General features: G+C 47.3%; 2 protein-coding genes, 1 long non-coding RNA gene and 2 pseudogenes across 7 annotated transcripts; all 5 read right to left on the reverse strand.

Annotated features, from left to right (window-relative positions):
- Window positions 1-28,240: 28,240 nt before the first annotated feature.
- LRRC8C (leucine rich repeat containing 8 VRAC subunit C) lies at window positions 28,241-150,395 on the reverse strand. 3 transcript variants are annotated; one of them, XM_047785347.1, is made up of 3 exons: window positions 150,273-150,395; window positions 63,840-63,981; window positions 28,241-34,205 (listed from the first exon to the last, which is right to left on the reverse strand). In XM_047785347.1, the coding sequence occupies exons 2-3, from the start codon at window positions 63,975-63,977 to the stop codon at window positions 31,932-31,934; spliced, it is 2,412 nt and encodes an 803-aa protein (XP_047641303.1). In that variant the 5' UTR covers window positions 63,978-63,981; window positions 150,273-150,395; the 3' UTR covers window positions 28,241-31,931. The 3 variants fall into 3 exon arrangements, with proteins under 3 accessions (XP_047641303.1, XP_047641302.1, XP_047641304.1); XM_047785346.1 differs by lacking the exon at window positions 150,273-150,395 and adding an exon at window positions 108,266-108,398; XM_047785348.1 differs by lacking the exons at window positions 63,840-63,981; window positions 150,273-150,395 and adding an exon at window positions 108,266-108,380.
- LRRC8B (leucine rich repeat containing 8 VRAC subunit B) lies at window positions 139,121-208,154 on the reverse strand. Of its 3 annotated transcripts, XM_047785345.1 has the most exons (7): window positions 182,709-185,423; window positions 171,873-171,981; window positions 165,327-165,381; window positions 162,620-162,815; window positions 154,996-155,098; window positions 150,273-152,448; window positions 139,121-142,666 (listed from the first exon to the last, which is right to left on the reverse strand). In XM_047785345.1, the coding sequence occupies exons 6-7, from the start codon at window positions 152,418-152,420 to the stop codon at window positions 142,394-142,396; spliced, it is 2,421 nt and encodes an 806-aa protein (XP_047641301.1). In that variant the 5' UTR covers window positions 152,421-152,448; window positions 154,996-155,098; window positions 162,620-162,815; window positions 165,327-165,381; window positions 171,873-171,981; window positions 182,709-185,423; the 3' UTR covers window positions 139,121-142,393. The 3 variants fall into 3 exon arrangements, with proteins under 3 accessions (XP_047641301.1, XP_047641300.1, XP_047641299.1); XM_047785344.1 differs by lacking the exons at window positions 162,620-162,815; window positions 182,709-185,423 and adding an exon at window positions 207,987-208,154; XM_047785343.1 differs by lacking the exon at window positions 162,620-162,815.
- Window positions 208,155-222,830: 14,676 nt separating this feature from the next.
- LOC125129998 (uncharacterized) lies at window positions 222,831-230,166 on the reverse strand. The gene is made up of 2 exons (XR_007135622.1): window positions 227,406-230,166; window positions 222,831-223,066 (listed from the first exon to the last, which is right to left on the reverse strand). It is a non-coding gene; the product is annotated as an uncharacterized LOC125129998 (long non-coding RNA).
- A 3,906-nt stretch (window positions 230,167-234,072) lies between these two features.
- Window positions 234,073-235,717, reverse strand: LOC125128960 (eukaryotic translation initiation factor 1-like; annotated as a pseudogene).
- Window positions 235,718-236,557: 840 nt separating this feature from the next.
- On the reverse strand, window positions 236,558-236,777 carry LOC125130183 (uncharacterized; annotated as a pseudogene).
- Window positions 236,778-251,227: the final 14,450 nt, after the last annotated feature.

Raw genomic sequence — 251,227 nt, forward strand, 5'->3', positions numbered from 1 at the left:
AATCTGTGAGTTTGTTTCTATTTTTTAAATAAGTTCTTTTGTATCATTTTTATTAGATTCCACGTGTAAGTGATATCATAGGGTATTTGTCTTTCTCTGTCTGACTGACTTAGTATAATAATTTCTAGGTCCATCCATGTTGCTGTGAATGGCATTATTTCATTCTTTTTTATGGCTGAGTAATATTCCACTATATATATATATATCTCACTATATATATATATATATATATATATATATATATATATATATCACATCTTCTCTATCTACTCCTCCATCGGTGGATGTTGAGGTTGCTCCCACCTCTTGGCATCGTACACAGGGATATGTCCTTAATGGAGCAACAATAACCTGTTGCCCTTTCCTCTCTTCTGAGAAAGGCTCTCCTAGTAGAATGGGATCAGGGCCGGGAACCCCTGACCCCTTGACCCCTGCCCCCCAACACTCCCTCCCTGAGTTTGCCTCGGCCCCAGGGTACTCCAGGACTTCTCTGGAGGAGGGGCTTGCTGGGGGCCCTCTGATGGAGGCAGGTGGGCAGAGGGATGATGGGCCCTCTTTCAGAGCTGCCTGGCATCGTGAGCAAACGGTTTCTCCGTGGGAGTAAAGTGTAGCCCCTGGAGGCAGACTGCCTGAGTTCAAGTCCCGGGGGCACCACTTGGCTTTGTGGTCCTGGACATGGGTCATGACCTTTATGCACCTCGGTTCCCCCACTTATGAACCTAGGATGATAATTTGGGGAGTCATTTGAGGGATGTGTCCTCAGAGTCACCGGACTGGGATCCAGGGTCAGGGTCTTCTCAGGAGAAGGACCGGCAAGGGGGCAAGGGCATCGCAGCCCCCACCCCACCCCATCTGTTTAGGGAAGGTGCCTGGGACACCAGGCAGCATAGGCGTCCCCGGGGCCACCGGATCCTGTCTGAGGTTAGCAGCTCTCAGGTGGTGTGCAAAGCCCAGGAAAGTGACTAAAGGACACGGGGAGTTAGGCTTCTCACCCCTCAGAGGCTTCATGACAGTCAGGTCCGAGGCTCCACCTTGGAGTCACTGAGATGGATGTGGCTAGAGGTTAAGTCTCAAGCCCAGGGGTCTTTCCTGGCTGACTGTGGGCTCCGACGGGAGGAGCCAGAGTCAGCACAACCGGGGAAATGAGGTGCAGGCACACGGGCACCGGCTGCAAACCCTCACATCTTTGGACCCATTCTGACTGTATTCATTGGCTAGGCTGCTGTCACAGAGTCCCACAAACTGGGGACCTAACGCGATAGAAATTTGTTGTCTACTGTTCTGGCGGCTGCAAGTCCAAGATCAAGGTATGGACCAGCGTGGGTCCTCCTGAGGACTGGGGAAGACCCCGTGCCTGCCTCTGCGCTCCATCCTGGAGCTCTGCTCCCCATCTTCGGAGTCACTGGGCTTGGGGTGCTTCACCCCAGCTCTGCTTTCCTCTTCCCCAGTGGGGGTCTCTGGGTCTGCGTGTCTCCTCTTCATTGGTGATAAATGGATATAATCCATTATTATGGATTATCCCCTCATCTCAGCTCGATTACCTTTGTAAAGACCTTACTTCTGAAAAAAGATGACATTCTAGGGGGACTCGGGGTTAGGGCTTCAACCCATCTTTCTTGGTGGGGAAATAATTCAGCCGGTCAAACTGACCAAATGGGAACTGGTTGGGGAACAGGAGGCGTGCAGAGGGACTCATCTGAGTCCAGAAGGGCTCAGGAAGGAGAGCTTGGCTCCTTCTGGCATGCTCTTGAAATGCTTAAAATAACATGTGAAAATTTCTGACAAAGATAGAGGAGAACTCCCAGGTACACCCAAGACATCCAAGCCTGAGCGACAAGTCACTTTCAAAGGGAGAATTGTGCTAAGTGGAGGAGATCCTGGGCAAAGGCGTGACTGTGTCGGCCAAGAGAGCTCTTTGGTAAATTCTTTTCTTAAAGGGTCATGGGCCGCGGAGCCCAGAATAAAGAACACGTAGAACCCGCAGAAGGAAGCGGAGAGTGAAAGGCCTCTTCCAGAAATTCTAAGGGTGGTCACGCAGACGTTGTGACGGAGGTGTAGCCCAAGGACAGGTGAGGAGGCGGTGACAGAGGGTAACTAAACTTCTTGTCATCATTTCACTGCGTAGACTTGGGACGTTGTGCGCCGTGAACTGAGGCAATGTTACGTGTCAGTTTTACGTCTCCATAAAACTGGGAAAGAAAAGAGCATGTGAACTGGGTGACTGAAAGAATGAGAAGAACATGAACTTTTGTTATTTATTTATGTTAAAGTATAGTGGATTTACAATGTTGCGCCAATTTCTGCTGTACAGCAAAGTGACCCCGTCACACGTATATACACATTCTTTTTCTCACGTTCCCTTCCATCGTGTTCTATCCCAAGAGATTAATTTTTGTTTTAAATGAATGATCTTTGGTCTAAAACCCAGCAAATGTGAAGGAGACACGTGACAGGAGACACACGTCAGCAGGTGACAGTAGGCAGCCGTCTATTTGGCGCTTTAATAGAAAGAACACATTTCCAATTAGACAGGCACGACGGAGATGGGTGAAGAGGAGATGTATCCAAATATAGATGAGTTGACGGAAAGAAATCATAGCGCTGTCTTAAGTGGGTTCAAAAATCTGCCCTAAACTAGGGGTTGGCAATATTCTCCTCTGTAAAGGTGATATTTTAGGCTTTGTGGGCTGTGCGGCCTTGGTTGCAGTTACCCAGCTCTGCTTCTGTAGTGTGAAAACAGCCACTGATAATTTGGAAATGAAGAGGTGGGGCTGTGTTCTAATGAGACTTTATTTCTAGAAACAGGCAGCTTTGGGCTGGCCTGCAGTTTGTAGATCGGGGTCCCAAAGCAATGACGACCCCAGACAACGAAAAGAATCACTGTGGGTCATCTCTGAGGAACCCCACAGGAGAGAGGAAACATCCAGAACCTGGAGAGCGGCTGAAGACGAAAAGGGGAGAGTCTAGAATCGGCCATCCACCTGGCTTCCCACTTAGTTCTAACACATTTTCAGAACAAATGATGCGAGAATCCTATTCAGCAAATGTTGTTTGAACTCCTGCTTCACCGTGTTCCAAGTTCTCAGGGAGAAGCACCACAGACATGAGTTTTGCCCTCAAGGAATTGTTGGCCTCGAAAAGAGAGAATGTGCTTTTGTGTGAAGAGATTGCGAGGAACCAAATGTTCTGAAAGGGGGTCTAACTTGGTTTAGGGGATCAGGGGAGGCCTTCCTGAAAAAAAAACTGAGATTTAAGGTTTGAGGGTTTAGCCTGGAAAAGGTCACAGGATAGGAAAGTATTTGAAAGAGAAGAAGGAGCTGGTACAAAAGGCCAGCGTCGGAGAGATTCTTGAAGCCAAGGAAACCAAAAGAGGTACAAGTGGCCAGCGGGCAGACGAAGGGGAGTGGGTGGGAGCAGGCTGCGTGGCCAAGACAGGGAAGCCACCTAAATGTCCATCCACAGAAGAATGGATGAAGAAGATGTGGACACATAAGAAAAGGACTATTAGACAGCCATCAAAAAGCATGAAATAATGCCATTTGCAGCAACATGGATGGACCTAGAGCCAGGCTCAGGGCTCTGGGCGTGGGCATTTCCCTGCTACGCTGGTCTAGCAGCAGGGGCAAAAGGGGGCAATGAAGTGATTATGATAGAACTTTGCTTTTAGTCAGCTGGTAGCGACTCCTGAAATCATAACACCCTTTCTAGATGCCCACAATGAGCTGGCCTCAAAGCTGTTTTCCTGCTTCCAGTCTTAGTTCCCTCCAGTTCCCTCGCCATCGGATGCACCGCTAAAGTTCAAATCTGATTCTGTCACACCCATGCTGAACAACCTGCAGTGGACTCCTGTGGTCCTTGGGACTCAGGGTGTGTGGATTTGAAAACGGCATTTAATTCTGTCTTTTATAGTGTCTTTAGGTGATAAACTGAATCTGTAGCTGGATATAGAGACCTCGGCAGAATTCATGTAAATTCCCCCTGCAGTCGTGTCGTCTGGAACGTGTGGCTGGCAAGGTCTCTGCATCAGGGGAATGAAAGAATAAAGCAAATCATACTGGCCCTTAAATGACTGGCTCTTAAGTGACACCAGCTTCATTCACAGTCTGTTGACTTAGGAACAATTACACGAGAGGCTGGGAAAAGCAGGGGAGTATGTGGCACATTCGGTGAGAATTGTCTTTGCCACAGTATGTGACTGAGTCTATGTCTTGTTACACACGAGTGGTTAGGTACATGCCCGAGAGGAGAATTAACACGCAAAAATATCTCAACCGAGTAGAAGGGTACACCCAAACAAACCCAAAGATCTTGTGGACGGTTCAATATAAAATCCTAGTCCTCGATTAAATTTAAAAAGAACCATTCTAGTACAAGGTAGAAAATACCTGGTTTGACACATTTCAAGTTCAAAAGAAAACTCAAATGGTTTTAATGAACCATGTGCTCAAGATGAATCATCAGGACCTGCCAAAGAACTCTAAAGTCATCCTAGCAGCATTAATGGAGGGGCAGAATTTAGAATAAAGTGCCGCACAATTCCTCATTCTCTTGGCTGCTGGAGCACATCTGCAGGTGGCGTTCAGCATCAGGCGCTACATTTGAAGAGGACATCTAAGAAGCTGGAACGAGGTTAGAGGAAGGCAAATGGGATGTCAAAAATATGGGGAAAGCACTGAACGTGGACTTGAGAGATCTGGGGTCAAGTTCTACCACGTCCGGATGATACTGGGAAAAACCCACTCCCTACCAGCTGCATTTCACTTCTCTGAGCCTCGCCTTCTTCCTGGGTCAAGGAGGAGAGCCGGACCGGAGTTTCCGAAGTCCTTTTCAACTTGGCAGTTTGGCATTTTCTGGAGTGGTGTCCTCCTAGAACAGCTGAAAGAATCTCGGGCAGGAAGTTGGAAGGGGCCGCGGGGCTGCCGTTATGTGAAGGACTATCATGGAGAAATGGACTAGGTGCGCTCCGCGGGTCCTGCGAGAACAGACCTGTGGCCAGAAGGCAGCGGATACAGAGACTGTTCTGATGAGTAGCCCTTCCCACTGACGAAATGGGCTTCCGAGTGAGGCAGTGACCATTAGCAGAAGTAGGACGCAGATGTCCTGCCAGCCCTTCTGAAAGTACCTGACACAATCACAAATATTTGTGTGAGCATCGTATTGAACATTCCATCATGAGAGGGAGTTCCTGTTGTGTGGCGCAGCAGAAACGAGCCTGACTGTATCCATGAGGATGTGGGTTCGAGCCCTGGCTTCCCTCGGGGGGTTGGTGATCCGGTGTTGCCACGAGCTGTGGTGTAGATCGCAGGCAGAGTTTGGATCTGGCATTGCTGTGGCTGTGGCCTCAGGCAGTAGCTGCAGCTCCGATTTGACCCCTAGCCTGGGAACCTCCATATGCCGTGGGTGTGGCTCTAAAAAAAAGAAAAAAAAAAAAAGGAAAATTCCACCATGAGAACTGCCCCAAACACACGTGGGGATTTCTCCGGACCAGCTCACCCCAGCCCACCCCCTCTTCCTCCCACCTCCATTGCATCCCGCGTATCTCCTGTGTGGCTCTGCGTCCTTCTTCCTCTTGCTCCTGTGAGCAGTTTTATTTGGTGCTTTCAGATGGTGACCACGGCCCCTCTTCACAATGTGACTTTCTCACCTGCCCTTTGGCCCTTCAGACCGTGACTCCGGGCCGTAGGTACCCCCATCAACGACCCTCGCTGGCCAGCAGAACAATGAGGAGGGACACTGCCACGCCCCGGGCCCCCATCTGACAGAGGAGGGATGTGGAGCCCTGCAGGACGCCCCCTCGGGGCTGCTGCCGAAGGCTCTACGGTGGGTGGGAGGTTGGAGTCCGCGACTAACGCCCCCTTTAACGGCCCCCAATTCTATGACTTTCTCATTTAGATTTATCATTGTTCACAGGGTGGGCAATCAACAGAGGTTTAAATGATTCTTTTCGATGGTGGTGGTCTTCAAGAACGTCACGTTCCACCACCCGCACAGGCGGTTAGGGGCTGCTTCTTCTTGACTTTGTCCCTGAACCTGCTTCAGCAGAGCAAGGCCAGCGCTTGGAACAGCGCCGAGGCACTGATGCTTCTGCACTTACCTTCTTTTGTCTGGTGTCCCCAGGGCCAAAGGCAGCCTGAGAAGTGGAGCCAGACATGAAGAGAAAGAGAGAAGCAACATTTGTCACGGAAGAGTCGATGCTTGACGGCCCACGCGGCCAAACCATGGCTTAGCCTCCTTGATCCTTCGAGCTAACCCAGGTTCAATGCTATCTGAAGGCCAGAGAGAGGAGACTATGGCTCCTGTTGTGTTGATCCCCAAAGACTTCCATTCCAGTGGAAAAGAGAGACGAGGACCCTGGCCCACAGGCGTCCTGTGTAATAGCTCCTCTCCCTCGCGGGGAGATCTTATTAAAAAAACCCCACATCTGATCACATCGCTCCACCAACTGTCCCTATGATACTATCCAAACTCCAGAGCATGTTTAAATGGTTTGATTCTTGTCTCTCACTCCAACCTCATCTCAAATACCTATTCTGACATTTCCTTCCTGAGGGGAGAAACCCCTTCCTGTGCCCTGCTGCACCTGCCATGTTGAGAGCAGCCCCTGGCGTGGACTTCAGTGACTGTTGCATAAATGAAGCCAGACTTGATTCCCAAGAACTTGACTGAATTCATACAAGGGAAGCTCTCCTCACGCAAATCTTCAGAATAATCCTGTTTTAGACGTTCCGGCCCATATTCCCATCATGCTTTGGAAATGAAAAAGCATTAGTTTGATTGATAAAGAGGCACGCGGAGGAGGGGGAAGGATCCGATCATGTCCGTTTCAAACTCCTCAGGGGAATTTGGTTGGGAAGATGGAATTAGCCGGGCTGGACTCCGCCCAGCTCGCCAGGCTCAAGGCATTGGGTAAGAGCACATTAGAAAAATGAATTTTGGCAGCTGACAAACTATTCTCTTTAGGTGGAAGTAAGTGACCTTGGATTCGCTTTCTCTGGCAGCGGCAAGAGATGATCCTTTGAAGAAGCCAGGATTTTGTAATGACGGCGGCAGTACCAGGAAACTCGGGGGAGGCTGTGCAGCGTCCACTTCTCAGCATCCATTAGAGCAGGAATGTGATGAGGCCAAGTCTGCTTTTTCTCTTCATTCAGAGCCTCACCCACGACTGCAGCTGACTCCATCCCAAGATTCATGAGCTTTGGCACCTGAATCAGATACCTACGGACGAAAAGAAACCACTTGTTTATTCCTTTCTTCTTTCTCTCTTCTTCCTCCTCTAGTTCACTGTCCCAAATCATCAGTGGATGAGTCAAGTGTTCAGCGTTTTTTCCGCAGACTGACCGTGGAACAGCTGACACGGCCCATCATTCTCTTCCTTAACGAGTTCATCCTGACATTCTGCGATTTTGAAAAGACATCTTTTCTGTGTCAGGCTGTCCTAGGGTAGCTTATACTCCTTTGTTCATTTTTTTGTTTTGTTTTGTTTTGTTTTGGCAAGATAGATGGAGAACACGGCAGGATGAAAGGGGGAGGGGTGGGAAGAAGGGGGAGGAGGGCGCGGATGGAGCAGAGGGTAGAAGGGCAGGAAGTGGGGAGAGGCTTCCTTGTCCGAATTGCTCCCCATTCCCACAAGTCCCTAAACTGGAAAAGAATTTAAACAGTGGGGCCTTCTGGGAAGCATTTATTGTCTCTCATAAATAGTCACCTTGCTTGCGAATCCACATGGAGTATAGAATCCACCAGTTCCGGTGTGGTTTGGAGGGGAACACCCCCTCCCCACCGCAGACACACCTCCCCTCCCAGCCTGGTCTGGTGCCTCCCAGCCCTGCTCCCATCCTTGGTGTGAGAGCCCCGTCTCTCAAAGCCCATGAGAAACTGCTGGTATTTTACCTGGGATGGGAGGGAGGTCAGCCGACAGGAATGGGGTTCGTTTATTTAGCTGTCAGCTAAGAATGCAAGCGATTTTAGCTAGAATGTTTGGAATGGGCTCGGGCGGTGGGTGGGCAGCTGCAGGGCTCTCACACTGGATGCGTGGGAGAGGCCAAGCAGCAACAAAAGACACCTGTTTGGAGCCAATGAGGTCTGTCAGGAGATTAGCCCTAGCACGTGCGAGGTGCACAATGGCTATTTCTTCGCTCCTCCCTTCAAATCTCATGCAGGAATATCTCACGCAGGAATATCTCCCTTGGCCACTTTTGTGCAGCGAAGGGAACTCTGGCAAATGCAGTTCGGCCTCACCACGATGACGCTTATCAAGCCATCACTGCAGGTCAGCTGCTTCCATGTCCTGTGGCTTTTCCGTGACACCACATCGCCCCTCTCCAAACAGCCCTTTAAGTTACTTGTTCATTCTTCCTAGTTCGGTGTGGTTTAAGTGTTGAGACGGCAGGGCTGCAACAGAGCAGTTGGGAGGAGCTCATTCATTCATTCATTCATTCCACAGATGAGGAGACTGAGGCTTAGACTATAAAAACTTTTCCTTAGGCACAGATCTACTAAAAAGAGAGAGAGAGAGTTCCCGTCGTGGCGCAGCGGAAACGAATCCAACTGGGAACCATGAGGTTGTGGGTTTGATCCCTGCCTTGCTCAGTGGGTTAAGGATCTGGTGCTGCCGTGAGCTGTGGCGTAGGTCGCAGACATGGCTCAGATCCCAAGTTGCTGTGGCTGTGGTGTAAGCCAGAGGCGGTAGCTCCAATTCGACCCCTAGCCTGGGAGTCTCCATATGCCAAGGGTGCAGCCCTAGAAAGAAAAAAAATAAATAAATAAAAATAGATGTCTTAGTTATTCTTACGCCAGAGCCTATCTGGCCCAGAAGCATTTGCTGTAACTTTCTTCCTAGCTGTAGAATATGCCAAGCCATTGAACTCAGCTCAGGAGTTCCATTGCCTGTGGCTCCTGCAATGGCGAGGTTTAGCTTGCTAATCTGGTCTCCCTCTAGAGCTAGAACAGACCTCAGCATGATGCTCGGCAGGACTCTAGTACCACAGAACAGACTTTTAAAAAAACGTCTCAGGCTTTCTTAGGAGCAGCTTTAGGTTTGCAGCAAAACTGAGCGGAAAGTACGAGTTCCCACAGCCCAGCCTCCACCCACTCGCAGCCTCCCCGCCACTGACGTCGGGTTAGTCTTTTTACTTCAAGGATAACTTCTTCCCGGTCCTTTCCTTTCTCAAGGATTAAATCGGGGCTGCGGATTCACATACTCTCGCTCACTGGATCCTGAGTCCCCGCCCCGAGGCTGTCCCACCTGCCTGGGGCGCGCTGCTCCCTCTTGCAGGGTGGACCCAGAGCCTGCAAGAGGGATGCAATGGAATCACAGACGGACAGATGGCCAGGTCGCTGAGTGCCTGCTGGGCCCTGAGCTGCTGCAGGTCTGGGGCCAGCCCTGCCTATTAGCCCTGTTAATTTAAGCAACCTACACCTCCCAGCCTCCTGCATTTTTTTTTTCCCCCCTAGGAATTTGTCAGCCCTGGATTTCCCCTTTTGCTTTTCAGCTTCTCTTGGTGAGTTGGCTCACTTGTCCTCCTGACTTGCCTGCAAACTCCTTATTCAACGCGGAGCCCTGAACAAGTGCTGCCGCCACCTGCTGAGTCACAGTTCCCGGGCCTCCCCTCTGGCTCCGGGCTGAGAGGAAGAGCAGCAGCGGGCCAACCAGACACCCACACCCTGGGGCAGAGCCACCCTGGAGAAGCCCTGGGGTGAAAATGTGTCACCGGCCCTGGGGGTGGGAGATGAGGGTGGGGGTGGTGACATCATGCCTGATCTTTCTGCCAGTCTCAGGGAAGGTCGGGCTGGAGCTGGACTTTTGAGGGAAAAGGAGATGAAGTCATGGATGAGCTCAGAGTCAGGGGCCGAGGTCACATGAGGGTTTGTCCACCTGGAGAAGAGTGGGGTCGTGTGCTCTTCCCGTTTGGGTCCAGGAGGGAGGGCCAGCGTGCCCTGCATTAGTGTTTGCCTTAGTGAGGAGGCTGGGAGGCCGGGAGGCCCTGTGCCTCCCTGGAAGGCAGCTTCCTGCCCGCAGAGCAAAGGTGTCTGAGGGAGCAGCCGGCCCTGGGCAGCGAGGGCTCGCTGAGCTCTGCGGTTCTGCTCAGGACACTCAGGGCCATGCTGTGACTTTCACAGGCCCCTTCCTCCATTTAAAAAAAAAAAAAAATTAAGAATTTTATTTTATGTCAGAAAAGGTTCCCACGGTGGTGCAACGGGATGGGTGGCATCTTGGGAGCTCTGGGATGCAGGTTTGAGCCCTAGCTGGGCACCATGGGTTAAGGATCCAGCAGTGTTGCCAAAACTGCCCTTTGGGTTGAGACAGTGGCTCAGATCTGATCCCTGGCTCCGGAACTGTGTGTGCCTGGGGGCGGGGGGGGCGGGGGGAGGCAGCCAAAAAAGAAAAAAAGAAAGTATTTAACGACTGTGTTGGTATAAAGATGAATATAATCCAGATTGGAATCATTAGTACACAGGTGTTATTATCTCCCTTTTCTTCTGATTTCAAAAGAAAATTAAAACCTTTGTGTGGGTCTTTAAAAGGCTTCATGGGCCTAACGGATACACTGGCCCTGAGGTCAGGGATGTTCACCTTCAGAAAGGAACTTGGGGCTGGAGCGAGCATGCGCAGGACACACCCGGCACCGCGCCCCCGCTCCGCCGGAGATGCCGTGCGGCGATCGGGCCAAGAGGCCGCACAGAACCGCAGCCTGTCTTCCCCTGCAGGACGCGGAGCCAGCAGGGCGACTCGTCAGCAGCAGGCCTGCTTACAGGGACTGACTTGAGGGGAAGCGCCCTGATGCTGGGTACGAAACTCTCCAAGAGGAAACGCTCGTCCTTTCCGCAGGCCAAGGCAGAGAGGGATGGGGGCCGGATTGGGAAACTGTGCTACGTGATCCCTCAGCGTGGAGGGAACAGCATACAGCGGGAGGGATCACTGCATTACTCACATTCACTCACCCAACAAGTATTTTTTGAACACTGCCCATGTGCCAAGCGCCGGGCCTTGGGAGATACTAGTTCTGGCTTTCGTGGAGCTTATGTAAGTATTACTCACTGTACCATTGAATCCTCCAAGGTATCTATATATGGTATGTTTATAGCCACGGGTAAGTTAGGAAAAGGGGGAAGGAGGAAACCATTGGAATAGGTAATTGGTATTAAGTACCGTCACCCAGTACCTGCCAGCCTCCTCACCATCCGGTGAAGCATGAATGAAAGGCACAGCCTGCCTCTGTTGAGGGTACTGGTGGCACTCACTGTGGGTGCCCCACCTGGAGCGAGATGCCTCACCAAGACACACTTGACACCTGGGCGCAGTGCCCGTAGAACATGGAATTAGGAGTCTGCTGGGCAGGAAAGTTCTGCAAACAGAAGTCACGTTGCAAGGAGCAAACCTAGCTGGGGTGAAAACCCTGCAACGTACAGGACAGGAGTCTCAGATCAGCCTTGTCTCCATCAGGCAGGCGCCAAGGATCAGGGCTCACGCAGTTCCAAGCAGGGAGTCAGCGACCCCAGATCCCAAACCTGGACACAGCAAGATGAATGCCAGTCCTACAGCCAGAGCTTTTGGCTCTTGACATGTGTGTGCATGTGTGCACATGTGTGCGTGTGCACGTGCACAAGTGTGTGTGAGTCCATGTCAACTGGGGGGGGACAGGGAACGGGGTTCCAGGCATTCACATGAGCCAGGGATCTAGCAGTTTCTGGAAGAACCCTCCTGCCCCCCCCCTGCCCCGCCCCCTGGCAGGTGAAATTGCTCATTTGTTTTACACTATCTTTGCCACAGCATCTATGGTTAAGATCACTGAAATTATTTAAAAGGTACTTAAAAATAACACTGTCCTTGTTTTCTCTTATATACTGAGATGCACCTAGAACCCAGTCCTGCCCTGCCCAGGCTTGGGCACTTAATAGTAACTCACCTGAATAAGGTGCTGAGACCCACAGTTGCCACTGTCCATCTACTAACCTCTAGTTCCACTTCCAAGCCTAAACCCCATCACTCACCCAGGTCACTTTAGAAATTGAAGGCTACTGGAGTTTCTACTGTGGCACAACAGGATTGGTGGCCTCTCTGGAGCTCTGGGACGCAGATTTGATGCCTGGCCCAGCCGTGTCGGTTAAGCCCGGGAACTCCGAATGCTGTGGGGCAGCCAGAAAAGAAACAGAAGGTAATTTTTCCTTCTTTTCCCTCTAAGTATCTAACCAAACCAAGAGCATGCGAGTCTTTGGATGAGATCCAATCTTCCTAATCTATGTAGTTACCCTCCCTCCCTCCTTCCCTCACTCCTTCCCTTCCTTTCTTCCTCCCTCCCTTCTTTCCTCCCTTCCCTCCTTTCCTCCCTTTCTTCTGAGTAGTAAGTAGAATATATAGAACATAATTTAATCTGTTTTAGTTGATAATGAAAATCCTTCTGGAATTTCAAATTCACCATTAGACATTATTTTCATTGGATACAATGACAAATATTGATGTAGAAAGTCTGTAGACTAGTTTGCACTGGTAAAGCCTTGAGGAATATCCTGAAAGTCGGTTATAGGCAACTCTCAATTTAGAGGCACTTTTTGGTGATTTTCCATTTTATGCTTAAAAATTAAAGACAGGGTAATTTCTGACTAGCCGAAGTCTCTGGTTAAAATTTCCTTGCCACTGTCTTCTCTTCCTTTCCAGATATATCTGGGTTAAAATATTAGAAGAACCTAACAAGGAGAAACTCTCTTCTCTTTATAAACCGTCTGCGTATTTGGCTCAAGATCAACTTCATGTTCCTAATTATCTCTGGTTGAAAACATTTTATCTTGATTAATTTAAGCACTTCTGCTGCTACCAACAGCAGGGAAGAGTTTCTGGAAAGGACTCCAAAGTCACTTAGCCACTTTAAAACCTCTACTCGCCACAAGTCTACACTAACACAAGCCTGTCACCACTTTCATTATTTTGTCCAGCATCGCAGAAGTGGGGCAATTACATACTTTTCAGTTACTTCTGTAACAACTGAACTCTACCCGCATAATTAATGACTTCAACTTAAAAAAAAATGCTTTTCTATTTTAAATGCCATAGATTTTCACCATAGAAAATTGTAAAATACAGAGACACATAAAGAAAAAAACAAAGATCACCCATAATCACACTACTGTGTGATAAAGGACATCCACATTTTGGTAAATATCACTCGAGTATTTTTTCCATTTATACAATTTTTTTAATATTCAACTTAAATCTTACATTGTGAAATCTCATGTTTTATTTTTCGACACTAAAAATATATCACACCCATTTCCCCCTTCAGGTAAGTATTCACACACAAGGTGGCATTTCATGGCTATGTAGTGTTCAGATGTGTGGCTGGATCATGCATGATTTAGTTAATAAATCTGTTGGGAATCACAGGTAGGATGTCATTTTTTCACTGCTGTGTATAATACAGACATAGACAGTCTTATACATAAATCTTTGCAAGAACCCCCAATTACTTCCTTATGGCAAATTCCCAGAAATGGACTAGCTGGCTGACAGGGCTTAAACATCTTCTTGTCACATTTTCAAGTCTTTTGCTCAAATACTGCCAAACGGGCCTCTAGAAAGAATGTACCAATTTATATTCCTGAAGATGATTGCGAGACCTACTGTTTATTTACACCCTCAATAATATACAGTCTTCAAAATAAAATCTCACCAATTTAGTTGTTGGAAAAGGGGAATCTCATTTTCATGGAAACTTGTCTGAACACTAGCAGGGTGGAACACGGTTTTACTCATTTAATTGGCCATTTGTATGCAAGCCCCAAGGAACTGTTCATTAAGGCCTCCATCTACTTACTTCCCTGCTGGGATGGCTATTTCATTTTTTTGTTTGCAAGTGAGCTAATTGTTTGGTAGTTTCCGCACAATGTTTGTTTTACAGGCTTCTTTTGCTCACCTTCTCTAAGAAGACCATGGAACGTGACTGCATGTTCAAAACTGGCCAAATTACTTTCCTTCCAAATTTATGAGTAATGTTTCTCCTAAGTCTACTCATGTAATTACTCTGTTTTGAAATTTTGCAGTGACTCCTTTGCACCTTCGGAGTGAAAATGAAACCTACTAGGAAAAAACATATACGACCTCCTAGCAGATTCCTTCTGGAGCTGGGTTGTTCAATACTCACTAACTCTCATGTTAAGCATTTTCATCACACACAAAAAGAAAAGCAGAGGACAGGAGGAAGCTTGGCGGTGAAGGATACGTTTGTAGCACAGATTGGTGATGACTTCACAGCTGTATACTTATCTCCAAAGGTACCAAGTCGTTACCTCAATTATAAACAGCATTTTATACGTCAATCAAACCTCCCTCCATAAAGTGGAGTAAAAAGTACAGTAGCCACTAGCCACGGGTGGCTACTAGAATTTTTTTCTTTCTTTCCTTCCTTCCTTTCCTCCCCTTCCTTCCTTTCTTTTCTTTCTTTCTTCAGCATGTGGAGGTTCCCAGGCTAGGGGTCCAATCGGAGCCACAGCTGCCGGCCTACACCACAGCCACAGCAATGCGTCTGTGACCTATGCCCCAGCCTGTGGCAACGTCGGATCCTTAACCCACTGGGCGAGGCCAGGGATTGAACCTGTGTCCTTGCAGAGACTACCCCGCATTCCTAACCTGCCGAGTCCCAATGGGAACTTCTTTCCTCTCAGTGGTCGTGCGGTGATGGCTCACCTTCTGATGAAACGTTTCCCAGGGATCTGCAGATCTGAAGGTGCTCTCCTCCAAGGTAGGATTGAGGAATGGTTTTCTCTGGGGGCTTTAGACGCAGAGGTGATTATAAACCTGCCCAGGCCAGCAGGGAACAACCAACCAAATGAATGGGTCAGTGTTACTCTGAGGCCAGCAGGACACTGTTGGTCAAACTGTCGTGGGCAGCGCTTACCTGCTAGTGCTTCTGGAAGGTGCTATGAAAAGGAGGGGAAAGGAAAGCATGTCACTTATTCAGAGAGTCACGGCTTCAGGAAAAACACGGCGGGGTTCTTGGTGACAGGGACAGCCTGGCAGGACCTGCGGAACAGCAGAGCCCAGGGACGACCCAGAGCAGGCGCCTGGGTCTCCTTTCCCTCTGTGCTTCCAGGGAGCTCCGCAGCCATGACCTCCCCTCACCTCCAGGTTGTGTCCCCTGGTCCCTCTGGACGGTGTCGCTGTGGGGGCGGAGTCACGCCCGGAGGGACGGGGCTTCCTCTGGGTCTGCAAGAGGTTGGAAGAGCCAGCGAGGGGCTCCCAGGTCTGGCCAGAGTGAGCTTGGGTTGCAGAGATGCTCCCAGCGGGGCAGGCTCACAGGGTCCTGCCAGGGCCTGAGCCTCACCCCGAGGGAGGCGGGATGCGCCAATACACAAATACACAAGGTGCCAGCAGAGGAGGGGACGCCGCTAGCCTTTCAACCTGCAGTGTCCCGGTGGCCCGTCAAAGCCCTGGGTTTTGAGAAGAAAGGGATGCTGTAGACTGAGGCCCGAGACACTCCGTCGCGTTCTCCCCGGGGCTGGGCGGGAGGGCAGCCTTGGGAAGGAAGGGAAACGAAAGTTCACTTCTGTGGGCAGGAAAGCTCCACCTATCCCTGGGGACAGAAAAAGAGCAAGAGGTCAGACGGGGACACTTGGCTGCGTGGCACCACATCCTCCTCCGCCTCCCGGGTCTGGACCATCCAGCGCATGTGACTCAGGCCGAGGCCGGGGCTCGGCCCGAGCCGGCTTCGGGGAGGGTGGGCAGGCGCGACGTGGACGTCCTGCTGTGCCCTGAAGCCGACACGGGCTCCGCATGAGCCCCCCCGAAACTCGGAGCGGCCGGGGCAGGGCGGGGGTGGGGGGTGGTGGGTTGCCGTGAGCATGACACTCAGAGTTCAGTTTAATCCAGCGGTTTCCTTCCTGACTTTCCAGCCTCTAAACAGAGCACATTTCCCGCCATCGGCTGATCTATTTAAAAAATGGTAGCAGAGCAAAGGAAGAGGCCAGGGTGAGGAAGAAGAGGAAGAGGCAGGGACAAAGGCGAATGAGCCGGCTGGGTGGTTTCCCTGAGGTCTCCTGATGCCAAGGACAAGTTAAAGCAACACATTAGTGTTTGTGAGTCTCACTGCCCCCGGCCAAGTTCGCTCTGGGCATTGTCAGTCTGCCCACGCTTGGCGTCTCTTTGCAGCCTTTGGTTTTCCTCAAGACCAGATGGTGGCTTTTTTCCCTTTTTACAAGGGTTTGAAGGTCTCAGACCGCCTCCGTGAGATTATCCAGGCTTGGAATGTAACTGAGGATAGGCTTAAACCCCTTCCTGTGTCTCACCACCTGAAGGATAAAACCAAAGAGCCCTTTGGAGTTGGGGACAGAACCTCCAGGGCACCTGCAAGCTGATGCTCTGTCCTGACCTCCTGTCCATCTGGACGGCTCTTGATCTGTCCCTGCCCTCATCCCTCCAGTCACACCACGGGCCCCGCAGGCCTCCGCGCTGCTCACATGGCCCTTCCCCACGGGGCTCTCGATTCTGCCAGGGCATCACCTGCATCAGGACTCAGCGCAGGTTCATCTCCTGAAGCCCCTCCTCTCATCAGGTGCCTGTGACCGCGCCCTCCCTGCGCTCATGGGTAGTGTGATTGGTGGCTGTCATTTCCTTCTAGACTATAAACTATTTCAACCAAGGATCATATTCATTTTGGATCCTTCAGCGCTCAGAACAGTGTCGGCACCTGGCATGTGCGCAGAAAATGCTGGTTGGTAGAGAAAGCACCTGTTTCCAGAGTAGGGCACTTGGTCCTGCGGATGCAGAGGGCTGACTGTTCTATGCTATTTTCTATTTGGGACTTGAGGGTCTGTGGATTCTGGTATCTCCAAAGGGGTCCTGGAGCTGTGAGAAGAAAATCAACATGGCGCTGCTATTGCTAACAGAACTCTCTAAGTGGGGCTGGGAGGCCACTGAGGAAGCATGACTGGTACACATGTGGCCCAGACAGAGTTTGACCTTTTGATCACATCATCGTCCTCGCGCAGGCATCCAGAAAAACTGCCACAAACTCAAGATGCTCACAGACCCTTACTCTAAAACACCTGGTGAGAGCCTGTCCCCTAAGGACAAATATTTCTTTTCTTAGGTCAGAGTATAGCCTCGTGGCTTTTGCCTTTATAAGCCCCTGACTCTTTCTCTTCCCTGGAGCACTCTTTTGGCTTTACCTGAAGCTGTGTCTTCCGAAATGCAGTTTTTAAGACTCCAAATAAACTCTTCTTATTCGTGGGCTTCTAGATGTTTTGGTCCCCGGAGACATCAAGGGAGGACTTCCTGCATTTTTACACCTGCTACACCCCTCGTCATGCTGTCCAATGGTACCTGCTTAGCTGTGACTCCCCAGGGATGCTCCAGATGTTTGAAGGTAAAGGGCAATGCCTGTAAGACAAGGCCTAGCCCCTTCTTGGTGTTTGATAGGCATGACCGTAGGCAAATGTGCAGTACTGTAGGTTGCTTTATACATTATTTAGAGCTCAGTCCAAAGTCATCATGACGCTAGCACATTTCTTGAGAGCAAGCCCTGAGCTAAGTGCTTTACACATGGCACAACTAGTCATCCCAGCAGCCCTTAAGAAGGGCACCCCTCCCTCCACCACCCACCCATTTGATGAGGAGGAGACCATGACTCAAGGAGCTAAGTGACTTGCTCCGATACACATCCAGACAGTGGCAGAGATGAGATGTGAACTCTGGCTTGAATTCAGATGCTATGAGGCAGCCAGCGTTTGGACTCTAGCCCTTCCCCCATGTGTCCAGTTACCCATCAGCTTCTGAGCTCCCAAAAAAAGGGCGCACGAGCCTTCCTTCCTCAACTCCACCCACTTCTCCTCACCCCCCAGCTCGCTGCTCCGTGAGACAGCTAGCCAGCCACTTGGGTGACCGTGCATGTTACCACATTGTCGTTTCATTGTACGTGCAGGCTCGCAAACCCGAGCCTATCACAGAGACCTTGAAAAATAGCTGGCTTGCGGCTGAGGGTGCAGGCGGAATTTCGTGCATACAGGTTGTCTTTCCCTTAATTAGAATCAGGACGGCTGAGAAATTATGAAAAGTTGACAGCTTCGTAAGGACAGAATTGCCGTTAGTATCGGGATGTACAGCACTCTAGTACTTCTTCGGAGGGGCCCAAATGTGGCTGTCTTTTATAAACAGAGGCCAGACAGTTTACGTTTCCTGAAGGCATATACGTCAGGTAAATGGAGGAGAGGATTTGAATTCACTTTGGATTTTGGAACCTGTGTGGACAATCTGGGTCAGGTCTAGATCTTCTTAAATCTTGGCAGGAAGGCCAAGACTGCATTAAGACGACAGTGAGGGCGCTCCCATTGTGGCTCAGCAGGTTAAGAACCCACCTAGGATCCATGAGGACACAGATTCGATCCCTGGCCTTGCTCAGTGGGTGAAGGATCTGGTGTTGCCCTGAGCTGTGGCGTAGGTCGCAGAGGCAGCCTGAATCCCACGTTGCTGTGACTGTGGTGTAGGCTGGTGGCTACAGCTCTGATTTGACCCTAGACTCAGAACTTCCATATGCTGCGGGTGTGGCCCTTAAAAGCAAAAAAAAAAAAAAAAAAAAAAAAAAGAGAGAGGAAAAAAATAAGGTGAAGAAGACGACAGTGAGGGTGAGAACAGAGGAGCAGTAAGAGCAGATCTCCGCCTTGGGAAACTAGCCCAGCAATGGAAGAGAGAAGTGAGCGCTGGGGGACGAGAGGTTGGGGGCGAGACCGTTTAGGAGGCCGGCGCCCTTATGAAAGTTAGGCTCAGGTGGGATTTGTTCTCAGCCACATTAAGATGTGTCCCGAGACGGCAGAACACGTGGAAATGCCCCGCAGCCTGTGGGACGTGAGCCGCTGGAGTTGCTGGAGAAAGGATGCGGAGGTAGCCCGGAAAGAGATGCGGTCACTAGTGGCCAGGGTAAGGACGAAGGCTCGAGAATTAAACTTGGAGATTTGGCGTTTTCAGAGGGAAGGAAAAGGTAGGGCATTTTTGAGACGGGAGGAAAAGGGAGAAAGGTGCGGTCCGAGCAACGACTCGTAAGAAAGAGGCTAATAAAACAACAGCAGACACGTGACTTCCTCTTGCAGGACGAGGTGTGTTGAGAAAAACTTGGATAAGCCGCCGGGGTGACAAGGGGTGAGGGTGAGGAGGTAGATATGGGAGAAGGTGAGCCTGCCCGGGGCACTGGAAGTGAGGGATGTGAGATGGGGGGCTTGGTGGCGCGGAGCCAAGACAGGGGGCTGGGGGGAGGGGAGGGAAGGGAGGTGGGGGCGTGGCCAAACAGCGCCCCGCCCCCAAGGCTTGTACAAGTTTGGGGCTCTGCAGTGACCTGCGTGGCTCTCCCCGAGCCCGCATCTTCCCAAAGCCGTCATGACCATCTCTGTACCAAAGCACCGGAGCCGGGGGTGTGCGTTGGGGGAAAGCAGGACTCTCAGGTGGAGAACAGGGATCGAACAGGTGGACTTGGGAGGGGAGGCGAGGAAGACAGTCTATGGAAACCGAGATGGAGAGCCAGTGGCCCGAGTCGGAGAACACACCAGAGATGTGAGAACTGGGGGGAGGGCTGGGGCGGGGGAAGAGCCGGTTTCATCAGAACCTGCGGACATTCAAACTCTGGCTGACCCTTGTGGTACCACCTGGTGATGGGAGGCGCTCGCCAACAGCTGTTCCCTCTGAAGGAAGAGGCACGTGGCTGGGTTTTATAAGCGTGAGCAGAGCGAGCAGAGCCCCTGGGAAGCGGCTGGGAGGCTCCAGCCTGGAGGGAGAGCACAGCCCCTCGGGCGGCGCTGCACAGACCTCCGCTGGACGGGGGCAGGCTGCCCGCTGGCTGCGAGGCATTGGTTTAAACTGCATGCTGGAGAACATCTCTGGGGCGTTACGGGTCCCTGTGCTCGTGAGTAATTGCTTCCTAGAAAACGTTTCCAGCCCCTGGTTGTTCCTTCTGAGCTTAGAAGGGTAGGACCTCACAGAGAGGCTGCTGCAGGGAGGGGTCGGAGGCCTCAGAGACCTGTCCTTGCCGCCTGAGCTGTGTGGCTGGGAGGGTTTGGCCAGCAGGGAGCCAGGGCAGGAGGCCGACTCCCAGGCCTGGAGAAGAACGGAAGCTGAGGAACTTGGCTAAGGGACCACGGCACGTCCCTGTGCTCTCCCCAGGGATGCGGATGAGACTTTTCCTCTTTCTAATTTTCTGGAAGTCACAGGCCAGGGGCATGTGCATGTGTGCGCACGTGTGTACACGTGTATCTTGAGCAACCTAGGAAATTCTGGCTGACCTTGGGGAGAAGCACATGATAATCAATTAACCTTTTTTTTTTTAATTTTTTTTAAATTTTTTGTCTTGTTGTTGCTCTTTCTTGGGCCGCTCCCGCGGCATATGGAGGTTCCCAGGCTAGGGGTCCAATCGGAGCTGTAGCCACTGGCCTACGCCAGAGCCACAGCAATGCGGGATCCGAGCCGCGTCTGCAACCTACACCACAGCTCACGGCAACGCTGGATCGTTAACCCACTGAGCAAGGGCAGGGACCGAACCCGCAACCTCATGGTTCCTAGTCGGATTCGTTAACCACTGCGCCACGATGGGAACTCCCAATTAACCTTTTTGAAAGACCTTGCTTATATGCTGTCAACACTTTGACGACTTTTTAAGATGTGATTCAATAAAATGAAATGATGGCTTTCTTCCTGTTAGTTCAAAATAGGTATTTTGCCAGGATCTCCCAGCTTGCCAAGGAAATTAGAAACAAAAAAAGGGAAAAAAAATGCTGGCTTTCTCAATTCCTTTTTTTTTTTTTAAATGAAAATCACCGGTTTCGTAATCCACGGTTATGAAAAGCACCTGGGAGGTGCTGCCCGATGGTTGAAAAGGGTGGCGTGGATGGTGAGACGGGTTATCTTTTTATCATTATTGTTATTTGTCTTTTCAGGGCCGCACCTGTGGCATATGGACGTTCCCAGGCCAGGGGTCGAATCAGCTGCAGCTGCCGACCTATGCCACAGCTCACAGCAATGACAGATCCTCCACCCACTGAGTGAGATCAAACCTGCGTCCTCCTGGAGGTTAGTCAGATTCGTTTCCGCTGAGGCACTATGGGAACTCCAGATTATCCTTTGTTATAGATGCCTCCACAATATCTCCCTTTCCGCGTATACGTCTCATGATGTGACTGCGACACTCCTGGCATGGAAAGGGACGTGTCTCTGCCCCTAAACGGGGCAAGATTTACAACTATTTCAACCCATAGAACATGACGGAAGGGAGGTCATAAAAGGCATTGTGCTTTCTGCCGTTGGAATAGACACTGCGGAGCCCTGAGCTACCACCTAAGATCTCTCTGAGGACGCCCAGGCGGTACGGAGAGGCCGGACTGAGGCTCCAGCCAGCAGCCAGATCAAACGCCAGACGTGGGAGCAGAGACATTTCCAGACGCTTCTAGCTCCCAGCTGTCGAGTCTTCCCGAAGGAGGTCCCAGACATCGTGCAGCAGAGGTGAGCTGCCTTTGCTGTTTCTTGTCCAGATTCCTTATCCACAGAGTCTGTGAGTGTGATAAAGTAGTTGAGGTCCCCTATTAAGTTTTGGGTAGTTTGTTCCATGGCAAAAGTAACGGGTGCAGGTATGAAACCTGGAGCCCTATCCAGCCCCTGAGGCCTCCTGAGATACTTGTTGGCGAGTTCAGAGTTTCTGAACATGATTTGAACACTTCTGGACTGACCAAGGGCTCCAAATTCCATGGTTCTAAGAAACCTGGACAGTAATAGCTTCATCAAGAAAGGGAATTATCGGAGTTTCTGTTGTGGCTCAGCAGTAACAAACCCAACTAGTATCCATGAGAATGCGGGTTCGATCCCTGGCCTCTCTCAGTGGGTTAAGGATCCAGCATTGCCCTGAGCTGTGGCGTAGGTCACAGGTGGGACTCGGGTCCCACGTTGCTGGGGCTGTGGTGTAGGCCGGTGGCTGCAGCTCCAATTCCACCCCTAGCGTGGGAACCTCTATATGCCGCGTGTGTGGCCCTGAAAAAAAGCAAAAAAAAAAAAAAAAAGACAGAAAAAAGAAAATGATCTTGCCCAGTGTTATGAATTGAATTGTGCTCCCTCCCTGCTCCAAGGTGAAGTCCTAACCCCCCAGTACCTGTGAACGGAATCTTATTTGGAAATAGGGTCTTTGGAGATTATGAAATCAAGAAGGGGGCATTAGGGTGGGCCCTGATCCAGCAGGACCACGTCCTTACAAAAAGGGGAAGTTTGGACACAGGACATGCATGGGGAGCATGTCACCTGAAGATGCAGGCAGAGACGGGGGGATGCATCTACAAGACAAGGATGGCCAGAGATGGCCAACCACCGGCCCCCCGAAGACAGGACAGAAGCATGGGACAGATTCTCTCTCACTGCCCACAGAAGGAACCAAGCAAGCCTGCTGACACCTTGATCCAGAACGCTGAGGCAATAACCTGCTTGTTTAAGCCACAGTGTGTGTGACTTGTTACGGCAGCTCTAGGAAAGTATGACAAGACCCGTTTGAACAGGGGTGCTGTCTTCATAGCTCCAAGGCCGTCGGCTGATGGAGGAACGCCTTTTGGGTGATGTAGCAAAATCTATTTTTCATCGCCCATTGCATCGACGTCCCAGTGGGAGGCCCTCCAGAAAAATATGAAGGTAAATGAAATCTTGGTTTCTGCCGACATTGGAATTCCAACTCTGTAAGGAGAGAGAGGCTAGCTCCTGAAATAACCATGGCATAAGTGGTAAGGGGGCAGGTAGAAAGAGTTATGAGACATTCTAAATAAGTCTCAAAGCTCTTTGAAAAAGCCTCAGGGACCTTAATGACAGTAGAGCCCAAGTTAGATTTGGACGAACAGAATTGAAGACAGAAGGGGCGTTTCCGAGAATACTTATCACTGCATGCGTCCCTGTCTAATCAATTAAAGTACATAGATAAAGTATCGTCAGGCCTCTCTGAAGCATTTATAGAGTCCTGGATACATCTGCGTATGTTTGTTTCTCCCTTATACACATAAGAAAAAAATATGCATGAGTCTAAACATTTTAAAACAACCTAGACTGCAACTTCTGTCTGAACAGTTCTTTACTACGAGGTAGGTAGTCAGTGCTATTATCAAGGTTTTGGAGACAAGTTTCAGGCATTTTGGATGCAAGTTCTTAAACATTTATTTATTTTTATTTTTTGCCTTATTTTATTTGGTTTTATTTTTTTAGGGCCGCAGCACGGCTTATGGAGGTTCCCAGGCGAGGGGTCGAATCAGAGCTACAGCTGCCGGCCTACACCACAGCCACAGCAACGCCAGATCCAAGCCGAGTCTGGGACCTACACCACAGCTCAGAGCAATACTTAACCCACTGAGCGAGGCCGGGGATCAAACCTGCGTCCCCATGGATGCTAGTCAGATTTGTTAATGGTTGAGCCACGACAGGAGCTGCTTTTGAACAGATTTATAATTAGAGCAATCAGTAATCACTAGTAGTTTCTTTTTAAACATTTGTTTAACTTTACTTATTTTTTTTATTTTGTTATGTCAGTTGCTGAGTTAGGAAAAACTCTTTGAAAATAATGGTCTAGCTATTCTGCCGTACTTGAGACTTGATTGTTTAAATGTTGTTGGTAGAATTTAAGGACAACAAATCAGCCTGAATTTTAGAAAGTGCTTTGAGCATCCTTCATCAGAAGGCTCCCAGTTTACCAACTCACACCTCTATTTTCCCCATCCCCCACATCAAATGAAAGCCTTATGTAATAGAAATCAGGCATTTGTTCCCTCTGACATTTTTCCCATTTTTCCCATTTGATACCAGTGCAGTTTCTTTGACAGGTTATCTGGATTTAACAAAATATTTATGTAGCTAAATGTTTAGATTGAGTAGTTTTGACTGAAGGTGATTTATTAGTTTGCAATTTCATGAGCATTAACTCATTTTAAATGTTTCCTCACTTCTTATAATAACCTATAATGGAAAATAATCTGAAAAAGATGTGTATATATATATATATATATATATATATATATATATATATATATATATGCACACACACACATATATGTATAAAACTGAATCACTTTGCTCTACACCTGAAACTAACACAACATTGTAAACCAACTATACTTCAATTAAAAAAACAAAGAAAAAAAATTACTTCCTCACTAAAGTAGCAGCACTCAATATCCTGCCTCTTTTTCTGGATGCATAAATCAACAAAACCTGTTAACATGCTGATATTGTTAAGGCTCAGAATGTGACTCCCAAATCTCTTAAGTCACATCACCGGAGGTTAGAACCCGGAGAGATTTCAGGAAAAACTCCGCCTAAGTAATAACTCCTGTATGATGTCTTCCTTACTGTCCCAACAAGTGTCAGGTTACTTTTTGCTTAAACAGCACTTTGAGGTCATTGATATGCGTGGCCTCAGGTTTTTGTTGAGATTGGCTACATCGCAAATCATTTTGCCTAAAGCAACTTAAATCATTCTGAAATATAATTTATACATACAATTCAACAGACGTAAATGGAACATATCAACTCATAAATGTATGGATATTTATTTCTCAAACTTATAAGGATTATATATATCTTCATGGTTTTCCACTGGTTTTATTTATTCTTGGACTAGACCAGCCTAAGATGTTGAAAGCTGTCCAGATGTTACCTAGAGTATGTTGCTACCGAAGTAACTCCACGTAGTCAATGTGAAACCATAGCAGAATCCCGAGATTCTTGCAGTTCAGCTTGAAGTCATGTTGTAATTTTTTCCTATGCCAAAATCATTGATGGGAAGTTGCTTTTTTTTTCTTAGAAGAACTATGGAGGAGATAGAAAATGCAAAACTTACATTTTGCCTAAGGGCACTTTCCCCAAGATCTGAGACTTCAAATAAGAATGGAACTAAATACTTTTCAATGGTAATGTCTGGGCTGTAACTTGAGTTGAAATTAATTCCATAGCAAGATCCTACTGTATAGAACAGGGAATTATATTCAATAACTTGTGATAACTTATAATGGGAAATAATCTGAAAAAACTAACATATATATCTGAATATATCTGAATCACTTTGCTGTACACCTGAAACTATTATAACATTATAAATCAACTATACTTCAATTAAAAAAATTAATTTCTTAAAGGAATAACCCCCCAAAAAACCTAAAGAAATTAAAAAAATTAATTTCTTGAAGGAATAACCCCCCCCCCCCGGAAAAACCTAAAGAAAAAGTCTATCTCCTATTTGTTCCCAAACTTTACAACAGAAAAAACCCTGAATCAAAATGATCAGTGGTCATTTCAGTTCAGATGTTTGGTAACAATATCTTTGCCCAACGCCTTTTTTTTTTCTTTTTCTTTTTAGGGCCGCATTCGAGGCATATGGAAGTTCTCGGGCTAGGGATCCAATTGGAGCTATAGCTGCCAGCCTACACCACAGCCACGGCAACGCTTTGATCCTTAACCCACTGAGTGAGTCTGGGGATCGAACCTGCGTCCTCATGGATCCTAGTCAGGTTCATTAACCACTGAGCCAGGAAGGGAACTCCCTAATGCCATATTTTTTATGCAAACTGTCTAAACTCTGAAAATAGTCTTGGTTTGCCTGATCATCTAAATGTTTACTTGCACCTTGTTTTGTTCAAAAATGTTTAACTGTGAAATCTAAAGTATAACCTGTATTCAAAGATTTACAGACAAACACAATACAGCTTAAGATGTCAGTCAGGCATACATTCGGAAATGCACAGGCCTTGTGCTACAGCTAGTTAAGTATCCCACTGAGTCTAAAATTGGCTTTAGTGACTTCCCTCTCTGTACGTCTACGTCCAAATCAAATTTCTTATCTTATATGTTGGTAGCCAGGACTAATAGGAACAACGGAATCAATTTAGTTAATTTCAGCGTTAATTGCAATGTTCTAGAGAAATGAAAGGACCGAGGTGGCGGTGGACAGAGAGTTTTCCTTACGCGCAGGTTGCTCTGAAACCCCACGGTATCTCTAATTCGTTGCCCATCCCAGCTCTTGTCTCTGGAGTAGCTCCCGAGCTCTCACGTGATCCTTGCCAAGTTTCGGACACACACATTTGCGTGACCTCTCACCATCCTCACCATCCTTCCTCCCCTCAAAGGACTGTCAGTTGAGTATTAGTAAAACCACCGAGTCATAAATGACTAGAAAAAGGAGTTCTCATCATGGCTCAGTGGAAACGAACCTGACTAGTATCCATGGGGATGCAGGTTCGGTCCCTGGCCTTGCTCCGTGGGTTAAGGATCCAGCGTTGCCATGAGCTGTGGTGTAGGTCGCAGACGCGGCTCAGATCTGGCATTGCTGTGGCTGTGGTGTAGGCCAGCGGCTACAACTCCGATTGGACCCCTAGCCTGGGAACCTCTGTATGCCTTGGGTGTGGCCCTAAAAAGACCAAAAAAAAAAAAAAGAATAGGAAAAAAATACATCGTGACAATTTAGCTTCAAAATTTACCAATCACAGTTTTCTTACGCATGAGTGGTACATAGAGTTTTCCTATAAAGGGCTTCCCTAAGCTTAGGGTTGTTGCCTCTGTTTTCCAGTGCCAAACTGAAACTCAGACAGAGTTTTGGGTAAAGAAGAAAAAAATAGCTTTGTTGCTTTGCCAGGCAAAGGAGGGTCACAGCAGGCTGATGTCCTAAAGACGTGTCCCTCATTGGAAAGAATTGCGAGGAGTTTTATAGTTAAAGAGGAGAAAGACAGGTTTTCAGACAGGAATCAGGATCAGGACACACATGCATTCTTCTTCCTTTGGGGGAGGCTTAGTCATCAAAGCTGGAGTCAGGAGATCTCGGCCTGATCACGCTGGGGGTCTTCTGGGTCGTTGCCGAGAATAGCAGTGCTTGTGAAGAGGGTGTATGGATCAGAGATGAGAACAAACAAACTAGGAAAGTTCCTGAAAACATCATGTGCTAATAATCTTTAGCCCACAGGCCATTGTCCCCAGGGTGCCCAATCTTCAGCTTATGGGCGATGGTGTTTAGGGTGCAGTTGAGCCCGGGAGAAGGACAAGGAGGGACTCTAAGCTGCCCCTGCCTGTTCCTCCCTGGTCTCTGCATCCCCCTCCCTTCCCTCATCAGCAGCTGTCTGGACCCGCCCCTAGGAACTCAGGGAAGGTGGTGGTGGCTGAGTGAGGCCCATTTCCCAAGAACAAGAAATGGGGATGCAGACAGGTTTTTGTGGTCAGGAGCCCCTCAGGGCCGTGTTCATTTTCAGGGTGTATGCTTTTAACTAGAGGAGGCCTCCTACTGGTAGAGACCCGTTCCGATTTCTTTAACCATCACCAGAAGTGTTTACTGAAAGCTGGACTGCACAGCCGTGGTACAACCTGATCTGGCAAATGCACATAAATTGCACTATTACACAGTAAGGCACTAATGAACCCAAATGAAACTCTAGGGGCACCTTGGGTAGATGCAGTACAGAGAATTAAGGAAGGAAATAATTAGGCACAATTGCGGAATCTGGCTAAAAACCAGTGAAAGGATGCATGCAGCCTATTTCCTGCAGCGTGCAGGGAGACTTAGTAACAGACTATGCAAAACCACAAGAGAGAGGCAAAAGGAAATGTGACTTCTACACACGAATAAGAAAGGGACAGCTTTTAAATTACAAAAATGACTTTATTTAAGTTATTTTCTGTTCCGATGTACTACAGAGCCAAATAACATTAAGACATTGTATCATGAATTTACATTACGACAAATCCACGTTCAAGCATTTCCTTAAAAGTCTTAGAGGTGTTGCCAGCATTTGACACAATCTGAACACATTCAGTGAGAGAAAACAAGCAGCAGAAGGAAAACGAAGTGAACACATAAGGCATTGAGTTGCAACTCTGGTAAAAAGAGTCATTCAATAGGCAGAATTGGGTGCGAGAGGGACCGGTATTCAGTAGAAAGCAAATTTATACCACGTTCAAAACTACACACAGGAATTGTTTAACACGGCTGAGAAATGAAGTTGTTCAAAGCTGTATACCCCTTTAAAAAATCTTCTAATTAAAAAAATTCCTTCGGGGGGGGTGGGGAGAAGACCCTCTTCCCTCTCCCCAAAATGAATTTAAGGATGCTGCCTTTATCAGGGAGAGGCTCTGGGAAGAGGGAGGAAGACGGGGTAGCTAGTTTGGAACGCTGGTGTGAAATTAGAGTAGAAGCATGTCACTGAGGCCTGAATCTGAAAAATCAGTGCGGGTCTAGTTGAGACTGACCAGGGTGACTTATAACGTGTCTGAAGAGACAAAAAAAAAAAAAAAAAAAAAGCTGAGACAATCTTACAGGCCATGGAGGCATTCCTTTCGCTAGTTACTGTGCTGTTTTTGAGATGGAACACCACCTACCCTGAGTTACTGAGATCTTACCAAAAATGTGAACTGCTTGCATGGCCTTATCCCATTCAGGATTCACAGAAGAATGTACGTTGAATCTTAATTTAGTTTCTAGACACAGCTCGAAAGGGTTTTGGCATTTATCTCATCTAGCCACGGCTGAGTCCTGCTGACCGTTTGCACAAAGACAGCTCTCATGGATGTTGACTGTTTAAGTAAATGTATCACTACAGTTGATCAGGTGTGTGGTATGAGGAAGAGAGTAAATAAAACTTCTTAACAAGGGAGTTTTCTTAGAAGTAGGAACATAGTAACAAACTTTTGGGGGAAATGGTAACAAGAGGTATAAAGATTTGTTTCTTGTCTTTCTTATAAGCAGAAATTGTTAAGAGAGCATATTGCAAGAATTTCCTCATCCCAAGGAACCCAAGGAGGATCCCAGGTGGCTTCAGCACCTCTCGACAAAGACGGCTTGAGAGGCAAATGAGGAGGCACCTCTAACTGGACAGAATACTCGTAGCAGGCTTCTCTCCAAGCCTTGCTGAAAAAGCAGTGCCTGCTGCCCGGGATGCCATGTGAGTCGTTGGAACCCATTATCACAGCTGCATGGGAACCCAAGACAGGGGAAAGGGGGAACAACCAGCACATCTACAGGCGTCCGTCCGTAACAGGTTTCACTGTATCAAGAACATGGATGTTAAAAGTGCTGTGTCAGAAGCAAAACAACATGAAAACCAACACACATCTAGTTTGCCGAGGTGTGGTCTTAGGCGAGTTCCACTGGGATATACGTAGATGCTTTGTCTCAGCCAGACCATCACCAGGCAATGGTCTGTTCTACACGTCACCATTAGAACTGACCCCAAGGTATACTCGCCATGGGTGTCCAGGAGCCGTAGGATTTAAAGAGTACATAGGATGCTTTTATATTTACATAAGCGGTTTCGCATGAATCTTATAGAAGGTGGATAAATAGAGCAAGTTGTCCCTTTTCAGCAAGAGCACTTGTAAGACATGAAAGGGATCAGGTGAAAAATCCCTTTAACACTGAGTTGATTCATTAAAGAACTTTAGAAAAGTCAGCAGTTCATTTACCTGAGTTTCCCATTTAAAGGCTAAAGAGTAATTAAATGCTGTTTACTTAGGAATGTGAACAAAAGATATACAATATTAAAAGGGCCAGAGTCAGAAAACCTCGACTCAAGATGAAGTTCGAGTATTCTGGATTTTTATAAAATCTAATAGAAACATCTATGAAGTTTCCTTCCTGGTTAAAACATGAAGTCAGAACTCTAGTCATTTATTGGACGTTGTTTAGAACTTAGGTTGGGGGTCAGCCTGTGAAATAATGAAGAAAGAAAGTCAAATTCTTTTGGCATGTTGAGTAAATTGTCACAAAGACCTAATTGCTAGTGACTAACTTCAGTTATGAACCCATATGAGATTCTGAGTTGACACCAGATAAAGACTTGAGCATAAATATGATTTTTAACCTGAATAGATCCCTTTTTTAAGGGGATATAGAAAACAACTATAAATGTTATCCAGAAAAATAGTGCACCCAGTGTTTCACCAATAGTTATCCAAGCTCACCTCTGGAGAGGGGTATTCTTGTCATGCTCAGCCACTGACAGTTTTTCAGGTTTTGGTTGGTCTGTTTGTTTCAAACAGGTAGGGCTATAAATACAGCACATCGGTCATGATCAAGATCTAACAACATTCTAGAATTGAATATTTTTATCCTATGAGAAATAACCATGTTGCTATTTTAAACATATTGTTTCAGTTCCAGGTTGAAATAAACACACAGCGGTAGGGTATCACCTTTTAACACTTGACCGTAGAGCAGAAACAGCAAAGCACTTTGGTCTACGTGATTCAATTTTTAAATAAACGAAAAGCATCTCTTTCTCAAATCTTTTACCCCATGATGTATCATAGCATTTAAAACACAACTGAAGTACGGAGATCTGCTGAGCAGTCCCTACAGCTGTGTTCCACGTATGACTCAAAGTCGCTTTACGCAAAAAAGCCACCAGGATTGAGAAGTAAATGTACAAGCAGCATTTTGAAACCCCAAACCACTTCCCTGCTTTTTCTGCTAGGTCGCAAAACTTCCTTAGATCAGACCAGGGCTCCAAAGACAGTCCATGTGAAGTTGGAGCATAAAACCAAATTCCCGTGACAGGAGTATTGGTCCTGGGTCGAGGGCACAGGTAGTGCTTTCATTTTCCTGTTCCACGCAGCTTAAGAGTCAGTGAAAACAATTTGCCCAAGACCCATATACCATGTTGGATTTTTAAATAGAGAGAGGGAAATGAAACTTCTGCTGACCACCGGGCAAAAGCTACTCCTAAGTGACATGTACTGAGCAATTTATTCACCCTTAAAAAAAAAAAAAAAAAAAAGGTAATAGAACCATTTTAGATGAGATACTTCTTTTAAGCCAAAGAGAGCTTCTGTGCTTTGCATCACTGGCATTTTCAGCACGGGCAGGCTCGAGAGAGCTCCATAAGTATATGTACATAGAGGCCGATTATTTTGCGTGACAGGCAGACGTTCGGTACGTCACCACCGCCACCCCGCGCAGGGGCACAGCACACCCAGCTCGTTCACGGAGTGCTTTAGCAGTGCATTTTTTCCATTAGATGTATTCAAATATCAAGATATCAAAGATGATCAAATTACTAAAAAACCAGGCTTCTAATTCTGATTTTTAAATTCAATTACTACTTTAATTAAAATAAAGCTAGTTTCTCTAAGGCGGGGCTCCCGTTCCCACACAGCCATCCTGGTATCAAAGGGGAGGACCCTTTGTCTTCCCTTCGTAAGTGGTACTTTTAAAATATTGGTAAACATGCAAATCTGTTAAACTATAAATAACTATGCAAGGAAGCCGATCTTGGAAGATAATTATCTTTACTCACTGACAAATCCTTGCCTAAGGATAAAGAGCTGTCAGGTATTTCAAAGAATATAACGTATATAGGGTTCTGTTGGCGGCAAGGGGGAAATTTGAAAATAAGAGTCTACGACAGTGCCCTTTTGTGAATTTACACTCCAGAGAAGGATTTTCTGTAGAATGAAGGACTTGGCCAATGGAAAAGGCAGCTGGCGTTAAAATAACTAGCATAGCTTCCTTGGAACACATACGATGGAAACAAATATAAGGACTCTGTATAGGTGTCAACGAGCTAAAAAGGACCTTGGCAAAATATCCTCATCTATCTAAAAAATACCAAAAAGCATGCAACGTACAACTCCCTCCCTTTCGCAAGAAGGAACTGAAAACCAAAACCAAAACCAACAAACAAAACCAAAACGACAACAAAACCCCCAGATGGAACCATCGGTTTCTGTCAGTAGCCAACAACAACAAGAGATACATTAGGTTCCAGCACAAATAAAACTTTAAAATATTAATACTGAAAAAATACAATTAAATTTTTATTAAAAAATACAAACGCCTCACGCAATCCCTGTGTACATTTTGTTTCGTGTGAATAAGAAAAAAAATTCATAAACTAGGAAAGGCGTTAAGCTTCCCGAATTATTTATACTGTATTTGGTAGAAGCATGTTTCAGTCAAGCTTTCAACAAAAATAAGCTACTCTGTTTTCATTTGCTCCCGGACGTCAGAAGGCAGAGTTTCAAACAGAGCTTCCTCGACCACCAGTCCGGCTCGCTTCAGCGCGCGGCAGTCGCCCAGCTCCGGAGGCAGGATTTCAAAGTGATTGCCCTTCACGTCTAAATAGGAAAGGAACAGCAAGTTTCCGATTTTCGGCGAAAGCACCGAGAGGCTGTTCTTCCCAATCTTGAGTGTTTTGAGCTTCTTGCAGAAGTAGAGTTCGTCCGGAAGGCTCTCCACTTTGTTGCAAGTGATGGAGAAATACTGTAAACTCTGCAGAACCCCGATTTCGGGCGGGATAAAGCGAATGTCATTGTAGGACAGGTCCAGGTATCGGATTTTGTTGCACAGGAAGAGGTGGGAAGGCAGCACCTCTATTTTGTTGTGGCTGAAGGACAGACGCTCCAGGCTGGTGAGTTTCTTGATGTGCTCCGGGATGTAGGCGATGCTGTTGTGCCACAGTTTCAGCACCGTCAGCTTCCTCAGGTGCTGGAAGCTCACGATCTCCTCTATGGACTTCAGATTGTTCTCCTTGAGGTCCAGCTCCTGGAGGCTGAGCAGGCTGAACACGGCGTGCGGGATGCGCTCCAGGTCACAGTGGACCAGCTCCAGCTCCGTCAGGTTGGTCATCTTCTTCAGGTTGTTGAGCATCACCAGCTTGGTGCCGTCGTTGTGGACGCACATCTTCTGCAGGTGGCTGGCCACGTCCACCACGGCCTGCGGGATTTTGGTGACGTTGCTCTTGATGGAGAGAAGCTTGAGGCTCTTGAGGTCCCGCAGAGACTCGAGGGTGACGTTTTTGGAAATATCGTGGCTGAGCGAGCCCACCAGGTAGAGCTCCTCCAGGCTCCGCAGCCCGTACATCCAGGGAGGCAGCTCCCTCATGTCATCGAACTTGACGCTCAAGACCTTGAGGTTGTCCTTCAGGAAGGAGAGCGCCGCGCTGTGGATCTTGACCGAGCACTGGTGCAGGGAGAGCTCCTGCAGGCTGTCGAGCTGCGCCACGGTGGCCGGGATCATCACGTTCTTCATGATTTCCAGCTTGAGGGCCTGCAGCTCGGTGATTTCGAACACCGTGTCGGGCAGGCCGGACAGCATGACCAGGGGCAGCTCCAGGCGGCTCTGGGCGTTGGTCTGCAGCTTCTGCCGCAGCTTATCGGGCGTCCACTCGTTATTGAGGTTCAGCTGCTTCAGTTTGTTCTCGCTCACTTCCGACAGGAAGACGGCGAACCTCTTGGAGTACAGAGGGTCATACTGGTCGATCATGTGCAGCATGAAGGCAAAGTCGTTTTTCACGTCGGGAATGTCGTCAATGCCGGTCTCCTGGCGGACGTACTCGAAGGAGTACTCCCGCAGCGAGCGGTAGAAGAGCCAGTACAAGGTGTAAAGGCACGTCAGGCCGTAGATGCTGACGAAGCACAGGTAGCAGAAGGAGAGCTTCGAGAACAGGTGCGCCATCGTGTGGTTGCAGGAGAAGTTTTTATATCCGGTCATGTCCTGGATGTCCACGTCGCAGTCCACGGTGAACTGGACCTTGGAAACCAGGGCGCTGTTGTAGGCAATGATGATCAGGAACTTGATCACCTTCAGGACCGTCTGGCGGACATACATGGCGTACAGGATGTCGCCCTCTTCCACGTGCAGCCGGAACTTCTTCACCTTCTCGAACAAAGCCTTGGCTTGCTCGCCCTCCTTCTTGTCCAGAGCCCCCGCGGTGGACTTGTCCACCACGAACTTCTCAGGGATGGACTTTAACGACTGCGAGTTGACCAGGCTGCCTTCGGGGCCCGACTGGGTGGTGGTGGACCTGCTCATGTTGTTCTTTCTGCTGTCCTTTTCCTCCGAGTCCTCCCCGGACACTTCCGACAACGCGCGGGTGGTCCAGGGGGAGTCGAAGCACTTGCCCAGGATGGAGATGAAGTGTTCGATCTTGGAGCTCGAGCCGGGGAACTTGAACCAGAAGTTGCTGCAGAGCATGAAGACCAGCGTGTGGATGAGGACGAGGTACGGGAAGTACTTGGCGTACCAGTGCAGGGCGCGCTCGTAGCACATCTGGTTGATGAAGCTGTACTGCTGGAGGTCCAGGTCCGTCTTCAGGCCTTTCATCTCCACCGTGACCGGGTGAGTCGGCGCCGGCTTCGGGGGCGGCAGCGGGGTGGGGCTGGCCGCCGCCTGCGAGACGTTGGAGACGGAAGCGTGGTTCTGAGAAGGCTGCACTCTTTTCGGCAGGCAGATGATCTTGTCTTGCATGACCTGGAACACAGAAATCATATTTTCAAATTACATGACTCCGAGAGCTGGCGTAATGGCATTAGTGCGGAGAAAGGAGCAATAACGTCCAATAAACGTCCATTTCCTCTGCCTGCGGCATACAACACTCCGTTCCGGCACCGAGATGTTCCTTCTTCGCCCACGTGTTGGAAAAACGAAAGGCGGACCTCTGCGCCTCGCGTCTAACTTAAGGACACACAAGACGAAAAGTTTTCTTGGGACGCAGAGCAATGCACGACACGGTGCGTATCTGAAGACCATTCATGCACGTTTAAAAATGTGCATTTCTCCCGCTCACTGAAGCCCGGGACCAGCAGGCATTGGTCTGCGATGTATAGTCGCTTATCAGACTCGGTCTGGACTTGGAAGCCTCCCAAGATTATGTTTGCTTGTGTATGAGAAGTAAAAGCGTTCGAAGAAGGGAAATACGGGAGAAATGTCTGTCTTTGCCGTTTCCTCTTTCCTCTCTACCCAGAACCTAGATGTGCATGGATGAACATGGAACGGCTTTAATAGAATGGGAATTTTGTTTGTTTGTTTGTTTGTTTTGCCATTTCTTGGGCCCCTCCCACGGCATATGGAGGTTCCCAGGCTAGGGGTCGAATCGGAGCCGTAGCCGCTGGCCGATGCCAGAGCCACAGCAACGCAACTCCTAGAATGAGAATTTACTAAGCATTTGTAAAAACTGTTTCTTTTTCAAGAGATGAAAGATTATAGAAATGGGAGTTCCCACTGTGGCTCAGCAGGTTAAGAACCCAACGAAAGGTCCATGAGGATGTGGGTTTGATCCCTGGTCTCGCTCAGTGGGTTAAGGATCCAGTGTTGCCATGAGCTGTGGTGTAGGTTGAAGACGCGGCTGGGAGCTGGTGTTGCTGTGGCTGTAGCGTAGGCCAGCAGCTACAGCTCTGATTCGACCTCTAGCCTGGGTACCTCCATATGCTTGCAGGAGCAGCCCTAAAAAGAAAAAAAGAAAAAAAAAAGCATACAGAAGTGTTCGAAAATAAAATAGTTATGTCTAAACTTGCTGCTTTTCACACAAAATCTTACATCAACTTCTATCCCTCCACCAATGCTTCAATTTGTTGAAAAGAATATTAAGCCCCAAGAATGTCCAGCAGTCCCATAAGATTGCATTTTGCGTAAGAGAGGACGTGTCCTTTCTGCAGGTGAGGTAGGATGAGGTGAAATCCACCTTGAATCCGCCCGGAGGAAGCTTCCCAGGAAAAAGCACACGTAAGTGGAATTATCTGAACAATGAGCACACGGTTCCAATAAAGAATAATCCGCAGGAAACAGCAATGACATGGAATTAATAATGTGGGAAAGTCTACTTGTACTTTCACATGTCAAATGGCTGGAGAGCCATAGTGTTTAATGATTTTGCAATGGCAAAGTCCTTTATATTGATTGCTTGAAGTAGAAACTGAATCTATTACAAAAGGACGGCTATGGCATGGGACTGTGACCTCAAGCTGGCGACACAGCAGATACAGCCCCCTAGAGAGACGCACAAGGTCTGACAATGCTGCGGGGCATCCAGGGTAGTAGAGCGTCTGGGGTGTAGGGACCTCAGCATATATTTGCTGAGAAAGTGAATGAGTCCTGACTCTGGTCCTTTGAGTTCAGAGTTGCTAAGTCTGGGCGTGGACCATACCTCTGCGAGAGATGAAGAGAAGGATGCTGATTAGAGCAGTGACAGCAGTACACTTTCTGTTGTGCTTAATATGCAACCTTCGTCCAATAATGTCGTGGACATTAATGATTTTAATTGTCAGCCTGACCTGATGAGGCAGGTGCCCTTGGTATTTCACAGACGAGGAGACCAAGGCACAGAAAAAAGCTTGAATAACTTGTTTAATGTTATCTAGGCCAGGCCACCTGGACCCAGAGCCCACATTCTTATTTTATTTCCCCGGAGTTCTAGGACTGAACCAAAACGGTCCCCGTTTGACTTTAACCTAAGTAACAAGTTACCTTCTATAAATTATGCATGTTTTAGGGAAGAAGCTGCGCTCCTCCCATATGCTATGCAGATAACAATGAAAGAATGAGGTTAGGGCGAGACAGGAAGTTTCATTTATAAAGATTTATAAAGGCTCCATCTTGGCATATATAACAGGAGACTACTCCTTACTATGTAAATCAAAAGAAGGCAGGGAAGAAGGAAAAACGTGACTGCATTCAGAGAGTTCAGTGACGACAGAGGGCTGAGAATGTCCTCAAACACCTTTCGCACTTGCCTACATCAGAGGAAAAAATGTTAAACATGCCTACATTGATGTAGGCGTAATTCTCTCCATAAAGTACTGCCAATCCATATGTCAAGTATTAGAAAGCTTGATGTCTTTTTCCTTGAAGTTTAAAATAAACATAAATCGGGAGTTCCTGTTGTGGCTCAGCAGGTTAAGAACGTGACTAGTATCCATGAGGATGCAAGTTGGATCCCTGGCCTAGCTTAGTGGGTTAAAGGATCTGCCATTGCCATGAGCTGTGGTGTAGGTCACAGATGTGGCTCGGATCCTGAGTCGCCATGGCTGTTGGTGTAGGCCGACAGCCATAGCTCTGATCCGACCCGTAGCCTGGGAACTTCCATATGCCAAAGGTATGGCCCTTGAAAAAAAAAAAAAAAGACAAAAAACAAACAAACAAACCCCAAAACCAAAAACCAAACCCATACATAAAAGTTTTCATGTTAATTTCATATTTCAATGGGGCAGCCTTTCTACTTCTTGGGGGTCCCACCCACTACCTTGGAAACTCCTGGAATAGACAATAGTAGGAGAAAGGCTAGACAGACAGCAGCCTTTCCTGGAGAAATATCAAAGAGAGGAAGAAAGAAATTCAGTGTTTGGAATCATGTTCTAGATCCTTTCCCACTCAGGGCCTCACTGAACGCCGCAATAACCTGTGAAGTCGGCAGAAGGCAGGGAGTCGAGTCCAGCGTGGACAGGAGAGCGTCCCCGGGCACCTTCTCCGAGAGCGACACCTTGAGCTGCTTTGTTAACAGGACGTTGTTGATGGTGCGATGAAAACAGAGATGCAGTGGTATGAACGCAGGTAAAAAGGCAGACGCCTTCTGGGGGCGCCAAATCCCTGCCCCGCATCCAGGTGGCCCCATGACTGCCCTCTGTCCAGCTCTACCCCGGGCTTGCTGCTCCCAGGGAAGGTGAGAGACCTCTGGACTTGGCTGCTGCAGAAGGTTTCAGGTGATGCCCTGTGCCAGGGGGCCCAGCGGAGGGCGAGCATGGGCTGAAATCCTGCTTCTGCTCCCCTGGCTTGTGGGATGACTTTTGACATTCTGACAAAAGCACCTGATTGGCTAGCATCTGCCATGCTAGAGACGGAGGTCATTTTCCCTCCATTCTACAGAAGAACCCAACTAAGGTTCAGAGAAGTCCAGTAACTTGCCCATGTTCGTGCAGCCAGGAAGCAGCAGAGCGGACTGACATGTTTCCATCACTCCAGACAGTCGCTTAATTTCTCCAAACTTCTGCTATGATGCTTTAAGAGAACAGACCAACCTAGGAGGGTAATTCATAGGCAATTTCCAGAAGTTCCTTTCAGACTATGGGTGTCATATGTCTCTTTCAATCTTCATGAAGATGTAATTTTTAAAAGGTGTCTATTTAAGTCCCAGGAAGGTCAAGAGAATAATTTACTTTTCCAGAAGCTAACTACTTAGAAGCAAGCAGAGAGTAGAAGGAAGATACTGGGATGCAGTCACTAAGAACAATAGCTGCTCATGCTGCAGAGACAACACATCATAAGAGGGTTCCAGCAGAGATGCAGCTCGGAGTAGAATTCCCCAAGAATGCAATGGCAGGTTGTTGGCCCAGGACTATAAAAAGGAAGAGGGCAGGTCACGGGGTCCAAAAGCAAAGAGTGTGAGGACTTCAAGAGGGAAACAGTCACAGGTGAGAGGAAGGCGGTTACCTCTCGTGGTTAATAGACACAGTGTTTCTGAATACGGAGAAGAACTGGGAGGAGCATCTGTATTTTTGAAGGAATAGTCCAAAAGAGAAAGAGGACAGAAACATAAGGCAGACCAGCTTCCTCTTAAAAGGAAGGGTAAAGGGTGTTTTTGTGGTATCTTTGTTAGTAGCAAGTTGTAAGAACTTGAAAGTTTTTGTTTCCTTTTCCTGCTCTTTGGAGAAGCTTTTGTCTACTTAAACCTAGTCCTCACTTTTCTTTACCTTTTCCTAGAAATTTAAAGATTAGATGATAAAACAAGCCTTAAACAAAGGCTGCCAAACAGATTTCAAATGGTAAGTTCCAGGCTGCTGGTGCAGGACTAAGGGGGGGCATGTTTGGGGTGAGGGCAGGGAGAAAGCCCTCGATCCCATCCCGTTCTACCAAACCCTGAGGCTCAGAGCATCCCTGCCAGGTCATTCACACACGTCCCAAAGCGGAGGAATTCCGTCCTTTTCTTTTGGGTAAACTCTCAGACTGCCTTTAGAGGAAAATACATTGAGCCTAGAGCTGCATGGAATGTCTGCCCAGGGAGGGGGTGAGAATGAGGGAAAGAGATGAGGATGGAGAAGAGAAGCCAGTTAAAAGCAAGACGAACGGGAGGTTCTGACCCAAAACACAGCCAGGAGAGAAAGTCACTTTCCTAAAAGTAAATATGAAATGTTGAATGACACCATCTACGTTAAAGAGAATTCCCAAATTCGTCTGGGAACGGAGAGACACAGGAGGAGGTGAGTCACCGAGGGCAAAGATCAGGTGGAGACAGGCAACAAAGAGGGCTACGCCAGCTCCTCTGTGCAGGGATGGACCAGCTCCTCTGTACAGGGATGGACCAGCTCCTCGCTATAGGGATGGACCAGCTCCTCTGTGCAGGGATGGACCAGCTCCTCTGTGCAGGGATGGACCAGCTCCTCTGTGCAGGGATGGACCAGCTCCTCACTATAGGGATGGGCCAGCTCCTCACTATAGGGATGGACCAGCTCCTCTTTACAGGGATGGACCAGCTTCTCTGTACAGGGATGGACCAGCTCCTCGCTATAGGGATGGGCCAGCTCCTCTGTACAGGGATGGACCAGCTCCTCGCTATAGGGATGGGCCAGCTCCTCTGTACAGGGATGGACCAGCTCCTCACTATAGGGATGGACCAGCTCCTCGCTATAGGGATGGACCAGCTCCTCGCTACAGGGATGAACAGGGTTGGAGGTGGGAGGGGTGAGCCTGCAGAGCAGAGAGGGGCTGGCGTCGAAGGAAGGAGGTCAAGTGACATGGTAGGAAGCTGGAGTATACATTCATTATTTCTACTCTGAGATGTAAACACCTTTCTGTCTTCCCGAAAACTTTGGTAAAATCCCCCCCCCCCACGCGTGCACATGCATGTGTATATTCACACCTTCTGTAAATGAATTTTGTAGGAATCGCAGCAGAAAAAGGACTACATTTCATACTTGGATCAAAACTGAACAAGGAGGCTTTGCCTGGGATGGTAAAAATCCATAATCTAAACTGTTTCCATGGAAGCAGGAACTGGGACCCTGAGAACATAATTCTTCCAGGAGTCTGCCACAACTAAGAGAGGCCACGGACTGGAATTTCATCCAGTATCCTCTAGGTCCTAAGGAGCAGCTGACATCTAGGTAACCAAAAAACATACAGCGCTCCTCAAGACTTTACAACTAGAGTCCCTGGAGGAATAAAAATAATCATGTAAAATTGTTCCGTGACTGCGATAGTATCTAAGTAACATTTCTGGAAAAGAAACACAGGGTTGCAGGAATTGAAGAAATGGGCTCACTAAAATTTGGATTTATGAATCTCATTCGCAAACTATTTTGAGGTAACACAGCAGCTGTTTTCAGGGAAAAATTCTAACGTCAATGAAATAAACTGAGTTTCTTGCTTTTACTTTTTATAGGGGGTGCTTTAAATAGAAAGTAAAATTCAAGTTTCCTTAAAAAAGGAAATAACTCATCCAAACTATGCCCTGGAATGCTGTTCAGATCTAGGAAAATACATCAAATATTTAAAATTGCACCTGTGAAGTTTATACTAGCAATGAGACGCATTTTTAAAAATTTCATTGACGTGCAGCTGATTTTCAATGTTGTGTTAATTTCTGCTGTACAGAAAAGTACAGATATATATATATATATGTCCTGTTCACATTCTTTTCCATCATGGTTTGTCAGAGGATACTGAATACAGTTCTCTGTGACGTACAGTAGGGCCTTGTTGTTTATCCATCGTACATATAATAGTTTTCCTCCGCTAGTTCCAAACTCTCAACCCTTTCCTCCCCCTCCTCTGCCCCCTTGGCAACCACAAGTCTGTTCTCTATATCTGCAAGACTGTTATTGTTTTACAGATATGTTGATTTTTTTGTTGTCTTTTAGATTCCACATATCGCATAGCATTTGTTTTTCTCTTTCTGACTTACTTCACTTACTATGATAATCTCTAGGTCCATCCATGTGGCTGAAAATGGCATTATTTCACTCTTTTAAATGGCTGAGTAATATTCCATTGTGTGTGTGTGTGTGTGTGTGTGTATACCACATCTCCTCTACCCATTCATATGTCGATGGACATTTAGGTTGTTTCCATTCCTTGGCTATTGTAAACAATGCTGCTTTAAACATAGGGATGCATGTATCTTTTTGAATTAGAGTTTCGTCTGAGTACACACCCCGGAGTGGGATTGCTGGATCACATGGCAACTCCATTTTTAGTTTTTTGGAGACCTCCATACTGTTCTCCGTAGCGCCTGCAACAACTTACCTTCCTACCAACACTGTAAGAGGGCTTGCTTTTCAAAGAGCTGCATTTTTAGGTGGCGTATGTACACACTTTATCCCATACTGAAATACTCTGCAAGGTCAATGTAAAATTAGGGCTTTTTAATAGTAGTTTTCACAATTTTAAATCACCTATGTTCCCCTTTATCTTTGGATGATACATATTTGATGGGTGCTTATTTGACTCTTACTCCCTTTGTTAGAATCATAACACCCATTATTATAATGTAAAAATAAGATCTCCTTAATTTAGGTAGTTTCCTGATAAGCACTGGAGTGAGAAGCAGCAGGGCCCTGTGGTAACATGTTGAAACAGTATCACATGTGCATGAATGAGACACTACAAGGCTGAGGTTAAAACAATACCAAGCAGAACCAAACCAAACCAAACCACTTAGCTTCAGAGAGAGCGCTTGAAAAAACAAAGATAGAGCAGCACAAACAAGGGCCAGCTTATCTATTACATGCAGGGGACATAAACGACATCAGTGGGGGGGGGGGGGTGCAGGACGTGTGCAACAAAATGCTGAGAAGTTCTGAATGTGCCTCAGCAAAAGGCACCCCCTGTGGAGTAGCTGCCACGTCAGCTATCAAGTTCGAGACCCCCCAGGGCAACACTCCGTTCAAGGTCAAAAGCCCAGGAAACAAACAACTAAATCAGTCGTGAGGGTTGTAGGTGCTCCAATTCATGCTTATCTTTCACAATGGACTTCATCATCAACTTTATGGGCTAGATCCGGAAGAAGAAATACTTTGGTGATATTTTTATTGGGATTACATTACATTTATAAATTAATGGGAGAAGCGCTGACGTCTTTATGTGTGGATGCTTCCTCTCCATGGTGTGTTTCCACTTATTCGCATCTAATTTTGTGTCTCCCAAGAGTGTTTCGTAGCTTTCCTCAAATAGATTTTGGACATTTATTGTCACGTTATGCCTAAACATTTTATCTTTTGCTATTACAAATCTTTTTTTAAGAGGACATGCTTAATTCTACAGGGAGTATTCTCCTTTCACCTGACCTGCTCTCCTGCCATCCCTCAGGAGGCCCTAAGGAGCCTGGTGCCTATGCCTCCGGATCCACGTCTGTGCCTTTACATAGATAGGACAGAGAAACACATGGACTCCTACTCAGGGAACTGTTCCTGCACCTTGTGTTTTTCAAGCCGACGGTATGTCTTGGAGGCCCTCACACACCGGCACATACCTACTTCCTTCTAAGGACCATGATAACTCATGGTGCGGATATGCTAGAATTTATTAAAAACATTCCAGTGATGATGGGTTTCTAGGCAATTTTTAAATTCAAAACCAGTGCCACTCTCAAAAAATTGCACGCTGCCTGACTTCCACATGGCATTCTGAAAACCAGGCCAGAGAACAGATGGGTGCTTGTCAGAGGTTCAGTGCAAAGGTTCAGTACCAGGCATTCCGTGGGGTGTTGAGATTCTTTTGCATCCTATGCACGGGTTACAAGAATTTATGCACGTTTTAAAATTCAAATTTATGCTCTGTTTTGGTAAAGGCTGCATTCTTGAAGATGGGTGGCCTAACTGCTAATATTAACAAAGCTGCATCAGCTTTTTTGTTTTTTTTTAATATCTTTCCTTCATCTCTATTTTGCACCTTTGTGATTTTATTTTTTTTTTAGGTGTTTGTTTCAAGGACATTGAAAAGATACAAATGAATCACCTCTTCCTTCTTACAAGTGAACTTAATCTATTACATTTTGTTGCCCTCCCTCAGCTTTGGAAATTTATTAATATTTGGATTTATTTCCATATTTCAATTTTTACGTTACCTTGTCTTCCTCCTTCCTACTTTTCTGTGCTTTGATAATATTTTCCACATCTTGTAGTTTCCATCCTGCCTCGGCTGGTTGAGAAGGTGTAGATGATATTTCTATAATAAAGGTTAGCTATGATTTCTTAAAAGGTATACATTTAACGCTTTTTGGAATCCCTACCCCCCCTCTTCCAATAACTTTTTTTTTTTCTTTTTCTTTTTAGAGCCATACCCAGGGTATGTGGAGGTTCTCAGGCTAGGGGTCAAACCGGAGCTGCAGCTGCCGGCCTACACCACAGCCATGGCCACGTGGGATCCAAGCTGTGTCTGCAACCTACACCACAGCTCTTGGCAATGCTTAACCTACTGAGCAAGGCCAGGGATCCAACCTGCGTCCTCATGGATACTAGTTGGGTTCGTTACAGCTGAGCCACAAGGGGACTCCTGGTTTCAGTTTAATCTTAAATGGTAGTAGATTAATACCGCTCACTGTCTATAGCTAAGGGCTTCCTTCAATTTGGGAAAATTTTCGCAAAATCTCTTTGTCTCAAAAATTGCCTCATCATTTCTTCTGTTTTTCCTGTGATTCCTATTAAATGTATGTTAGAGTCTCTCAACTCAGCTTCCATGGGGTGGGGGATGCTTTTTAACCCCTGTGGCTCTCTGAGTCCTGTTCTGCGTAACTCAGGACGCTCGTCTAATTCATTCTTCTTCCTGCAACTGAGAACAGTCTTTTATTCTACCTGCTGACAGGTTAAAACTCAGTGGCCTTTTTATTTCCACGATTTCTAAGTGTTTTACATCCACTTGTCTTTACGTCATAGCTGCCTGCTTTTTAAGGTTTTGTCTTTCTCTCTTTGACCCCTCTACTTATTTTTTCTGCTTTTTAATTTTTTTTAAAAATGTGTATTTTTAGTGAATATAGTTAACTCCATGGTTAGTCTCGAAGCTTAGTTTCACGTCCAGCAGAGTGAGTGGTTCTCCATCGTGTGCTCTTTTGCGGTTTCTTGCACCCCACCCAGGCCCCTGTCCCGCAGAGGACTTGTCAAGATGTTTCGGAGTTTCACTGTGATGTCAGGATCTCGCAGGTCCAGGCGGCGAGATGGGGGAGGCTGACTCAGTTCCTGGTTGGGGAGGCGCCCTAGATACACAGTTTCCTCTGCAGCACCAGCTCCTGCTGCCAGTTAAAGGCCATTCTTTTTAACTTCCTTTTAGGAGCGAGGGCCTTGGGCTACAAACAGTGACCAGGCTCCAGGTTCTTATCTTGCTTGGCGCATTTTTAGTTCCTTTACTGGCAGGCGCTGAGCTGCTGGCCGCTACAGCCTGCATTTGGATGGGAGCCCAGCCACTGCTTCAGCCCCACTCTGCTCCACGGAAGTGTTTATCTTGTTTCTGAGTCCATGTGTGCATATATTTTTTTGGTGTCTCTTTTTTACCTTATCATGGCTGTACATGGTGAACAGAGGGAGTGCTTTCACGTGTAACTCTTGCTTTGCTATCTGTTTAGGAGAGACAGAGTGTGTTGGAATATAAAAAGGAGTCCCTAGACACCTATTATGAAGAACCAACATTGCAGAGTTAAGAACCAGACTAGGACCCGTGAGGATGTGAGTTTGATCCCTGGCCTCACTCAGTGGGTTAAGGATGCAGCATTGTGGGGTAGGTTGCAGATGAGGCTTGGATCTGGTGTGGCTGTGGCTGTGGTGTGGGCTGGCAGCTGCAGCTCTGATTTGACCCCTAGCCTGGGAACTTCCAAATGCTTCAGGTGCAGCCCTAAAAGAGCAAAAAAAGAAAAAAGAAAGGAATAAAAAAGAATCAACATGCTTAGGGCGTACCACACAAGGTAAATCTGTCCTGTCCGAGTCCTCTCCCTCCCAAGAAAAGGCTTAATTTCTTTACACATCGCTCCCTAACAGCAGATGAGGGTACTTATTTTCCTATAACCTCAACAATTAAGTCATAGATTTGACTATCTTACCGCTGAAAGAAGTGAGAAAATTTGCTGCATATGATAAAAGAGCAGGCCTCATTCTAATAGGTTACCCTGTGTTCCGGGCGTATCCTTTCGATTGCGGCCTGTTCCTTTAAAAGGTGGGGCTTTGACTTGGTTATTCAAATACAGCTGGTGGCAAAGGCTTGGACCCCGAAGGAGATCATCTAGATTTGTTCTTTGTTCTGAGGGAACAAAACACGTTATCTCTGCGGATCGAAGAATGACCTTGCAAGAAGCGGATCCCAAGACCTACTCCCCAGGGCTCGTTCAGACGCAGAAGGACACCCTTTCCTTTACTAACTAAGACTTTTCCAACATCTGCTTTTTGCTAACCAGCACAGGAAAATCAGGGAGGCAAAACCAGTGTTCACTGTTCTAAAAGCGCTTACGTTCTTGTTGGAGAGACATAGACAGCTATGTGAAAAGTCAAACAGGGAGTTCCCACTGTGGCCCAGCAGGTTAAGGACCTGACTAGGATCCAAGAGGATGTGGTTTCAGTCTCCAGCCTCACTCCCTGGGCTAAGGATCAGGTGTTGCCGTGAGCTGTGGTGTAGGCCGGCAGCTGTCGCTCGGATTCAAGCCCTAGCCTGAGAACGAGTGCAACACGCTGTCTACACATCCAGGGTAAGTGCAATAAAAGCTAAGGCTTGCAGGGAGCCGAGGAGGATTCAAGGAGTCAGGCAACTTCATGTTCGCCTCGGAGCGGCTGGATTTGGATGGGTTTTAGGGGGAGGGGAAGGCCGGACCTCACGGGTTCCAGAGACAGAAGCCAAGGGCTGCACTGGGGAAGAGCAAGGGAAAAGGTTAAAAAGACGGGGTGTCGCTACTCCTTTCTGGGGGAGACCCATGTCCCCCGGGAAAAGGGATGGAAATGGAAGGGCATTAGCTTCCCTAAGTTCTCAGTTAACGGGCAAAGCGAATTCATCCTGTTCTCTCAGAAACAAGAGGCTAGAAGACAAAGCCTCTCTCCTCAAGAGAGGTGAGCGTTCCCCTCAGCAGGGAGAGGATTAACTCTGAGGATGCAGATTTTGTTTCAAGGCTAACACGGGAAATACTGTAAGTACCCAGAAATCCTGGTGAGAAAGAAAAGGAGCTGAAAAAACGGGGAAGACGTTTCTAAAAGGGCGAAGGTGGAGAGGCGTTCATCTCAGCAGACCTCTCCGCCTGCTGGTCTCTGAGTCCAACACACGCGTGTTTGGGGGCGATCGCCGCTGGAGCTGAAAACAGACGCACCCCTGAGCACCCCCACCACAGCTTCCCTCCCACCGCACAAACAAGTCCCTGTCTCCACGGGAAATGGGAAAGCCCAGCTGCAAGGGTGTGGCAGCATTTCCTGCCTGCCGGGCACAGTTTCTTCCTTCTCTGATGCTGTTGAAAAGGTATATGAGGGTCAGGAAGTAACCCCCTGCGGATGGAGGACGTTCAGACCCAGACGGTTAACAAAGAAGAGTGGGAGAGAGAGAGCCGTGTAAAGAAAACAGCCAACTTTTAAGATGTTTCTTTTTTTTGTCTTTTGTTTTTGTTGTTGTTGTTGTTGTTGCTATTTCTTTGGGCCGCTCCCATGGCATATGGAAGTTCCCAGGCTAGGGGTTGAATTGGAGCTGCAGCCACCGGCCTACGCCAGAGCCACAGCAACGCGGGATCCGAGCCGCGTCTGCAACCTACACCACAGCTCACGGCAACGCCGGATCGTTAACCCACTGAGCAAGGGCAGGGACCGAACCCGCAACCTCATGGTTCCTAGTTGGATTCCTTAACCACTGCGCCACGACGGGAACTCCTAAGATGTTTCTTAATAAACACAAGGGCTAAGTGAAAAGTCTGTTTTAATTGGGTGTCCATTTCCCCAAGAGCCATAGGAAAAGAAGAAGGAAAAAAAAATCATACTTTCCACCTCTGAGGCATGGAGTCAATGTCCTTGGGGGAAGAAATCTAAGGGATTGAAGGGATGGGCTGATTAAAACTCAGAATTATTATTTTTATTATTATTTTTTAGCTGTGCCCGAGGCATGTGGAAGTTCCTGGGCCAGGGACTGAAGCCGAGCCACAGCAGTGACTCAAGCTGCTGCAGGGCCAACGCCAGATCCTTAACCTGCTGTGCCAGAACTTCAAAACTTAGATTGTTGAATTCATGAATTCTCTCGGTGGTAAGGGGTAGCAATGGTACCCTTGCTATAAGAGTCCTCTGTACATGACTGAAAACCAGCGAGAAAGCCAATCCTCTCTCGTGAAGCATCATCAGAAATTGTTCTTCCTGAGCAAACATCAAATGCCCCTGGTCCGCTAGAAGAATTAAACACTGAAACAGCTAAAGCATAAATCCTGAGTCATGACTATAAAGAACCAAAATATATGGTTAAACAGAACCCGAGTAGGTTTTTAAGGCCTGACGTTCCCTCTATCACAGCATCTGCAGAAACCCAGTGTAACGGTCTCTCATCGTTTTACCTCCCAGACTAGTAAGATCTCTAGAGGTGAGCTCCATCCTTGCTGACACTGCCCGGGAGGCGGCGTGCACCAACTGGAGGAGACCACATAAACGCCGTGCCCCCTCCCGAAACGAAAATAAACCACCACAAGAGCAAGTACGTGCGTGCGCAATCAGAGGCCAGCGAGCATCTGGAACTCTCTGCCTCCTCGCTGCCTCCCCCGAGATGAAAGAGCTCATTTCACACATCCTCCAGAAACAGCCAAGTGATGTCAGCTTGGTGATTCCTTAAAGCTGGAGCCGAGTGCTGACTCACTGGAGATACACAAAGACAGCGCCAGGCTGGGGAGGTACCACCGGTTCATTTCACTCCGAGTGAAGGAAGAAACATCCCCTCTACCTGCGGAGGGTCCCGGCATTTCCATGTCTCACTTTGCGAAGGCAGTTCTCCTACCGCTATGAAAACACATACCCTGACTCTTCCAGGGTCAGGATAACTAGACCTCCTACGACGAACACTAATTTTTTTTAACCTTTTAGCCTGAGACTTTCTCGCCATCAAGGATGCTTTCATTTCCTGTATCCTGAATTTTGGGTGTGTCTGCATTGTGCTTCCTTCCCCATCTGCTTTGCGGAAAGCTTCTCTCGGACACGCACGCACAAAGAAAAAAATAATAAGAAATGAAGGAATGGAGGAGATTTAAAATTGTTTTCATTTTGCTTCATGGCATTTTTCCATAAGTCAAGCAGACTAATGAATTATTTGATCCATGGCAATTTGAGATTTAAGTGGAACATATCCATTGCATAGTCAAAACCAAGTGAGAAAGTTCAGTGCATACATAGCAACTATGGATAAACATTACGAACACACTGTTAGTGGTTCGTAACCAAAACAATTTGCTTCTGTTGCTTAAAAAATGTGAAATATTTTTAATTATGCTCTTGAAATAATGAAGAAAAAGCTCTTTCTGAAGCAACCCCCGGTGATTGAACTCTTAGTTCTGTACTCAGCTGACTGATCTCTGGACACCTGGCAGGGCACTGGGACATCTGTGAGCAGGAGTGAGACAGAAGAACTTGGGCGCGTCCAAGAGAAACACACACCCTCTGGGCTATCCACACCCATGTACAAGCAACACAAAGACACACCGTTCTAGCACGGGAATCATGCAAACCAACCAACCAAAACCACTCAAAGAATCTTTTGAAAAAGGATCATTGTAGAAGGTTACTGTAATACCAAAGAACACTTGGCGACGGTCCTCAGCAAGTGGGTGAGGTGGACCGCCAGGCTGTGGTCCCATCTACGTGGAAGGACAGATGGCGTCACTGGCGAGAGAGAAGAGGCACCTTGCGAGGACATCCCAGAAGGCTTGTGGGGAAGGCAGGAGTCATGACAATTCTTAGTCATTTAAGAATTGGATGACTCGAAAAATTTTTTTCCCAGCCATGATGCTTGCTGGACGTTAAGCTCTCTGGACTGCAGAAATGCCATTAATTTGGTTCCACGCATTCCAGGCCAGTACATCTTTTACCATATAAGGTGAATTTCAGTTATGGACCTTTTCTCTTTTCTGACTCGTCTTGATAGCTGATCCCTGGGCAAAAGTCAAGGCTCTTCTTTGTTCCTCCTGACTTCTTTCCAGAAGAAAGAGGGCTGGTGCAGACACACACCCTAACGGAGAAACACTGGGGCTCGGTGCTCGTAGAGGGCTAAGGCTCTGGGTTTGGTAGGGGTTCTCCTTGGAGTCGGTCTGTCTGGAGTCTCTCTAGGGCATCTTTTGGGAGTCTGTCTTCTTCCCTGAGGTGATGTGAGAGGGGGGGTCTGGAGTCAGTCCTCTCGGAAGTGGATTCTGGCGCGGGGGGTCCCGAGGAGGCCGCTCTCATGCTCTCCTCCTGGCTCCGGGAGCAGCGAGTCCATTTCCCCCTCCCCACCCCTTCCATCTCCTTCTTCCTCTGGGGGCGGGGGGAGAGGTCGAAGAGCAGGGCAGGAGGGGAAGAGGGCTTCAGCATTTAGGCAGAGGAAGTCCTCGTGACTTAGTGGGGTTCAGGCCTAGGTCCCCAGGGCAGTGACAGGTGACGGTGAGGTGTGGGGCCAGAGCTCAGCTTTCCCTCCGTGCTCTTCTTCCTGTTTGTCCTCTGTCCGTGCAGCTGCTGCTGACGATGCCCTGGGAGAGGCAGGGCTGGGGAGTGGGGGGGATTGGGCATCTGGACCTGGACGTTAGCTCTCCCAGTCTGTTTGTCAGAGCCTCAACTGGTCACCCCACGACATGTGACACGTAGCAGTGCCCCAGATGAAGAGAGGGCATTTGAAGTGTACAATAAAGAGACTAAAAAGAATACATTTCTACTTTATTTTTTTTTTTTTAAATAACCTGTGAAATGGGAATGATACTGATCCTGCTCACTGAATGAAACTGGCGCAGAAAGGCTGCAATCATTTGGCAGAGTCCATGCTTTCTGCTTGAAGCTCTGGGGAACGATTTATCTTTTTAATGTGCTTGATCTACCTAGCTGCAGTTACAAAAATCAACCCAGATTTTGGTACTTCCAGGGAGCATATGAGGTTTCTTATAAAGTGCAGTGATATAGACAAAAAACCTATAGCTGCTACCGCAGAATCTCTGAAAACACACAGTTCGGTGACTGGCCAATACGGTGATGCCCAGAAGTGATCCGGAACGGGAGCTCTGAAGCGGGTCTCCATGTGCATGAGGCGTGTCCTGAGTCCAGTGTCCGGCACCGACATTTTAAAAGTTAACGTCATTGTCCCCAAACAGAAGCTGACATACTTGAATTTAAGGTTACGGAGCCTTAGCTTTGGGTATCAGGGCAAAGACTCTTGCCAGCTCTTAAGACCACTGTAAACCGAGCAGGGAGATGCCAACTCGGTTTTAAAATAGTTGACCCTGGGGGTTCTCTTGTGGTTCAGTGGGTTAAGGGTCCTGCGTTGTCACTGCAGCGGCCCTGGTCAGGAACTTCCTCTAGCCGCGGGCGCGGCCAAAAAAAGAAAATAAAAAAAACAAACAAAAACATAAAATAGCTAACCCTCACAGTGCCACTTAGCAGAGTTTACTTCTTAAGGAGGCTGAAGCCTTAAACTTATTACACGGTGAAAAGTCACGGGTACATTTAAGAGCCTTTATTCGTGTTTTTCCTCAAAACAGGAAGGGATGCTGCCTCTAACAAGCTCAAAGTCTTTATCTGCTCCACTCTTCCAAGGAGACATGTATTCAGTTTTACTTTACCACACAAGTCATTCCCTGTAACACACCACGTAACACATTTTTCTTTTCTAGGACTATAATTTAAACCATCCTACATAGAATGACAGGAAACTTGGTTTCCCCAGGTGGCCTTAACTATTTTTCCTCTTTTGCAGTCTATGCAATACATAGTCACTGCAAAAGGAAAACACCCCCACCCCCTACCCCCCAGTAAGGTGATTATCTTGTGTTTCAGAAGGATATATCTGTGAACATCCGTCTTTGCAACAGTTTAAGCATCTTCAGGGCCAAGACTAAGTTTGTGTGGTCAGAACCTAGCACGGTGACTATAACGCAGCATACTGAATAAACTGCTACAATGGATGAATGAGTATGTTATTTGGGGAGTTTCCATTGTGGCTCAGAGGTAATGAACCCGACTAGTATCCGTGAGGACGTGAGTTCGATCTCTGGCCTTGCTCAGTGGGTTAAGGATCGGGCGTTGCCTTGAGCTGTGGTGTAGGCCACAGAGACAGCTCGGATCTGGTGTTGCTGTGGCTGAGGTGCGGGCCAGCAGCTGCAGCTCCTGTTCAACCCCTAACCTGGGAACTTCCACATGCAGCATTTACTAAAAAGATAGGTAAATTAAAAAAAAAATGTTATTTTGCCTCTCCAGCTCTTCCTTAAGCTCCTTTGGGGGCAAAGATGGAGGCTTCAATTATTTTGTATTCCTCATAATACCTAACACAGTGCTGGAAGCCTAGTCAACATTCAATAAATATGCAGATTTATTTGTAGCTTCATAGCAAACATTTCATTAAGTAGAACACATTTCCCTATCACCAGATAGACTCAGAGAGAAACTAGATATTAATCTGCCAAGGATGCTAGAAATGAGATTTCTATACTGGATGAGAACTTACACTAAATCACCTCTAAATGCTTTTCCAAGTCTGAAGCCCTGTTATTTTTCTTTTTAAAAAGAAAGTTAACTTATGCAAGACCTTCTTAGAGCGGAACAAACCAGTATCATGAGCCATCATCATTACTCAGAAACCACTGCATTTTAAATGAATTTTTAAAAATCCCCGAAAGACTAAAGGATGCTAAATAGTTAATGACCACAAGCAAGCCCTCCAAAGTTCATCTGAAGACCTCATTGTTTAGAAAGAAGAAAGCATTTTCCCCACAAAACAACCCGGAGCTCATAAACTCCATTCCATGGGTAAAAGATCAAGTACTAACACGGTCAGAGAATTTAATCCACACGCCTCCTGTGGTTTCATCTGGGATGCCCATAAAATATTCTCCGCACCACATCCGTGTACACGGGCAATCGTCTAGATAAGAAAAGTCCGGTTTTTACCGTGACCATCAACTTGATCATAAACCAACCACACGTGGCCAAAAGATAACCAAGTTTTGTAAACTACACTCCATCGGTCTCCAGGAAGCGGTTCTGTAACTTGCTCAGCTGAGGTGCCTCAATGTCTACCCTTTTATTTTGTTTAATATACACAGATTTTGGCTGTGGTTTTGTAACACGGGACAGCACAGGGCACATCCGAGTCAGGACTGGCTGATCTATGACCAGCATCTCATCATGGTACATTCTCAACGGACGATTTCCTTCAGGTTTGTTGCTCCAACGTCAGGGCCTCGGTTCCCTCTTGGGCGCTGCGTTTGTGCTAATCCTCCTGTCCCGTCCCCGCCCCTGGGAGGACTGTGGTTAATCTCTGATATGACTGACGCAAGATCGTTTGCTACTAGCTGCTGTCTCTCCTTCTTGCAGGGAGACCTGCTTTTTATCACCTCGGCATTAATTATCCCACGCAAAGCTTTCCTCCATCCGTTTACGAGGCAGTTGTAAACTCTGCGTTCCTATAATTGTTTTCATCATTAAGGCAGTCAATGAGTTCTGAGAGCTGCTGAAGCGCAGTAACGCAGTCGTTCAACGTGCACCGCTTGAATGTCAGGTTTGAGGCACAAAGACGAGTACAAGGATGTATGAGACACAGATCCTGCCTTTTAGCAACTTGCATGGGTGAAGAGATACGTGGCTGTTGTTGTTTTTCCTTTTGGCCACACCTGCAGCATGCGGACTAGGGACGGAACCCACACCACGGCAGTGACAATGCTGGATCCTTAACCTGCTAAGCCACCAGGGAACTCCCAGTGAGATGCGTTCTTTTTTTTTGTTGTTGCTGTTGTTGTTGCTATTTCTTGGGCCGCTCCCACCGCATATGGAGGTTCCCAGGCTAGGGGTCGAATCAGAGCTGTAGCCACCGGCCTACACCAGAGCCACAGCAACGCGGGATCCGAGCCGCGTCTGCAACCTACACCACAGCTCACGGCAACGCCGGATCGTTAACCCACTGAGCAAGGGCAGGGACCGAACCCGCAACCTCATGGTTCCTAGTCGGATTCGTTAACCACTGCGCCACGACGGGAACTCCCGAGATGCGTTCTTAACATCTTCTTCCACACACTGGGGCCAGTGAAGCGTCCATCAAGAGGTAACACGAATGGCTTTGGTAGTTCACAAGGTCCCGGCTCCAGACCCTGCAGGATTAAATTCTCAGTCCGGACTCTGACAGGTCCCCAATTACACGTCAGAGGCCTGCCACTTGCGGGGGCGCTCACCTTGGGTCCGTACTGATGTCAAGCCTTACAAAGTGGACCCTCGCAAGACAGAACTGCCAGGGGCCACCCGCCCCCCTGCTTGCATGGCTCCTGGCCTCTTGTGCTTCCTTTGCCTGGAAGGTTCTTCCCCGGGTCCTCGAGGAACCCCTCTCAGGCGCTCTGGTTCTGCTCTGAGGCTCCTTTTTCAGAGAGGACTTCGTTGCCCTGTTTAAAGCAGGACCCCTGCCCGTCCCCTCCCACTGCTTTCTCACAAAGCACGTACGCCCGACCTTGTGCTTTGAACCGTCTGTTCATTTTTTGGGCAGGGATGTGTCATTTGTATCGCCGCCTAGCCCACCGCCTGGGACCATTCATAACATGTAAAGCGCAGGTGCTCTCGGGTCTCAGGACTCGTGCATTCTCCTTGCAGCCTCCCCATCACCAGGCCGTTCTCTCTCTGGGCGGGCATCTCCAACGACAGGAAACTCACCGTCAGACACGACGTTTTCAGAAAGTTCTCAACGTTTTGAAAGTTTGGGTTTGTATTGAACCGAAATCTTCCTTCCTGAAACTTCTGCTGTTGGGTCTGCTTGGCGTTCTAGGACACATGGAATTAGTTTAAGCCATGTACGCTGTCCACGTGGAAGCCCTTCAAGTGCCTGCTGTCTGTTCTCAGGTCTCATCCTTCAACCAAGCCTCATACAAGGGTTTTTGGTGTCTCTCTTCTACTGGCCCCAGTCTCTGAAGTTATGGCGTAACGTACCCAGAAACCAACATAGGACCCCCATAATTCAAAGGTCTCAGCCCCTCTCCTGAGCTGTTGGATGCTCACTGTACAGAAGCACACGGCAAAAACGTGCCACACACTCTGACTCACTCACTCGTCCCTTCGTCCCGCAGAAGGAACTCAGGCGAGCCCTTACACCTGACACCCAACGACTGCTCCTGTCTTTCATCCTGGGGACACGGGAGCGACCCCTGGAGACGAGGCCTGGCTTATAAAGTTTCTATTGCTAATAACGAGAGGCAATTCTTCCAACCACGTTTTTGTTTTTGAAACAAGGGGATGATTGATCTTAGAGCCAATGATTTACCCACTTGTGAAATTCAGAGCTAAGAAATTTCCTGCTCGTGAAACAGAATACGCACACAGGGATTTAGAAATTTATAATTGGGAAAGGGGTGAGAATGGTGGAGCTTCTGACTAGTATTCGATAAAAGAAATCTAGAGAAACCGGTTCATGCAGTCAGGGCGATCTGTGTGTTGGGGGTGTGTGTGGGGGGTGCCCTCGGGGTCTAAGGACTGGGTTCCCAGCACGCAGCGTGTCACCAGGCCCTGCAAAGCCCCTGTCTTGCTCCCTGTCTCCTCCATCACCTCGTCCTTTTCTTTTCCTCCTTTTTATCATCTTATCCCACTCGACTCCCCTCCACCACCACTAGTGAGCACGCTGCATATACATTTCGGCAAGTTTCTCCAAAAAATTCTAACTAGAAGTTTCTTAATATTGCTTTGAATTTATAATCTGTGAAGACCGAACATCTTTGTGCTATCAAGTTTGTGCCCTCCAAAGACATATGGTGCCTTCCATTTATTCAAATTCTCTTATAACACAATTACTAGATATTTAAGTTTTTTTTTTTTTATAAAGTTCTTGCATACTCTTGATTAGCTTTATTCCTAGATACATGAGATCTTTTGTTGCCATTTGGAGTGGTTTCTTTTCTTTTTTTCTTTCCCCTCCCTCCCTTCCTTCCTTCCTTCCTTCCTTCTCTCTCTTTCTTTTGCTTTTTAGGACCGCACTTGTGGCATATGGAGGTTCCCAGGCTAGGGGTCGAATAAGAGCTACAGCTGCAGCCTACGCCACAGCCACAGCGATGCCAGATCCGAGCTTCGTCTGTGACCTACACCACAGCTCATGGCAATGCCAGATCCTTAACCCCCTGAGCGAGGCCAGGGAGTGAACCGCATCCTCATGGTTCCCGGTCAGATCTGGTTCCTCTGTGCCACGACAGGAACTCCACTAGAGACTTTTAAACATGGGTTTTGGTCATTTCACAACACAGGATCCACAAGAGTAACTAAACACACAATAAATGTCCTTTGCTTCCTATGCGAAAAAACCCAACACTCTGTCAGTGCTTTGCCATTCGAGGGAAATGAGGGCTTGCTAAGCAACTAACAGGCAGCAGGATCATAACAATCCGGGGGGGAGACGGAAGGAAACGCTGCCCCTTCGAGGACCAGCATTGGCTGGCAGGAGATCATCTAAGAAAAGCATTTAGATTCATGCCCTGTGTTAAACCCGAGAGAGAAGGGGGAAGTTACTCATATATTATCCTCGGGGCCAGGAACTCACTGCACATTAAGTTGTCAAGGGGATAGATGGCAAGAAATAAAGTTCTAGGGGGAGAAAAAACAGTATCAGTTTGAATAAACCACCATAACAAGGAAGTCCTAACTAAGGCACATTTTCTGTTACTAGATGTTAACGGATTTTGAAAGAGGGGTTTGCTCGCAGCACCCACCCCCTTCTCTCCAGGGATGGGAAAGGTTGCTCTTCAACTTTATTGTCACCACTGGATGGTTTTTGTGTCACGTTCGCCCGGGGCCAGGTCCTGGGTACACAGGAATGTCATTAAACTTATCTTAGACGAGGTCTTCGTTTTACGCCTACCCGTTGGTGCTGTATCTCTTATTTCATCAGGATTCTCGATTTTACCTTCAACAGCAGGCTGATCTAAGTAGGAATTTTTGCGTCTCCATCTGTAAATTCACATTTGGCCAAAGAAAAAGACTGACTCAAGATCCCGGGTAGCATGGGACCAAGGACTGGGGGAGAGAGCCAGAAGCTGGACTTCAGGGCACATTATCAGCATGAACAACTCAGAAATCACTAGAGAGCCTATCATTTTTCCCACCTCTGCTTTTCAGGGAACCCTGGGTGCACTGTGACCGGAAGGCCGTTTGCCCCGGCGTTGACGCTGGTGGTTCTGAGTCAGAGAAGCAGTTCAGAATGTACCAGAAGTAAGAGGTGGGATCAACTCCAAGCAAGGAGCTTGCAAGTCCCAAGCTCTCCCCCAGAGCGACCCTGCCAGCCGGCGTCCTCCTGCTGACTGGCTTAGGCCACAAGGATCTTTGGTTTCGAGTCGTTGCCATCCTTCTGCTGGCTCCCTCCTCCCTCTGATTCAGAAAGCAGGAAGCGTCTTTCCTGTGGGGTGGTTGCAGAGCGGTCCCCGGGGCTTCTTGTTTCTCGCTGCTCCCTCTATATTTGGTAACGGCCTGAGTGTGGGCTGCTTTGGCTTCGGTCACAATAGGATAACCTGGCATCATGGAGCAGAGTCCTAAAGCAATCTTAGGTTTCCAGGAAGGAGCATGTTGACCTTTCAGGATTTGGTCTATTTTAGTGAGTGTGTTGCGTTTCGAATCGTGTTGTTTATAACGCAAGGTTACGTGTTTACAGCCTCGGTCCTTGAGGGTGTGTGACTGCACAGAGAGGATGTGCACGCTCTCCCGCTCTGCAGTGTGTTTCTGTTTGTGTCTTGTGTGGGCCAATGTAATCGAAGGAATGCTCGCGTGCGTGCGTGCGCTTTACTCCAGGGCAGCCTTGGAAAGAGCTGCGTGCTGGGAAATGAATAAATATTCGTCCGATGAGTAAGATGAGGGTTGATTTTAATCCTTTCACATCAGGGCAAGAAAGAATCAGCAGCCCATTGATAGAGAATACCTCCCCCCTGCCCCCAGCATTTTCATAATCGTGAACCTACATGCACACAGTCTTTTAGAATAAAGAGATAATGCGCTATCATCTGCCATTGGCACAAGCCATTTATAAGGCCATCAGAAGCTACCCGATCACTCTGTTAGCACCACTACGCCTCCTCAGATTCTGCTTTGTCACGTGCTCAAGCCGCAAGACTTAATTAACTTGTTCTGCAGATAAAATCAGAGAGAGTGACTGCACTTCCACTTCACAAAGGGAAGATCGAGGCTTACACATTGTCTTCTGATTATTGTACTGTCAGCTTGGAAATGAGAAGGGATTTTGAGCTTCCAGAGAACCTTTTGTTTTTGACGTTATCAGTCATTAAGCCAGTTTCACAGGATTATCCCAACAGAGCTCAAATCGGAGCTTCAAGTCTCCCCCTCGGGACCGTTACACTCCCTTGTAACGTGGATACTGGTGGTTTTACTTTCTTTAACTCATACCTTATTCCTGTTTCTTCACTGCTTACTCTAGGCTGGGAGTTATTACTTAATACAGTGAGCAATCTTTTAGAGAAACCTAAGCTGTAATTCAGAAAAGTCATTCTTTTGTAACTTTCTATTTTCCCTTTTCGTCATTTTGCACTTGATTTTATATGGAAACTCCTGTTTTACAAGCCAAAATATGGCCACAGGATCTGTGCAACTGTGATGATTCCATACCGTCACCCAGCAGGGTGCACGGGGGTGACAGCCACGTGCTGGAGGAATGACCCGAGAGGGGAGCCCTCACTGCAGCCCTCTAGGCTTGGAGGCATTGCCTCACCCTTCAGATGAGAATTTGCACCTGAAAATGGGACTGATCTACCTCCGGAGGGTGCTCCTGGGAGCTCAAGTTCACGCAGATTCTGGCACAGCTTCCTTACCAGCGCCACTCAATGGGAGGGCTATGAGTATCCCAGATGCGACGGGAGTGCCCCAGCCCAATGCAGGACGCTGCCCCAAATGCTCTGAGGACCCACAGGGAGGGCTTTGTGACATGGTCACACTAAATCTGCTGTTATGCTGGTTTTTTTTCTTCCATTGCTTTAAATATATATATATATATACACACACACACACACACATATTGGTTTTGTAAACTCGTTCTTTGTGAATGAGCTCAATTTCGCCTCTTCAAGTCCCTAACTTCCAGCAGCTGAGAAGACGCTGTATTTAATGCTCTTAAAGCTGCCACCTTAATTACGGGCCTCACACCCTCAACGGCACTGCTTCCGTATTTCCACGGTCTTCATCGACCGTCAGCCATCCGAGGGCTGGAGCTGTGCTGTTTTCTCTTCCAGTGTCTGTAGCATCCACACAACGCCTGGCACAGTGCAGGTTTGAGGGATGTTTGCTGAAGCAGTGGTCCAGCCCGTGTGAATTCTGAGCCTGGCAGCCTTCATACGCTGATGCAGCTGCCTTTGGGCCATTTCACATTTTCAGAACCTTGAGCTCTCAGACTGCACTTTCCTCATCTAGTCCACGGGAGTCTGTTTCTTCCCCACGGCTGTAAGGATGAAGCAGGCCTGGGTGAAGGGCCCAGGTGAGGCCACGCGTCTGGGAGGGTGTGCTGAATGTACGGGGTTGGGTGCTAAGTGCGAAGCGCCAAGAGCTTCTGCGCAGCAGAGACGTGATGGGGGCTGTGCTCCGGGAAGGTGACTGTGACCAGGGCTCAGGATGAGATGCTGAAGGTGGGCTTGAGTCCGCTTCTGAACTCTTTGCGGCCGCATCCCCAAACGATGCTCGTTATAGACATTTCCGCAGGCACACACTCCCGTGCTCTTTTATCTTGTCCCAGGTTAGCCGCTCGTTCTTTCAGAGACTCTGTGTGGTATCTCTTTTCTGCGTTTCATCCTGCCGTGGGATAGGGAACCCAGAGAGACGACTCCTGTGCTCCTTAGCAAACATGCCCCGTGGCGGTGCCGGTGCTGTGACACGGTGACGTGGTAATAAAGCAAGACAGGTGCAGAGTCCTCCTGTGGACCTGTCACCTCCCTCCACTAGGTCCCCAACTTGCCACCCCCAAGCCCGCTACGTCCTGCTCCCTGTCACAGTCTCTCGGCAGGTGTGTCACTTTCTACTTCACAGAGCTGTAAGGCACCCCCCCCCAATCTTTCTGTGCCTCCCCCTCTGCCACAGTGCCTCTGAGGCCCTCATTCCCATCCTGGGGGAAGGTACCCCTCCACCCAGGTGAAGGGGAAGCCCACCTGGATCCTGGACGCCTCACCTACGTCCTCGTGAACACAACCAATCTCACTTGCCCTGAGCTGCCGGGTCTCATATCCACCTGCGCATCGAACACATTTAAACGTAACATGCAGAAAACGAAACTTTTTTCCCAGTAGCTCAAGCCTAAAAGCAGAGAGTCATTCTTGATTTCTCTCCTTCTCTCAGACATCCCATTCAATCTTCCAGCAAATCTTAGTGTTTTTCTTTCAAAACATATCCAGAACCACTGCTTCCATCCTGGACCAAACCACCTGATTCGTGTCTCGCCTGGATTTTGTCATACAGCCTTCTGGGGAATCCCCCTGCTTCCATCCGGCTCCCTGTGGTGCTTTCGCAAAAGCTAGAGTGGGTCTTGTCCAGAGCTAAGTCAGATAATGACAACCCTCTGCCCCAAACCTTCCAAACGTGTCCCGTCTCACTCAGAGCAAAGACGGACGCTTTAAGTGGCCCGCAGGACCTACACGGTCGGGCGGCTGCTGCCGCTCAGGCCTCCTTTCTCTACCACTCTATCCTCACTCTGCTCCTGCCCACTGGCTTTTCCCTCAACATGCGAAGGATGCCCCTGCTCCAGGCCTGTACCATCCCCAGGGCTCGTTCTAGCCTCACTTCAGCGTCCAGACTTACAGGATTACCGTAAACATCCTTTGGCACCAGCATCGCTGGGAAAGATACAGCCCTGGAGTCACAGCTGGTCAGCCAGGCGGCATCAAGCTCTCTTTCTCTTTGGGGGAATCTTCCCCTCTGCCTGTGGTGTGGTCCACACGGCTGCCCGGGAGCTAGTCTCTCCCCGAGCTCTCCTCCCTGGATCATCTCAGGTTGCAAGGAAAGGACCCACCTCAGGCAGACTTGCATTTACTCTGGCCTAGATGCCTTAGGCTCCGGAGGGGTCGAGAGCTCCCGAAGCTTGATAGATACATCTTTCATGTGTCAAGGGGACAGCCCCTGTTACGTGTGTCACCACGGTCACAGAAGCCCCACGGTCAGGCTTCCTACCAGGCATTTATCACTCTCCCAGCCCAGGTGCACTTGACCAATCAGCGGCCACTTATGCCATAAGCAATGTTGCCTGGCAACACAGCTAACATTCTAACATTGCCAGGCTCCAGGGAAGCTGAGCTAGAAAGTTAAGAAAAACCCTATGGTACTTGTCTTTCTCTTGCTGACTTACCTTACTTAGTATGAGAATCTCCAGTTTCATCCATATTGCTGCGAATGGCATTATTTTCTTTATTTTTAACGGCAGAGTAGTCTTCCACTGTGTATATATGTACCACATCTTTTTAATCCATTCATCGGTTGATGGACATTTAGGTTGTTACCGCATCTTGGCTACTGTGAATAGTGTTGCAGTGAACACAGGGGTGCATGTATCTTTTTAGATTATGGTTTTGTCTGGATACACGCCCGGTAGTGGGATTGCTGGATCGTATCACAGGTCTCTATAGAGAACAGACTTGTGGTTGACCAGGGAGACGGGGAGGGAGTGGGATGCACGAGGCGTCTGGGGTTAGTGGATGCAAACTATTACATTTAGAAGGGATAATCAGTGAGGTCCTACTGTACAGCACAGAACAACTGAGATTGTTCTAGCTCAATCTCTTGGGATGGACAGACCATGATGGAAGACAGTATGAGAAAAAGAATGTCTCTATATGTACGACGGGGTCACTATGCTGTACAGCAGAAATGGACACATCGCTGCAAATCTACTATACTTCACTACAAGTAAAATATTAAAAAATTCAAAAAAAGGAGAAACTGGGGAAAGCCAAACGTCAAAGTCTCCCGCAGAAGGGGCGGGTCCTGCGACTGCTCTGCTCACTGTGTCTTGCTCTTCCTGTCCCTCTGCCTCGACGGCTCCTCCCTGGACATCTGCACGGCCTGCTCCTGCCCCAACATCAGTGCCTTCCTCGGAAGTCACGTCCCCAGGGAGGCCACCGCCTTCGAGAACCGCACCTCCTAATGGCACCTCCTGGGACTTCCTACTGCCCTCGTATATGCTTTATTTTCATTTTCACTGTCCGCATCCCCCTCTGACATAGATCATTTACCGAGCTGATCGTGCTTGGGTTTTTCTTTTCCCCTCTAGGAGGTAAGTCCTGGAAGGCTGAGCTGTGTCCTTTTCCCCTCCTGCACTGATAACGCTTGGCAGCTCCAACAGGGTCTGGCACTTAGCAGGTTCTTCAACAACTATTTGTTTTATTTGTGAATGCACTGATGCCCTTTCTCTTACTCAAACTCTTATTTTTCACTGGCATTCTTTTTTTGGGTGGAGGAAGGAGGGCAAAATATTTTCAGCCCACAGAGAAAAAGCATCATGGGATTAGTGGTGAAGGACAGAGATTTGGGGGCCAAAGAGGGCTTGGATTTCAGTAAGGGTCTTGCCACTCACCAAGGAAGTTCTCCTCATCTGTCTGTGCTGGAGTGTTGCATCATATCCTTTTGTTTGTTTGTTTTTTTTTTTTAAAGATTCCACATATAAGTGGTAACACACACTAGCACATCCTGGGTTGGCCTCAGGATGAGATAACGTAAGACGTGTGCAAAGCCTTCAGAAGAGGGTCTGACGGAGGCAGCGCTTGATGTTAACTACAAGCAAAATCAGTGTTAAGAAGGCCTTGGTTCGACCCTGCACTGCTTCTGCTCTTTCCTCTCCTGGCCCCTCACCCCCTCAGATGACCTACTTGCAAGAGCCACCGGCCTCACAGTCTTAACTTCTTTTTCTAAAAATTTTTGTGGAAGTAGAGCTGATTTGCAACGTTGGGTTCATTTTAGGGGTTCACTCAGTGATTCAGTTTTATGTACATACACACTTATATATCTATTCTCCCACAGTCTTTTACCCCCATTCACTTTTCCGTCCATGGAACCCAAGATGGCTAAGGCCCTGGCGGCTGCGGGCCTCTGCTTGGTCTGGGAGGTGCTTGAACCACCTGCTCTCACTGCCCCCGCCCGGCCCCTCCTCTCTCGGTTTCCACCTGTCCCTTCTTCAGAGGCGCCCACTCCCTTCATTCCCGCTTTAATGTATTTCTGACGTCTTCTCACTGACAGCATATTCTCTGGGGGTGACTCCGTCCCCAGGCACGGCTTCAGCTCTCAGGCTGACAACACCCAATGGGCGCCAGTCCTACGGGGCTGTTTCCCAAAGATGCCATGCTCTCTCTCGCATCCATGACTTGGCGTTTGCGTTCCTCTTCTCTCTTTTCTTTCATTTTAAAGTCAATAAATTTTATTAGATTTATAGTTGTACAACCATCATCATAACCTACCTTTAGAAGGTTTCTGTCCCAATCCCCAGTCCATCAATCCCCCCACCCCCGCCGCCCCAACTGTCTCCTGTGGTAACCGTAAGTTTTTCAAAGTGTGTAAGCCAGGTTCTGTTCTGCAAATATGTTCATCATATCCTTTTTTTTTAAAAAAAAAGACTCCACATATAAGTGATAACACATGATGTTTGTGTCTCACTGTTTAACTTCACTTAGCATGATAATTTCTAGGTCCATCCATGTTGCTGCAAATGCCATTATTTCATTCTTTTTTACGGCCAAGTAATATTCCATTGTTTATATGTACTGCATCTTCTTCATCCACTCCTCTGTCGATGGGCATTTAGGTTGCTTCCATGTCTTGGCCATTGTATACAGTGCTGCAATGAACACTGGGGTACATGTATCTTTTTGAGCCACGGTTTTCTTCAGATAGATGCCCAGGAGTGGGATTGCTGGACCATATGATAATTCTATTTTACTTCTTTGAGGGCTCTCCCTACTGTTTCCCACAGTGGTTGCACCAATTTACATTCCCACCAACAGTGTAAGAGGGTTCCCTTTTCTCCACACCCTCTCCCCATTGTTTATTGTTTTCAGACTTTTGGATGATGGCCATTCTGGCTGGTGTAAGGTGGTACCTCCTAGTAGTTTCAATTTGCATTTCTCTAATAATGAGTGATGCTGAACACCCGGACACAACCTCTTCTGATGGCTCGTTTGTTTCCTGCTAAAGATGAACTGCTTATTGGTATATACGTCCTCAGAGTATAGTGCCTGGCACACAGGTATGCAAAAAAAATCTGGATCCAGGATATGAATATATATTCTCTACATAGAATGATTATGATTCAGTTACTTTTTTTTTTTTGTCTTTTTGCCTTTTCTAGGGCCGCTCCCATGGCATATGGAGGTTCCCAGGCTAGGGGTTGAATGGGAGCTGCAGCCGCCGGCCTATGCCAGAGCCACAGCAACGCTGGATCCAAGCCACATCTGCGACCTACACCCCAGCTCATGGCCACGCTGGATCCTTAACCCACTGAGCAAGGCCAGGGATCAAACCGCAACCTCATGGTTCCTAGTTGGATTCGTTAACCACTGTGCCACGAGGGGAACTCCGTGATTCAGTTACATTTTAATTCAGAACTAAACATCATGTAAGATAATATCTCATCAAAACCTCAGTTCTTCCAGAAAACCTTATCAGTGGTAAATATAAGAGACAAAGAAACAAGTTTCATTTTAACACTGTAAACGGCACTGTGGATATCCATGCTATATTCTCCTGCAAAGCCAACTCTGGAAGATACGCGACCCCCCTCTGGACGTGACGGACACCCCATATTACTTGGCTGGAGTCCAGCACTCTCTGAGCTCAGTGCAATCCTGCAAGTACCACATTTACCTTATTAGGAGAGTTCGGTCAATTGGGTTTCAGGCTCGGTGCCATGATTACAAGCACCAGATGCACGTGGAGAAGAGCCACGAATAAATACATTCGAATACATGCACGGTTAAAAATCAGGCGGCCAGCTCCCTTGCCCTGGCTCCGCTGTGACACGCGTCCAGGCACCCACCTGCAACGTGCAGCCAAACACACCGATCATCAGCATGGCCACCGACAGGTAATCGGTAAACACGTCCCACCACGGCTTCAGCACCCGGAAGGCAGGCTGCTGCTCAGAGAACTGCCGGAACTCGGTCACGGGAATCATGGTTCTGCGAAAGGAGACATTGCTGCGGAATTAATTGATCCTTACAGCCATGCTTTCATCTTTAGCACAGACCGCACTGTGAACGGCTTTTGAAGTTCTGCTTCAAACCATCGGACTCAGTGGCTCCATGGGCCCAGGAGCACCTTAGGGTTTTCGGGAGCATCTTAGAGGAAGCCCCCAGCTGCGGAAATAAGGAGCCCCCCGTGGGAAGCAAGGGCCTTTATCAACCCTCGTCGCATCGCTCAGTGCCCTCGGGCTCCAAGGACCAAAGAGCAGGGTGCCATTGGCTGGACCCTCCCACCCCCTAAACAGAACACAAAGATGCCGGAAGGCGCAGAGCCCACGCTTTGAAAGGTTTTTGCTTTTTATCTTATCATCTTGGGTGGTCGTTTAAAACATTTTTAAGTGTAACCTCAGCATTGGTTGGCATTACATTTTTTTTTTTGTACTGATTATGTATTCAAGCCTTATTTGTAAAGCATTTTGCTTGCTCTCTGGGGATGTTTTCTTTTTTCTTTTTCTTTTTGGCCACTGGTCGTTTTCTTGCAAGAGGGACACTCTTATTGGGGGAGGAGGAGGTACTGGGGAGGACAGCGTCATTATTTTCTTGCCCCCCCCCCCTTGTTTTTGGTCCCTGTGCTTTTTTTTTTCTTTTCTTTTTTTAATAGTCATACCTGCGGCATACGGAAGTTCCCAGGCCAGGGGTGGAATTGGAGCTGCAGCTGAGGTCTACACCACAGCCACAGCAACACCAGATCTGAGCCTTGTCTGCGAGCCACACCACAGCTCACGGCAACGCCAGATCCTTAACCCACTGAGTGAGGCCAGGGATGGAACCTGCGTCCTCACAGATACAACGCTGGGTCCTCAACCTGCTGAGCCACAGTGGGAACCCCTGGCTCTGGCTTTGGCTTTTCCCTCTATTTCCTACACTCCTTGTATTTCACTGTGACCCTCAGACTCATCCTCTGAGCATGAGTTTTCCCTGGAAACAGCTCTCTCTCTATCTACACGAGGGCGGATCAATGAACAGGGCGCAGCTGAGGCTCTGGGGAAAGGGGACCACATCCCGTTCCTGGTCTGCATTGTCCCTTCTCGCTGCCCGGTCCCGCTGCCGTTACTGTGATCTAGGACGCAAAGTCAATCACCCGGCTCCCGGGCAAAGAAGATCTGCCCCTCATCTCACGGCAGGAAATAAGGGTGCCCAGGGCGGGCCTCACAGACAGCTGCTCTCCCTTTTGCCATCCTCGGAGCCGATCACCCAGCTCTCCACCCTGGCGAGTGGTTTAGTCTGCGTCAAGACGGGGGAAGGCTACATTTGGTGCGTATCCTCCCAAGCCTTTTTCTCCTGGATCTCCTCCTCCTCCTCCCTGGTGCTGAATTAAATGCTAGACAATAAGCAGCCCAAAGAAAATCGGAGCCTGTTCTCTGAGTCCACTGGTGGCGATCTCTGGAAACTATTAGGATGTGTTCCATGCCATCCTGCTGCTTTCCCTGACTTTTTCTTAAGCGGTCATTTGCCTTCCTTGGCATGATGAAGATCCAGCCACTCAACCCGGCCCGTATCCCTGAAGCACCTCCTTGACATCTGCGCAGCGACGGATTCGACGTCCTCCTTTTGTTGAAACACGACTTTTCTTAACTCCCCTGTGTTACCCACCGCCACCAGGCTGCAAGCTTCTGGAAAGGAGAACCTATGCCTTATGCATACGCGGGTTCTGGAAACTTGTATGGAAGCTAAGCCATCCAAGCTAAAGGACTCTGCCGAGTCCTCATGTCATCAACAGTTCAGACGAGGTCAAAGTTTGGCTTTCCTGATGCTACGTGACCTTTTTCTTCTCAACGGATCATCACAATCTCATGGCCCCACATGGTTCCTGGCCACAGCCGTGCAGTGGCGGTCACAGGCACTAACTCGTCTCAACTTCCACCGTCTGCCCAGAATATCGTCTTATTCTATTTTGCACCCCTGTCCCTTCCCACAGTGCCCGCCAAATGAGAGGCCCAGGACCCCCGTCTGTTAAATGAATGGGTGAAGTCAGATGACTGTTCCTAGAGCAATGGTCCCCCAATCAAACGTGGGGTCCCCCTTGCCGCCTGCGCTGACAACCCTGACAAGCATGGTACCCACGATGCCGTCTCCCACCTTTCATAGAGTTGGTTATTGTCGCCTTCATCATCAATTCCCCTGCACCTTGGAGGGCACAGGGTTTGCTCCCTGCAGCGAGGAACCACGTCAGGAGTGAAATACACCCATGTAGAGCCAAGGTCCTCAAGCCCTTTGATCTCAGGACCCCTGCACGGTCTGAGATGCCGTGTGGAGGACGGCCAGGGGGGTTTCTCGTGTGGGTGATACGGATCAGCACGGCCACACTGGCAGTGAAAGCCAAGAAATCTCAGAAACACGTATTAACTCATGAAAAATAACAAACCCGTTGCAAGTTAACATAAATTCTATTATTACGAAAAGTAACCACATCCTCTAGAACAAACAAAAAACTAGTGAGAATCATGGCATTATTTCACATCTTTTCAAATCCCGTTTACCAGCTGGCTTCATAGAATATAGCTGGATTCTCATATCTGCCTCTTCATTCAGGCAGCTGTGATAAGTTGTCTCGATTAAAATTTATCAATTAAATATAGAAGCAGTTAGAAAAAGGAGGAGTATCCTAACAGACTTTTCAGATAATTGTGGATATTAACTTTTGATAATATATCAAACTAACTTAGTTAATTGCAATATGGACACTGAAGGCTGTACCAAGGAACCTTTCAAACTTACTCGTCTGTCTTGTACTTTAAATAGACCTTTTAGCCATGCACAATTTTGTAACACACTTGAGTCGTCTGGAAAATACTAGCTCACTCAGTTGTGTAAAACTTCCAATTTCTATTTAAAAACCACGTTTTCAATGATATCACCACTGCTTTCGTCAGAAAAGTTTTTAAGTAATGGGAAGCTGTCAAACTCAGTGGTGGACACCTGTTTTCCAAAAGTCTAATCATGGGTTGAGAGTCTGAATTTTATTTCTGGTGGCAAATATTATCAGGCATTTTCTTGAGGCGTCAAGCTCACTTTGTTTGGAGGAAGCATCTTTCCCCAGACTCAAGTCTGAATAATCTGTGTTTTATTCAATTGAAATGGCGTATTATGATAAGGTGGCTAATTCAACGTTCAACTCAAGGATGTCCCTGGAACTCAGAAGGCTCTATGTGGGCTCCGTCTCATCGCGCTGTGTATCATTATGAAATGTAGTCAGGTGCCAAGAGGTCTTAATAACTTGTACTGGCTCAAGGAAGACATTAAACGAAATATTTTTTTCTTTTAGGTTGTAAGTATGTGCCCATGAAGAATACCCCCCCCCCTTTTTTCTTGCTGCAAAAAATAATTTGGGGAGGAAACAAAGGAGAAGTCGACTAAAAAAACTCCAAAATTAATTGAAAAAAGAATTTATATTCCTTCACACATTTCAGCATCTATTAAAGCTATGCATTACAGTGACAACAATTTCTCTTTCACTAGTTTCCCAATGACAGAAACAACCATTTCGGGGGTTGTTTCAAGCTGAAGGAGCTGCTTCTGAATAAACTGCCTAGTCTCTTCCCCTAAAGAGCCATCAGAAAAATTTCATTTTATATTTAGTTTTTTTTGTATTTTAGAAATACAGGAGTTCTCTTGTGGTGCAACAGGTTAAGGATCTGGCATTGTCACTGGGGTGGTTCGGGGCATGGCTGTGGTGCGAGTTTGATCCCTGGCCCAGGAACTTCCATATGCTGCAGGCACAGCCAAACCCCCCCCCCAAAAAAAAACCCAAAATACCAAACAAACAAAAACCCAAACCAGAAACAAAATGATTATATTTCTTCCTACTCCGATTTCTAACCCGTTATGTAAGATTTTAGCTTATGTAATGTCTTTGGAGCGATCCTCGTAGTCTAATTAAGAATATATGGTTGGTGGATGCAAACGACTACATTTGGACTGTGGATGAGCAATAAGGCCCCGCCGTACAGCACGGGGACCATGTCCAGTGTCTTGGGGCGGGGGGACATGATGGAAGACGGCACGAGAAAAGGTACACACGCGTGTGTGTGTGTGTGTGTGTGTGTGTGTATGTGTGTGTGTGAGACTGGGTCACTATGCGGTGCAGCAGAAATGGACACAACCCTGCAAATGATCCATAGTTTAAAAAAGAATATATAAACTTTTACTTTGTGTTGTGTATTTGCCTCTATATCCTTTTGGAGAAATCCACATGCATTCTTTTCCTAAAAATATTTATTACCAAGAGTCATTTTAATGGCTCTAGTGTCTATAAGCCTTTACTTCTCAAAACTATCACATCATATAATTGTTTGGCGAAGAATACTGGTAAAGTTAGTTGCAAACCCAGAGTGTCTTATTTCTTTCGTTTATTTGGCTCCTCCTGAAACAATCTGTTGTCCTCTCAGGAAGTTTTTAATATCTTCTCCAGAATTAATTATCCAGAACGAATTCCACTCCATTTATTACCCCATGACTCTAATAATATCAAACATACACTACTTAGGCTCAAATCCAGTTGCTAACACTGTTCCCCAGCGGCTCCCGGGTGGAAGGCCCAGCTCACTGTGCTTGTTCCACATCTTTCTGGCCGTTGGAAAACGGCATCGTCTTTGGACTGGACCGCCACACACTGTTCAAGGAAACGAGAGCCCATCCAAGTGACGGTGGTAAGTAACCGCATCGGTTACCCGGCAAGGGGTCTTCATGAAAAGGAATTAAAAAATGCAACAGGAATCTTACGGGGAAGAAAACCCACATACATCATCCATCTGTGCGGCTACATGTGTGGGTCCGCTCTCAGCCCTCACCTCACCTGCTCTATCTTCCGTATCGGGTGTAAAATGACCACTCGCCACTTGGCTCTCAGGGTGCGACAGCTGTCAGGTTTTCCTCCTGTTTTCCATGCGGCTCCCTCTGCCGTTCCTTGGCTTGTCTTCGCCCTGGCCTCTGACTTTGGTGCTCAGTCTGGTCCAATTCTCTTCCCTGAGGCATCTTCTCCCCGGAGTGCGTCAAGCCACAGTGCCTTATGCCATCTATTCTAAACCTGAATTCATATTTGCCTCCAGACTCACGGACCAGCCGCCTGCTCGGGAGATCCTTCTGGACATCCACGGACACATGAGACTCAGTAGCTCCCAAGCCAGCTCCAGTTCCATTCTCTCATCCACACCTCCCCGACACGCCGCAAAGCCCTGTTCCTGCAACTTTCCTCAGCTGATGGCAACTCCATCTTTCCAGTTGCTTAGACCAAAGTATTTGGAGTCATCCTTGAGTATTCTATATTTTATGTCTCACATCCAATCTGTCAAAAAAATTTTTTTTTTTTGGTCTTTTTGCCTTTTCTTGGGCTGCTCCTGTGGCATATGGAGGTTCCCAGGCTAGGGGTCGAATTGGAGCTGTAGCCACTGGCCTACGCCAGAGCCACAGCAACGCAGGATCCAAGCCATGTCTGCGACCTACACCACAGCTCACAGCAATGCTGGATCCTTAACCCACTAAGCAAGGGCAGGGATCAAACCCGCAACCTCATGGTTCCTAGTTGGATTCGTTAACTACTGCGCCACGACAGGAACTCCTCAAAAAATATTTATATGCCTTAATATAAGGAATGCCTCCTTTAAAAGAACGCTTCATGATGGCAGGAACTTTCTTTTCAATTCTATTTTGTATATTGGTATGTCCCAGTACGTAAACAATAGTGCTTTTTTTTTATTAGTAGTAGTAGGCACTCGATATTTGCTGAATAACCAGCAATTTAGTAATTGAGTTAATAAATCAGTGAATAACTAGTAATTTTAATGAAGAAAGGGGGTGCGACTGCTCTTCATTTTAGAAATAATGATTGCACAAGCAGAGCATGTGTCTGCTGAGTACTGCCACGAGAGGAAGAATCCACAGGGCAGAGCCGGGAGGGTAGCGCAGGTGAGGCCAACGCAGAGAAGGAGAGTCAAAGAGGAAGCACACAGAAATACCGTGAGTTCTTGCGGGTTCTTCGTGCTTCTCCCAATCAAAATAAAGTCATCAGCAAGTGCTCAAAACATCAATTAAAGAGCAAGTTACTTTTCTTACGGTAGAGCAAAGGTGGAAATAAAAACAGGATCAAAAGCCAAACTTTCTTATTTTATAAAAAAATATCATTCTCTCTCAGGAGAGCACGACCCGCACATTGTATTTCACTCGGCAGTTGCGGTACATGCACGGCAATAATTTTTAGAAAAATTCACTAAAGAAGGCCATAATTACATGGTTCTATAGAAATATATTTACCTTCGAGAAACTCGGGGATGGGTTATAACAGTGCAGAACCTGAAAGGCACTTTCAGAAGTCATCCACTCTCTCTCGTTTCATGAATGAAAAACTTGAGCCAAGCGCGATTAGGCACCACGTTCAAGGAACAGAGCTAGGGGTGATCCAGGGCTTCTGATCGAAGCTTACCTCTTAGCTAACACTACATCATGCTGACCTGAATGTAAAGAATCTAAAATACACCAAGAAACAAATGGCTTCAATAAAATTTCTCTAATATCAATTTCTCTTTTCATGTCCCTATTTGAAAATATAAAATAAAAAATAAACTATTATTAATACATGCAAGTGGTTCTTAAACTATAGTGCTCCTAGAATCCCATAAAGGAGAAATTTAGACTCAGAGGGCATCATAAGAGGCCAAGGTGAACTCCCAACCCATCGGATAAACTTCTGTGCTGTTATCTCCCTGGATGTTTCCATTGTCCTCTGTTAAAGGAATGGCCCCATCGCTTTATTTGGAAAGGATGCAGGTTGAGCATAACCTATTTTCCCAAGGGTGGCGGGGAACAAAAATCATTCCTACCTGGCAGTTCTGGTTCTCTCTTAATCAATCTTAGTTGATTATACCTCTTTCTCACCATACTCTTCCCCGATTTAGAGAAAATCCCTTTAATCACTGTGCTTCATTTCGGTTCCAACAAAGGCCATTGCTTTACCTAACAATTTTCACAGTTATCTTTAGCTCAGTCCTAAGCTTTTAATTCACTAAAAATGTGTTATATATTATTATCGGTAGCTGATTTTTCTCTCTCACAAGCATAGGTTCATTTACGCAGGGGCCGGCCATAAGTAATTACAGCATTATAATAATAACATGTGTATTAAAATGCATGTGGAAGTATACATTAAAAACATAGAGTGTAAGATACATCAGGCCCTGTGCTAGGTGCTGGGGGAACGGAAGTGAACAACGCAGACCAGGTGCCCGCCCTTCTCCTCGGAGCGCTAACGGGGGGACATGCAATTAAAGCCATTCCTACAAAAGCATGAATTGCAACTGATCCTCTCTGTGCCCGTGGCTACTGTTCCCAGTGCCAGTGGAGCCTTTAGAGCTTGCTGTTTTCATCTCACTGAGGTCAGCTTTTGTATCCCGCTGATCTCTGTATCTTCTAGAGCACTGAGCAATGTCAGCACAGAGCCTCAATACACAGTTGTTAAATTCGAAGAGCCTAAACACACACACACAGGCATACACAGACAGACACCACCACACCGAGCACTTTGTAAAAGGCCAGATTCTTCTATTTTATCATCCTCTGTTCGAGTCGGACGCTGTAAGAAAGAAGTGACGCTTACCAACGGCCTCGCGTTGTAAACAATGATTACGGAAAGAACATCCACTACGGAGGAGACTGAGAAGAGGGCAAGAGTTGGGAATAATTTATAATGGCAACAGCAAGGATCATGGACATTTTAATGTACAATGTCACTGGTGACAAAGGGAGGTACTGAGGGATGATAATGACTCCTCAGGCACCAGCTTGTAGCCCATGGCCACATCTTGTGACTCTCTTATCAGAACATTATCCTATCAAGAAACAAGTGACAGAGAACAGAGCCAAACCTAAAAGCCTTATTGACAGTATCACGGTTTAGAAACACTGCACTTATAACTCTTGGTGAGGTCTCGATTTCGTTGGGAGCTTTGTCAAAGAGCTTTGGCTGCATTTATATGACACTAATTTACGTAATGTTGGTTGTGTACATTTTAAGTACATTTAAACTCAGAAATCTGTTTTGAAAATGAGGCTAAATTATGATCTCATCGTTTTTAAAAACCTGACCATCAGAGGTGGTCATTCCCTCCCTCCCTCTGCTCCCCGGGACACACCTACCGTCTCTGAGAAATAAGGCCTCCGCTCCCCGCACCGCACAGGTCTCAGCCACCTCTGCCTCCACACTGGTTCCTCCTTCTTTAAGCCTGCGACTGTCTTCCAGGAGCTCGTGTACCCTGAAAGCCCCCCAACCACCCCAAAGGATGCTAAACCTTGAAAGGACCCTGGGTTTCCCCTTAAAGGCTTGATCCCATTCTTGTGATTTGGACAAATGTTCAGTTCTTATCCGCCTCTGCATTCAAAACCTAAGGCTGGATTTCAACTGAGTAAATCTCTAAAGACTGTTTTCAAGATGATTTTTCCCTTCCTCCAATGGTCAAAAACAGGGAGGTTCATCTCCGAGCCCAGTTTCCCTGCCCGAACAAAGAGAGCACAATAGTCTCAGCAGCGGACACGCTGAATGTACAGCACAGGCCAGAGAAGTCAAACACAGCAAGGGCCAGACGCCACCCCCACCTGGAAGGAAGCTTTCTGAGGAAGGAATGGTGAGGAGAGGGAGGTGGGAGGGACGGGGACACCCTGCCCTCCGGGACATTAAGACGAGAGTTACTGTTCATTCTTCCCAGACCAGAGTAGCCTGAAAAGGCAGGTGTCACCTTCTCTCTCCCATCGCTTGTTCATTGGGCCTAAAATGCTCAATGGTTTGTCGCGTTGAGTTCCTAAGGATTCTGTGGGGAGGGCAGCTGGCTTTTGTGTTTCAACAGAGAGTTCTGTGTGTTTATAAACAACTTTCACAAACATAGATAGACTGATACTTATGAAAACAGAGCACCCACCGAAAGAGTGACCGGGAAGCTACAGCAACTTGTTATGAAAATTTTGCCACTAAGCTTTTATTTTTTAAAATAGGATAAAAATTTCAATTTCCAGCCATATTAAGGACAACCACTAGGAAACAAAGTCGCTCTCCCCAAGAAACAAGAGATCGGTGGTTAAAATGAGAGACTGAAAGACCAATGGATTTAGAATATGGCCATTTTAAGTTTCTTTTTCATTAAACTCACCTTACAAAAATCTACTCTTCAAAATTTCCCTTTTAAGACAAGGGACCGTGGAAGGGTTGGCAACAGCAGAAAAACATTAAATGCTGAATAGATCTCTTTGGGGCCTTTCAAGAATGTTGTTCTCAAGAAATTAGCTCGTGGTCTGTCTTCCCTGTTGGCCATGCTCAGTGAAATCCACGATGGAAAGAAGAAGTGTGGATCCTGCCGCTTCCAAGGGGGGGAGGGGAACCAAAGGAGGAAAGTAACAACCACCGGAGTTTCTTTATTTCAGAAAAATAAAACTGACATGAATGCACCTGAAAACTGGAGTACTGGGTTTCTGTCCCTCAAGCCAATAAATATTTAATGCAAGGCTTTGTGCTGAAAAGAAACACACTTGTTGGGTTTGGCTCTGAAGTTAACCCATTGCTTTAATGGGCATCTTTTCCAAGTTAGACATTATATGGGTTCCCTCTTCCAACTCTTACATGCTCATAGCAAAGCTGAATAAAATCTAACATGATGATACTCAGTCCTCAAAAGCCTCACATTCCAGAAGCCGAGGATGGGCAGAAAAAGATTCTTTATATGAAGGCTCTAGGAGAATATGGCCAACGGCCACGGGTCTCTCAGGTCTAGACTGAGCCAAAAATCGAAAGGAAGAAAATGCTTGGAAAATATAAATCAACTCACTAGGAGTTCCCACTGTGGCTCAGTGGTTAGTGAATCCGACAAGGAACCATGGGCTTGCGGGTTTGATCCCTGGTCTCACTCAGTGGGTTAAGGATCTGGTGTTGCCATGAGCTGTGGTGTAGTTTGCAGATGTGGCTCAGATCTGGCGTTGCTGTGTCTGCGGTGTAGGCCAGCAGCTGTGGCTCCGATTAGACCCCTCACCTGGGAACCTCCATGTGCCATGCGTGTGGCCCTAAAAAGACAAAAAGACACACACACACACACACAAGTAGCTGATATACTACATTACTTGACTGCACAGGGGCTCTTGAAAAGTCACCACCCAGGAGATGGAAGCCATAGTAGCAGGCCCTTGCTAACCTACAACTACAACTAGAATGTTCTTTCAACCTCCCCTCACTTTTCAGACTCCTCTGCATCTTGCAGACCTTGGCTCTGGTACCACTGACTCAGGGAAGCCGTTCTTGATCTCCCTGTCCGGTCAGATCCAGGTCTCACAGCGCGGCGGACCTCTCTTGGGGGCCCCTGTCATCGACACCACTTTCCATTCATTTCTGCGGCTTCCGGATGGAGGTTTGTCTCCGTTGTTCGCAACACCTAATGGTCTTTGGCACATAACAGGTGCTCAATATACTCTTGTCGAACAAATGAATAACTCATTAAAAACAAAGTTACAAGAACAGTCCAAGTGCCATCAGACTTATTTGTCTTTGTCAGCAAGAAGAAAATACGCAGAAAAATTTAGAGCCCATCAACTAACTTGGAATCAGACCTAAAACAGTGCCATCTTTACAGACAAACTGTATAATATCTTGAAATTGTTTATTTGCAGTTACTATTATTAGTAAGAAAAATGGCTTGGGGCCAGACGAGGGCTTGCTGAGAAAACGATCTCAAAGATGTCGAGAGCCCTGCCAAATATATCTTTAAAAACAACTCAAAGACCCAGAAAACAGGAACAAGATACTGAAACCCGGGAATACTTCAACTTGTATGATGACATCCAGTATCTCAAGTGGTTTTGCTCAAACGACTTCATAAGCAGGATGAAAAGGTGGATCGGGGAAGACTGAGAGGAGCACAATTGACTCAAGAGCTGTTAAACTGGAAGGTGTGAAAGATTAATCACAAATACTGCGAAACGGTAGAAAGGCCACAGACATCTATTTCGAAACTTAGATTGAGAAGGAAAAGGTGAGGCTGAAACAAGCTAAGCTACTTTTAAAAGTCAGACATCTCAAAGCTGAGTGATCGTTGGAAGTTCCGCAGTAAAATGGGATTTAGGAATGAGCGAATGATCTTTTGGGTGGCTTAGGGCCAAGGGAAAAAACAAGGTTTATGGAACAACTGTGGGGGTGTGTTTGTTTTTACTTGTCCCGTAATGTTTAATCCTATTTCCAGATGACCCATGTTAAAAACGAAATAGATGTTTCAGGGCCCTAGAAAATGGTTATACAGACATGAAATAAAATTGTTTCCTCAGACTCTTGCCTTTGGAATGGATTGGCAATGAGATGCTGCTGTGGAGCCCTGGGGACTATGTCTGGTCACCTGTGACGGAGCAGGACAACGTGAGAAAAAAGAATGTATACACGTAAGTGTAACTGGGTCACCATGCTGTACAGTAGACAATTGACAGAACACTGTAAACCAGCTGTAATGGAAACATTTTAAAAATACAGTTAAATAATTTTCACATTGATTATATAAAAAAAATTGTTTCTTCAAAAACAAAGTAAATTATTCAACAAAGAAACAGACACTGGTGAAAAGATACGTTGGTTCATTTCTACTCAATGTTCTTAGATACAGAAAGTGTTGGACTCACTTCTGGGAAAGGACTGGGATTGGGGGGAAGGAGGTGGAGAAGACCATGGGATCCTGATTCATCCTTTCTGGAGGCTGAGAGAAGAACACATCGTCACTGGAGACAGTTACTCCAAAGTTTTTCAAGGACAGATACAGTATCCTAGCTCCTACCTCGGTGACTGGCAGCTTTAGTCTTTCTCTCTACAAGGACCAGCAGAGCTTTTATCGACACGGTATTGAGCTCAATGATGTGGCTACACCAATGATTAAGACAGACGTAACACCTGTCCTGCTGAATCTCACGTTAGGTAGAAAGACATTTAATCACCATGGTGACAGGAATGATGAAATGCAAGTTCAGGATGCTTTGGTAGTACACGGAGGACCTGAGCTACTGGGGGTTTAGGAAGTGACATCTGTATGACAACAGGTATAGGCAGGAAAAGTTACCCAGGTGAAGTTGGAGGCCGGGGCCCAGAGAACGTTCCAGGCAGAATGAAAGTCTGCACTGTGATGGCTTTTGGTTCCCCCTTTGAGATGTATCATTTGGTCCTCCATCATTTATGAGAAAGGTTTTGTCTGTGGATTTGAATAAGGCTGGACCTGGCGTTTTCTATCTACGGGTGGGGTAGCTTGAGCTGGTTCAGACTCCACGTGACATGGGGTGACAAGCCACATGTTCTTATACTGAAAGGGAAGACGGTCACCAGGACTCACTAGGCGTCTTTAGCTAAGGCAACCATGAGGGCCCAAGGCCACTCCTCCCGTCCAAACATGTGCCAGCCTGCGGAGTAGTGGTCGCCCTCAGAAATCCCCCTTTGGAACTGACTTCCGAGTTGCACACAGCAAGCTCAGTCTTTGGTCGGAAGATAGTCTCCTGTAGCCTTTTTTACTCCCGCCTTTCCTCCCTTGGAGAGAGCCTTCTTTCTTCCATTTCTTTCTTCCTCTCTCCCTTCCTCCCCCCCGCCCCACCCCCCACCGCCTTAACATTTGTATCCAACCAGTAAGCCTCAAGTACTGGCGATAAAAAATAAATACAAGGTGACAGCTGAATATATGGACAAGAGATCCATAAACAAGGAGACTCAAGATGTGCCATCCCTTCTTTTTGCTCCTCAGCTCTTTGCACAGATTCAAACCCAAAGGGTTTATGGGAGCCAGACCTCACTGGGGAAGAAGCACACCAACGAGCCGTTGAACTCTGCAAGTGGTTTGGAAAGAGACTGGCTGGAGGACAGAGATATAAAACCAAGCGTGACGAGTTCCCTGGTGGCTTAGTTGGGTATCTGGCGTTGTCACCACTGTGGCTCAGGTTCCATCCCTGGCCTGGGAACTCCTGCCAGGGATGGAACTAAAACCAACCAAACAACAACAACAAAAAAACCCACAAACCCCTCCAAACCCCAACTAAAACCAAGCACGAGACTGCCCTGGGATGGCATAAGAACAAAAATGGAATAAACTGGTTATCTAATTTTCACAATCTGAACTGAAATAGACTGCCATAGTTTTTTTTTTTTGTGTGTGTGTGATAAATCAGTTGCTATATAAACTCACAAAACTTGCTATTCAAAACCCAAGAACCAAATACATTTGGATAAGAGAGACTACTATTCACCATCTCCAGCTATCACTTCTTTTTGTAACTGAGATATGACGTGTAACGCCGTGTTATTTTAACTGTCCAACATAACGATGTGCTGTGTCATATACCCCGAAATCATCATCAGAGTGAGTCGCACTCATATCCATCACCACACGTAGTTAGTTTTCTTTTCTTGTGATGAGAACTTTTAAGATCTCTTAGCAACTTTAAAAGACACCCTGCAGCGCCGTCAAATATGACCGCCAGACGCACGTTACCTACTCACAACCCATTTATCTTGCAACAGGAAGTCTGTACTTTCCACAACCTTCACCCACTTCAGCCATCTCCCCACTCCCAGCTCCAGTAACCACCGATCTGGTCTCTGTATCGATGAGTTCGGTTCTTTTAAAAAAATATCCTACATATAAGTGAGACCATATACTATTTGTCTTTCTCTGTCTCCCTTAATTTGCACTTAGCGTAATGTCCTCAAGGCCCATCCATGTCATCAAACGAGGCAGGATTTCCTTCTTTTTATGACTCAATAATATTCCACTGAATACAGACACCACATTTACTTTGTCTGTTCATTCATGGAAGGACACAGGTTTTGTTTTTGTTTTTGTTTTTTTTTTGGTCTTTTGTCTTTTGTTGTTGTTGCTATTTCTTGGGCCGCTCCCACGGCATATGGAGGTTCCTAGGCTAGGGGTGGAATCGGAGCTGTAGCCCCCGGCCTACGCCAGAGCCACAGCAACGCGGGATCCGAGCCGCGTCTGCAACCTACACCACAGCTCACGGCAACGCCGGATCGTTAACCCACTGAGCAAGGGCCGGGACCGAACCCGCAACCTCATGGTTCCTAGTTGGATTCGTTAATCACTGCGCCACGACGGGAACTCCTTTTTTTTTTTTTTTGATGTTTTGAAGGGTGTAAATGATGCTGCAGTGAACATGGGCATGCAGATCTTTTTCAGTTTAGTGTGTGTGTGTGTGCTTGTTTGTTTTTTGAGATAAATACCCAGAAGTGGAATTGCTGGGCCACATGGTAGTTCTATTTTTAATTTTTGGAGGAAACTCCATAGTGTTTTCGACAGTGGCTGCACCAGTTTACAATCCTACCAACCGTGCACAGGGGCCCTTCTTCTGAGGCTTCACCCACATGCTCTCTCATCTTTCTGGGTGTGAGGGCCATCGCCCTTCGGCCTGGCTTTGCATTTCCCTGATGTGATGCTGAGCACATGTTCGCATACTTGTGGGCAATCTGCATGTCTTCCTTGGGAAAATGCCTACTCAAACCCTCTGCCCATTTTTTTAAAAAAATCGGATTTTCCCCCCCTTTTGGGTTGTACAAGTTCTTCATATTTTTTTATATGAACCACTTTTCAGATAAATGATTTGGAAATGATTTCTCCCACCCCATATGTTGCCTTTTCATTTTGTTCATGATTTCGCTGGCTGCACAGAAGCCTTCTAGTTGGATGTAATCGGATTGTTTTTGCTGTTCTTGCCTTTGCTTTGGGCATCAAGACCTCATTGCTAAGACGGAGATCAGTGATCTTACCGCCAACGTTTTTTTCAAGGTTTATGGTCTTACTCATGTTCTGGTCTTAACTCATTTTGAATTGATTTTTGTGCTTGGTGTAAGACAGTATTCGAGTTTCATAATTTCAGATGTGGCTGGCCAGTTTTCCTAACACCATTTATTCAAAAGACAATTCTTTCCCCATTGTATACCCATTCTTTTTTTTCTTAAACTGGTGTCTTTTCTGGTGAGAAAGCCCATAGCTTTTCCTAATCCTCAATCGGATTTGTAATCCCCCAAATACCTAACCACCACACCACTGTACATTAGCTCTTATGCCTATCAAAAAGCAGAAGGCATGTGTGCAAAGAAAGTAGCTGCAGGAATTAAACTAGAAAAAAATGTAAGAATATGAATGAGTCAGCATGAGGGTATAACAGCTTTAAGAGGTATCAACTTCAAAGAGAAAATGGAATTATTTGGGTTGCCCTAGTAACACCACGATAAAATGTGGAAGTGAAAATGCAGGATGTAACATTAGGAAAACCTTCCTCAGCACGAAGGCGTCTCACATCATGGAATGAGCTTTGCCATGGCAACTGGCAAAAAAACATGTAAACGGATTAAAGAAAGAAAATACCCAAGGGAGGGGAAGCCCACCAATCAAGACTGAGCCGATATAATAAAGAATCTGTACCTTTCTTTTCTTTTAACTCACAGAGGGGAACGCCAAAGGGACAGCAGGGCTCAAGTGAGACTTTCCCCAGTGATCTTGAACGCTTTTAAAAGTTTGGCTTTCTGTATTATTTTCACCCACTTATTTGTCCCCAAACGGTACAGAACCGGCATGCAGTCTGGAGCTCTGGTTTTACGACAGGTAAGGGCCAAAGAGACGCCGTGAGGAACAGGCTGCGTTTTCCATGGCCAATCTCTACTTTTGGGGGGAAGTATGTCTCCGGTGATTAAGGCAAGAAGAGGCATTCACAGTAACGCAGTTCTGCTGCATCGAAGGCGTCCTCTCGCATCATAGCACTGACATCCGAGGGCCCGCCTCCAAATCCTTGCTCTGCCACCTGCGAGCCAGGTGACTGTCAGCCGATCACTCAGTCCTTCTGTGTCCTCCTCTTTGACTTTTTTTTTTTTTTGCCATTTCTTGGGCCGCTCCAGCGGCATATGGAGGTTCCCAGGCGAGGGGTGGAATCGGAGCTGTAGCTGCTAAGCCTACGCCACAGCCACGTGGGATCTGAGCCTCGTCTGCGACCTACACCACAGCTCACGGCAACGCCGGATCCTTAACCCACTGAGCAAGGCCAGGGATCGAACCCGCAACCTCATGGTTCCTAGTTGGGTTCGTCAACCACTGAGCAACGACGGGAACTCCTGTCCCCCTCTTTGAAATGGGGGAAAGGGAAGCGCCTTCCTTCCCAGGTTTGCTGGGCCGTGCACAGGAGGTCACTCTGACAATCCCTGACGGCTGTCCTTGGAGGACATCAGCACTCAGCCAGGACAACCATCAGCACGATCGGTAGAGCACACAACCAAATGTGCTCCCGGTGCTAGGCAGTCTACCGCGAGGAATAACAACCCCTCGGGTGCTAGGCAGTCTACCGCGAGGAATAACAACCCCTCGGGTGCTAGGCAGTCTACTGCGAGGAATAACAACCCCTCGGGTGCTAGGCAGTCTACCGCGAGGAATAACAACCCCTCGGGGTCTGGGGTCTTCAGGTCTAATGTGAGGTATCACACGAAAAATAATCCTTTAGAAAACAGAAGAAACAAACTTTGAAAGATCACTTCTTTCTCTTTTATCTTTTTAGGGCCATTCCCATGGCACATGGAGGTTCCCAGGCTAGGGGTCCAATCGGAGCTGTAGCGGCAGGCCTACACCACAGCCACAGCAACGCGAGATCTGAGCCACGTCTGCAACCCACACCACAGCTCACGGCAATGCTGGATCCTTAACCCACTGAGCGAGGCCAGGGATAGAACCGCATCCTCATGGATGCTAGTTGGGTTCTTAACCCGCTGAGCCACAACAGGAACTCTTAAAATCACTTTTGTGAAAGGGGATTGGAAAGGTATAACAATGAACATTTAATAATAACGGCACCTATTATTTACTGGGCATTAAACAACTTATCCATTGAGCTTCCACATTAAACCCACGAGGCAGGTATTGCTCAGCTCCCCAGAAGAAGAACTGTACAAAGGAGATGAATCCATCTTCCCCAGGTAACAAAGCCTCCAAATGGACCAGAAAACGTCCGGCTCGGCTGTCAGATTCCCGTGCCCAGCTCACCCCGGGCCACGAGAGAAGTTATTTCAGTCTCCGACAACCTCCTTTACGGGAGAGTCAGCCTTGTGGTCCATTGGCACAAACACCTGCTTGGGGAGTTCGCTGTCAGAGGCCTGAATTCAGGGCAATCGAGTTTGCGATCTGCACCCGCCAGCCTCAAATGGGGCACAGAGAGAAATGCAGGCTGAGGAAAGAGCTTTTTAAGTGCATAAGGCGTCTCCTTACACTGCTTTTTAAGGGTATAAGGACTCGGCATCTTCTGTGAAGGAGGGATGGATGTGGCACGCGCTTACACGTCCTCAGCAGAGTTAGAAAAACCGAATATTACCGGATCCCCAGACGGGCTCTTATGCTCTTCTCTCGGCTACAGACCTGTTTTTCTTCTGACGGTAAACCTGCGGGTGGAGAACGCAAGCTCCCTGTTTCACACCATTCCAGGCTCCATTAGAGGATCTGCACGTGACTTCCAGGAACTCGGTGCAGCAAAACAGCAAGTCACTTCTGTACTGAGAATCTGAATACTGGGAAGCCAAATTAAAGCAGAAGGACAGCGACTCCCGACTTCCTTTTCATTGTTCTCAGGCAAGTTAATTTGGTCAAAGCATTTAACTATTACCCATCTCTTGCGCCCAGACAATGATCAGAACCTCCCTTTCTTGATGCCTCAGCCAAGTGTTTTGCTTTATTGCAGAGAGGCCCGCCAAGAGGATTCCCTTTTGAAAAACATGGTTCAAATGTTCATTGCCTTTTTAAAAATCACCATCCAGGATTCCTGGCTCTCCCCATGCAGACCACACAATGTCTGCAGAAGCAGGGGACAGACTATGCTTTAGGTGAACTTTATGTAAAAAATCTCCATGGGTACCTAAAGTTTCTTCGCCATCCATGGGGCGACAGCCTTAGTTCTGCCAAGTAACGAATTCTTGACATTATGACACATCCAAACATGTGGACCACCCCGAAAGCGTAGTTCTTTTAGGGGAATCTGACTTGAAATGTCACATCAAACTGAATTCTAACACGCATGTCTCCTTAGCTTCAGTTTTCTTCCCGGCATCAAATACCACCTGCAGACACTTCTACTACTGCCCTGCTTTCCACGGAACCTCAGTTTCTGCATCTCGACTCTCCCGGTTTCCTGCTTTTCCAGTTCTTTCCAGTGTAAGTCACTCATGACATAGCTGATGGATCAGCTGTAGGTGGAGAGAGAAGAAGATGACAGCGAGATTTCTGACTCGAGAAGCCAAAAGGACGCAGAGGACTCTTTCCGAAGGGAAGAGACAAATGCTAGAGTGGGTTTGGGGAGGGGTGAGGAATTTGGGTAGAGACCCGTTAAATAAGAGACACCGATTAAGTCATCCAAGTGGAGGGACTCCAGAAACAGCTGGATGTACGAGGCCAGAGTTAGGGAAGATCTGGGCTGGAGATACAAATTTGGGGGTCATCGGGGTACAGGAGGTGGTTAAAGCCCCCGACAGGATGACGTCACTTAGGAAGTGCCCAGAGAGAAGAAAACTACCGAAGGACTTCCGGTGGCAAAGGAGCCTTTTCCCACCAGCTGTGGCATATGGAGTCACCCTCTCTCTGACTCCCTTTGGACTCCTGGGAAAATGTCACATTATCAGTAATATGATAACGTCACACTGTCTCTGGCGACCCTCTTTAAAACAGTTTTTAAAAAGTCTGTTTGAAGTAGAGGTGCTTTACAGTGCTGGGATAATTTCTGCTGGACAGCAAAGCCATTCAGTTACACACATCCACACAGCACTCTCTTTCAGATTCTTTTCCCACATAGAGTATCACAGAGTATTCGGCAGAGTTCCCTGTGCTGGACAGAAGGGCCCTGTTGGCCACTCACTGCACAGAGCTCAGGGGGCCCATGGCACCCCCAGGGGCATGCTATCCCGGCATCCCCTCTTCCTTCTCCTAAGTTACACCAGCAACACCAGCACCTTCATCCCATGCGCGACTCGGTGTCTCCTCGAGGTTTTACCTGTGTCTGCATAACAATTTCTACGGATCATAAGGAACAAGGACTTTGTCTCCTTCACTCCTGCCCCCGCCCCAGGGTGCAAGACAATGCCTGGCCCAGAAAAAGCACCCAGTAAGTAGCTGAGGAATGAATGAATAATGAAAACCGAGTGAAATTCTCTCAGTTGTTAGAAATGAACAGGTGTATTTCATTTTATCACACTTCATAGATACTGTGTTCTTTACAAATGGAAGATTTGCGGCCATCCTCCTTTTTTTTTTTTTTTGTCTTTTTGCCTTTTCTTGAGCCACTCCTGCGGCATATGGAGGTTCCCAGGCTAGGGGTCCAATCGGAGCTGTAGCTGCCGGCCTACACCACAGCCACAGCAACGTGGGATCTGAGCCACGTCTGCGACCTACACCACAGCTCACAGCAACGCCGGATCCTTAACCCACGGAGCAAGGCCAGGGATCGAACCCGAAACCTCATGGTTCTTAGTCAGATTCGTTAACCACTGCGCCACGATGGGAACTCCCATCCTGCATTTTTAAACAGTGGTAAACATTTTTTAGCCATAAAATATTTTAAATTAAGATGTACACATTCTATTTTAGACATAATGCTACTGCACACTTGGTAGCCTTCAGGATCCTATACACATAACTTTCTACGCACTGGGAGCCCCCAGATGGGCGCGACTCGCATTATTGCCATAGTTGTGGTCATCTGGACTTGAACCCACAATATCTTCGAGGTATGCCTCTCTAACAGAAATACTTCAAAAAAAGAAAAAAAATTCTTTGAGTTCCGGAACGTAGGAGTGAGGTGCACTTACATTTGAAGCAAGACAACCACCAGGTGTTTTTGCAACACTGCCTTTTCCCCTCGTACCCACACTCCGCTTCGGGGCAGAAGAAAGACGAAGAAGGCATAAAAGGCCCCCTTCGAGGTTTACGTAGAGGCTCGAGGAAAAGCGTTCTTTGCCTTGTTCAGGGAGCTGGGAGAGGGGAATTGGAGCGCAGGTGGGAAAAGAGGTGTGCTCGGTGTGATTTCTCTCGAACCCTGGGCGCCTACATAACGACAGCAGCAGTATTACGTCCTATTCTCTCCTCCCAGGGCCTCGCTCAACCGCCTCCCGGGGGCCTGTCATAGCCTAAGGTAGAGCCTGCGAGAAGGCTAGGGCGGCTGTTTCCTAAGCAACAGCAGGCAAGCGGGATCCTCGCTAGTTTGGGTCCGAACACTCCATGCCAATGACCAGCAAAGCCAAGTGCAGAAAAATGGGCGAGTCAGGACTGTGGGAAGTTACGGTGAATGGACGCGGAAGAAGTCCCTGCTGGGTACTGTCGTTCTTTGCAAAAACAAGATGACGCCGAATTTACGTAACAGAGCCCGAAAGTCAACCTTCTGCCACGACTAGCATCAGGTGCGCACTTGCTGGTGCGGAGGCTCCACTTTTCAAAAGGAATGTGGAAAATATTAGACAGGCCCGTGATAAATTCATTTGAGTAATAAAAAAAAAGGAAAATATTAGATAGGCCCTTATTTAAGAGCAACAGGTTCTGCCTTCAAAATATCTCCAGATTTGGAGTTCCCGTCATGGCTCAGTGGTTAGCGAATGCGACTAGGAACCATGGGGTTGCGGGTTTGATCCCTGGCCGTGCTCAGTGGGTTAAGGATCTGGTGTTGCTGTGAGCTGTGGTGTAGGCCAGTGGCTGTAGCTCCGATTAGACCCCTAGCCTGGGAACCTCCACATGCCACAGGTGCGGCCCTAGAAAAGACAAAAAGACAAAAAAAAAAGCAACAACAAAAAACCAAACCCTCCAGATTTCACTACCTCTGACTCAGTTCTGTGCTATTACCCTGGTCCAGGCCATCACAGCCCTCAGCTAAGTTACTGCAATAGACTCGCAACTGGTCTCCCTGCTTCCACCAGGGACCCTGTGGATTCATCCCAACTGAACAGCCAGAATGATGCCATTAAAAGACTGGGTTTCTCCCGTGCTCCAAACCATCTAATAACTCCATGACACTCAGAAAATACCCGGAATGATTACAAAACTCTTACAAGGCCGTAGTAATCGAACCCTCCCACCCCCCGCGCCAAGGCCGCCACCCTCTCTTGGCCCTCACTTGCTCCAGTCACAGCCACACTGGCCCTTCTTGCAGTTTTCACAGCATCCCAGGCTCACTCCTGCCCCAGGGCCTCTGCATGTGCCATCCCTTCTACCTGGAGTTCTCCTCTTCCTGGTACCTGCGTGGCTCGATCCCTTGCCTCCTTCAGGCCTGGCTGAAACTCACCCAGATTCCAACCACTTTTCACCATTTCTGTCACTAGCTACGGCCCGAGCCTTCGCCAGCCCTGCACGGATAAGAGGGCAAAGCTGATTTAATCTATCACAGCCCCGCCCAGCCCAGCCCGCCCTCTGCTCCTGCCCTGCCTCGTCGCCCCCTCCACAGCATTTACTACACATATTTTATTTATTTCCCTTTTATCTCCTCCCCCTTGACCATAAGTCCCACAAAGGCAGGAATTTTGTATCAGATTTAGGCTCCCTTCTGTCCCGAATGTCCAGGAGAATGCCTGGCCCATGTTTGTCATTCAATAAACATTTTTTGAATCAAAGAGGAAAGCAGCAGAAACAGAACTTATACAAAATGTTACCGAAATTAGAATAAACAAAGGGATATGAGAGTCTACAGATGATTCAAGAGCCCTGACGTATATGGGTAAACTAAAACACCAAATACAAAATGCTTCCATTTCAGATGTAGAAACGGGCCTGAACGTGCTACATGAACTGCGGGTAGGCAGGAAGAACCTGCTATTAAATTATTCAAGAGAAGGTTCTAGAACATCTGCAGCTTGGTCATGCCTTGGCGACGTGAAAAATGGGTGAGACTCGGTCTCCGGAGGCAGAGCACTGGCTGAGAGGCCCCCTGCTGCTCTGCTCAGAGCCTGAGATGACTATCGGCCCAGGAGCTAACGTCACTTACTGAAACAGCAGAAAGTGCCTGTACTTCCAAAGGGAAAAGACAGGGACCGAAATTAAGTTAGGACCTGCCCGCTGCAAAACTTGTTGGCAGAATCCGGGCTGAGCCAGGCTCCTGATGTTTATCAGAACATCTTGGGGGAAATGAAACCGGGGGTGGGTGGCGCGGTGGCTCTCGCCGTGTGGCATCAGCTGGAAAGCACGAAGAATACTAACGCCTGGATCCGCTGCGATCAGAACACCCCCCAGGCATGAAATCTCTTTCTACAGAAACAGGCAGCGGAGGCTGAGCTCGATTTCCCAGGAACATCTTACTTGCTCTTTTCGTGATTAAAAGTAAACCCAGGAATCAGGTAAAGTCTTAAGGAAAATCCAGAGCTCCCTCTGGGCCCACCAGAGCAGAGCTGGCTCCCTTCGAAAGATTTCGGTCCTCTGTGAGCTCACATCTCAACATCATGTTTCCAGGTAACCGGCACGTCACCGCCCCCCAGATCACGATGCCCTGATGCCCCCCGCGGGAAGAGCGGTCCTTCTGGCACCACGTTTGACGGCATCGGGACCGGAACTGCAGTGTCCTGTTTTCCATAGGTTGCCCGAGATCCACACTCTCCTCGGTTCACGCCTTCCCTCCCGGGTTCTTTCCATCCGCATCCATCTCCGTCCCGCACCGTAAGCAGGCAGCGCCCTGCTCCCTGGGGCGCTCCCAGCCTCTGACCCGCGCGGCACAGGTGCGGCAGTGATCCGCCCACGGCCCCGACATCCAGATGATGCTTTGAACGTTAGCACCGTCGTTCTGATGGGGCCGTTTTTACTTGACAGGCGTTTCTTTTGACAGTAACGGTGAGTGTGGGTCTTATCTGCAAAGATCTCTTTAGGAATAGAGGAAAATCTCATTTCCATCAGGACACGCGCTAAGGTTTACTGTGCGCCTGCTCAGGGCCAGGCATGTCCCATGCAGCACACTATGTAATCACCAAACATCTGGAGGCTCTAGGTATCCTTCCAGAAGAAACAGAGGCTTTGGAAGGTTAAATGTCCTGCCTGGGGTTACACAGCCTGAGTAGAGGAAGCTGAATATAAGCCAGGTGATCTGTTTTTAGAGCCAATTATCCTAAGTCACTAAACCTAACACTTCATGCACAACAGAACTGAAAATTGAATTTCTTCTTTTCTTTGTTTTTGTCTTTTGAGGGCTGCACCTGTGGCATATGGAGGCTCCTAGGCCTGGGGTCAAACAGGAGCTATAGCTGCCGGGCTACACCACGGCCACAGCAACATGGGATCCAAGCCTCATCTGCAACTTACATCGCAGCTCCCTGCAATGCTGGATCCTTAACCCGCTGAACGAGGCCAAGGATCAAACCGTGTCTTCGTGGATACTGGCCAGGTTCATTCCACTGAGCCACAATGGGAATTTCGAAATTGAGCAGGAATTTAGGGATGAGCAGGAAATGGTGTTTTCCCTTCCTCTACAGAAGGGTTTCTTAAAAACTGGGAGTGCCACTACTTAAAATTTCCTATCAACTTACATTTAATATCAGAGATGCTTTCTTTTAAATTCGTATTATATTCAGGGTATAACATATTAAGAGACGTCTTCTTTTAATTTTCTCTTTGCTTTCCCACTGGCTTTGGCTCCAAACCTTTTGGCTTTAAATCTCTTAGCTCTTCAGTTTCTTGGTCAAGTACTTAATAACTTTAAAGTATTTTAAGGGTAGAATCTATTCCATCAATAGCTAAATGAGAGCACAGCGAGTCCGTTTTCCTGTATGTCCATATTTTAAATTAAAAATGTATAGTTTATTACTTGATAATAAAAGATGATACACAGGTTCAATTTTTATATCAAATGAGTAGTTTTAGAAAGATAATGGAGATTTCTTTAATCTTCTTCATAGGCGATTCTAATATAAAAACTGTGATGAGAAAGTTCCCTTTGTGGCTCAGCAGTTAACGAACCCAACTAGGATCCGTGAGGATGCAGGTTCGAACCCTGGCCTCGCTCAGTGGGTCAGGGATCTGGTGTTGCTGCGAGCTGTGGTGTAGGTTGCAGAGGCGGCTGGGATCCTGCATGGCTGTGGCTGTGGTGTAGGCCATCAGCCATAGCTCCGATTCAACCCCTAGCCTGGGAACCTCCATATGATGTGGGCGTGGCCCTAAAAAAAAAAAAAGAGAATAAATAAAAATAAATAAAAACGGTGATGATGCTTAGGCATAATCTGTCTAAAATGCAGGACATGCCTGCCTATTTTTAAAGTATAGTGTTTCTGTTATTTTCCCCTCTTTCAGTAAATAAACGACTTAGTTGGAGTATGAGATATTGAGTCTCTTAAAAGGTCATAGAGGTTAATTCCTTTCTTTGTCCGATTATATTCTAAAAGCGAATATATTTTAAAACAGGCCTCTTTCCAAATTTCCAAGCAAACACACCCAAATAGATTAATTAATATGTCCGAGCCTTAGACTGTTTTCAAATGCTATACTTGCATGGCTTATGATGTCACGCAAATCACTTTGATTCGGTTTGAATATGTCAACAGGAAGCCGTCTGGCAGAAACACAGAAATTCTAAGCAAACGAATTCTGAGACTCCAGCAATTCCACGACCAGAAACGCTAGTTAAACCAAACAGGGCGCGGCCAAAGGACATCAAAGAACACCACTGTTCTCAAGATTTGTGGTTTTCTCATATAAGGGACCTATTCTGCTCTTATTTGCATGTAGCACAAGGGGGCCTTTTAAAAGCTTGGTATAGTTCAATTAAAAACAGCTCTTAACGCAGCTGAGCGAACGTAAAGACGCCCCCAACACCCGCACTCCTGAGTCCCCAAAAATACGTCTGCTGTTTAACATTGATACTAACACGCCTTTACTGTCCCACCTGAAACAGTCCTGTCTGCGCATCAGACGTCCTAATGTGACAGGGCCCTTGGTGCGTGGCTCCCGTCTGGGTCTACCGCTGTTTTCCCGCCTGTGCAAGCACAGGTCTCCGGAACACTTCGCAGAAACGGACGCTGGCATCTAAGCACCCTTCTTCCAAACCACAGTGGCCACAGCCGACGGAGCTTACGAGGCAGACCATCCGGAAAGGTGGGCTAAGCTCCCTGTTGGGGCACTGACGTCCTCGTGAGGGCACTTTAACACAAAACGTAAAGGGCACTGGTGCAAATTCTCATCTCTCGGGAGGGGTTCCGGTTTTGTACATTTAAGGGGGTGTGGAATCCTTCATCCAAAGCAATACATGCCAGCAGTGCAACCACCAAGGCTATTCCCGTTATTACCTTGGAGGCGTATGTGACCTCACCGGACTTCTGGGTTATCCTGTTTAGTCATAAAGATTATTACTGTAATCTAAAAAGTAAAAATGGAAGGAAGCCGTCTCCATGCCTCATGTTGTTCAACAGAAGGCCGTGCCTAGATGTAAATTTTATTGTCAGAAAGAGCTAGGTTTGAAATCTAGGTCGGCGGCAACCTCTTCATATACCATATATTATAACTATACATATTATACATTACAATTACATATTATACATATCATATAACATATGTAAGATAGCCATTCTTCTTCAGATTCTTTTCCCACATAGGGAGCTCAGAATACTGAGTAGCTTCCCCTGCTGTACCGCAGGTCCTTGCTACGCACCGACTTTGTATACAGGAGTGGATACGTGTCAAATCCAACCTCCCTATTTATCCCGCCCCCCACCTTTTTCTCTTTGGTTACAATAAGTTTGTTTTGAGATCTTTGAGCCTGTTTCTGTTTTGTGACTAGGTTCTTTTGTCTCATTTTTTATTAGGTTAGTGATCTCACATGACATCTGTCTTTCTCTGACTTACTTCACTTAGTATGATAAGGTCCATCCATGTTGTGGCAAGGGGCATTATTTTGTTCTTATTTAATTAAGAAAATATTATCTAGGCTTCTCTCCTGGGAAGCGTCTGGATTCTGAAAAAAAAAATCCCATTTCCTGTATGTTTCTCTACAGCTAATGCTCATGGAACATGCCTAAAAGCACCCCCAGTTGTGGTGGCCTCTTTCAAACATTTAGTAATGTTCTCCCTTAGCTCAGGATAGGCCAGCTTCCTCCAATCAGCCACCTCTAATTGACATGTTTTACCTGTCTTTGCTGCACGGATCTACTGACACTGAACCCGATGAACACGCCAACCTACCCCAACTCTTGAACTAGATATCTGCAAATCCAAAAGTCCCAGACATGCAAATCTGTTAGATCTCTCCTTGTTCTCTCTGCCCCCGGCTACGTGGTTCCTGAAGCATCTTCAGCACGCAGCCTCTCTGGAGTATGCCCCAGAGTTCACGGCACCTTCAACAGCCAAGACCAATAAAGATAAGGTCAATGGAGCAGTTCCTTAAGAACAAGTGCCCAGCTCTACCCTACACCTCCACGTGCTTACACCTGCCAGCATGGAATCACACCACTGTGGAAAGGCTGTTCTGACTGCTGCCAGCCAAGAACGTTGCTACTTGCTGGATGGTCAGCAGGTGCAGCTGCAAGACTGACATGTCCCTGTAAGGGAGACTTCCTGGAGGCTGAGCCACAATCTCCAGGAGTAGCCACTGAAGGGGCCCTCAGGTTGCATCTTCCTTGCAAGGTACCACTATGGCCCTGTGCTCTTTGTGGCCTGAGCTAGAAGATGGCAACCCCACGGGCTGAGGGGTCACTCACATCTCCTGATGTCCAGTGTCTCCTTTTTACGTATCAATTGATAAGTCCTATTCCAGTCCCCTTGTAGGCAAATGTGACCCTGTGCCTTGGTCCTAACCAGGGAAATATAAATTAAAAAGATGTATTCAACTCTGAGCTACATCCTTAAAGGAAAGGAGCTTGCCCTCCTCCTCCTCGCTTCTGAGCTGGGATGTAGGCTCACTATTAAGCATCTTCTGTCAGACCAGCAAGGGGCACGTGAGAGTAATGGTGGAGCATCCAGACAGAAGGTGTGTCTCATGTGGTTTACTGTAACAGGTTCATAACTGGTCTCCAAGCTTCCAACCTTGTCTCCTTGGCATCACAGACTAATATGATCGCCATGTTTCTACAAGGACGAGAAAGACCCTTTCTTGCTGAAACCACTCTCAGGAGGAGGTGGAGAGTGCCTCTGACAGCATCTGAACTCATAACTCTCCGTCCAGCGCTCACACTGGACAGGAAAATGCATCGAGGCGGGGAGTGCACGAAGCCATGGGATACACGTGGGTGTTTTCCAGGCACACTAACCCGACTCGAAGATGTTGGATTAAAAGTGGTCTATGGAGGAGTTACCTGGTGGCCCAGTGAGTATGGATTCAGTGTTGTCACTGCTGTGGCTCAGGTGCAATCCGACCTGAGAACAGGCACATGCCACGGGCGTGGCCAGAAAAAAGGAAGTGTTATATTGAAACCAACAGGGATGTGGTTTCACGTGCTTTTTAAAGTCAAAATACAAGATATTAAATGAACTTTGGTGCTTCAAACAGAACATTTCTAGCTCTGTTGCAGGTTCCTGAAATAGGCAGAAAATCTATTCTGAGGGAGGTCCCGATGTAAAGTAGGAGGTGCGTTAGTTGCAGAAAGGACATTTGACTGAAAGTCCAATATTCTAGACCCAACGCCACTTCGGACTGTACTCTGTGAGACAAGTCCTGCTGCTCGCTTTACGGAATAGAGACACACATCTGTGTGTCCAGTCAATAAACTGTCACACACACACACACACACACACACACTATTGGGTTGCACAGAGCATAAAGATGACTTAGATGTGACCTTGGAAGGCAATGAGATGCCAGGAGTTATAATCCAGAAACAATGACATCCAAGTGGAAGCCCTCCCCAAAAAAGGCTGCTCACTACCTGGACAACCTATTGTGAAGTTATTCAGTGGAAAAATTCTACAATTTGCACAGAATTCCCAAACAGCTCTCTACGCTTCACTATTAAATATGAAGACAATTATAGATTACCAGATACTCAGGGAACGCCTTCACCCTGAAAGACAGATGTAAAGAAGACAAATATACAATCAAAGGAGCAAATGAACACAGAAGAACTTAAAACAGGAGAAGGATGACGTGATGCCAGAACATTCTTTATAACTCCTTAGGCTGCAAACTAAACTTCTGTCTCTTTTCGGAAGAGACATACATCACTCCTTAGGTTCAGTTGGAAATCCCTTCATAACCTTGTAGGCAACTATTAAATTCCTCCTTGTCTTTCTCCTCTTAGCTGAAATATCCCAATCCCTTTTATTTTTTCCATATAGATTCAGTTGTCCAATGCTCTAATCCTTTTTATGAAGTTTTTCTTCCTCCTATTTATTTACGTGGTCCTCAGTTCAACTGTAAGAGCTAGTGTGGCATCAAAAGATTCCTGGAGTCTCCTTTTCTTTTATGATAACCTATTGTACACTTTTATACAAATATATACTAATACATCGCCTTAGAACATAAAAAGGGTTCCAAATCTGTATAACTTGCAACCTCCGCCCAGAAAGAAGTGAAAGCTCCTGATACGATGCTTAGTTAACGGATTCTTATGAAATTTAATGACCCGAAGACATTCTGGGAAACTAGTTACCACCCAAGCAGTGGGCGAGCTGTCAAGCAAGAGTTTACTAGCCTTTAACCAAATGCTATTTTATTTGATGTTGAATCTAACACTTTTCTAATCATTCTCCTTTCCTATATTTCGCCACTACCAAGAGCAAATCTTTGCAATTAGCCTACGAAAGAGCTTTTCTTTTATAGGAAATTTGTTCGAATGCTCTGATACATGCCAGCAACAAAGTTTCCTTTTTATTTAAATGCAGAGATCAGTAAACGTGTTCTGTCAAAGGGGAGATGGTAAATATTTAGGCCTTATAGGGTCACATCAGCTCGATGCAGCATATTCTTTACATTTTTTAAACAAGGCTTCAAAGATGTAAAGATCAACCTCAGCACGTGGGCCAAACAGCCAAACAGGTCGCAGACCCAGTCTACACAGACCTCCCCCCCTCTCCGCCCTGGTGGCCAGTTTCTGTTGATGATTCTTGGACAGCCCCCGGGGAGACTCCCTCTTCTCAAAGGAGCAGCCTCTGGATCAAGAAGCTCATGGCATGTAGGCTATTGAGATCCCTTGCTTCTCTTCCGGAGCCTGAAATTTTTCTGAAATTTCAGAAAATTTCAACATTCAGGTGAAATACGGCATGTGAATGCCAAGGCCGAGTGGCCCCTGGGAAGGACTCTTGTTCTGCGGGGCTGACGACGATTTACTGTCTAAGCTGAGAGCTTGGAGAGCAAGCAGTCTGAGCCACAAAAAGTGGTCCAGCTTGGGGTGGGAGTCCAAGCAGAACTTCTCCCCAGCAGGAGATCAGAGAAGGTATTTGACAGCTCGTGACATTAAGGATGCTCAGGAAGGGGAGTCAAGTGTGGGACCAAAGTTCCCGTCCCGTGTTTTACATCTGAGAACTTCCATGACCCGGCGTTTTGCATTTGACATATTAAGTGTCTGTTAGAATACAAAGAAAAACCAAAGCCCTTAAAAAGAAAGTATGGGATGTGCAACTACACAGAGTCAGGGGAAACAGTGTCTAAAACTTGCAAGTGAGGCAAAGGAGGGCAGCATACCTTGTTATTATTTTACGGAAGAACCCTTTAACCGGCCTATCCACGGACAAGTTAGGGAAGTATACTTTTCTTTGACTGGCTAATTACTCCTGATTATATTCCAGGCTTGATTTTTGTTCCTAGAAAACCCAAAACATGTATTTTTTTGATTGCCCTGAAGGACATTACTTAGTTTCGTATCGAATCTAGCAATGTTATCGTAACATTCTTTTTTCAAATAGTTCCCGGAATGCTCTTTCAAACAAACTCCGCCGTCTTGGAGCTCGTTCATTAAAGAGCTGAAATCTTTGACGTGTTCTTTCTATATTCATTTGAGTCATGCTTAACTTTTTGAAAATTACTCCTTGCTAATAATATTCACACAAGTCTTACGTTATCTTGTGTTTTGCTTACTGGGGGTGTGTTCGTATAGATTTGCATTTGTATTTGCATTTGCATTTGTCTAACAGTTAAAAAAAAGTGGTAAGAAATGGTTCAGAAGTTTTCTGTATATTTGCCTGCTCCTGCACGTCGTCATTCCCAGAGCTCTGTTTTTTGGTGCTTTTGGTTGTCATGGTGGCGGCGGCGGCAGTGACTTCGGGAACCTACTGGACCTACAGCTTTTCACTGGCTTGGAATACCTCTAAGAGTAAAAGTTAAGTGGTCGAAGGAGTTTGCCCTTCATGGGCTAGGAAAACACCTCCTTAAACAAATAATGTACTTTGAAATGAAGGGAGAAGAGGAAATCTGCCTGAGAGATTTCAGAAGGGTGTGCAACAAAGAGTTGCGAGAAATCTCTGCCAGGTCTTGTCTGATAGTGAATTAATAGAATAGGTCTAAATAGACCCAAACAGATAGAACCTGCAATCTAAGAAGACAGTCCCTTATCACCGACCTGTGCAAAAGAGAAGTGCCTGAAAGAATGCTAACCAATGAAAGGTGTTTTACTTTTAAAAGTGCCTTTACAGCATCCCAGAGGGAAATTAACAAGCGTGTAAAGACGCGAATGAATTCACATATTCCAAACAGAAGGTAGCAAACATATGTATCTAAAATGAGGGAATATGAAAAATATCCGGCACCTCCCCACAACAAAAAGAAGAAGTATGCACAAAAGGGAAGTTTGGAGGAGACGGGTGGTATCCAGGTTCCGAAGGATAAGGAAATAAGCAAAATATGCAAATAGCTTTCCAGTCAGCCTTCAGCAGCTCTCTCTACATTTCTCAACCGGAACTTTTAATTCAAAGAGATCGAGCAGGGCTTTAATAGTACTTTGCAAGCTATGACTGAATTTCATGAAATTCAAAGTTCGACTGATATTCCTGATAATGAGTACTTGGACAAATTATTTTGTTAAATTTCATTAAAAAGACAGTTACATATCTTAGCTCTGATTTTATTCCAGTTTGGGAGACGATGTAAAAATTACACCTCATTTGCATCAAAATGTTAAATACAGACATAACATGGGACCCAGCAATTCCACTTCTACACGTATCTATCCAAGGGAAATGAAAACGTAGGTCCACACGCACAAAAATTACATATGAATGCTCATGGGAGCATTATTCCTCATAGCTCCAAAGTGGAAACAGCCTGAAAGTCCCTCAGTTGATGAATGGGCAAAGAAAATATGGCATATCCATACAACGGAATATTATTTGGCAGTTAAAAAAGAATGGTGTACTGGTACAAGCTACAATTCAGATGACTCAAATATACGCTAAGTGAAAGACGTCAATCACAAAAGACTACGTATTATACACTAGCTTTTACCTGAAATGTCCCGAATAAGCCCATCTATAGAGACAGAGGATAGATTAGGGGCCGCCTGGAGTTTGGGAGAAGCAGCAGAGGTATGGAGAGGAGTGACAGGTTTTTTGGAGGGGTGATAAAAATGTTCTAAAATTGGCTGTGCTAACGTTTGCACAGTCCCGTCATTATTCTAAAAACCACTGAACTGTATCCTTTAAACAAACAAACGTCATAGAAGGTAAAGTCTATCTCCATAAAACTGTGAAAGTGTATTTTCGTTCATGCATGACTGACCTGTTCTCTGATCAGACGCCTCTTTAATTTGAAGTGACCAATGTCTTTACATTCGTCTTAAAAGTCAGACCGTTATTTACACTAAACATTTGAGTCTCTGTAGGCATGTGCAACAACACTGATTTATTCCTAGTGCCAGGTTGTTTCATGGTTGTTTTCTCCTGCAGCGAGGTGAACCCATGGAAGGTCAGAGTCCCCGACACATTCTTCATACGAACGGTGATTATATATTAAGTGGCAATGTAAATTGTCATTCAAGATAACTACTATTAAGACCTGGGACTAATATTTTTAAAATTAGATAACTAATGAATAACCTTTGGCAAATACTATCATATGATAGGTTTAATTTGTGTATCATAACTACATATAAGATAATTTGTTCTTCGTAACATTTAAGTAATAAGTCTATAATCATTAGACAATGCTTTATAAAATTCAATTTTCTCTTAAAAACTAAAGCTTAACACTTTAGTCGTCCACCATTGTTCAGCTTAAGTAATTTATAGGATAAACAACACAGATGGAGATAAAATTATTTTTAATTAGCATAATAGAATAAGTAACTGGTAACTAAGGAAAAAAACCTATTTTTAAGATGGCCTTTTCTCAATATGAACCTATAAAATTATTGACTTACCATGTACTCTACTTGGTTGACAAGAGATATTTTTTCACTCACCCAAACCAAATGTATTCTTTCAGAAGGGGCAATCAGCTTTCCTGTTTTTGTGCTGCTTTGGGGATTTCAAAATCCTACATAACTGAAGGCAAATAAGCTGAATCATAAGAGATTCCTGGCCTCTAGAGAATATAAAATTTTGACATCTCTGAACCACTTTGTGATTTAGTGAAACAGCCAGCCACCAATGGGGTCTTTTCTTTCCTTCTTTTCCTTTTTTTAAAAAATTTTTTTGGCCAGGGGTCAAATCGGAGCTGTAGCCGCTGGCCTACACCACGGCCACAGCAATGCATGATCTGAGCTGCGTCTGCAACCCACACCACAGCTCAGTGCAACGCCGGATCCTTAACCCACTGAGCGAGGCCAGGGATCAAACCCACATCCTCACGGATGCCAGTCGGGTTCGTTAACCGCTGAGCCACGACGGGAAGTCCCAATGTGGTCTTTTCTTATCATTGGACATCTATATTCTTATCTGACAACATGCGAAAATGTTGCTTTGAGATTGTTTCAAATTTGAAGCAATAAAAAAGGAGCAGTTTTTTAATACTCAAAACATGTTTGAGACACACAGACAGCTTCTAGGTCGCACCAAAGCTTTGCTTGCTCACCTATAATCCAGCATGGGGCACTCACAAGTAAAAGAGATGCTGGGAATAATTAGTTTTAATGATTTGCTCCTTAAATTCCTTAATTAGGTCAGCAGTAGGCTGTTCTGTTACAGTTACATTATGAGGAAAGCTGTCAAGTAAGAAAAAAAAAGTTAGAGGAGAAGGGATTAAGATGGCAGAATAGAAGGACTGGAGCTCAACTTCTCGCCTAAAAACAAGAAAATTCACAACTAAAGGCTGAGCAATCTCTACCCAAAATGGACCGGAAACCTTAAAAAAGATACCCTACTCCAGAAGAAAAAGAGCAGGCCACTTCAAGAGGTAGGAGGGGTGATTTCACGATATAAACAACCCCATACCTCTGGGGTGGGAGGCTCCACAGACTGGAAACTAACTGGTTCACAGAGACTCACCTACCGGAGTGAGAGTTCTGAGCCCCACATCAAACCCCCACGTGTGGGGATCTGGCACTGGGAGAAAGAATCCCTGGAGCAGCTGGCATTGAAGCCAGTGGGGCTTGTGCACAGGAGCTCCACGGGACGGGGGGGCAACGGAGACCCCATTCTTAAAAGGCGCACATGGACTTTCACGTGCACTGGGTCCCAGGGCAAAGCAAAGTCTCCATAGGAATCTGGGTCAAACCTGACTGCAGTTCTTGGAGGACATCCTGGGAAAACAGGGGTGAATGTGGCTTGTCATAAGGGAAGGACATTGAAGGCAAAGCTCTCGGGAATATCCAGCAGCTGCCTTTCTCTGGAGGGGGCCATTTTGGGAAAATCTGGTCCCACCCATCAGTCAGCACTGAGAAGCCCCAGACCAAACAACAATCCAGGTGGGCTCACAGCCCCGCCCCTCAGTAAACGTGCCACCTAAAGACCCCTCAGGCACACAGCTGCCTCTAATCCCATCCAGAGACTAAGCCCCACCCACCAGAGGGATAGGAATCAGCTCCACCTACCAGTGGGCAGGCATCAGCCCCTCCCATCAGGAAGCCTACAGCAAGCCCCCATACCAACTTCAGCCACAAGGGGGGCAGACACTAGAAGTAAGAGAGGCTGCAACTCTATTATCTGTAAGAAGGTCACCACAACAAAAACCTATCAAAATGAAAAGATGGAGAACTATAACTCAGATGAGGGAGTAAGGAAAAACCCCAGAAAATCAGCTAAGCGATGAGGAGATTCTTATCCTCCAAGAAAAAGACTTTAGACCGTTGATGCTGAAGATGATGCAAGACATTGGAAATAAACTGGAGGCAAAGATGGATAACTTACAGGAAACACTGAGCAAAGAGATACAAGATATAAAACTTAAACAAGAGGAGATGCAAAATACAATAACTGAAATACAAAACTCACTAGAAGCAGCTAACAGCAGAATACAGGAGGCAGAAGAACACATAAGCGAGGTGGAGGACAGATTAGTGGAAATTACGGATGCAGAACAGAAAAGAGAAAGAAGATTGAAAACAAATGAAGAGAGTCTCAGAGAACTCTGGGACAACGTTAAACGCACCAACATCTGTATTATAGGGGTGCCAGAAGGAGAAGAGAGAGAGAAGGGGACAGAAAAAATATTCCAAGAGGTAATAGCTGAAAACTTCCCTCACATGGGAAAGGAACCCCTCACTCAAATCCAGGAAGCACAACGAGCTCCATATAAAATAAACCCAAGGAGGAATATACTGAGACACATATTAATCAAGTTGACCAAAATTAAAGACAAAGAGAAAAATCTTGAAAGCAGCCAGGGAAAAGAAACAAGTAACATACAAGGGAACCCCAATGGGGTTATCAGCAGATTTCTCAGCAGAAACTCTGCAGGCCAGAAGGGAGGGGCATGATGTACTTCACATGATGAGAGGAAAAAACCTCCAACCAAGATGACTTTACCCAGCAAGGTTCTCATTCAGATTTGAAGGAGAAATCAAAACCTTCACAGATAAGCAAATGTTGGGAGAATTCAGCAACACTAAACCAGCCTTACAACAAATACTAAAGAAACTTCTCTAGCAGAAAAGAAAAGAGCAACAGGAAACAAAAATTCCACACATGACAAGGCTCGCCAGTAAAGGTACATATACAGTAAAGATAGGAAATCATCCATGCACAATTATACCACCAAAATCAGAAATCATGAGAAGAGGTGGGTACAAATGCAGGACACTGGAGATGAACTTGCAATTAAGAGAACAACAACTTAAAACAATCTCATATACATATTGACTCATATCAAAACTTCAGAATAACTGCAAACCAAAAATCTACAATTGATACACAAACAAGGAATCTCTGGAGAAGAAATATATCTCATAGTAAATAAGTGCATAATCCACCAAGAAGGGGGTCATTTGACATCATTCTTGGAATGCTGAAGTCTTCTTACATCTGATTCTGATTTCCTCTCCATCAAAGAACTTATGATAATTATAATTAAATAATGCAACTGTACAATTAAATAATATAGTTCTACAAATGTATTATTAATAACCATTTCTCTCCATGGTACCATGTAAGGTCTATAATGTCTTGTTTATCACATCACCTAGAATGGTGTAATGCCTATATTGAAGAATCAATAAGATGTAACAAATTCTGAGGGCGTATTTACATAGTTACACTGTTTTTTAACCAACTTATTCATTTTATATTTTACTTATTTTCAGAGGGTGTATTATTTTTGTTGTTCTTCCCAGTTAAGTTATTCTTTTTATTATGCTATATAAAATATTTAATGGTATATGAGGCTTTCTTCTTTATAAATTTTAGTTGCATAATATACACAATTTTAATATAATGCTAATTGTTAAAGAAAAATTGAAATGTAATAGATAATACTAAATAGTAAGGATGAAAGCCATACAAAATGGGATAAAGTATAGAATAAATTTCCTATTTGTCCTAGCATATTTTCCATTCCTCTTCTCCAGAGGGAGTCACTTAATCTGTTTCTTAAGATCCATGATATAATAATCTGTGTGAATGTAATTGTGTTTAAATATATGTATTTTATTCCGTAAAAAAAATAAAAATAAAATTTCAAAAAAAAAAAAGAAAAAAGTTAATAGGTAAAACATTATTAATGTAATTACGTTATTTGACACCCTTTCAGGATAAGTAAAATCGTCTTCAAATTCAGGTACAAGGGCTGACTCAAACAGTCATGGTCAACAGATTTACTTTTAAGATTTTGTTTGTAAATTTTAAATGCCCACATGTCTGTTAGAGACCACTTTGGCATTTATTTTTAGTTGTTGCTTTGTAGATTCCTTAGGTTGCAGAATCCTAATTTCAAACACAACGTGTGTAAGGAGGGCTCCTTTTACTTCTTCCTTTCCAATCTTTATGTCTTTAATTTTTGTCATCCTTATTGACTGGCTAGCCTCCTGTATGATGCTGAATGGGGATTAGACTCGTAATTGGAAATCAGCTAAACAACTCCACAGTTAACTGTCAACTGTTAGTCAAGAGTCTAATGAGCCTGAATCACGTTTTTCATCTAGTCGAACAAGGATGTCTAACTGTCCGCTAATAAAAGGTCCCTAGTAAGGATGAATTTTTGAACCGACCTACCAGAAGTCTTTTCTCCTATGAGGTCAGGCCGAAATAAAACTTTAATACCTACTCAATAAATGATTTATCTAAAGAAGTGTTTTCTAACCGTGTATTTTGTCTGCTAGTTATCCATCACCACCTCCTTAGCGTTAATTTTACTTTTGCCCTAATGACCTATCGTTAGTCTTTCTTGATCTTGCATTTCAATCATTTATTCATTCAATAAATATTTATGTATTCTTTAGTAACATCCTAGGTGCTCTGCTAAATACCAGTGATATCAGAATGAACCCAAAACACAGAAACCTAGTATATTTCTGTGGTTGGTTGATTTGCTTATTTTTCTTCAATGTACAACCGTATGCTTTTTCCTTAAATCAATTCCATTGCTCAGTTTTGACGATTTCCTTTCATTTATATTTTGTTATTTTGTTTTATTTTGCCAAGATCATTTCCCATCACTGCTTCAACACTGTGCCGTTCTGTCCACCGTGGAGCCACTTACAGAAACATCAGGGACCTGTTAGGCCATCCCGATCCTTAAATAAAATGTTTAAGCACTCAGCTCAGATCCAAACCCTAGACACGCCTCCAGCTGCTGGCTCCTCAACGTTAAGCATCTTCTGGTTACAAGGATCTACAAAGCCGCACATTAACTGGACAGGCTTTGTGTGTGCGGTACAGCATTCCTAAGTTCGCTGATAAGGACATTATCCTGGGCCTTGCTAACGTCAAGGGAGATAATACAAATTAGCTTGACGGCGTTTCCCTAATGAGGCTATTCTTACAGCTATTTAAAAAAATCAAGGTGCTATTAGCTAAATAATCCTCCATAGTATTTTTCCACAAGTTGGATTTATAGGTTCTTTCTTTCCTAGTAAAAAGATATTTGAGCATGTTTCTAATTTTCATAACTCTTCAAGGTATTTGAGAAAGAGTAGGCAGCAATTTTTATTGATTCGACAAGTTCTTCACAGAACAGGAAGAAGACCGGACCCACGAGTTTGCATCTGCTTTGCTCATTTAGTGACTTATATCTAGGATCTATTTTGATGTTCTGACTTCCTATTTTATATAATACTCCAAATGTCCAATTACATATCGAAATATTTTTATGTACATATTTTATGACCGTATTAAGAAGAATAACTTCTAATGGCACTCTCAAATTTCATTTCTAGCGTTGAAAATAATAGAAAGGGAAACGGAGGCGCTCTACGATGGTAGGTTAGAAACTCTGCTGTAAAATAAATCATTAAGTATTTATTCTGCAACTATGTCTTGAGCAGCAGGGTCCCAGGCACCGTGCAGCTGCTGTGGACACAGGAGTGAACAAGGCAGAGATGGCTTATGGGGCCTCTGCCCCCATGGGACTTGCAGGGCAGCTCCAAAACTTAAAGCGAAAAGGTGCCGAAAAGCAAAGCTCTCTCTGGACGTTTGAGGACAAAGGAGAGGCACGAGGACACAACGGTTAAGATAAAAGCTGAAGGAGAAGAGGATGAATTATCTGGGGAACGAGAGCAAGTAAAGGCCGACAACCTCCAGATGCTGAAGGAAGCGAGCTCCTCTAACCAACCCTGGCAGCTGGGTGATGATGCAGCAGAAGCCCAGGCTCATGCTCCCCAGGGAGCCAGGGCAGGGAACCGAATGTGAAAAAGCTCAGAATGATTGCCGAGGCCCCACCCCTCACCCCCAAATGTCTGCTTGTCATGGGTTAAAAATCGCTTTGGGAGAGAACATAGTGTTTCATAATAATAAACAACTGACTTCAAATGCAAATGCTCTGATAAAGACAAAGGAACTTATACTCACGTAGAATTGACTAGTCCCAAGAATGAATGGTGAGTATGAGAGCCTCGCCACTGTAACAGAAGGGAGTAAAATTTGGGGAGGGCTTCCTAAGCCCCGAACAAAAGGATGCTCGCAGCGGAGGCTTCGGAAGATAACTTCATGAATTTAATAATTTTGCCAAAGTGAAACTGGGACAATTGGAAGCCTTATATTTTTATAAACGTATTTCGGCCAAAGAGCCAATAAAGTGTGCTTCTTTATCAAGTGTGTGTGTGGTTTCACATGGGTCTTTTGGTTTCACATGGGTCTCCCGTGACTTTCTAACACAATCTAGAATCATGCTAAACCATGTGTTCTCAATAGGGGGCAATCCTGACCCTGTCAAAATGTGGGTCCGAGAGGCCGAAGAATCTTTAGGCTGGGAGCCTGCCAACAGGCCGAGGCACATACACAGATCCACGCTGTATCTTCTGCGGTCCGGTGTGTCTGAAGAAGGCTCCAGAGGGAGCGCAGTCACCAGCTAAAGGTCGAGAGACTTCTCCAGAACGTCCTTATTCGCTCTCAGGCTTCCAGCCCTTAGGCGGTGTTTGGCTTTAGCCAAACCAACCTTCCTCCTTGCGCTTCCTCCCAGCCCTCTCCAGAAGAAGAGCTTCGGCGCCTCTGAGTTCTTAGAAGGTTCCAGAACATATAGTTCTCCTGGATGCCTTGGCAGGCCCCAAAGAATTCAGTCATCTGGAACATGTTCAGTTATTCCTCTTAAGCTTTAAAATGTTTTTCTTAAAATCGTTTTTTGAATGTTGCCAATGGTCTCTCCTTGTCTTTATTCATATTCTGAACATTACCCTGGCTCTCCTGACGGCCGTTCACACAGTACAGAATCACATTTGAAAAGGACACCCGCCCAATACCAGAAAAGGATCCTAAATTCACTCCTAGACCTTGTGATCGTGTGTCACGCTTCTAATAACCTAGGTTATTTTTTGGTGTCATGGCTCATACTGGCCAAGAGTTCGGTTACTCTCTACCTTTTAATACTTGGGGAGAATTTTCAATATACCTGCCGAATTGCTCACATGAAGCAAAGTGCTGAGATTATCCTCTCGCCCTTCTGTGCCAGCGCGGGGAGCAAACGGGAGCAGCTAATGTCCCAGATGTGCGAGGACACACCGAATGCTCGCCTCTCCTGCCCACCTCGCCCCATGGTCTCTCTGCTATTTCTGAAGTCCAGGAATGACCCGTCTCTAGCAGGCCTCGGCCCTCTGACAGCACTGGTTATTATTCCTACGGTGTGGGCGTGCACAGTGATACAAACACAGCAGAGAACGCTTATGGTCATGCTTCTCTTCTTTCGCCTCTGCCTTTGAATTTTTTCCGCAGATCTCTCGCATTGGTGGTCTCTTCCCTGTGCTAATTCTCTCACGAAGGTCCCTTCTGGGTGTATCCTCCATGCCGTGCCACCACGAGTCCTCTTTTCAGCCAAAGGGACCTGAAATCCTCCTTGCTTGTCGCCTCCCTCTTCCGTCTAAGGCGGATACAGGTCCCCCCGCTATTGGAAAGGTCCCTTTACACCACTTCGCTTTTATGCAAGATTGACATTGGCCCCTGTTTTCACTCACTGAAAGAAACACAAAGAGGATTTTTGCTGTTATGGGAAAAGGCACAAGGCAAAAATCGAGTTCAGTGTTGGTTCTGCAGTGAGCAGGTGCACAGAGGTCTGCGCCCCAGAGCAGCCGCGAGGGTGGCCCCGCCAGGCTCCCTGCTCCTGGACTGCACTCAGCACCCCAGCATCAAGCCCCGTCGCGCTGAACGGCGTCTGTGAGCATTTGTGCTCTGGCTCCATTTATTTTGTGCATCCTTAGCAAGACGTGCCCCAGGGTGACAGCTTCTTTGCTTTGCTGCATTTCGGCTTTGGTAAGATTTTGGAGGAAGGCTCCGCTTTCGGATGGCGGGGGAAGCTGCATCCCTTTCCCTCAGGTAAAGTACACTCCCAATTAAAGAAACCCTCCTGGACCATTACCCCGTCTAGAATGCCAAACCACTCAAATACTGCTGCTCAATATATTTGCAAGCTAATGAGGTGATTATACCACCGCAGGGACAATTTATTAATGAAATACAGCTCTCTTACATGGCACCTAATGGCCAAGGCTTTAAGAACTGTGGCCTTCCAGGAAATGCAATGCCCTTTAAATGACGGAAGGTCAGGATGTCCAAGTCTCAGAATAAAGAAGAAGGCACCACTAACAACCAGGTATCAAAGACAAATAATTTGGGTGTCTTTCCTAATTATTGTGAGGCTCTCTTTCTGCACATCTGACTCATCTTTCATTCAGGAAATTGAAACCACCTAGGTTTTACATGCCGCAAAGAAGAGAAAGAAATAGAAAAATGCCCCTATCCCCAAAGAGTTTACAGTCTTTTGTAGGATATTACCTCGGCAAAGAACCTAAAAAATAAAAGAATGTAAAAGGCATTAGGGTGGAGTTCCCTTGTGGCACACTGAGTTAAGGATCCAGCATTGTCAGTGCAGTGGCTCTGGTCACTGCTGTGGTGCAGGTTCGATCCTTGGTCCAGGAACTTCCACATGCCGTGGATGCAGCCTAATAAATGAACAAACAAGCAAACAAATAAATAAATCGCATTGGGGATGCATGTTGGATGAATTATAAGCGAACTGACAAATGATTTAAAGTGGAAGGTCTATGGGTGCAGGAAGGAGGTAGCATTTAGGCTGAGCCCTGAAGGAGATGCAGAATTTCAGCTGGTGGAGGCTCAGCTGAGGGGGAGGTATGCGGTGGGGACATACTGGGATTGTCACGGTGCTCTGAGTGATACGCAAGGCTGAGAAGAGGCAGAAGACAGGACAGTGCATTTGCCAAAAAATACAAATTCCAGCCCATTGAAATATGGCCAGTAATATTCCAAAAAATGTGCAGAGAGGAGCAAAGGGAAAACTACCCAAGGTGAGTAAATGTTCATAAGTCAAGACTACAAAAAAAGGATGTGATTCAAAAGTTAAAGATGCTGAAAATCAGATCAGGCCTTTACACAGAAGAGCGAATCATGGACAGCGCTGACTAATCGCTATATGTTTAGAGAACATACAGATGTAACATAAAGCAGAGGTTTCAGTCGGCGCTAGAACACAGTGCCTGCCACCAGTTCTGAAGCACCTACCAGGTGACTGCCCTTCGCACGCGCTGTTACATTTAATCCACACGACAAGGCTTTACTAATAACCCCACCACACACAAAGAAACTGGAGCGTGGAGAAGCCCAATAACGTGAATTAGGTGGCATCGTACTGTGCAGTAGAGCGAGAATTTGATACCAGCTTTTCCTATCTTGAGGTCATGTCTTTTACCCCATGCCAGTCTAGAATGATTTATAATTGAAGAGAAATTAAGTGAATTCAAGGATACCTGCACGGTTGCAATATGCTTTCACAAGGGATCCAGGGCTGGAGATCCAGCCAGCACTCCGGCGACTGAGGATAAAGTCTGGGGGAGTGCCTGGCAGCCCACGAGGCCCCCACCGTCGCATGGAGGAGAAGAGCTGACGGCAGGAGGGAAATGCCGTCATCAGTCATTTAACGGAGCTCAGTGGCGAGAACAGTGGTGTGGGAAACAGACAGCCCTGATCTTGAATTTGAATTCGGCCATATGCGAGTTACAGGGAACACCCTGGACAGGTGTCTTAACTGCCTGGACCTCCATCTCCTCATACAGTCATTAGAGTAAGCTAATGATACATTTATCCGGCAGGGAAAAAGAGGCAGCCTTGGGTGATGAGAGAGTAAATTAAGGCTAAAGAGGCTTGGCCCTGTTCAGGCATTAACTTACAGCATGTAGAGTCTTGGCCAAGTCACAAACTCTGAGCCTCTCTTCTGCGGAATGCGAATACACCTTAAGGGGTTGTTGTCAGATTCTGAGAGAGTGCGTTTCGGGCACCTACCAGACCACATGACAGTAATGCTCCATATTAAATTAGTAACACAACGCTTGGCAAAACCAATCTGTTCTTCTACTCTATTTCTTTTTAAACTTGGACTTTATTATACAGTTATTGGTGACGACAGCTTAAAAACGCTACAGACTACTAAGAATCATAGCAATTTGGTAAAACTTAGATACCTCAGAAGTTAAAAATATTGCTAACTTTACATGGCTTTTAAAAGGTAAATAAATTTCATGTAAGTGGGAAATGATACATTTCTCTTACAATTCTTAGTACATTTTTTCACTACAAGTATTCCCTTCTAAAAACACATTTCATGGCATGAGATTAGTACCCCTAACAAAGGCTCTTATTTTTGTATTAATAAGAAAAGCTGTTAAACATGCTTGTTATCTCTGATGCAGCTGTTGGGTTCGCGGGGCCTTATCTGTGGTCAATCTGTTACGTGAACCATGAAAAACATCCATCTCTGCAAAGCTGCTCCCTTCCTCCCCCTCAAAAGCAAACAAGCAAATTGACCTAAAGAGAGTACTGAATGGCTCCAAAGTAAAGCAAATCAGGGTTATAGCCTTGGCTTTCCCCTATTTCAGCAAAGTCACAAGAGATGCAAACACAGATCAGAGCTGCGCACATCTAATCTGTAATCTACGGCCGCACATCCAACACGGTTCACGGATCTGAGCCCGTTTCACGAAGTTCGGCTTAAACTCAGGGTTTCCAAACATCCTTTAACATTGAAGAGAACATAAAAACACATGACGCTGATGGGCTCTGGCGACGGGGCCGCGTTGTGCCAACCAAGAGGGTCAGGACCAGTCTTCCTCATACTGAGCTGTCCAGGAAGAATAGAAGCCTCACCTATGCCTTAGGGACCCACGACGTGCCTGTCTGGAAGCGTGGCCGCTGGTTAAAGCTGCCTTTCTTACCCTAGGCGGCCTTGTAAGAGGAGGGTGACTAAAACAGGGCTGCTATTTCCTTCACCTATTCCTCGCCCACAAGGCTGCAGGAAACAGCGCTTCAAGCCCCCCTCTGCCCCCGCCCGGGGCTCCCACGCAGGTTGCTTGGTTCTCAGGTTTTCCTTTAAGGAGGGTGGGGACTGGAAGGTGTTTCCTAACGGGTTTGCTGCGTGTTTAAAATGCCTAAAAAGGATTCGAAAGTGAAGGTGGGTCCTGGTCCTCTGCGACGTCCGTCCCAGGATGTGGCCTCGGTGGCAGAGTCCCAGCCAAGCAGGGAGCGAGGTTTTGAAGGGCTGGGATCCGAGGCGCACCGGCGGGCGAGGGTGGGGGAGGGAAGGACTCAGGGACAGAAGAAAGGACTTGGCGTCTCCGGCGCCCATCCTAACTGAGGTTCTGAGTTGCTCGCTCCATCCCTCACCACCTCGTCGCTGAGACCCAGCTGGGAAGCGAAAGCCCGGCCGGCCTGGGTTTGGGGCGAAGGCGGGGGTCCTGGCCTCAGCCACCGGCCTGGACACCTGGCTGCTGGGGCCCGCGCCATCCGGCCAAAGCCTCTCCCGCCTCGGGTCCTGCTAGGGAGCCGTCCCCGCGCCCTCCTCCCCTTCGGAGACCTTCGAATTCCTCTCTCTCCCCAAAGTGCTAACTTCAGGGCTCGGGGTGCCAAGGGGAGAGCAGACCACAAGCGGCAGGCCCCGAGGTCTCGGGGGGGCTTTAAGGCAGGAAAGAGCGCCAGTCGCCCCCGGCGGGGCCCCGCCGTCTCGCGGGCCCCCGGCCCCATCCCCCCGCCCCCCGCGCCCGCAGAACCTGCCGCGCTGCGCTCGGCGCCAGGCTGGGGTCCCTCGCCCGACGCTGGGGCCGGCGTGGGCCGGGCGGGGAGCGGAAGGCTCCGGGGACCACACACCGGCCCGGCGACCCCGGTTGGCCCGCCCGAGAGCCGCGCTGGGGCTGGGGCGCGGGCGAGGCGGGGCGCGCCGTGGCCCCGGCGCACCTAGCGGACCGAGCCCGCGGGCCCGGCGGCCGCCCCTCTCCATCCCCTCCCTCGGCGGTCCCCGCCCTTACCTCTGGGCGCGTCGGTGCCGGCTGCGGAGGGGGCTGCGGAGCGGCGAGCCGCCCCCCGGCCGGGCTCAGCGGCGGCCAGCGACAGCGGGGTGGCCCGCGGGGCCGCTGCTCATGGCTCGTGGCGCCCGGAGCCCTGCGGCCGCGGCCACGGCGGCGCCTTCCTCCGAGTGCTCTTCGCGGGCTGGGAGCCGGGACGCAGCTAACGCCCCAGCCCCGCAGCCCTCCTCCCCTCCGCCTCCCGGCCGCGGACGGAGCCGCCTCCAGCGCCGCCCCGCGCCGCCCGGCAAGCGGCCGCCAGCGCCGCCCAGCGCCCGGCCCCGGGGTCGCCGCCGCCCGCCCGCTCCGCGGCCCCAGCCCGCTGTGACGCAGGCCGCCGCCGGCCCGCGAACGTCCTCCCCCGCGGAGACCACCCCGCGCGCCGCCGGCCGCCGGGGCCTTCCTCCGGGACGCGGAAGCGGCGCTGCCGGCGCGGCCCGGCCCGGCCCGGCCCCTCGGGCTTCCGAGCCGCCCACCTGGCCGCCTGGGCCGGGGGCCCGCCGGGCCGGCACCTGCCCCGCCCGAACGAGGCGCGGAAAACCCGAGGCTTCCCTGCGCCCGGCATCCGCTCCGCGACCGCAGCTCCTCCCCCGGGTAAGTGAGCGCGGAGCAGCTACCACTAAAAATAGCCCTTCTGGGAACTCCTCGGAAGGACCCGGGTCAGGATGGAGATAATGCCTCCTCCCCGTCCTCCTCCCCCCGGAGAAGGACAGAAGGGTGCGGGGGGGCCGGCGGGACGCATGGACGGAGACCGAGGACAAAGGCACAGAGCGATTATGCTGGGCGGTAAAGCCCACGAGCCAGTCCCTTGGCACCCGAGCCTGTTGTCCAGCAGCAACCCCCACGGTCCCGGACCGTGGCAGCCGGGCTCCTGGGGCCTCGGTGGCAGGTTCCAGGGGGCTGGAATTGGATGCTTCGTCTGCCGTTTCGAGCCTGCAGGGAGCTGACTGTGCACGTTAAAGCCACCTGTTGTTTAAAGAGTATGGGGGGGCGGGGGTCCTTTTTTTTTTAATGTACCCTTATTTATTTATTTTTTATGGCCTCACCCACGGAATATGGAAGGTCCTCATCCAGACTGAGTCCCAGGCACATCTGTGACCTATACCACAGCTGCAAAAATGCTGAATCCTTAACCTACGGCACAGGCCGGGGATCGAACCAGGGCCTCCACTGCAGACAAGCTGCTGCAGTCGGATACTTAACCCATTGCACCAGAGTAGGACCCCCCCCCCCCCCGTTTAAATTGATCTGAACCATACTTTTCTTCTCCACCTTTCCCTACATGTAAAAAAGCGAATTCTGCCTGCTTGAAAGCTGACAGTTATCTGCATGGAAAATCTGCCCAGTGGAAAAGTGCCCAGACAAGATTACTCAGTAATGTGGGTGTTCTGGGCTGCCTTACCAATAGGAGCTGTCCTAAGAGCACCAAAAATTAAACTATTGCCCTGTCCTGGCAGTCAGGAAAAGATGGGTGTATGCCAGTAGAGTAACTCGTAGACAACTAACCCTGTTTCACGAGTTGGTTCTTATACCGCAAGCCAAAAGTGGGCATCTCCTTTACCCATTTTTATTGCCAAGCCCAAATGCAAATTTGTCTGAAAGTTGTTCTCTAAGGCTTTTAACTTTTTTTTCCATGCCCCTTTGGCAAAGGCCTACACTTTTTCCAATTCCAGTGCAGTTGTTGGGTGTCTCTCCAAGAAGACAAGCTTAAACCCTCTTAGGCCTTAGGAGAAGAGCCTGACCCCCGCCTTGGTTGACCTAGACCAACCCCAAAATCTAGAGGGAGGCCTTCCTCCTAGACAGAGCTGGAAACATTCCTGGAAAGTTCTCAGGGAAAGGACAGAGGGTGACTAGCAATTTGCTTAAATTTTTTTTTTTTTTTTTTGAGTCCCTTGTAGGCCACCAGGTACTAATTGAGGTAGCGCCAGTTCCTAAATCCCTTATCAGTGAGGCAGGACAAAAGGCACAGACACCCGTGGAGGGCTTTGCTGTCCAAGGGCTTTCTGAGCCCACGTCTGTCCTCCTTGTGCCCTTGGCAATGGGAACTCAGGCTTAGGCCTCCCTGAAATCCTCTGTCACTTCCCAGTGACAAGGAACCACAATCCTAGGCTTCGGACTCTGAACCAGGAACAAACCCTGACTCTTCCTGTGTGAATGTGAGGGAGCTACCGCTACTTTTTTTTCCCATCGGCAACATAATTAAAGTACTGTGGGAATTAACTATTGTGCTGAAATCACCAAGACCAGCACCAAGCCCTTCACCAGTACTCAGTTAGTGGGAACTGTTGTATCTACTACCAGTCATTGTCCTGAGAACAAAAGGACCAGAAACAACTATGAAGTTTGGAAATGGATTTGAATCCCCGAAAGTTGGGTCCCTCCCCACCCCCCGCATTTGCTTCATTGCAAAGCTTTTGTCTGCTCTGTGCCTGCTTTCTAGTGGGGGGAACTGCACGGTCCTACCCGCAGGCAGGTGATTGTACACTCAAGTCTGCGAGGCACTGGTGTGAAAAACTGCTATCTTGTCCTGCTTAGGTCTTCTTTCCTTTTTAAAACATTTTTTTTGGTCTTTTTAGGGCTGCACTTGCAGCATATGGAATCTCTTGGGCTAGGGGTCAATTCAAAGCTGTAGCCACTGGCCTACACCACAGCCACAGCAACGCCAGATCCGAGCCACATGTGTGACCTACACCACAGCTCACGGCAACACCAGATCCCTGACCCACTGCGTGAGACCAGGGATGGAACCCGCATCCTCATGGTTACTAGTTGGGTTCATTACCGCTGAACCATGAGAGAACTCCCAGTCTCCTTCTCTTATTTTACAGAATATAAGCCTTACCTCTAGTCACCTCACTTCAGTCAACCTGGCTGAAATCAACACACATACACTTCGCAAGCCCTCCAGAAAGCACCAGGTGAATTAGCAGCCAGCCAGCCGGCTTCCGTGAGTGCAGGCCCCCGAGGGTCTCAGAGGAGGGTAAGCTTATTCCCCGACTTTCTAAGGTGTTCGCAAAGCAGGTGTTCTGGCACGCGCTTGAATTCGAATAAACCATTTCGAACTAAACGTAGTTGAAGATCAGAGGCAGGAGAGGGCTCGGTGATCCAGAGCCACAATCTTGATGGTCTACTTAATACCCAATTCTTTAGGCCAGAGACACTCCAAAGGGCTTCCCAAGTGAGTTCCCACACTTGGACTCTGCATAGCTGCAAGTTGACCGTGTACGGGTGGACAGTAGGGAGCGGAAGTAGAGCTTTGGGGACACAGCATGGTCCTGGTAAGAAATTTGGAATGACGTAGATCTGGGCTCACATCCTGGGTCCCCCGATCACCAGCTATGGGACCCTGAGCTTCTTCATCTTTGAACCCCAGTGTCCCCATCTGTCTGTGAAAACAGCAATACCTTCTTTTTAAGGTTCTAGTGAGTATCTTTAGTGCCCCTGGTGGATTGTGTGGGAATGGCAATTATAGGGCATTGTCTTGTCTACCAGATGCAAGCTGGGCTATATCATTCCTTAAAGGCATATCTTATTTTATTCTCTTTTTTTTTTCTTTCTTTTTTCAGCCTTGTCCATGGCATATGAAAGTTCCTGGGCCAGGGATCAAATCTGAGCAGGAGCTGCCTCCACCACAGCTGCAGCAACACTGGATTCTTAAGTCACTGGATCCTTAACCTGCCAGGGATCAGACCTGCACCTCCACTGAGACAAATGAATCGCTAGCCCACTGCACCACAGCAGGAACTCGAAGGCATATTTTAAAAGTAACCGTCTCTGTGGATCTCTCCAGGCGCCAGACAAGCGTCAGCCTCTCTTCCTGTGCTCCCATAGCACTTATTTTTGATGTGGGCTGCCATTTATTTCTTTACGTTTTGCTTCCCTCCTGGATCTTCATACATCTCTACATGAACAACTAGCAGGGAGCCTGGAATTACATTTGGAGAGAATGAGCTTTCAAATGTTTCAGTTTTTTGTACCGGTTCTAACTTTCAGTATGATTTGTATTAAACCGCAGGCTCTAGAACCTGAACCCTTTTGAGCAGCATTTATACTAAAGTGATGTATTATGTACATGTGTTGGCTTAAACCTTGATTTTTTTTTCCATGCTGGGCTTATGCTTTATGACAAACCTCTGATGCTCGTTTTGTTTTGTATGTGATGTCTGTTACTCCTGCCCGGTAATAATGAAAGTAAAGTCTAAATTCTAAACCGAACCACTGGTGGGACTTTACCCAGCATTCTCTAGCCACCCTGTGCTCATCTGCTCCCCAGATCATTTCTGAGCCTGCTGCGAAGGCTCCCGAGCTAACAGGAAACGTTGTCTTTTTAAGTTTCAGCAGTTACCACTGCTGCAGCCATTAGCACTTTCTGAATCAAAGCTGCCAGATATAACCCGCCTGTAGCAGCAGTTTTGAAATCCTTGACTCTATGCCATTAAAATGTCGAGAGAGGGGACGCCTTCCTTAGAAAATGTCCCATGAGCAGGAAGTTGCCTAAGAGGCAGTGTGGTCGAAGGTCGCCTTGGACCCCAAAGTGGCGGTAGGATTTGTGCCAGAGGAGAAGGTGGTCGTGCTGAAGATTTAAAAAGAGGATTCTAGAAAGCTTGGGGTCAAATGCTTCTAAAATCAGCCCTGAATAATTTATACACGTCCTTCAATGCACGCATGCGCACACACAGACACCCCCCCACCCCACACGCGCACACACACAACAGAAGTGGTTGGTCCTGCTAACCTGTGAGATACTCTTTGGACATAAGAATAATAAATAAGCACAGTGGGAGTTCTGGTCGTGGCTCAATGGTAACCTGACTAGTATCCACAAGGATGCAGGTTTGATCCCTGGCTTCACTCAGTGGGTTAAGGATCCAATGTTGCCATGAGCTGTGGTGTAGGTCACAGAGGCTGCTCAGATCTGGCGTTGCCATGGCTGTGGCTGTGGTGTAGGCTGGCAGCCGTAGCTCTGATTCGACCCCTGGCCTGGGAACCTCCATGTGCTGCAGGTGCAGCCCTGGAAGGAGAAAAAAAAAAAAAGACAATAATAAATGAGCACTTACTAGATTCATGCTATGTGCTAAATACTAGCTTTATAGGTACTGTCTTATTTAATGCCATTGCCATCCAGCAGCAGGCAGTGTTATTTTCTCCTGTTGAAAACCGAGGCAGATTGTAATCTAGTAACTAGCCAATGGCCACACCAGGAAGTGGCAGAGTCAGGATTTGGACCCGGTTGAGTCTAATTTCCGAGTTCTCAGGCTTAATCACTGCTCAATCACATGGAAAAGGGATATTTACTTCATATATATATATATACACACACACACATATATATATGTGTGTGTGTGAATATATATGTATTTTTGTCTTTCTGTCTTTTCTAGGCCTGCTCTTGTGGCATGTGGAGGTTCCCAGGCTAGGGGTCTAATTGGAGCTGTAGCCACTGGCCTACACCACAGACACAGCAACTCGGGATCCGAGCTTGTCTGTGACCTACACCACAGCTCACGGCAATGACAGATCCTTAACCCACTAAGAGAGGCCAGGGATCGAACCCGCAACCTCATGGTTCCTAGTCAGATTAGTTTCCGCTGCGCCATGATGGAACTCCTGGGGACATTTATTTTTAAATTGAATCCATCATGTGTCTTCAGGAAGGTTAATGATGTACTTTTTCAGTAGTTTTTGAACTTGCAGTTCATTTGTGCTTTTTTCCCAATAGCATCCTCATATCCTAAATCCGCCTTCCTGGGGTGATTTTTTACAGCTTTTTACTCTTTAATTGAAAAGCATTTTATGACTGAAAGCAAACTATGAAAGATCATGAGTGACTCTGGTTCTGGGTTTAGACCACACGAAATATACCAGGCAGAGAGCCCCATTCGTAGAATTATTGCTTATGTGGGCCAATGATAAATAAGTAACTTTCATCTGATAAATATGTAGTATCAGTTTAAAGTAAAAAATGAGTTTGATATTCTCAGGAGTGACTTCTTTTTTGTTTTTGTTTTTTTGTTTGTTTGTTTAGGCAAGAAATAGATTGATTACAATAGGATGCTTGTGAGAGATGCAAGCGGGCAGGTAAGGAGACTCTGCTCCCTGGATCTGGTGGACCCACAGTTTCATCCTCCAAGGGGGTGGGGGGAGGAGTGACTTTTTGGTACATAAACATCACTGCTATAACTGCATTATGAAATAATATTTGCCTGCTGCTGTTTATTAAGCATACAAGCCATGTATCTAAGAACTTGACATATGTTAACTCATTAATTAAATCTACAAATGACTAGCTCTAGGCATGAAGTGAATTATTGTAAAGATAATGAAACACTCTTAAAGGTTTAGAATTTATTTATTAAAAAAATCCATTAAGATGAACCGCCGAAGAAAGAGAACTCGTTTTTTCCCAGAATTCAACAGTTTCCTCTGTTTCTCAACACCGTATCAAACCGTGCATATAGAATGTACCTTAGAACATCTCTGGTCACACTTTAACATTGACTTGCTTCAAATTTCAGGGACATCAGCCCTGACAAAGCTCCTAATTTCAAGCCTAAGGAAGTGCTTCTTTCCTCTGCCGAAGAAGCTGCTCTGTCTGCATCTCTGTCTCTGTCTCTCTCTGCGGCATGAAGATCCAGGGCTCAAGACACCTTCTCAGGCTGGTGAAATTGAAGATGCTCTTGTTACATAAACATGACTCTCTCTCTGGACAGTATCACGGACAGTCCTCTCTGGACTTAGAAAAGGGAACAACTGTGCCTGGCTGCTCCCAAAGCTCCCAGCCATAGTGACGCAGGATATGTTTTCTTGAGCCTTTTTGGAGCTCATTTGTTAATTTCCTGTATTTACCCATGTTACCCTGGGAAAAGAAAACCAGCAAGTAAGCCTGGTTTGCCTTCTCAGCATCAACGAGAATGATCATTAATGATCACGTTTATTGCTAGTAGTGAAAACAGCATAGACTGGGAGTAATGAGCCCTGGACTCCGGGGGTGGTTCTGTCACTGACTAACTCTGCGACTTGGGACAAGTCACCTCATATCCTTGGACCCTCGGGTTCCTTATCCGAAATGAAAGGGTTGGAATAGATGATTTTTTTAAAGGACTTGTTCAGTGGTAAAACTGCCCACACCAGTCTTCGAAGGGCACACATTTTTCCTCCCTAGATTTCAGCCAGGAATGGATATAATCAGCGACGTGTAACTCAAGATGCAGGAAGGCATCCACTGCTGCTGTTAGGGGACAGTTGTCTGGAGGGGGACAGACTAGTCAGGCAGCATCTTCCCTGGGCAACTGTGTCTTCTGCATCCACTGCGATAGATCCATCACCGCGATAGCACCATCCATTGTGATAGAACCATCTATTGCAATAGAACCGTTCCTCTCCTAAGGCATTGGCAAGGAGCCTTCTGTAGAACTCTGCCCTTGACGTACCCTGAGACATAGGTGTGTGCGGGCAGAGTCACTCAGGAGACTCTATGGTCCTCTTGGAGCGTCACAGCACCTATTAATATGTTGAGGGATCTGAGAGGTCCGGCATGAAAAACACCTGTTAACTTTGCTGAACCTAGCATTTCTCCAACTTCATTTACCAGGGAGCTCCTTTCTTTGTCACATCTGCCAGCATTCCAGGAAGAAAAAAAATATCTCAGAAGAGACTATTTGAATTGTTATTCTAGAAAAGCCTTTAGACCTTCCTAAGAGTTTCCGCCTTGGGAAAGAGAAGGGAATTATAACCCCTGTTAGCTAGTTTGATGACTCTCTGCCAAGATGAGCCTTCTTGATAGATGTGGGCTGCAGGGATTGTCCTTATAAGCAGCCATGTTGGAGTGTCCATCACCTATAAGGGCACAAGGAAGACCCGTCTTCGCTGGTATCAGCCTTGTTCCATTAAACTAAGGAGTATTCCCTCGCCTTTACATGCTTGTATTAACCTCCAGATTCGTTGACATCCTTTTTTATTATTATTTTATTATTTTTTCTTTTTACCGCTGCACCGGAGGCCTGTGGAAGTTCCCGGAGCAGGGGCTGAACTGGAGGGGCAGCAGCAGGCCGCCGTCACAGCCGTGGTAACACCAGATCTGAGCTGCATCTGTGACCTACACTACAGCTCAAGGCAATACCAGATCCTCAGCCCATGGAGCGAGGCCAGGGATCAAACCTGTGTCCTCATGGATACTAGTCAGGTTCTAAACCCACTGAACCACAACAGGTACTCCCTCTTTTTAGACATAGTATAAGACAAACATCTGTTTTGAGCCCTCACAGGGGTAGCATAGCATAGTTTATTAATGCTCATTGGGAGACAACGCTTCACGGGTCTCTAGTATTTTTACACATCTTGTGAGCAAGACACGCACTGCCCTTTCTTCCAGACTAGATGTTCAAGGACATTTGTAGATATTTTGAAAATAAAGATACGAGTTCCGGTTATGGCTCAGCGGCAATGAACCCAACCAATATCCACAAGGATGTGGGTTCAATTGCTGGCCTCACAACTCGGGTCAAGGATCCTGAGTTGCCGTGGCTGTGGTGTAGGTCACAGACACAGCTCCAAACTTACATTGCTGTGGCTGTGGTGTAGGCCGGCAGACACAGCTCCGATTTGGCCCCTAGCCTGGGAACTTCCATATGCCACGGGTGCGGCCCTAAAAAGACCAAAAAAAAAAAAAAAAAAAAAGAAAAGAAAGAAAGAAAATATAGAGATAGTGTATCCCTCTGGAGCAAAGGACGAAGATACTTGCTGTCAAGCATAATACAGATGTTTTTCTCCAGCGCAAAGAGCAGGTGACACTTTGGTAAAAGTTCCCGTTCCCGAAGCTCACGGCTCTTCTCCTCTAACACAAGCTACGGTTAGGATGCTGATACCCTGGCTATTGCTATTGCTGTGAGGAACGAACATGTTCCCCTCTCTGATCCAGGCATTTCATGTCTTTTCCAGCATCCAAGAAACTGGGGCAGGCTGATTATTTCACCTGCAAAGAATAAAGTCTCAGACTCTGCGCAGTTCCTGACAGTAGCGGGCTTTTTCCTCCTCACGCCCTGGACCCTGGCAGAGAAACTTCCTATCCTTAGCGGTGCTCCATCCCTGGTCTTGGGACCATACCCTCCTGGGAATGCTTCTCTAGGCCTGTTGTAACATTTGTAGGCATCCAGCCCTGTTTTGGAGAAGATTCAGTAGAGAGCTGGTGTAATTGATGTGCTCTGATGACAGAATATCAAAGAAAGGTACAGCGAACGTCTGTCCAGCAGGATAATGTTTCATTAAAATGATGAGAAACTATTTTAATTCTATCTTGTTATGCTAAAGGGGGATTTAACAATTAATCCTCAATGAAAAGGAAGTACTGTCACACAGTAAAGAATGGATATGTTGAGGGGGGTATTTCTGAGTTATCTGCACTCATTTCTTCATTCTTCCAAAAACAGTGTAGACAGAGGAGAAGGTGAGTTCGGTAAGATCAGTTGCTTTGCGGGGCCAAAGGGAGCATCATTTTGCCACAACATGAAAGCAAAGTGATCGTATTTAAGAAACTGAAAACATCCAGATTTCTTTCTCTCTTTTTTTTTTTTTTTTTGGCCACACCTGTGGCACATGAAGTTCCCGGGCCAGTGATGGAATCCAAGCCGCAGCTGCAACGCCAGATCCTTAACCCACTGCGCTGTGCTGGGAATCAAACCCGTACCTCGGCAGCGGCCCAAGCCACTGCAGAGACAACAGCAGGTCCTTAACCCACTGCGCCATAGCGGGACCTCCAACATGCAGCTTTCTTGAAGGTCAACCACATTCTTCAGCTTGTAAGATGCTCCTGACAGCAGCCTGTTTACACCTGATCTGATGCCATTTCCATGTCAACTGTTGGTTACATTGGCTAAACCGAAATGGAAAATTATGCTCTCTGCAATAATACTTTTGATCTCTTGCTTTGAAACAAACATCTTCTGACTGAAAGGGTTTCAGGGGCTTTAGCATATAATAATCATTGGTCTGGAGGAATCTGGTCTTGAAATTTTAAGACGCAGTCTGCTATCTTGCTACAGTGCCACAAATAGGGTCATAAATGAACCCCTGTTGAGTGCTTTCTGCCAGGCAGGCTTTAAAGCATTGTACGTGTATTATTTCATTTAATTCACATAACGACACAATGAAGTAGGTATTATCACTGTCCCCATTTCATGAACGGGGACCCCGGGGCCCGGGAGGTGATGTGACCTGCCCAAGGTCATGCTGCTCGTCAGTAGTGGAGCCAGGAACGGAATCAAGGCACCTGCCTCCAAATCTTAGACTCTTACCTCACTTTTATGCTCCCTTTCTGTAATATCAGAGTTTTTTAAACTGCTGGGAAAAGTGATTTTTTTTTTTCCTGGACCGCTTAAGAGAAATAAACACCAATGTCCTCGCTTCTTTCGAGTGTGTGTTATCTCTAGATTAGCTTCCCAGATACGGTGTTTAGTTCTTCGTTTCTCCATAACGAGTAGACTTCAGGACCGTAAGGGCTGGGTTATATCCGTCTCCAGCCCACGTTGACTGCGGAGGGGGAGGTGGGAGCTCATTTTGCGTAGGGAGACGTTCCAGGTAAACCTCCTTGGAATGTTCTAGTTTGATGTATCTCGAACTCCTGGCGCAAGATGCATTTGAAAAATCTTTCAATAAGCTGAAACAAATACACGATAGATGTTGAGTTGTTGTGGTTCAGTCTGCATCCAGAAAAGGAGGAAAAAGCAACAGTATTTTTAAAGTTACCCATCTTTACTTGGACAAGCTTTATTTTCATTTTTTAATTTTTCCCCTTTAGGGCTGTACCTGCTGCACATGGAGGTTCCCGGGCTAGGGGTCGAATTGGAGTTGCAGCTGCCAGTTTACACCGCAGCCACAGCAACGCCGGATCCTTCATCCACTGGATGAGGCCAGGGGTCGAACCCCCATCCTCACAGAGACAACGTCGGGTCCTTAACCCCCTGAGCCACAATGGGAACTCCTACATGGGCAAGCTTCAATTTTTCATGACCAGGAGCAGTGCTGCTTCCAGTCTCCAATCCCCCACTCTTGCCGCAGGGCCCAGATGGGCACATTGTGACCCTGTCTGGGCTGATAATCACATCACAGTGCTTTTCCTCAAATCAGACGGCAGCTCAGCCCATCTAATCTCCCCACAAGCGTACGGAGGTGGAGAATAGCAGGGACTCCTGAGTGCTTTAATGGGTAAGGAAGTTGAAAAATCTTGGCCAACTACTACTTAGAATGATGAGGAAATCCTTTACAGCATTTGTAGCTTGCTGGCCAGCCTCTCGACTCCGAAGTGATTTCTGAACACTCGTGGTGGGAAGGTTTTGTGTGCAACTCTCCGCAGCGTGCGAATTGCTCAGCGCTGGCTGCCGACGGCAAAGGTCTGGCACACACTTCGGTGCCAAGAGCAAGACACGCTTCTACGTCCCGCGCTGCCGGCCTCACAAGCAGCTGCGAGCGTCGTCACGGTCTTTGCTGAACACCTTCTGTGGAGCTGCTGATGTTTTTCTCTTTCTGTCAAGGACCAGAAGTTTCTGCTTCTCCATCCGGGGTGCATCGAGAGGTTCGAGGGAAGCAAGTTGGCGGCCCCCGGACCTCCTTGGGGGCTGCCCAGTTGTAATCCGAAGCTGGCCCTGTGCTCAGAGGGCAGAGGAAAGGGGCAGATGACTCCAGACCTACAAACCCGGAGCGGCAGGTTATGAAGGGGATTTGCCACAAGCCTTGTCTTAGGTGAGTCCAGCACAGACGGACCCCTGCCCCTGCCTGCAGAGGCTTCTGTGTTTATGGAGAGGCCTTAACTGGATCCACTCGTGCACACAGTCTAGCTAGTCTCATTGCCATGTTAATATCTCAAGGCTTTATCCTCGAGGCAGCTTCTGGATGTAGAGGAAGCAAATGGGGTGCATGATCTACGGACAGGGGAGGGGCGGGGAGCCTCCAAGTGCCAGGGTTCAGCTTGCAGGTCAAACCCTTGGGCACATCTTCTCAGTGGCCTCCCCAGCACAAGTATGGATCCATCTCCCATCTCTGCAAAACCTCAAGTGGCTGCACAGAAGTGGTATGATTCTTTTTTTTTTTTTCTTCACTTTTTAGAGCCACACTCGTGGCATATGGAATTTCCTAAGCTAGGGGTCAAATCAGAGCTACAGCTGCCAGCCAGAGCCACAGCCACACCAGATCCAAGCTACGTCCGTGACCTACACCACAGCTCACAGCAACACTGGATCCTTAACCCACTGAGTGAGGCCAGGGGTCGAACCTGCATCCTAGTGGATCCTATTCTGTAACTGTAACCACTGAGCTGTGAAGGGAACTCCCAAAAGTCAACATCTTACATAGCTTGTTATATAACACATTTTTAAAGAAAATGTAATGAGTGCTTATTGCCAGAGTAAATGATAATTTTTACTCTTTCTTTTCTATTTCAATGTAACATACCGCCCATGACACGTTAAAATAATCATCATTCCTTCCCCCCCCAAATTTAAACCTATTAAATTATTTTTTGAGAAATTCTTACCTAAAATATCTGCCATTTTGCAGAAATCCTGCAGATATGAGTGATTCACTGTTTTAATAATTAGTGTGGGAAAAAAGAGTACACATGGAGAATTTTGAAATAGTCCTGTTATTGTTTACGGCAATCATGAAACCCCAATAAAGAAGAAATAGCTAGTTTTAACCCAACAAAATTACAAGTTCTTAAAACTGACAGAACACTGTAAACCAACTATAATGGAAAAAATAAAAATCATTTAAAATTTTAAAAAATGACAAGTTCTCCTTTATTCATGGTTTACACAGGAGTACACCCCAACATCCCCCGCCTCCCCTCTTAAATTTGTGATTGACAAGGGGAGGCAGGACCTTGAATGCAAGAGTCAACACATTTCAAAAGACCCCTTTGAAAGGTAAAAACTGATAATCATTTCCAAAGAGAAACAAGTCTCCCACTTGAAAACATGGGCAGTCAACATATTTTGCTCAGAACAAATGGGAATATGGCAGGAAAGATCAGCACAGGGTCCTCAAGTTGGTTCAAGAGGTAAAACATTAAGATCTTGAATGTTCGTTGCAGTTTTCATGTGTAGAATATACACTTGTGTTCATCCCAGAGGAGCCGCTTTCTCTCTATTCCTTGGATAGCTTTAGAAAGCCGTTGGACTCTCCAAGAAGGCCTAACTTAGTCTAGGGTGTAGTATCTTGTAAGGGAGACAAAACGTTCCATAAGTTGAAACCTTCCTTCAAAATCTCCATCAACTCCTCTCTTCCCCCCCTTTCCATTTCCCCTTCTGCCCCCCTAGTTTAGCTCTCACCACTTTGTGGCTACACAGCAGCGACTGCCCCTTCCCCAGACCCAGACAGGGTCTCAGCTTCAGCCAGACCCTCCGTGCATTGGCCCAATGTACTGTCCAAAAGGCACGCGTACTGTGTGTGGCTGGTCCATAGCAGCTGCCCGATACATGACAGTTTCAACCTGCTCAAGTCACTCTCCACTGCCCGCAGGAAAAAGCTTAAAGCCCTGATGGTTTGTAGAAGATAAAAGACTGTGTTTGGTATTTGTCCCCATTGCAGGCACAGAAATCCTAAACCCCTCGGAATTGCTTGGGTGATGAGAAGTCTCTGTTAAATTAAAGAGGCGACTTGCCCAGGCTTCTAGATAGTTTCGGGATGAAGGCTGGGCATCAGAAAGACCAGCCATGTGATTCGATTTTGGGGACGTGGGGGCAGCCTGATCCCTGGGATTGGGGATGTCTGGAGATTGGGTTTAGTCATGAGGCCAATGATTTAACTGTGTCTATGTCATGAAACCCCAATAAAACCCTTGGACGCTGGGGCTCAGAGGAGCTTCCTGGTTCATGGTTGCAGAGATGGACCTGGCGGTGACACACCCAGACTTCGTGGGAGGGGACACAGAAGCTCTGTGTTCCCTTCTGGACCTCGTCCTGTGCCTCTCACTTGGCTGCGCCTGCATCCTTTTTGTTGAAGTTGCCGTCGAAAGTCTAGCACTTTCTTGAGCTCTGTGAGTCATTCTAGTGGATTTTCAAACCTGAGGAAGTCATGGAATGCTCAGGTTTGTGGCCGGTTGGACAGAAGGGTGGGTAGCCTGGGGGCTTCCCAAAGACTCGTGGCCGGCATCTGAAATGAGGGCAGCCCCGTGGAGGACTTTGCCCTTAACCTGTGAGCCTGTGCCACCCCTGGGTAGCCAGTGTCAGCAGCGAGTTGGGGTAGAAACAGAGCCGACGGTATTAAGAGACGGCAACCGGAATCTATAGAAATAGATCAAGTCATCAGTGCAGGACTTTGTTTATTACAGCCGTCATGGAAAGATCGATTGACTGAAAGCCTCCCCTGCTTTCCCAAATCCGGCTTCCATGGACCCTGCTAGGATGGCCTCGTGGTGAGGAATCCTGCCTAGGAGTTGTTTAAAGACAAGAGGAGTCAAAATATTTTGACTAGCTTAGGGCAAGGCACTCGGCCTGCGTTGTGATCTATGGTCTTAATTCCACGAGGTCCTACGAACGGTTTATTTTGGCCAAAAGGCAGCATAAGTGTCCTTTTCCACGTAGTGTCTCTGAGAAACATTCCACCCTGGCAAGGTAGCCAAGTCTGGCTGATGCGTTACAGCCAATGGGTAAGTTACGGGCACGGATTTGGGGGGGGTGTCTCTGTACATGGTGATTCTGAGAAGATCCGAGCTTCCAGCGCTGGTGATGGGGGTCACAGGAGTGGGCGGGCATTGCCTGGGTATTGCCCACCAAGCTATCTGTTTCCAGTTTGGGGAGTGGAACAGCCACAGAGGCAAAGCAAAGAGACGCCGCAGGCACTGCCTGCCAGGCTCAGTCTGAGTGCTTTTTACCGAAGTTAGCTCACTGCATCCTGAAGTGGAGGTATTGTCGCCTCCACTTTGCAGACAAACTGTGAGCGCCCCGAGGTCTCCCAGCTAGTAAGCTGGAGGATGAGCATTCGCGTGCAGGGCCATCTGGGTCCAGATGGAAACTCTACGCTCAACTCCGCCACCAAGTGCCCAGTTCTGGGCCTCACCCTGGGATGTCTGAGTTACAGTCTGAGTTCGGAAAGCAGAGAAAAGATATCTTGTCACCGTCCGCTTGCCTGGCGGTCCAGGGAGAGAGGTGGGGGCGGCTTCCTCGATCCCGCACTTGGGCTGGAGTCGGAGCCCGAGCCAGCTCTCGCGGACATGACAGAGGGCACCGCTGGCAGGCACTGATCTCTTTGCAGCCTCTGTCTCAGCGCTGGATCTTCTTTAGGCAGATGGGTGCTAGCTCTGGGGCAGATAGGAGCAAGCAGTCATCGCAGCCTCCTGGAGACGTCCTTGGCGCAGCTGCCCAGGGCATCCTTGCTGTGTTAAGAATCCCCCCCACTCGCCCAGATTAACTCTGCCCACTTGTGAGTAGCCAGCTGTGAGTCTGCAAGCGAGACTCTCGGAGGGCACATCGTTCTGTCCACCAGAAGCCCCGCGAGCCAGCTCAGCAGGCGCAGAAACCACACTGCGGGGTGAGGCAGGGGCTTGGCACGGTGACGTGTCCCTTTGTCGTTAGGAAAAGGCCCTTCCTGGCTTGGTTGGCCAGGGGGCTAACTCCAGTTCCCTGATGGTGGAGGCTCACAGGAGCAGATGTGACATGCTGATCAGTGTCGCTTGGCCACCAGCAGGGCCAGTGACCTAGGACGGCATCTCACCTGTCCCAAACTGGGAACAGCCCGTGGACGGGCGCCTGGGGGGCAGGCTGCTCCCAGACCACACCTGGAGCTGAACCGTCTCCCTCTCGTTTCCTAAGGTTTCACAGCCGTTGATTTCCCATGGAAACAGCAGAAATCTGTTTTAATCATCGGGAATTTTGTTTCCTAATTTGTATGGGAACCTGGTAATGCAGACATATGGTGCATATGCATCGTCTCAGAAAGCGGCAGCCAAAAGAAAAATAGTTAAAGCCAGTCTTAAAACTGGAAAGCTTCGGCATATGCCTTCAAATTACGTCCCTTGATCTCAGAGGCATCGGCCCTGCTGCCAAAAGACCTGGTTCTGCTTCCGCTGGTCCTTCCAGCAGGATTTGCACTCGAACCTTGTCAGGTGCTCCCAGGATGGAGAGAGTGAATGAGTGCCGGCGGCGTTCTAATCCTGACCCTTGGGCTAAGCCCGAGCTTCTCTCTGCCTCCTTATCATCCTCTGAGAGTTTCATTCAACCATTTTAATAGGGATTGAACATCTATTTGGTGCAGACAGGGTTCTGAGAACGAGGAAGGTAGCAGTGAACAAGAAGGGTCCCCACCTTTGTGGAGTTCAGATTCTCTCGGGGGAGATAAACAATCAAATGAGTGGAAGGCAGAGCATGTTTGCTGGGGATCTGGGTTATGGAGAAAGAGCAGGAAAGGGAGTATTTCAGAAGGGCAATTACAAATTTAAAATAGGCTGGTCAGGAAAGGCCTCGTGGAGAGGAGGCAGCTGAGGAAATGCTTGATGGAGGTGTGAGAAGCAGCCACGTGGATATCAGAGATCCGAGAACATTCGGGCGGAGGCCCTGAAACTGCAGATCACCTGCCGTTTTTGAGGAACGGCAAGAAGCCCAACACGGCTGCCCAGGTTCTGGTGTGTGGTTATGGCAGCTGGGACGGACTGACACGCAGGCCAGGGATGGACGGAAGATATTTATGACCAAGGATGTCGAGAAGATCACAGGGAAGATACTGCCTGTGTCCATACTGGCTTGGAGCTTTCTTGGCCCCACACAGAGAAGACTGTGAGGCTGGAGTGGAGCTGCGTGGCGGCAAGTATTTCCAGCTTGTGAGGATGCCCAAGTGGGCCTGGTGCAAAGCAGGGTGCAGTGAGCTCGGTTCACTTTCTGTCTAAGGAGAAGGACTGCGCGTTATTCATTTTTGCATGCGCATGATAAATTTACTTATTTCTTTTGTCTTTTTGCCATTTCTAGGGCCGCTCCCGTGGCATGTGGAGATTCCCAGGCTAGGGGTCTAATTGCAACTGTAGCTGCCGGCCTACAAGACAGCCACAGAAACACCAGATCTGAGCCGCGTCTGTGACCGACACCACAGCTCACGGCAACGCCGGATCCTTAACCCACTGAGCGAGGCCAGGGATCGAACCGACAACCTCATGGTTCCCAGGAGGATTCGTTAACCACTGCACCACGACAGGAACTCCTTATTTCTAGGTTTGAGTGTAGTCACTTTATATAGTTATGTTTCTAAGGTCCTGGAGACTTAATCGGATCAAGGTAAAGTTGAGACCTTCATCTAGAGCAGTGCTACCAAGTAGAAATATAAGGCGAGCCACACGGGTACTTTGAAGTTTTCTAGTATCCATAAGCGATGAAATCGAGTTTAATTATATTATTTAACATAATATAATTCAAAACTTATCCTTTTAACATGCAATCAATATAAAAATATTGATTTTTTTCTCTTTATTTATTTTTGAAATCCATTGCGTATCTTACATCTAGAGAACATTTCAATTCAAAGTAGCCCCATTTCAAGAGTTTAATGCCACATGTGGCCGGTGGCTGCCACGCCGGGCAGTGCAGTTCTGGTGGCAAAAGGTGGGTATTTTCCTCTCTTGTTTCATATTGTTGTGAGCCCGACATGCAGCTGAAGCAACGTGGTGTATTTTGTCAGGCGGGCTCAGGTATTACTTATTCCTTTGCTTGATATGGCAAGCAGTGAAGTGGTTGCTATTCCTGTACACGCCGAAAACAGGACCTTACAGTGTCTTTACGCCCTAAGCACTCGGAACAGCAAATTGTCCTGCACATCTCCTGCTTTACCTGTGCCCACCTCTCACAGGTAGACATACAGCTCAGCCAGAACCATGGGAAAAGATTCAGTGGCAAACTTCTGCTTGTATGGGTGGTTCTCCTAATGGCTACATTCAAAAATATTACCCTTGTTATTTTAAAAAATCTCCGTGATGAAAAAGCACAAAAATGCGAGGGGGCCCAAATAACTTAAAATTCATAGCAGGAGATCTTCTCGGAAACGGCGTACCCGGGAAATCAAAACACAGGGCACACTGTCTTGAAAAACAGAGAGCTCTTAGTCATAAAATGAATGGGTCCTCCACTTATATTTCAGCTTTTAGAAATGATTTCATGCGCTTTTGGTGACTTGCTCATATTTTTAACCTGCAACACTCCTCCCTGACTCCAGAAGGTGAATGTTGGTTCTTAGTGGGGAGGAATAGGACAGGGATCCTTTAAATGTAAAGCCCTTTAAATGTACTGATTAATTTCATCCTTATAACAGCCCAATGCCCCTTATCTTAAACCTACGATCGTTCTGACCTGTCAAAACAAACAAACAAACAAAACCCACAGTAAAATGGTGGTTACCCGAGAGTCACGAGTGGGGGTAAGACTGTGTTTAAGGGCACAGAGTTGTAAGAAGCAGTAGAACAGCCATAGAGATCTCGCGTTCAGTCCAGAGACCGTAGATGATGCTGTAGAGCAATTCTGTGTTATGATAAGTAAATAGCACTTTCAACCTACCCAACCTTACCAGTCAAATTCATCCAAAACATAATAACGAAAAAAGAAACATTAGTAAAAACTGCCAACAGGTTTGAATCTCAGTTCTGTTACTCGCTCGTCAGGAAATTCTCTGAGACTCAGCTTTCTGCTGTGTAAAATGCAAATAATAAGGACTCAAGTCATCCGATTATTGTGAAAACCAACTTGAGGTAACACACGAGGTGTCCCCGTAACAGGGCTTGACGGTAAAAGCCCCCAGTAAACGTCTCTACTCTTACTGGTGACAAAGGGTTACTTGACACATCCTTTTTGGGGACGGGGTGGGGGGTGAAGACGAAAAGAATCTTTCTTTTCCAGGCAGAGGGTGACTCAGCAGGCTGATGCCCTCAAAAAACTGTGTCCCCCCACCCCTACTTTACAAATCTTGAGGCAAGAGGTTACAGATGTTTTCCAGCAAAGAGGCCACAGCATTAGAATCGCATCTTCTAGCCATTAGACGGCTATTATTAGACAGTGGTTTTCAGCCGCAATTTCTCCTGTCTGTATATTAGAAAGTTGTGGAGTCCTTGCTAACCTTGAAGGCATTGGAGACCTCTTTTCTAAGGTGTTCCAACATCACTGACACTTTAAAGTAATTTTTAAATAGGTAACACATACACACGATGCAAAATGAAGATACAGAGAGATATAGAGCAAAGGGTATACAGTGTTGCCATTTCTTGTGTATTCACCAGAGATAGTGTAACTATCTTAGCTCACACACACACAAACACACACTTGAATATTCAATCAGCAAATATATTCAGTAGAGTCTATTGTTTTTGCTGTATTGATCAGTATTTCCCCAAGGACAGTCACTCAGAGGCTCACAATAGCTACTAACCCTGTTAGCGATCTTCTCACCAAGGCCCCAGAGAGGTGTCTACAACCAGGTAAAGGGAGCAAGCAGGGGTAAGACGAGAGCTTGAGGAAGCGGGGGTGAAGCCGGTGAGCGACCTGAGACAGACGTGGCTCTCGGAATGTTAAAGGTTCCGTCTTGTTGAATTTTCCCAGCCAGGTGTTCTCTCCCATCTCACAGATGAGAAAACAGGTGGAAAAGTTAAGTCACTTGCCCAACGTAACACAGCTAGAAAGCTGGGAGGCAGGATTCAGACTTAAGCCTGGCTGGTTTCAAAGCCAAAGCCCCAGGACCTCGACCCTGGGGAGGACAAAGCGGTCAGGTGCCCCGGAGCAGGGTGGGGCTGGAGGTTTGCTGTTCTACAGGCTCGGGGAGCAGGTGGGAGGTGAGATATGACCAACCCCACAATTATAGCATCAAAAATGGAGTTCCCCTCATGGCACAGCGGAAATGAATCTGACTAGCATCCATGAGGATGTGGGTTCGATCCCTGGCCTTGCTCCGTTGGTTAAGGATCCAGCGTTGCCGTGAGCTGCGGTGTAGGACACAGATGCGGCTCGGATCCCCTGTGGCTGCGGCCGTGGCTGTGGTGTAGGCTGGCAGCTGCAGCTCTGATTCGATCCTTAGACTGGGAACTTCCGTATGCTGCGGGTGTGGCCCTAAAAAGACAAGGGAAAAAAAAAAAAAACCATCAAAGACAACATGCAGCAGGCAGAGTCCATAGTCAACCGCCCTTCTCTGTTCAGCACCTGTGGACGTGAAATGTTCCCAGAGGTCAGGCCTAAGACAGGCCCCCAAGGGTGGGGACATCTCGTTGGGAAGACACCTACCCTTGGTGCCGCCGTGCCCACCCCCGGAGCCCTCACTTCGGCGGCTCGGGGGAAATCAGTTCCATTCCCTTGAGCACACAACCCAGGTTTGTGTCAGTGACAATGTCTGGGGAAGAACTGGATCGGTTCTTCAGTTCTGGTGGCAGCGCTGCCTTCGCCCGTCTGGGCTGCTACGCAGAACATGACAGACGGGGCGGAAGCAGCAACAGTCACTTCCCACAGGACTCCAGGGGCGGGAGTCCCGGGCCAGCATGTCACCCATTCAGCTCTGGGTGAGGGCCCTCTGCCTGGCTGGTGGGCAGCTGACTTCTTGCAAGAGGGGGGCATGGGGACAGGGAGAGAGAGCTGCAGACTCTTCTAAGGACACGGATCCTGTCACTGAGACCCCACCCTCGTGTCCTCACTAAACCTACCCGCTGCCCAAGGCCCCGCCCGCGAACACCATCACATGGGGGTTAGGGCGTCACCACGGGCGAGTTGGGGGGGGTATTTACATCCAGTCCACACCACCACCACCGATGAAGGCAGGCAGGCATTCAGAGCTTGGCAGCTGGCAGAGAAATCTCACATAAATCACCTCATTGGCCCCTCGCGGAGGTTATCAGGAATTTAGCCAGTTTTAGTTTCCTTGTTTCATAGCTGAGGACGCGCAGTTGAGAAGGGCGTCCCCACGGTCACACAACGAGGATGTGGGACCCGTGGGTGCAAACTCGGGGTTTCCAAGTCCAACGCTTTCAGCTGCGTGAGGCGTCAGGCCCCTGAGCCCTGGGTGTTAACACGGCGACCGTGAAGCAGGAACAAGTGACGGTTTGTAGTGCTCGCTCTGTGCCTTTCTCTTCAAAAACAGTACCTCCTGGGGCAGGTACAATTATGCTGTTTTACATCCTTGAGAAAACCTAAAATGATCAGGATTCAGTCACTTTCCAGGATCACACAGCTAGTGAAGCATGACGAGTATTCAAACAAGTGTTTGAATCGGGTCTCATTGAATAAGAATCGGGTGGCCTTTGAAATGCTCTTTGGAAAACAGTGAGTAAGATGAAAATACTCTGTTCGACATATTTGTGGAGATTCTAGTCAGAAACGCATGCCTTGCCCTTTAAAAGCTTTCGCGGCCTACAATGCACTCTATTGAAAGCGCTCTTCTTTCGGGCACCGCAGAGGGAGGACAGAGGTTTCTTCATGCCCTGAAAGGTCCACTCTGCGTAGCTGACCATAACGAGATTGTAGGCTGCTCTGAATGTTTCTGGAAAACGGCATCGGGCAGATCATTCCCAACGGAAGCCAAATCCAAGGAGCGATGGCATAGATTTGATGAAAAGCAAAAAGCAACAACAGGATGTTCCTGGGCGGGAGCTTTTCATTTCAGACTTCGTTCTGAGCCACACACACATTTTCAGATGTGCTCCACCCTAAAATTCAGCCTGAAGGCAGGGAACGGCACGCATGTCCGATGGAGGCGCGTGTGACAGGTCTGGGGAGTGGACGCTGAACTTTCTCTCCGTGTGACACAGAAGTACAGGTGAAATCAAGGCCCTCAGGCCATGGGCAGCAAGTGAAAGCGTGGCTGCGACTTAAGTAGGACAACACAGATAAACAGATCCATCCTGTGAATTCAACAGGTATACTTGGGTGCCCGAGCATATTTTAATGCCCATTTGGAAAGAATGACTAGACCTTTAAGACAATATTTAAGATATTCTTTCACAGCCCTTGTTGCCTTTTTGGACTCATGACTGCAACCCGTGACAAAGTTTTTCAGGGCCAATACACAAGTGCACTTACGTTTTGACCACACTGCTGATTTCCAGGTTTGGAAGTCTTTTTTTTTTTTTTTTTGGCCACGCCCACGGCACACAGAAGTTCCTGGGCCAGGGATCGAACCTGTGCCACAGCAAGCAGTGACCCGAGCCACAGCAGTTACAACGCTAGATCCTTAACCCGCCCAGCCACCAGGGAGCTCCAGGATGTCTGTTTGTATTCCAGAGAGAATCATAGCACCTCAGAGCCTAAAACTGACCTATAGTCACTTGGCTTAGTGCTCCTCATTTTACCAAAGAGGAACCCTGAGAGGGCCCAGTAAGGGTTTAGTGACATTCTGGAGTCCACCTTAACCCAGCCGGGAGAGGGGTCCCTGAAGACCTAAAGGACGCTAGTTCGAGGTCGTGTTTGCAGACTTGGCTGACTTTTTATATAGCATCTAAGACCACAAACTCTGAAAATCGGATCTGGAATCTAGCAGTTATGCTGCGAGTCACACGGGGAGTCCATGGATCTGGATTCTAAACCGGATTTCTTTGCTCAGCCATGTGCGCTTTGTAGAACCTTCTCTAGCCTCAGTTCTCTCACCTGTAGGACACGTGCAAGGTTCTCATCCCTTGAGCTCATCGTGCCCATTATACGCCCAGAAGATGTCCCTGAAGTTCTACGGCCCCTCATGCTGCCTCCTCAGCCCGCAAGCCTCTGGCGGCTGCTCAACGCTTTCACAGTCTGTCCCCAAAAGCACCCACCAGCAGCCTCTGGCACATACACTCGGCCTTAGGATTTCTGGCTGAGCCGCTGGCCCTGGGGCGAGGTTTGCCGGTGCCTGGTCTCCTGCTTTTCATTTCTGCTGCACCTGCAGGCTACGAGGTACCACACTAGTCGAAGGGGATGCAAAGATGACTGACATTTGGCTTCTGCTCTCAGTTCAGTGAAGTGGAAATCAGTAAATACCTTCACTACTTTGTTCTAAAGATTAGGAATAAAAGCACCAAACGCCAGCTCGGGGCATCGGAGGTGGTCCGTGACAAAATGGTATTTTACCTTAGTCTTGAAGAATGAATGGAGGTTGGACAGACAGACAGGTAGGTTGGTAAATGGATAAAGAGAAGGACAGAGCGACAGACAGGTAGGTAAATAGAAAGGTAGATAGACAGACAGACAGACAATCTTCCAAAATTGTCCTGAGCGAATGGCATGAGCAAATGCACAGCAGTTTGGAAAAGCCACGCCGGTCCCCGTGCTGGGCCTGCAGGAAGGCGTGTGGGCAGGCCAGCCATGGCCAGAGGATCTGGGTTCTGGCCAGAAGAAAACCTCGGGGGTCGGGTCACGTTGCTGCTTGGTTCAATCCCACAGCGCACCGAGGGCAAGAGCGCTGCCATTCCCCGTGAGTCACGTGGAAGTGACCCTGTCTCTCTCTCCAGGGACTGGGGAGGGGACTTCTTTCATCCTGGGTGACGGAGTAAAAAGTTACCGAAGCCGCTGCCATCGCTCCAGTCACACGGTGCATAGGACTTCATCTTCTCAACCTTCTCTCTAGAATTTCGAGACTTCTTCCTTCCGATCACGCTGTGGGAGAGCAGGCAGGAGAGTGAGTGTGGTACGTGGTTTCCAGGAGGACGCTTTCCGCCCCGTTCTCATCAGCGCCCTGCGTGGTGGATAAATGCTTGGTAACAACGGGACCCAATGCACCATCCTTGGCACCAAACCTCGGCTACCCGATGGCACCCAGGCGATGTGGGTGCTGCCCAGGGCGTGGCCGGTTTTCCCAGCCATCTCTTGGCGTCCCTCCTCTCATATTAGAGGAGAACAGCGGGAGGAAGAAAGGGCCCGTGTGCTCCCGCTGGGTCAGACTCTCCTCCTCCAGGTCCAGAGTGTTTTTCCCGTTCAGAGGGGAACATCCCCTTCACGTGTCAGCCGGTGGGATGGCCAGAGGTTATGGAGAATCCCAAAGCCAGGTGCTGAGGCTTCAGGTAGCCAAGGACGCTGGCCTCACCAGGTTGACAGTCCAGTCGGGAAGGCAGACATTACACAAGTCGTCGTTACCAAGGTGACGGTTGCCATGGGAACGCATGGGGGGGGCGCTACACATGGACCTGGGCAGGCAGGTGCGACCCCGAGGAAGTGACCATTTACCCTGAGACATGGATGAACAGGCGTTAGTTACACAACCAGAGCAAGGGAGTGCCTTCCAGGCAGAGAGACATCCACGTGGAAAGACCGAGTTGGGAAAGACCAGATTTTAAAGATTTTCTACCGTCTCTGGAGGAAAACGAATCAGCGCTACCATGGAGCGAGTACCCTGTAGGGCGGGACTAAAGGGCGAGCATTGTACTCATTGCTGAGCTTTGTGCGAAACCTCCAGAATCCCCCGAGAACAAGAGAGGTTTGTCTGCATGCTGGTGGGGCCCTGTGTGCCTCCCCACTGATGCCTCTGCATCCTCTTAAGGCAGCACCTGGGGAGGATCAGGTACTAAGTGTTTGTGGAATTGGCTCTACATTTTAAATTTTTTTAATTTAAAAATTTTTTTTCTTTTTAGGGCCGCACCTGAGGCAAATGGAGGTTACCAGGCTAGGGGCCGAATCAGAGCTGTTGCTGCCAGCCTACACCACAGCCAAAGCCATGCCAGATCCAAGCCGCGTCCTCGACCTACACCACAGCTCACGGCAACGCCGGATCCTTAACCCATTGAGCGAGGCCAGGGATCAAACTCAACCCCATGGTTCCCAGTCAGATTCGTTACCACTGAACCATGGCAGGAACTCCTGGAATGGACTGTACATTTTACAGATGAGGAAACTGAGGCTCAGAGAGATAAGGCTACCTACGTCTCGCTGGCAGAGACAGGACTCCAGCCCAGGGTGCAGCCGAGAGCCGTCCCGCAGCCTGCTGACCATCCAGCACCGTCTAAGACAACAAAGTCTTGCTTTCTCATCTTCTAGACACAGCAGAGCCCACATCTGGGCCTCGAGCACAGAGCAGGTGCACAGCACACGGCTCCAGGACAGCCCACTGGCTCAGGCCAGCCTGTCGGGCACGCAGGCTGCCCTAGGGGCTGGCACCCAGTTGGGGCTGTGCCCTACCTGCAGGGGGGAGCCCATATCGCTCAGTGCACCCAAGTTTGCACCCACGTCTCTTCAACTGGGGTCCGTTAGCTGACCGAACACTTGGGCCCAGGGCCCGTGGAGCAGAAGCCAAAGAACTGAGACCGTGGGGGCCTCCGCTGGCCGCAGGTCAGACAGTGGGCTGAGCATCAGGGGTGGTGCATCCGCCTCACGGTTTGGTGTCAGAGCCCAAGGGGGCTGAGTCCTCAGAGGTCACGTTGTACCTGTGCACCCTGAGGCCACTTCTCCTTCCTGGCAGTGTAACCTGGGCACTTCTCCTTCCTGGCAGTGTGCCCTAGGTGGCTCCTTGTCACCGCACGGATGGCTGGCTCCTCGTCACCACATGCCTGGCCCTCCTGATGGGAGGCTCGGAGGAAGCACCCTTAAAACAATTCCATCGTCCTCCACCTGCTGTTATGCTTTAGGTTCTTAAGTGAATAAAAGGCTTGTTCATGTGTCATAAAAGGAGTCGTTTCAAAAGTTAAAACATGAATGTGTGAAGTGCTCAAGCGCTCGAGAAGGTGACTCAATATTAATCCTGATCGACACTTGCCACTCACGGAGCATCTTCTGCGGACCTGAGTCCTGGTGTTGGGAGGCACCCCACGGGACGCCTGAGCTCCGTCAGACTGGGACCCTGAGCGTGCTGGCACCTGCAGAGGGCAGCAGAAGTGGCGGTACCAAGGGCTGATGCTGGAGCCTAGAAGTCACAAGGACCCCACGTTCTCTGCCGCAAGCAGAGGGCCTCCGCCCTCCTCGAGACCACCCAGCTCGGAGCCACAGCTCACGCCCAGAAGCTGATTCCTCGCAGCCCCTCCGGTCAGGGGCTCCGCCGGGGCCTCTGCTGATGATCTGAGGTGGCACCTGTGCCATCTGGCTCATTCCCAGTCTTGCAAAAAAAAAAAAAATCCTCTGTGGGTGCTGCTTTCTAAGCTGGGGGATCAGACTCACCACCGGAAAGAAAAGGGGAGGTGGACACTTTCGGCTTCTAGAAGAATATGGGAAACAGCTCATGTGGTGGTGCTAAGTCCCCGGGTGCGTCCCCTTCTCTTCCTGAACCGAGCTCCGTGGAGAGCGCGGAGGGTCATGTGAGGGCTGCAGCCCCACTGTGTGAAGGGCCCCACTGTGTGAAGGGCTGCTCCTGGCGATTCACGGTTGGGGGGGGGGGCGGCTGATGGCCCCTCTTCGAGAAGGGCAGGCATTTTGAAGAAACTCAGGGGCAACGCCAAGTGAGCCTGTGCTTCAAGGAGTGGGTTCTTGGAGCTCGAGGCAAGGCTTTCTCCATCCTTCCAGTGCGTTCAGCCAAAAGGCAGCGCCGGGGAGGGGCAGGCCCTGCACTTGGGGAGAGGAATACAGCTTCTTATCTGGAGCGCAGCAGCAACTCAGAAAGGACAGCATCACGCATCCCTCCTCCTCACTCTGCAAGCGTCTACATCAGCAGAACCAATTTAGAACGAATTTAGCCCGAACTGTGATTGGTATAGTCATTTGGCAAGGCTAAAAATGTCTGCCAGCATCTCCCGGCAATAAATCAAGGCTCTGGGGAGTCAAACTGGAACCGCGGTCTATATAAAACCCAAACCCGCCTGGGAGCTCCACGTGCACCTTGAGACGGAAGCCGAAACGCTGACAACCGTTTTTAACAGGACGAGGGCTTCGTCCACGTCTCCCACAGGGTCTGAAGTCCAGAAGGTGCCCTGGGCTTCCAACGAGAGCCCCCGTGCCCATGGCTCAGGGGAGGAAGTGGAGTCAAAACGCTGCCGTCTCAAAAATAACCACCAAGTTTAAAATTACATTAGTCCTTTGGATGAAACTATATTTAAACGAAGGGTGCCTACGACTGCGTGTGTGTGTCTATGTGTTTGTCTGCGTGCATAGCCGTCCTCTTCCAGAATGTCTGCACGGTTGAAAGGACAGAATACTGAAGTCAATGTTGAAATCCTTGGCTGTGCTCACGCCACTGTCACTTGTCATAGGACCCTGGCAGCGTGCTCCACAAAAAAGCCAAGATTTGGGGCCAGTTCAAAACGTGGGTCTGCATGACGGAATAGAAGAGAGGGAAGGTATATATACGTGTGACTGGGTCACTTTGCTGTAGAGCAGAAACTGGCACAACATTGGAAATCAACTATGCTTTAATGAAAAAAAAAAAACCAGGCCCGGATCTGCCACATACCAGCTCTACAATCTAACATATAACCTTAGGTGTCATTTAACCTTCCTGGGCTAATTTCTTTTTTTCCATGGAATGGAGGCAGTGCCTACCTTAACATGTTTTCAGCATTAGCGATGTTTATAAAGTCTATGACAGAGACAGATATAGACCAAGAGAGACAGAGACAGAGGCCAAGACAGAGAGAGGAGGGTGTCGGGGTGAGACGAGCTGGGGAGGGAGAGCAGGTGCTCTGAGGGGAGGCAGACAGACCACAGCACGAGGACTGGGAGAAGCGACGCCTGCAGGGGTGCTTGACAGGAATGCCATGAGAACTCTTATTTGTCCTTCAGCCCCGCTCCCTCTGTCTCTCAGCTCAATCTTCTTAAGTTCTACTTCACTCTTTATTTTTTCACTGTTTAGGGCCACACCTGCAGCACATGGAAGTTCCCAGGCTAGGGGTTGAATCGGAGCTACAGCTGCCAGTCTACCCCACAACCACAGCAACGCGGGATCCTTAACCCACTGAGCGAAGCCGGGGATGGAACCCGCATCCTTGTGGTTCCTAGTTGGGTCCTTTCTACTTGGCTCTTGTGAGAGTTTTGCTTTTGGAGAAAGAACTAATTAGACACATGACATAAAGGTTCCTGATTTTTACCAAGAGAAAAAACAGCTCTACTAAAGATGTCTTAAATGGATGCACAAATCCTGTTTAAAGGGTGCCAGGCTGTTACCTGCCCAGGGCGCCCACCTGCCTGGTCAGGCCCTGGGCCCGGCATGGGGGTTTCTAAGTGCATGTCATTCCAGAGGAAGTCACTGAGATTAAGTGAGAGCCACTGAATTCTCAGGATCTGACCTCAGGGCTGCGTTTGACAAAGGCAGGGCAAGGAGAAGCAATAACGGGGAGGGATAGGGCCCTAGCTGTGTTTGATTTATTCTCATCTCAGCGGCAGAGGGAGGCAGAGAGTAAAACATGAGCCTTCCAGGGACAGACAGCAGGCCTGTGTCAAAAGGCACACACAGCTTAAGGTATCTGTTCTAAGAAATAAGGTGAAAAGCTTCTCAGCAGCACCCAGGCAGCTCTCCAGAGTCACTGGTATTCAGGAGCAAGGCCCTAGAACTGCCTAGACCGTGACGACACACATGGCGGGAAGAGAGATTTGTATTTTCAAAGAGAACGACGCATGTCAAAAAATGACTTTTTTCTCAGCCTTCTTTGGCCTGTAGACACACATGCTTCTGTAAATACGGGCTGAGTTCAAGGTCTGGCCTGGCGCCAGTGGATAAGCCGCTTCCTCTGCACCTCCGAGATGCGAGGCCCAGAGAAAGCAAAGGAGAATCCTGACCCTAGGCAGCAACGCAAATGTGCGCTGCTGCTCCAGAGACTCAAATCGCGGCCTCTCCGGGCACAGCCGGGCTAGGCATCACAGGTTTGAAAAGTGAGTTTGCAAGGCGGGGTGGGGTGCTGGCTGTTAGCACCTTACAGTTATGTCTCTAATCAGGCACTGGCTTCAGTCAAACCCCGACACCTTCCTTCCCCAAGGCGCTCAGAGGTGTGGGAAGGCCCTGCCTGAAGTCCCCCGTTTCCAGGGAAAAATGCAGCCGGGCTCTCCAGTCCCCTTAGTAATCTGGTTCAGTCTACACTGAGTTCTGTTCTCCAGTAGAGAAAAATTCTCAGCAACTGCTTTCTAACGTGTTCCTGAAACTGTGTGTGTGTGTGGGGTGTGTGTGTGTGTGTGTGTGTGTCTCTCTCTCTCTGAGGGAGAACATTTTCTATCCCAAAGTCCAAACTAGTCTGTGCCTGGTTTACTTGATAATTCAATTTTTTTTTTTCTCCCTGGACTCAATCTTCTCAAAATTTCCTGTCTTGCAGTGTTTTCCTTTTTATTTATCTAGTTAGGGCTACACTGACAGTAAATGGAGAGATGGGAGCCAAAGAGAAGAGAGGCAGAGAGATGGGTTGGTTTGAGAACACGGGTCCCCGGGGATGAAGCCCCTGGAAAGTAGGGAGTGACAGATGCCACCCCCCACTCCCCACTGTGTGGGCTGGGATCAATCCAGCAGCTTTCAGGGCACATTTCGACAACTCCTCCTGCTGTCAGGAGACTCACAGGCACATCTGCAATCAGGCATTTGGTGGCTAAGACACCGCTACACCTGCCCCGGGAACTCCTTTCCCAGTGGAGGAAGGGACTTCCTTTTGGGACCGGGACACTGGTAAGTGCAAACGGCTGAAATTAGTGCAGTCAACGTCTCCCGACACCCGCTCTGTTTTTATTTGTCATTTATTATATAAATCGAATTTTTTTTTACACAAAAGTTATTTTAAAAACAAAGTTTACCCAAAACTACTGAATCTCAGCAGAGGGATTTACCACCAAATGGTGGATTTACATGGTAAACCTGAGGCCCCAAGCATTCAATGCACAACCAAATCTTACATTTTCTAATAATTCATTAACCAGAGGCCAAAATCGATTCCGTACCTGTTTCAAAATATGGGATAAAGACAAAATAACCAACGCCAGCCTCCACTGTGAAGCGGACAAAAGAAAACGTCTCTCCTCAGGATTGGCCCATTATTTTGCTGAGAGTGAAACAGTCAAGAGTTCTAAAAATATTTAAGCATAAATATTTAGGTTTCTATACAACACATATATGCACAAACACATCCGTCCTAATTCCACGCCCCTTTGTGTTATTTAAATTGCACCATCTCTGTTAGAGATTACACATGACACGTAGGAGGATTCCCAATCGTTCTCGGCAGCCGTGTCTTACACACAAGCCAAATGCAAAACTTAAATAGTCATTAAATTCAACCAGAAGCCAGCTCAACGCAGTACTTTGGCTCATATATATATATATATATATATACTATGTTGATGCCTTAGAGGTGATGAAACTGTTCATATAACAAGGGCTGAAGAGGATGTAATCCATTCCCAAGGGTACTTAGCAGATAGTTCCCAGTGGATGCAGAAGTGATGGACCAGAAACAGGAAGAAACCCAGTAAATAGGACTGCAGCTATTTTCTTTTTTCAGCTTTCACATCCAGCTGAAGAGAAGAAATAATTCTATCCAGGGCATTCTGCAACAGTTATTAGTTTAGGCCATTTCGTGTATATAATGTCTTCATAATTCAAACCAGGATGCTAAGTAACTCCTCCCTCTCCCGCCAGACTTCCGCTTGTTTCCGGAAAGAAAGACAGATTCTGATGCCTCGGACAGTTCCTGCAAACCCAGTGGGTTTGCAGTTATTTTCTCATGCTGTTGGCAGGGGCGAGGCATCCCTGGGTCAGCTTTAAATTCTGCAGAGATGGGTCAAGGGGGACGGCTCGATCAGGCATAATTACAGGCGCTGGCTTCCTCCCGAGTAAGTGCACGCTTGGTGTGTGCCGCTCGTTCTCTCCACAGGTGCATCCCGTTACTATTCGCATTTAAGGAGGTGGGTGTGTGGAGAGAGAAAACAAACCACCTTATGTGGATGGGACCATGCAAGAGAAAGTCAGGATGGATAGAGCATTTCGTTGAACATACGAGGAAATAAGGCTATTGATCCACAGAGGAATTGTTTGATTCTTTTAATGGTTTCTGAACGCATCAATATTATGTGGTATTTCAATTAAACATAAAATTTGAATCATGAGACACCTGGAGAACAGAAACAAAGATGTTCACTCACAGACAATAATGGTACACAAATAACTGACGGCAGCTCACCACGGCGCACAAGCTGGAGCTCTGCCACAGCGCTGAGATCCTGAGGCTCTCTACATACCCTGTTTAACACAAACGTTTGCTAGGTGACAGTGACATGCAGTGACATCCAGGGGAAAACTGAAGACTGGGGATGAAGGATGAGAACAACATACATGCCACACAGACACGTCCTGCTGTGGGGTAGGGAACAACACTACACCTTGCCAGGGATGCTCAGGACAGCTTGGGTTTGCTGACCAAAGTAGAGAATTTCGTTTTCTGGAACAGAATACTCCCTGAATACAAGGAAGGAATAAAAAAAGAGTGAATGTCCTAGCCTTAACCTGACCACCTCTTGTACCTTTGGAAAAATATGAAACACATCCAAAACTAGTAAATTACATTTTGCATGCACAGGTGTGTGTGTGTGTGTGTCTGCAAGGTCATCTTTGTGTATCTGCAGGTGTGTGTATATAAATGAAATGAATCGATGCTAGCATAAGCCTTCAACTTTGCTCTGAATAACATCCATATTAATTTTTGGCAATTGCACTACACACTCTCAGAAATCAAGTGCCAACTCCAGTCTCAAAATTATAACTGAACACACTTTATTTTCTTCATTTAAAATTATCTTCCAAAATGAGGACCTCTGACAGTGCAGCAAAGGTGGCATCAAATACCATTTCTGTATGTGAAGCGGGAGTCTCAGACTTCATGGCATCAGGGCCACATCATTTCAAAAGCTACCTAAACACTGGTGTGTAGGATTGAAATAAAAGAAAAAAAAGAAGACTAAAAACTGTGGCATCAAGAACAGCCAAGTTTGCACCAGTAGCCGTACCTGGTGTTTGGAAAGCAGCTTACAAAACTCATTATTACGCCTGAGAGTCACTGCCCTCTGGAGATTTAGAAAGGTGATACGGAAGATTTAGCTCGTGACTTTTTCAGGGGAACAGAATGAGTGACTGGCCAGGAGAGGCTGCAGCTAGTCAGGGGAATGGTAATAAATCTGAAGTTTGTTTTGAAAACGCTGCCGCATTTTTCATATAAATTATGGGTGGGGTTTTTCATATAAATTATGGCTAATTGTAGGGCCCCAAACATTTAAACATATCTCCATTATCAGTAATCATGGTCCAAACAGAAGGTAATCCGAATCCATTGCTGGAACTGGTACACACAATTCTACTGTGAAACAAAGAGGTGAGACCTGACAATGACCGTGAACTTACATGAAAAAAGGTGAAAATAATAACAACCAAAAAACCCCCTAGAAGTAGTGAGAGTCTATTTTCTGGAGTCCTAGAAGAAAGTCTCATTAGTTTTGCCTGCGTCCCTGAGAGCTTGAATGTTCTGACTAAAGGCAAGTTTTGGTAAGGATGTACATTTGTACGCTCTTCCTTCTCATCCAGAATAAACCATAACGTTTTAGGCAGCTTTTGGTGTCTTGTATTTTTTGTTATAGCTGTTACTCAAATTTCACTCGATGTGAACAAGTCTTTTCTCTGAATGTCAGTCCTGGGGTGTGTGGCAGTGGGGGAAGCAACATCTGCCATAATTTAAAGACTCACTTTCCTCTTTCTGGGAGGAACAAAGCAAGAAAACACATACCAAACATCACAAGTGCATGTTTATAGTCCTCTCTCCCCAGAGTGTTTTCCAGTTGTCGAGGTGCAGTTAATAGATTACGTCCTATTTACATTCAAAGTAAGATGACATCGACAATGCGAGACCTGCTGGAGAAACACACATTGAAAATGTACATTTCCCCCCAAATCGCCAGTTGATTTTACTCCTTAAACAATATGCATGATAATAAAGGGCCAAACACAAAGCTCTTTATATATATATATATATATATATATATAAAAGAGCAAATTGTATTCCAGGAAAGTTAGACAAAGGCAGGAGATGAATTTCAGCGAACTAGATCTATTTCCTCGGGAGCTTTGAGAACTCATCTGAAATCCTGGATAGAGGCTGAGTATTTTCCATTACAATCGTATCTGGAGATCATGCAGATGGAGACGTATTTTGCTTATTAACTCTTATTTAATGTCTACAAAGTGTTTGAAAATCATGTTTAAAGATCCAAACCTGTACCTCTCCCCTCCATCACAGTTTTGGAAGAATGGGACCCGTAGCACAGCAACTAGGGAAGAGAGAGGTAGCGGAAGTGGCCGTCTTCTTAGAAGGAACCCCCCCAAATATCTTAGGGCATGAAACACAAGGCTTTTGTTGTTCCAGATGAATCCGTTGGAGAGTACAAAAACATTCTGGAGCAGAACGCACACAAACAGGAGAATCGTAAGCAGCCCGAACCACGTATATTAATAGTAAGCTCTTAAAGAAAAGCATGTACCTTTTACAAAAACGATTCTCATGGATTTTGAATCCAAGGTGATACGAAAGAAACAATTTATAGGCTTTACAATTAATAATATAAAATTAGTAGCAAATAAAAAAGGCTTCCATGATCCACAAGAAGACATTTTGGAGGATACATTAATTTTTTTTTAGGATGCCCTGAGGGTGGCATGTCCTAGGTCCCTGCTTCTGTTCCAGGCAAAGGCCAAAGGCGGGCACTTGCTCAGGGGTCATCACTGTCGTTAAGGGAAAATCAGATGCAGGACGATTCGAGCAAACTGGGACGGGAAAGAAAAATCAAGCCAAGTGGGAATTCTGCCGAGCCCACTGCACCCTGCCCGCAAATGTTTAAGAGATCAATCAAGGACAGCGCTGAGGGTCCCCCATTTATATGGATGCGTGTATGGGCCACACGACAAATATCAGAACAGGAAATCAGTTAAAACAAGTGTGCAAATAAGTCTCGGGGACCGAGGGAGGGAGAGGACTAGCTGATCCTCGAGGTAAAACTGCCACGTGGAGATTCCGTCATTTCAGATCCCCGACCTACCCTCCCCCGTACCTCCTCCGTCTCCAGGCGCTAAAGGTCGACCAGTCACAAACTTCAGGTCAGTGTTAATACTTTTCACCTGCTTCGTTTAGGGACACTGAGTTGCTTTCATAAGACATTTGGTTGGATTTAGTCATCGCCCACGGTTCAGCTTTGTAACTTGGGAAGAGTCGGTTCTCATCGAGAGCCCTGTACTGGGAGCAATTGTTTTCTCTTGAGGTCAGCATTTATCTAAGCCCGTCTGCAAACGTTCTGTTACGGGGGGAGGAAGCGTGTTGAGCAAATTCTCCTCGACAATGAGACAGCTCCGTTTTAGGGACTGACACCCTTCCAGTTCAGGGGGCAGTGTTTCCAGGTAATTGCCAACGAGCTCCAGATGAGTCAGGTTCGACAGCTCGCCCACGTGAGGGGACAGACTCATCAGGCTATTTTTCCCCAAAAGTAAACACTGCAGCTTTTTGCACTGAAACAGCCCATCTGGTAGCATCTCAATCTGGAAAGGGAAAAAGAGAAGCCAGTAAAACTGGGTTTTTGATGGCCTGCCATTACACATTTATTTATTTAGACCCCTCTCTTTCCCCCAAAACATTTCTGGACAGCTACAGGCGTGCATACAACCGTGATGATGAAGTAGATGGACGAGATTAAGGAGTCCACGCTCGAGGCCACCGTGAGCTTCTACACCCCTGCTCCATATGGATGGGCCACAGACGTGGCACTAAGCATGCTAACAAGCAATTCTCAATTCTCAAAGAAAACCCACCCGGTTCCATACGTATTGTCCCTATGATTAAAAAACAAACAAACCAGGAACTCTGGAGAAACATAATTATCCTTAAGTCCGAGATCAGAAATCAGCTGATGTCGAGTCCTCATAAAGAGTTTACTGTGTGAGGCAAGGAGTTACACCCTCAAAGACATCCTGGCCACAGACCCAAGGCTGTTTCTTACGGCTTTACAGTATAGACTGAAAACTTTATTCTGTTAAAAAAAAAGAAATGACAGAAGCAGAGACAAGAAGATCCGATCCTATGTACATGTCATTCTGCTTTCCATACACACTCAGGAGTGTCCACTCTTCTTCTTGCTCTCAGGGTTTCAATTAAATCATATGACACAGAGAAATCATTTAAAACAGGATAAACAGCCTGCCATGGGTCAACCCCTCGAGCCGCTCCACTGCTCTCTGCATCCCTATCTGGTGGGAAGGCTGTATGTGAGTTTCCAAGGGAGCCAGTGTGTGTGGCTATGAAACAGGGTTTTCTGGCGAAAGACACGCAGAGAAGGGGTGCAGCCCTCCACACCCTCCACCCCCATCCTGCCACGGACGGGTTAGTCTTTGCCAGGAGGAGCCAGACAGCACCCCATCCTATGAGGCTCCACTTGTTTATATCGGCCAGAGACCCAGCATCTTTGCAAAACGCCTAGGAAACAATGCAGGCTCTTTGGTTTCAGAAGAGGCTTTGCTAAGAAAAGGAATCAAAGAGGAGCACCAGAGCTCAACCTGCTCCTCTCATGGGTTAGTGTAGCCCATGGGCCAGCAGCTCTCTGCTGGAACTTCCAGGGCCGTCTAGAATAATCTCCCTGACAAGACCAATCCCTCGACGGTGTAAAAATATGGTCAAATTGCATTCAAAAATGCTCCTTCTGTCGGAAACGCCCCTTTCCTCCACCACCCGCATACACACTCAGTCCTGGATACCCTTGAAAAACCCTAACCCTAACCCGGGATGGTTCTTGAAAATACGTCTAATGAAAATAAATCTAATGATCACTGCTGCTGAGACCGACCTGCAGTAGAGCTCATGGTTCTACACCAAAACGCCAGGCCAGAGCAAAGGAAAAGAACTACCCCTTTCTTTCATTCCTTCTTAAGAAGGCAGCCGCAAAACGATACAGACGATGATTTCAGGACAGAGAGACGCGGCAGGGAGATGAGAGGCAGAAGACCTGTCAGGCCCTCTGACCAGGGACACCTGCGGCTCAGAAGGAGGGTCGGTGACCCAGCAGAGGGAGTCACAGCAGAGGGAGCCCACAGTCCTGTGCGAAGCGCTCAGGGCTGAGAGCGCCTGACGGTGCAAAAGCAATGACTTAGGCAAACGAGCTGAAAGGAGGGCAGCGTGGCTCCCTGCATTCAGTGCATGCCTGCTGAGAGCCTCGTTTTGTTCCAGGTTCCCAGGGAGGGCAGGGGGATAAAGTGCTGAAAAAGACGGGGCCGGCGGGGGGCGGGGGGTGGTGGGGGGTGGTCTGTCTTTAAGACCCAGGCGGGGACTCCTGTCAACGTTGGCACTGCTGGCCTTTCGGGTGTGGAGGTGCCCTGTTGGTTGTTGGATGTTTAGCTGCCTCCCTGGGTTCTGCCCACTGGACACCAGCGCCACGCCCTTCCCTAGCAGTGACAACCCAAAATGCCTCCAGACAAGGTTTTCTGGGGGCGGCAAAAGGACTCCCATTTGAGGGGCCCGTGTCTAGCAGGGGAGAGAGAGAGTCAGCAATTAGAGAAATCATTAGCCTGCAATGAGAGCTGCCTGCTCGGGGCTGCCCAGGGAGGCCCAAGCTTCGAGACCCCAGCAGGGACCTTGCCGGACCACACTGACCTCCTCCTGGGGGGGTCTCCTCAGCCACTGGCCTCCCTCTCCGTCTGTCTGGCTGTCAGCACGACCGTGTCTCACACATCTTCTTTCAAATCTCTGATTTTAGCAACTTCCCAGCCCCCAGTACAGGAGGGCTTTCACCAGGGGAAGGGAGGAGCCTCTGGGGTCGGCCCTCGGGGCTGCTCTTGGGCGAATGAGCCAAAGGCTGCCGTTGGCAGCTCGCCTCCTGAGCACCAAGGGCCCGTCAGGATCGGCATCCAGGACCTGAGCTCACCTACTGAATTCGATTTGGCTAAAGGAGGCTGGGCAGCTGTGTTCGAGACGCGAGACTTCCCTTCCATCAGCAGTTTTGTCCGGAAAAATCTACTTCCACATCTTGCCTGAGCCAATAAAAATGTTTAAAAGGGTTAGATAACATTTACGTACACGGAACTCATTCAGCATGCTCTTCTTTAGACTGTATAATACATGAGCCAGAAAGGAAAGAATTTCCCCAGGGGACCACTGATTTCTTCTCAAAAATCAAGAGCAGTCTTTACAGACCATCAGATGATACTCTTTATACACAGAATGGTTTTCGAGAATAAACTATGTTATATACACGTAATAAACTACACAATAAACGGAAAAATACTAAAAGTTACATTATCGCTCTATGTCCTCGAATTTCCTGGCAACCCAGGTATCTTCAATGACATGTCCTGAAGCTGCCGGAACATCCGAAGAAAAATGGTCCTTGTCCCATCTCCACGGCTGACCTTGCTAATTACATACTCCTCCGCTTCCCAGAGCCTGGAAGCTCGGGTCACGATTCTTCTCAAGGTCAGATCTCCTACTCCTCTGGCCATTGACACATGCTATCGGGGAACCTGCCAACCTAACCCCTAAAATCCAGTCATGTCAAGAAACGAAGCCGAGCGTTTCCATATCTAAGCAGTAACGTCAAAACCAACAAGCAGCGCTGCCACAGAATTATCTTCCGAAGGAATCTCTCCATTGCTCACCTTCAGACTAAAGTCTTTGAGTTAATTTTAAAAATGCATTAAATGAAGAAATGGAGGAACAAGAAGAGCTACGTGTCCATCGGAGTGGTTTTTATGATTTGAGGGAAGCTATGACTCCCCCGCCCTCTGCTGTGCTTCTCCATGGCTTTCAGCACCATCCAATCCCACTACCCTAGGGCACTGGTAGAACTGGGCACCTCCTGCCCTCCCATCACCCGCCCGTGCACGGCTTCCCACGTAGCATCCCTGGGACTGGTGTATCCGAGATGTAGGACAAAGAGCCCTAGAGCAGGAGCTGGAACCTGGGTTCTATCCCACAGCGATGGGAAGGTCGGACCTCAGGAAACCTGCTCAGGGCCTCGGTGTCAGTATCAGTACAATGAGGGCAGTGGAATACAGCAGAGAGTGGGAAAGCTTTCCTTAGCGGACTAGTAAATATTTTAGATTTTCTTTAGCAGGGTATTAAATAGTTTAGGTGTTGCAGGCCAGCTGGAAAAACTGAAAATATTACGTAGAACAAGAGAGTAGAAATCCACATATTTCTAAGGGATAAAATTTGAAATATAACAATTCAGTACTTTTTTTTTTTTTTTGAATACAGGCCAATGAATGAGAGCAAAGGAATTTATCCATGGACATAAAAATTTGAATTTCATAACAGTTTTCATAGATGAGGAAATATTATAATTCTTTTGATTTTGTCCCCCAACCACATAAAAGTTTAAGGTTATTCTTAGGTCAGACTGTGGGTGGGTTTGGCTCTCAGGCTGTAGTTTGCTGACCTCAGGACCAGAGGGCCCGTACTGTTCCTTTCAGATTGGCGTCTTTGACTTGTTTTTAATCTGTATTCCGACCTCTAAATCGTGACTGATTAAACCTTTCCACGGGGTCTTGTTCCCTGACTCTCCTCTCCCATCCCTTGTGGATGACACAACCAGAGTTTGAAGGCACCAGTTCAGGCTAACTAGCACTTTGATGCCCAAGTGTCAGCCCAGCTGACATTCCAATGCCCCAGACTTGAACTAGACGGGCAGGCTCCAAGGCACCCTCCATCCCGACCCACCTCCTAAGGCTCTCAACTCTGACGACACCGGGCACGCCTGCTGCAGTCCTCAGGGCGGGACCTCTGTCCGTTCACATTTCCCCAGAATTCTCAGGACTCCCCCCCCCGCCCCCGCCCCCGGGAAAAAGGATGTCTTGCTCAAACTCCACCTCCCTTCAGAGCACAATGCACGCGCCTGTGCTGAAGGCTCTGAGGAATAATAATATGATATGAGCAGCAATGATACGATACAAATGGTTACTCTTTTGAGTGGTAAGACCTCTGACTTCTGTGTGGAGGAAACCCTGGGGTGCCCTCTTGGTGAAGCTCCATTGTTTGGTAAGGGGCTGCCCAACACCTTCCATGTCTAGAGAATTCCCTGCCTTATCTCGGTGGGAAGCAGAGCCCACCTCCCACTAGAGGAATGGGCAATACCAGCTTCTCGGGTTCCCAGATCCCCTAGAGCTGGAGTGGGGACATTCGTAAGCTCTATTAGGGGCTCAGATGGGGGGCCCCATGTCACAACGATGCCGACAGCATGAAGAACCCATGTGGTGGGAGGGGCAGGGCTGGCAGGAGCAGCAGCTCTGTTTTGAGGGCAGCGCTGTGCCCAGGGCTGGTGCAGTCAGTGTCGGGGTATCCCTTCATGCTACCTCTGAGCTGTGATTATGGCTGTGTTGCTGTTGTTTTTCTTTGCCATCTAACTTTGTGCTCCATGGTTTTCCAAGCTTGATTCTGCAGCCTTTACCATGACACTATGATATGCAAGACAGCCGTTCAATAAATGTCTTTCCTCCTTAATCCCAGCATTGGCACTTGTCGCCTCCATATATGAGCCTGACACACTGCCCAAGTCTTTAAAAACGAAGTCTTGAAAAATTCTCCTTTCAAGAATCTTGTCCAACCTCCATTCCAAATGGAGGATAGATACATATCTAAATATTTATGCAGCAAATTTGATGTCTAAATTCTTCAAATTAAAAAAAAAAATCATGCTCCTTTTTTTTTGGCCACAGTGGACAGCAGCTGGATGTGGGATCTCTGTTCCCAGACCACAGCCTGGTCCTGGGCCACAGCAGTGAAAGTGCTGAGTCCTAACCACTAGACCACCAGGGAACTCCCTGTTTTCTCATTTTTATAAATATTTGGGTCTACTTCCAAGAATCTAGGGACCCTTAAGGTTTCTAGAAGGAACCTTGAAATTAGTTAAACCCATACGTGAAACATGAATCCTCAGCTCCCGTTAACCATATGCTCCTAATGAGTGGCTGGCAATTTTTATCTGGACAGTTTTATTAAGAAGAAAACCACGTCTCCCTTCTCAATCATTCATTCAGTCCCTGGATAGCTTTTTCGGGAAAGATGAGCAATTTTCGGCTTGTGCGAGCTCCAACACAGCGTCTCCCAAGAAGCCTTCCTTTCCAGATATTTGAGGGTGGATACTATGGACTGTTCTCTCTCCCTTCCACCTCCGTCCTTCCCACCACGAGGCTACCCTGTTCCAGCAGAGAGAAACTTTCATTCCTCTGGTCGCTGTCTTCTGAGCGAGCCCTAGTTTCTCCCGGTCCCCAGCAGGCACATCTCTCCCCCCGCTCGAGGAGGGAGCCTCCCCCACGCCAGGGTTCATGGTCATCGTTAGGCCCTGAGGGTGCACCACGTCTGCTGGCTCCCACGCTTCCGAGACAACACAGCCAGACATCACGGCACTTTGGCCGTGGACCATCTTCCGCATGAGGCTGTTCATGCTCTACCCCTACCCGCCCTTGTTCAAGGGAGACCACGTCTGATCCCAACCCCTAGGCTCTCTTTCAGCCCCAATCCACAGGTCTATGAACTTGGTGTCAGAAGTACCCATGACGTAACAGTGTCACTCCTTTAAAAAACCATCAAGCTGCTCAGCAACACATTTAGAGAACTCACGGCCCGCTGACAACTTAATCAGCGGTGGCCTGGCGACGTTCAAAAATTCACGGAGGGCGTTAACTTACAACAACTTGGTGAAACGGGTGCCTTTCAAAATAATTGTTTATGTTTTTTAGCACAGGTTTAACAAGGGAAAAGTGTAACCAAAGCGCTACTGTTAATCAACTGCATCATTAAACGGCAGTAAGGACACATCTCTAGCCGGGTAGTTGTCAGAGGATCGCTAGAGCAGCAGCATCAGCTCCAGCTGAGGTTTTTAGAAATGCCAACTCTTGGATTTTACACCAGACCTACTTACTGAATTAGACACGACACGCTGCAGACAGGGGCACAGAAATCTGAGTTTTAACAAGCCCTTCAGGTAATTCTGATGTACACTGGGAATCTAGATCAATCTTAAAGCTTTGAGTTTTAAACCCTCATAATCCTTTTAACACCTGAAGTTTGTTTTTTTTTTAAATCTTATCATGGGTTCTACCCTTTTCATGTGAGTGAAGGCATAGCGTTCTAAAAGTCAGCATGGATTTTGTTCTCCTTCTCCAGCTCTCTGGTATTTTTCCAACAATCCACAGTTTCTGAAAATACTATCTGGTGATTAGTATGTTTATTAGCCAACGCCATGCTCCGAGCTGTATTTAGCCATGACATATGAATTGCAAAAAGTCTAAGAGCGAATCCCTTTTAGGGTAGGGCCGAGGAAAACCGGTCCCATTCTTACCAGAGGAGGGTCACTCTCCTCTCTTGGCAGACTGATTTCTGACAGGATTTTTCCCCTTGGTTCCACCCTTTCAGCCAGCGTGACTTTTTCTTTTTTATCTTTTTTCCTCCTTCACATTTTAACCTAGGAAACTACTCATTTATTTTGTTTTTTCTTGCTTCAGCAAAGTCCAGTTTTCCTTAGCTAAGCTTTACTGTCAGCAAATTACAGTTCATTTTTAAATGCTGGAAAACGCTAAGAAGCCCTAGTGTTGCATGATAGAGCCAGACCTTTCATTTCAAATTGTCTTTCTAGACATGCGTGGAGATTTCAAGTCTTTCGTACTGCATCGCAAAAAAAGGATCTATGAATAATTCATGACGGCGGTATTTTTAACAAAACGTTCTCCTATGACAGTTTTGGAAAGCTGAAACGTTTTATGAAACTTTCTAAAAACTTAAGACTTTTCCAAAAGGAAAGTAAGCCCTGCCATCACTAATTAATTCGTTTAAAATACTTCAACTGGAATGTTTATGTAAAAACCCGACAAGGAGAATAAAGAGAATGTTTGCTGAGCAACTACTACGTGCCAGGAATTGTGCCCCATGTTTATATATATATATATTTTTTTCACCAAATCTCACGACAACTTGTGAGTTAGATGAAAAACTAATGCTCAGAGTTTTGATCCTCGGTCCGTGGCCACATGTCTAATAAGTGGTAGTCAGGCCAAGCTCAGGTTATTAGCATGACTTAAAGTCCGTTATATTTGCCTACATCACATCCTGTCTAAGAGCAGAGAGATGCTCAGCGAGAGAGACCAAGTAAAGGGATCTACTTACGTTGTTGTTGGTCACAGCAAAGTACTGCAAGTTGCTCAGATACTGGATTTCTTCCGGGATGAAGGTCAGGTGGTTATAGCTTAGATCCAGATAATGCAGTTTGGTGCACAGGAAAAGCTGCAGGGGCAAGTTCTCAATGTTATTATGGTCCAGGGAGAGCTGCTCTAGATTCGCTAATGCCCCAATCTGGGCAGGAATATAAGCGATGTTATTGTGCCACAACTTTAAGCAGGAAAGATTCTGGAGATGCTGAAAGCTGATGATCTCTTCCACGGTCTTCAGGTTATTTTCTTTGAGGTCTAACTCATGCAGATTGTTCAGGCTGAAAATGGAGTGTGGAATGCGTTCCAGATCGCAGCTGATCAGCTCCAGGCTTTTCAGGTTGACCATCTTTTTCAAGTTGTTCAGCATGACCAGTTTGCTGCCCTCGTTGTCAAGGGACAGCTTCTGCAGCGAAGGCAGCAGGTCTGTGATGACTTGCGGGATCCGGGAGAGGCTGCTCTTCAAGTGCAGGGTCCTCAGGTTTTTCAGGTCCTGGAAGCCCTCCACCTGCACGGTGCTCACCTGCTCAGGGAGAACACAGCCCGACAGGTAAAGCTCCCTGAGGTTCCGCAGGTGAAACACCCAGCGCGGAATCTTCCCCATCTCGGTAAATTTCAGGCGGAGGATTTTTAAATTCTCCTCCAGAAAGGCCAGGGCGGGGTGGTCGACCATCAGGGAGGAGTGGTACACGTGCAGCTCCTTGAGATTGACCAGCTGCGAGACGGCAGGGGGCAGCTTGACCTCAGGGATCAGCTCCAGGCTCAGCACTTCAACTTCCGTCAGCTCGAAGACGTTGTCTGGAAGCCCGCTGAGCATGAACAGATGCAGCTCTACCTTGTCCTGGGAGTTCTTCACCAGCTTACTTTTCAGTTTCTCGACCGTCCATTCGTTGTTGAGGTTGATCTGTTTCAGTTTGTTCTCGCTGACCTCGGACAGGAAGATGGAGAAGCGTTTGGCGTAAAGAGGATCGTACTGGTCGGCCAGGTGCAGGATGAAGGCGAAGTCGTTCTTCACGTCGGGGATGTCGCTGTAGTTGCTCTGCTCGCGCAGCGCCTCAAAGGAATACTGCTTCAGGGAGCTCCGCAGCATCCACCACAGGCTGTAGGAGGAGGTGAGCCCGTAGAGGAGGACCAAGATGACATAGAAGGAAGCCAGGACCTTGAAGATCTCCGCCAAGGAGTAGACGCACTGGTAGCGCTTGTACCCCGTGAAAGCCTGCACGTCCACCGAACAGTCGATTTCCAGGCTGATGTAGGTCAAGAAGTACGGCACGTACGTTACGATGAGGACAAAGAGAATGACCTTGACGATGATCTGCTTCAAGTACACCCTGTAAATGACGTCCTTCTGCTCCACGTGCAGCCGGAACCTCTTGACCTTCTCGAAGATGGCTTTGGCCTGTTCGCCCTCCTTCTTGTCCAGGACGCTGGAAGTCGGGCTTTCGAGGCCGGCCGCCTCCAGGCCGGGCTGCGGGTAGGGCAGGGGCTGCTTGGGGCAGTCCGCGTCCGCCGAGCACGCCGAGGACGCGAGCAGGACCTTGGACTTGGAGAGCGCCGGGGGCCTCCCCGACTGCTCGGCCACCGTCTCGGACAGGGCGCGGGTGGTCCACGGGGAATCGAAGCACTTGTGGAGGATGGCCACGAAGTGCTCGAGCCTGGAGCTGGTACTGGGGTAGTGAAGCCAGAAGTTGCTGCAGGCGGCGAAGATGAGCGTGTGCAGGAGCACCAGGTAGGGGAAGAACTTGGCGAACCAGTGGAGCTGCTTCTCGTAGCAGACGGCGTCGATGTACGAGTACTGCTGGCGGTGGAGGTCGTTCTGGATCCTCAGGGGGAGCGGGAGCGGGAGCGGCGGCCCGGGATCGGAGGAGGACGCGTTCCCGCTGGCTTTCAGGACGTCCCAAGGCACGGCGCACGGATGGTCCAACTCCACCTTGCACGGAAGACAGCACAGGACCCGGCTCTGCGTGAGCTGCAGGGCTCCGGCCAGCACGGCCACCAGCAGCATGATCAGGGTGATGTAGTACCAGAAGACGTCCCACCACGGCTTGAGGATGTGGTAAGACGACTGGGCGTCCGCCAAGCACTTCAGCTCCGTTAGTGTGATCATGACTTGCCCTTGGGGGAGGACACGGGAACTGCAGGGGGAAAAGAAAGGCCACTGAGGCAGGGACCCAAACAAGCTTCACGGCTGGCTACGGCTTGGGCCTCTCCAGCCAGGGTTTGGCTCCGGGGCCAAAACCCTGGGAGGCGGGGCTGAGGATGCAAAGGTCTCCGAGGCTTCGGGTGTCTTTCCCACCGTTAGGCGGGAATCCCGCCTGGGCACCATGAAGCCCCTGAGAGGAGAGACCCCCTGCAAGAGAGCCAGGCTGGATCTGTGCAGGGCTTGGGGGCAGGATGGAAGGCGACCGTGCAGTTTTTTTCCCTGCATCTCCACGCCATGCTAAGCTACGCACAAGCAGAAGCTGAATTTTCTGCAGTTAACATTAGGAATCCTCGTTCTTAAGCTACTCATTTCTAACAAGCCCATGTTGCACTTTCCAAACAGCCTGGAGAAGCTCTTTTTCACATTCTACTCCCATGTCCGAAGCATCAGTTCCCGTTGAGTGGTGTTTCCACCACTCAAACGGACTTCCTTTGAGCAAACACTGCTTTCTAAAATGACCCTTCAGGCTTAGCAGGATCTACCAATTCTATGCTCAGAACAAACTGTGATTTAACACTTCATCTCCTTCCTCCTTGAGCTCTTGCTTTGTAACTTAAGTTCACATCCAAATCTGAATATTTGTACACCTTGACACACAACGGTGACAGCTTACAACTGGATGGGAAGAACACCCCACCTAGCATACTCTACTCTGGAGCCTCCCTCTCGATTCAATGTTTGGACGGCAAAAAAAAAAAAAACAAAGATAAAAGAGGACGGGCGTATGCTGTTGTTACATTATTTTTGTGTTCAGAAAAACAAGGTGCATTTTGCATTTTCATGTGGAAAAGTATTCGGACACTGCTCCTTACAAATGATTTATGTAGTGCTCCGCCCTAAATACATCAGTTCTTTCAAAAATTGCTAACTAGTAAAACCCAGACTACCTGCAAGATGACGCTAAAATAGATACAAGGAAATATTTAGACCTAGCAACAATTCTCGTAAAAAAAAAAAAAAATCACAGTAGCACGGTCATCTTTTGCTGGTGGTCCAGCTCCAACGTTTGTCCAGGAGCTTCTCTTGTACTTTTTTCAGTGGGAAGTCGCCATCTTTCCTGGGTCTGAGTTTCCCTCTCTAGAGAGGGAGTACCCCCGTGAAAAATGGGTTTTGCCCTCATGAGTCCTCCTTTGAGGGACTGTGGCATCCTTCCTTGAACCCTAGAATCCCATTACAGAGATCCTGGTACCTGCAAATGAGTGTCTTCTTTTTGCTGGTCAGCCCTGCCACCTTCCTGGCCCTCTGACCCCGAACCCCATGCCCTCATATGCTCCTCCCCTGGCTGGGGCTGCCCACGATCCTTGATGCTAACCGCTGGCCGGGAGCACCACGTGCCACCTGCATCCTTTCTGAGCGCCATCATACTCTGTGGACTCAACTTCCTCCCGGGACCTACGGCTTGATTAAACGACTCTCCAGGGCTTCCCTCCCATCCTTGAGTTTCATGGATCTACTTCTAACTCGCAACGCCTCCCCCTCTGCCTCACCCCGGGGCAGTTAATCATAATTGTGTGTCACGACAAGACAAAAACCAAAAATGAGAGGATTATGTGAGACTGAAAGTGGAAAGTCCTGGACCGAGACCCCCAAATACCATAAACATGATGGGAAGAGAGGATGGCAGGAAACTCGGCTGGAGGAACATGAGAAAATATGTAGCGTTGTTTTTTTCCCCCTGTAGGGATTTTAGTTGACATGAACGCATGCTTTATGGTAATCGTGTCCACAGCTATTATGTGAAACATAGCTGCATACTGTATTTACGCTAAATATAGCGATAGCATGATTCTAATCTGTGGCCATATTAATCCATGGACCCAGATAAAGAGGCGACAGTCCTTCTGTGCCTGCCTGGTTCCTGGTGGTTCACACCTGGTTACAGACTAAGTGGGCAAATCAAATCACCAGGAGCGACTTGTCTGTGAGCCATTTCCCGCGGAGGAGCCCAGGTGAGAGAGAAAATGACTGGGGAGCCTGAGAATTTATCTTTACATTTTTGCAGGACTAACTCTCAGATTAAAGCGTAGGTAGGTGGTTTTGTTCGAGGAGGCAGAACTACGTGGGTGCGTATTTTAGAAAGTGACATTTTGATTGAATTGGTAGCAGAACATGCGCAGAAATCGTTCTGTGAAACCGTCCAGGGTCTGTCCCCACCGGAGCTGAGCTGACGAAGCCGACCCTCCGACAAGGATGCTGCCAAGGAATGTCCTGTGATGGATGAAGAGAGTGAACAAGGCTATCTCTGCGGGCGCTGCCAGCTCAGAGGTTGTGGCTTTGTCCTCACGAAGATCCCGAGAGTTAAATTCATTTAAGACACACTGTAATCGTGGAAGAATATGCGAACACAAACAGCTCCAACAATGAGGGTATTTGACAGAGAGTGGATACGTATCCAACACAGAACTTAAGGGATATTCATCCGGCAAAGAACTTAAGTCAGCGTTGGCCAAAACAATACACTTTATATCTTTATACTTACGCTAATGAAAAAAAATGGATCCCATCAGTCGCCTGGGCTTCAATCGGGAGGCCTACACCTTTTGAAATTTCGTAGACACACCATCTCTGTGATTGTCTTCATTCTAGGGGAAAGCACAGATACCTTGGAACAGCTGTGGTCACTCAAACAAACACAGTTGGAGATGGTGTCTTTAGAAACGCTCTCCATCCCAAGACAATACATGGCCAATGGATGGCCACAGACTAGTTTACTTTACACACTGGGGGACATTCTGGCAACGTTGTATAAGCAAGACTCCACCCCACACACCAGATCACACTCAGCTCCCAAACGACCTTACTTCACAGAGAAGTTTCTACAGAAAGTTAAGACGGTAACCGGTTTTAAAAGGCTGTATCTACAATACTTAGGTGAACACTGAGCTTCTTCCAAGCAGTCTGGATGGGTTCTCTTTTCCCATTCAGTCCTCACACACCGTTGGTTTTATTTGTGTTCATCAGAGGGTCGAAGCGTATCATTTCGGCACCTACCATACATCTATCCAAATGAGACGTGGAGCTCTCAAAATTTATCCTGCCAATCTCATTACATATAGTTACAAGTTAATAACTTTTTAAGACGTAGCTCAGAAATATGGCTGGAATTCTCTGACAGTCCTGATATAATTAACGGTAGCTGCCCTTTATGTTAGCTTTTTCTTTTTTGCCATGTAGGTTAATAATAGTCATTCTTAGCATTTACTTCAAAGAATCATTTGCAATAGTTTAAAGTACATGTATTCCACACAAAAGTCTCTTAGTTGGGTGAAAACTATACTTTGAGTGCTGATACATCCTCTGAAAGTTTGCTGGGAAGGTACCTTTGCCTGGAAGATACAATCCAGTTTGGGTTATTAGGTACTTGAAATTCAGCTCAGAGTACTGACCCCCACTGTATCTAAGGTATGTTTAGCAATATTATTATAACCATGTCATTTTCAAAGATCAAAAGTAAGCATGTCGGAAATTTACTTTGGATTCACCAATCCATGTGTAAAGCCCGCTTTTTAATTATTATCCAGTATCAATTTATTTTGTAGACCAGAAATCATGGTGAGTGTGACAACCCAGCTTTGTATTAATTCATACTTGGCACTACTGGAGTATGAGTTTCTTATGCACAATTCATTTTTAAAAGACAGCATAGGGAAACCATGAGTTTTTCAAAGTCTGTGAGTCAGTATCTCTTGCAAATGAGACAGGTTGGGGGGTGGGGGGAGGCACTGGGGGTTTGGGATGGAAAGGCCATAAAATTTGGTGGTGATGATGGTTGAACAACTATAAATGTAATAAAATTCAGAGTAATAAAAAAAGAAACAAACAGAAAGAAAAGAGTACAGAGGATCTAAAAAATGTTAAAGAAAAAAGACAACATATGATATACGACTGCATGTCTATATAGTGAGCAGGATAAAGACATCTGATGTGTGAAACATTTTACACATTCTTCCACTTCATTGTACCTACAATGTCCCAGGAAAGAGTTTAGTGCGTAATTCCAGAACGCTACCCAGCCATCATGCTGCTGCCTGTGCAAGAGTTTCCTTTAAATACTGCAAGTTCGTTTCTACTGTGAAGACGGCATTTCTATGAAGAAAGAGAGCCACACCCCCCCAACCACACCAATCTTCCAAAGTAACCTAACGAGAAACTACTCCAACTAACCTGCCACAGAACCACAGCTCACTACAGGTTTGCCACACGTATTCTAACCGAAAACTACTGGTAAAGACCTTTTCCTGTTCTTTGAAGAATTATAAACTTCTCCTCTAATCAGCTACTTCAGATTTCCTTTGATGAGTTCTTTGCCAGTAAGAGAGCAAAGGAAATTCTATTATTAATAATCTAACATCTGTTTTCCTACCTTCAAAGCACTTTCATTTACATTTGTTTCATATCTACAACAGACCACTAAGATCAAATATTAGTCTTCCCATTTTACAAACATAGAAAATAAGGCAGGCCCAAAGGAGCTTCTGTGTCCAAGGTGACAAAACTGGCAAGAAATGGTTATAACGAGAACCTAGGTCCATAGGCTGAAATCTCAAGCCTTGTTCACCCCAGACCACACGGGCTCATTCAATCCAATTAACTATTTCCGTGTGAGTTCTCTCAAAAACTAAGGACAGAGCTGAATATTTAACTCTCTTCCCTGACTGCAATGGACTGAATGTTTGTATCTGTGCAAAACGCATATTTTGAAATCTCACCCCCAGGGTGACAGTATGAGGGGGGTGGAGCCTTGGGCAGTAATCAGGTCCTGAGGGTGCAGCCCTCAGGAATGCAATGAGTGCCCTTATCAAAGAGACCCAGAGAACTCTCCTGCCCCTTCCGCTCCGTGCGGACGCAGCAAGAATGTGGCCCTCTATGAACTAGGATGTGAGCTCTCATCAAAGACAGAACCTGCCTATGCCTTCTTCTCAGACTTCCCAGCCTCCAGAAACTGAAATGTTTGCGGTTTAAGTCATCCAGTCTGCGGCAGTTTGCTACAGCTGCCTGGGGGGACGAAGACATCAACTTACTCCAACATCTGCATTATAACTGGATTCCATTTTAATCTTTTGAAAGACCGGGATGCAAATGTCCAGCTTTTTGCAGTGCCTCCAGTTACATCCCACATAATCTGTTTTCTCAGCTGAACTTTTTCTACAACCATTTTCCACGCAACTCTCTAAAGACTCTATGTAAATACACAGCATCTGGATTTAACACGACATGAAAAGTCTCAAGCATCCCTATATCTTAAGTGACGTTAATTTTTCTAACTGAAGTGCTTAACTGGAGAGTTAGGGCATGGTTGTCCTTTGTCATCCCCAAATTTGATGCTGTTTGCGTGTCTAAGAAATTTTTTCCAGGCCATGTATTTGCGAACAACGAGGATTCAAAATCCAAATCAGACCTCGGTTTCTAATACACAAATGCACTAAATCGGTTCAAAGAAACAATGTAAAAGTAAAGGATTTTACGGTCCTAATTCCATTCCTTCAGCTTTTAAACCTCATTAAGAAAATCATAAAAGCTTTTCAAAGTGCACGAACTCCTGTAACAGTCGCACCCCAAAGTCCCAAAGACTGGAATAACAACTCAGGTCAGCCAGTCTTTGCTTCCCACCCGCCCTTATTGTCCTCTGAAAGCATCTCCAAAATAACCAGTGAAAAAGTAAGCAAATGATGATCGCATGGTAATTAGAGTCATTATATGCTGAGAACTGGATAAGCCACTTCAAAGATCTCATTTCTGGCCCCAGGCAGGGATCGAGCCAAACAACTGACAATGGGGTCTCTCCCTGGAACTGCTTTAAAGATCATCTATATCCTTTCAAAATGCTCAGTCCCACTTCTCATCAAGATATTCCTTGGGTCTAACTTAAATTGACCTCTTAGAGTTCTCTCCCTGGGAAAAAATGCGTTAGTATCTGGGATGATTTTGGTCCTTTTCTTTACACTCCATGACCTGCTGAACCTTTTTCAGCGATCTGATGACAATCGCGCAGCATTTCTCGCCTTCCATGACCACCAGCCAGACAGTGGTTTCGCGGTCTAGAAGGGAACCAGGATTGATCCAGTAACGTGCTTCTCCAACACTACTCTTCCTAAACCACCGAGGAGCTTATGAAATCACAACGTGCTAGATCCCGCCCTCAGAGTTTCTGCTACATTGGGTCTGCAGTAGAGCCAAGAATGTGTATTTCTAACAAATTCCGAGTTACTGCTGGTGCTGCAGGGACCACTTGGTGAGAAGCACAAATCTCAGGCAGCGGGTCTCAATTGTGGCTTCACATCAGAACCACCCGTGGCACTTTAAGAAGACACCCAGGCCTGGGGCCACTCCTACAGGGCACTTCAGCTGGTCTACGTTGAGACCAGATTTTTTTTTTTTTTTTCCCAAATCTCCCCAGGAGAAGAAAGCTCACAAGACAGATTGACAATAAAGCATCTGGGGAAAGCGCCCATCTTTCGAGCCTTCCTGAAGTTTCAGATATCTAGCGTGCTTCCCCTCCCTACAGACCACACGGTAACAGCTGCCATTGACTATAGGAACCTCTGGAGACTCGGGGCAGGGCTGTGGGACAGTGAGTTGTGGAGAATGGCAGGATGGATTTAAGGAGCGGGATCAGAAACGAGGGGGCTGACTGAAAGGCTGTTTCCGTTGTGGGGGTCAGAAATAACACGGAAATTTTTGTAATATATTTGAAAAGAAAGCCATGAACGACATAATCATTGTAAGTGAAAGCTCGAGCCACTTGGCAACATCAAACATCCTAAGAAAGGTCCAGGGAGATGCAGGATCAAAAGGATTCCAACTCTGATCTAAGGTATGACTCTATCTTCCAGTTTCTAGCACATGCTGTACAAGAAACCTTTGTGCAGTGAAGAACTGAACATACGAAAAATGCAGGATGCAGGAGAATCGTAGGAATGCATTCTTCTGAATGTTCGCATATGAAGCAGAGCGTATCTAAGCTGGTTAAGCTTCTCCCGGGCGTAGGCGAGAAGCAAGTAGCTGGGAAGGAGTCTGCCTAACTAACCTGCAGACTCCAAACCTTAACAGCTTAAACACAGTTTTATTTCTTGGGATTCTGGGGGTGGCTCTTTTTTACTTCATGGTCACGGCCGGCACAAAGACGGTCCAGCCCGGGCTCACGCATCAGGCTGCGGCTGGGACCTCGCGGGAGACTGCTCCCGGCTGTTGTCCTCACGGAGCGTGGCGCTGGGGTTCTACGCTGGTGCATTGCAGGCAGAGCGGAAAACCACAGTCCTTTTATGGTGCGGAGCCCGCAAAGCTACACTGTCACATCCACCCCATTCCTCGGTCAAAGGAGTCACACACCAGCCCAGACTGGAGGGGACAGGAAGCAAATGCCTCCTCTCAGTGGGAAGAGGGGTAGTGGGTGCCCAGCCGGGTTTAATCTACCGCAGTCCAGTCTGTGCCCACAAAAGGTTTGCGTTCCTCCCCCAGGCAAAGGCTCGCCCTCTTCTGAGCCCCACTGCTCCACCCCACCCCCAAGTTCCATGCTCCTGTGGCATCGAGTTCAGGCTTGAAATCCAGGATTTTGTCATCTACATCAGGTCCAGGATGCTGTGCGGAAACACCCTGAGGATCTCAGAAGCCTTTGTCTCTAGCGGAGAAGAGGCACTGCCTTAAACCTTTTTGAAGTCTTAATACAGGGTCCCATACCCGGGCCCTGGCTGATATTTATACCCCACGACCAAGTTTTACTGCACGAGTGCTCTGGATCGGATCTTCCAACCCAAGGCCATTGCTTAGTGTGAGAGCCCGTGGCTGGGCAGGGACGCGAGGCATGAGAAACAGTGTTGTTCACGACCCCAGAAAATTCTGTATTGGAATAACTTCCTCTAAGGTTCGCCTGAAATCTGAACTAACCTCTCACAATACTTTGATCCTGATTTTACAAAGTTAACTGGAACTTGCACTGTTCTGCTGGAAAATCTAAGCCAGATCCACAAAGCCACTGGGTTCGTTTTCTATCTTCCACGTTGCTGCAGGGGTCAGTCTTGTAAAGGTTTCTGCCCAGACAAAGCGAGGGTACTCTCTGACAGCCTCCAATAGCAATTCCTCCTTGCCCTTCCAGCGGCAGTAATAATCTTTTTACCGCCCCTTCGGGTTCAATGCCGTCTGCTCTCAAAGCCAATGCCAATGTTTTATTACAGAGGCACTTCACTTCTAGGTACTGAATTTGTTTTGGTTCTTCATTGCAGTGAAACAAACCACCCCAAAATGTAGCAGCTGAAACAGCCATTCATCATTTCTCGTGATGCTGTGAGCTGACGAGGCAGTGCTTCTGTTTCACGTGGTGTTGGCCGGAAGGATGGGAGGGCTGGAGGGTCCAAAACCTCCCCATTGTAGGGCTGGCATTTCGGCCGGCTGCTGGCCTGAAGCTCGGCTTGAGCTAATGACCAGGGGCCACTTCTGCACACGGCTGTTTGGGCTTCCCCACAGCAAGGTGGCTAAGTTCCGGTAGGAACATTACAAGCTGTAGAAGCAGAAGCTACACCTCTCTTTAAGGGCCGGCCTCAGAAATCACTTCGCACTATTTCTGCCACATTCGAGGTAAGAGGGGCCAGCCTAGAATCGAAAGGGGGGAAATTGACTCACCTCTTGATGGGAAAAATCGCTAAGTATTTGCAGCCGGACTTAATCCACGACAGGATACCATGAGCATTTAAGTAATACACTGGGCCATAGAAATGAGTTCATTCTTTGAAAGAATTTAGTGAGTGCAGAATAAAAGCCCTCTCCCTACATGAAGATCAGATGAGGAAGGACTATCAGACAAGCAAGAGCAGAGAGGAACAGAGAGACAGGGTCAGTGAAGCAGAAAAGCAGCACAGCGTTTCTGAAGCACAGAAATCAGAGTCTGACGTCACAGTCAAAACACAGAGAAACCAGAATTCCCGTCGTGGCTCAGCAGTGAGCGAATCTGACCAGCATCCATGAGGACTCAGGTTCCATCCCTGGCCTCGCTCAGTGGGTTAAGGATCTGGCGTTGCTATGAGCTGTGGTGTAGACTGCAGATGTGGCTCGGATCCCGTGTTGCTGTAGCTGTGGTGTAGGCCAGTGGCTACAGCTCCGATGGACCCCTAGCCTGGGAACCTCCATGTGCCACAGGGGCGGCCATAAAAAGCAAAAAACAAAAACAAAAACAAAAACAAAACAAAACCCCAGAGAAACCAAAGGAGAACAGTGATGTCTAACTATCCGCCTGCAGCTTCTTCCCCAAAGCCGTGGGGAGGCAGCGCTTCTGGGAAACAGTCAAATAACAGGCTACATATTAGGAAAATTGCCCTCATCACCCAAAGCCCCAGAGGAAGCCACTGAGGATGACAGCTAAGACCACGGGAACAACTCTAGAAATCCTAGCTAAACCGGAGTTGTTGAACTTTAAGGAACACTGCTTTACTTCTTGGTGCTGAGGGTTATAAAATGCACTGTGCATTGAATTTAGATGGTAATTGTGTTTTTAGAAAAAAAGCTCTCAATTTTGGATACATTTATTTATTTATTTATTTATTTTGCTTTTTAGGGCCACACCCATGGCATATGGAGGTTCCCAGGCTAGGGGTCGAAGCGGAGCTACAGCTGCCAGCCTACACCACAGCCACAGCCACAGCCACATAGGATCCAAGCCATACCTGCAACCCACACCCCAGCTCTCAGCCACACTGGATCCTTGACCCACTGAGTGAGGCCAGGGATTGAACCCGCATCCTCATGGTGACTGGTTGGATTCATGTCTACGCTACAATGGGACCTGCAATTTTTGGATACTTTTAGTAAGCTACCAAATTATCAGAAAACATTTAAAATGAAGAGATGCTGCCGTCACATTACTGTAATATTAACACTAGAGCCTCGGCCACCAGGGGCCCCATTCACTGGTGGCTACAGACTTCCCAGAACGTGCAAACAGAAGGCCGCCTCGAACCCTTCTCTGTCATCTTCAGCGTCTCTCAGAGTGTTTCCCTGCCCCCTCCCATCAGCCCAGGGTAAGCAGGCCACCAAGTAGAGCCACACCCAGCCCCCGAGCGGTCTCTGGGGCCACACATGAACCCCTTTCAATGACCAGCTGATAGAGAGTTTACCAGTCCATTTGCTCCTCCTGATCCTTCTGCAGGTGACCGACCTTTCAGAGTCACATGGACTCTGTTATATCCAGGAAGACACCATGAAAATCGCAGTCTGACTCTTCACAAATGAGGAAGCAGATTTCGAGGTGTACAATAGCTTCTCCAGGGTCACAGGGAAGCAGAATGCGGTGTGGGGGCCAGCCTTCCTAATCTGAAAAGAACCGGGAGATGGAGAGTATTGCTGCTGGCCACCTGGCCGAAGCAGTGAGATAAAACAGGGGTTTGGAGCACGAAGGTGCAAAAATAGCCCAGAACATTTCTATGTTATAATTTTTTTTAACTACAAATCAAAATGAGATTTTTTTTTTTTCTTAGCTCTGGGACACACACTCCAGTGTATTCCAGAAATACTTCAAAATATGATTAAGCCACTAGTCTTAAGCTTTTCACTAAAGGTAACATTTATATGTGTTCAGTTATGGAGGTTAGGACTACAAAGGCATACCAAGGAAATATGAGGCCTTGTTTCTGCTTTCATGGGATTTACAATCCTCTCATGGCGAGAAGACGCGCATGGCTGAGTGAGCAGCACCATCTTATGCTGTCATTTCAGTGCCAAAGTGAGTGGGCTGATGGCCAAACCCAGTAAGCACTGCACTTGGTTCCACACAAACAAAATACCCAGAGAGAATGGGTGAGACATCACTGAGAAGGAAGCAGCACTTGTCAGAGAGAGGCCAGGATCTTTGTGTCTTCATGCAACGACCACGTGTGATGCCTACGACGTGGCAGGACATTAAGGGAGCCTTAGGGAGACACAGACGCATGAGACAGACAAGATCCCCGCTTTCGGGGACCCTACTGTGTAGGAAAGAGAGAGAAATGTACACATGGTAAAATCAGAAATGCTACGAAGAATACACAGCTACGTTAGACTGGGGAGTCAAGGAAGGCCTCTTTAAGGGACGATGATTTTTTTTTCAATTATAATTGATTTACAATGTTCTGTCAATTTCTTCTGTACAGCAAAGTGACCCAGTTATAATATATATACATTCTTTTTCTCATAATATCTTCCATCATGCTCCATCAAGTGACAGGATATAGTTCCCTGTGCTCTACAGCAGGACCTCATTGCTTATCCACCCCAAATGCAATAGTTTGCATCTACCAACCCCAGACTCCCCGTCCATCCCACTCCCTCCCCTCCCCCTTGGCAACCACAAGTCTGTGGTTCTCCACGTCCATGAGTTTGTCTCTTTTCTGTAGGTTCATTTGTACCGTAGATTAGATTCCAGATACAAGTGATGTCGTATGGTATTTGTCTTTCCGACTTACTTCACTTAGTATGAGAATCTCTGGTTCCATCCATGTTGCTGCAAATGGCATTATTTTGTCCTCTTTATGGCAGAGTAGTATTCCATTGTGTATATGTACCACATCTTCTTAATCCATTCATCTATTGATGGACATTTGGGTTGTTTCCATGTCTTGGCTATTGTGAATAGTGCTGCACTGAACATGCGGGTGCATGTGTCTTTTTGAATGAAAGTTTTGTCCAGATAGATGCCCAGGAGTGGGGTTGCTGGGTCCTATGGTAGTTCTATGTATAGTTTTCTGAGGTGCCTCCATACTGTTTTCCATAGTGGTTGTACCAGCTGACATTAAGGGCCCACCGTTAGAACAGAGACCTAAATGAGCCAATCATGTGATGGTATCGGGAAGATCATTCCAGGCAGAAGGAGCAGGAAGCTTAGGATGTGGGCACATCAGAAAGGAGGACACTGGCTGGAAAGTCCGAAGCCTGGGGCAAGTGGAGTAACACAGGCTGGCAGCCACGATGAAGCGTTTGGGTGATAAGCAGCGTAGGAGTGCTGCGGAGGCCACCGAAGAGCCATAAAGAGAGAAGCGGCCGATCTGCTTTTAGCTTTCAAGAATTTATAGTCAACTCCACACATCAGTGGGAAAACGTGGATGTATTCAAGAAGTCCAAAGACTGCCTTTCTCCGAATAAAGAAGGCTGTTCAGAACACAGGAGGGGACAGACCCACTGCCCTCAGCACTGCCTCACCTGGACTACTTATGTTCAGAGCCGGGTGACACAGTTTTAAGACATATGTCATGTGCACAACACCAGAGAGCCATGCCACTCAACAGTGAATGAAATTAATCGATCATTATGTCAAAGTCAAACGCTCTGCCACAGAGCTCATTCAAGATGAAACTGCCACAACTATAAACAATGACGGATATTTGCAGGAAGCGACAGAGTATAGGACCTGCTTACTCCTGACGTGCCTACTCTAGGAAAGCATGGCCACCTTTTCATTACGGAAACACGGCAAACCGATTCTATGCCTTAAAAACGCTACCTTAAAAGTCAGAAAAATATAGACATGGAGTCATGGACTCTAAGTCTCTCACAGACACTGATTATACTTCCTAGATCTTTAATATTAACAATGACCAATATCAAACACACGCGTGGCCTTTCCTACACACAAAACCAACGAGGGGTATAGGAAGACGACATTTTACCAAACGTATACAGATTTCATTTTCTATTTAACTGGTTTAAAAGCATCAAAAGGAGTTTACTCAAAACATCTGTAAGACGAGGTCTCCTTTTACATACTAAGTGTTCAGTATTTTTGGCCGCAAGCTACCAATGTAATAGCAATTGTCTTGACCATGTGTTTGCAATTCAGAATATGAATCTTACCCTGTGAAGGCTGGTCAACCGGAAACTCTGCAATTAGTTTCCACTTGAAAAATTCCTAGAGAGAAATCATGAACATATTGTTATATGCGATGCATCACAGGGCTGCGGGACAATCTACCCACGTCTGTGGCTCCAAACTTTCAAACATCTATGATAACTTTATGACACACACGAAAGATAACTTTTTCTGAAAAGGGAGTGCTGTTCAAGAGACCCCCTTCTTTTTTGTCTCTAATAAGAATAAAATAATATTTAGTAAATTAAATTATTAAATATTTATTAATATTTAATAATTAATAAAATCATCTCTAATCCAGTTAGTGAAAATAAAATCACTTTAGCAGTGTGCAAAATAGACTTCCAGATTTTTCTGTACTAACATTGGATTTATATATTTTTCATAAGTAGAAGAATTTTATCCCTATGGCAAATTGAATTTTCTCAACCAAAACGTTCACCTTTATTATGAACTCGTATTTTTTTTGCTTTTTAGGGCCACACCCATGGCACATGGAGGTTCCCAGGCTAGGGGTCCACTTGAGCTACAGCTGCCGGCCCACACCACAGCCACAGCAACACTGGATCTGAGCTGCATCCGCAACCTACACCACAGCTCATGGCAACGCCGAATCCGTAACCCACTGAGCAAGGCCCGGGATGGAACCCGCACCCTCACGGATGTGAGTCAGATTTGTTTCCACTGCACCACGATGGGAACGCCTACGGAGACCTCCCCCTTCTGACCTCTCACAAAACGTGTCAACTAAAACCCAGAGGGAGAAACAAGTCACTGCCCCAAGCTGCACATTTAATCTCAAATATAAACCTGACATTTTAATGAAGAAGGAGATAAGCATTCCATCTGAGCGATCCCTTATTTTATAAATAAAATATAGAAAAACTCATTGAAAATATCTCTGCTAATAAATAATAAAAAAATCTTTTAACAATCTATGCTTCTCATAGGAAAGAGGGAAACACGGGGAACAAACAAAATATTTCGGATCCTTTTTTCCTTCCAGTTTTGTCTTTGTTTCTGTTGTTGCTGGCCTGCTAGGTTCACACATGCAAGCCATTACAAAATCCAGGGCTATGAGATTCAGATGTTTCTGCCTCGTCATTTCCCATAGGTTTTCTTGATGTTGCAGTGTCTCTGAACATCATTTTTGATAGAAGCCTAATGGTTCATACGCGATATGTCATCGTTAATCAAATCACCTCCCTACTGAATCTTAGACTTTTCCCTTCACCTCACTGAGAAGGCTGTAAATACCCCTGTTTTCACAGGACTTCCTTGGCACATACCTCCAAGAGTAAGCTGGATCAAAGGGCATGAAATGCTAAGGCTGCTTTTTTTTTGGTCTTTTTGCCATATCTTGGGCTGCTCCCGCTGCATATGGAGGTTCCCAGGCTAGGGGTCTAATTGGAGCTGCAGCCGCCGGCCTACACCACAGCCACAGCAACGTGGGATCCGAGCCGCGTCTGTGACCTACACCCCAGCTCACAGCAACACCAGATCCTTAACCCACTGAGCAAGGCCAGGGATCGGACCCGCTACCTCATGGTTCCTAGTCGGATTCACTAACCGCTGAGCCACGACGGCAACTCCGAAAGGCTAAGGCTTCTGATACACAACATCAAATTATTTCCTGAGATTACACTCATTTTCTTTCCTGTAAACCACATGAGCAGTACCCTCACCGGATGTGGGAATCGTCATGAAAAATAAAAGCCTTTGCTATTTCCGTATAGGAAAATGATCTCGTGTTGCTTTATTGGGAATTTCCTTGGTTAACTAGGTTCATTGCTTCCCAACATGTTTTTAAGAGTGGCTTTGACGCCTCTTTTCTGTTTCTCATTAACTTAAACCAGAGCAGTGTTTTGCTGAGAAGATATAAACGTGGACTCTAAGGAAAACCTGTCAGCTCCGATGGAAGCCACTGCTGCCAAGCAAAAAACAGCAACCTGCAGCTTCGCGTCTTTACCCAGGCCCAAAGGCAAATCACTCCAGTTTTAGAGGTATCACCTTTCTTCCTCCCCTACATAAAAGTACAGGTGGGAAGAAAGAAATGTGAAAACTACTAAGGGGCAGCACTTCTTTGAGTAGAAATGAACAGTCCACATGAGGCAGGGTCAAGACGAGACTTGGACTGAGGCAGCGTCAGTGGGTTCCCCCGCCTGCTCTGCTGCTGAGGGGTAGAAAACGGGCGTCACCCACCCCCTGAAAAACATTCACTTTCCCCAAAGGTAGGACCCAAAACAAGTGTTTTCACTGAAAATATCAATGCCAAGACAACCTTAAAAAAAAAACGTATTCTGGAAGATTTGGAGATGACAAGCCTAACACGGAGAACTCCCTTTGTCAAATAAGAGCTCCTTTCAGAAGGTTCCCAGTGAGGGACATGGAAGGGACACTGGCAAGTGCCATGGGAAAAGGAACAACAGGGGCAATCAGGTTTCTGATAGAAAAAACAAAAGTTCCCCCGCCCCCCCCCCCCCCGGGCTTTTACTTTGAAAACGGAGAGTCCGGGTGCCCTTCTTTCCTTCTGGTCAGTGGCAACTGTGGAGGCCAGCAAAACAGACTCCTTTGTAGTAAAGCAAAGAGCCACTGTAAAAGCTTGGAATCTGAGACCGGCTTTCCATTTGGGTGAACTGTCTTCTAGAGATAGTTAAACAGACTCCTGCTCAGATTTAGCAAGAAGTCAAGAATCTCTGCAGTCACTTGATCTCCTTTTGCAGGTCGGCCGTGGCCAGAATCGCCTGTGACCAGAATCACCGTGACATCACACGTATTCAACCCGCCTTGGGCAGTTCCATACGTTTGAGGCTTTAGGCTGCAGAAAATTAAAGGAGCCTCTTTTCTCAATCGGACAGGTTCGAGCCACGAAGAGCAGATTTACTTAAAAGAGGGACACCTCACCTCATCCCTGCAGCCCACCCCCGGGTCACTGCCGTGAATCACCACCTCCAGCCGCACTGACCCCCCCAGGCTGCATTCACTGCTCTCCCATCTGTGTTCCTAGAACACCTTGCTAATAGTTCTCTCACACGGTTTAATGATAGCTAATGAGCTATGGCCTCAAGCTCATTGAGATTGGGGGTAGAATCTAATTTACTAATATTCTCAGGATCTATCCCAGCATCTTTCCAAGGCTAGACTGAGGGTCTGGATATTATGGCAGCTTCCCTGTACCCATTCATCAATGGGGTGTTGAAACCCCTTTGGAAAGTTAGCTAAATTAGACAAAAATAGTATCTCCCAGGACTCTTCTCAGGGGTTGTACAGAATGGGCTTGGAAGGAAAGACAAGGACTTTGTTACTTTCCCTCTGACCAGCTGAGCTCCCGAGACCTGGCAGAAGGGGGAACTAGAGGGACACGTCAGCTACGCTCTTCCCTCTCAGACAGCGCCCGGCTTCACTTAAAAATGTTGAGAATAAATATTTAAAGAGTAGCAGTCTGATACAGACGGCCAGTAGGCACGTGAAAAGATGCTCAACATCACTGACCATGAGAGAAATGCCAGCCAAAAGGTCCCACCTTCTTGGCAGTTCCCGACGTGGCACAGTGGAAAGGAATCTGACTAGGAACCATGAGGTTGTGGGTTCGATCCCTGGCCTCGGTCAGTGGGTTAAGGATCTGGCGTTGCTGTGGCTGTGGTGTAGGCTGGCAGCTGCAGCTCCGATTAGACCCCTAGCCTGGGAACCTCCACATGCCGCGGGTGCAGGCCTAAAAAGACAAAAGACAAAAAAAAAAAAAAAAAGGTATCACCTTCGGACAATGAAGTATCACCTCACACTGGTCAGAATGGCCCTCATTAATAAGTCGACAAATAGCAAATGCTGGAGAGGGTGTGGAGAAAAGGGAACCCTCCCACACTGTTGGTGGGAATGTCAATTGGTACAACTACTATGGAGAACAGCATGGAGATTCCTCAGAAAACTAAACATAGAACTAACATAAGATCCAGCAATCCCCCTCCTGGGCACACATCTGGACAAAACTATGATTCACAAAGGTACACGCACCCATATGTTCAGAGCAGTAGTCTTCACAATAGTCAAGACATGGAAATAACCTAAATGTCCACTGACAGATGAGTGAATGAAGACGATGTGGTGTAAATACACAATGGAGTACTTCTCGGCCATAAAAAAAGAACAAACGAATGCCATTTGCAGCAACATGGATGGAACTAAAGATTTGCATACTCAGTGAAGTCAGTCAGAAAAAGACAAATACCATATGATGTCACTTCTATGTGGAATCTAAAATATGGCACAAGTGAATCTATCTATCAAACAGAAACAGGGAGTTCTCATCATGGCTCAGTGGTTAACGAATCTGACTAGGAACGATGAGGTTGCGGGTTCGATCCCGGGCCTCGCTCAGTGGGTTAAGGATCTGGCGTTGCGGTGAGCTGTGGTGTAGGTCACAGACACGGCTCGGATCTGGTGTTGCTCTGGCTGTGGTGTAGGCCGGCAGCTGCAGCCCTGATTCCACCTCAAGCCTGGGAACTTCCATATGCCATGGGTGCAGCCCTAAAAAAAATGTGTGTGTGTGTATGACTGAGTCACTCTGCTGTACAGCAGAGATTGGCACAGCATTCTAAATCAGCTATGCTTTAATAAAAAAGACTGGCAGTCTGAGGAGGCATCAGATCATTAGCCTGCCCAGAGTAACACGTTACCGGTCCACCTACAGTGATCCCACGTCTCAAGCCTGCCCCCCCACCCCCGCCCCACACTGTAAATACTGAGTAAATAATTGTTGAGTGAGCCAATAACACCAGCTCAGGTTTCCCCACCCCGCCAGGAATCAAGTGAATGGAGGCACAGGCCCGGCTCCCTGCAAGGGCTGTGAACACGGCGCCTGTCCACACAGAGGGGGGCTGGAAGGGAAAGACGCAAAGCCGTGGGGACGGAGCCTCAGGCCTTTCCATCAGCTTGTGACAGGTACAGAGACTCAGAAGCAGAGGCTGAGCCTTCGCCCATCGAAAGAAAGGAGAAAAATTCCTATTTGCCAGCTTAGTCACCAAACATGACAGCTCCCAAATCCGAATGGAGAACTGCTGTCAAATTCAGCCCGACTGGCTGCGTTATAATGACGGTGAGTCATTTTGAATCAGTGATGGATCACTTGATAAATGCCACCGCATTCCTAAATGACCTTACTATCTCATCAAATTATTTCACAGTGTTTCCTCTGCACAAATTAACTGTATAATGCCACAGGAATAATGCTGGGTCCAGGGGACGCATCGGGGTACCACCCAACAAGGACCAGAGTCCCAGGCCGTTCTGTGCCACGTGTGACCAGGCCCACCTTCCTCCAGGAGCCCAGGCTTTGGGAGGGTATGGATGTTCCTTGTCACCCAGGGCCTGCCTCCTATTAGGTGCTCCGTAGGTTTATGGGTCCACAGCCCCGGGAGCTGTGATCCAGCTGATGATACTTAAATCCTGGGATGGATTCAGTCTCCTACCACTGATGGCTGTATGCCTGGAAAGAATGCCCTCTCTGCTGGATGGTTAACCCAAGGACAAAAAAAAAAAAAAATCGCCCTACATTGCAAATCAGTCTAGCGTTTAGATCAAGCTCACGGCTGGCCACAAAAATACCAAAGTTTAATGTTCACCACGTACCAACTGACCATTAAACACAAAAGATGTTTAAAATAAACACTGCTGCTCACTCACACCCTGCCCCCCCAAACTAGCAGCTGGCCCACAGCTGCTGCTTCTTCAGCATTGAGGGAGGGGTGAGGGTTCCACCATTTCCAACAAACTGCATCACAAACAGCTGCTCTCAGAAGAGTCCAGCTGCAGGACAGGCGCCCGCGCGGGGTTCTCCATATACCTGCCTGGAACGGAGCAGGATGGTGGGAGGTGGGAAGGGGAGGCCACCACCCACTGCGCACTCAGGGAGGCAGGTATTATGGTCACCACCCTGACGGTGGGACAGGTGAGGACTGGAGGGACGACGACGATGCTTGCTCTAGCTCACACTCATAAAGCACACCCAGAATTCACACCAGCTCTGACTCAGCGCCATCTGCGACACCGCCTCGCCTCTCCCCTGAGCTATGCTAAAAGGTGTTTTATATAGAATGTGACGCTGCTAAAAAAAAAAAAAAAAACTACAATCTTTTTTAGACAAACTAAAAGACCCAATCTAAAAAAAAGATTTTTTTATATATAGTTTCTCTGCTCATTACTTAGTATCCCATCTAGTGAAACAGAATCAACAACGGCTCCTCCCCCTGCTCACCTCTATCGGGTAACTCAAGGTCAAGGGCATTGGCTCCTGCCTCCGGCCTCCCCACCGCTGCAGATCCGCATCTGTGGCTCCTCGTCACGACAAGGCCAATAAACCCGAGTTTAATCTGTATTTAAATGATGCTTTACATGGGTTTTCTTCGTGGCTTTTTCCTATTACGATGTGCTTAAAGTAAATTTCTGCCTCATTGCCTAACTCTGACCTTCCTTCTGAAGGACTTAGAGAAGGACCGCATGTCTTCACTAAGTTACCTGTCAGGCCCGGTTCTTACCTGAGACTCTTAGGAGGAAGGGAGGGTAGCCGCATGGTTAAGATCAAGTCCTGACTGCGTCATCTACCCCCTGCTGGATCTTGCATAAGCTAAGGACCACTCTTCGCAACTGTAATAGAGAGAGAATAACGGAGATGTTTTAAGAATGAAATGAGGAAACTAAATCAAAGGCTTAGCACAGCAGCAGGTACAAAGCAAGTGCTCAAAAACGGGTGATTTATTAACCAAGCAGTAGGTTTATCTAAATGAATTCTTGAAAGGTTGGCTTTAAAGTATTATCCTGCAAAGAGAAACCAGACTGGATTAGGGAGGTGAGTTCTCCCCCCAAGGGAGTGATTTCCATGCCAGATTTTGCAACCTATCACATGACCCCAGTTACTAGAAAGTGTTGTGAAATATAAGTATAAATGGAATTTATTTCAAATATTTAATACATGACCGTTAGGGAAGACTGAGTATTATGAAGCCAAAACAATACACGGCGATGCAACATTTGTAAAAAGTTAAAAGTAACCTCTACCTTTTGATGCAATGCCTGCCTTCCTTAATAAATAAAGAAATAAAAATAAAATCAGGCGTTCCCACTGTCACTCAATGGATTACAAACCCGACTAGTATCCATGAGGATGCGGGTTCGATCCCTGGCCTTGCTCCGTGGGTTAAGGATCCAGTGTTGCCGTGAGCTGTGGTGTAGGTTGCAGATGAGGCTCGGATCCCGCATTGCTGTGGCTCTGGCGTAGGCCGGCAGCTATATCTCTGATTGGACCCCTAGGCTGGGAACCTCCCTATCCGCAGGTGCAGCCCTAAAAAAAACAACAAAAAAAAAGGCCTGTCTTTCCAATCAAGACTCATGTTGTAGACAAGTCAGATACTGCCAATGTCACCCCAAGCAAAGGCTGTGTTTTAAAAACTATAAAATCACAGATACACAACAATGTGAATGCAGTTCACGCTACAGGATAGGGCACTTAAAAACGGCTAAAACTGTAAAGATATGTTACATATATTTTACCAGAAGAAACAATCTGTCATCCTGTAAAACAGGAAACCTGTTCTGAGTGCTTTAAAATGAATGTAAACGGATTATATAAATGAAACATACAGCGGGCTCCTATGTACTAGAAAACAACCCACACATAAAAGTGCCATTTGACTGGGTCAGTCCCGCTTTGTCCATAATTCATTGATTATTTATTTATTTACTTATTTTAATTAGTTACTGTTCTTAGAGGGTACGGGTGCGAGTTGGCGTCGAGGGGGAGGCTGGCAGTACGGCGGAGAGATTGTGTGTGTGTGTGTGTGTGTGGTGTGTGTGGAAGTGATTAGAGAAGAGCCGTCCCAATCCCTTGCCTTAGTGGAGCAGACAGACTTACTGGGCACTCACACTAGTCAACCAATCCCCGAGGCTTCCACGATTAACAGGTGCCTTTGTAGGGTTTTGCCTCGTGGCTCCCTTGGGGTCTGGACTCTGGGCGGTGGGGATGTCCATTCAGGGCACGCGTGAATAAAGGCAGGGATCCCGATCCAGCCAGAGCGAACTTAATCAGAGCAGTAGCTGTCCTGCCTCGCCGTGGGCTCCACTGGAGAAGGACGAGGGGAACGGGGCAATGAGACTGGCTGTTTACATGAAGGAAAGTAACTGTCACTACAGCACAGGGAAGAATCGAGACCAGGAGGCATCTGGCCCTAACAGAAAGATCCCCGACAGCGAGTCGGGAGACCCAGTTTCTCCTGCCTGCTTGGCATCTAACTGACAATATGATGTTGGAAAAGTCATCGCACCTCACCTGGCCTGACACAGCCGAGGGATAGAGATGTCCCCTTCCAGCCCTGCCCCAGCCTAGGCGTGGCTTCACTGCCACTGGAGCTCAGAGGGACCTATCGGAAGAGACTCTTCTGGAGCGGTGAGAACTGAGCAGGGCCCATGAGAGCACCAGGAAAGCATTCATTCCAAGACGAAGGCGGTGTCTTTTCTCACCAAGAGTGCACCCTGAATGCTCTACCATCGGCAGCTAAGAAACTGGTCTTGGGGCAAAGAGAGGAAAAGTGGGCCAAACGCATCAGGAAAGCACTGATTCTGTTGTTGCTGTTGTTGTCTTTCGTCTTTTTAGGGCCACATCCACGGTGTATGGAGGTTCCCAGGCTAGGAGTCTAATCAGAGATGTTGCTGCTGGCCTACACCACAGCCACAGCAATGTGGGATCCTTAACCCACTGAGCGAGGCCAGGGATCGAACCTTCAACCACATGGTTCCTAGTCAGATTCGTTTCCACTGCACCACATCAGGAACTCCTGACTTTATTACAGTTGATTTATAATGTTCTGTCAGTTTCTGCTGTATAGCAAAGTGACCCAGTTATAAAAATACATATTCTCACATTATCCTCCACCACGTTCCATTCCAAGTGACTAGATATAGTTCCCTGTGCTGTACAGCAGGATCTCATTGCTTATCCACCCCAAATGCAATAGTTTGCATCTACAAACCCCAAACTCCCCATCCATCCCACTCCCTCTCCCTCCCCCTTGGCAACCACAAGCCTGTTCTGCATTGCACCCCTATGTTCATTGCAGCCCTATTCACAATAGCCAAAGCATGGAAACAACCTAAATGTCCACCAACAGATGAATGGATCAAGAAGACGTGGTACATATACACAATGGAAGACTACTCTGCCAGAAAAAAAGAACAAAGTAATGCCTTTTGCAGCAACATGGAAGGAACTAGAGACTCTCACACTAAGTGAGGTGAGTCAGAGAGAGAAAGACAAATACCATGTGATATCACTTGTATCTGGAATCTAATATATGGCACACATGAACCTTTCTGCAGAAAAGAAACACACTCATGGACCTGGAAAGCACTGGTTTTTAATTGAAGGGAAAAGGGTAATTGGGAACTATGGAAGGGTCATAAGCCTACCCATCCCTTAGGCAGCAGCATTCACCAGGATCCAGCCCTTGACCTGTAGCTTCTCTGCTCGTGCAGAGGCTCTCCTGGGGCGACATCCTCTCTTCTTAGGAATTACCCGCCACCTCTGTGTAGACGGTTTCCCAAAGCTACATGACTGGCCCAGCTCCCTAACCCTGTGCCTCAGCACCATCTCTCCAAAGTCTTCCTGCCACGCGCTGAGATGGCTGGAAGCAACTCAAATTCAGCAGGTCCCGGACCGAATCTGCCGCTTCCTCTCAAACCTGCTCTTCCTGTGTCCCCGGATACTGGAAGCGACATCAATGCTGACAGCTGAATGATGCTGGAGGTGGGTGGTCATGTCGGGAGCTCAGGCACCTAATGCCAAACCTTCTTTTCCTCCAGTCTCCGAAATCTTAAACTACCCCTTTCTTCTGCATCCCTGCTGCCCCTGCTCTGTGTGGATCCTGCCCCATCTTTGGGGAGGAGGCTGAAATATTCTCCTCTCTCGCTTCCTTGGTCCCATTTCCATGCTGCAGCCAGACAGTGCTTTCTAAAACACGTGACTTCCGGATGTGGCTACTTGTTATTACAACAACGATGTCTTGGGGTGGGGGCAGGGCAGCCGCTGGCAACGGAGCACGAGGCAAACGAGGACTAACCAGCTTCTCTTGCTGTTTTATTAGCTCTTGCTATTTCCTTCCCAGGAATGCCAGCGTCTGACCCCAAAAGGTGAGGCGGGCTGGACCATACACCGTAATGGCTGTGATCACCCCTCCCCTGGGAACTGCTGGAAGAGGAGGAAAGGACGCTTCACCACGCCGTTCACTGTGGGTACAGACACAACCCCAGGAGCTCAGTAGAGCACCTCTAACCTCAGCTCGCACCGCCCGGGTCAGGGATCCTGATCCGGTCTGGCTGACTGCCGAGCGGGGAGGGGAGTTTTAAAGCCTCTGGCTCTGTTGGCATCTCCAGTTACTGGTTGGTGCCTGGGCTCCCAGATAGCAGGCGTTTCTTTAGGTTTTATTCGACTTCCCGGTCAGCAGTAACTGCAAACACAGTCAATTCTGGGAATCCAGAGTGATTTCCCTTCTGCTGAGGTGCTGCTCTGGAAATGCGCTGGAGCAGCTTTGGGGAACTGCAAACTGCCTCCTTTTTATGTCTTTTGTTCCCCCAACGCTCCGCTCCCCCCATAAGCAAGCGTGAGAGGTAGGGGCTGGTTTTCTCTGCTCACAGTGGGAACTGTGCACGAACAGATGCCTGCCGCCGCCGCCACCTGCACGAGCCAAATGACGCACCCCATCCAGGCAGCCACGACCTTGCCGTCAAAGTGTGGACAGTCACAGGGGCCCCGCGTCGATTGTCACGGTAAAAGAAATACTGTGGAAGCACTTTGCAAGCATTGAAGGTGCACATACACGCAAAGGGGACTCACAAAGCAAGCCAGCAAAGTCGAGTCATTCTTTGCCAGTAAAGTAATTTTAAAAGTGGATGTGTTTGGAACATTATCCTAAATGGAAACAAAACCGCTCATAAAGGAGCTTTATTTACACCACGTTGGTGGCAAGGAAATAAACCAGCAAGTGTAATGAGGTCACTGACACCGACTCACACTCAAGTCCTGCTACAAAGTCAGAAATAATGGTTTAAAGATTAGGTCCGGCCGGGGGTCCAGGTGGACACGAGTGACTGACACACAAAACTGCAGGCATCTCATCGCTGTGAGAAGATGAAACCTGAGCAGAACGTTCTCCTCCAAACCCCCCTCACGTACCATTCACAGGGTCACCTGGGGATTTTAAAAAGGAAGAAGGAAAGCAAACAACACTGCCACCCACAACCTCTGGCTGCCCGCCCGACCCGGAGGAGCCCTTCCAAACCTTCCAGGCAGCCAACCCTGCTTATCTCCTGGGCTCCTGTTTTCCCTGGAAGCAAAGGGTGGGAAGCCGAGGCTTGAGCAAGAGCCTAACAGAGAAAGAGGTCAGTTTCGACAAAACAAGCTCTTATGTCATCGACGTTTCAGGTAAAAAGTCCACGCTCACCTGGGGGTAAACCACTGCTTCATATCTGCCTCCTGGTTGACGGCTGTGAGGGGTCACAAACACCGGCTTTTGCTTGTCCTCTGCGGGAGCAGAAACGCCTGCCTCACTGGGGGGCACACACGGCGAGTGGTCTGCTTTCTGACACCAACTGGGTGTCTGGCGGGCGGTCGCATTCTTCACTTAGGTTAGAGCCACGCTCTGCAGGCTCAGGCGCTCAGTCCCACAGCAGCCCCCACTCTCGAGGCCAGTCTCGACCCCAGGTCCCCGGACTGGCCACACTTCTGGGCCGTGTGATCACAGGTCCGACGCTCCCACCACCCCCTCCTCCAGTTTGCTACTTCACTGGAATTACTCGCACAACTCAGGAGAACGTGTATGTTCACAGGTTGGTTGGAGAGGGTACGACTTGGCCACAGCCAAATGGGAGAGAGGCATAGGGTGAGGTATGTGGTGGGGGCAGCGGTGGGAGTGGGGGCGGGGGTGGAGCTTTCGTGCCCGCTCTGAGTTGGCCACCTCCCGGAACCTCACTCATCTGGAAGCTGTGGGGCGCCATCCTTTAGGGGAGTTTATGGCAGTTTCATTATTTAGGCATGACTGATGACATCACTGGCCATTAGAGATCGAAAGTCTCCAGCCCCTCCTGCCCCCCCAGAGGTCAGGGGTTGATTGAAAGTTCCAACCTTCTAATAACCTGGTTGGTTCCTCTGGTCACCAGTCTTCATCCTGAGACTATCTAGGGACCCACTCAAAGTCCCCCTATTAGCATAAACTCAGGTAAGGTGGAAAGGGGCTCATGATGGGTAACAAAAGAAGCTCTTAAATGCAAAGGGTTTTAGGAGCTCTGTGCCAGCGACCAGCCAGGGGCAAGGATCAAATAGATCTGTGTTTCTTATCATACGACTTGTAGATTTGGCTTAGCTGTGGCCTTAAGAATAGTCTGAGGATGCTCTGAAGATACTGAAGTGATGAGAGTAAGGTCAAGCTTCTAAAAGAACCCGCCAAGAACTAACAGGAGTCAGGAAGAGCATCCACCTTCCAAAGCAGTGGGTCTGGCTCTGGGTTTCAGAACCCAGAGGTCTCTGCAGCTCCCCTGGGTGGTTACAGAGGCAAGAAACCATGTTCTCTTTGGAATTTTAGAGTTGTGATGGTTTCCCAGGAAACAAAAGCCACATTTCCCACCTGGAAGTTTAACACAGGACATCTTTTTTTTTTTTTTTTCCCCCAAGAACAGTTGACCTCAAGTTCCTGTCGTGGCTTAGTGGTTAAAGAATCTGACTAGGAACCATGAGGTTGCCAGTTCAATCCCTGGCCTTGCTCCGTGGGTTAAGGATCCCGTGTTGCCATGAGCTGTGGTGTAGGTTACAGATGTGGCTCAGATCCCGCGTGGCTGTGGCTCTGGTGTAGGCCGGTGGCTACAGCTCCGATTTGACCCCTAGCCTGGGAACCCCCATATGCTGTGGGAGCAGCCCAAGAAATGGCAAAAAAAAAAAAAAAAAAGAATAGGTGACTTACATGGTTGTGTCAATTTCTGCTAGACACCAAAGTGACTCAGTTATACGTCTTATCCCAGGGACTGGATACGGTTCCCTGTGCTTATAGCAGGACCCTGCTGTCTCTCCATTCTAAATGGAATCGATGGCATCTACTAACCCCCAGCTCCCAGCCCATCCCACCAAACACGACTTCTACATCAGGGTGGGGCTGTGGCTCTGTGGCAAATGCAGCCACACACAACGTGCACCAGCTCTGGTCAGTGATCCAGGTTTTTCCTTCGTGCCCAGCAGATGAATCTACAGTTATTTCTTAGCAACAAACCAGAAGAAGGGTTACACAGGAAAGCTAATAACCACGTCTCTTTTTCCTGTCTTTTTTTCTCCCCTCTCACTCCATACACAAGAAATAACATTTTTCTATTTACATTTAAAAACTGTGTGGTTTTTTTGTTTTGTTTTTCTTTTCTTCTTCTTCTTCTTTTTTTTTTTTTTTTGGTCCTTTTAGGGTTGTCCGAGGCACATGGAGGTTTCCAGGGCAGGGGCTGAATCAGAGCTGTAGCTGCCAGCCTACACCACAGCCACAACCATGTCAGATCCAAGCTGCGTCTTCAAGCTACAGGACAGCTCACAGCAACACCAGATCTTAACCCACTGAGCGTGGCCAGGGATGGAACCTGCGTCCTCAGGGATGCTGGTCAGATTCGTTTCCGCGGAGCCACGAGGGGACCTCCCAACATTGAGGGTTTCTATTGTGAAAAGCCTTATGCATTCAAGGGAGGTAACACCTTAGTCCCTGTTAGTTGAACAGGAAAGGAAGAGGGCCGTCTGTGCCACCAGCTGGTGCCATGGTCAGAGACGGTACCGAAAGAGTATATGGGGACTGTCACATCTGGCACCCGCACTGCCACTAGGTGTCTTCAACAATCACGACCTCGCTTCTGCTGGGTGCCAAGCACCATCTCAGATGCCGAAGGGGACAGAAAGCTGTCACACTCAGACAGAGCCTTCAAAAGGAGCTTGTGCTTTGGCGAAATAAAGCAAGAATACAAGAAGGATCCAACCAATGGATCACAAGGTTGTGTTTTAAAGCAAGATATGCCAAAGAAATAACAGCCACTGCAGAGGAGCTATGAGCTGGACTAAGAAAAACGTACAGGGTTTATACAAATGGGAAGCAAAGGGGTGAGGGCTGGAAGGGAAGAGGGTTACCGATGGGCACGCGACAATTTAGGTGAAGGAACCAGGGACACATAAGAAGGGAGGAAGGAGCTGCAGTTAGTGAAGAGACATGCAGGGATTGAGTGGAATTTTTGACTCAGAAATAATAGAGATAGCGCAGAAAGCAGATTAGGGTCAAGTATTAGAGTCTAGAGGCTAAGAATTTTTCAAGATATAGCTCAGCTTTAAACATACAACACGCACCTGAGCAATAATTGCTTTGGGATAAAAGTATCACTTAGAGAATTAATAGCCAAAGATTTTTATGAGAACAGAAAGGAATTTAGCTTTGACCCTACAAGCAACAGGGAACTGCTGATGGTATCTGAGCAGAGGAGTGATGGAAAAATACACTTAAGGGCATATTTGTGTATGTTATGGAAATTAATTTGAAAGCATCAAGAAGAATTCACCAAAGGGGGTTTGCGAATGAGAATCAGGAAGCTTCATTACATACTAAGGTAGATATCAGATCACCTTGTAAAATACAATAGAAAGGAAATTCAAAAATTAAAATACCAAGTAGAACAATAGCCTTGCTTTTAAAAAATTAAGCTTTCAGATTAGCCAGTGAAATGATGCAACTGGACCAAAAAACTAGAGTTTGAGGGAACAGGCTTTTCCTAAAAGGCTTCATTGATGTTTTCAAAAGAGAAATGGATTTGATTAGCTTTCCTCCACTAGATGATACTTAGATGCGTTGATGAAATTAGATGCTCTGAGGTAAAACTATCCCTTCAGAATCAGCAGCCAAATATTTCATGTGAACACACAACAACAGTCATTTAAAACACACACACAACGGTGCCAGACATAGTAGTGGCTGCTTGAGATATGCTCTAAGCAGGCCCCCAGCCTGAGATGATACTTCGCCTTTCTTCTAGAAAAATCCTTAGGCTTTACGTCACTCGCCCTGTAACCAAACCTCTGTTTAAAATCAAGCCACGATTACTCTCCCTACAGACTAATACTTCATTTGTTTCACAACTGGTTCCTAATCAAATGGTTCTGTAGACTTCGCCACAAATAATTTAATTAAATTCAATGCCCCTCCCCCCAAAATTTTTTTTTTAAGTTTAAGGAACTGATTTGCCAGTTTAGGCATGAGAAATCTTATTTCTACAAAAATTACTACACGAACAAAGTCTAAGTCAAACCAAAATGCATCCATTAAAAAGCAATCTTCTTCTCTCATAAACACTTTATTTCAATATTTCCCAGCAACAAACTTGTGTGGACGAAGCAGGAAGTGAAACCAAATATGACCACGCCGTGAAAGCAGCGTGAAATGAAAGAATACATTTGCAATTCGCTGAAGCGCTATTTAAAATGCATTTAAAAATGCCTTCTCTTGGCAGTATCAAGTTAATCAAAACCGTAATAAGAGGAATTTCAAAAGCAGAAGTCTTCACTTTGTTGCTGGGCAGTTTCCCGCTCAATCCTCTATGCAAATGTCTTTTCCCCTAAGCCACCAGGCTGGCTCCTCTGAAACGCGGGCACTCGCCCCCAGGCCTGGTGAATGGTGAACAGGGTTAAGCCATCATTTTCATGCCACTAAGTTTGCTCCCCAGCAAAGCAGCTGCAGTCTTTATTGACTGGCTTGGGAGAAACGTCCCTTTGCCTCCAAGGTAACAAGCACAGCCTGTGGCTCCTGATTATTTTGCTAGGGTGACTGTCATTCCCTGTACTTTAAAGTTAGAAACTCCTCAGAAGCAAAAACTGCATTTTGTTGTCTGAGTGGTTGTGTTTTTAACTGATCATGAAGACAGTGATGCAGACATGGCGAGAGTTGTAAGCATCGAATGATGAGTCCTACCATCAAGGAGGGTGTTACCAAATAAGCTCCGTTAGAGGTCATTTTTTTTTTGTCTTTTTGCCTTTTCTAGAGCCGCACCTGCAGCATATGGAGGTTCCCAGGCTAGGGGTCCAATCGGAGCTGTAGCCGCCGGCCTACACCGCAGCCACAGCAACAAGGGATCCAAACCTCCCCTGTGACCTACCCACAGCTCATGGCAATGCCAGATCCTTAACCCACTGAACAAGGCCGGGGATGGAACGCGCATCCTCATGGATGCCAGTCAGGTGTGTTAACTGCTGCGCCACGACGGGAACTCATCTTTCCCTTCGGGAATCATCAGTCCCACGCTCCCCCACCACACCCCTCTTTCCTAGCAGGTGGCCTATGGAAGAAGGCGCTAGAAGATACCCGTGCAAAACTAGAATGCATTCTCATGTACTGATATTATTCTTCACCCTTGTTTTTAATTTTAAGCAGATCTGAGTGCCTTACCATGAAAAAGAAAGCAATATGTTCACAGACACTTCTCAGCAATCTGAGCAAAGTCGTTCCCGCAAGGGATCCTGAAACTTCCTATCAGAACCTGTACAGGCAGAACGCAAATGCGAATATCAGTGCTACTCTGCAGACAAAGCAGACGCCCTGCTGCTCTGGGAGAGGGAAATTTAAAGGAGGGAAAAACTTATGAATGTGTTGTAGTGACACCGGTCAGCATGCGTATGTGACCGTTTAAAAATGGTGTGTGTGTGACAGTGTACAGAAGGATGTGGGTAGTGAATTTAATAAACGTTTGAGAGCCTACTCTGGGCAAGAACTGAATTACTCCTAAGCAAATGAGGCGGTTCCGTTGCCTTCGTGTGTGACTAGGTGGAAAAGACCCCCCAGGGGTCCCATGAGCTCGTCTGTGGACCCATCACGTGGGTCAGTCTGGAGGCAGGTCACGCCCCCCTCAGCCTCCTCCTTTCCCGCCACCGAATTTTCTTCCTGCTACTTTTTCGCTCCCTGTTCCAACTATTACACTTGCGCTGCAGGGCCTGACCCTCTGGACAGGGGAGACTTTGCTGAGTATTTGCTCTGGACAAGCAATACTTGTCAAGAAGGAATGACAATCAGTAAGTAGGAATTCGTTTTACTTTCGCATTTCATTTCATACTTACTCTTAAACAGCTCTGCGATAGGGAGAAGGGAACATACACACTGCGAATGCGGACAGGACTACACAGAATCGGGGGCTGAACCGCACAGTTGAAACGACGAGATCCATCTGTGCAATGCCTTGAAGTTTATGGATCCTTTTTTACCCCCGTAAGGGACTTAAATCATGCCCTTGACGTTGCGACAAGGACGCCAGTTCGGAGAGGAAAAATAAGCTACCTGAGTCAGATGTCTGGTGAACAAAGAGCTTGGTCCCCTGACACCAGCATCGTGGTGTTCACACCATCCGGAGGCGCCTCTCGCAAAGGTCAACAATCGGAGTGGGCACGAAGCACCTGAACGTTCCAGGACACGCAGCAGCAGCAGCAGCAGGAAGGACTCCACCTGGGCAAAGGCACGAGCAGTGAGGCCCTGAGTGAGGAAGAGCCATGAGACAGGGGGTCCCACTGAGGACAGCGTCTTCAGAGCCAGAGGGAGGCGGTTTCACAAAGAGGCGAGCTGGCGAGGACACTTAGGACCTAAGATTCCAGAACCAAGCGTATGGCTTGAGCTGACTCCCCAAAGAGAACCACTGTGGGTTCTACAGCAGAAGGCAAGCAGCGTGTTAGGAAGACGAACCACACGGGGCACGAGAGCTACTCGAATTCAGAAGGGAAGGGAGACAGAACGAAGGCAAAGGGCAGGATCCTACTGCACCCTCAAAGGCGGAGCAGCGAGGGCCTGAACAAGGAGTGTTGTGAAAATGATGGGAGCAAATTTAAGTGGTGCTAACGGAAGAACTGGACTAGCGCTGGCTGATGGGAGAGATGACGAGAGGAAGCAGGAATGAATGCAGTTGGGCGAATGGCTTTGTCATAAAGCACGAGGTGTTATTCCAGTTCTCATTGGAAGACCCAGGAGCAGGCTGGTGAGCAATTCTGCTCTCTCACTTTGAATCCAGGATAACTCACTAGCATAATTACGGTTTCCTGCTTTTATTAGGGGGTTGGCATAGCTCAGGGTTGACCAAGTATTGCTCTCAGGAGTGGATTCCGTGGGAAAGTTGAAGGCAGTGAGGTGAGAAGGCCGTTTAGGTTCAGGTCCTCATGAGACCCTGGTACCGTGAAGGGTTTTATGTAAGGACGTGAAACAACCTGGTCCGCGTCCAATTCCAAATTTAGAAATTTAGTATTTGCTGCTTGGGTCACAGCAAGAGAGGATTCACAAGCAGGGGCAAATGAGCAATGCAGGTCAGAGACTAGATCAGTAATCCAAGGGCTAAGAGCAAGAAAGAAGCCTTGAACCTGTGACTGAGTGTGAAGAGAAGGGGATAACAGCAAATACTTTCAGGTACTTTCACGTAGCATCACTCTTGAGCACCTGCGGGAAGGCGCACTGCGAAGTAGCTTAAGGCACGGATTCCAGGGTTACTCAGGTACCAGCCAGGACCGGCAGCGGTGGACCAGATGCTAAGATGCCCCAGGGCTCGAGAATGAGCGACCACCCTGGTTTTGGCCCCATGGTCAAGCCTGAAAACTGGTTGGTGGAGAAGCGGGATGACTAAGGTTTTTAAAACGCTGAGTTTGCTGTGGGATGTTCCGGTGGTGAGGTCTAGTAGGAAGTGACACTGGCGCCTCGGGGAGAGGTGAACATAGGAATGAGTTCGTTACTACTCGTTTTTGCCTTGGACCCCAGCCGGTGTTGAATTTAAAGGCCTCTGCACATGGTAATTTGAAAAAATAAGCTATTTAAAATAAGGAACTAAAGGCAGACTGAGTGAATATCCACTATACAGGAGTTCACGTAATACTTTCCTTGATGAATATTCCTACTTAAAGATGAGAATGTAATTTTTTAGGAAGGTGACTGAGTTGTTGAAGATATACAAAGTCTGTATGTAATAAAACACCCCCCCCCACACACACACACCCTTATTCGAGTGGCTTCTACTTGTCAGCTCAGTTGGAAGTAAACAGGATTAGAAGATTTTAAATAATTTCCAGCCTCCTCGTTGGAGATGCTTGTGCCTTGTGGACCATAAACAGCCAGCTCGCTAACAAAACGTGTTCGAGTATATTTTTCATTGTACTTGAATGTAACATAGCTGTTCTCTCTCCCACCCTACTTAAATCCCTTTTGTGCTCTACACCTCCTGGTTGGTTGTAGAAATAGTGGCTATTTCTCTTTAGCTGATCAACAGAGTTAACAGAAACAGGAAGGAACGTCAGATGTGGTATGTTTTGTATTTTTATAAATACCAATCTTCCCTTTGCTAGCTTTGAAAGAGTTGAAAATCCTCGGGGAATCCAATTCTGAAGACTACTTCCTGTTTGGCTCTTCTCAATGTAATTTTACCTCTGTTTAATGGACTATATAATTATTTCAACTCTTTTGTGTGTCTACCCACTCGGCAGTCAGCTTCACCAGTGCAGAGCTTTTATCTGTAGGGTTCAATGATGCACCCTCAGCTTTTACCTCAGATAGTAGGAGCTCAATAAATAACTGCAGAGTGAATAAGCCAGTCCCGTGATTACTGGACTTCAAGAGCTTAACATGTGTTTGTCCCTAGCAATCATGACTCCATCTCCATGTCCCAGTTTAATCATGAACCATGATTTCTATGATCTGGATACTCCAGAGAGGTTCTCTCAGGACCTGCATCACAGTGGAGCCCTGCAGGGCACGGAAGGTTGCTGGCACAGAGAAACTGACGGGGGGTACCTGCAGCAGGTGTCAGACTCTCCCAGGTTCTCTAGGTGAGTCCTCTGTCGAGCTGTCTTATAAGGAAGAGTACTGATTCTTCTACCCATCTTACTTGGACTTCCGCTTTCCTGATCTCAATTCCCATTTTCAGCATCTGCTTCAAGAGAGACTTCCTTTTGGTATTCTTTTTTTTTTTTTTTTGTCCTTTTGGTATTCTAACCCCAGGTTACCTGAGCTGAACATCTGGTATTTTCATTGCTTGACTTTTTTTTTTTTTTTTTTGGTGCGGTTAAACCTAGAGAATGGTCTAAACCTGTATTTCTTACACAGCCTAGACACTCATATAACTGAAAATTACGAGAGATAGTACAGACTGCCTACCCCTCAAGGTTCTTATTGCCCCTCCCTGTCCCCCTTATAAAACCTAATAATTTCCTCACCACCCTGTTTGATGGGAGAATCAAAGGGACCACTTGCATTCTTTATTCTGCATGATTTTTTTTTTCTGGTCAACTGGATTTGGTAAGTAGGAATTATTATACAATCAAGGACAAGAAGATACTATTACCATTCTCCAAATGCATGTTAAGAATGAAATTAGAGGAGTTCCCGTCGTGGCGCAGTGGTTAACGAATCCGACTAGGAACCATGAGGTTGCGGGTTCCATCCCTGCCCTTGCTCCGTGGGTTAACGATCCGGCGTTGCCGTGAGCTGTGGTGTAGGTTGCAGACGCGGCTCGGATCCCGCGTTGCTGTGGCTCTGGCGTAGGCCGGTGGCTGCAGCTCCGATTCAACCCCTAGCCTGGGAACCTCCATGTGCCGCGGGAGCGGCCCAAGAAATAGCAACAACAACAACAACAACAACAAAAAGACAAAAGACAAAAAAAAAAAAAGAATGAAATTAGAAAGGACTCCAAACTTGGGACAAAGAGAGGTATTCTAAGCTACAAATTTATGCTACAGATGTCCCATTTGATGTCTAGCCACACGTTAGAAAAGACGCTGTGCTTGTGTGCTCTTTGGGAGATGTAGTAGGCATACAACCTAGGCTGTGTGTTTTAAGTCACTGGATGGGGTCGACTTGAATGCACAGGCCAGCAATTCCAAACACATCAATTTCATCTGCAAGGCAACGTTGAGAAAGGTTCTCGTCATCTGCAGAGAGACAATTCACTTGACAGCACTCCTTGCTTGAGCAATGACTCAAATCGGGTAGCCTGGAAATAAATCTAGAGGGTACACAGCTGTCACATAGCCCAAAGTAGTCCTCTGAGCAGCAACTGGATTCATTTCTCCCTGTCTGTACAACTGGTTCTGCAAAAAGGCCTGCAATCCAGCCAGTGCCTCCCTGCCCCACGGTGAAGGGTAGCTTTTCATTGTCGAGGGAGGGCTCTGCTGGATTCCTTTACACTCACAGGTATGGGAAACTGCACATAGCGATTTCTTCATTTTGTTTAATGAGAAACCATTAAACTCAATGACCTATGTGAACCAGTTACACATAAGGCCCTAAAATTAAAGCGTATTATTTTATCAATGTCGGCATCAAAATCTGAGGGACAGACACGTACCAGATTTGTAGTCTTAGCCAATTTTCACAGTGTAAATATTCTAACCAAGGCCAGTTTCAAGCCACCAACTGGACGTGGGGGCAACAGGAAATATGCAGCAGGTGCCTACCTGCACTCCACAGGTACAGGAGACAGGCTAACCCCAAGAGAAGAAGCAACAGCAAATGACGGTCAAATAATTAGGAAGTTATGAGTACTATGTTTATTTTAATACTTTTAAGTTTGTATAATTTTTTTTTTGTCTTTTTGTCTTTTTGCCTTTTCTAGGGCTGCTCTGGAGGCATATGGAGGTTCCCAGGCTAGGGGTCGAATCGGAGCTGCAGCTGCAGGCCTACACCACAGCCACAGCAACAAGGGATCCAAGTCGCATCTGTGACCTACACCACAGTTCATGGAAACGCCAGATCCTTAACCCACTGAGTGAGGCCAGGGATCGAACCTGCAACCTCATGGTTCCTAGTCGGATTCGTTAACCACCGCGCCAGGACAGGAACTCCTGTATAATTTTTTAATTGCTGTAGATAACAACTGACTTGCAACTGTCCGCGGCTGAAATTGTGAATGAAAATACCATAATCAGCTCCGGTCAGCCCTAGGGTGCCAGAATTCACGATTCTTTAACGCTGCCAACGACCCACATCTCTCCGTCCTCTGTTTCCTCAGTCACGGGGAAATACTTTAAGCAGAAAGGACGAGGGAACTTGGCTTCAGAAAGTGACACCAAAGTGTACACCGTTCAAAGGCTTCCTGAACGGTTCAGGGCTGCTGTGTGTAACCCAGTCTGCGGCAAAGGCTGTTTCCAGGAGGTTAAATTAGATGCCGTCAGGCACAGGGACCTCCATCTTACGGCGCAATCAGTCGTGTTTTTATTTCACGGTTACTGCCCCGTTCTCAGGCCCACGAGGAGAGTTGAAAGAAGTAGGAGAGGGACTTGGCAACAGAGAAAACAAGCCCTTTCCAAGGAGAGAACCATAAACCAAAGGGGTGCGTTCTACCAGGACTCCTAAGGCGTGAGACGGCTTCTGTGACCCGCCAGTGAAACTCAGTTCGCAAAAGCCCCTCTAGGAACGTGCCTTCCAGGACTGCATGTGGCATCTCAGATGTGGCGGGACCTCCACGAGCCCCAGTGGGGCTGTCGTCATTCTTGATGAGGATGCCACAAGCTGCACCGCGACTCCGCCGTGGGCTCATGGCCACGTGAAGTGCACGTGTGGTCAATGACCCAGTGTCGGCCAGCCCTCGCCCAGGCCCCAGAGGGTCCATTCACGAACCCCCTCCCACCACCAAGTCTCTCCCCAGACGGCCTTCCCAACATCACTTCCCACTCGGCCTGGGAACAAACCCTTTCTTCCACACAGGCCAGCCTACCCGCTGTCCCAGAAATACACCCCACTTTTATATTTCACATGGCTTATTAAGAAAAATCCCTAAAGCACACAAAAGTATAGAGAGAGTATAAGGAAGTCCCACGTAGCCCGCACCCAGCTCTGACAAGTGTCAGTTCATATCCCACCACGTCCAGGATCATTGTGAAGCAAATTCTGGACTTGTCATTTCACCCATAATTACACAGGACAGCATCGCTCTGCCTGCACGCCTCGGCTCAGACTTGTCCCTTCCGTCCCTCGGCCTTCCAAATTCTGCCTCATCCTGCCGGGCCCGACTTGGGTGTCACCTCCTACACCGGGTCCACTGGACTTGTCACTCCGTCTCTATCTCCCCGGGCACCTCCCACTGCTGTCCTGTTGCTCCTTAGCTCCCGACCTGTGCCCTCACCACTGTCACTGGCCTGGGAAGCAGGAAACTGCTCTCGCGGCACTGACAGGGCCGTGGTAACGCCTGGCAGGGAAAGAACTAAGGAATAACAATGCGGTTTTATGAGGGCGATTCAATCTCGGCCCACCAGGTTCATGATCACACTGACGCAATTCCTTAGATGGCACACGGGCCGCGCAGCGTGGAGGGGGCCGGAAAAGAACTCTTGGGATGGAGTCCGGAGGCCTGGGTCTTGTCCTGGCCCTTCTGTTTGTGTGCTGTTTGGGGTGTATGGGTTGACTTCTCGGAGTTCAGCCATCAAAAGGAATCATCTGTAGCCCTCCTCTCGCTCCCTCCCGGGACTGGCAGAATCAAGGGCGATTGTGTGTGGAAAGATGGCTGTGTAATTACAAAGCACGTGGCTGATACACATCATTACCTGTAAATGCAGAAACGACTGGCAATCTGATCTGATAACAAGGAAAACGACTGCTTTGGATCCTGCACGTGTGAGAATAAACCGAGGTTCCGAACAGACAGGGAAAACGGGAATGTACATGACAGGAGAGGGGTCACGGGGGATTTGGAAGGAACAGAATTCACCCTGGCAGAATGTAACAGCATTCCTGGATTCTAGCTTCAAAACCCCCCTGCCTTACAATTAACGCGGACAAAAGGAAGGCGCCTCTGAAAGGAGACTCCAAAGGAAGACAGATACGTTGCTGGTCGTTTAAGAGAAATTCTTGTTGTATTAACCAAATGAAAAAGCAACATTAGTCGGATTCCCCCCTTCAAATAAAACTAGCAGCACTATCCAATAAAATGGCTATAATTCTGAGTTTAGTTTCTCCCAGGACCTCTTCAAAGCCTCTGACTTCTCACCTTTTCCTTCTGCGTTTGCCAAAGAGCAATCGTTACTATCAAACTGCAAATACTTATCATGTTACACGAAGTACTAGTTAAATGACGACGGACTCGAGGTCTATTTTTCCTCCAGCAGAATAGAGGAGAGAAGACGGCTTTATAAAAAACATATACGTATGTATAGATATATATACTGTTCGACAAACAGCCTTGCAAGCTGTTATCAGAGTCCTGTGAGAGACAGGTTCGGGCTATATTCAAACCATCTGTTGGAATGTTAACATTATACGTTTTCTTGCGAGTAAGTGAAAACAACAAGGGGTGAGGAAAAGGCCTAAATTTTATAAAATGCTAGATAATCTAGGCCAACACAGAAAAAAAAGGGTTTTTCAACTTTGGACACTAATACAATTTAGCAATAGTTGGTAAAAACAACAGCTGCTAAGCCTGGTAAATCCAAATGAGATTATTAGGTCCAAATCGCAGAAATACACAGAGAATATTTCAAAATTCCCAGCACACTGACAACAAAGCACTGAAGTGAAATCGCATTAGGAAAGGAAATGTTTTGTTTAGAAAAAACTTTTTTTTTCTTTTCTTTTTTTTTTTTAAATAAGACTGCACCATGTGTAACATCTCGAGGTCTTCACTAGAGAAGAAAAACAGAATCAGAGGGTGGATTCTAGAATCGTTTCCTTCCTCTATTCCCTCCCCCATCCTCCTCCACTGCACGCCCCAGGCCACTCTCTGAACCCTTAAAGCACACTCTCCCTTCTAAAACACTGATAGAGGTTTTTAAAAAAATCATAAGGAATAGCCTTTCTCTCGCTCTTGATCCCTCGAAGATAAGGAAACTACCTGTCCCTGATCCAGTCATCTCCGCACCTCCAGGCACAAGAAACAAACGAACTGCCAGACTCCTACCACACAGGGTTTTACACCATCCAGACTTAGCTGACTGAATATTCGTAACCTGCTCATCGATTATCATGAAAGACGTTTCCAAGTTAAAGTCTGCACATCTCCAAAGATGCATCAAGGCATTTCTGCTCTGGTTCTATGGGTTAAACACCTGCCAGCAGCAGCTGGGGTCGCAGCTTTGGCTTGAGTTCCACCCCTGGTCTGGGACCTTCCCTACGCCATGGGTGTGGCACTTAAGAAAGGATGCATTAAAAACACAGGGACCGTTTTTGACGTGTTCATTTGCTGAATAAGTCAAAGTTGACTTTCAGAGACTGTGAGGACTGAACAAATTTCAGGCTCTAATAAAAACGTAGAGGTTTTTCCCATCTGGTCCTGGGACAGCGGCTGTAATTTCTTCTCAAGTGTCTGTACTTTCCCGTATCACCCATAATTATACAAAAGCCTAGTTTTCCAGCATGAAGTCATGTGACTCTAAAAAGAACCAGGAAAAAGTCCATTTAAGCCTAGTTAACTGAGACAACACACTGTAAATCATCAAAAGACAAATCAGGAAGAATGGGCCCCCACAGTCCCTCCTGGGAGATAGAGCCAACAACCCCTCAACGGAGCTGATGGGAGGCGGAGGTCCTCTGACAGGCTCAGTAGACTGTGACCCTCAGTGGAGGAAGCAACCTCATCACAAGCCAACCACGTGTTAAATATTCTAGAGCCCCAGGAGCTCAGTCAAGGCATTTAGGCTCCCAACTGCTCCACGAGGCTATCTCCACAGTACAGATGAGGCAAGAGACAGTGGCATGGGATGGCTCTATGCCCACCCAAGCATCGACTCCGAAGGCTAGCAAGAACGGGCATCGTCTTCAAACAGACCTTTGTGGGGAATAAAAGAGGCTCGGGTGGATAAGACGAAGGGCGGACCCCACACGCGCGCCCGCACCCAGCCCTCCAGGCGCCCGGGCAGCAGCCGACGTCGGGACACCCCTGAGACAGTGAACCCTTAGGGGGCCCCGAGTCCACCCCAACTCGAGCCGGGCTCAGGGTCTCCCGAGGCCCGCACTACAGTAACGCAGAAATCATTCGGCCTGGCCCACTGCCTGCCTCCCCACCTTGATGAGAACATCGGAGGCAGTGGGCACGCCCTCTGCCCAGCAGGTATGGCAACGAGAGCCCGCCCAGGAGGAGACACCCGCAAATACCAGCTCCGTTCTCCCCACAAACCCGGCCCACAGTGCCCAGTTCTCCGGCCTTCGGGGAGCCACGGAGCTGCCCTGGGGGAGCCAGGGCCCGCTCGCCGCAGGCCTCCCCCTGCAGACTCCTTATTCTTCCCACAGACCACGCACAAGGGCTCCCAAGGGTCCCCTCGCTCTGCCTTCGTCCACGGGGGCTGCTGTCACCAACGCCCACGGAGCAGGCGGCGTCACACACCCTCATTTGTCACCGTGCTGGAGGCTGAGAAGCCCAAGATCAAGGCGCCAGGAGGCCCAGTGTCTGCTGTGCGCTGACGTCCAGGCTCATAGAAGGACCTCTGCTGGCCCTGTCCACACAGGGTCGGAGGGGCGAGGGAGCCGTCGGGGGTCTCTTTAATCCCACTCTCTTTTTGTTAATAGTTGATTTGCAATGTTCCGTCCATTTCCGCTGCAAAGGAGACCCAGCTATACACGGGCAGACATTCTTTTCCTCACAGGATCCCCCTTCATGCTCCACCACGAGTGAGTACATATAGTTCCCTGGGCTGTACAACAGGACCTCACTGCTTATCCACTCCAAATGCTAGAGTTTGCATCTGCGAATCGCATCCTGGAAGGCTCCACTCCCATGACTAGATTACCTCCCAGAGCCCAACCCCTCACTCCCCCAAGAACTTGGCGGGAGACACATTCGATCCACCGCAGAAGCTATGATTTTTAAACGTGTGCTGATACAATGTGCAGTCATTGATAATCTGAAACAAGGAATTGGGGAGCCCCCCAAAATAATCAGGGGGAATTCATCCCGTCCTTCTAGGTGAAACAGCAGAAAAACTTCAGGAAGCAGAGGGGGGCTCACAAATCTCCACGGGGTCCTTGTGATGAAAAGAAATGGGAGCCTGCAGTCCTCCTGCTCAAGCTGTTTTTCATCTTAGCCTCCTCCGCGGCAACCCCATGGTCCTGCTCGCCTGCCCACACCCCAACACACCTCATCCAGCGGCCAGCATCACTCCCCCAAACAAATCCAACGTTGCCTTCGGCTTGGAAACCTTCCATGGGCTCCCCGGGCCCCTCCTGATGAAGCTGCAAGCTGTCTACGGGGTAAAAACGCATCTCCCAGCCCGGCCCAGGCAGAGACGGAGCCAGAATCATCACTGGGAGTTCCAGCTCCCACTGCAGGGCTCCTGTGCGTCCATGACACCAAAGGGAAAGGCTGACTTTGATGGGGCTGTGCTACACTGCTTATAGACTTGAAAAACTCCAAGTGTGAGGGTGATTCCAAACACATTTTCACATCACAGTGAGAAGCCACTACAACAGATAAAATTAGCAAAATGCAGTTTTATCAGGCAAAAAGGCAGGCCCCACATGGCCGAAGAAACAAGCATTTACAGCCAAAAAGAACTTTAGGCCTCCTGCTACAATGCAGCAGATACAGAGAATGTTCACCTTCTTTAGCTCCAACAATTTGATTCATGTCCCATGACTTTATACACTAAAGCATTTGCTAAATTATTTTCCCTGTGCATAAAACATACACATAAAATGTAAGTGATGCCAAACTTAAAAATAATGGTAAAGTAAAAAAGAATTGTCTGGAAGATGGAACTGAAACTAGACGATTTTACTTCATCTTCGGGTATTTCATGACGGGTGTCTAAGCATCTGATACCCAAAGATGTAACGTATGAAAGAACGGACATGCGTGTGGGAAAGTTAAAACTCTATGCGCACCTTCTCCCAGATCTTATGGAAAAGCACTATTTTTCCACAATATAGAGAAAATATTTCATTGTTATTCTAAAACAAGCACCAAACGAAGGGCACATTAGTTTAATCCCTTATTTTTGAAGAGTCAATGGAGGGGCGCAAATACTGAAAGCTATCAGTGATCAAGACAGATTTTGGTTTAATTTTCCAAAACGTCTAATACAGGCCAAGCGACTTAGAGAGAGGAAAACCTAAGCTGGCCCAGCTCTCTTGAAAGGTTAAGTGGAACGGTGCTAAACCGGGCAATAGGATTAATGACGGGCGACCCTTCACACCAGCCCAGGATTCTCTCCCACGCAGGAGGCTTCACAGATGTGTCTTTTGCCGTAGCTGGCCCTGTGGCATTACTGTCTGTACTGCAGCCCCTCCAAAGGCTGCCACGTTCTCCATTCACCTTCATGACTAGGAGTAAAGAAAGAGCTGGTGAAGAGCAGAACAATGGGCAAAGTAGGGCCTGAATCCGCCTGTGGCCCAAGCGCCCCCTCTCAGTTGGGTAGATTTGATCAGTTCTCCACCAACAAAGAAAAAGCCATGCCTGAAAAAACCTAGATCCCGCTTTAGCATCCTAGGCCATGTAGGAGATGCTTATTATATCTGCTTTGTTCTCTATTTCTATGGTGCCCATCGCCATGGAAACAAGGAGCACAGATGGAAGAGTAGGCTAGAAATACCCAGCAATGAGGGTGCGGACGGGGAATATGGAAGACAGGGCCTTTCACTGGTGAAGAGAGAAGAGGCTGGAATGTTTCCATCAACACAACCTGAAGGGACCCTTCTAATGGGAAAAGTAGGCTTGCTCTGTCTTTAAGAGGCCAACAGGAGAAAGCAGCCGAGACTCAATACGTGTCCGTGTTTGTAGGAGGTAGCGTTGCTAAGCTTTGGAGGTTTTAAAGCCGGATATATTTTATTAGAAAAATGTGTATGCAAATTCAGACCTTTACACGGCCTCCAATTTCGGAAATCACATCCGCATTCCAGTGTGGACAACTGCTACTTCCAATCTGGGGTGACGCTGTAGCACTAAAAGTTGAGACATCTGCTAAGGAAGTGTGGCTGGGAAGATAAGTTGATACAATGAATATTTTCCTGAAAGTGACAAGTCTGTCTTCCAAGGTTTTGTATGAAATGATCCAAAAGGAAATTGCTGGGTGGGGCGGTGGGGGCGACTGTTGTTTCACCCCAGGGAGTCGTCGCTGTCCCTGCTCAAGGGGGACAAGGCCTTTCCGGCGTCCAGCCCCTGCTGTGTGTACAGAGACTCACCAGTCCCCGCCAGCAGCTCTGTAAGAAAACTCTCCCCACTCCCAGACCGCCGTCTGGGTGGTTTCTATTTGATTTTGACTGAGTCCTCCGTGTTCATCATTTTCTGGGACATTTGGAATACTCGGGGTATTATTTATGTTGTCACTGGTCAGGAAGTAGGAAAAGGAGCCACACCAGCCACATAAGCGTCCTGGGAGGTTTTTCTCTACGTACATAAAAATGGTGTACGAAGCAAAAAGGCAGGGGATGCTTTCTGGACTAAGTTGCTGGAGAGTGTTTAACACTCCGGCACCTGACAGAATCCAGCAGCAAAGGCCTGGATAACTCTGTGAAATTTTAGGTCCAGATGCTAACTAGTTGTGATGCCGGGTGATTTTTCCCTTTGCCTTTCTCAACCTGAATGTCTCATCGGTAAAAAGAAAAATGGACATAGAACAAGGACATGAACTGGAGGGGTTCTAAGGATGATTTCAAGGCAGCTTAAAATGTTATGCACTCGTGTAGATTATTCCAGGAAAGCCCCTCAAGGGCACCTAACACATAAACGTTAAAAATCGGTACAGAGCCTCTGAGGTCTCCTCCACACAACTCTAGAGAACCACGACGTGAGTCAACTTACCCAAGTAAACTCAAGGCACTGCGCTCAGACTCAGGTGAGCACCCTATTCAAGTCTCCTCAAAAGCCCTCACCCAAAGGAGGCCGCCCCGGCCCCTCTCCGTGACCACCAACCCCCCACCACTCTCTAGCTCTGCTCTGGCTGCTTTTTTCTTCATGAAACCGTATGTTGGATATGCTCACTGGCTCTCTTTCCTCCTCTAGGATGTATGCTCCATGCAAAAAAATAAAATAAAATAAAATAATGTTTTTTTCTGTTTTCTTCATTGTTAAATTCATTCCCAGTGCCTGGCGTGATGCCTTTACATCTATAAAATGAGGCATGGCAGACCCCAAAATTCAAACACATTTTTTTTTCTTTTTTAAAACATCCAGGGGCCTGCAAAGAGCAATGCACTCTATTAAGCATTTTGTGAGCATACCTATCTTACTTAATTTGCATATGATCACAGGAAGGCAGGTTTTCCAATCTTTACAGCCTTTTATAAGACAGAAAATAGTTGGCAGGCAATATACTGCAGAAAGAGCTGCCTCATCAGGTGCCAGATCTGCAGCTAAATTGTGGAGTTTGCTGAGACAAGTCACATATCCCTTTATAAACTCAGTTTCCAGGAGTTCCCATCATGGCTTGGCGGTAACAAACCTGACTAGCGTCCATGAGGATGCAGGTTCAATCCCTGGCCTTGCTCAGTGGGTTAAGGATCCAGTGAGCTGTGGTATAGGTCGCAGATGTGGCTCGGATCCCATGTTGCTGTGGCTGTGTTGTAGGCCAGCAGCTGCAGCTCTGATTAGACCCCTAGCCTGGGAACCTCCATAGGCTGCAGGTGGCCCTAAAAAGACAAACAAACAAACAAAAAAATACCCACACACACAAAAAAAAAACAACCCCCCCCCCTCAGTTTCCACATTTATATCAGGGGGATAACATCTGCCCCATCTCCTGCAGGTTGGCAGGAGATTAATGAGAGCATAAAGGCTTGCGTACCTGAGCAGTGATGTGAGAGTGTGTGCTATCGGAGGTGATGTGGTGGGGGTTCCTGTGTTTCCGGAGAGATTTGCTACAAGCTGTTGGCAGAAGGAGCACAGGGCATCGGCACCATGTCCTTACACACAGGCTGTCAGGAGCATCCAGGATCCAGCAGGACCCCAGAAAAAACTTCCTAATCAAGAGGATGACTGTCAGGCTCAAGTCCTCTCCCTTCAGATGACATCACTCAATAAAGAACCAAATGTCCCAAACCTAGCCTGCCACTGAAACTTTTTGCATGTAATTCGCAACCTCCTCTGGGAAAGAAATTTGCATTTCTGACAAAACACTGCAGAAAAAAACCTTTTCGACAGGATTAAGAGTTGTTCTTAGAAATGAGTCACCCAACGGGAGCTCCCTGGTGGCTCAGAGGGTTAAGGACCTGGCGTTGTCACGGCTCCAGCTCAGGTCACTGTTGCGGCACGGGTTTGCTCCCTAGCCTGGGAATTTCTGCGTGATGAGGACATGGCCAACGGGTTTAAAAAAAAAACTTGTGTACTATTTCTAAATGTTCTAGAGAGTATGAGTGGATGTTCTTAACATGGATAATAGTGATTCAATCACTTTGGTATCGAATTAGCTTCCATCAAGTCCTTCTTAAAGAGTGATATGAACTAGCCAGGTTCCTTCTCTCTTGAATGTTCTTGTCCACCGAGAAGACACATCTTTAAACTGGGCTATTACAGGCCTTTTCCCTTAGAGTTGATAGCTAGTTTGACTGAAGTTTTCTTTGGTGCCCAAACCAGATGCTCTTCAAAATGGGGCCCAAGGTTGGGGGGGGGGGATGTTTTGGTTTTGGTGATCTATTTCCAGATGGCCAATTAAGCCTCATTTAAAAGTATCTGTGGAGTTCCCTGGTGGCTCAGTGGGTTAAGGATCCAGCATTGTCACTGCAGTGGCTCAGGTTACTGCTATGGCACAGGTTTGATCCCCCCTGGGCCCCAAATTTCCGCAAACTGTGGGTATGGCCAACAATTTGTTTTAAAAATAAAAATATCTGCTTTGGAACACCTGGTGCCCAGCTGGTTCTTTCTGGCCATCACCCTGTTTCTCTTTTCACAGTCATTCTCTCCCCATGGCCCAAAAGAAAGGTAATTATCTCAGTTCTCAGGAGTTTGCAGGTGGTGCATTGTCTTCAGAAGTAAAACTCCAAGGCCCCAAGGTGAAGGTCATCTGAAATACCCACGGGGTGACAGATGTCAACACGGTGAATGACTTTCAAGACTGAGAAATCCTTCCGGGGGTCAGAGGAAAATATCCATTTCTTTGCTTCAAAAAATACTGGGGGAAGACCTCATCGAGTTGTCAGGCAATAGAACGTGGACAATCATTTTTGCGATCAATCTCTGGGTAACTTTTGCCAGACAGCTTAAAAAATAGCTATAATTACACTGCCTCCATTCCCATGTACTTACTTATGTATTAAGGTGTCTTAAGCATTTACATCTGAAAAGAAACACTTGATGTGGTTGTGAAGCCTCTCTCACTTTAGTAATCGGTAACACCTACCTATGTATAAAAAAACTATTTTTAAGCCTCAGCCCCAGACATCTCATTGAGAAGTTATTTTCTAATAAAATTTTACCTGTGCTTAATAATTATTCATCAAAATTCCAATACACTTGTTCTGCTTAATTGTCTATTAGCCAAAACCATAATAACTCAACCCAAATGAAATTCTATTTAACATCTAGAGCCTTACTATCACAAGGACTTAAAAGAAATGTAGGGAGTTCCCGTTGTGGCGCAGTGGTTAACGAATCCGACTAGAAACCATGGGGTTGCGGGTTCGGTCCCTGCCCTTGCTCAGTGGGTTAACGATCCGGCATTGCCATGAGCTGTGATGTAGGTTGTAGACGCGGCTCGGATCCAGCGTTGCTCTGGCCCTGGTGTAGGCCGGTGGCTGCAGCTCCGATTCGACCCCTAGCCTGGGAACTTCCATATGCCGAGGGAGCGGCCCAAGAAATGGCAAAAAGACAAAAAAAAAAAAAACAAATGTAGATACAGGGTGTGTATGTGTGTGTCACTCGAGTTTGATCCAGTGACCAATGAGCGCTTTTCAAACATGAGAATCTTACATGGCAATTAAGTTTTATAGGCGAAGAGGAATGAAATGAGTTCCACACAGGAAACAACTCTAAAATTCCCACCTTTTCCAAACCAGCTTATTTAGGGTTTTTTTTTTTTTTTTTTAAGTGGATGACATGGTAGATATGAAATCACTTATTACTTAATTTAGTTTCCACTGGGCACATTAAAAATAGTTTTTAAAAATCCATATTTATATAATATCAGAAGTGCCATCTTTTCCAACTATTTAAAATAATGATGAAGATGTTTAGGCATTAATTTTTAAAACATACGAAGCCAGGACAGAGTGTTTCAAAATCCATTCAGAGGATACGAGATGAGTAACATTCAGACACTGTGTTTTAAACCACCTGTAAGCCAAGAACTTGTGCTGACCATCTAAAATTTTGACTTCTAACAGAAAGATAAAGCCAGGATTATTTCAGTTGAAATCCAAAGGCGGTCTCAAGCATCCCCTGCAAATGGCCAACTCCAGAACCCTGGACACCAGCAAACAGGTTCAACAAACACCAGCTCATTGGCAAAACTACTTTGGCCATTCTACTGCTATCGGTTAACAGCATAATATACAATATCCCTTCTTCCTACCTCTAACCATCAAGGAGGTGTTTGAGATTTTCAAATATCAGTCAAAAGCACCTAAGTGAGACAAAGCCTGGGACAAAATAACAAGCATATTGAATTTTATTGCCTGATTCTTTCGCACACATCCGTTCACATGCCAGGGATAGTGCCTGGCCCAGGAAGCTCAGGAGATGAACAAAATAGCCTTCTTCCTGAGCGGGCACCTAGGAAGAGGCAGGGGTGTCCTCTGGCACAGGTACAGAAAGCTTCCAAGGCTCAGAGGCAGCACGGAGAAGGGATGGGGAGCTCTTGGAAGTGGCAGGCAGAGGGCAAGGGTCTGGAATGGTCTTTCCGAACAAGTACACTTGAAGTGACTCTTGAAAGACGCGTGGGTGTTTGACAAGGGGATATGAACACCCCAGAGAGAGAAGGAAAAAGAGCCACGGAAGGAAACCATCCGGCTACCTCGCACCCTTCTCCCTGCACGGCGCCGGGTTGCGGGTGGTGCCTGGGGGTGTGACTGTGTCCACGGTGCGTGCGTTGGTGACTGAGAAACGACGGGGTGAGAGGCGAGAGGGGGCCTGGCGAGTTAGAGAGTAGACGGAGGAAGACGATCACGTGGCTCTCCAAGGTGCCGGGACTGGATCCTGCGACAAAGCAAGTCATTAAAGGCTCAGCGCCCCTGAGTCCCACTGGAGCTGACCACGCGGGGGTGGGATGCGACCTGCCTCCGACGGTGATGACTGTCTGCAGGGCAGACAGAGAGGCTGAAGGGTGGAAGACAGGAGAGACGACGAGGGGCACTGCCTGTCACAGGCAGTCAGCAGCAGTCCCGGAAAAGGCGCAAGGCGATCAAGTGGCTGGGAAAACGGGGTGCCGGTGGGCACGGCCTCGGACAGACGGGTCACCACTGTCTAAGGGAGAATGGAGCAAAGAGAAGCCCAGGATGAGTTCTAAGTATTTGGGGTGAAGTCACTGGGTAAATGGTATTGCTATTTGCAAGAAAGTTTTCTGGGAGAAAGTGTCTTTGGTACTCTACCCCTAGACTCTGGCTGGTTCTAGCAGGCAGGGAGCACAGGTGATATTATCCCCACTTTATGTTCAAAGGGGCACCTTTTTTGTGCCCAGAATCACAAGGGGTAATGTGCGAGTTTGCCACCCGTGAGCTTAAGAGTAGACACAAGAGAGACAAGACCCGTGCTTTCCCCGAACCTAAATTCTGGTCTGTGGGGGCGGGGTGGGAATAGATCAATAATCTAGCAAACGCTAAACCGAGGCCTGAGAGACTGTGATGGGTCAGGCGGGGGTACTTTATCCGAGGTCAGGGAAAGCGCCCCTGAGTCCCACTGGAGCTGACCTTCCGCAGAGAAGGAAGCGGTGATACAGATTCATAGAGGAAGAGCGGGCCAGGCGGAGAGCAGCACCTGAGAAGTCCCCGAGGTAGGAACAAGGCTGGAGCGCCCCGCGGGAGGAATCCCAAACATAGGGCAAGCGGGGAGCCCCCAGAAGCCCCAGCCATGAGGGCATTCCTGGGAGGGTCGAGGGGAAAGGCTTGCGGCCCCTCAGGGCAGCGTAAGCCGAGCCTAACCACACTGGCACCTGCCCACCAAGCCTAACGCTGTGTGGCTAGAAACTGCATCATGACTCACACACTTTTCAAAGACGCATCTTTGCTCAGTTGCCTATTTCAGCACTGAAATAGGGCCAGGAACAAACTCCTTTAGTTCTGCCTAGAGAGAACAACTTTAAAATCTTCAGATGAACAGAATTCATTTTTTTTTTTGTCTTTTTTGCTATTTCTTGGGCCGCTCCCGCGGCATATGGAGGTTCCCAGGCTAGGGGTCCAATCGGAGCTGTAGCCACCGGCCTACGCCAGAGCCACAGCAACGCGGGATCCAAGCTGCGTCTGCAACCTATACCACAGCTCACGGCGTTGCCGGATCGTTAACCCACTGAGCAAGGGCAGGGACCGAACCCGCAACCTCATGGTTCCTAGTCGGATTCGTTAACCACTGCGCCACGACGGGAACTCCAGAATTCATTTTAAATGTCTCAACTCCAAGCAAGAAACAACCTGCAGTCCAATAGCAGGCGGCTTGGCTCTCCCAGGGTACCTGGGAGCAGAGGCTTCTGGCCACTCCCCAGGCCCCTCAAAGGGTCTAGAGGGGCAACATTTTCCCCAGAGGATGCTCCATCAGCTCAGCTGGACCAGACAAGGAAAAATGGTACCCCATTGCCAACGTGCCAAGCTGGGTTCCTGTCTAAGCGAAATGGAAAGCTTTGGAAAGAACAGGGGCTGGGCTGCCTGCTGGCTTCGAAGTGGGCATCCCAAGCCCAGCAGTCCAGCCAGCTCTCCGCAACACACTGCCCACGCCTCCCATCCTGTGGTCACCTTCCACTGCTGTTCTGCAGGCTACCTGTTTTTCTGCCAGCAGTCTTTCATATGCCACCATTTAGCCAAAGGGCTTCCAATTCCACTTGCCAAGGGTGATGCCTATCAACCCTCTGACCCTTTCTGAAAAGATCCTACTTTCCAGTCAACTTTCTCCGATGATTCTCCTGGTTGTGTCCCAAAAAAGTACCTGAATGTAGAGTTTGCCTATCCAGCGTGAATGAATTTTAAGAGAATTAAATTATTCCCAAATGATGTGGCCCCTTTCAGAGCATCGCACTGAGAAGTTATATATTACGTACACTTAAAGAATGCCTCCTTTGGAAGGTGCTGGAACCCTGTGGCTCATTCTGACCTGTGCCTGGGGCAGGCTCACCTCCTGTGTGAGCTCATTTCAAACCACAGCATCCCTTTACTTCAGCTCACCGGCCAACTTTTTCTTTCTAAAGTCACCATTCCACCTCCGACCACAAGATGCTGGCACACACTTTGATGGCACCTGTACGGCTCTTTGGTAACAAGCTGGGGAGTGGCAACGTTTCGCTTACTTCCAGTGATGGATGCCCTGCCTCCCCTAGTCACCTGCTATCACAGAGGACGTGTGCAGTTTTGCTATCACTGTGTCCCTAGATCCTAGCGTAGGGTCTGGCACACGGTAGGTGCTTAACAAACAGCTGCTGAAAAAAACACTGTGGAATATACTCCTTGGTGGAACGTTCCTCTTCCGAAGAGTGGATCTGACAGAAATCATTCACGTCGAGGCTGAAGCAGGTTACAGGAGCTATTCTACTTTTTATTTTAAAGAATATATATGCGTATGAAAAGACTTTGCTGCTATTTATTTGGGTTTAAGCTGATTTGGAGCTGATTTTTAGCCCAAAAAGTGTGACTAAAAATTTAATAACACTCATTTGGATGTGTCTGGAGATGACTAATTCTAACACGTTTTTTAAAAAAAATGGAATGAGAGCTCATTTTCAACAAGCATCCCTCAGCATAGGCCCAGCCTGGTCTGTTAGGCACTCTCTATGCAACCTGCTTTTCCTTTAAGCCTCACATCTGAATCTGAAGCCCCGCTTACAGATGGGGACACTGAGGACGCGAGAGGCTGAGGTCACACCCCGAGGCAGTGCCGGAGCCAGAACGCACGTCTGGGTTTTCGTGATTCCAAGAGCTGTTTAAACCTAAGCTGCACTTCTGGCTAAGAAATCACTGCTGACATGGAGTCATGACGTCACTCCCGCCCATGAGGCGGGACAGGACTGCAGTCTAGGGCCACCATTTGGGCAGGTGTTTAAAACGGGATTTAGACGCCTATGAACTAACATTTACTGAGAGCTTATTTTATGCTGGACACTGTATTAGATGCTTTCGTGTCAGTATTTCTTTTCATCGTATGGACCCTGTAAGATGGGTAACAATAACCAAGAAAAAAAAAAGAGGCATAGCCTCACCGTGGTGTTTGCCACTCCAGCGCTCCCTCCCCTCTTTCTTCCAAGGATGTGACCCCTCCATGGCCTTTTTTTTTGGGGGGGGGACACCCCTGCGACATATGGAGGTTCCCAGGCTAGGGGTCGAATTGGAGCCATAGCTGCCAGCGTACACCAGAGCCAGAGCAACACGGGATCCGAGTCATGTCTGCGACCGACACCACAGCTCACGGCAACGCGGGATCCTTAACCCAGAGCGAGGCCAGAGATCGAAGCCACGGCCTCATGGATACTAGTCAGATTTGTTTCTTCTGAGCCACGACGGGAACTCCAAGATCCCTCCATGTGTGAGCTGGGCCCAAGGTCATCCAGAAAGAGGACAGCATTCCCGTGTCTCTCCCAGCCAGGGGAGCTCAGGTCCTGAGTTCCGGTCAATGAGATGTAACAGCAAGGGTGTGACAACCCCCAGGAAACTTCCTTAGAGACCATCGGCTCGAGCGTTTCCCGTTTCTTTCCTTCCTTGTTTCCTCCTTCCTACACTTGGTGCCTGGATGTGACAGCGGAAGCTCCACGGAGGACCATGACGTTGAAGGCCCCATGTGACGCCTGCTAGATCTAAAAGGGGGAAGCAGCCCAGGTCTCAGGAGATTTGTGAAACAGCAATACCAGCTCTGGATTCTCTCTCGCTAAACTTTTTTTTTAATGTGAAAGTGAAACCACCATGACTTTCCTTAAGCTACTGTTCCTTGTGGTCTCTGTAACTGGCAGCTAATGACAGCTTATCTAGCAACGCACCCAAGGTGACAGTGTAGGGTTCAAACCCAGGTCCATCAGTCTTCCAAGTCCGTGCTCTTAAGTCGAAGCCTGAAGAACTCCTTCGGATGGTTTACGGGAGATAAGGGGCAGGGGTTGGAGTGTAAAAGTACTGAAAAGAATTTGACAGAAGAACGGAACCCAGGTTCGACTACGCTCTCAAATTTGCATGCCCGAGAGACAATCAAAGGACACATGCTACTCTGCTCAAGGGTCAAGAACTTAGTCGCCATCGGCGGGGGACAGAGGAAGAGCTCAGTTACCTGCATGGAGCTGGAAAGAGGAGAAGAGCAACCGAACAGCTGGTAATGTCTCTGGAAGAAGCTGTAGACCGGGGACTGAGCGCTGCAGAAACACACCACAGGACAGGACCGACAAGGCAGAGTTACAAGGAACCCTGAAACCGAAGAGGCCGGAGATGAAGTTCAAAGATACACAGTCTGGAATGGGACATGCAGAGTCACGTGACCCATATCAAAGGCAGCATAAGGACCACAAAGGCCAAAGGAAAGGTCAAGGTCGAAGCTCTGACAACTAATTTGTATGCATTTCCTTCACATGAGTTCCTAGCAGCATCGAAGAAGTGAATTTAAATTGGGTTGCAACTGAGCAGAGTCCTAAATGAGAGGAAGTCATAGAACAGCGCGTTTGTTATTACCCTTTGTTTGATTTCTAAATGAACTGCACTGATAAGAACTCAGCAGATTCGGGGACTGGAGTTGGGCCCTAATTTTACTTAAGCTCAGTCTTAATGAGCCAGAAAAAGGAAAAATAAGGTATGGCTGCCAAAGACATTTTAAGTACCAGAAAAAAAAAAAGTATAATAAAAGTATGCAGGACATTCAGGAAATAGAGATGGGGCATAAAATGCCAGGGGGCAATAGTGATAAAATGAAAGGCAGCAATATGAAAACTGACATGACAAATTATGAATGCATTCTACAATTGGTTAAAGAAATTCTACACGCTAACTGGGCCTCCCAGATTCCTTTCCAGTGGTCATGGCTCTGAACTGTTTGCAGAGCACCTGCGCACCCTGAGTCACAAAAGCAGCAAGGGCCATGCTGTAGAGCAGCAATGAAAACCATGCCACCGAGGCTGGGGAAACATGACAGACTCGGCACACGTTTGTTTCTGCTAATACCGGTGTGTCCTAGAAGGGTGCTGGAGAAAAGAAACAAAAATAAAATTGGGGAAGTCAACGTGAGAGATACTCAATGAACATCAGAGATTAGATCAGATAGGCTATTTTTTTTTTTATGGGTAGTAAAAAAAAAACAAAAAAGGAAACAATAATTACTCAGATACCATCAAAAAGGATTTTAAAATTATAAAAACTTGTTTATAAATAAAAATTCTGCCTCAAACAATAATCTTCTACATACTAAGATATTTCCACTCGTCAACTCTAGGAAACAAAACAAAAATCACCAATTTCAAGGCACTGCAGGAAAATACCCACAGTCTAAAAAAATTTGGAGGGATCAGGGAATGTCATTCAGAAAATAAGCTATCGGAGTTCCCGTCATGGCGCAGTGGTTAACGAATCTGACTAGGAACCATGAGGTTGCGGGTTCGATCCCTGCCCTTGCTCAGTGGGTTAAGGATCCGGCATTGCCGTGAGCTGTGGTGTAGGTTGCAGACGCAGCTCGGATCCCGCATTGCTGTGGCTCTGGCGTAGGCCGGTGGCTACAGCTCCGATTCGACCCCTAGCCTGGGAACCTCCATATGCCGCGGGAGCGGCCCAAGAGAAGACAAAAAGAAAAAAAAAAAAAGAAAATAAGCTATCAAGCCAAGAAAAGACACGGAGGAAACGCAAATGCATAATACTAAGTGCAGGAAGCCAATCCGAAAAGGCTACAGACTGTTTGACTCCAACTATATGATATTTTAGAAAAGGCAAAACTTTGGAGACAGTCAAAACAGCAGTGGTTGCCGGGGGCTAGGGAGGCAGGAAGGCCAACAGGTGGAGCACAGAGGATTTTTAAGGCAGTGACAATGTGATACAGTATTGCACTCTGATATTACAGTGGTGGATACATGTTGCGATACAGTGGCCAAACCCATGGCATGTACCACACCACGCGTGAAGGGCAGTCTATCTACAGTCTTTAGGTGATAATGATGTCTCAGTGCAGGTTCACAGATTGTATCAAATGTACCACTCTGGTGGGGGATGCTGAGAATGGGGAAGGCTGTGCATGAGGGTGGCAGCTAGAGGGGAACTCAGTGCACTTACTCTCCATTTTTCTGTGAACCTGAAACTGCTCTACCAAAGGGAACAGGTGGGGGCGGGAGGGATGGCCTGGAGGTTCAGGACTGGTGTATGCGCACCGAGGTACAAGGAATGACAGGCCAACGGGGACCTGCGGTCTAGCACAGGGCACTCGACCCAGGATTCTGGGATGCTCTATGCGGGAAAAGAATCTGAACTGTGTGTACATGGATAACTGGATCACTCTGTGGTCCAGCAGAAATCAGCATGCTGTGGTAAAGCAACTCTACTGCAATAAAACTTAAGGGAAAAAAAAAAACCCTCTATTTAAAGAAACCTTGGAGGACCTGGTATCCTTTTCCAGTGACACTGATTCGGGTCCTTTTCATGTTCGCGAATGTTGACGCCTTCATTAGGAGGATCCGCAGAATGAGACAGCAATGGGGGAGGGGAATCGTCTTAAACAAGCACACAATTATTTTCATTTCGATTTTTAGGGCCGCACCTGCGGCATCTGAAGTTCCCAGGCTACGGGTCGAATTGGAGCTACAGCTGCAGGCCTACGCCACAGCCACGCAGCATCCAAGCCAGGCCTGCGACCTACACCACAGCCCACGGCAACGCTGGATCCTTAACCCACTGAGGGAGGCCAGGGATGGAACCTGCATCCTCAGGGATACTCTCGGGTTTGTAACTGGCTAGGCCACCAAGGGAACTCGCTTTAAAAAAGCAAGTCCTAACAATTAATCAAATGAAGTCTCTCCCATTGTGAGAAGATTCATGTTAGGTGGGACATGTTGGAACACCTTTCCCATTAGAGAAAAACAGAACAAACTTCTAAGGGTAGTAAATTTAACTCTAACATGTAGTAGGTGGATAGCAGATCCACGTGCCATGACCCATCTGTACACTCAGTGACAACTCTGACCCCTTCACTAGTTGAACTGAGTAATATCAGTCATGTTAGGGCTTATATTCTTTTTCTTTTTTTTTCTTTTTTCTTTTTTAGTAGGACCTGCAGCATGTGGATGTTCCCCGGCCACAGCAGCGACAGAAGCTGCCGCACTGACAATGCCGTCTCCTTAACCCACTGAGCCACAAGGGAACTCCAGGGCCTATATTTTTAAATCACACAGGCTCAGTTTGTTGTGCGACTGGCTGTCATTTTATATTCCTTCAGGGGTGAAGCTGTCCCCTAGGGAAGCCAGGGGCCAAAGGAAGTCACTTTGGCACTCACAATTCCAAGAGCATTTGGGGTTCTCAGGAGGCAGAGCCTGAACAGAGGGAAGGTACTGGAATTGTTAAATAATTATTCCGCAGCTTGGCTGCTTCTGGGTACTGCAGCCTAATACTTGGGCTTAGGAGACTTCGTCTGATAGACACACGCCATTTCATTTCCTCTTAGAAAGCAGTGGACACGGCCTATTTTAAGTTGGCTACATAGCTTCAATTTTAAAAATGTCATACCTATCTTTTTACAGACTTTTAATAAAAGTTTTTGGCAAGGCGAACTTGTTCAAGGAAGTTCACACGGGTGGGTTTTTGTTTTTAAATTTAGATTTGTCCTCTTCTTGGAAGGTGGGGAGGGAGCTGCTGAGAGGGAGTCCTTCTGACCGCAAAGAAGGCTTCCACAAAGGTCATCTGACCAAAAGCAACCTATGGACTTTGGGAAGTCACCGGAGTGATGAGCCAACACGGAGCCTCCTCCCTTCTGCCCTCTCAGCTCAGCACCTGCTCAGCTGCAGCCCAGGACGGGGCAACTCTTAGCTTCTCTCTGCGAACGGCAAGATGCTCTCCTCTCCCTCAAACACGCCAACCCCACCATCAAACTGCAGGCGAACCACTGCAGGGGTCCCAAGAGGAGTAAGTGTCTGCTCACAAACAGCGGCAGGAGGAAAGGAGCCAACCAGGGAGCCGAGCGCAGGGGTCTGCTCACCCGGGGCGGGGGGAGGGGGGGCGGCGCGGGCGAGCCTCCAGCCCGGGTCCCGCACCGCCGGGGGGACGCACACGCAGGTGCGGCTCCGAGGCTCCTGCGGAAAGCGTGGACCGCCCTGTCGCGGCCGCCCCCTCCGCCTGCCCGGATGACCCCGCATCCAGGAGAGGTGCCCTCAGGGGGCTCACTCCCTCTCTGCCGGGGACCAGGGGGCGGCGAAGCACCGCCTCGTCTCTCTGGCTCGGCCACCTGTCCGCTAGGCCCGGCTCGCAGGGGAGGCGGGCACAGGTAACCGCACCTGCTCGGCCAACTCCACCTGCTGCGTCCGCTCACCCGGTCCTCCGCCTCCACCTCCCGGCTCCCCTCGGCGCCTCCTTCGCGACCGGGGACGTCCCGGCCCGACCTACCTGCGCGCTCCGGCCCGGGCGCTCCCTGCGCTCGCCCCGCGCCGCTCCGGGCGGGCCGGCGGCGGCCCCGCGCCGCACTTCCTCGCCGCCTGGGCTGCGGGCTCAGCGGGAAGCCCCGGCGCTGCCCGGCTCGCCGCCTCCGACCGGCTCCATTGTGACGCGGCGCGTTCCGCCGGCCAATCGGGGCGCCGCGGCGCGAACCGCTGACTAAGTTCGCGGGGGAAGGGGGAGGGGCCGGGGCGGGGCCGGCGGCGGCGGCGGCGGCGGCGGCGGCGGCGGGGGCGGAGCGGCCGCGGCTGCCTTGGCCGCTGCTCCCGCGGGTAGACTGGCAGCAGCCTCGGCCCGGTCGTTCGCCCGGCCTCGGGACGCGGGGCCCGGGGCCTCGCCCCTCGGAGCCGATGGAGACGAGGCGCCGCCGCCGCCGCCGCCCGGGAGCGCGCCCTGGGGCCGCCCTGCCCGCGCCGCACGGCCCCCGGCGTGCAGGCTGCACCGCACCCGCTCCTCCCGGGGCTCGGAACACCGGGGCCTGTCCCCGGGGGCGGCCGAGCAGCTTGGGGCTGTCCAGATGCCCGCGCCAGGGACTTGGGAAGTGCAGGGTTTGCGGGCGGACCACTGCCTCGTCACGTGCTCACCGAGTAACTTGTTATTTACAAAACGTGTTTTGAACCCGAAGGGAAGGCGCGGGTGGAGCCCGCAGCACCTCCCGCTGACGCTCAGAAATCCCTGTACCTTCCCCTCCACAGCCTGCTTGGAAAGGCTGCAGGGCCGAGCCCCTGTGCAGCAGCGGGCGGTTGTACCGACCTAAGCGGCTTACGTGAGGCTTCTGGGCCTCCCGGGGCATCCGTCTCTCCTGGGTCACTATCCTTGGGATGCGGGGAACAGCGCGGTAGAGGGGCTCTGGCTTTACGCATAAGCGGGGTTTGACTGCTAATAAACTGCCTGTCTCCCCATCCACTGACTGCCCCGCTGGTTTCCCTTTTAAGTGGCCTTGGTCTGAAAAGTTACCATGTGCCTTGCAGAACAAACAAACATTTAATCCAAACCCAGAACTTCGAGGGACTTAAAATTTTTATCGTCCGCCTTCACCCGCCCCTCCACGCCCCAGATTTTTTTTTTTTTGGTATGTATTTTGTGTGTGTGTGTTTATAATGATTTTTTTTTTCCATTGTAGCTGGTACCGCCCCAGATTTCACTCAGTCTTTCTGCCGGCTAATTCAACACAGTGATTCAATTAGGCAACATTTATATCTCTGGATTGCTATGGCAATCATATTCGCATTAAAAAAAAAGTTTGTACAGGAACCTCCCAAAGGAATAAAATAAAGACTATAAAAGACTCAGCATTTGGAGCCTTTCGGGTCAGTTTGTATAAATGGGAGTAAGGAAAATGGCACGACTGAGTTGTTTGAGACTGTTTCAGACTACAGTTTGAACTCCCTTGAAAGGGACTCAGAGGACTGCCTTTGTGACACTTCTCTGAGACAGCAGTCTGTTCTCTCCTTGTCAACACCGTTCTGGGTTGGCAGCTGTCTTCTTCCTGAGTCTCGGGAGAAAGGCTGACCGAACATTCCATTCCTTCCACTGATAGGGCTGTTTTTGTTGTCATTGTTGTTTGCCTTTTTAGAGCCGCACCCTCTGCATATGGAGGTTTCCAGGCTTGGGGTCCAATTGGAGCTGCACCTGCCAGCCTACACCACAGCCACAGCCACACAGGATCCAAGCCCCGTCTGCGACCTCCACCACAGCTCATGGCAACGCTGGATCCTTAACCCACTGAGCAAGGCCAGGGATCAAACCCATGTCCACGTGGATGATAGTCAGGTTTATTAACTCCTGAGCCACGTTGGGAACTCCCACTGATAGAGTTTTTAATTGAGCATATGAGTGTGAGACCCTGTGTATGAACAGATCCATTGAGCTATTTAGATTTAGGTTTGGTCCTCAAACTGCTTATAACCTGGAGAGGAAGACAAAAAGTATATAGAATTGAATATGAAACGGGGGGGGAGAGTGGGTGCTATAAGAAATACTGATTGATTGTAAAGTCATGACATTAAACATTTTAAATGTCTAATTTTCCATAAGTGTCTTTGTCTGGAAAGGAATGTTCTCTTCCAAACCCAGGAACAGAGAACCCATTTTTCTGTCACAGGGAGAGCATCACCTGTGTGACTTGGGCGTGGTCACTGAACCTCCATGGGGGGCACCTCTTCAACTACGAAATAAGAGCTTTTAAACTCCATGATCTGTTAAGATTCCAATTCCAATGAGGGGAGGAATAAAGAAGTGACTCCAGGCTTGGTGACGCAAGTCACCATTAGCAGGAAATTAGAACGCTCAAGTTCATTAACACCACATTAGCTCCCACTTCACTCAGATGCATGGCTTATAAACAGGTTTATTCAATTCTCATTAACAAAATTACCCTCCGTGGTGACAACATTTATTACTGACCCTGGAGAAACAGGTTTCTGGGTTTGTTTTGTTTTTGTTTTTGTTTTTGTTTTAGGGCCGCACCCTCGGCATATGGATTGAATCGGAGCTGCAGCTGCCAACCTGTGCTATAGTCACAGCAACATGAGATCCTCAACCCACTGAGCAGGGCGAAGGCTCGAACCCTCGTCTATTTGGATTTGTTTCTGCTGAGCCACAGTGGGAACTCCCAAAAGTAGGCTTCTGAATTGGAGGTATTGCTTCTGGGAATTCTCCTCTAAAACCGTGGCAGCAAATGGATGTTTCTGTTGTTTCTTCTTCCTTCTGTTCCCCTTCATAGAAGCACCTGCCTACGTCACAGGACAGACATGAACGACCTCAAATGCTGTTCTCAAAGAACTTGAATGCTATGCCCATAATTCGGACCCATAAAGAAAAGAGGGTATTTAGTAACTGGAAATGATTGACACTGCAGGGTAGGCCTTATAATGAGAAATACAAATACTGTTTGGCTTTTTATGCCTGCGCCCAGTTTTTCTACTACATTGTAATTGAGAAAACATGCTCAGTCCTTCGAGGAGTGTCTGAAATTCTGCAAGGGACTCTCTTCATTTGTTTTCATCAAAGAAAATAGCTCCATTATTCCGATCAAAGAAAATTCTAAAAGACTCCGTCACTATTTCCACAGCCAAATTTGTTGAAGTCTGAGCTAGTGCTTAAAAGACACAGACTCACAGACTTTGAACACAAGCTTGTGGTTACCAAAAGGGAGAAGGGGTTGGGGGGAGGACTGGGCGTTTGGGATTGGCACATGCCCACCGTTGTATATGGAGTGGGTGGTTAACAGGGACCCGCTGAATAGCACAGGGAACTCTACTTGATAGTCTGTGATAAACCCTTATGGGAAAAGAACCTGAAAAAGAATGGATGCGTGTTCATGGATCACTGAGTCATGTTGCTGCACAGCAGACACAAGCACAACATTGTCAATCAACTACACTTCAATAAAATTTAAAAAAGGAAAAAGGTCCCATCGCAGATATTAAATATGTATTATGTGCCCAACAGTATATGGTAGACTCATGGGCAAGACTGAAACACATGAGGTGGTCACAGTGGATAAAGTCTTACGAAGAACAGGGAACTTTTTTTTTTATTATTATTATTTTCTCTTTTTGCCTTTTCTAGGGCCACTTCCCACGGCACATGGAGGTTCCCAGGCTAGGGGTCTAATTGGAGCTGTAGCCAATGGCCTACGCCAGAGCCACAGCAACGTGGGATCCGAGCCGCGTCTGCCACCTACACCACAGCTCATGGCAATGCTGGATCCTTAACCCACTGAGCAAGGCCAGGGATCGAACCCGCCACCTCATGGTTCCTAGTCAGATTCGTTAACCACTGTGCCACGACGGGAACTCCAGAAAAGGGGACTTTAAGTATTGAAAGGGAAGCAAAATCTAGAAAGACTAAATCCTATACCTTTACCTTATCTGTCTCAAATATTGTCTTAGAATAATCAATCCACCCTCATGATTCCGTCAGTCTCTTTTTGGGAAGCTGAGAACCTCTATAAGAAGCAGAAGTAGAAACGCTTTGTTACCGTAACCTCCCATTGAGTGGGAGAACTGACAGTGGCCGGGTCTTCACATTCATGTGACATGGAAGATGACTATGAACAGCAGATGTGGCCAGCGACACAAGCAAAGTCACCACTAACAGAAATGAAAGCATCCCCACAATTTTGTCATCTGGTGGCTGAATTGCATGACCCACCTGAAATAATCAACTAATAACTAATTAATTCCTGAGTCTGGCAGGTTGCTTCTGGGCTGATTCTCTCAAAAAAAAAGAAAACAAAACCAAAAAACTTTGAGTGACATCAGCTTTAAACTATGCTCCATGTGGCTGCCTTGATTCGAGTTCAGTTTTCTCTGTCCTGAGCATTTTTATGATGAATGGAAGGCAATATTATCCAGTATTAACAGCTCTTTTCCAATTCAGTATTCTAAAATTATTTCTGATAATGAAAAAGCCTCTGTTCTCTTAAATTAATTAAAACACTGAATGTCACAATGTATAAAAGAAAGCACTGGAGATCTGACAGAAGGGAGAGAGAATACCAACATAAATAGAATAATAATAATTCCTCATCCTAAAGATATGCACTTTAAAGAAAAAAAAAAGTACTTTAGTGGAGAAGGTTTATCCAGATAGCATATAGCATCTTCAAGGGGAGGTGAGCTTGGTGGGCCATGCAGGGTTGAAGGAGAATCGTGGGAACATAAGTTTAAGGAAGTCTGGGTAGCTTTTGTGTTTTTTGGTTTTTTGGTTTTTTTGGCCACACCCTCAGCATAGGGGAATTCCTGGGCCAGGGACTGAATCCAAGCCACAGCTTTGACTTAACACCACAGCTGCAGCAATGCCGCATTACCTAGTCCACTGTGCCCTGCCAGGGAGCAAATCCGCTCCTCTGCAATGACCCAAGCCACTGCAGTCAGATTCTTAGCCCATTGTGCCACAGTGGGAACCCCAAATTCAGCTAGCTTTAAAGGTCCTAAATTTAAAAATTACTTTGAAATATTGTCTCAGCATCAGGGTCCGAGTTTGTTCATTCTTCCAAGATGTCAGGTTAGAAGAAAAGAACAAAAGCTAGATGGTGGCATATTCATGGTTTCACATTCTCAGCAAGTTGGCCAGAATCCCTCTGTGTGACTGAGCATATTGCTACTGATAAGGAATCTTTATTTAATTTGGCCAAACACTTCGCCATGTATTCCAGACCCTTTCAATCACATGGTTGCAGAGGTTTAGCTTTCCTTGGGCCCCGGGAAAATTCTGAGATTGACCCCTGAGAATAAGCTCAGTGGTAAGTATTCCAGGATGAGCAGGACATTGCACATGTTTTTGGAAAAAGGTAGCTCGACTAGAACATGGAATTTGGCAGGGTCGGCTTGGCTTTTCTGCATGCGTTGATCCTTTATCATGGTCCTGGCATGAAATACTCCTGCTTAGTTACTCTGTGTTCCCACCACCTCCTGTGCTAGTTGCCCTCTCTGCCTTAACTTATGTTGCCCCTTCTTTATGAGACAGGTGCTAGGAAGGTGACCTTCCAGCCTCTTGTCCACAGACAAACACAAATTCCTGCAGCAGGAGGCACAGCATCCCCAGTTGGTCTGTCTTCTGGGAAGATGTCCAAATATTTCTTTGAAAGTTTCCCTTGCATCCCATTTAAAAAATACATACTGTCATCTGGGTCACATGTTGGAATCCACCACACAGTAGCCAGCCAATTATTGACTCTTTGTCCCTTTCCCATCCATAAAAAGGAGACTTCTAAGAAAATACTTGCAAGTGAAGCCAGACTGGAAGCTTAGAATTAAAGCAGAGCTGGTGGCCCTCCGCTCCTGCAAAGCGGCCTTTAAAAGAGTCCTGCTGAGCTCTGCTACTGTCTGAGACGGTGTTTGCTAGGTCCCTGTGAGGGCTCGATCTCTGTTCCCTGAACCGTGTTGATAATTGGGCAAAAGATTTCAGCAGCTGGTGTCTCAGGTTCCTCACAGTATAAACCCTGCCATTTCGTCGGTTTGAAGTAACCCAGGTCTAACACCAGCCCTAACTTCATTCCACTGCTCCACTTGCCTTTTTTTCTCAGCAACTGTATCTGTGTATATGTACTTGTGTGTGTGTGTGTGTGCGTGTGTTTCTTGGCCTAACAGAAGGCCCTCTGTTAATCAGAATGTACATTGGCTAGTGGACTTCAATTCTCCTCTAAACTGATCCTATATATATGTATCTATAGCTAATCTATCTCTCTCTATATTTGTGGTTTATTAAGAATTTTTAAAAATCAAAAATACACCGTAAAAGAACAATATTTAGAACATTTTAGAGCTGGAGAGGAAAAAGATAGATGCCAGAAAGACCATGGGACTTGATGTCTTGAGTCCCGCGGGTGGCTCTTCTGGCTGTGAGACCTAGGGCGAGCCACTAACAGTGTCGGCAGGCGTTTCTCATTTCCAATGTGTTTAATATATTAATCCTGGACTGCATAAGAAAAGAAGCGAGGTGTGATTCATGTTTCAGATATCTCAGATTCATTTCATTTTACTCCATCATTTATCATCCAACACATAGTCATTCTGTGCTTCCTATGAGCCAAACCCTCCACCGGTTTCTGGGGATGCCCTGGTCCATGAGATGGACATGACCTTTGCCGTCCTGGTGTCTGCAGTCTCCCAGCATCCTCCAGGGAACGTTAAGCTGGACGTGATGCATCAGTGAGCACTAACTGACCAGACCCCAGTGTGCACCTGCCATACCATCCTCTCTGGCTCTGCCTCCTGCAACCTGTGTGCCCAAATGCAGACATGCCTTTGAGTTATCTGCTTATTCTCCTCCTAACTCATCTCTGCAGACTTGGTCACCTCCGAGTCAGGTGCTCCACCAGATCATTGGTTTGGGAGCATATAGGAATGGGAACACATGTGCCCTCAAGAAGCTTAAAGTCTTTAAAACTTGAAAAATATAGAGACAGATATGTAGCTGAAACTGTGAGCAAATGCGGAGCCAAGTAGCATCTCCTGGTAGAGGACATTGACATGGTTCAGAGCCTACGGCTCAAATACGCTGTGTCAGAGCTGAATAGAACCGATTACCTCATGAAGAGGACTGTGCAATAAACCAGGTGCACTTTGTCTCGTTACAAAATTGAAGGGCAAAGGCGGTCAGGTCTTACACGGTGAGGGGGGAAGAGTGGCTTGAAGTGGGGAAGGCTTCCCAGAGAAATTCAGCCCTGATGGGTAAATGAATGAATTTAGGGCCTCAAGGAAGCCGGTGTTTTCTAGTGAGCAGCACAGCTTTTGGTGGCTGACAAAGGCCTCTGTGTAGGTGGGGGAGTTAGAGACAGCTCGATTATGAGTAAAGATGAGAGGAGAGCATACGAAAGGGTGAAACGGACATATGGTGGGTGGAAATTTTACATTTTTGTCTTCTTTGAGTGAACTCGATTGGCAGATAAAGTTGCTGGATTTACTTATTTTTAGTTACCATTTCAATAAGCAGACATAATATTTTATTCTTAGGGTCTTCAAGGAGACAAAGGATCTGTGCATTCTGAGAAATTATAATCATAAGGCAAATAATTTCTATTTATGCACTGTTTTGCAGTTCACAAAAATTACTCACATAATGTATTGTCGGCATTTCTAAACAATATGCTCTACCTCTATCACCTGTATGCCTAAGACAGGTGTCACCTATTAGCAGTCCCCAGCCTGGCTGAGTCACTCTGCTAATCCTCTGGCAGCTCATGCATCCTTCAGAGGCCCAGTAGGTTGAAAGTTGACAGCTGCTTAATTCCAGATCCTAACATCCTCTGGAGGAATTCTGTGCGACCGTGGACTTCAGGAGGACAAGGTCACCCTCCTCACATGGACGGGTGCATCCCCCGGAAACCGGGGCAGTGTTTGGAACATAGGAGGCACAGAACCAACATTTGCTGGGTGAGAAGTGAATGCGTGAAAGGCAATGAAGCCTGAGGCGTCCCTAGTCTGTATATTCCAGGATCATTTGGGGATTTCACCTCTGCGTCTGTCCCTTTAGCTCTTACAGTTTGACACGTTCCTACTTGATTGAAGGAGCAACACATTTCAAAGACTGGGATGGGGAAGTGGGAAGGAGTACGTGGGAGAGATTCGAGACAACAAGGGAGGGGTACCCAGGTGGCCACATGTGTCGCAGTTATCTAAAGAACCTGCTCAGTACAAGACGGCTCGTGATGGTTCTCGTGGTTGTGTATGCCTGCATCTCCTCCTCCGGGTAACATGTTCACCCACATTGGGTTAGGCTGCTTTCCCCAATGTGAGTGCCTTGTGCCGTTGAAGTGTCATAATATCTTGAAATTTCTTTGATAAATTTTGACCCGAGGATTGGCTTTAGAGGTGCTGGGAACTGTCTGGTTAGTCTAAAATAACAAGACAGGGGAAAGACATGGGTCAGAAAAATCCTTTCGAAATAGCTGCTTAAGTATAGCATGGCGTAAAAGCACAGGTTTGGAAGCAAGACTATTTGGATTCAAATCGTGGTTTTGCCTTTGTGAGCTGTTTGATTTTTTATTGTTACTTTCTCTGTGCCTTAGTTTCCTATGTGAAAAATAAGGAGTGATGCAGAAAAATGATGGTATTGTTCGAGCAGTTCCAGGCACATAGGAAGTACTTGTATTCGTCTGAGCCCTATGATCTTAGGTGTAACTTACGGTGCAGAATGTCCATGTGTAAAAGGAGGGGCTCTGCCCAGATTATCTCTAAGGCCCTGAACTTACCGTTCAGAAGATGACCGTCTGCTCATTTCTCTACATACATGTGCGTCGTGGTTAGAGATGGGACCGTGAGTGGTTAGTTAGCAAATGCTTTCCTTGATTGATGGAAGAAGAGGTTATTGGGAGCTTGAGATAAGCTTCTTCACTAGACGCTAAAGTCCTTGAGGGTAAGAAGTGCATCTTTTCTTCTTCAGGATTCCAAGCCCTAATGTGGTACCTGGGGATGGTGGATGCGCTACAAACTGTGAGTGAAGGTGGAGTCCCTGCTTGTGTCTTACACCCCCAGGGGTGCACGGGGTGAGAAAGGGTCCTTCCTCTTCCTAATCCTTCAGTAGTTTAAAGCTACGGAGACGAAATATTCAAAAAACATTAGTGCTCTCTGCTGGAGATATTTATAGTGCAGGAATTCATGGTTGATTGGGTTTTTTTTTTTTTTTTTGGTGGCAGATTCTGATTTAGTTCAGAAGGCTGGATGTTAAAGAAATAAGACGTGGCAGACAGATTTTGCTGTGTTGCAAGTACAGATTTGCCATTATGGCGCCAAGGAAGGCATGATTTGCACTGAAATCCAAGTCTCATTTCTTTGCCTCATATTTCTCCCTTCCTCTAGAGCTCTTGTGTCTATACATTTGTACAAATGTGTTCTTTCTCATTCACTTTGAGTAAAAAAAGAGGGGTAGTATTAATTAAAATCTTTCTTTATTTTTATTTTTGTCTTTTGTCTTTTTAGAGCCGCACCCGCGGCACATGGAGGTTCCCAGGCTAGGGGTTGCATTGGAGCTGTAGCCGCCAGCCTACACCACAGCCACGGCAATCCCAGATCCAAACCCCAACTGTGAACTACAGCACAGTTCATGGCAATGCCGGATCCTTAACCCACTGAGTGAGGCCAGGGATCGAACCCGCAACCTCATGGTTCCTAGTCCGATTCGTTTCCACTGTGCCACAACAGGAAATCCTTAATTAAAATCTTAATGTTAAGAAAATGAAAAGACAACCCACAGAATGGTATAAACCATTCACAAAACAAATATCTGAGAGGGGATTTATTTTCAGAACGTATAAAAACCAAACTCAACAATAAAGAGACAGCCCCATTCTAAAATGGGCAAAGTGTTTGAATCAACATTTCTCAAAAGAAAGCAATACTGACGGACAATAACCAGAGGAAAAGATGCTTGATATATCATCAGTCATTGGGGAAATGCAAATCAAAATCACAAGGAGATACGACTACTTCTAACTCCCAAGGAGGATTAAAATAAAAAGTCGATGACAAGTCTCGTTACGAGGGTGGATATACTGAAACCCCGATAACATGGTGGGTGGAATTGTGCACTTGTGTACCTGCTTTGGAAAGCACAGTAAATTAGATGCGACGCTTTCATCTCTACAGGTCAAGAGATTGGACCTGACCTGTTCTAGGTCACTCTGCTTGGTTCTAGAGCTCGGCCTGCCATGCAACCTGTCTGACTCCAAGGCCTCTGTCCTCTGTCCATGGCTGACACAGAACCGTCTGAGAAGAGGTAAAGAAATGAGAAATGAAAGACAGATAAAGGGAGAAAAAAAAAGAAAATAGTAAGCACCCCCCCAAACAAAACAAAACAACACCCCCCCCAAAAAAACCACCCCAAAACCAGAACAGAGGCATGGGAGGGAGTGCCAGGGCAGGACCCAACACTGCCCCCGTACCTATTCATTAGCACGGAGACTCTTGGTTTTGACCCAAGCCTTCTGAGGTCAGCCTTGTGAGGGCTCAGCCATCCTGAACGCTCCTGGTTGATATCATCCAAGGACTGTGAATATTGGGGAAAACGCATATGGGACCATTTCCCACTCAATGCCCGTAAATTATTTGGTTGAGCAAGGAGCGGAGCTATTTCTCTAAAGCATGAACATGGCAAATATTTTCCTCCCAATTAATTGGCAGTGTAGCGGGTGTTAAGTACCCCTAAGCCCCGCTGTGGCTCAAGGGCTAAACCTTTTGGTGATCCAGGAACATCCAATGAAATAACATCCCGCAGCGACTGCTTCTGAAGAGCCAGGTTTCTGCGAATGGAGGGTGTGTGACCCAGTCTCTCTCCATAAGTGACAATGTGATATTTCTTAAGAAGGACAACAGAAAGAGGACTTACAGGTTGAGCCAACTCATTGTTAGGTAGAGGTAACGTCTTTCTTTTTACGCTGGAGATGGTGTGTGAACTAGATCACAAAACCATTCCAAAACTTTTGCTTTTTTAGATTAGGTGAAAAAGAAATTGCCATTCAGTAAGAATCAGAGTCTACTGAAACGGCAAATTAGGTGCCTAACTAAACTGATCTATGCCTGTGAACACCAAGTTGGAGTTACCTTGCTGATTTAAAACATATTAGCATATAAGCAATTCTCTCAAGAGCGCCCGTGACTCCAAATGCTCTGCCATTTGAATATCACAGAATCATTTGAAAGTGGTGATTTTTTATCGCAAAGCAGTAACTCTCCTACTCTCCTAAAACAGAAGTCCTGCGTTCAGACCTAGAAACACCAAAGGCAATCTGACAAGTTAATAACTCCAATGACAAAATTACAAAGACCTCACTGGCCGATGAATAGCGTGGGAGCTGTAACAAAGACATTTGAGGAAAATCTAGATCTATTATATTCAGGCAAAAGACTTTCTAGAGGTTCCTCGAACATCTGCTTCTTCAACGCCAGCCAAAATGTGTAACATGATTAAGCCATATTTCTAATCTCTTGGGTTTCACATTGTTTAAATTTGTCATGCAAGAATATCTCTTTATGTGGCATTTGAACATCTTTTTTTTTTTTTAAGGTTTCTTACAGCAGTTTCTAGGAGAGCCTAAAACTAAATTCTCCTTAAGAAATGATTCCTTCCTAGATTCAGAAATCACAGCTGGACTGGGCAGAACACCTGAAGCGGTGACACTAGTGATATTTGTCGCCAGAGGGCTGCGTCTGATGTGTGATTCCTTACAAACTCGATTGTGATTCACCATTATTTTATTATAATGATGGTTCTGTGATGCACTTGAAACAACGGACTATACTTTAGGACATAATCCTGTAGGAAAATAGTCTGTACCCTGCTTACTTCCGTTTTTTAATATTTCATTGTGTTTCCTCTCAGATGTATTCCATTGGTAGAGAATTTTTACCTTCGGGGGCCCTAGGTAACGCCAGACTCTCAGGGGAGGGGGTAAGACCGTCTCCACTCTTTCAGTCTTATTTCTCCTCCTCCCAACCCTTGGAACTCTGCCTCGTTAAATCCATTTGAGAAGTGCCAGTGGTGACAATAGCTTTTATATTTGGTAAAATCAACAGTCACAAAAAGTCGGAAAGCCTCTACTATGTACTAGGCGAAGTGTATGTTTACCTTCCACGTTATAACACACGTGTGCGCACACACACACACACACACACATTAGGCAGGCTCTTTCCATGGATGATTGAAATGTAACAGTGGCCCCATTATTTAAAAAAAATCAACTATTCCTTATGAGATATGTTTTTAGATATGAAATATAATAAATATAATCAATACTCTTTTTCAAAGCCTGTGGACATTGATGAGTAGACATGTAATTACAGGCTAACAAAAATCTAAGAAGAGACATATTCAATTTTAGGCAAGGTATTCGTGTAGGATCCAGAAACCCAGAATTATGAAACATCTTAATTAGGGATGATGATGTGTTTTTTTTTTTTTTTTCCAAGCAAGGGTACTACCTCACAGGATTCTTTTAAACTGTGAACTCTGATTTAAAAACACTGTTAATAATTCGATTTTTAAAATTCAATTTATGCGCTAGCTTTACCTCCTAATCATGACAGCTGCGTAGATTTACCTATCTGAGCTGTTTCATGAAAACTACATCCATCTGGACAAGGTACTAAATTTAGGTCAAATTACTTTTAAAATTTTAAAACACTGTATTGATTCTCTAGGAACATTGAGAGTAGAGAAGAGGCAGAGTTAACTAATATTCATTTCATATTTAATTTTTCCGACTTTTTGCAAAGTACTCTGTGTCCCATTGAGCATCACAGCAGGGGTTGTTGTTGTTTGCTTTTTGGGGCCATGGCAGTTCCCAGGCTAGGGGTCGAATTGGAGCTACAGCTGCCAGCCACAGCCACAGCAATGCGGGATCCGAGCCGCATCTGCGACTTACACCACAGCTCACAGCAATGCCAGATCCTTAACCCACTGATGGAGGCCAGGGATCGAACCTGCATCCTCGTGGTTGCTAGTCAGATTCGTTTGCACTGAGCCACGACGGGAACTCCAGTTTTTGAGGTGAGTGTTCTTATTCTTACTCTGCAGATCAGGGTCAGAGGCCCACAAATAACCCCAGCTAACAAGGAAAGCGGTTTATAATCCAGACCCATAAAACTCCACAGTGAAGGCCTGAAAAAAATTCATCAACCATAAGAAAGGACACTTTAAGAAAAACCCTTGATTTGGGAAGGAAATAATAAATAAACTTTTTATTTTTTTTAATGCAAAGGGGCAGATCGTTGTACTCCACCAATACGTAAAATAACTTTTCTCCTTGGCTCGCTTTTAGGTAAAACCATTTAGGTTCTTGCAAACTATGGGCTGAGTCTCTTGAAAAACCCTGAAAACTTACCATGCATGAAGAAAACGATTCCTTGGACCAGTTATAGCCTACTGGCATATTAAATGCTCGGTTTTTCTGAGGAGGCCATGCCAAATGCAGGGTAATTTTAGCCGTTGCAGTCTGTCCTTATGTAAATAGAGAATCTGCGATCTGCTCTCATTGGTACCATCCCCAGCAGCACAGATGGGCTATTTTTGCCTGGTGCCAGGCTGTAGAAAGAGCTTAGAGCCTCACAGATTGGTCTGCTGCTTGAGTTGGAACGGAACCAACTACCCCAGGATAGCTCCAGTCATCTATTTTGATAGTCAGCTCCCTTCATTAGTATTCGTTTTGGCTCTGGGGATTCAGCTCTCACACAAAGGGCGGGGCCCTGAAGGCATCTGGTTTCCCCCTCCGTGTTGCTGGCTTCAGACATTTTATTAATTGCCGTGCGAGTTGGCATCGTTTGCTAGTTTCAAATACTCTTCAAATGCCCTCAGTATAACTAATTCTTTGTTCCTTCTCTATGAAAAAAAAATCACAGGGTTCAAAATCTCTGGCCCATCACAATGCTGTATTTTATTACATTCTTGATATGGAGTGAGCATAGCCAATCTCTCAGAATGCAGTGAAGGATTTTTGCCACATGACTCTAACATTTTTCTTGTGTGATTTCATTCCGTACTGACTTTCCTTTAATCCACCCTGCCTACTCCTGGAACTCCTTCTATTGCTTCTCTCCAATTTCAATTTATTTGCAAAGTAGTCATGTCACATCTATGCTTCTGCAGAACTTCCAGTATCTGTATTCAAGTTATGTCCTTTAGTAGCTTTAGGCCACCATGAGACCATGGACCAAGAGATTACTCAGGAAGCTGAGGGATCCAGGCAGTGAAATGACTGGTTTATCCTTCTCTTCATCCACCCTACCTCCAGAGTAAGAGCAAAGCCTGGGCAAATACTCTCTAGACACATGAAAATTCTGAAGTGGCCTGGATGGGACATCTAGTACATTGCATGAATCCTGTGTATTAAAACCATCCGTGCATTGGGAGTGCCCATCGTGGCTCAGTGGTAATGAACCTGACTAGTATCCACAAGAATGCGGGTTCGATCCCTGGCTTTGCTCAGTGGGTTAAGGGTGAGCTGTGGTGTACCTTGCAGACACAGCTTGGATCCCACGCTGCTGTGGCTGTGGGTGGCAGCTGTAGCTCCAGCTCAAACCCTAGCTGGGGAACTTCTATATGCTGCAGATGCGGCCCTAAAAATAAAAAATACCAAAAAAAAAAAAAAAAGGCATCAGTGTGTCCTCCAGCCTGCCAGAGTAGTAGCAGTTCTGGCCCCTGTCTCAGCGCCTGCCAAGACCCTGAAGCCCTGTGGCCCTGTGGGACACAGAGAATGACAGCACTTGGGATGACACTCAGGAGTGAGCACATCTGCTGCCCGCTATTAGGCAAGCAGCTGTATTCTGGGCCCTGAGATGAAAACACTGAGATTCATTTATTTATCGTTTTACTCCTTTATTGACACAACACATGTTTGTTGACTGCCTATCTGTGCCAGGAACTCTGCTAGGAACTAGGAATACAGCTCGCAGGCCTTTTCTTGGCCTCGTGAAGGTCTTTCCCTGCAGCTCCTCACAAATCACAGTGGTACCTCTGTTCGGTGTGTGCCAAGCATCTGTGCTGCCCTGCAGTGGTTATTTGCATACGTCTCTCGCATCAGCATCATAATCCTGCAGGGGAGGCAGAAAGATTCCCATTTTATAAGGAAGGAAACTGAGACTCAGAAACACTAGTTATCTTCTCAAAGTCCATCCGTGGTGGAGCCTAGAATCCATGGACCAGAGTTTGGTTGGACTCCAATAGCAATGCCACGCCTTCTTTGCCAAGAGGCCGTAGGAAAACCCTCCTGGACTGAGAGTTAACTGCTCCGCATGGGACCAATGCTCCCCGCAGCCCTTTGGAGCAGTTCCAGCTCTTGTCCAACCAGGACTAAGTGCAGGCTTCCTTCCCTCTCCAGGGTTTTGGCAACCGGAGGCTCTCCTCCCCAAACCACTCTTTCTCGCTGTGTCTCCTGCCAAGTGTTGTCCAGCTGCCCAGAGAGCCGATCCAATGTTTTCTTTCCCCTTCCTCGTTCTTCTCACCTGTGTACCAACACAGTTAGTCATTTGTTCTCACTTGTCGTTCCTTTTTCTAACATGCACGCAGCCGTCTTCTTCTACATGGGGGGAGAGTTTCCCTGTGTCACCTCCTAGATCAGCTTCCTGCTTTATTTCCCGGTGAATGGGTGTGCATTCGACTCTCAGGTCTTCCCCCACTTATCCCGAGCTGCTTCCTTGCACCCTCACTTAGCTGCTCAAGCCTGGTGTCTGCTGCTAGTGGGGAAGCAGCATTGGGCAGGTTGTCTCGCCAGGGTTTGCCTTGAGTTACTCATTTGTAAAAAGCAACAGTACTTACCTCGTGGAGCTGTTGTAAGGAATAAATAGAGTGATACAATGCTTCATGCAGGGACCGGAACTTAGTACCATATTCATAAATGTTAACTGTTACTCTTCTTGGAATTTGGTAGAGCATGTCAATTCTTTCCACGAGAAGAGACTCATGGGAGGGCCAGGACTGGCTGTAAACCCACCCACAGAGGAGCTGCCACTGGATTTCTGTCCTGGGCTGGAGGTTTAGGCTGTCAGGTAAGCGTGATTTCTGACTTTCTGAGGGCTCGGTCAGATTCAATCAGGCAAATAGTAGGTAACAGAATTGAAGGTGGTGTAGCCGGGAGTTCAGGCGTTTGAGCAAGACGTGGCTGTGAAGACTGGGAGATTTGTCAAGGGATAGGAAGGCTCGGTTCCCCAGGCCGAATCCTAGGATGGGCCTCCAAGTCTTTGGAAGGGACCTCTAGAGGAAGTCCTTGGAATAAACTGGAATATAGCAAGTGATCCAAATTTTGGAGATGAGCAGAAGCCAACTGTAAGACTCAGAGGTAGACGCCCAAACTTGGGAATGCAGCGAAGCTCCAGATACCAGAAGTGGGGCCCTGCCTCTGCATCAGATTCAGAATAGGGGGAGCCACGTGGAGTTTGGAGACATGGGGCTGGGGCCCAGGGACCTGGATCCAGACCCAGTGATTCTGGGTGGGGAGAGCTGTAGAGATAAGGAACCAGGCTGAGCTGCATCCTTTATAAATCTATTATTTTATTAGTCTAGATTCGATTTATAAACCTCGAGAGGTGAGATGGCTACGTATGTATAGATATCGTGATATGGTGTTTAATATCTTACTCGGTTCCTACTGTGAGGTTTCACAGAGATGATGAAAAATAGATGCACAGCTGATGTTTAAGTTTGTTTCAAAGTCTTTTTAGGAGTTCCCGTCGTGGCGCAGTGGTTAACAAACCCAACTAGGAACCATGAGGTTGCGGGTTCAGTCCCTGCCCTTGCTCAGTGGGTTAATGATCCGGCGTTGCCGTGAGCTGTGGTCTAGGTTGCAGACGCAGCTCGGATCCTGCGTTGCTGTGGCTGTGGTATAGGCCGGTGGCTACAGCTCCGACTTGACCCCTAGCCTGGGAACCTCCATATGCCGCGGGAGCGGCCCAAAGAAATAGAAAAAAGACAAAAAAAAAGTCTTTTTAAATGTAAGGCATTGTGGCTATTATTTATAATCATACCTCTTCGTGATCGCAATGCAGTTTTCCATTTAAATTCCTGTGTTTTCTCTGTAATCTAGCCTGGAGGATATTGCCACCATAATAAATAGAACCGGCCTATTGAATAAGCATCGTTTGAAGGATGTAAGAATAAGAGCAATTTTGTTTTTGCCTCCCACTGTCATTTTAAAGTGTCTTCAACAAGATAAATGTTTTTCCTGCTGCTAGATAAAAGCTCAAGGGGATTTAACAACAGAAAGTCCCATGGTTGCTTTAACTTGCACAACAGAGCTCGACGCGGAAATTAGGCTGTCTAGGCTCAAGTTCAGTTTTCATTTGGAGGAGAGAATCCTCCCCTTCTCCTCTGCCCTTGTGTCCCTAGCTGCCTCCTTGCAGCCTTGTCAGGGAGGGACTATGGGTTGCTCGTCCCTTATAAGCAGTCGCAGAGGGACAAGGAGAAAGGTACCAGAAAGTTCTTACCTAACGAGTCTTCCTTTTTTTGGCCATGGTGTACTGCGGCTTGATGTGGGATCTCAGTTCCTGGACCAGGGGTTGAACCCAGGCCACAGGTGGTGAAAGCACCGAATCCTAACCACTAGCCCACCAGGGAACTCCCACTTAACCGGTACTTTCATTCTGTCTCTTTCCTCCCTGGACCTGGCTGATGTTTAAAGCCGACTTCCTCTCTGGGACTATCCTAGATTCTCTGACAGGTCATCTGGGGGACCCCCTCTGACCTCAACCATTGAAGAGTGGGCCATGCCCCTCGTCCACTGACCACCGGCTCCTCTTAGCATCTGGGTTGGCAGGAGTGCACCCCAAGCCCAGACTCTGCTGGGACCTCTTGCCCTCTAGGCAAAGCTCTGTTTGAACAGATGGGAGCACTTCTGAAATAATTCCAGGATGAGCATCTACCGTCCATCCATCTCTGTTGATAAGCCAGCAGCGGCAAGTTCTAGGGATGTCGCTGCCTGATACCTCAGGCCAGTGACCATCGCACCAGGCCACAGTCCTCGGCCTTGTTACAGCCCAGCCCAGCTTATTTCCACCACAGCAGGGAGCACAGACTGAGCCTCCCAAAGTCCCCTTCAGGATGTCCTCGCCTCATTGGAACAAAGGTCAAAGCTCTTTTCAATAGGTACCATTTCTTGATAATTCCACCCTCTCGGTCTGCTCACAACCTTTAATCGCATCATAACCTGGGCAGAGGTTTTAAAGGTACCAAGACTGGGTCTCATCATTTTGTTTGAAAATGTATATGCGCTCTGGCAGCTCACGTTGGAATTAAACCTCTGTTGTGTTGTGATGCACGAGACAAAATTTCCAATTCGCTGTCCTATATCATCGGCACACAAAATGTATCAGTCAAATGAGCATCTCAGTTATTTATGTTGAGAATACAGGGAATTGGGAGTTCATGGGACTGTAAAATCAGTGGGAAAAATAAGGATCCTTATTTATTCTTAGAGTTCCACACCCAGGCAGCTCTTGATTGTGAATGAAAAATGCAGCCTCCCCTATCAGTAAACAAAGGATGTTGCAGCCGTCAGGCCATCTCCTTACAGCCTCCCCAGCAGTGAGCCCTGAGGGAGCGCGGCTGGAACAGAATGCCTGCCATCCAGCAGTCAGTGGTGGCAGCCACCCCAGCCAGGGCACCCCAAGAGACTCAGGATGAGGATGCTGGCCCAGAGAGCTTCGGTGAGCCCGGACTCCTGCATCTCTCCATGCACAGAAAGGCAGTCCATTCCTTAACCCGAGGCATCCAGTTGTCTTTGACTTTCAGTAATTTATGATGTCTGGATTACCTGGTCTTTGTTGCAAAACTTGCATACACCCCGCCCCCCCGCCCCCTCCCCGAGCTGCATTCAGACTTATCTGAGGTGCTGTGTCCCAGGCTTAAGTCCTCAGAGTTGTCCACCACATAAAACATAACTTTTGACTTTTAGGCTGTGCATTTTTTTCCCCCAGTCAACATGATCATAAGAGAACTGGGGAAGTGCCCCTCCCCGTTGCTTCCACCGGTCTTGGTGAATCACCTCTGTCGTTGTTCGGGGGCTGCTGATGGAAGTGCCCACCTTGGCCAGGCTTGGTAGCAGCCACTGGCATGAGTGGTCTCACAACAGGAGGCCCTGCTAAGGAACACGGTGCGGTCCTGAAGACTAACTGGGGGTTTGGGGGGGGCCGTGGGAAGAGGAGACCACCACCTCCTAGGGTCCTTGGCGCTGGCATCCATTTGGCTGAGAGGTGTGTGCACAGCATCAGAAGGACCCTGAGCCAGACCAGGCTGAGCAAGGCCCCTGGGCAGAGGCAACTCTGAAATTGACCCCATTCCCATAAAACCCGAGAGAGCGAGCCACGTGGCAGAGCAGCTCTCCTGGGTTCCCTCCCCTGCTGTGCTCACCGGGTGCTCAGTCCCAACAAAGTCTCTTACCTCATCAGCACATGCGTCTCCTGGGACGTTCACTTCCGAGCATTAGATGAGAGCCCACGCTTGGTCCTGGAAGGGGTCCCCTTCCTGCGACATCATTGCTCAAGACATTTTGCGTTGACATGTCCTAGACTTTAAGATCCTGGAGAATATGGACATATACCTATGTTTTCCTTGTGTTTTTGGTACCTGCCAAAGCACAAGGACAAAATTTGGAATAGTATTTGGAATATTGAGGAACCTTGATAAATGTTTATTAAATTTAAGTCAAGCAGATATAGGTATTTCTATTTGGGCTCTGGCAGTAAGTGGGTGAGCAGCAGTTTCCCAGGCTCCTTATCAGTAAGATGCGGAAACCACTCTTATGCTAATTAATAAAGATGGAAACTATTTAAGACAACGTACAAACCACTTTTAAAACAAAGGATTTATAAATTCCAGTGGTTACTTTCTACCACGCCCCATCTCTTGCCGCACCATCTCCACAGATGTGTCCTTGAAATGACCTAGAATCGCAGGTTCTGTCCGGTCTGCTGGTGGGAGGAGTGACCTCTGGATTCCGCGATAGGATTTCTTGATTTCACAGTCCTTGGTGAGTCTCTGTTATATGGATAAAAAGAAAGGAGCCAAGGGAACTTTTGGACTGAATTATCCTTTTGGTTTTGTTAGCCGTGGAAAGTCAGAGAGTTACATCAGAAATGGTAGGAAAGGCACATCGTCTATTTTTGGAAGATCTTTTTTAGAAAAAAATTCCCCAAAACCTGGAAAACCAGGAGAGTCCCAGTCTGTGGTTCATGTACGCTTCTATGAAATGTGTCCATCTGACTCAGCATATGTCAGTGTATTTCTCATCTAGTGCTAAGTTCAAAGCAACCTCGAAGCTCAGCAGCTGAAAACAACACCCTTATTTATTGTTTCACAGTTTCGGGGGGGTCATACATCCGTGGAAGGCGCAGGTGGGTGGTGGTGTTGAAAGTTTCTCATGTGGCTTCAGTCCCGGTCTGCTGCCAGGCTCAGCGGGCGGGGTCTGGAGAACCAGCTTGGCTCACGGCTCTGGCTGCTGGCAAGAGGCTTCAGTTACTCTCAGGATGGGTCTTCCTCGGGACTGCTCGGGACTCACCCTGGGGTGAGTGGCTGAAGGGACAAAGAGGAACGGGGCGGGGGGCAGAGGGAGAGTGGGAGCAGGGAGTGGGGGAGACAGGAGGAGAACAGTTCCCAGGACAGAAGCTTTACTGCTTTATCATCTCATTTTGGAAGAAACACACTATCGCCTCTGCCATATGCTCTTGGTCCCAGGGACCAACCCAGGTACAGAATGGGTGGGGACTTCACAGAGGTCGGATACGGGAAGGGGGGCTCTCTGGGGAGTCGAGGAAGCTGCTTACTGCAGTGTGCCCCCCACCCACGCATCTAGTTCCTTACCTGCTCTTATGCCTGCTGTGGCCCCCACCGCAGTGCCTGCCTAGAGCCCGGAATCTCATCTTCTACCTCAGGTCTGGGTGGATGGGGCTCCTTGTGTGTATCTTCTTGGGTAGAGTGACTCAAGGGCAGTTCCCTAGATCTGCGCATTTGTGACCTGAAGAGACAAGGATCCATTCCCCTTGACCCACCCAGTGAACACTGGTGTGGACGGCACAGGATAACTGCTCTAGACATTCCTGTGCAAGATGGGGGTGCTGGGAGGCGGGGATCGGAGCAGCCACAAAACCCAGACATGTGGGAATCACCTTGATTCTGTCTCCAGGCCTGGGAATACCTGCTCCCAGCCCTCGATGCCTTTCTCTGGTTCCTGGCATTGCCCTCTGAGTCATCCGTCGTTTTCCACCAGAGATAGTGTGTCTGCCACGCCACTGAGCAGTTTTCTCAGCCTGCTTCCGTCCAGTGGAATTTTGCGTCCAAAGGCCGCTCTTCAAATTGGACTGTGTCTGTCTCTTTCAGGCCAAGCGGGCAAACATTTCTGACTGTGTCATTCTTTTAAAAACATCGTGAATTTTATTAAGTTGAACCCCAAAGTCACAGCTACAAAGCCTTTGCAAGGAGCCCTCTCTCTTCCTTGGTTTTTTCGGAGAAGACTGAGAACAAGGCTAACCTACCCAAGGCCCCATTGTTTGACGAGAGCATCTGTCATCTCCTCCAAGAGTCTTTTCCCGACTCGTTTTCACTCCGAGGAGCCGCCGCTAAGGATCCTGAGGTCCAAACAGGAGACTCTTCAGTCGCATCCTTGGACTCACACTTAACCCATCTCTCCCCTGGCAACAGCCTGGCTTTGTTCCTGTTTAGGAGTCATTTCTTAATTTTAGGATCATGTGCCATCCCGGGAAGCTAAAAATTTTCAATTTAAGTGAATCATGGCTCCTTTTTTTCTTTCTTTCTTTTTATTCCTTTAGTTTACTTATCTCTTCCTGCACTCTACTCTAAGCAGCAGAAACAAAACAAAACGAGACAAAGGCAGGTGGCCCTTGTAGCACTCTAGTTGGAAATCTGTGTTGCCCAGTTGATTAGGTCCATCTTATACGTTTCTCATGACTGCATGCCACACTGCTGCCGAACCTTCTGCTATTCAAACGCAAAGCTTGTCTTGACTCTGGGTTCTGGTAGCAGTTGCTTCACTTTCTTGTAAGCTCTCCCTCACTGCCTGGTCAGTGTAAGCTGACTATCACCAGCTACTTGAAGGCACTTTAGGCTTTCATTGACACTCTCTTCCATGCCCTCTGCCCCGTTCCTGAGCCACTCCCACATTTTATTTATTTATTTATTTACTTGTTTATTTATTTGTTTATCTCTCTCTCTCTTTTTTTTTTTTTTAGGGCTGCACCCGAAGCATACGGAGGTTCCCAGGCTAGGAGTTGAACTGGAGCTGTAGCTGCCAGCCTACGCCAGAGCTATGGCAATGCCAGATCTGAGCCGCGTCTGTGACCTACACCACAGTGCATGGCAATGCCGGATCCTTAACCCCCTGAACGAGGCCAGGGATTGAACCGGCGTCCTCATGGATGCTAGTCAGATTCATTTCCGCTGCACCATGATGGGAACTTTTTTTTTCTTTTTTTTAATGCTCACTGTTTAGATTTTTGTTATTGCAGCATTCCGTTTCCAGGACATCTGTACTAGTTACCTATTGTGTAACGGGTTCCTCCTAAACACCACAACTTTAAGTAACAAATGTTTGTTATCTCACACTTTCCAAAGGGAGCTTGGAGCAGCTCAGCGGAATGGTTCTGAGCCAGCGTCTCTCACAGGGTTGTGGCTGAGCTGCCAGCTGGGTTGCAGCCTATGCAGGCAGGGGGTCGGGCCTGGGGCTCCGTTTCCCAGTCCGTCCATCGGCTTCAGTTCCTCCTTCCACGGGGCTCTCCTCTTGACAGGTATTCTCTCAGGGCAGGTGCTCCAGGGCAGCGAAAGCACAGCAGATTTTTAGGTCCCAGTCCCAGAAGTGAATATACCGCCGCATCTAGTGCATCCGAATCCTTAGAATCCGTCACCAAAACTAACCTACACTGGGGAAGAGGGAATCAAGCTGCCCTTCCTGAGGGAAGAAGGTTCAAAGAACACGTGGGCATACTTTCAAAACCAGCCCAGGCCACGTGCCGACTGGGGAGGACAGTTGTCGACCATTTTAACCTCTTTTGATTCCCAGTTATCTGATTTTAAAATATAAAATATCTTGAAGTAACCCCATCTCCTAAAAAGGCAGCCTTTGGTAATATTTGCTATAGGAAGGTTTTAAGGAATTGGTCATTAAATTTCTCAATTTAGTGGAGGCAAAAAGAAAAGGACAAAAAAGCAATTTGCATTTGTGACTGATTTGTAAAGCGTTGACATCAGTGAGTTAAACACGGTCGTGTATCAGCAGTGAAATGCACAGCTCGTACCGACGGCTCTAGCTCATGGTACCTTTCTTTCCGATTTGAGGTTGAATGCTACGTGGTTGAGGGTTTTTCATCACCTAACTTATCATCACGAATACTTCCTCTGTGTGGACTTGTAGTTAACTTTGCACCATCACCATTCCAATCTAAATCAGTCTCTTTTAGAGAAAATTCGAGAATTTTAAAAATGACTAATAGGAGTTCCCGGTGTGGTGCAGCGGAAACAAATCCAACGAGGAACCATGAGGTTGTGGGTTCGATCCCTGGCCTCGCTCCGTGGGTTAAGGATCTGGCGTTGTCGTGAGCTGTGGTGTAGGTCACAGATGTGGCTCGGATCTGGTGTTGCTGTGGCTGTGGGGTAGGCTGGCAGCTGCAGTACCCCTAGCCTGGGAACCTCCATACGCTGTTGCTGTGGCCTGAAAAATAAATCAATAAATAAAAATAAGCAATAAATGAGAGAAAAGCCACAATTAAATAGTATCATAGGCATGGCATAGACGGGTTTCGAAATTGTTAAGGAACTTGGCCAGTTGTGATTTTCAATCCCCTTTTACATTTTCCTGCATAGATGCTCAACGGGTAGTGTCAGTTCCTTAACTATGGGTAACATTCGGTGGTCATGAAAGGCTGGAATGGTTCTACATTGTTCTAGTAGGAACGGCAGTTCCCTAGGAGAATTGAGGATTGGAGAAAGGACTGGCTTCCAGTTAAGGATTGGCCTCCTTGACATGTCGCTGTGAGCCGTCTGGATTGAGTATTCCCTGTCAAGGACGGCCCTGAAAATGTGAAGGAGGCCTGTGTATTAAGTAGATTTGGCAGCACGAAAATACTGATGTACTGATGTTCGTGACCTCTTCCTCTTCACTTGCCCCCCTTGGCCCTGGGCGTGAGTTGCGCCGTCCTTGGAAGGGCTGAGGCCGGTCATGAAGATGACAGCGATTTCTTCGCAGCCCTGAGGGGCCGTGGACTCAGGCACACTCTGCACCTCGCAGCTCCCTCTTGTGGCCAAAAGTCAATCTTCTTACAGAATGTCTCCACGGCTTCCCATAGATGCCTCTTTTGAAGCTACGTTAAAAATAAAAATGATGGCGGGTGATGTGAGAAAAATAAAAAAGATTTATCTACTGTGCTGTACAGTAGACTGTGACCGACCATGGGAAATTAACTATAATGGAAAAAATAAAAGTCTTAAAAAAATAAAGGACTATTCTCACTGCTTACGCCTACAGCCAACTCATTAGAAGTAGGAGCCTAACTACCATGAATTCACAGGCTTTATGTGGTCAACAGTTGTAGAAATCAACACATCCTTGGCAACACTGACTGGCTGGAATGTTGCGGTTGCTCATCTGCACCTGGAGGCCATACAAGAATTCGAGGCTTATTCTCTTTTTGTTTCCTCAATGCATGGTAATTACAAGCAGAAATTTCAGAAATCCCTGTATATGGATGTTGACAAACTCATAATCTTGCATGCAATAATAGAATGAATAAAATCTCAATAATTTCTGTGAATTAGGATATCAGGGTACGTGGAACAAACTACAGCTACCAGAAGTAGATAATGTTATTTGAAAAGCAAATTAGAAAAGTATTAGAAAAGATGTTTCATAGTGATTTGCAATGGCAGTGAAAGAGGAGATTCCCAAGCAGCCACCTTAAAAGTCTCTCGTGTGCTCATTTGCAAATAGGTTTCTATGAATATCCTAGCAGGTGCTACATATCATCATTGATGTTTTGTCCGATTAAAAAATGTTTATGCGCTCATACTCTCCACCGTAGAACAACCACAATGTTGGGCAAAGGAAGCCAAACACCAAAGAAAATATGCTGTTTGATCACTTTCATGCAACGTTTTAAAACACCCAAAATGATGCTGGAAGTCGGGAGAGCGTATACTGCTGGGAAGGAAGGAAGGCGGCGTTGGTTGAGAGGAACAAAGATAATACTCTGTCTCCTGGCCTGGGTGGTGATGACTCAGTGAGTTTGCCTTGTCATAGTTTACTGAGCTGAACGCTTATGATTTGTTCATTTTTCTGAATGTCATCCTTAACTATTTTTTAATTTAAAAATAGAAATGTGGAAAAATGTGGGGAGAGCTTCCTTTACTTTTGTTTATCATAGTTCTACAGCAGAAAGTTTGAGTGCATGAACATTTTTTAATCGGACAAAACATCAATGATGATATGTAGCACCTGCTAGGATATTCATAGAAACCTATTTGCAAGTGAGCACACGAGAGACTTTTAAGGTGGCTGCTTGGGAATCTCCTCTTTCACTACCATTGCAAATCACTACCAAACATCTTTTCTAACGCTTCTGGTAACCGTAAGTTTGTTTTCTATGTCCGTGAGTCTGTTATTATTCCATAAATAAGTTAATTCGTACTATGTTTTAGATTCCATATATACATAATAGCATTTAATATTTGTCTTTCTCTTTCTGACTGACTTCATTTAGTAAGATAATCTCTAAGTCCATCCAAATTGCTGCAAGAGGCATTAGTTCATTCTTTTTTGTTCCTAAAGACATAGTTGATTGTTTAAATACATTACAAAACATTACAACTGAAGGGGAAAAAACCAAAACAAAACAAAAAACCAGGTCGTTACTTCACATGGCATCTGGCAGCTGTTGCTGGTAAGTTGCAAGCTCTACAGCTACATGAACTGATAGGTCGGTTGTAACTTGTTCCCTCTTGTCAAAAGTTTAACTCTGATAGTAGGTTGGCCTCACATTCTATTTGGACATCCATTAACTAGGATATGCCTGGTCAAAAAGACCTTGGTGGCAAGCCAGTTGTCCTATCGCCTCTGCTCTAAGCTCTGGCCACCTGGTCACGTTGGAGACCCCAGGGCATCTTCTTCCTTTAGCGGTACAGCTGCCTCACCCCATCCTCCCCTCAGCTAGAGGCTGTTCGAGTGACATCCTCTTAGGGCAGGAAACTCGGCAGAGGGATGGCTGCGGAGCTTCTGGCCAGACATAGCCACCTGTGACCTTGGGGCTGTGGGCTTGGCTGAAACATCACGTTATTGCTTTGCCTCAGGCTGGACACTGCCAGGTGTCTACTCCTTGACCTTTGTTTAAACGAGGGGCTTCAAGACTAGACAGCATGGCTCTTTTCAGTTTATTGCGTGAAGGAGTTACACTAGTTAGGGTTCAAAGCGGACCCCAAATGGTTACATTATACAAGCTGTGAGGTTTTGAAACTTGTGACAAGGGACAGAAGGGAAATTCTACTCATTGCAAGGAATCCTCACTTAAGCTTCAGTCAGCCAAAAGCACTTAGAACCCATGAAGCTTCAGCTGGTCGACCTTAGCCAGTCCAGGCTCTACAAGGAACTGGCATATGTTCTTGTGCCCACCGGTCACCCTGTAGCTGAATTTCTTTCCATACTCTGGATGCTCAATGACAGTACCATTGCAGGCAAATTTTTTTTCTTTTTTTCTTTTTCTTTTTTTGTCTTTTTGTCTTTTCTTGAGCTGCTCCTGCGGCATACGGAGCTTCCCAGGCTAGGGGTCTAATCGGAGCTGTAACCACTGGCCTACGTCAGGGCCACAGCAACGTGGGATCTGAGCCGCATCTGTGACCCACACCACAGCTCAAGGCAACGCCAGATCCTTAACCCACTGAGCAAGGCCATGGATCGAACCTGCAACCTCGCGGTTCCTAGTCGGATTCGTTAACCACTGCGCCACGACGGGAACTCCGCAAATTCTTCTTAAATGCTGTCACTAGTTTCTTTTTATCGTAAGCATCCGCGATCCCTTGGGTGGTGGCAAGGGGTCCTCCTGCGGTTCCTCCGTTGATTTCCTACATCGACATAATTCTCAGCGCCAGCAGGAAGTGGATCAGCATCCTTCCTTGCATGAGCAAAGGTGTCGAAAGAGTGGAGGTTCTGGAGAGTGGACATACGATAGGATAGCTTTTCTGCAGTGGAAATGGCCTGAGGAGGGTGGGAGAAGGCTGGCCGGGGGTCGGAGCCTCAGGAAGTGAGAGGGCTCAAGGGGGAGGATGCCGAGTCCTTGGCGGCGGCTCAGTGACTGGGCTATTTCATTCTTTTTTATGGCTTAGTAATAATCCATTGTTTATATACATGTGCCCCATCTTTCTTTCTATTCCTCTGTTGATGAATATTTAGGTTGCTTCCATGTCTTGGCCACTGTAAACAGTGTCCCAGTGAACAATGAGGTGCATGAACCATTTCAAATTAGAGCTTTCATCTTTTCCTGTTTCGAAATTCCTAATTTTATCTTGAAACTTGTCTTTTGTGATTGAAGTCTGATGGGATAAGGAGCATGTCCGAAGGCAAAGGCGAAAGGCACGCTGGGCGTGTTCAGATGATGGCTTCATTTGCTGTGACCCAGTGCCCACAAGCACGGGATCCCAGTGGAGCCACGATTCAGGGAAATTCAACAAGATTCAAAACAAATGTAATATAAGTGAGTAACATATAGGAACTGGACGGAGTAAGCAGGGCAAACCTTGAGAGGTCTGCTTTCATGCAAGTCAGAATTGCATCAAATGCAGGGAGAAGGCAATGCATTTGAAGAACTATAACTTCAGCCGACCCCTTAACTCTGAAAACGGTGGCGGAGAAGGAAAGATGGGACAAGCCCTAGTTTCGTTCCCTTTCAGTCCTTCCACGGTGAGGGCTCACGTAACCCCCAGCAGGGAATGTTGCTGGAGTGCGAGCATATCAACAGGTGAAATAAAAACAGCAGAGCCAATTTTGTGAAGTGTTTCCACTGTTTTGAAGAGGAGAGTACATTTGCATGTTATGGGCGGTAAAACACAAATTGTGGGATGTCAGTGATGCTGCATTTAAATCAAAGGCTCTTACGTGCGCCCTTAAAACTGACATGTCACAATAATGCTGAGGGTAGTTGTAAAATTCAGGCTAATGATTTACGATTTTAATTTTGCTTTACTTAGAAGGGCATTAAAGAGCAAATAAACAATATCATCACAAGTTGCCAGAGAGACCGTAGAAGAAAGGAAGCATTTTTCTGCATCCGTAGCTTTGGCAGCACTTTCCCTCTGCTCTTTGAACCGCAGGTCCTGTATTTTTATTTTGCATTAGACCCACAAATTTTGCAGCCAGACCTGCTACGTAGACCTGTAGGCTAAGCATGACCATTTTAGGAAATAGTTTTTCAAAGTGGTTGTACTAACTGACTCCGAAGACAACAAAATTCCCGCTCTGTGATAAGTTTGTCAGCACTTGATATTGTTGGTCTTTTAAATTTTGATATGCTGGTGGGTGTGCTGTCTTTCCCTGATGACCCATGAGATTGACAGCCCTGTCATATGTCTACTGGCCATCTGGTCATTTTCTCTTGTGAATAACCTTTTTAAGAGAAACTTTTTAAAAATTGATTTAGTTGTCCTTTTTGTATCACTTCGTGGGATGCTTCATATATTCTGGACATTCACTCTTAGATTTTGAAATTAAGCTGTTAAGAACAGATACTGCACTTGAGCTTAGCCAAAAGGCCGAGAAGCGATAGATTTTGCAATTAGGTTTGCACATTTCTTCTCCCACTTTTTATTACCTTGAGTCTTTTTATAAACTTTGATTCATAATTTCTATTTAGTTTGATTTATGTATATTTTCCTTTATGATTTTTTTCAGTCCTGTTTTAGATTTTTCTCTACCCACAAATCCAGATATTCTTCCATGATAACTTTTAGAAGATTTATCATTCACATTTAAGTCTGTAATCCACCCGGAGTTGAGTTTCAATCGTGTGAGGCAGAGGTAATGTTTTATTTTGTTCACTCATAATATTAATGGAAATAGTTATTTAATATTTAATCCAGCAACAGCCTTTCCCAGATGCTCTCAGTACTACCTTTTAAACAAAACACATTCACCCATGTCAGGACAGCACCGCCCTGCAGAGGGCGCTGGATGATTCTGCCCAGCAGAGAGGAGCTGCGACGGGCTGCCCAGGCCATTCCGGAGTGAGGACTCCGAGACTCAGAGCATCCAACTGGCCTCCTCAGATCCTGGGCTGATGGCAGCGGGGGGTGTAGAACCCAGTTCAGAGTTCAACTCCAGTCGTCCTTTTTTTTCTCTTTCCAGTATTACAGTGACCTCATTACGGCACTGCTTGTACCTCTCTTGCCTTGTGAAAATGATTTTTATTGAGAACTGATTAGGATGTGTGGGCAGCATTGCATGAGCAGATGAATCAACCTGAATTGTTCTGCTTCATAAACAAGTATCGGACTTTAAGCATCGCACGTTTTCCTGTTGTACCTTGAGCGATTCCCTGTAGCAGGACCCTCAGGACTGCTTGGTGTCTGTGCTGGTGGAATAAACCTGTGCTCCCTTGGAAACAAACTGCACACTTTCAATGTCTACTTGTTTGATTTCAAATTCCCTGTTGCTATTACTCCAGACATTTAAGGGGGTCCATTGAAAGATGTAGTAGAAAAAGCCCAGCATTGAGGCATCTCTAAACTGCTGGTTCCACAGCTGGTATTAACTAGTTGTTAAACCTTGTTGGCAACACATCTGCTATCTCTCTGATGGCTAAAGTGACTCGGGAATATTTCTAACTGTATTAGTTTCCTACCACTGCTGTAACAGGTTACCACAAACTTAGTGGCTTTAAACAACACAGATTAATTTTTCTACAGGTCAGAAGGTGGAGATGGGTCTCGAGCTAAGGTCACGATGTTTTTTCCCAGATGAACACCAAAACATGTTATGATCTCAGCTCTGCACCCAAAGTCCAAATTTTAAAAAGAAAAAGAGAGAGCGAGAGAGAGCGAGAGAGAGAAAGCGCTTGCCTGAGGCCCCACACTGAATTTGTTTCATTTTCATTTAGTTAGATTTCAGTACTTTTATCTCTTCCTCTGGTTCTCATTCCCATTTCCTCCACCACCTTCTCAACTAAACCTCTCTAATGTGCTTGCTATGCATCTTTAAATGCATATATATTCTTTTAAAACATACACAATTGTGTAATACATGTATATGTTTTAAAGTAAACGTTATGTGCTGTACTATAGAGTGTGTCTATGTCTTACTTTTTTTTTTCACTCGTGGTTGCATTGTTCAAGATTTGTCTGTCCCCACTCACGTTATTTAGCTGCAGTGGCGTTACCCTCTATGACAGATGAATATCTGTTTCTATGCATCTCTATAGATTTGTGAGAAGGCTTCTCTAGGATACTCCTGGGCATCTACCCAGAGAAAACCATGACTCAAAAAGACACATGTAGCCCAATGTTCATTGCAGCACTATATGAAATAGCCAAGACATGGAAGCTACCTAAATGCCCATCGACAGAGGAGTGGATAAAGAAGATGTGGCACATACACACAATGGAATATTACCCAGTCATAAAAAGGGATGAAATAATGGCATTTGCAGCAATATGGATGGACCTGAACTGATCATGCTAAATGGAACACAAGCATCAGCCAGTGAGACACAAACATCACATGCTATCACTTATATGTGGAAGCTAAAAAAAAGGATACAATGAACTTATTTACAGAACAGAAACTGACTCTCAGGCCTTGAAAAACTTATGGTTACTAAAGGGGACAGGTTGGCGGGAGGGAGGGATGGGCTGGGGGTTTGGGATGGAACCCTTGTAAAACTAGGTTGTGATGATGGTTGTACAGCTATAAATATAATAACGTTTATTGAGGTTAAAAATAAATAAGAGTTCCCGTCATGGCTCAGCGGTTAGCAAACCTGACTAGCATCCATGAGAACTTGGGTTTGACCTCCAGCCTCGCTCAGTGGGTTAGGGACCTGGCGTTGCTCTGAGCTGTGGTGTAGGTCGCAGACATGGCAAGGATCCAGCAGTGGTGTGGCTGTGGTGTAGGCCAGCGGCTACAGCTCCGACTGGACCCCTAGTCTGGGAAACTCCATATGTCTCCGTGGGTGTGGCCCTAAAAGGACAAACAGACCAAAAAAATTAAATAAGTAAAAAAAAAAAAAATCTACCTGGGAAAAAAAGGTTTCTCTGGGATATACCCACGGTAGTTAGAAGGATTATGTAACAGGTATTGACGGATTGTGTGCTGGAAAGGCGGCACTGTTTCTTCTTCCTCCAGTTGAACAGGTGTTCCTGTTCACTGCTTTTTGCTACACTTAGTATTTCCTCACTTGATTTTTGCCGTCTGAAGGGTACAAAGTGCTAGCGCTTCATTTTTTAATTTCTTTGAGCCCTCTTGGAGTTAAGCATAGCTTTAAATACCTGCTGATTTTCAGGTTTCTCTGTTCTAGTATACAAATAATATCCATAAATTTATACGGATACTAATTCTTTGCTCATTTCTTTCTTGGCTTAACCGGTTTTTGCTGTGGTTATTTGTTAATTTATTGTTGTCTCTTGAATATTCTAGATGTTACTCCATTGCTGGGGTTAGACATTTCAAATTTCTCATCCTTATCTTCATCCTTTTGTTAACTCTGTCTGCAATATACATTCTAGATATATTCAGATATAGATATCTTGTCAATTATACATGCCATGACTAACTTTGCCAGATCACTTATATTTTAAGATAGAGTTTCTTTGATGAAAAAAACTCAATGATTTTCCCACTTATATTGTATGGTTTGGGGATCTTATTAAAAATTTGCTCCCCACCCCAAGATAAAAAAAGTGCTCTCCTATATTTTCTTATTCTAGCTTTATACATTCCTTCATACTTTTAGTTCCTTAAACCTTCAAAGCTCACTTTTGTGTGTGGTGTGAGGTAAGGATCCAACTTGTTTCCCATGTTGCATCCAGTTTTCTTTCTTCCTTCCTCCCTTCCTTCCCTCTCTCCCTCCCTCTCTCTTCCTTCCTTCTTTCATCTTTCAGCTTTTTAGGACGGCACTGCTGGCATAGGGAGGTTCCCAGTCTAGGAGTCTAATTGGAGCTACAGCTGCTGACCTACACCACAGCTGACGGCAATGCTGGATCCTTAACCCACTGAGTGAGTCCTGGGATCGAACCCGTTCCTCATGGATAGTAGTCGGATTCACTCCCACTGAGCCACAAGGGGAAGTTCCCATTTCCTTAACACCATCTCACATGCAGCACATCCTTTCTCGCCTTGTCTGTGGTCTGTATCCAGCATATGGCAAGTTTCCAGATGCACACGGACCTATTTCTAAACTCAGTATTTAACTGCATGGTATATTTGTCTGTCTCTATGTGAATACCATGTGCTTTTTAAAAAATTACTATGGATCTAGAGTACGTCTTAATTTCTGACAGGCAGAGTCTTTTCTATACTTAAAGCACATTTTTTTTTTCTTTTTAGGGCCACACCTGTGGTATATAGAGGTTCCTGGGTCAGCGGTTGAATTGGAGCTGCAGCTGCCTGCCTACACCACAGCCACAGCAGCACCAGATCTGAGCTGCATCAGCTGCCTATGCTGGAGCTTGCGGCAACACCAGATCCTTAACCCACCGAGTGAGGCCAGGGATCGAACTCGCATCTTCAAGGAGACTGTGTCAGGTCCTTAACACACAGACACAATGGGAACTCCAAGGAACAATTCTTTATATTCATGAATTTTTATTTTTCCTCATACTAAATTTCTACTGTAATTTTGACATGAATTTAATGAAAGTGGTAAGTATAGTCTTTGATTTGGGGCACTGAACGAGACATAAAGGGTAACATCTATTTATACTAGAGAGCTATTTCTAGCATTTACTACAAATTATTGAGGGATAAAAAGTGCATTTACGCATAGGGACTGGAGAGTATCTTTGAAATATAAACTGGCTTTTTGTTTAACTTGCAATTTACCGCAAAAGATGCCGGGTTGTGAGAGTGTTTCTATCATCATAAAATTACAGCAGCGAAATCACATGAAGTCCTTTCATGTACAGACACAAGTGCAAACAGAAGCTCCCAACTTAAAAGCGTCTGTGGCCACAGATTGTTTCTATATAATGTGAGCCTTGTGGGCGCTACCAAGTTCTTTCTGAAGAGCTTTTAGTCCAAAGCCTTAATCAGGAGCGAGAGATTAAATACACACTTTTTGTTTGGTGTGTCCACAGTTGTCTAAACACTTATTTCACGCTGGAAGCATAGTTATTTAAATATTACCATGGGGGAGTTCCCGTCATGGTGCAGTGGTTGACGAATCCGACTAGGAACCATGAGGTTGCGGGTTCGGTCCCTGCCCTTGCTCAGGGGGTTAAGGATCTGGTGTTGCCGTGAGCTGTGGTGTAGGTTGCAGATGCAGCTCGAATCCCGAGTTGCTGTGGCTCTGGTGTAGGCCGGTGGCTACAGCTCCGACTTGACCCCTAGCCTGGGAACCTCCATATGCCAAGGGAGCGGCTCAAGAAAAACACAAAAAGACAAAAATAAAATAAATAAAATAAGTAAATAGATAGATCTTACCACGGTACCTAAGCTCTCTGACTGTCTCCCAAAAGCAGATCTCTTCCCCAGATACGAACGTTCTGAAAAGTGTGCGCCCTGGAGAGGTGACGGCAGGGAGGTATTTTGCTCTTTTCTGATCCAGCTGGCCTGGCTGGCATGGGGACGCGCTGCGGCCCCACCCATTCTCACTGCCCAGCTGGGGGCACATCTGTGCTCATTCCTCATTTAGGCCCCCACCCACCCACCCACTCCTCGTAGTCTTGGTCTTTCCGGCTCTTGTCAGGTGGCTTTCAGGCAGTCATCTGAAATTCCTCCAGATCAGGGCATAAATGGTCCCTAAGGCATAATGGCCTGGCCTCCCAGCAAGACTTGCCCTAGAAGAGAAATCTCAGTCTCATACTAAAGATATGGATCTGCCAGGTAGGCAGTGACCCCTGCCGAGCCCCTGAAACTATAATTCACTTTGCATTTGTGCACAGTGCCAGCTTTAGAACTAAGGAAAGGATGCCAGCAAAAACAAAAAACCTAGACTTGTCATGAATTTTTAAAACGTTCTGTTACCAGGTTACATAGAGTGACTATATATATATATATATGTATATGGAAAGCTCTGGAGGAACCGGTGTGGTTCCTGTCCAGTTCCTCCAGCCCCAAAGGGCTCGATTTGCTGTGAGGCCCTCAGTGGACAGTGTGAAGCTTGCTTCCTGTCTCCACTCTGCTCTCCTGGGGACTTTTCTGCAGGGCAGTGAGGAGACGCCAAGCACAGGAGAGTCCAGCCAGGCTTTGCTGGCTCGAAGCCCACCCAAGGCGGGGGACTCCAAGGCTCATGCTCTTGGATTTGTCCTAGAAAATCACAGCTGCCTACAAGAAAACATCAGCTGGAAGGCATCTAGCATTCTCCAAGGAAAACACCATTTTAGTTAGCCTGTCTTTTCTCTTTCTTTCTTTCTTTTATGGCCACAACCACTGCACATGGAAGTTCCCAGGCTAGGGGTCAGATCAGAGCTGTAGCTGCTGGCCTACACCACAGCCACAGCAACGCCAGATCCAAGCCACATCTGCCACCTACACCACAGCTCACGGCGACGCCGGATCCTTAACCCACTGAGCAAGGCCAGGGATCGAACCTGCATCCTCATGGATACTAGTCTGGTTCATAACCCACTGAGCCGCAATGGGAACTCCTTGTCAGCCTTTCTGAAAAGTAACCGGTCACCGAAGTAACCCCTTCCAGCTACGTCGATCCATTTGGAGGAAATATCACTGGACTATCACTTTCAGCTGCAACTGAAAAACTGAAAAACCACCCAAACTGGTGGTTGTTTTGGTTGAATTTTACTCAAGAGGATCCAACTTAACCTTTGGAGAAAAAGCTTAGGTCAACGATTAGTCAGCACCTCGTTTCTGCCAAATGTGAACTAAAGAACCCAAAGCCGTGTTGGGTTGGAAAGAGCCAGGGCGACCAAGGACTCGAGGGTCCTGCCGAGGTCAGCTCAGGACTCCGGGCGGGTTTTCGCAGACTCTGCCGACCCTGGCTGCCCACGGCTTAAGCGGGGCAAACTGATGAACGAAACTCTCCGTGGGTTGGGGACACCGCCCACCATTTCCGAAACGCCCAGACAAGAAAGTCTGGCTCGACGGGGCTCCAGAGGAACACGACCACACGTCGCAGGGATGGTGGACGTTCCGGACGGGCACTGCTCGCTTCGACGGAGGTCCCAGGGGAAACCGGGGGGCGGGTTTGCCTGGAAGTCCCTCAGGATGGAGACAACGGCTTACCTGTCTGGACTCCCTAACGTGCCACACATGCCCCGCACGTAGGAAATGCTGAGTCCACGTTTGCTAAGGGCTGGGGGTAAGATCAGCCACCAACGCAGGGGAGCAGCCGAGTCTGGCTGCACCAAGAGGCCCCTCGGGGTGGAAGGATGTGTGGCTGTAAGTCCACCGAGGGGAAGAGCCTTCTAGCTTCCAGCTCATCGCCTCTGCGCTTGAACCAGAGAGGGTGAAACATAAAAAGCCATAGATTAGCTTCTCAGACAAGGCGGCTCCCACCCAGCCCTGGAGTCCAAGGAACATCATTATTTAGGAGGGGGTGAAACTGGGAGGAGAAGGGATATGGGAGGCCTGGGGCGGGGGCGGCAGAGAAAGAGGAAGTTCCTTTTTTTTTTTTTTTTTAGGGCTGAACCAGCGACATATGGAGGTTCCCAGGCGAGGGGTCGAATCAGAGCTGCTGCTGCCGGCCTACACCACAGCCATAGCAACGCCAGATCAGAGCCACATCTGCGACCTACCCCACAGCTCACGGCAACACCGGATCCTTAACCTACTGAGCAAGGCCAGGGATCAAACCCGAGTCCTCACGGACACTTGTTGGGTTTGTTACCACTGAGCCACGACAGGAACTCTGAGAAGGAAGTTCTTTAAGGGAGAAAGGGGTAAGAATGCTTAAGAGGGCAGAAGAGACAGTTCTACCCCACTTCTGGGCCTGCGAGGCCATGAGAATAGGCAGACTTCCTGGATTTATGGCCAGAAAGCAGTAAACAAGTGGTTTTTTTTTTTTTCCCCTGTGGTTTTTTTTTTTTTTTTTGGCGCCCTGCAGCTTGTGGAAGTTCCCAGACGTTGGGGGGGGGGGTGGTGGTGTCAGATCCAAGCCGCAGTTGTCACTTACACCCCAGCTGCGGCAACTCTGGATTCCTAACCCACCGTGCCTGGCCAGGGATCGAACCCGTCTCTGCAGAGACACCGCCGATCCCGTTGCACCATGGGAGGGAACCCCACATGGTCTCGTTTTGAATCAAACATTCAGTAAGAGGCAGGCAGCATCAGGCATCAAGCCGCAGGAAGAGGATGAGCACACATGAAGCCATGGACCACACGCACGGGCGCTTTCCCCATCGTGTCCCCGCCCCCCGGTTCCCACTGGACTCCGACCCGGAAGCTCTTCTCCTGAGTGTTCCTACCCCCCCTTTTCCTCCCACTTTTTAAAGTTTTACTGAAGTGCCGTTTACAGTGTTGTAAGGATTTCCGCCCCTTCTTTTCTTCTCTTCTGCTGCTCTGAGGTCAGAGAAATGGGTTGAAGGAATTTGCAGCGGGAAAAGCCAGGGGCCCGGTGTCTCAAGCCCGGATCACAAACCTCAGAATCGGCCAGGACCACGGGGCGTGGGCTCCTCTGTCTCCGTCACCCCTTTGCTCCCCCGCCCCCCATGGGTGAGGGCCTTTGCGCAAGGCCACGCTGTCATCAGGCCGTAAGAGGAAGAGAATATAAGGAGAAGAATGTGTATCTGTGTGTGACCGAGGCCCTTCGCTGTCCAGCAGGAAGGGGTACAACCTTGTAAGTCAACTATACTGTAATAAAAAATTTTAAAAAAGAGGTGGTCACCGCTGGCGGAACTGGTGGATCGGCCCCACTCACCCCATAAAGGGGCACCCATGGCCTTGAGCTGCTTCTGCCAGGGGTGGTGGTGGGGCCTCCCCAGCCCTGAGCGGCAACTCAGGCCTTTGTGCCCCTTTATCTCAAATGCCACAGTCATTGCTTTCTGAGGTCCCGCCTCCCCCTGGCCCCCGGTTTTCAGGGGCCACGTCTTTCCTTGTTTATTTCCCGTCTCCCAGAGGAATGCTTTTTCTGGGCTGAGATAAGCCCCCCTCTCCTGCTTGCTTGCTTCTTCCAAGACTCTCTGGAATTCCCTTCTCATTTTTATCTCCTCCACAAACCTTCAGAATTCTCCCATGGGCCTGGCCTTGTGCAGCAAGACCTGGAGACTCTTGCTTTTGGCTCTGCTACAGACCCTGCAGAAAGCCACGGAACACAGAGCCGGGGAAGCGTGTGGAGAGGAAGGGGGTGGGGGGAGGCACTCCTGAATTAAAGGCTAAAATACCTTTTAAAAGTATATAGATATTTGGAAGTGCTCTGATCCCAAATACTCATCATAACATAAAGAAAGGAACTTTCTGGTCCTTGAAGGGAGATATTAACAGACAGGGCCTACGGGGCCTCAGAAGCCACCGTGTATATAGTTTTCCCCGAGTGAATACAAACTCCCCCGAGGACAAGACCCTGGAATATTTGGTTTGCTGACCCCTATTTCTTGCCATCTCGCACCAGGCGGATATCTCTTTATTCTGGACTTCCTCCCTTTTTCGTTTTACTAGTAGCGCGTTCTGGTGGATCAGAATTCCTTACATCTGTCTTCTTCCCACAAAGCTGGGTGTATTTGCCCTGCATCTCTCCTAACAAACTTTGACAAACTTTACTAAGAGTTTGTCAACTTCTTACCAACTTGCCTCTTTATAAAATTTATTTTAAAATCTCCCCCTCTTTCTCCCTCTCCCTGAATCCTCTGTCTCAAGTCCCAGAAAGGACCTGCCAGCTCTTAGAAAAGTAAAACCAACCAACCAACCAAAAAAACCCCCAAACTCTGCTGCCCTCTTGTGGACATCTTTGGATAAGCAGGCATGACCCCCCCAAACTGATGAACCTGACTGGCTAAACCGCCAAGGGAATTGGTGGGGTGCCAATCTGGCTCCCATTAGGGAGCTCCTTGTAGATTGTTTTCCTCCCTGGCAGCAGATAGGACACTGGCTCACAGTCACAGCTACACTCATTTAAAAAATTTAATTGGACAGACTGCTAGTTTTCTGGTTTTCTGTTGTTGTTAGCTTACGGGTAATTCTCCCCCCCCCTTTTTTTGTCTTTTTAGGGCTGCACCTATGTATGGTATATGGAAATTCCCTGGCCAGGGGTCGATTCAGAGCTGCAGCTGCTTGCCTGCACCCACAGCTCATGGCAATGCCAGATCCTTAAACCACTGAGCGAGGCCAGGGGTCAAACCCACCACCTCATGGATGCTGGTTGGGTTCTTAACCTGCTGAGCCAGAACCAGAACTCCAGTTTTCCCTATTTTATGTCTCAGTGGGACAGAAGAGAAAGCCCAGACATAAACCCCAGCACCTGTGGTCAACTAATCTCTGACGAAGGAGGCAAGAACATACAGCAGAGGAGAAACAGCCTCTTCAGTAAGTGGTGCCGGGAAAACTGGACAGCTCCACGGAGAAGAACGAAATTAGAATATCCTCTAACACCATATACACAAGAGTAAACTCAAAATGGATTAAGGACCTAAATGTAAGGTAAGATCCTGTAACACTCCTGGAGGAAGACGTAGGCAGAAGACTCTTCGACGTAAATCACAGCAACATTCCCACCGACAGTGCAGGAGGGTTCCCTTCTCTCCACACCCTCTCTAGCACTTGTCATTTGTAGGCCTCGGTGATACGTGCAGTGACGCAGGGGGCAGAAGAATGGCCTCTACATCCAGAATTTCTGTAGGGATTTTCTGAGTCAACTTTTCAGGCATTCAAAATACGTCTCCCTTCACTGTTGGTGGGAATGTAAATTCGGACAACCACTGCGGAAAACAGCGCGGAAGGTCCTCAGAAAACTAAATAAAGAGCTACCATGCGACCCAGCAGTCCCACTCCCGGGCGTATATTCAATCCAAAGGCTTGGACTCAAGGAAGAAAGCAAGGCATTACACGAACGCATGAAGCCGCGCCCTGTGGAGAGTGGACAACTCCTTTGGAAGAGGGGCAAGCCTCTCACTCCTGGATTCAGCAGGTGGGATCAGAATGGTCCTTCTCAGGTGTCCAGATTGGCCTTCATTCTGAGCATCAGGGGCCCCTGATGAGTTATCGTTAGGAATGTGGTCTCTTCTAAAAACTGTGGACTGAATTACACACTATGGTTTGGTAGCTCCCCCGCCCCCACTACTTTAGGGCCGCACCTGCAGCATATGGAAGTTCCCAGGCTAGGGGTCGAATTAGAGCTGCACCTGCCAGCCTACACTACACCCACAGCAATGCTGGATCTGAGCCGCATCTGCAACCTGCACCACAGCTCATGGCAACACCAGATGCTTAACCCACTTAGCAAGGCCAAGGATCTAGGGATCGAACCCACATTCTCATAGATACCAGTTGGCTCATTGCAGCTGAGCCACAGCGGTAACTCTGCCAGTTCTCCCCTTTTGACCTAGCTGCCATCAGAGTTATTTTTTTAAAAATACAATTTTACTGAGATATAGTTGATCTTCAAAAACTGTGCATATGTAATGTCTCTGAGGGCTGAGTTTGATATATGCATACAGCCATGAAATCATGACCATGAGCAAGACAATAGATGTAATAATTGCCTCCAAAATTTCCTTGTGCCTCTTTTTCTTTGAAAGAACACGTAAGGAAAGATTCTCCCTTAACAGAATTTTATGTTCACGACAGGTTCGAGGCTGTACAGCTCTTCTCTACAACTTATTCTTCTTGAAGAGCTGAATTTGAACCCAGTGAACAACCAGACTCCATTTCCTCCTCCTTGTAGCCCCTGGCAACCACCCTTTCACTTACTGCTTCTGTGAGTTTGACTCTTGTCAGTACCTCATATAAGTGGAATCATGCAGCCTTTGTCCTTCTATGACTGGCTTACTTCACTTACATACTGGCTTCCCAGTGCATTCACGTTGTCACAAATAGCAGGATTTTCTTCCTTTTTAAGGCTGAGTAATAGTCCATTGTATGACTACACCACGTTTTCTTCATCTGTTCATTACTGTTGATGACTTTATCTGTCTTGTAATTCTTTTGTTCCTTTGCTCCTCTCTTGCTGTCTCCCTTTGCATTTTGTTGATTTTTGTTGTTGTTATGAGATTCTTTGGCTGCTTTCTCTTTTTCTCTTGTGCATCCTCTGTGGGTATTTTCTTTGTGGTTTCCATGAGGCTTATATAAAATATCTCCTAGTTACAAGTCTCTTTTTTAAGCTGAGGATAACTTCAATCACATACAAAAATTACACTTTTACTTTTCCTTCCCACATTTTATGTTTGATGTCTTCCTTTGTATTTTTGATGTTGTTATCCATTAATACATTCTTATAGTTATGTTTATCCTTAACACTTCTGTCTATTAACTCTTATACCAAAATTAATAGTGATTTATGTATCACTCTCATGGTGTTACAGTATTCTGTACTTTTCTATATGTTTACATTTATCAGTGAATTTTATACTTTGATAGACTTTCCTGTTGCTGTTTAGTGTCTCCATTTCAGCTTGAATAACTCCCTTTAGCATTTCTTGTAAGGCAGGTCTACGGATAACTTCCCTCAGCTTTTGTTTGTCTGAGAAAGTTTAACTTTCCCTCATTTTGGAAGAATAGTTTTGTTGGGTATAGAATTCTTAGTTGACAGTTTTTCTTCTCTCAACACTTTGAGCATATCATCATTGATACAGGTGTTACGATGATAACTTTTCCTTTAAGCTCTGCTTTTGCCTCATTGGTACATTTCAGTATGTTGTGCTGTGTTTCTGTTTTCATTCATCTCAAAGTAGCTTCTAATTTCTTCTTTTATTTCCTCTTTGACAAATTCTTTATTTAGGAGTGTGTTGTTTAATTTGCACATGCCTGTAAACACAAAATTTCTTTTTGTTATTGACTTTAATATAATTCCAGTGTGTTTGGAGAAACACACTTTACATAATTTCAAAGTCTAAATGTTTATTGGGCTTGTTTTATGGCCTCACATATGGTCTATCTTGAAAAATGTCTTACATGTGTTTTAGAAGAGTGTGTAATGTGCTGCTGTTAGGAAAATTGTTCTACAAATGTCTGGCAGGTCTAGTGGGTTGATAGTGATGCCAAGTCTTCTATCCTGGATGATTTTGAGTTTACTTGTTCTATCCTACCACCTATTTAAAGATTTCCTTTTGTCCTTGTGGTTCCCTTGTTTCACAGTTTGTGTCTATATGGAGATTTTGGAAATTGCCTTCTTTGTTTAACTGGTGTTGAATCTGTGGTTGTGCTCCCTTTCAGTATTTCTGGGGAGTTCCCATTGTGACAAAGCAGAAGTGAATCTGACTAGTAACCGTAAGGATGCAGGTTCAATCCCTGGCCTCACTCAGTGAGTCAAGGACCCAGCATTGCCATGAAGTGTCATGTAGGTTAGCAGCTGTAGCTCCAATTTGACTCCTAGCCTGGGAACTTCCATATGCTGCACCTGTGGCCCTAAAAAAAGAAAAAAAAATATTTCTGGAAAATATCAGCGAATACTTCTTTTTAATTTTTTTTTAAAAAACTGCAGTTGGTGGACATAAAGTGTATTAGTTTCAGCTGTACAATTTAGGATTCAACATTTATATACCATACAGATTAATCTCCATAATAAGTGTTTTCATGTCAACTATCCTGCATTATATCCCCACAGACTCTTTGGGCAACAAGCTCTGGCTTTTGAACTCTGGCCCTTACCTCATACTGCCTTTAAAACTGAGGATATGGTTCCTTGCCTGCAAACATCAGGGAAAAGCAGCTTCAAGGCTCTCCTAACTCTCTGAACTCCCATTTTCCCTTGACATTTGACCTAATGACATCATTCATTACTAGTTTGTCAAAAGTATTTATTGTTTTTAAAAAGATTATTTCTTAATCCAGAATTTTAAACTGTTTGCAGTACAAGGCTTTGTCTGAAAAGATTATTCAGATTAGGTCACTGTATTTCCCAATTCCTAGGCTTCAGAATTTCCAATACTTTTAATCTGCTCATTCTGTCTCTCGTCTCTATGTCTCTATTCTCAGACCCACGTCTCTATGTCTCTATTCTCAGACCCACGGTAGCAGTGCCCTCAGGGTCCCGGTCAGCACGCATCTACGTCCCATCTCGTGTGTTTTTCATCTATTCTCTCTCAGGCTGTCTTCAGGTTATGCAAGGCAGCCCATTTTGTCCAAGAACAGCCTCTAAGTTTGAGAGGTTAAAGGTCTATATGACCCTCTCAGTCATTGGGAACTGTGAGCTGTTAGTTACATCCTCCCAGCGCCCCTCCAAGGGACACTTGGTCACATCCTCCCAGGGCCCCTCCAAGGGACACTTGGTCACATCCTCCCAGGGCCCCTCCAAGGGACACTTGGTCACATCCTCCCAGCGCCCCTCCAAGGGACACTTGGTCACATCCTCCCAGGGCCCCTCCAAGGGACACTTGGTCACATCCTCCCAGCGCTCCTCCAAGGGACACTTGGTCACATCCTCCCAGCGCCCCTCCAAGGGACACTTGGTCACATCCTCCCAGCGCCCCTCCAAGGGACACTTGGTCACATCCTCCCAGGGCCCCTCCAAGGGACACTTGGTCACATCCTCCCAGCGCCCCTCCAAGGGACACTGGGTCACATCCTTCCAGCGCCCCTCCAAGGGACACTTGGTCACATCCTCCCAGGGCCCCTCCAAGGGACACTTGGTCACATCCTCCCAGCGCTCCTCCAAGGGACACTTGGTCACATCCTCCCAGCGCTCCTCCAAGGGACACTTGGTCACATCCTCCCAGCGCCCCTCCAAGGGACACTGGGTCACATCCTCCCAGCGCTCCTCCAAGGGACACTTGGTCACATCCTCCCAGCGCCCCTCCAAGGGACACTGGGTCACATCCTCCCAGCGCCCCTCCAAGGGACACTGGGTCACATCCTCCCAGCGCCCCTCCAAGGGACACTTGGTCACATCCTCCCAGCGCTCCTCCAAGGGACACTTGGTCACATCCTCCCAGCGCCCCTCCAAGGGACACTGGGT

Source organism: Phacochoerus africanus, chromosome 6 (assembly GCF_016906955.1).
Source record: "Phacochoerus africanus isolate WHEZ1 chromosome 6, ROS_Pafr_v1, whole genome shotgun sequence".
NCBI lineage: Eukaryota > Metazoa > Chordata > Mammalia > Artiodactyla > Suidae > Phacochoerus > Phacochoerus africanus.

Coding starts and splice junctions, on each gene's coding strand:
- LRRC8C (XM_047785347.1), bottom strand. CDS start 63,977: ATGATTCCCGTGACCGAGTTCCGGCAGTTCTCTGAGCAGCAGCCTGCC. Junction 34,206..63,839: donor TGTTTGGCTGCACGTTGCAG/GTGGGTGCCTGG, acceptor TCTGTGTTCCAG/GTCATGCAAGACAAGATCAT.
- LRRC8B (XM_047785344.1), bottom strand. CDS start 152,420: ATGATCACACTAACGGAGCTGAAGTGCTTGGCGGACGCCCAGTCGTCT. Junction 142,667..150,272: donor TTGCTGTGACCAACAACAAC/GTAAGTAGATCC, acceptor TTCCCTTTCCAG/ATTGAGATGCTACCAGATGG.